This window comes from Sebastes umbrosus, chromosome 2 (assembly GCF_015220745.1).
Source record: "Sebastes umbrosus isolate fSebUmb1 chromosome 2, fSebUmb1.pri, whole genome shotgun sequence".
NCBI classification, from domain to species: domain Eukaryota; kingdom Metazoa; phylum Chordata; class Actinopteri; order Perciformes; family Sebastidae; genus Sebastes; species Sebastes umbrosus.
In genome coordinates this window covers 31240555-31512854 of record NC_051270.1, presented here as the reverse complement: position 1 = coordinate 31512854, position 272300 = coordinate 31240555, and the positions used below count along the sequence as shown (strand labels likewise).

The window sequence follows — 272300 nt, the reverse complement described above, 5'->3', positions numbered from 1 at the left end:
CAGTGGTTTTGGAGTTGAGGCATAATGTGCCCAAGCAAAAAACTTTAAAACGTTCAGCACTTTTAGCTGCTTTAAAATGTTAAATCAACCAAGTCCTGTCAACATGTGAGACATGACTTCATATATTACGGTATAAACTGTATGTGCAGTAAATTCTAACTCTTGTGCACACTGTGCCTCGCCCTGTGCTGAGAACAGCCGCTGGCCAGCAGAACATCCTCTCTCTCTCTCTCTCTCTCTCTCTCTCTCTCTCTCTCTCTCTCTCTCTTTCTCTCTCTCTCTTTCTCTCTCTCTCAGGCTGAGTTTGCTGGTCTTTACTCAAAGTCTAAGCACAATCACTGGTGTCAGGAGGAAATAACCAGAACGTTGGCAGACTTTCAGAATCTTTTCTTGACATGCTAAATTTGTCTTGTGTTCATTTGTTTTTGATTTGTTATTTCTTTGTGTCCCCATTTCCCATGCTTGACTTTTCAATCCCATTTATTTGTTACATTCTGAATATGGATTAAAATGCTCTTTGTAACCAGGATCTACAGAAACAGATTTGCAGTTTAGTCTCAGATAAGATGGCAAATATGCAAATAGTAATGTTTTTGTTCCCCATGAAGTGTAATCAAATACATCTTCAGTTCTTTTACAGAATGGATTACCGGACTGGACTTTGTCTGTTATTTCTTTCTTGTTAATCTTTCAACCACAAAAAACACAACTTTATTTCTTCTGACGCCTAACTTGCTTTGAGACACCTTTTAACCATTCTTCACTTCACTTTACCACCTGATGAAAATCATTATTAAATTGAGAAAATACTCACAAAACAATTTTACTGTAACTACCGGTTAAGATATCACAATACACTGCTGTCAGTTACCAGAGACACAAATCTAACAAAGTGGCTTTCATATAGAAAACAGTTGAATTTCTTCCTTGTTTTCTTTCTCTGTAAACATAAACACAAAACTTTCAAACATTTCATGTGATATATAGCTATTGAATATTTGGATTTAATTTCTACTGATGAAATAAAAATAAACACAAGGCCAGTGAAGACATTAACTGAAGATGTTACATTTTCCACTTCCAGTAACGTGCTGAATGGCTGCTTTATCTTACAGTACAAAAAGTACAGAACTGTTTGAGAGTGCTGGCTCTAGGGAAGTTATAAGTGCAGTTTGTCCTCCTAATTTCATGATTATTTCAGCAAGCAAACTGCACATTAGTGAGATTACTAATAGATCATATAAATTATATTCACAAATAAACTTTTTACTGTAGACAATGGAGTAGAAGCGCTGCTGGGTCTCTGTGGTAATCACGTACAGGTGTTCTTTGGATCCTTCAGAGGCCTGTACTACGAAGCAGGATTTGCGGTTATAGAGGTAACTTCAGGGTTAACTCTGGGTTTTCTGTGCTACAGAGCTGGTTCACTTCTTACCGGGGTAGATCAACATGGTAACTGATGCTGAACGGCTAACCTGTGTTCCAGATCAGAGATCAACTCCTATAAAAGCACCTCCTACTGACCAATCAGAGCTCAGTGCGCTGATTGTATGATAATATTACACACATACGAAGAAATTTAAGTCATTATACAGACTAAAAACAACACAGTTTAAACTGACAAATACAGGAAGGACAGCTGACTTTATGCGGTGGGTGTTTACCGCTTTAAATTTTATTTTTATATATATATTTCTTTACTTGCTCTTGAGTCCGTTTCACACCGCCAGAGAGGGGTTAAGCAGCTGAAATGATTTTTAAACACTCATAGACGCTATGTTATAATTGTAGAGTTAATAGATATGTATTACATTCATCTACTATTCCCGTAAACTATATTTAAACAAGTACACTTTGCTTTTGAGTATTCCGTTAAATTAATAAATCTGTTAATTTACTCATTCCCACATCGGAAGTTTTTTCTTTTACCAGCTGTCCTTCCTGCATCTGGCAGCTTCAACTGTGTTACTTTTAGCCTGGATTAAATGTTTAAGTTCTTCGTATTTGTCTAATATAGTTTACTCTTTGTTAAATGTGGCGCTCTGCCTGTCTGTCCGTCAGTAGTTCATGTCTGTGATTGGTCAGATGCTGCAAACACCTCCTCGTTCGTGTGAACGCTCTCATAACGAGTTTGGAAAACCCTGGGTTGATTTACCGAGTTGATAACCAGCTTCGTAGTACAGTTTAGCGAGATCTCGTTTGTTAGGTTAAGTGAACATACCCTGGGTATGTTGAACTCGCTTCGTAGTACAGGCCTCAGGTGTACTGGGCTCATTCAGTCTTGTGAAGGGCTCATTGCATGGGTGGAAAAAAGTACAAAATGCAAGTCTCCCTCAAAAACACTGTAGTGTTTGAACAAAATGAAAAATGCCTTTATTTTACATGGAAATAATAGTTTAAAATGACCAACACGTTGCGACCAACATAGGTCTTCATCAGGGTCACTGTGAGCATTCAGCAGTAGCTTGCACACCTGTATTGTGTCATACTAATCAGTAGAGTGGGAGGGTGGTTCTCCATCAATGAGCAAGCCTATTGGTGGAAAAACAAGGAAATGACACATCATTAATAGGGAGGAGAAAGAGAGGGGAAAAAAAGAAGAAAAAAGGAAAAAGGGGAGGGGGAATTAAAAGGAAGTGAAGGAAAGAGCAGATGAGAGGTAAACATAGATGACTAACATAAAGACAAATATGATACAATGGACTACTAAGTCAAGGTGGACCTATACTTTCTTAATACTTAATGTGTTGTCTTATTTTGAAGGAGTCTGAAATGTCGTCACTGTTTCATGAGGAGTTCAATGTGCTCAATGTAATGTGCTGCACAAGGAAGAGGAAGATCTGACTGATTTAATAGTTGTTGTTTTTATTATATTCTGGTGTGAGATGTGACCAAAGACAAAGAGCCTCTCTGGTAAGACTTTTGAAGACACAGGCACACCAAATGACACTTAAATTAAAGTACATATTACACTAAAAAGTATCAAAAGTAATTTTAATTTAATGATAAAGTGAACCTTGAACGCCACATCTCTCGTAACGTTACCATCGTTACCATCGCTCCGCTGTCTCCAGCGCATATATAAAGTTGCTATGGCAACTTCGTGGCGAAAATCAAATCAGCATAAGTAGTCAGTTTATTTTTTTATTTCCAAACATTTGGTAGTTTCTTGGTTGAACTGTTGCAAATACTGGTGTAAAAACCACAACCAGGAAATCCTGCTGAAAGCTGCTGAAACAGAGAAGACATGACTGGTGTTGAGGATGTTCAACTGGACCTGAGGTAATGAAACCTGTTATTATTCTGTGATTTAATAACGCATAGGACAAGCTGGTCTCTGTGGAAGTACTGGGGGATCATATTGAGAGGGAAGCTCTCTGCAGCATCGTCCTGTGGGGCTTTCTTTCACAACAAAGCTGCACATTATCCCTCACATAATGCAGTCTAATCCATGGGATATATGTGATCATTTTAAGGAATGGAAATGTACTTTTTATCCATGAAAGAGCATGATATGTCTGGTGACTTATGAACCAATATAATAGGCAAATGTAAAGATTTATATTTAAATAAATGTCAGTTAAGTCCCTATCTGTTGCTGGAGGACATAACACAATGGTGATTGAGTCTATATGGCCCACTGGTGGAAGTATAGATAGATAGATAGATAGATAGATAGATAGATAGATAGATAGACAGAAACTTTATTGATCCTGAGGGAAATTCAAGTTTCCAGCATCACAGCTCCATAGTGCAAAACATGTTAGTAAAAAGATAGTTAAAAAGTTAGTAGTACAAAGTACAAAAAAATGTACCAGATATAAAAATACAAGGAGATGAAGAAAACTGTTAAAACTGAATATAGTGCAGGTTAACAGCTGTGATACAGGACTATTAAAAAAGTGAATTTTCAATTTCAATATTTCTAGAATGCAGTAATATGAACTTGGTGTCTGTCTGTGGTGACCATAGATGACCATAGATGACCATAAATGACCATTGATATAAAACAGTTGAAACAGTTGTAAAACTGTTTTATATCTATGGTGTTGACATTCCTGGAAAAGGAATGTTGTATTACAGTTTTTCTCCATTGTATACACACAAACTATACGCACAAATCTGAAAACTTGAAGCTGTATACAATTGAGAACAACTGTAATAAAGCATTTTTGTTTCTGGGAATGTCACCACAGACACCAAGTATGTAATACTACAAATCTATAAATATTGCAATACTTTCATCAGTGGGCCACAGACTCAGTCATTATTGTGTTACCTTGTTCGGCGATGGATAATGACTTAACAGACATTTATTTAAATGAAAATCTTCGAGATTAACACTTTAAAGGTCCCATATTATAAAAAAAGTGAGATTTTCACGTTTTTTTATTATAAAGCAGGCTGAAGTCCTATATAAATACTGTGAAAGTATCGAAACGCTCAATATACAGAGAAATACACACAGCCCGTATTCAGAAACTCAAGCTGTCAGGATTTCTGTACATTTGTGATGTCACAAATATACTATATTTAGACCCTTTACACAGATTTAAACATAAACATTATAAATGTGTTCCAGTTTATTCCTGGTTGCAGTGTATGCGAATTACATAAGCTGACAGGAAATACATATGGACCCAAGCTGTTGCCTAGCAACGCAATTCTGTTGCAATTGCATCGCAATTCCGTCGAAATGGGCTGAAACGGAGCGTTTAAGACAGAGGGTAAATACAGGCATATTCAGGCCGACAGTATGAGGAAAATAAAGTTTTTTTTTTAACATGACAGCATGTAAACATGTTCTAGTAGAAACACAAAATACAAGAATGATCCTGAAAATGAGCACGATATGGGACCTTTAAGTCCCATCAGTTCTGCAGGTGAGGAATGGTGTCACAGGTGGCACTAGTAGCTGATTATGAAGCTGACAATGATTATGATGTGTGATATGGATGATGATACATGGATGATACATGATATGTATCCATAAAACAAGGGATGATTAATACATACTGTACATATGTCAGCACTAAACTCTCTTTTTGCTGCTTCTATCTATATGTCCCACTTCTCAGCAATGTTGTTTTATATGTGTAAATGTCACTATTGTTTCTACTGCTTTTAACAACTGTGCGTCCTTTTCCATCATTTAAACTGCATGTCCTGATTTTGTTTTTGTTGTGATGTATTTTAGGAGGACTTTTAAACTGCATGTCCTGTTTTATGTTTTTGTTCTGGTGTATTTTAGGAAGACCTTTAAATTGCATGCCCTGTTTTTATTTTGATGTACATTAGGATGCCTTCTGTAACACCTTGGCCAGGGACACATTAAAAATGAGCCATTTGGCTAATTCTGGCATTTTTTTATACCATGTGTATTTATTAATTTGCACTGTCCATTCTCAAATAAACTAGACTACTGTGGATTTTGAGAACGTTACTACTATTACATTTGAATTCATAAAGACCAATCTGTAATTGAAATGTGGTATGCTATTTACCTGAGAGTGTGGATTTAGAACCTCTTGTTTACAGTAACATCTCTTGATCCCTTTTCTTTTCTTTTTTTTCTCTTAGACAAGAAGATGAAAGTGCTGATTACAAATCAGCACTTTCATCAGTAATAATTTTCACGGATGAAGAGGAATCAGACAGAAGACAGATGCAAAACAGCTGGCTGAAGAGACTGCGATCTAACTGGCAAGCTGTTTTGATTGTGATTTTGGTGGTGCTTTTTTGTAGTGTGACCGCTGTCCACATTGTTCAGATGTATGAACTGCAAAGACTGAAAGCGGAATCACAGCTTATGGAAAAGACCACCACGCTGCTGCAAATTCAAAACAATCACCGGCTTTCAATCCTGTCCTCCGACAAAATGGACTTCGTCTGGAAATTCTGCAACGAGACCACACTGCAGTGTGCACGCTGCGAGCCTGGCTGGGTCCTGTACGATTCACGTTGCTTCTTTTTGTCCCCGGAAACAGATACATGGGAAAGAGCTCGCAGCAAGTGTATTGCAATGGGTGGTGACCTGGCTGTTGTTTTCAATGCCGAAGACCAGGAATTCCTTACCAACTTGACTTTTGACTTCCACCAGCAGCACCCTAATGGAAGCTACCTTGCAGCGTGGATCGGGTTGCAGGACATTGTGCAGGAGGGCAACTACCAGTGGGTTGATGGCCGAAGCATCGACAAAGATGTCTTTTACTGGATGCCCCAGGAGCCAAACAACGTCATTCCCGCCTGGGACAAAGTCCAGGAAGGACAGGACTGTATTGCCATTGTCGCGCCGACGCACAGAGGACAGACACATTGGTTATACACCTGGGATGACATTGTTTGTGTTGGCAGCAGGTACTCCATTTGTGAGACCATGGCTTTCACTTAGTCCTGATTTACAGACCTGTGATGTAGCTGCATGTTGTTGGTTAAGATGTGGAAGATAAAGCAATATGGCACTCTCTCTCTCAAGCTGAATTCACTGGTGTTTACTTCAGAATTTATTTTTTGCATGCTTCTCAAATGTGGACATTTGATGTTTTTTTGTCTTATAGACAGATAATGTATAATCTATATGCAGATAGTAGAATAGCTTTGGATTTTGTCCTTAGTTGAACAAAAGCAAACATTTTGAAAATGTCATTTTGGGCTTTGGGAATTGGGAAAGTATTTTTCACTATTTGACCAAAATGATTATCAATCAATCAATCAAGAAATTGGCAGATTAATCAATAATGAAAATAATCATTAATACAGACATATAAACTGGAAAAACAAAGTTCAGAAACTTGTGTTTGGTGGATTATTTCATTGTTGTTACAATGCTAATGGTCATTGTATTTTACATCTTTGGACAGCCTGTTAATTTACCTTCGCAATGATGTCCAACAAGTAAGGATCATGTATTTGTGGGATGAGCAGCACAGCTGATTATGTGGGTAGCGCCCAAGAAAAATTTGCCAAAATGCTCCGTCAATGGTAAACAGTGTATTCTCCTGTTGGTATTGACTCTTGTTTTGAGTTGTTTGGTGGATTGGATGATTGAACTCTCTATCAGTAACAAGGAACAAACAAGACATATTGGCAATTTTACACTTTATTCATTTAATACACCGTCAGGAGCCTCAGTAGCGGTGGAAGATCCATACGCAGCCACAACAGCCTGGCACCTCCTCCTCATGCTGGTCACCAACCTGGTCACACGTTGCTGTGGGATGGCGTTCCAACCAGGATTCATTGCAGGTCAGCCAACGAGGTTGTGTTGGTCACTCTAACACGTACAGCACTCCCAAGCTGATCCTACAAGTGTTGAATTGGGTTGAGGTCTGGACTCTAGGCCGTTCCATTCTCTCTACTCCCACATTGTGGAGGTAGTCTGTGATAACCCTGGCTCTGTGGGGGCGAGCGTTGTCATCTTGGAGGATGAAGTTAGGTGCCAGATTGTGGAGATATGGGATCGCCACTGGCTGCAGAATCTCATCCCGATATCTCACTGCATTGAGATGGCCTTCAATGATGACAAGCCTTGTTTTGCCAGTGAGGGAGATGCCGCCCCACACCATGACACTGCCCCCACCAAAAGCTGTTACTCGATCGGTGCAACAATCAGCATAGCGTTCTCCACGTCGTCTCCATACTTTCACCCTGCCATCCAACTTTGGCAGACAGAACCTGGACTCATCACTGAACATGACATTCCCCCACATGTTCAGGTTCCATTGTCTTTGTTGTCGACACCAGCGCACACGGGCCTGACGGTGAAGGGCAGTCATTGCAGGCTTCCTGGTAACCTTATGAGAATACACTTTTTACCATTGGCAGAGCATTTTGGCAAATTTTTCTTGGGCGCTCCCCACATAATCAGCTGTGCTGCTCATCCCACAAATACATGATCCTTACAAGTTGGACATCATTGCAAAGGTAAATAAACAGGCTTTCCAACGATGTAAAATACAATGACCATTAGTATTGTAACAACAGAGAAATAATCCACCAAACACAAGTTTCTGAACTTTGTTTTTCCAGTATATTTGTGTAGCACTATGTTTTTGTGTCTTCAAATTTTATATCCACACACGCAACAGGACTTTTAATTCGGCAAACTCAAAGGAATCTATGCTGAGTATGTTTCTCTATCTTTGTGTTTTTTGTGATTGTGTGTACTCGACTGCATATACAGTATATGTGTGCACAACATTAACAGAGGTCAAGTCAGAGCTTCTCCACAGCGGAGGCAGGGAGGTGAACATCATAACTCTCTGCATGCAGGTCAGCAGTGAGGATCTGTCACAAATGGAGCCCAGAGGAGGCGATAACAGACCAAAAGGCCAAACAGGACGGTGAAGTCAGCGAGCACCGCGACTACTACAACGTGATCCCAGGAAAGACGTCACCCGCTGGTGGAGTAGAGGACCTGCGGATCACTAGGGAGGAGAACAAACAAGATCCTGACATACATACGTAAGAGTGAATTATTAACACCAAAACACAAACTATATTTAGTCAGATCGTTCCAAAGCTTTTAACCCCATCCTATGGCCCTCCTCAGCAGATTAAGTTACTCTGTTGTCAGAGTGAGATGGAGATGGCTTAGTTGTTCTCACATGATTAAAGGATGGAATATAATAATGATATAATGTCAAGTCAAGTCAAATCAAAGTTTGTTAAAGCCCAATATCACAAAGCATGCCTCAAAGGGCTGCACATATAATGAAAACAACAATGTGCAACATTTGTAAAACACACAGCAAACATATCTACGGTAAGTGGTCTAAACTACATACAAAGTTAGACACACACACACAATATATATTCAATAAAAACAATAGCAACATTAGCAAAATATGCAGTTTTAGTTGGATAACCACAATTAGTATTTTTGGCAGGCTAACTGAGGCTCAAGGCTGATGCGAAAAGATGTGTTTTGAGTTTACTTTTGAATGATTTGACTGAGGTAGCCTCTCAGATTTGGGTAGGAAGATATTTTCTTGAATTAAATGTGATATAATGTATTAATATTATATTATATAAGAATAGATTATATATTGTATTGTATACTGTATTGCAAGCCTGTTCAATTGGCGGCCCGTGGGTCGAATCAGACCCTTTAACGACCTCAATCCCCGTCGACCAATATGAAAAAAGTAATAATAATAATTTCTTCCAATAAGAGAGTTTATTTCCGTTCATGAACTCACGCTACTGATGCTGTTATGGACTGTTGAAAAGCAATATCTTTGTGTTTTTATTTAAATAACCTGCTAACATTCTAAGTTTCTGGGTGTTTACATTTTTGATTATTAGAAGATCATCATTTTATTAGTATTCATTTCATTAGTTATGTCTTGTTATGCACAGAAATACTTATGTTAAAAAGTTTGACCCATGCTGCTTAAGCAGAGGGAATTTAGGAGAGTGGAACTGAATAATAAAGATGTTAAATGCAACATTATGTTTATTTAAACAACAATCTACTAAGATAAAAAGCTGTATTGTTTTCACATTATAATTCCTAACTTTGCAGATCAGACAGGAAATGTAAATGCCCCGCCCCTTGGCACTTTACTTTTCTTTTTTTTCTTTTTTAAATCTGGCCCTTCTAAAAACGTAATTGAAAAGGTCTGATGCATTGTATTATGTAATGATAGCAACTGAGAAACTTGTGCTGTGCAAACATGTGCTGATAATTTTTGTGGTCAAAAGTTGTAGTCAGTATGAGCTAATACCATTAGGGCAATGCCGCCTTCTTCTTCTTCTTGTGACATGAAGTGACTGGAGTGAGTTCTTTGACGTGTGCATATACAATAAATTGTATTATAACCCACTCTTTATTTAATCCACAGTTAGTACAGTTGTAAATGTTACAATGGTTTCATATGTGTAGCATTATATTTCAGTAGAGCACTGCGTCATTTGAAGTAGCTTAAGCTGTTTTTTCTTTCTCATGACACCCCAAATAATTTTACATTTTAAAAGAAATGAATCATCTATTTTTTTCTGTGGGCCTCTGAGCTGAAGCAGTTGAGCTTGAAGGGTCGTCTTCAAGGACACCTCAGTTGTTGGTAATAACTTCCCAGAATTATTGTGCTGGTCTGGGAATTAAGTCAGCGACTTTCCGGTCATGAGCACACGTCTCTAACCTTTAAGCCATCACTGCCCCCGAACACACACACACACACACACACACACACACACACACACACACACACACAGATCTTGTGTGTGTGACTCATCTCGTGCTGTTGCAGGTCTGTTCGTTTCAGCCTGTTTCACTGTATGAGAACTGCTCCATCACAGAAGAAACTGCAGCTCCACCTGCAGGTAAAACTCATCAACACACTGCAATGTGTAACTATATTGTGTTTCTCTGTGTGTGAGAAAGTGTAGTTTAAACTAAGATTAGGATCAATTATAGTTCAGGTAAACTTTGTTTAAAATTATTAAACCAGGTTTTAATTCAATTCCATCTGTGCTTCATAATTTAAATTAAAACCCGATGAAGTAAAACTCAGTTAAATGGTTCAAAGCAAAGTCAAAGTGCAAGTGTGAGGGTGTGGGGGATCTTTAGGGGGAAATAGCAGGTCAGCAGTAATATATAAAAAATATGAATTGTGAAAGTGTATGATGGTCATTCCCATTGTAGGGACCTGCCATTTCTGGTGGCAGAGACAGTCACTTCATGAACTCAGTAACACGATCCTTGACTCTGATCTCAGTCCTCATTGGCTACAGTAACATTTCACCCAGAGGTGTGAAAATCACACAGAACAAAACCAGAGGAATGTTCTTTGTTCCTTCTCTTTCTTCTCATCTGCTCATCTCTCCTGACGTGTGAGAGGTGAGCTGCTGCGCTCTCTCTGCTCTTCATCTACTCAACCCAGGCTGACCTGGTTGAGGTGAACGGCTCTCAAGTCCAGAACTTGCAAAACAGTTCTGGTTCTGATCAATGGCCTGTTAGGAAACAGCCATTGCAACCAAGGAACCAAAAGGCAGACGACGCGAGTGCTCTGCCCTTTTCACCAGTTAACTTCAAGCTATCAAGCAAAGAAGTTAGCACCAAACTAACAGCATAGACGACATCTTTGACTTGGAACCACAACTTCAACACATGGAATCACAAACCCTTTTCTTCCATGGATTGGTAACGTACTGGGCCTTAGCATTAGCAATCGCACAGGGCTGAGCAAGACTGTCCAACTTTGATTTCTAGAAAGTACTTGTATTGATTTGGTTTAATGTTATTCATTGAGTTTGACTGTGTTGATTTATCTGTATTTGATTTTTGGGTAACTGGCTTCGCCACATCTGATGTGTTTAGTTTATGCTTCACATAGACAAGGTCTTGCATGCAAACTAACCATCTTTTCTAACCCACTGCATATCTAACACACATTAAGATCACATACAGAAACTGTGAATTAGTTAAACATAAACATACAGCTTCAGATAATCTTAACCCCATGTCCTTCTTCTCAGAAAAACAAAGAGGACATGCTGATGGCCATCTTTGATTCCGCCATCTTTGATTCAGCCATCTTTGTAGTTTTACAGTGCCCGCCATTTTGTTTGTAGGCCATACAGACATTTTGAGACAAGAACCCATCTTGTTCCCCCCCCCCCTCTCTCTCTCTCTCACACACACACACACACACTGTGTTTGGTTGTTTAGTTTAGTTATTTAGTTAGATTAATATTGTGTTTTGAACCTTTATTATCTTGTAAATAAATGATTGTGGAATATACATGCTGGTCTCTTTAATGTTGCACAAGAGTGAATAATGCCAACCTCTGCTATGTCAAGAACTCCGATATCCTTCAACCTTTACTATCTATTTTGTTATAGTTATTAATTTAATTATTAATCAACGTTCCAAATTGATAGTTTAGCATATATAATGAGACTATATTAACGTTTTGGTCATTGGTCCCTGATTCCAGGGTGGTGCCCCGTTTATTATTGATGTTTATTGATAATCTTTATTAATATTAATAATTCTATTATTATTTATTAATTAATTTGCTAATAACCAAAACCTACTAAAGTAGAACCCCTACACCATGCTCTATTATGTCTCATAAGTTGTTTCAGGAATTTTGGGTTGATACCATTTGTTACACAGATTTGATGCTAAATTTAACCATTTTTTTCCAATCAATAAATTAATAAAAATGATCAATAATCCCTCCAAATACGGATGGATATGGATGGATGGAAGGATTTCTGCAAGAACTGCATTTTTCGGCGATCGGATGGCAAGCACTTCTGTTGTGTAAACTGCTCATAAACCCCCTTATTGTCAATCTGACAAGGAAAGCCATCCATCCTCTGAATGCTTTAGGTCTATAGTTTGGGGTTGTAAAGTTTCATGAGGCTGTGATTCTCCTAAAGGTCACCACAGGTCATTTTATACAGCAAGGTCAAGTTTAAAAAAATAGTCTGACTTTATGAAATAGGGACTAACATCATCACACATGAATACAGTTGGGCTCATTGGATCCACAAGAGTCTCAGCTTTATAGTGACACCCAATGTATGTAATTCCAAGACTGTTTAGGGACCCCAGTATGCAGAAATATTCAAATACACCATTTTAGAATAGGTGAAAATAAGATATTTATAATGCATGCAAAAAACTGCATGTGATTTTCATAAAGTGGGCATGTCTGTAACCAATAGATTCCTTAGGTTTTCTAGTTTCATATGATACCAGTATCTTCACTCTAGCTCTAAAACCAAGCCTGCTACAAGTCATGGTCCTGCAAGTCTCAGAGGGATCTACCATTTGTCTCCATTAAAACACCTCAACTGTCAGTTTAAAGTTAACCACAAACAGCGTTTACTGTAAATTGGAGATTCACAACCTGGAGCTGATTTGAAAGTACTTTTGGAGTAAGATTAGATTTTAAGAAAGGTCTAGAATTAATCCTATTTATTTCAAACTAAGTTTATAGATTTGGTGCAACAGAAAATAAACCATGATATTATCATGTTTTAAAGTTAACGCTTGTTGTAGCAACCCACGCTTGTGTAGTGTTATATTCTTCCTCTGCTGTATCTCCATCAGACTCAGTGGTATCTGAGGTCAGTGCTGAACGGTGTCTCTCTGATACACGGATCCAGGACTTGATCCAGGAGGAAGGCTGGTTCCACGGCAGGTAGGCGACATCCCTCTACCTTTACTACCAGTGAATTACCAACTTTAATGTGTCTGTCTGCTAATGTATATCTCCCTCTTCCTTTCTCAGTAACTTTGTGTCCTTCATCCCAGGTTAGGAAGGGAGCAGGCGGAGTCACTTCTCACCTGTAGTGGGGATTTCCTGGTCAGAGAGAGCAGCTCTGCCTCTGGTCAGTACGTACTCAGTGGGATGGAGGGAGCCACCGTGCGCCACCTGCTGCTGGTGGATCCAAATGGACAGGTAGAGGGGAGTTGTGGTGTTGGATTTCAAATACACAAAGCATGAGGAGAGGGCGAATGGCAGCTGGCCTTAATGTTTGACCTTGTTGTTTGTGTTTTTGTGTGACCAGGTGCGGACCCGTGATCAGGTGTTTCTGAGCGTCGGTCACCTGGTGCATTTCCACATGGACAACCAGATGCCCATCGTCTCTGGCAGCAGTGAGCTGTGTCTGAACCAGCCAATCCTACAAAGACACTAGCACACACAGTCACAGCATGCATACGTTCAACACGTTTTCATCCCAACTCATCACATACCGCCGCATTGTCACGCCCCATGGCGTTACACTCCTTGCCGTCGCTTTATTTTCGGCAACAAAACCATTATAGTTACCCTTGGCGTCACTTTAGGATTAGGCAACAAAGCCGCTATAGTAGGAAGGGTAGGGTGGTAGGTTTAGGAACGAAATACGTGGTTGAGCTTAAAACTACTACGTTTGTACAGTGAAAAAACGTGACCTATGGGACACGAACAGCGGTCTCCTGGATGATAGCCCTGTGTTTGTTGGACCCATCCACCTCCCTTTTCCAGCCGTCCGGTGTGTCTCTTTTTGCTCTTTAAACTACGTCATTGTAGTGAATGGAACACCAGTGTGTTTCAAGCTGGCGCTAAGGGGTGCCTTGTACGACGGTATCGAGCGCCGACGGCTGTAACAAAAGTCTCGTTATTTGACGCCCTGGGATGCATTAGCCTTCAGCAGCGGTTCTCAGTGGTTTTGGAGTTGAGGCACAATGTGCCCAAGCAAAAAACTTTAAACCGTTCAGCACTTTTAGCTGCTTTAAAATGTTAAATCAACCAAGTCCTGTCAACATGTGAGACATGACTTCATATATTACGGTATAAACTGTATGTGCAGTAAATTCTAACTCTTGTGCACACTGTGCCTCGCCCTGTGCTGAGAACAGCCGCTGGCCAGCAGAACATCCTCTCTCTCTCTCTCTCTCTCTCTCTCTCTCTCTCTCTCTCTCTCTCTCTCTCTCTCTCTCTCTCTCTCTCAGGCTGAGTTTGCTGGTGTTTACTCAAAGTCTAAGCACAATCACTGGTGTCAGGAGGAAATAACCAGAACGTTGGCAGACTTTCAGAATCTTTTCTTGACATGCTAAATTTGTCTTGTGTTCATTTGTTTTTGATTTGTTATTTCTTTGCGTCCCCATTTCCCATGCTTGACTTTTCAATCCCATTTATTTGTTACATTCTGAATATGGATTAAAATGCTCTTTGTAACCAGGATCTACAGAAACAGATTTGCAGTTTAGTCTCAGATAAGATGGCAAATATGCAAATAGTAATGTTTTTGTTCCCCATGAAGTGTAATCAAATACATCTTCAGTTCTTTTACAGAATGGATTACCGGACTGGACTTTGTCTGTTATTTCTTTCTTGTTAATCTTTCAACCACAAAAAACACAACTTTATTTCTTCTGACGCCTAACTTGCTTTGAGACACCTTTTAACCATTCTTCACTTCACTTTACCACCTGGTGAAAATCATTATTAAATTGAGAAAATACTCACAAAACAATTTTACTGTAACTACCGGTTAAGATATCACAATACACTGCTGTCAGTTACCAGAGACACAAATCTAACAAAGTGGCTTTCATATAGAAAACAGTTGAATTTCTTCCTTGTTTTCTTTCTCTGTAAACATAAACACAAAACTTTCAAACATTTCATGTGATATGTAGCTATTGAATATTTGGATTTAATTTCTACTGATGAAATAAAAATAAACACAAGGCCAGTGAAGACATTAACTGAAGATGTTACATTTTCCACTTCCAGTAACGTGCTGAATGGCTGCTTTATCTTACAGTACAAAAAGTACAGAACTGTTTGAGAGTGCTGGCTCTAGGGAAGTTATAAGTGCAGTTTGTCCTCCTAATTTCATGATTATTTCAGCAAGCAAACTGCACATTAGTGAGATTACTAATAGAAATGATATTCACAAATAAACTTTTTATTGTAGACAATGGAGTAGAAGCGCTGCTGGGTCTCTGTGGTAATCACATACAGGTGTTCTTTGGATCCTTCAGGTGTATTGGGCTCATTCAGTCTTGTGAAGGGCTCATTGCATGGGTGGAAAAAGGTACAAAATTCAAGTCTCCCTCAAAAATAATCCAAGGCACACTGTAGTGTTTGAACAAAATGAAAAATGCCTTTATTTTACATGGAAATAATAGTTTAAAATGACCAACACGTTGCGACCAACATAGGTCTTCATCAGGGTCACTGTGAGCATTCAGCAGTAGCTTGCACACCTGTATTGTGTCATACTAATCAGTAGAGTGGGAGGGTGGTTCTCCATCAATGAGCAAGCCTATTGGTGGAAAAACAAGGAAATGACACATCATTAATAGGGAGGAGAAAGAGAGGGGAAAAAAAGAAGAAAAAAGGAAAAAGGGGAGGGGGAATTAAAAGGAAGTGAAGGAAAGAGCAGATGAGAGGTAAACATAGATGACTAACATAAAGACAAATATGATACAATGGACTACTAAGTCAAGGTGGACCTATACTTTCTTATGTAGGTTTACACATGATGAGTTCCTCAAAATATAACTATAGTTTTTTCCCTCTCTTTCTCCTCCCTATTAATGAACCCATGCAATGAGCCCTTCACAAGACTGAATCAACTTTTTATTGTGTTTAAGTTTTATTTACATGTGTAGCTGGGACATACAGGTGTAATGTGTTGTCTTATTTTGAAGGAGTCTGAAATGTCGTCACTGTTTCATGAGGAGTTCAATGTGCTCAATGTAATGTGCTGCACAAGGAAGAGGAAGATCTGACTGATTTAATAGTTGTTGTTTTTATTATATTCTGGTGTGAGATGTGACCAAAGACAAAGAGCCTCTCTGGTAAGACTTTTGAAGACACAGGCACACCAAATGACACTTAAATTAAAGTACATATTACACTAAAAAGTATCAAAAGTAATTTTAATTTAATGATAAAGTGAACCTTGAACGCCACATCTCTCGTAACGTTACCATCGTTACCATCGCTCCGCTGTCTCCAGCGCATATATAAAGTTGCTATGGCAACCTTGTGGCGAAAATCAAATCAACATAAAAAGTCAAGTTTTTTTTATTTCCAAACATTTGGTAGTTTCTTGGTTGAACTGTTGCAAATACTGGTGTAAAAACCACAACCAGGAAATCCTGCTGAAAGCTGCTGAAACAGAGAAGACATGACTGGTGTTGAGGATGTTCAACTGGACCTGAGGTAATGAAACCTGTTATTATTCTGTGATTTAATAACGCATAGGACAAGCTGGTCTCTGTGGAAGTACTGGGGGATCATATTGAGAGGGAAGCTCTCTGCAGCATCGTCCTGTGGGGCTTTCTTTCACAACAAAGCTGCACATTATCCCTCACATAATGCAGTCTAATCCATGGGATATATGTGATCATTTTAAGGAATGGAAATGTACTTTTTATCCATGAAAGAGCATGATATGTCTGGTGACTTATGAACCAATATAATAGGCAAATGTAAAGATTTATATTTAAATAAATGTCAGTTAAGTCCCTATCTGTTGCTGGAGGACATAACACAATGGTGATTGAGTCTATATGGCCCACTGGTGAAAGTATAGATAGATAGATAGATAGATAGATAGATAGATAGATAGATAGATAGACAGAAACTTTATTGATCCTGAGGGAAATTCAAGTTTCCAGCATCACAGCTCCATAGTGCAAAACATGTTAGTAAAAAGGCAGTAAAAAAGTTAGTAGTACAAAGTAAAAAAAAATGTACCAGATATAAAAATACAAGGAGATGAAGAAAACTGTTAAAACTGAATATAGTGCAGGGTAACAGCTGAGATACAGGACTATTAAAAAAGTGAATTTTCAATTTCAATATTTCTAGAATGCAGTAATATGAACTGGGTGTCTGTCTGTGGTGACCATAGATGACCATAGATGACCATAGATGACCATTGATATAAAACAGTTGAAACAGTTGTAAAACTGTTTTATATCTATGGTGGTGACATTCCTGGAAAAGGAATGTTGTATTACAGTTTTTCTCCATTGTATACACACAAACTATACGCACAAATCTGAAAACTTGAAGCTGTATACAATTGAGAAAAACTGTAATACAGCATTTTTGTTTCTGGGAATGTCACCACAGACACCAAGTATGTAATACTACAAATCTATAAATATTGCAATACTTTCATCAGTGGGCCACAGACTCAGTCATTATTGTGTTACCTTGTTCGGCGATGGATAATGACTTAACAGACATTTATTTAAATGAAAATCTTCGAGATTAACACTTTAAAGGTCCCATATTATAAAAAAAGTGAGATTTTCACGTTTTTTTATTATAAAGCAGGCTGAAGTCCTATATAAATACTGTGAAAGTATCGAAACGCTCAATATACAGAGAAATACACACAGCCCGTATTCAGAAACTCAAGCTGTCAGGATTTCTGTACATTTGTGATGTCACAAATATACTATATTTAGACCCTTTACACAGATTTAAACATAAACATTATAAATGTGTTCCACTTTATTCCTGGTTGCAGTGTATGTGAATGACATCAGCTGACAGGAAGTACATATGGACCCAAGCTGTTGCCTAGCAACGCAATTCTGTTGCAATTGCGTCGCAATTCCGTCGAAATGGGCTGAAACAGAGCGTTTAAGACAGAGGGTAAATACAGGCATATTCAGGCCGACAGTATGAGGAAAATAAAGTTTTTTTTTAACATGACAGCATGTAAACATGTTCTAGTAGAAACACAAAATACAAGAATGATCCTGAAAATGAGCACGATATGGGACCTTTAAGTCCCATCAGTTCTGCAGGTGAGGAATGGTGTCACATGTGGCACTAGTAGCTGATTATGAAGCTGACAATGATTATGATGTGTGATATGGATGATGATACATGGATGATAAATGATATGTATCCATAAAACAAGGGGATGATTAATACATACTGTACATATGTCAGCACTAAACTCTCTTTTTGCTGCTTCTATCTATATGTCCTACTTGTCAGCAATGTTGTTTTATATGTGTAAATGCCACTATTGTTTCTACTGCTTTTAACAACTGTGCGTCCTTTTCCATCATTTAAACTGCATGTCCTGATTTTGTTTTTGTTGTGATGTATTTTAGGAGGACTTTTAAACTGCATGTCCTGTTTTATGTTTTTGTTCTGGTGTATTTTAGGAAGACCTTTAAATTGCATGCCCTGTTTTTGTTTTGATGTACATTAGGATGCCTTCTGTAACACCTTGGCCAGGGACACATTAAAAATGTGCCATTTGGCTAATTCTGGCATTTTTTTATCCCATGTGTATTTATTAATTTGCACTGTCCATTCTCAAATAAACTAGACTAATGTGGATTTTGAGAACGTTACTACTATTACATTTGAATTCATAAAGACCAATCTGTAATTGAAATGTGGTATGCTATTTACCTGAGAGTGTGGTTTTAGAACCTCTTGTTTACAGTAACATATCTTGATTTCTTTTCTTTTTTTTCTCTTAGACAAGAAGGTGAAAGTTCTGATTACAAATCAGCACTTTCATCAGTAATAATTTCCACGGATGAAGAGGAATCAGACAGAAGACAGATGCAAAACAGCTGGCTGAAGAGACTGCGATCTAACTGGCAAGCTGTTTTGATTGGGATTTTGGTGGTGCTTTTTTGTAGTCTGACCGCTGTCTACATTGCTCAGATATATGACCTGCAAAGACTGACAGCGGAATCACAGCTTATGGAAGAGACCACCACGCTGCTGAAAATTCAAAACAATCAGCTGCAAGCAGAAAATCAACACCAGCTTTCAATCCTGTCCACCGACAAAATGGCCTTCGTCTGGAAATTCTGCAACGAGACCACACTGCAGTGTGCACGCTGCGAGCCTGGCTGGGTCGTGCACGATTCACGTTGCTTCTTTTTGTCCCCGGAAACATTTAATTGGGAAAGAGCTCGCAGCAAGTGTATTGCAATGGGTGCTGACATGGCTGTTGTTTTGAATGCCGAAGACCAGAAATTCCTTACCAACTTGACTTTTGACTTCCACCAGCAGCACCCTAATGTAAGCTTCCATTCAGCGTGGATCGGGTTGCAGGACATTGTGCAGGAGGGCAAGTACCAGTGGGTTGATGGCCGAAGCATCGACAAAGATGTCTTTTACTGGATGCCCCAGGAGCCAAACAACGCCATTCCCGCCTGGGACAAAGTCCAGGAAGGACAGGACTGTGTTGCCATTGTCCCGCCGAAGCACAGAGGACAGGCAAATTGGTTATACACCTGGGATGACATTGTTTGTGTTGGCAGCAGGAACTTCATTTGTGAGACCATGGCTTTCACTTAGTCCTGACTTACAGACCTGTGATGTAGCTGCATGTTGTTGGTTAAGATGTGGAAGATAAAGCAATATGTCACTCTCTCTCTCAAGCTGAATTCACTGGTGTTTACTTCAGAATTTATTTTTTGCATGCTTCTCAAATGTGGACATTTGATGTTTTTTTGTCTTATAGACAGATAATGTATAATCTATATGCAGATAGTAGAATAGCTTTGGATTTTGTCCTTAGTTGAACAAAAGCAAACATTTTGAAAATGTCATTTTGGGCTTTGGGAATTGGGAAAGTATTTTTCAGTATTTGACCAAAATGATTATCAATCAATCAAGAAATTGGCAGATTAATCAATAATGAAAATATGTTCAATTGGCGGCCCGTGGGTCGAATCAGACCCTTTAACGACCTCAATCCCCGTCGACCAATATGAAAAAAGTAATAATAATAATTTCTTCCAATAAGAGAGTTTATTTCCGTTCATGAACTCACGCTACTAATGCTGTTATGGACTGTTGAAAAGCAATATCTTTGTGTTTTTATTTAAATAACCTGCTAACATTCTAAGTTTCTGGGTGTTTACATTTTTGATTATTAGAAGATCATCATTTTATTAGTATTCATTTCATTAGTTATGTCTTGTTATGCACAGAAATACTTATGTTAAAAAGTTTGACCCATGCTGCTTAAGCAGAGGGAATTTAGGAGAGTGGAACTGAATAATAAAGATGTTAAATGCAACATTATGTTTATTTAAACAACAATCTACTAAGATAAAAAGCTGTATTGTTTTCACATTATAATTCCTAACTTTGCAGATCAGACAGGAAATGTAAATGCCCCGCCCCTTGGCACTTTACTTTTTTTTTTTTTTTTTTTTAAATCTGGCCCTTCTAAAAACGTAATTGAAAAGGCCTGATGCATTGTATTATGTAATGATAGCAACTGAGAAACTTGTGCTGTGCAAACATGTGCTGATAATTTTTGTGGTCAAAAGTTGTAGTCAGTATGAGCTAATACCATTAGGGCAATGCCGCCTTCTTCTTCTTCTTGTGACATGAAGTGACTGGAGTGAGTTCTTTGACGTGTGCATATACAATAAATTGTATTATAACCCACTCTTTATTTAATCCACAGTGAGTACAGTTGTAAATATTACAATGGTTTCATATGTGTAGCATTATATTTCAGTAGAGCACTGCGTCATTTGAAGTAGCTTAAGCTGTTTTTTCTTTCTCATGACACCCCAAATAATTTTACATTTTCAAAGAAATGAATCATCTATTTTTTTCTGTGGGCCTCTGAGCTGAAGCAGTTGAGCTTGAAGGGTCGTCTTCAAGGACACCTCAGTTGTTGGTAATAACTTCCCAGAATTATTGTGCTGGTCTTGGAATTAAGTCAGCGACTTTCCGGTCATGAGCACACGTCTCTAACTTTTAAGCCATCACTGCCCCCGAACACACACACACACACGCACACACACTCACACACACACACACACACACACACACACACACACACACACACACACACACACACACACACACACACACACACGCACACGCACACGCACACACACACACACACACAGAGATCTTGTGTGTGTGACTCATCTCGTGCTGTTGCAGGTCTGTTCGTTTCAGCCTGTTTCACTGTATGAGAACTGCTCCATCACAGAAGAAACTGCAGCTCCACCTGCAGGTAAAACTCATCAACACACTGCAATGTGTAACTATATTGTGTTTCTCTGTGTGTGAGAAAGTGTAGTTTAAACTAAGATTAGGATCAATTATAGTTCAGGTAAACTTTGTTTAAAATTATTAAACCAGGTTTTAATTCAATTCCATCTGTGCTTCATAATTTAAATTAAAACCCGATGAAGTAAAACTCAGTTAAATGGTTCAAAGCAAAGTCAAAGTGCAAGTGTGAGGGTGTAGGGGATCTTTAGGGGGAAATAGCAGGTCAGCAGTAATATATAAAAAATATAAATTGTGAAAGTGTATGATGGCCATTCCCATGCTCTATTATGTCTCATAAGTTGTTTCAGGAATTTTGGGTTGATACCATTTGTTACACAGATTTGATGCTAAATTTAACCATTTTTTTCCAATCAATAAATTAATAAAAATGATCAATAATCCCTCCAAATACGGATGGATATGGATGGATGGAAGGATTTCTGCAAGAACTGCATTTTTCGGCGATCGGATGGCGAGCACTTCTGTTGTGTTAACTGCTCATAAACCCCCTTATTGTCAATCTGACAAGGAAAGCCATCCATCCTCTGAATGCTTTAGGTCTATAGTTTGGGGTTGTAAAGTTTCATGAGGCTGTGATTCTCCTAAAGGTCACCACAGGTCATTTTATACAGCAAGGTCAAGTTTAAAAAAATAGTCTGACTTTATGAAATAGGGACTAACATCATCACACATGAATACAGTTGGGCTCATTGGATCCACAAGAGTCTCAGCTTTATAGTGATACCCAATGTATGTAATTCCAAGACTGTTTAGGGACCCCAGTATGCAGAAATATTCAAATACACCATTTTAGAATAGGCGAAAATAATATATTTATAATGCATGCAAAAAACTACATGTGATTTTCATAAAGTGGGCATGTCTGTAACCAATAGATTCCTTAGGTTTTCTAGTTTCATATGATACCAGTATCTTCACTCTAGCTCTAAAACCAAGCCTGCTACAAGTCATGATCCTGCAAGTCTCAGAGGGATCTACCATTTGTCTCCATTAAAACACCTCAACTGTCAGTTTAAAGTTAACCACAAACAGCGTTTACTGTAAATTGGAGATTCACAACCTGGAGCTGATTTGAAAGTACTTTTGGAGTAAGATTAGATTTTAAGAAAGGTCTAGAATTAATCCTATTTATTTCAAACTAAGTTTATAGATTTGGTGCAACAGAAAATAAACCATGATATTATCATGTTTTAAAGTTAACGCTTGTTGTAGCAACCCACGCTTGTGTAGTGTTATATTCTTCCTCTGCTGTATCTCCATCAGACTCAGTGGTATCTGAGGTCAGTGCTGAACGGTGTCTCTCTGATACACGGATCCAGGACCTGATCCAGGAGGAAGGCTGGTTCCACGGCAGGTAGGCAACATCCCTCTACCTTTACTACCAGTGAATTACCAACTTTAATGTGTCTGTCTGCTAATGTATATCTCCCTCTTCCTTTCTCAGTAACTTTGTGTCCTTCATCCCAGGTTAGGAAGGGAGCAGGCGGAGTCACTTCTCACCTGTAGTGGGGATTTCCTGGTCAGAGAGAGCAGCTCTGCCTCTGGTCAGTACGTACTCAGTGGGATGGAGGGAGCCACCGTGCGCCACCTGCTGCTGGTGGATCCAAATGGACAGGTAGAGGGGAGTTGTGGTGTTGGATTTCAAATACACAAAGCATGAGGAGAGGGCGAATGGCAGCTGGCCTTAATGTTTGACCTTGTTGTTTGTGTTTTTGTGTGACCAGGTGCGGACCCGTGATCAGGTGTTTCTGAGCGTCGGTCACCTGGTGCGTTTCCACATGGACAACCAGATGCCCATCGTCTCTGGCAGCAGTGAGCTGTGTCTGAACCAGCCAATCCTACAAAGACACTAGCACACACAGTCACAGCATGCATACATTCAACACGTTTTCATCCCAACTCATCACATACCGCCGCATTGTCACGCTCCATGGCGTTACACTCCTTGCCGTCGCTTTATTTTTGGCATCAAAACCACTATAGTTAATCCTTGGCGTCACTTTAGGATTAGGCAACAAAGCCGCTATAGTAGGAAGGGTAGGGTGGTAGGTTTAGGAACGAAATACGTGGTTGAGCTTAAAACTACTACGTTCGTACAGTGAAAAAACGTGACCTATGGGACACGAACAGCGGTCTCCTGGATGATAGCCCTGTGTTTGTTGGACCCATCCACCTCCCTTTTCCAGCCGTCCGGTGTGTCTCTTTTTGCTCTTTAAAACTACGTCATTGTAGTGAATGGAACACCAGTGTGTTTCAAGCTGGCGCTAAGGGGTGCCTTGTACGACGGTATCGAGCGCCGATGGCTGTAACAAAAGCCTCGTTATTTGACGCCCTGGGATGCATTAGCCTTCAGCAGCGGTTCTCAGTGGTTTTGGAGTTGAGGCACAATGTGCCCAAGCAAAAAACTTTAAACCGTTCAGCACTTTTAGCTGCTTTAAAATGTTAAATCAACCAAGTCCTGTCAACATGTGAGACATGACTTCATATATTACGGTATAAACTGTATGTGCAGTAAATTCTAACTCTTGTGCACACTGTGCCTCGCCCTGTGCTGAGAACAGCCGCTGGCCAGCAGAACATCCTCTCTCTCTCTCTCTCTCTCTCTCTCTCTCTCTCTCTCTCTCTCTCTCTCTCTCTTTCTCTCTCTCTCTCTCTCTCTCTCAGGCTGAGTTTGCTGGTGTTTACTCAAAGTCTAAGAACAATCACTGGTGTCAGGAGGAAATAACCAGAACGTTGGCAGACTTTCAGAATCTTTTCTTGACATGCTAAATTTGTCTTGTGTTCATTTGTTTTTGATTTGTTATTTCTTTGCGTCCCCATTTCCCATGCTTGACTTTTCAATCCCATTTATTTGTTACATTCTGAATATGGATTAAAATGCTCTTTGTAACCAGGATCTACAGAAACAGATTTGCAGTTTAGTCTCAGATAAGATGGCAAATATGCAAATAGTAATGTTTTTGTTCACCATGAAGTGTAATCAAATACATCTTCAGTTCTTTTACAGAATGGATTACCGGACTGGACTTTGTCTGTTATTTCTTTCTTGTTAATCTTTCAACCACAAAAAACACAACTTTATTTCTTCTGACGCCTAACTTGCTTTGAGACACCTTTTAACCATTCTTCACTTCACTTTACCACCTGGTGAAAATCATTATTAAATTGAGAAAATACTCACAAAACAATTTTACTGTAACTACCGGTTAAGATATCACAATACACTGCTGTCAGTTACCAGAGACACAAATCTAACAAAGTGGCTTTCATATAGAAAACAGTTGAATTTCTTCCTTGTTTTCTTTCTCTGTAAACATAAACACAAAACTTTCAAACATTTCATGTGATATGTAGCTATTGAATATTTGGATTTAATTTCTACTGATGAAATAAAAATAAACACAAGGCCAGTGAAGACATTAACTGAAGATGTTACATTTTCCACTTCCAGTAACGTGCTGAATGGCTGCTTTATCTTACAGTACAAAAAGTACAGAACTGTTTGAGAGTGCTGGCTCTAGGGAAGTTATAAGTGCAGTTTGTCCTCCTAATTTCATGATTATTTCAGCAAGCAAACTGCACATTAGTGAGATTACTAATAGATCATATAAATTATATTCACAAATAAACTTTTTACTGTAGACAATGGAGTAGAAGCGCTGCTGGGTCTCTGTGGTAATCACATACAGGTGTTCTTTGGATCCTTCAGGTGTATTGGGCTCATTCAGTCTTGTGAAGGGCTCATTGCATGGGTGGAAAAAGGTACAAAATTCAAGTCTCCCTCAAAAATAATCCAAGGCACACTGTAGTGTTTGAACAAAATGAAAAATGCCTTTATTTTACATGGAAATAATAGTTTAAAATGACCAACACGTTGCGACCAACATAGGTCTTCATCAGGGTCACTGTGAGCATTCAGCAGTAGCTTGCACACCTGTATTGTGTCATACTAATCAGTAGAGTGGGAGGGTGGTTCTCCATCAATGAGCAAGCCTATTGGTGGAAAAACAAGGAAATGACACATCATTAATAGGGAGGAGAAAGAGAGGGGAAAAAAAGAAGAAAAAAGGAAAAAGGGGAGGGGGAATTAAAAGGAAGTGAAGGAAAGAGCAGATGAGAGGTAAACATAGATGACTAACATAAAGACAAATATGATACAATGGACTACTAAGTCAAGGTGGACCTATACTTTCTTATGTAGGTTTACACATGATGAGTTCCTCAAAATATAACTATAGTTTTTTCCCTCTCTTTCTCCTCCCTATTAATGAACCCATGCAATGAGCCCTTCACAAGACTGAATCAACTTTTTATTGTGTTTAAGTTTTATTTACATGTGTAGCTGGGACATACAGGTGTAATGTGTTGTCTTATTTTGAAGGAGTCTGAAATGTCGTCACTGTTTCATGAGGAGTTCAATGTGCTCAATGTAATGTGCTGCACAAGGAAGAGGAAGATCTGACTGATTTAATAGTTGTTGTTTTTATTATATTCTGGTGTGAGATGTGACCAAAGACAAAGAGCCTCTCTGGTAAGACTTTTGAAGACACAGGCACACCAAATGACACTTAAATTAAAGTACATATTACACTAAAAAGTATCAAAAGTAATTTTAATTTAATGATAAAGTGAACCTTGAACGCCACATCTCTCGTAACGTTACCATCGTTACCATCGCTCCGCTGTCTCCAGCGCATATATAAAGTTGCTATGGCAACCTTGTGGCGAAAATCAAATCAACATAAAAAGTCAAGTTTTTTTTATTTCCAAACATTTGGTAGTTTCTTGGTTGAACTGTTGCAAATACTGGTGTAAAAACCACAACCAGGAAATCCTGCTGAAAGCTGCTGAAACAGAGAAGACATGACTGGTGTTGAGGATGTTCAACTGGACCTGAGGTAATGAAACCTGTTATTATTCTGTGATTTAATAACGCATAGGACAAGCTGGTCTCTGTGGAAGTACTGGGGGATCATATTGAGAGGGAAGCTCTCTGCAGCATCGTCCTGTGGGGCTTTCTTTCACAACAAAGCTGCACATTATCCCTCACATAATGCAGTCTAATCCATGGGATATATGTGATCATTTTAAGGAATGGAAATGTACTTTTTATCCATGAAAGAGCATGATATGTCTGGTGACTTATGAACCAATATAATAGGCAAATGTAAAGATTTATATTTAAATAAATGTCAGTTAAGTCCCTATCTGTTGCTGGAGGACATAACACAATGGTGATTGAGTCTATATGGCCCACTGGTTTATATACACTGTTAAGAAATTCCCAGTAAAACAACTGTAAAGAGCTGGCAGCAGGGTTGCCTTTATGTTACTGTAAAATTAACATTATTATACTGTCGCTGAAATTTACAGCTTTGTACTGTCAATGACAAATACAGTTTGAACTGTTTTTTTTTATTAATTTCACATTATTTTACATTTAATTTACTGTTTAAAGATACATTATATAGCTGTTTTTCCACCTTTCTTTTACATTATCGTACTGATTTGTTTTAATGCACTATTTAGGTTGTATTTTTTACGTACATTTTAATAAACATTATTTTTTGCCTAGATGAATAGACTTAGCAGGTTACAGACATAGGAATAGTCACACTAAATACAATTAAAGGCACTTGTTAGGAAAAAGGCTATAATAGACTTGTTGACACTTTTTCCCAAAATGTCTGTCTCTAGCTGGCTACAAGCACAGAATGCAAACCAGAACAACATGTGAGTGAAGAACAATAAAGCTAATTCACTGATTTTACAATCATGTACAATGTACAAGCCTCACATGAGCAGATCAGGTCCCAGAATTAAAGAAATACTGCATGAAACTGTTACTGATGATACTTTAGACAGTTGATCAGCAGTAAAGTGATGTTTTTTAAGAATGCATTATAGTTCAGTTGAAAAACGGCCTATGAGCGTAATTTAACAGGTTTTCTTTTGTATTAACAGTAAAAAACTGTTTTTTTTAGCAATAACAGGTTAATACTGTTTACAGTGAGATAGATAGATAGATAGATAGATAGATAGATAGTAACTTTATTGATCCCGAGGGAAATTCAAGATTTCCATAGTGCAAAACATGTTAGTAAAAAGATAGTAAAAAAGTTAGTAGTGCAAAGTACAAAAATATATATCAGATATAAAAATACAAGGAGATGAAGAAAACTGTTAAAACTGAATATAGTGCAGGGTAACAGCTGAGATACAGGACTATTAAAAAAGTGAATTTTTAATTTCAATATTTCTAGAATGCAGTAATATGAACTTGGTGTCTGTCTGTGGTGACCATAGATGACCATAGATGACCATAGATGACCATTGATATAAAACAGTTGAAACAGTTGTAAAACTGTTTTATATCTATGGTGTTGACATTCCTGGAAAAGGAATGTTGTATTACAGTTTTTCTCCATTGTATACACACAAACTATACGCACAAATCTGAAAACTTGAAGCTGTATACAATTGAGAACAACTGTAATAAAGCATTTTTGTTTCTGGGAATGTCACCACAGACACCAAGTATGTAATACTACAAATCTATAAATATTGCAATACTTTCATCAGTGGGCCAAAGACTTAGTCATTATTGTGTTACCTTGTTCGGCGATGAATAATGACTTAACAGACATTTATTTAAATGAAAATCTTCGAGATTAACACTTTAAAGGTCCCATATTATAAAAAAAGTGAGATTTTCACGTTTTTTTTATTATAAAGCAGGCTGAAGTCCTATATAAATACTGTGAAAGTATCGAAACGCTCAATATACAGAGAAATACACACAGCCCGTATTCAGAAACTCAAGCTGTCAGGATTTCTGTACATTTGTGATGTCACAAATATACAATATTTAGACCCTTTACACAGATTTAAACATAAACATTATACATGTGTTCCAGTTTATTCCTGGTTGCAGTGTATGCGAATTACATCAGCTGACAGGAAGTACATATGGACCCAAGCTGTTGCCTAGCAACGCAATTCTGTTGCAATTGCTTCGCAATTCCGTCAAAATGGGCTGAAACGGAGCGTTTAAGACAGAGGGTAAATACAGGCATATTCAGGCCGACAGTATGAGGAAAATAAAGTTTTTTTTTAACATGACAGCATGTAAACATGTTCTAGTAGAAACACAAAATACAAGAATGATCCTGAAAATGAGCACGATATGGGACCTTTAAGTCCCATCAGTTCTGCAGGTGAGGAATGGTGTCACAGGTGGCACTAGTAGCTGATTATAAGAAGCTGACAATGATTATGATGTGTGATATGGATGATGATACATGGATGATACATGATATGTATCCATAAAACAAGGGATGATTAATACATACTGTACATATGTCAGCACTAAACTCTCTTTTTGCTGCTTCTATCTATATGTCCTACTTGTCAGCAATGTTGTTTTATATGTATAAATGCCACTATTGTTTCTACTGCTTTTAACAACTGTGCTTCCTTTTCCATCATTTAAACTGCATGTCCTGATTTTGTTTTTGTTGTGATGTATTTTAGGAGGACTTTTTTGAATTCATAAAGACCAATCTGTAATTGAAATGTGGTATGCTATTTACCTGAGAGTGTGGTTTTAGAACCTCTTGTTCACAGTAACATCTCTTGATCCCTTTTCTTTTCTTTTTTTTCTCTTAGACAAGAATGTGAAAATGCTGATGACAAATCAGTATTAATTTCCACGGATGAAGAGGAAAGAGACAGAAGACAGATGCAAAACAGCTGGCTGAAGAGACTGCGATCTAACTGGCAAGCTGTTTTGATTGGGTTTTTGGTGGTGCTTTTTTGTAGTGTGACCGCTGTCCACATTGCTCAGATATATGAACTGCAAAGACTGACAGCGGAATCACAGCTTATTTCAGAGACCTCCACGCTGCTGCAAATTCAAAACCATCAGCTGATAAAACTTGTGAACTCCAGTTGTAAAGAAAAAGTCACTCTTCTGGAACATAAGTATGGCCAACTGAAGCTGCTCCTAAACACAACACAACAAACCTTCATGGAGCTGGAAGCAGAAAATCAACACCAGCGTTCAATCCTGTCCACCGACAAAATGGCCTTCGTCTGGAAATTCTGCAACGAGACCACACTGCAGTGTGCACGCTGCGAGCCTGGCTGGGTCGTGCACGATTCACGTTGCTTCTTTTTGTCCCCGGAAACAGATACGTGGGAAAGAGCTCGCAACAAGTGTATTGTGATGGGTGGTGACCTGGCTGTTGTTTTGAATGCCGAAGACCAGGAATTCCTTACCAACTTGACTTTTGACTTCCACCAGCAGCACCCTAATGTAAGCTACCTTGCAGCGTGGATCGGGTTGCAGGACGTGTTGCAGGAGGGCATCTACAGGTGGGTCAATGGCAGAAGCATCGGCAGAAATGTCATTTACTGGATGCCCCAGGAGCCAAAAAACACCATCGACCGGGAAGGAGAGGACTGTGTTGCCATTGTCCCGCCGAAGCGCATTGGACAGGCACATTGGTTATACAACTGGGATGACAATGTTTGTGTTGGCAGCAGGAACTTCATTTGTGAGACCAAAGCTTTCACTTAGTCCTGATTTACAGACCTGTGATGTAGCTGCATGTTGTTGGTTAAGATGTGGAAGATAAAGCAACATGTCACTCTCTCTCTCAAGCTGAATTCACTGGTGTTTACTTCGAAATTTATTTTTTGCATGCTTTTCAAATGTGGACATTTGATGTTTTTTTGTGTTATAGACAGATAATGTATAATCTATATGCAGATAGTAGAATAGCTTTGGATTTTGTCCTTAGTTGAACAAAAGCAAACATTTTGAAAATGTCATTTTGGGCTTTGGGAATTGGGAAAGTATTTTTCACTATTTGACCAAAATGATTATCAATCAATCAATCAAGACATTTTCAGATTAATCAATAATGAAAATAATCATTAATACAGACATATATTTGTGTACCACTTTATTTTTGTGTGTTCAAATTTTATATCCACACATGCAACAGGACTTTTAATTCAGCAAACTCAAAGGAATCTATGCTGAGTATGTGTCTCTATCTTTGTGTTTTTTGTGATTGTGTGTACTCGACTTCATATACAGTTCTGGAAAAAATTAAGAGACCACTTCAAAATGATCAGTTTCTCTGGTTTTACTATTTATTGGTATGTGTTTGAGTAAAATGAAAATGTGTTATATTCTATAAACTACAGACAACATTTCTCTCAAATTTCAAATAAAAATTTTGTCATTTAGAGCATTTATTTTCAGAAAATGACAACTGGTCAAAATAACAAAAAAGATGCAGTGTTTTCAGATCTGGAATAACGCAAAGAAAACAAGTTCATATTAATTTTTAAACAACACAAAACTAATGTTTTAACTTAGGAAGAGTTCAGAAATCAATATTTGGTGGAATAACCTTGATTTACAATCACAGCTTTCATGCGTCTTGGCATGCTCTCCACCAGTCTTTCACATTCCAGAGGTTTTCAATGGGATTCAGGTCTGGAGATTGGGCTGGCCATGACAGGGTCCTGATCTGGGGGTCCTTCATCCACACCTTCACTGACCTGGCTGTGTGGCATGGAGCATTGTCCTGCTGGAAAAAACACTCCTCAGAGTTGGGGAACATTGTCAGAGCACCAAAGAAGCAAAGAAGAGCCAGGCTGAGGTTTGCAAAAGACCATAAGGATTAGGCCATAGAGGACTGGAGTAAGGTCATCTTCTCTGAGTCCAATTTTCAGCTTTGCCCAACACCTGGTCGTCTAATGGTTAGACGGAGACATGGAGAGGCCTACAAGCCTCAGTGTCTCGCACCTACTGTGAAATTTGGTGGAGGATCGGTGATGATCTGGGGGTGCTTCAGCAAGGCTGGAATCGGGCAGATTTGTCTTTGTACTTTGGCTTGATTCATGCGTCCTTCACAAAGTTGTCCTGGAAGAAAACTTGCTTCCTTCTGCTCTGACAATGTTCCCCAACTCTGAGGAGTGTTTTTTCCAGCAGGACAATGCTCCATGCCACACAGCCAGGTCAGTGAAGGTGTGGATAAAGGACCCCCAGATCAGGACCCTGTCATGGCCAGCCCAATCTCCAGACCTGAATCCCATTGAAAACCTCTGAAATGTGATCAAGAGGAAGATGGGTGGTCACAAGCCCTCAAACAAAGCGCAGCTGCTTGAATTTTTGCGCCAGTAGTGGCATAAAGTCACCCAACAGCAATGTGAAAGACTGGTGGAGAGCATGCCAAGACGCATGAAAGCTGTGATTGTAAATCAAGGTTATTCCACCAAATATTGATTTCTGAACTCTTCCTAAGTTAAAACATTAGTATTGTGTTGTTTAAAAATTAATATGAACTTGTTTTCTTTGTGTTATTCCAGATCTGAAAACACTGCATCTTTTTTGTTATTTTGATCATTTCTCATTTTCTGCAAATAAATGCTATAAATGACAATATTTTTATTTGAAATTTGGGAGAAATGTTGTCAGTAGTTTATAGAATATAACAAAAATTGTCATTTTACTCAAACACATACCAATAAATAGTAAAACCAGATAAACTGATAATTTTGAAGTGGTCTCTTAATTTTTCCAGAGCTGTATATGTGTGCACAACATTAACAGAGGTCAAGTCAGAGCTTCTCCACAGCGGAGGCAGGGAGGTGAACATCATAACTCTCTGCGTGCAGGTCAGCAGTGAGGATCTGTCACAAATGGAGCCCAGAGGAGGCGATAACAGACCAAAAGGCCAGAACAAACAAGATCCTGACATACAGGGGGTAAGAGTGAATTATTAACACCAAAACACAAACTATATTTAGTCAGATCGTTCCAAAGCTTTTAACCCCATCCTATGGCCCTCCTCAGCAGATTAAGAGACTCTGTTGTCAGAGTGAGATGGAGAATGTTTAGTTATTCTCACATGATTAAAGGATGGAATATAATAATGATATAATGTCAAGTCAAGTCAAATCAAAGTTTGTTGAAGCCCAATATCACAAAGCATGCCTCAAAGGGCTGCACATATAATGAAAACAACAATGTGCAACATTTGTAAAATACACAGCAAACATATCTACGGTAAGTGGTCTAAACTACATACAAAGTTAGACACACACACACAATATATTCAATAAAAACAATAGCAACATTAGCAAAATATGCAGTTTTAGTTGGATAACCGTAATTAGTATTTTTGGCAGACTAACTGAGGCTCAAGGCTGATGCGAAAAGATGTGTTTTGAGTTTACTTTTGAATGATTTGACTGAGGTAGCCTCAGATATTTTCTTGAATTAAATGTGATATAATGTATTAACATTATATTATATAAGAATAGATTATATATTGTATTGTATACTGTATTGCAAGCCTGTTCAATTGGCGGCCCGTGGGTCGAATCAGACCCTTTAACGACCTCAATCCCCGTCGACCAATATGAAAAAAGTAATAATAATAATTTCTTCCAATAAGAGAGTTTATTTCCGTTCATGAACTCACGCTACTAATGCTGTTATGGACTGTTGAAAAGCAATATCATTGTGTTTTTATTTAAATAACCTGCTAACATTCTAAGTTTCTGGGTGTTTACATTTTTGATTATTAGAAGATCATCATTTTATTAGTATTCATTTCATTAGTTATGTCTTGTTATGCACAGAAATACTTATTATGTTAAAAAGTTTGACCCATGCTGCTTAAGCAGAGGGAATTTAGGAGAGTGGAACTGAATAATAAAGATGTTGAATGCAACATTATGTTTATTTAAACAACAATCTACTAAGATAAAAAGCTGTATTGTTTTCACATTATAATTCCTAACTTTGCAGATCAGACAGGAAATGTAAATGCCCCGCCCCTTGGCACTTTACTTTTTCTTTTTTTTTTTTTTTTTTTTAAATCTGGCCCTTCTAAAAACGTAATTGAAAAGGCCTGATGCATTGTATTATGTAATGATAGCAACTGAGAAACTTGTGCTGTGCAAACATGTGCTGATGATTTTTGTGGTCAAAAGTTGTAGTCAGTATGAGCTAATACCATTAGGGCAATGCCGCCTTCTTCTTCTTCTTGTGACATGAAGTGACTGGAGTGAGTTCTTTGACGTGTGCATATACAATAAATTGTATTATAACCCACTCTTTATTTAATCCACAGTTAGTACAGTTGTAAATATTACAATGGTTTCATATGTGTAGCATTAAATTTCAGTAGAGCACTGCGTCATTTGAAGTAGCTTAAGCTGTTTTTTCTTTCCCATGACACCCCAAATAATTTTACATTTTCAAAGAAATGAATCATCTATTGTTTTCTGTGGGCCTCTGAGCTGAAGCAGTTGAGCTTGAAGGGTCGTCTTCAAGGACACCTCAGTTGTTGGTAATAACTTCCCAGAATTATTGTGCTGGTCTGGGAATTTGGTCAGCGACTTTCCGGTCATGAGCACACGTCTCTAACCTTTAAGCCATCACTGCCCCCGAACACACACACACACACACACACACACACACGCACGCACACACACACGCACGCACGCACGCACGCACGCACGCACGCACGCACGCACACACACACACACACACACACACACGCGCGCACACACGCACACACACACACACACACACACACACACACACACACACACACGCACACACACACACACACACACACACACACACACACACACACACACACACACACACACACACACAGATCTTGTGTGTGTGACTCATCTCGTGCTGTTGCAGGTCTGTTCGTTTCAGCCTGTTTCACTGTATGAGAACTGCTCCATCACAGAAGAAACTGCAGCTCCACCTGCAGGTAAAACTCATCAACACACTGCAATGTGTAACTATATTGTGTTTCTCTGTGTGTGAGAAAGTGTAGTTTAAACTAAGATTAATTTTAATTTAAATTAAAACCCGATTAAGTAAAACTCAGTTAAATGGTTCAAAGCAAAGTCAAAGTGCAAGTGTGGGGGTGTGGGGGATCTTTAGGGGGAAATAGCAGGTCAGCAGTAATATATAAAAAATATAAATTGTGAAAGTGTATGATGGCCATCCCCATGCTCTATTATGTTTTATAAGTTGTTTCAGGAATTTTGGGTTGATACCATTTGTTACACAGATTTGATGCTGAATTTAACCATTTTTTTAGCAATCAAGAATTAATAAAAATGATCAATAATCCCTCCAAATACGGATGGATATGGATGGATGGATGGATTTCTGCAAGAATTGCATTTTTCGGCGATCGGATGGCGAGCACTTCTGTTGTGTAAACTGCTCGGAAACCCCCTTATTGTCAATCTGACAAGGAAAGCCATCCATCCTCTGAATGCTTTAGGTCTATAGTTTCGGGTTGTAAAGTTTCATGAGGCTGTGATTCTCCTAAAGGTCACCACAGGTCATTTTATACAGCAAGGTCAAGTTTAAAAAAATAGTCTGACTTTATGAAATAGGGACTAACATCATCACACATGAATACAGTTGGGCTCATTGGATCCACAAGAGTCTCAGCTTTATAGTGATACCCAATGTATGTAATTCCAAGACTGTTTAGGGACCCCAGTATGCAGAAATATTCAAATACACCATTTTAGAATAGGTTGAAAATAATATATTTATAATGCATGCAAAAAACTACATGTGATTTTCATAAAGTGGGGCATGTCTGTAACCAATAGATTCCTTAGGTTTTCTAGTTTCATATGATACCAGTATCTTCACTCTTGCTCTAAAACCAAGCCTGCTACATGTCATGATCCTGCAAGTCTCAGAGGGATCTACCATTTGTCTCCATTAAAACACCTCAACTGTCAGTTTAAAGTTAACCACAAACAGCGTTTACTGTAAATTGGAGATTCACAACCTGGAGCTGATTTGAAAGTACTTTCGGAGTAAGATTAGATTTTAAGAAAGGTCTAGAATTAAACCTATTTATTTCAACTAAGTTTATAGATTTGGTGTGCAACAGAAATAAACCATGATATTATCATGTTTTAAAGTTAACGCTTGTTGGAGCAACCCACGCTTGTGTAGTGTTATATTCTTCCTCTGCTGTATCTCCATCAGACTCAGTGGTATCTGAGGTCAGTTGCTGAACGGTGTCTCTCTGATACACGGATCCAGGACCTGATCCAGGAGGAAGGCTGGTTCCACGGCAGGTAGGCAACATCCCGCTACCTTTACTACCAGTGAATTACCAACTTTAATGTGTCTGTCTGCTAATGTATATCTCCCTCTTCCTTTCTCAGTAACTTTGTGTCCTTCATCCCAGGTTAGGAAGGGAGCAGGCGGAGTCACTTCTCACCTGTAGTGGGGATTTCCTGGTCAGAGAGAGCAGCTCTGCCTTCTGGTCAGTACGTACTCAGTGGGATGGAGGGAGCCACCGTGCGCCACCTGCTGCTGGTGGATCCAAATGGACAGGTAGAGGGGAGTTGTGGTGTTGATTTCAAATACACAAAGCATGAGGAGAGGGCGAATGGCAGCTGGCCTTAATGTTTGACCTTGTTGTTTGTGTTTTTGTGTGACCAGGTGCGGACCCGTGATCAGGTGTTTCTGAGCGTCGGTCACCTGGTGCGTTTCCACATGGACAACCAGATGCCCATCGTCTCTGGCAGCAGTGAGCTGTGTCTGAACCAGCCAATCCTACAAAGACACTAGCACACCAGTCACAGCATGCATACGTTCAAACACGTTTTCATCCCAACTCATCACATACCGCCCGCATTGTCACGCCCCATGGCGTTACACTCCTTGCCGTTGCTTTATTTTCGGCATCAAGACCACTATAGTTACCCTTGGCGTCACTTTAGGATTAGGCAACAAAGCCGCTATAGTAGGAAGGGTAGGGTAGTAGGTTTAGGAACGAAATACGTGGTTGAGCTTAAAACTACTACGTTTGTACAGTGAAAATGACACTGAACGTTGTGAACACGAGACATGAACGAACAGCTGATTGTAACGTGACGCATGGGACAACGAACAGCGGTCTCCTGGATGATAGCCCTGTGTTTGTTGGACCCATCCACCTCCCTTTTCAGCCGTCCGGTGTGTCTCTTTTTGCTCTTTAAAACTACGTCATTGTAGTGAATGGAACGCCAGTGTGTTTCAAGCTGGCGCTAAGGGTGCCTTGTGCGGTGGTATTGAGCGCCAATGGCTGTAACAATAGTATCGTTATTTGACGCCCTGGGATGCATTAGCCTTCAAGCATCGGGTTCTCAGTGGTTTTGGAGTTGAGGCACAATGTGCCCAAGCAAAAAACTTAACCGTTCAGCACTTTTAGCTGCTTTTAAAAATGTTAAATCACCGAAGTCCTGTCAACATGTGAGACATGACTTCATATATTACGGTATAAACTGTATGTGCAGTAAATTCTAACCTTTGTGCACACTGTGCCTCGCCCTGTGCTGAGAACAGCCGCTGTGCCAGCAGAACATCCTCTCTCTCTCTCTCTCTCTCTCTCCCTCTCTCTCTCTCTCTCTCTCTCTCTTTTCTCTCTCTCTCTCTCTCTCATCTCAGGCTGAGTTTGCTGGTCTTTACTCAAAGTCTAAGCACAATCAACTGGTGGCAGGAGGAAATAACCAGAACGTTGGCAGACTTTCAGAATCTTTTCTTGACATGCTAAATTTGTCTTGTGTTCATTTGTTTTGATTTGTTATTTCTTTGCGTCCCCATTTCCCATGCTTGACTTTTAAATCCCATTTATTTGTTACATTCTGAATATGGATTAAAATTGCTCTTTGTAACCAGGATCTACAGAAACAGATTTACAGTTTAGTCTCAGATAAGATGGCAAATATGCAAATAGTAATGTTTTTGTTCCCCATGAAGTGTAATCAAATACATCTTCAGTTCTTTTACAGAATGGATTACCGGACTGGACTTGTCTGTTATTTCTTTCTTGTTAATCTTTCAACCACAAAAAAACACAACTTTATTTCTTCTGACGCCTAACTTGCTTTGAGACACCTTTTAACCATTCTTCACTTCACTTTACCACCTGGTGAAAATCATTATTAAATGAGAAAATACTCACAAAACAATTTTGCTGTACTACCGGGTAAGATATCACAATACACTGCTATCAGTTACCAGAGACACAAATCTAACAAGTGGCTTTCATATAGAAAACAGTTGAATTTCTTCCTTGTTTTCTTTCTCTGTAAACATAAACACAAAAATTTCAAACATTTCATGTGTATGTAGCTATTGATATTTGGATTTAATTTCTACTGATGAAATAAAAATAAACACAAGGCCAGTGAAGACATTAACTGAGATGTTACATTTTCCACTTCCAGTAACGTGCTGATGGCTGCTTTATCTTACAGTACAAAAAGTACAGAACTGTTTGAGAGTGCTGGCTCTAGGGAAGTTATAAGTGCAGTTTGTCCTCCTAATTTTCATGATTATTTCAGCAAGCAAACTGCACATTAGTGAGATTACTAATAGATCATATAAATTATATTCACAAATAAACTTTTTACTGTAGACAATGGAGTAGAAGCGCTGCCTGGGTCTCTGTGGTAATCACATACAGGTGTTCTTTGGATCCTTCAGGTGTATTGGGCTAATTCAGTCTTGTGAAGGGCTCATTGCATGGGTGGAAAAAGGTACAAAATGCAAGTCTCCCTCAAAATAATCCAAGGCACACTGTAGTGTTTGAACAAAATGAAAATGCTTTATTTTACATGGAATAATAGTTTAAAATGACCAACACGTTGCGACCAACATAGGTCTTCATCAGGGTCACTGTGAGCATTCAGCAGTAGCTTGCACACCTGTATTGTGTCATACTAATCAGTAGAGTGGGAGGGGGTGGTTCTCCATCAATGAGCAGAGCCTATTGGTGGAAAAACAAGGAAATGACACACTCATAATAGGGAGGAGAAAGAGAGGGGAAAAAAAGAGAAAAAAGGAAAAAGGGGAGGGGAATTAAAAGGAAGTGAAGGAAAGAGCAGAGAGAGGTAAACATAAATGACTAACATAAAGACAAATATGATACAATGGACTACTAAGTCAAGGTGGACCTATACTTTCTTATGTAGGTCTACACATGGTGAGTTCCTCAAAATATAACTATAGTTTTTTCCCTCTCTTTCTCCTCCCTATTAATGAACCCATGCAATGAGCCCTTCACAAGACTGAATCAACTTTTTATTGTGTTTAAGTTTTATTTACATGTGTAGCTGGGACATACAGGTGTAATGTGTTGTCTTATTTTGAAGGAGTCTGAAATGTCGTCACTGTTTCATGAGGAGTTCAATGTGCTCAATGTAATGTGCTGCACAAGGAAGAGGAAGATCTGACTGATTTAATAGTTGTTGTTTTTATTATATTCTGGTGTGAGATGTGACCAAAGACAAAGAGCCTCTCTGGTAAGACTTTTGAAGACACAGGCACACCAAAATGACACTTAAATTTAAAGTACATATTACACTAAAAAAGTATCAGAAGTAATTTAATTTAATGATAAAGTGAACCTTGAACGCCACATCTCTCGTAACGTTACCATCGTTACCATCGCTCCGCTGTCTCCAGCGCATATATAAAGTTGCTATGGCAACCTTGTGGCGAAAATCAAATCAGCATAAGTAAGTCAGTTTATTTTTTATTTCCAAACATTTGGTAGTTTCTTGGTTGAACTGTTGCAATAATACTGGTGTAAAAACCACAACCAGGAAATCTGCTGAAAGCTGCTGAAACAGAGAAGACATGACTGGTGTTGAGGCTGTTCAACTGGACCTGAGGTAATGAAACCTGTTATTATTCTGTTGATTTAATAACGCATAGGACAAGCTTGGTCTCTGTGGAAGTACTGGGGGATCATATTGAGAGGGAAGCCTCCTCTGCAGCATCGTCCTGTGGGGCTTTCTTTCACAACAAAGCTGCACATTATCCCTCACATAATGCAGTCTAATCATGGGATATATGTGATCATTTTAAGGAGGGAAATGTACTTTTTATCCATGAAGAGCATGATATGTCTGTGAATTATGAACCAATATAATAGGCAAATGTAAAGATTTATATTTAAATAAATGTCCAGTTTAAGTCCCTATCTGTTGCTGGAGGACATAACACATGGTGATTGAGTCTATATGGCCCACTGGTGGAAGTATAGATAGATAGATAGATAGATAGATAGATAGATAGATAGACGAAACGTTATTGATCCTGAGGGAAATTCAAGTTTCCAGCATCACAGCTCCATAGTGCAAAACATGTTTAGTAAAAAGGCAGTTAAAAAGTTAGTAGTACAAAGTAAAAAAAATATATCAGATATAAAAATACAAGGAGGATGAAGAAAACTGTTAAAACTGAATATAGTGCAGGGTAACAGCTGTGATACAGGACTATTAAAAAGTGAATTTTCAATTTCAATATTTCTAGAATGCAGTAATATGAACTTGGTGTCTGTCTGTGGTGCCACAGATGACCATAGATGACCATAAATGACTATTATGGCTTCCTTCTAATTTTCTATTCTAAGCCATATTTCTTTCGCCAAGAAAACGTGTCAACAAGGCATCTACTAAATAAAGTTGCGCTCATTCATGGGTTTACTCACGGTTAGATGTCCTTTCTGTCATTGGATGCATATGATTGATTTGCAGCCTTTGTGTGGTGTGCGTGTGTGTTAAACTACATAAACCAACCCAACACCCAAAACAGGATATGCCGCGGCAACCCAAAGTAAAGAAAAAAGATTAACTTAAACTTTGTCTTATTGAAATGAACAAACTATATTAAAGCCCGTTAAAAAACTATTTCGGCTCTTGGCGTCCTTTAAACAGCTGCGCTCTCCACAGCTGATACTAAATCAGGATGACGGCACAGGATGACGGCATCAACTGGTGCCAAATTTATAAACAATTCAATGCTGTGGTTGGCCACATGGGGCAAAATACCAATTACATATCAACATAATGTTTCTCTTATAATAAGGAATTCAACTACTCCTTTCTTAATATTTGGCTCCTACATACCGGCCCCTATTGTTCTAAGTGCAAACGTAACAATTCAACTAAACAAAAAAAATGGAGCCAAACTAAAAATAAATAAATATGTTTCTTATCGTACTACCTCATAACTGTGTTATGTGTTTGAGTGCACTTGAAATCTCGATTTAATCTGAAGCTTCTACTAAAAGGCATATCTTGCTGATTGGCCGCTGTAGAGTGCTGGTCTTTGTCTTCAGCAGTACACTCCTGACATGTCCTCTTGAGTCAGCCTTTGCTTCTATGATTCTACCCAAGATCCATGAGCCTCTAGGGGCATTACTGTCTGCCACCACTACAATATCTCCTGTTCTGAAGTTTCTCTTGGTGCGATTCACTTCTGCCTTGCTTGCATCAGACGGAAGGTATTCTTTATCCATCGAGTCCAAAAGAGGTTTTGAAATGTACTGGATTTGTCTCCATCTGCGCTTGGCATATAGATCTTCCCTTTGGAACAATCCAGGTGGGAGAATGGGTTGCACCTTGAGCTGCAACAGATGTGGGTGTAAGGGGTTCCAAGTCATTTGGGTCACTGCAGGTTGTTGTTAAAGGGCGGCTGTTAAGTATGGCCTCAACTTCACACATGACTGTTTCCAAGCTTTCGTCATCAAGAGTCTGCTGTTTTGTGACTGACAGAAGGATCCTCTTGATTGAACGAATCAATCTTTCCCAACCCCACCATGGTGTGAACCGCAGTGGGTTGAATGTCCATTTTACTCCTCTTTGCAAGAGAGCATCTTTGATCTTATTTAGGTTCCAAGCTTGGAGTGCTTCTTCAACTCTCTCTCAGTAGCAACAAGATGTGCCGTTGTCTGATCTGATTTCCTAACCTGCCCTCTCCTGCAATGAAGCGTCTGAATGCATTATACATGAACTGGTGTCAAGGGAGTGGGCCACTTCTAAGTGAACAGCTCTACAGGACAGACATGTGAAGATTACTCCATATCTTTTTACTAGGCTTCGGCCTCTCTTGACTTCTATTGGCCCGAAGTAGTCTACACCAACAAGTGTGAAGGGAGGTAACTCAGGTGTCAGGCGGTCTCTGGGTAAATCTGCCATTTTTTGCTCACCTAGAGCTGAATGAAGGCGTCTGCATGTTACGCACTCTGATATAACCTTTCTAGCGAGGGTGTTCGCACAAGGGATCCAATATTTCCGTCTTAACTGAGCTAACATGATGTTTCTTCCACTGTGGCCTACTTGGTCATGGATGTGTTTGAGCAATAGCTTGGAAACATGATGATCCTTCGGCAGGATTATTGGATGCTTTGTTTCCTCTGGCATAGCCGACCTGCTTAGTCTTCCGCCCAGTCTGAGCAGGCTATTCTCCAATCTGGGGTCTAAGTTAAAGATGGGGCTATCCTTTCTTACTGTGAGGCCCTTCTTTAATCTTGCAATCTCATTCTGAAAGTTGTTGCTGACAGAAGCATGCAATGGCTTTTTCAGCACCGCTTATGTCATCCACTGAGAGACTGACATTTGTTATGGAGCTTTTAAACTTGTCCATCTTTTCCTTAATTAGTCCATTCCATTTTGCTTGGCTTGCTTCCTGTGACTGGACTGTTTCAACAACTTCTTTTCTTTTCACATGCAGGTCTCGAAGCAGTTTCTTGAGTTTTAGAAGCCAGGCGACTGACTTTGTAAGTCGGTGCCAAGATGAGAAGTAATGAATCAGAGAACTAGTGCTGTTGTGTTGTTCTTTCATTATTGTATTGACAATTACTCGTTCCTTCTTTATCTCAGGGTCATTTGGACAAATCGAAGTTAGTTCAGTTGTCAAGATGGGCCACTCCTGCTCTGCTCTTTGGAGAAAGACCGGTCCATTCTTCCAAAGATCTGATCTTATGAGGGCTTCAGCAGTTAGACCTCTAGAGGCAAAGTCTGCCGGGTTGTCTTTAGTGTTGATGTATCTCCACTGCTTGACATCTGACACTTCTCTGATGGCACTAATTCGATTGGCCACAAATGTCTGGAATCTTTTGGTCTCATTTTTAATATACTTCAAGACTGCAGTGCTGTCAGTCCAAAACATTGATCTTTCTAGCTGCAGATGTAGCTCTGAGGTTAACATCCTCTCCATACGTACTGCTAACATGGCTGCAGTCAACTCCATCCGTGGTATGGTAATCTGCTTGAGGGGCGCTACTCTGGCTTTTCCCATCACAAATGCTACATGCACTTGATCTTGTGTGTTGGTGAGCCGCAGGTAGGACACTGTTCCATAGCCAAGCTCACTCGCGTCACAAAAATGGTGCAATTGTGCCCATTTTATCTTGTCGAAGCTTGGTGGTTTAATGCATCTGCTAATGCTGAAGTTCTCAACCGTATGAAGATCTGCAAGCCACCTTTGCCATGGTTGAATGAAACCATCTGGGACCTTTTCGTCCCATCCATATTTTAGCTTGCAGAGCTCTTGCAAGATTAGCTTTGCAGTGAAGATGAATGGTGCTATAAATCCAAGAGGGTCGTAAACAGAGCTTACGACCGACAAAATGCCTCTTCTAGTACAGGCTTGCTGCTTAAGTGCAACCTTGAATGTGAACTTGTCATCTTCCACTGACCACTGGATTCCAAGAGCTCGTTCGATGGGAAGGTCTTTGAGTCCAAGTCCAAGCTCTTTATTTCTTTTGCTCTGTCTTCTTTGGGTATAGAAGCCAAAACATCTCTTTTCTTAAGCTTCGAAGGTGAGAGCACCGGAGAGAGCAGCTTATCATCATCGATGTTGCTCTCCACAGACGAGGCAGGTGAAGTTTTGATGGGCCTGGCAATCCGGTCCTTGGCCACGCCGGTGAGCTGGTACACATCTTCGGCATCCACTTCTTCGTAGGCCTCCTGATGGACAAGCTTCACTTTCTCACGAAGCTCCTGCAGCTCTCTTTCCTCCTCCACACTGAGAGGCCTGTCCTCCATCTCCAGTTTGCGGATCTGCCTCTCATAGTCGGCAATCTCGGTTTCTGCCGCTGAGCCCTCGCCGCTGGCTTGTCGTTCAGTCTCACTCGCTGACCTCCCGCCTTCTTCTAGAGTCACAGTGACCGTTGGTGTCACAAAGGACTCAATTTGCTGAGTTGGTGGTGTCTCACTTACAGATTGTTTCGACTGTTCATGTGCCACCTCCTTGCCCTTTTCTTCAGCAGAATCTTTTCTCTCCACTTGCTTCTGGTCTTTCTCTTCAGCGACATCAGCAACGCCTGATGGCTCGCTCGTGTCCTCCACAGATGTGTCTCTGACTGCTAACTTCCTAGCTTGCTCATTCATTTTATCCTCCAGGACGGAAGGGTTGAAGACCTGTGCAGAAACGTTTGTAGGGCTGAACACATCTGCAGGTGATGGCATGGGTCCTGAATATTCACTGAACACACAATAGCCCATCTCTTCCAGCTGGCTGTCACTCTTTCTGGCCCCAGGACTCAGTTCCCCTGAAACCATGCTAGCCAGCGGGTCATCACCAAAGAGTGGAAAATCAGCTTGAATTGACTTTCTCCGGGTGATATCTGGGTCAGTGTTGTCTGATGCCAGTCTGGAACGGGTACCAGCAAGGTCAAGCAACTCAGGCAAGTCTTGCGCCATGACTGTGCCATTTTTATAGGTGTTCTTAAGGGGCTGTGGTGATTCTGGCGACTCTGGTTCAGGGCTGGTTTTTGAAACGGTTTCAGTAGTCCTTGGAGGAGATGAGGAATCTGAAGTGATTGAAGCTGATTTAGAAACAATTCAATGCTGTGGTTGGCCACATGGGGCAAAAATACCAATTACATATCAACATAATGTTTCTCTTATAATAAGGAATTCAACTACTCCTTTCTTAATATTTGGCTCCTACAATGACCATTGATATAAACAGTTGAAACAGTTGTAAAACTGTTTTATATCTATGGTGGTGACATTCCTGGAAAAGGAATGTTGTATTACAGTTTTTCTCCATTGTATACACACAAACTATACGCACAAATCTGAAAACTTGAAGCTGTATACAATTGAGAAAAACTGTAATACAGCATTTTTGTTTCTGGGAATGTCACCACAGACACCAAGTATGTAATACTACAAATCTATAAATATTGCAATACTTTCATCAGTGGGCCACAGACTCAGTCATTATTGTGTTACCTTGTTCGGCGATGGATAATGACTTAACAGACATTTATTTAAATGAAAATCTTCGAGATTAACACTTTAAAGGTCCCATATTATAAAAAAAGTGAGATTTTCACATTTTTTTATTATAAAGCAGGCTGAAGTCCTATATAAATACTGTGAAAGTATCGAAACGCTCAATATACAGAGAAATACACACAGCCCGTATTCAGAAACTCAAGCTGTCAGGATTTCTGTACATTTGTGATGTCACAAATATACTATATTTAGACCCTTACACAGATTTAAACGTAAACATTATAAATGTGTTCCAGTTTATTCCTGGTTGCAGTGTATGCGAATTACATCAGCTGACAGGAAGTACATATGGACCCAAGCTGTTGCCTAGCAACGCAATTCTGTTGCAATTGCTTCGCAATTCCATCGAAATGGGCTGAAACGGAGCGTTTAAGACAGAGGGTAAATACAGGCATATTCAGGCCGACAGCATGAGGAAAATAAAGTTTTTTTTGAACATGACAGCATGTAAACATGTTCTAGTAGAAACACAAAATACAAGAATGATCCTGAAAATGAGCACGATATGGGACCTTTAAGTCCCATCAGTTCTGCAGGTGAGGAATGGTGTCACAGGTGGCACTAGTAGCTGATTATAAGAAGCTGACAATGATTATGATGTGTGATATGGATGATGATACATGGATGATACATGATATGTATCCATAAAACAAGGGATGATTAATACATACTGTACATATGTCAGCACTAAACTCTCTTTATGCTGCTTCTATCTATGTCCCACTTGTCAGCAATGTTGTTTTATATGTGTAAATGTCACTATTGTTTCTACTGCTTTTAACAACTGTGCGTCCTTTTCCATCATTTAAACTGCATGTCCTGATTTTGTTTTTGTTGTGATGTATTTTAGGAGGACTTTTAAACTGCATGTCCTGTTTTATGTTTTTGTTCTGGTGTATTTTAGGAAGACCTTTAAATTGCATGCCCTGTTTTTGTTCTGATGTACATTAGGATGCCTTCTGTAACACCTTGGCCAGGGACACATTAAAAATGTGCCATTTGGCTAATTCTGGCATTTTTTTATACCATGTGTATTTATTAATTTGCACTGTCCATTCTCAAATAAACTAAACTAATGTGGATTTTGAGAATGTTACTACTATTACATTTGAATTCATAAAGACCAATCTGTAATTGAAATGTGGTATGCTATTTACCTGAGAGTGTGGATTTAGAACCTCTTGTTTACAGTAACATCTCTTGATTTCTTTTCTTTTTTTTCTCTTAGACAAGAAGGTGAAAGTTCTGATTACAAATCAGCACTTTCATCAGTAACAATTTCCACGGATGAAGAGGAATCAGACAGAAGACAGATGCAAAACAGCTGGCTGAAGAGACTGCGATCTAACTGGCAAGCTGTTTTGATTGTGATTTTGGTGGTGCTTTTTTGTAGTGTGACCGCTGTCTACATTGCTCAGATATATGACCTGCAAAGACTGACAGCGGAATCACAGCTTATGGAAGAGACCACCACGCTGCTGCTGATTCAAAACAATCAGCTGCAAGCAGAAAATCAACACCAGCTTTCAATCCTGTCCACCGACAAAATGGCCTTCGTCTGGAAATTCTGCAACGAGACCACACTGGAGTGTGCACGCTGCGAGCCTGGCTGGGTCGTGCACGATTCACGTTGCTTCTTTTTGTCCCCGGAAACATATAATTGGGAAAGAGCTCGCAGCAAGTGTATTGCAATGGGTGCTGACATGGCTGTTGTTTTGAATGCTGAAGACCAGGAATTCCTTACCAACTTGACTTTTGACTTCCACCAGCAGCACCCTAATGTAAGCTACCTTGCAGCGTGGATCGGGTTGCAGGACATTGTGCAGGAGGGCAAGTACCAGTGGGTTGATGGCCGAAGCATCGACAAAGATGTCTTTTACTGGATGCCCCTGGAGCCAAACAACGCCATTCCTGCCTGGGACAAAGTCCAAGAAGGACAGGACTGTGTTGCCATTGTCCCGCCGAAGCACAGAGGACAGGCAAATTGGTTATACACCTGGGATGACATTGTTTGTGTTGGCAGCAGGAACTTCATTTGTGAGACCATGGCTTTCACTTAGTCCTGACTTACAGACCTGTGATGTAGCTGCATGTTGTTGGTTACGATATGGAAGATAAAGCAATATGTCATTCTCTCTCTCAAGCTGAATTCACTGGTGTTTACTTCAGAATTTATTTTTTGCATGCTTCTCAAATGTGGACATTTGATGTTTTTTTGTCTTATAGACAGATAATGTATAATCTATATGCAGATAGTAGAATAGCTTTGGATTTTGTCCTTAGTTGAACAAAAGCAAACATTTTGAAAATGTCATTTTGGGCTTTGGGAATTGGGAAAGTATTTTTCAGTATTTGACCAAAATGATTATCAATCAATCAATCAATCAAGAAATTGGCAGATTAATCAATAATGAAAATAATCATTAATACAGACATATAAACTGGAAAAACAAAGTTCGGAAACTTGTGTTTGGTGGATTATTTCATTGTTGTTACAATGCTAATGGTCATTGTATTTTACATCTTTGGACAGCCTGTTAATTTACCTTCGCAATGATGTCCAACAAGTAAGGATCATGCATTTGTGGGATGAGCAGCACAGCTGATTATGTGGGTAGCGCCCAAGAAAAATTTGCCAAAATGCTCCGTCAATGGTAAACAGTGTATTCTCCTGTTGGTACTGACTCTTGTTTTGAGTTGTTTGGTGGATTGGATGATTGAACTCTCTATCAGTAACAAGGAACAAAGAAGACATATTGGCAATTTTACACTTTATTCATTTAATACACCGTCAGGAGCTTCAGTAGCGGTGGAAGATCCATACGCAGCCACAACAGCCTGGCACCTCCTCCTCATGCTGGTCACCAACCTGGTCACACGTTGCTGTAGGATGGCGTTCCATTCCTCAACCAGGATTCATTGCAGGTCAGCCAACGAGGTTGTGTTGGTCACTCTAACACGTACAGCACTCCCAAGCTGATCCTACAAGTGTTGAATTGGGTTGAGGTCTGGACTCTAGGCCGTTCCATTCTCTCTACTCCCACATTGTGGAGGTAGTCTGTGATAACCCTGGCTCTGTGGGGGCGAGCGTTGTCATCTTGGAGGATGAAGTTAGGTGCCAGATTGTGGAGATATGGGATCGCCACTGGCTGCAGAATCTCATCCCGATATCTCACTGCATTGAGATGGCCTTCAATGATGACAAGCCTTGTTTTGCCAGTGAGGGAGATGCCGCCCCACACCATGACACTGCCCCCACCAAAAGCTGTTACTCGATCGGTGCAACAATCAGCATAGCGTTCTCCACGTCGTCTCCATACTTTGACCCTGCCATCCAACTTTGGCAGACAGAACCTGGACTCAACACTGTACATGACATTCCCCCACATGTTCAGGTTCCATTGTCTGTGTTGTGGACACCAGCGCACACGGGCCTGACGGTGAAGGGCAGTCATTGCAGGCTTCCTGGTAGCCTTATGAGAATACACTGTTTACCATTGGCAGAGCATTTTGGCAAATTTTTCTTGGGCGCTCCCCACATAATCAGCTGTGCTGCTCATCCCACAAATGCATGATCCTTACAAGTTGGACATCATTGCGAAGGTAAATAAACAGGCTTTCCAACGATGTAAAATACAATGACCATTAGTATTGTAACAACAGAGAAATAATCCACCAAACACAAGTTTCCGAACTTTGTTTTTCCAGTATATTTGTGTAGCACTATGTTTTTGTGTCTTCAAATTTTATATCCACACACGCAACAGGACTTTTAATTCGGCAAACTCAAAGGAATCTATGCTGAGTATGTTTCTCTATCTTTGTGTTTTTTGTGATTGTGTGTACTCGACTGCATATACAGTATATGTGTGCACAACATTAACAGAGGTCAAGTCAGAGCTTCTCCACAGCGGAGGCAGGGAGGTGAACATCATAACTCTCTGCATGCAGGTCAGCAGTGAGGATCTGTCACAAATGGAGCCCAGAGGAGGCGATAACAGACCAAAAGGCCAAACAGGACGGTGAAGTCAGCGAGCACCGCGACTACTACAACGTGATCCCAGGAAAGACGTCACCCGCTGGTGGAGTAGAGGACCTGCGGATCACTAGGGAGGAGAACAAACAAGATCCTGACATACATACGTAAGAGTGAATTATTAACACCAAAACTCAAACTATATTTAGTCAGATCGTTCCAAAGCTTTTAACCCCATCCTATGGCCCTCCTCAGCAGATTAAGAGACTCTGTTGTCAGAGTGAGATGGAGATGGCTTAGTTGTTCTCACATGATTAAAGGATGGAATATAATAATGATATAATGTCAAGTCAAGTCAAATCAAAGTTTGTTAAAGCCCAATATCACAAAGCATGCCTCAAAGGGCTGCACATATAATGAAAACAACAATGTGCAACATTTGTAAAACACACAGCAAACATATCTACGGTAAGTGGTCTAAACTACATACAAAGTTAGACACACACACACAATATATATTCAATAAAAACAATAGCAACATTAGCAAAATATGCAGTTTTAGTTGGATAACCGTAATTAGTATTTTTGGCAGACTAACTGAGGCTCAAGGCTGATGCGAAAAGATGTGTTTTGAGTTTACTTTTGAATGATTTGACTGAGGTAGCCTCAGATATTTTCTTGAATTAAATGTGATATAATGTATTAATATTATATTATATAAGAATAGATTATATATTGTATTGTATACTGTATTGCAAGCCTGTTCAATTGGCGGCCCGTGGGTCGAATCAGACCCTTTAACGACCTCAATCCCCGTCGACCAATATGAAAAAAGTAATAATAATAATTTCTTCCAATAAGAGAGTTTATTTCCGTTCATGAACTCACGCTACTGATGCTGTTATGGACTGTTGAAAAGCAATATCTTTGTGTTTTTATTTAAATAACCTGCTAACATTCTAAGTTTCTGGGTGTTTACATTTTTGATTATTAGAAGATCATCATTTTATTAGTATTCATTTCATTAGTTATGTCTTGTTATGCACAGAAATACTTATGTTAAAAAGTTTGACCCATGCTGCTTAAGCAGAGGGAATTTAGGAGAGTGGAACTGAATAATAAAGATGTTAAATGCAACATTATGTTTATTTAAACAACAATCTACTAAGATAAAAAGCTGTATTGTTTTCACATTATAATTCCTAACTTTGCAGATCAGACAGGAAATGTAAATGCCCCGCCCCTTGGCACTTTACTTTTTTTTTTTTTTTTTTTAAATCTGGCCCTTCTAAAAACGTAATTGAAAAGGCCTGATGCATTGTATTATGTAATGATAGCAACTGAGAAACTTGTGCTGTGCAAACATGTGCTGATAATTTTTGTGGTCAAAAGTTGTAGTCAGTATGAGCTAATACCATTAGGGCAATGCCGCCTTCTTCTTCTTCTTGTGACATGAAGTGACTGGAGTGAGTTCTTTGACGTGTGCATATACAATAAATTGTATTATAACCCACTCTTTATTTAATCCACAGTTAGTACAGTTGTAAATGTTACAATGGTTTCATATGTGTAGCATTATATTTCAGTAGAGCACTGCGTCATTTGAAGTAGCTTAAGCTGTTTTTTCTTTCTCATGACACCCCAAATAATTTTACATTTTAAAAGAAATGAATCATCTATTTTTTTCTGTGGGCCTCTGAGCTGAAGCAGTTGAGCTTGAAGAGTTGTCTTCAAGGACACCTCAGTTGTTGGTAATAACTTCCCAGAATTATTGTGCTGGTCTTGGAATTAAGTCAGCGACTTTCCGGTCATGAGCACACGTCTCTAACCTTTAAGCCATCACTGCCCCCGAACACACACACACACACACACACACACGCACACACGCACACACACACACACACACACACACACACACACACACACACACACACACACACACACACACACACACACGCACACACACACACACACACACACACACACACACACACACACACACGCACACGCACACACACACACACACACACACACACACACACACACACACACACACACACACAGATCTTGTGTGTGTGACTCATCTCGTGCTGTTGCAGGTCTGTTCGTTTCAGTCTGTTTCACTGTATGAGAACTGCTCCATCACAGAAGAAACTGCAGCTCCACCTGCAGGTAAAACTCATCAACACACTGCAATGTGTAACTATATTGTGTTTCTCTGTGTGTGAGAAAGTGCAGTTTAAACTAAGATTAGGATCAACTATAGTTCAGGTAAACTTTGTTTAAAATTATTAAACCAGGTTTTAATTCAATTCCATCTGTGCTTCATAATTTAAATTAAAACCCGATGAAGTAAAACTCAGTTAAATGGTTCAAAGCAAAGTCAAAGTGCAAGTGTGGGGGTGTGGGGGATCTTTAGGGGGAAATAGCAGGTCAGCAGTAATATATAAAAAATATAAATTGTGAAAGTGTATGATGGCCATTCCCATGCTCTATTATGTCTCATAAGTTGTTTCAGGAATTTTGGGTTGATACCATTTGTTACACAGATTTGATGCTAAATTTAACCATTTTTTTCCAATCAATAAATTAATAAAAATGATCAATAATCCCTCCAAATACGGATGGATATGGATGGATGGAAGGATTTCTGCAAGAACTGCATTTTTCGGCGATCGGATGGCAAGCACTTCTGTTGTGTAAACTGCTCATAAACCCCCTTATTGTCAATCTGACAAGGAAAGCCATCCATCCTCTGAATGCTTTAGGTCTATAGTTTCGGGTTGTAAAGTTTCATGAGGCTGTGATTCTCCTAAAGGTCACCACAGGTCATTTTATACAGCAAGGTCAAGTTTAAAAAAATAGTCTGACTTTATGAAATAGGGACTAACATCATCACACATGAATACAGTTGGGCTCATTGGATCCACAAGAGTCTCAGCTTTATAGTGATACCCAATGTATGTAATTCCAAGACTGTTTAGGGACCCCAGTATGCAGAAATATTCAAATACACCATTTTAGAATAGGCGAAAATAAGATATTTATAATGCATGCAAAAAACTACATGTGATTTTCATAAAGTGGGCATGTCTGTAACCAATAGATTCCTTAGGTTTTCTAGTTTCATATGATACCAGTATCTTCACTCTAGCTCTAAAACCAAGCCTGCTACAAGTCATGATCCTGCAAGTCTCAGAGGGATCTACCATTTGTCTCCATTAAACACCTCAACTGTCAGTTTAAAGTTAACCACAAACAGCGTTTACTGTAAATTGGAGATTCACAACCTGGAGCTGATTTGAAAGTACTTTCGGAGTAAGATTAGATTTTAAGAAAGGTCTAGAATTAAACCTATTTATTTCAAACTAAGTTTATAGATTTGGTGCAACAGAAAATAAACCATGATATTATCATGTTTTAAAGTTAATGCTTGTTGTAGCAACCCACGCTTGTGTAGTGTTATATTCTTCCTCTGCTGTATCTCCATCAGACTCAGTGGTATCTGAGGTCAGTGCTGAACGGTGTCTCTCTGATACACGGATCCAGGACTTGATCCAGGAGGAAGGCTGGTTCCACGGCAGGTAGGCAACATCCCTCTACCTTTACTACCAGTGAATTACCAACTTTAATGTGTCTGTCTGCTAATGTATATCTCCCTCTTCCTTTCTCAGTAACTTTGTGTCCTTCATCCCAGGTTAGGAAGGGAGCAGGCGGAGTCACTTCTCACCTGTAGTGGGGATTTCCTGGTCAGAGAGAGCAGCTCTGCCTCTGGTCAGTACGTACTCAGCGGGATGGAGGGAGCCACCGTGCGCCACCTGCTGCTGGTGGATCCAAATGGACAGGTAGAGGGGAGTTGTGGTGTTGAATTTCAAATACACAAAGCATGAGGAGAGGGCGAATGGCAGCTGGCCTTAATGTTTGACCTTGTTGTTTGTGTGACCAGGTGCGGACCCGTGATCAGGTGTTTCTGAGCGTCGGTCACCTGGTGCGTTTCCACATGAAGAACCAGATTCCCATCGTCTCTGGCAGCAGTGAGCTGTGTCTGAACCAGCCAATCCTACAAAGACACTAGCACACACAGTCACAGCATGCATACATTCAACACGTTTTCATCCCAACTCGTCACATACTGCCGCATTGTCACGCCCCATGGCGTTAAACTCCTTGCCGTCGCTTTATTTTCGGCATCAAGACCACTATAGTTAATCCTTGGCGTCACTTTAGGATTAGGCAACAAAGCCGCTATAGTAGGAAGGGTAGGGTGGTAGGTTTAGGAACGAAATACGTGGTTGAGCTTAAAACTACTACGTTTGTACAGTGAAAATGACACTGAATGTTGTGAACACGAGACATGAACGAACAGCTGATTGTAACGTGACGTATGGGACACGAACAGCGGTCTCCTGGATGATAGCCCTGTGTTTGTTGGACCCATCCACCTCCCTTTTCCAGCCTCCGGTATGTCTCTTTTTGCTCTTTAAACTACGTCATTGTAGTGAATGGAACGCCAGTGTGTTTCAAGCTGGCGCTAAGGGGTGCCTTGTGCGGTGGTATCGAGCGCCGACGGCTGTAACAAAAGTCTCGTTATTTGACGCCCTGGGATGCATTAGCCTTCAGCAGCGGTTCTCAGTGGTTTTGGAGTTGAGGCACAATGTGCCCAAGCAAAAAACTTTAAACCGTTCAGCACTTTTAGCTGCTTTAAAATGTTAAATCAACCAAGTCCTGTCAACATGTGAGACATGACTTCATATATTACGGTATAAACTGTATGTGCAGTAAATTCTAACTCTTGTGCACACTGTGCCTCGCCCTGTGCTGAGAACAGCCGCTGGCCAGCAGAACATCCTCTCTCTCTCTCTCTCTCTTTCTCTCTCTCTCTCTCTCTCTCTCAGGCTGAGTTTGCTGGTCTTTACTCAAAGTCTAAGCACAATCACTGGTGTCAGGAGGAAATAACCAGAACGTTGGCAGACTTTCAGAATCTTTTCTTGACATGCTAAATTTGTCTTGTGTTCATTTGTTTTTGATTTGTTATTTCTTTGCGTCCCCATTTCCCATGCTTGACTTTTCAATCCCATTTATTTGTTACATTCTGAATATGGATTAAAATGCTCTTTGTAACCAGGATCTACAGAAACAGATTTGCAGTTTAGTCTCAGATAAGATGGCAAATATGCAAATAGTAATGTTTTTGTTCCCCATGAAGTGTAATCAAATACATCTTCAGTTCTTTTACAGAATGGATTACCGGACTGGACTTTGTCTGTTATTTCTTTCTTGTTAATCTTTCAACCACAAAAAACACAACTTTATTTCTTCTGACGCCTAACTTGCTTTGAGACACCTTTTAACCATTCTTCACTTCACTTTACCACCTGGTGAAAATCATTATTAAATTGAGAAAATACTCACAAAACAATTTTGCTGTAACTACCGGTTAAGATATCACAATACACTGCTATCAGTTACCAGAGACACAAATCTAACAAAGTGGCTTTCATATAGAAAACAGTTGAATTTCTTCCTTGTTTTCTTTCTCTGTAAACATAAACACAAAACTTTCAAACATTTCATGTGATATGTAGCTATTGAATATTTGGATTTAATTTCTACTGATGAAATAAAAATAAACACAAGGCCAGTGAAGACATTAACTGAAGATGTTACATTTTCCACTTCCAGTAACGTGCTGAATGGCTGCTTTATCTTACAGTACAAAAAGTACAGAACTGTTTGAGAGTGCTGGCTCTAGGGAAGTTATAAGTGCAGTTTGTCCTCCTAATTTCATGATTATTTCAGCAAGCAAACTGCACATTAGTGAGATTACTAATAGATCATATAAATTATATTCACAAATAAACTTTTTACTGTAGACAATGGAGTAGAAGCGCTGCTGGGTCTCTGTGGTAATCACATACAGGTGTTCTTTGGATCCTTCAGGTGTATTGGGCTCATTCAGTCTTGTGAAGGGCTCATTGCATGGGTGGAAAAAGGTACAAAATGCAAGTCTCCCTCAAAAATAATCCAAGGCACACTGTAGTGTTTGAACAAAATGAAAAATGCCTTTATTTTACATGGAAATAATAGTTTAAAATGACCAACACGTTGCGACCAACATAGGTCTTCATCAGGGTCACTGTGAGCATTCAGCAGTAGCTTGCACACCTGTATTGTGTCATACTAATCAGTAGAGTGGGAGGGTGGTTCTCCATCAATGAGCAAGCCTATTGGTGGAAAAACAAGGAAATGACACATCATTAATAGGGAGGAGAAAGAGAGGGGAAAAAAAGAAGAAAAAAGGAAAAAGGGGAGGGGGAATTAAAAGGAAGTGAAGGAAAGAGCAGATGAGAGGTAAACATAGATGACTAACATAAAGACAAATATGATACAATGGACTACTAAGTCAAGGTGGACCTATACTTTCTTATGTAGGTTTACACATGATGAGTTCCTCAAAATATAACTATAGTTTTTTCCCTCTCTTTCTCCTCCCTATTAATGAACCCATGCAATGAGCCCTTCACAAGACTGAATCAACTTTTTATTGTGTTTAAGTTTTATTTACATGTGTAGCTGGGACATACAGGTGTAATGTGTTGTCTTATTTTGAAGGAGTCTGAAATGTCGTCACTGTTTCATGAGGAGTTCAATGTGCTCAATGTAATGTGCTGCACAAGGAAGAGGAAGATCTGACTGATTTAATAGTTGTTGTTTTTATTATATTCTGGTGTGAGATGTGACCAAAGACAAAGAGCCTCTCTGGTAAGACTTTTGAAGACACAGGCACACCAAATGACACTTAAATTAAAGTACATATTACACTAAAAAGTATCAAAAGTAATTTTAATTTAATGATAAAGTGAACCTTGAACGCCACATCTCTCGTAACGTTACCATCGTTACCATCGCTCCGCTGTCTCCAGCGCATATATAAAGTTGCTATGGCAACCTTGTGGCGAAAATCAAATCAACATAAAAAGTCAAGTTTTTTTTATTTCCAAACATTTGGTAGTTTCTTGGTTGAACTGTTGCAAATACTGGTGTAAAAACCACAACCAGGAAATCCTGCTGAAAGCTGCTGAAACAGAGAAGACATGACTGGTGTTGAGGATGTTCAACTGGACCTGAGGTAATGAAACCTGTTATTATTCTGTGATTTAATAACGCATAGGACAAGCTGGTCTCTGTGGAAGTACTGGGGGATCATATTGAGAGGGAAGCTCTCTGCAGCATCGTCCTGTGGGGCTTTCTTTCACAACAAAGCTGCACATTATCCCTCACATAATGCAGTCTAATCCATGGGATATATGTGATCATTTTAAGGAATGGAAATGTACTTTTTATCCATGAAAGAGCATGATATGTCTGGTGACTTATGAACCAATATAATAGGCAAATGTAAAGATTTATATTTAAATAAATGTCAGTTAAGTCCCTATCTGTTGCTGGAGGACATAACACAATGGTGATTGAGTCTATATGGCCCACTGGTGAAAGTATAGATAGATAGATAGATAGATAGATAGATAGATAGATAGATAGATAGACAGAAACTTTATTGATCCTGAGGGAAATTCAAGTTTCCAGCATCACAGCTCCATAGTGCAAAACATGTTAGTAAAAAGGCAGTAAAAAAGTTAGTAGTACAAAGTAAAAAAAAATGTACCAGATATAAAAATACAAGGAGATGAAGAAAACTGTTAAAACTGAATATAGTGCAGGGTAACAGCTGAGATACAGGACTATTAAAAAAGTGAATTTTCAATTTCAATATTTCTAGAATGCAGTAATATGAACTGGGTGTCTGTCTGTGGTGACCATAGATGACCATAGATGACCATAGATGACCATTGATATAAAACAGTTGAAACAGTTGTAAAACTGTTTTATATCTATGGTGGTGACATTCCTGGAAAAGGAATGTTGTATTACAGTTTTTCTCCATTGTATACACACAAACTATACGCACAAATCTGAAAACTTGAAGCTGTATACAATTGAGAAAAACTGTAATACAGCATTTTTGTTTCTGGGAATGTCACCACAGACACCAAGTATGTAATACTACAAATCTATAAATATTGCAATACTTTCATCAGTGGGCCACAGACTCAGTCATTATTGTGTTACCTTGTTCGGCGATGGATAATGACTTAACAGACATTTATTTAAATGAAAATCTTCGAGATTAACACTTTAAAGGTCCCATATTATAAAAAAAGTGAGATTTTCACGTTTTTTTATTATAAAGCAGGCTGAAGTCCTATATAAATACTGTGAAAGTATCGAAACGCTCAATATACAGAGAAATACACACAGCCCGTATTCAGAAACTCAAGCTGTCAGGATTTCTGTACATTTGTGATGTCACAAATATACTATATTTAGACCCTTTACACAGATTTAAACATAAACATTATAAATGTGTTCCACTTTATTCCTGGTTGCAGTGTATGTGAATGACATCAGCTGACAGGAAGTACATATGGACCCAAGCTGTTGCCTAGCAACGCAATTCTGTTGCAATTGCGTCGCAATTCCGTCGAAATGGGCTGAAACAGAGCGTTTAAGACAGAGGGTAAATACAGGCATATTCAGGCCGACAGTATGAGGAAAATAAAGTTTTTTTTTAACATGACAGCATGTAAACATGTTCTAGTAGAAACACAAAATACAAGAATGATCCTGAAAATGAGCACGATATGGGACCTTTAAGTCCCATCAGTTCTGCAGGTGAGGAATGGTGTCACATGTGGCACTAGTAGCTGATTATGAAGCTGACAATGATTATGATGTGTGATATGGATGATGATACATGGATGATAAATGATATGTATCCATAAAACAAGGGATGATTAATACATACTGTACATATGTCAGCACTAAACTCTCTTTTTGCTGCTTCTATCTATATGTCCTACTTGTCAGCAATGTTGTTTTATATGTGTAAATGCCACTATTGTTTCTACTGCTTTTAACAACTGTGCGTCCTTTTCCATCATTTAAACTGCATGTCCTGATTTTGTTTTTGTTGTGATGTATTTTAGGAGGACTTTTAAACTGCATGTCCTGTTTTATGTTTTTGTTCTGGTGTATTTTAGGAAGACCTTTAAATTGCATGCCCTGTTTTTGTTTTGATGTACATTAGGATGCCTTCTGTAACACCTTGGCCAGGGACACATTAAAAATGTGCCATTTGGCTAATTCTGGCATTTTTTTATCCCATGTGTATTTATTAATTTGCACTGTCCATTCTCAAATAAACTAGACTAATGTGGATTTTGAGAACGTTACTACTATTACATTTGAATTCATAAAGACCAATCTGTAATTGAAATGTGGTATGCTATTTACCTGAGAGTGTGGTTTTAGAACCTCTTGTTTACAGTAACATATCTTGATTTCTTTTCTTTTTTTTCTCTTAGACAAGAAGGTGAAAGTTCTGATTACAAATCAGCACTTTCATCAGTAATAATTTCCACGGATGAAGAGGAATCAGACAGAAGACAGATGCAAAACAGCTGGCTGAAGAGACTGCGATCTAACTGGCAAGCTGTTTTGATTGGGATTTTGGTGGTGCTTTTTTGTAGTCTGACCGCTGTCTACATTGCTCAGATATATGACCTGCAAAGACTGACAGCGGAATCACAGCTTATGGAAGAGACCACCACGCTGCTGAAAATTCAAAACAATCAGCTGCAAGCAGAAAATCAACACCAGCTTTCAATCCTGTCCACCGACAAAATGGCCTTCGTCTGGAAATTCTGCAACGAGACCACACTGCAGTGTGCACGCTGCGAGCCTGGCTGGGTCGTGCACGATTCACGTTGCTTCTTTTTGTCCCCGGAAACATTTAATTGGGAAAGAGCTCGCAGCAAGTGTATTGCAATGGGTGCTGACATGGCTGTTGTTTTGAATGCCGAAGACCAGGAATTCCTTACCAACTTGACTTTTGACTTCCACCAGCAGCACCCTAATGTAAGCTTCCATTCAGCGTGGATCGGGTTGCAGGACATTGTGCAGGAGGGCAAGTACCAGTGGGTTGATGGCCGAAGCATCGACAAAGATGTCTTTTACTGGATGCCCCAGGAGCCAAACAACGCCATTCCCGCCTGGGACAAAGTCCAGGAAGGACAGGACTGTGTTGCCATTGTCCCGCCGAAGCACAGAGGACAGGCAAATTGGTTATACACCTGGGATGACATTGTTTGTGTTGGCAGCAGGAACTTCATTTGTGAGACCATGGCTTTCACTTAGTCCTGACTTACAGACCTGTGATGTAGCTGCATGTTGTTGGTTAAGATGTGGAAGATAAAGCAATATGTCACTCTCTCTCTCAAGCTGAATTCACTGGTGTTTACTTCAGAATTTATTTTTTGCATGCTTCTCAAATGTGGACATTTGATGTTTTTTTGTCTTATAGACAGATAATGTATAATCTATATGCAGATAGTAGAATAGCTTTGGATTTTGTCCTTAGTTGAACAAAAGCAAACATTTTGAAAATGTCATTTTGGGCTTTGGGAATTGGGAAAGTATTTTTCAGTATTTGACCAAAATGATTATCAATCAATCAAGAAATTGGCAGATTAATCAATAATGAAAATATGTTCAATTGGCGGCCCGTGGGTCGAATCAGACCCTTTAACGACCTCAATCCCCGTCGACCAATATGAAAAAAGTAATAATAATAATTTCTTCCAATAAGAGAGTTTATTTCCGTTCATGAACTCACGCTACTAATGCTGTTATGGACTGTTGAAAAGCAATATCTTTGTGTTTTTATTTAAATAACCTGCTAACATTCTAAGTTTCTGGGTGTTTACATTTTTGATTATTAGAAGATCATCATTTTATTAGTATTCATTTCATTAGTTATGTCTTGTTATGCACAGAAATACTTATGTTAAAAAGTTTGACCCATGCTGCTTAAGCAGAGGGAATTTAGGAGAGTGGAACTGAATAATAAAGATGTTAAATGCAACATTATGTTTATTTAAACAACAATCTACTAAGATAAAAAGCTGTATTGTTTTCACATTATAATTCCTAACTTTGCAGATCAGACAGGAAATGTAAATGCCCCGCCCCTTGGCACTTTACTTTTTTTTTTTTTTTTTTTAAATCTGGCCCTTCTAAAAACGTAATTGAAAAGGCCTGATGCATTGTATTATGTAATGATAGCAACTGAGAAACTTGTGCTGTGCAAACATGTGCTGATAATTTTTGTGGTCAAAAGTTGTAGTCAGTATGAGCTAATACCATTAGGGCAATGCCGCCTTCTTCTTCTTCTTGTGACATGAAGTGACTGGAGTGAGTTCTTTGACGTGTGCATATACAATAAATTGTATTATAACCCACTCTTTATTTAATCCACAGTGAGTACAGTTGTAAATATTACAATGGTTTCATATGTGTAGCATTATATTTCAGTAGAGCACTGCGTCATTTGAAGTAGCTTAAGCTGTTTTTTCTTTCTCATGACACCCCAAATAATTTTACATTTTCAAAGAAATGAATCATCTATTTTTTTCTGTGGGCCTCTGAGCTGAAGCAGTTGAGCTTGAAGGGTCGTCTTCAAGGACACCTCAGTTGTTGGTAATAACTTCCCAGAATTATTGTGCTGGTCTTGGAATTAAGTCAGCGACTTTCCGGTCATGAGCACACGTCTCTAACTTTTAAGCCATCACTGCCCCCGAACACACACACACACACGCACACACACTCACACACACACACACACACACACACACACACACACACACACACACACACACACACACACACGCACACGCACACGCACACGCACACACACACACACACAGAGATCTTGTGTGTGTGACTCATCTCGTGCTGTTGCAGGTCTGTTCGTTTCAGCCTGTTTCACTGTATGAGAACTGCTCCATCACAGAAGAAACTGCAGCTCCACCTGCAGGTAAAACTCATCAACACACTGCAATGTGTAACTATATTGTGTTTCTCTGTGTGTGAGAAAGTGTAGTTTAAACTAAGATTAGGATCAATTATAGTTCAGGTAAACTTTGTTTAAAATTATTAAACCAGGTTTTAATTCAATTCCATCTGTGCTTCATAATTTAAATTAAAACCCGATGAAGTAAAACTCAGTTAAATGGTTCAAAGCAAAGTCAAAGTGCAAGTGTGAGGGTGTAGGGGATCTTTAGGGGGAAATAGCAGGTCAGCAGTAATATATAAAAAATATAAATTGTGAAAGTGTATGATGGCCATTCCCATGCTCTATTATGTCTCATAAGTTGTTTCAGGAATTTTGGGTTGATACCATTTGTTACACAGATTTGATGCTAAATTTAACCATTTTTTTCCAATCAATAAATTAATAAAAATGATCAATAATCCCTCCAAATACGGATGGATATGGATGGATGGAAGGATTTCTGCAAGAACTGCATTTTTCGGCGATCGGATGGCGAGCACTTCTGTTGTGTTAACTGCTCATAAACCCCCTTATTGTCAATCTGACAAGGAAAGCCATCCATCCTCTGAATGCTTTAGGTCTATAGTTTGGGGTTGTAAAGTTTCATGAGGCTGTGATTCTCCTAAAGGTCACCACAGGTCATTTTATACAGCAAGGTCAAGTTTAAAAAAATAGTCTGACTTTATGAAATAGGGACTAACATCATCACACATGAATACAGTTGGGCTCATTGGATCCACAAGAGTCTCAGCTTTATAGTGATACCCAATGTATGTAATTCCAAGACTGTTTAGGGACCCCAGTATGCAGAAATATTCAAATACACCATTTTAGAATAGGCGAAAATAATATATTTATAATGCATGCAAAAAACTACATGTGATTTTCATAAAGTGGGCATGTCTGTAACCAATAGATTCCTTAGGTTTTCTAGTTTCATATGATACCAGTATCTTCACTCTAGCTCTAAAACCAAGCCTGCTACAAGTCATGATCCTGCAAGTCTCAGAGGGATCTACCATTTGTCTCCATTAAAACACCTCAACTGTCAGTTTAAAGTTAACCACAAACAGCGTTTACTGTAAATTGGAGATTCACAACCTGGAGCTGATTTGAAAGTACTTTTGGAGTAAGATTAGATTTTAAGAAAGGTCTAGAATTAATCCTATTTATTTCAAACTAAGTTTATAGATTTGGTGCAACAGAAAATAAACCATGATATTATCATGTTTTAAAGTTAACGCTTGTTGTAGCAACCCACGCTTGTGTAGTGTTATATTCTTCCTCTGCTGTATCTCCATCAGACTCAGTGGTATCTGAGGTCAGTGCTGAACGGTGTCTCTCTGATACACGGATCCAGGACCTGATCCAGGAGGAAGGCTGGTTCCACGGCAGGTAGGCAACATCCCTCTACCTTTACTACCAGTGAATTACCAACTTTAATGTGTCTGTCTGCTAATGTATATCTCCCTCTTCCTTTCTCAGTAACTTTGTGTCCTTCATCCCAGGTTAGGAAGGGAGCAGGCGGAGTCACTTCTCACCTGTAGTGGGGATTTCCTGGTCAGAGAGAGCAGCTCTGCCTCTGGTCAGTACGTACTCAGTGGGATGGAGGGAGCCACCGTGCGCCACCTGCTGCTGGTGGATCCAAATGGACAGGTAGAGGGGAGTTGTGGTGTTGGATTTCAAATACACAAAGCATGAGGAGAGGGCGAATGGCAGCTGGCCTTAATGTTTGACCTTGTTGTTTGTGTTTTTGTGTGACCAGGTGCGGACCCGTGATCAGGTGTTTCTGAGCGTCGGTCACCTGGTGCGTTTCCACATGGACAACCAGATGCCCATCGTCTCTGGCAGCAGTGAGCTGTGTCTGAACCAGCCAATCCTACAAAGACACTAGCACACACAGTCACAGCATGCATACATTCAACACGTTTTCATCCCAACTCATCACATACCGCCGCATTGTCACGCTCCATGGCGTTACACTCCTTGCCGTCGCTTTATTTTTGGCATCAAAACCACTATAGTTAATCCTTGGCGTCACTTTAGGATTAGGCAACAAAGCCGCTATAGTAGGAAGGGTAGGGTGGTAGGTTTAGGAACGAAATACGTGGTTGAGCTTAAAACTACTACGTTCGTACAGTGAAAAAACGTGACCTATGGGACACGAACAGCGGTCTCCTGGATGATAGCCCTGTGTTTGTTGGACCCATCCACCTCCCTTTTCCAGCCGTCCGGTGTGTCTCTTTTTGCTCTTTAAACTACGTCATTGTAGTGAATGGAACACCAGTGTGTTTCAAGCTGGCGCTAAGGGGTGCCTTGTACGACGGTATCGAGCGCCGATGGCTGTAACAAAAGCCTCGTTATTTGACGCCCTGGGATGCATTAGCCTTCAGCAGCGGTTCTCAGTGGTTTTGGAGTTGAGGCACAATGTGCCCAAGCAAAAAACTTTAAACCGTTCAGCACTTTTAGCTGCTTTAAAATGTTAAATCAACCAAGTCCTGTCAACATGTGAGACATGACTTCATATATTACGGTATAAACTGTATGTGCAGTAAATTCTAACTCTTGTGCACACTGTGCCTCGCCCTGTGCTGAGAACAGCCGCTGGCCAGCAGAACATCCTCTCTCTCTCTCTCTCTCTCTCTCTCTCTCTCTCTCTCTCTCTCTCTCTCTCTCTCTTTCTCTCTCTCTCTCTCTCTCTCTCAGGCTGAGTTTGCTGGTGTTTACTCAAAGTCTAAGCACAATCACTGGTGTCAGGAGGAAATAACCAGAACGTTGGCAGACTTTCAGAATCTTTTCTTGACATGCTAAATTTGTCTTGTGTTCATTTGTTTTTGATTTGTTATTTCTTTGCGTCCCCATTTCCCATGCTTGACTTTTCAATCCCATTTATTTGTTACATTCTGAATATGGATTAAAATGCTCTTTGTAACCAGGATCTACAGAAACAGATTTGCAGTTTAGTCTCAGATAAGATGGCAAATATGCAAATAGTAATGTTTTTGTTCACCATGAAGTGTAATCAAATACATCTTCAGTTCTTTTACAGAATGGATTACCGGACTGGACTTTGTCTGTTATTTCTTTCTTGTTAATCTTTCAACCACAAAAAACACAACTTTATTTCTTCTGACGCCTAACTTGCTTTGAGACACCTTTTAACCATTCTTCACTTCACTTTACCACCTGGTGAAAATCATTATTAAATTGAGAAAATACTCACAAAACAATTTTACTGTAACTACCGGTTAAGATATCACAATACACTGCTGTCAGTTACCAGAGACACAAATCTAACAAAGTGGCTTTCATATAGAAAACAGTTGAATTTCTTCCTTGTTTTCTTTCTCTGTAAACATAAACACAAAACTTTCAAACATTTCATGTGATATGTAGCTATTGAATATTTGGATTTAATTTCTACTGATGAAATAAAAATAAACACAAGGCCAGTGAAGACATTAACTGAAGATGTTACATTTTCCACTTCCAGTAACGTGCTGAATGGCTGCTTTATCTTACAGTACAAAAAGTACAGAACTGTTTGAGAGTGCTGGCTCTAGGGAAGTTATAAGTGCAGTTTGTCCTCCTAATTTCATGATTATTTCAGCAAGCAAACTGCACATTAGTGAGATTACTAATAGATCATATAAATTATATTCACAAATAAACTTTTTACTGTAGACAATGGAGTAGAAGCGCTGCTGGGTCTCTGTGGTAATCACATACAGGTGTTCTTTGGATCCTTCAGGTGTATTGGGCTCATTCAGTCTTGTGAAGGGCTCATTGCATGGGTGGAAAAAGGTACAAAATTCAAGTCTCCCTCAAAAATAATCCAAGGCACACTGTAGTGTTTGAACAAAATGAAAAATGCCTTTATTTTACATGGAAATAATAGTTTAAAATGACCAACACGTTGCGACCAACATAGGTCTTCATCAGGGTCACTGTGAGCATTCAGCAGTAGCTTGCACACCTGTATTGTGTCATACTAATCAGTAGAGTGGGAGGGTGGTTCTCCATCAATGAGCAAGCCTATTGGTGGAAAAACAAGGAAATGACACATCATTAATAGGGAGGAGAAAGAGAGGGGAAAAAAAGAAGAAAAAAGGAAAAAGGGGAGGGGGAATTAAAAGGAAGTGAAGGAAAGAGCAGATGAGAGGTAAACATAGATGACTAACATAAAGACAAATATGATACAATGGACTACTAAGTCAAGGTGGACCTATACTTTCTTATGTAGGTTTACACATGATGAGTTCCTCAAAATATAACTATAGTTTTTTCCCTCTCTTTCTCCTCCCTATTAATGAACCCATGCAATGAGCCCTTCACAAGACTGAATCAACTTTTTATTGTGTTTAAGTTTTATTTACATGTGTAGCTGGGACATACAGGTGTAATGTGTTGTCTTATTTTGAAGGAGTCTGAAATGTCGTCACTGTTTCATGAGGAGTTCAATGTGCTCAATGTAATGTGCTGCACAAGGAAGAGGAAGATCTGACTGATTTAATAGTTGTTGTTTTTATTATATTCTGGTGTGAGATGTGACCAAAGACAAAGAGCCTCTCTGGTAAGACTTTTGAAGACACAGGCACACCAAATGACACTTAAATTAAAGTACATATTACACTAAAAAGTATCAAAAGTAATTTTAATTTAATGATAAAGTGAACCTTGAACGCCACATCTCTCGTAACGTTACCATCGTTACCATCGCTCCGCTGTCTCCAGCGCATATATAAAGTTGCTATGGCAACCTTGTGGCGAAAATCAAATCAACATAAAAAGTCAAGTTTTTTTTATTTCCAAACATTTGGTAGTTTCTTGGTTGAACTGTTGCAAATACTGGTGTAAAAACCACAACCAGGAAATCCTGCTGAAAGCTGCTGAAACAGAGAAGACATGACTGGTGTTGAGGATGTTCAACTGGACCTGAGGTAATGAAACCTGTTATTATTCTGTGATTTAATAACGCATAGGACAAGCTGGTCTCTGTGGAAGTACTGGGGGATCATATTGAGAGGGAAGCTCTCTGCAGCATCGTCCTGTGGGGCTTTCTTTCACAACAAAGCTGCACATTATCCCTCACATAATGCAGTCTAATCCATGGGATATATGTGATCATTTTAAGGAATGGAAATGTACTTTTTATCCATGAAAGAGCATGATATGTCTGGTGACTTATGAACCAATATAATAGGCAAATGTAAAGATTTATATTTAAATAAATGTCAGTTAAGTCCCTATCTGTTGCTGGAGGACATAACACAATGGTGATTGAGTCTATATGGCCCACTGGTGGAAGTATAGATAGATAGATAGATAGATAGATAGATAGATAGACAGAAACGTTATTGATCCTGAGGGAAATTCAAGTTTCCAGCATCACAGCTCCATAGTGCAAAACATGTTAGTAAAAAGGCAGTTAAAAAGTTAGTAGTACAAAGTACAAAAAAATGTATCAGATATAAAAATACAAGGAGATGAAGAAAACTGTTAAAACTGAATATAGTGCAGGGTAACAGCTGTGATACAGGACTATTAAAAAAGTGAATTTTCAATTTCAATATTTCTAGAATGCAGTAATATGAACTTGGTGTCTGTCTGTGGTGACCATAGATGACCATAGATGACCATAGATGACCATTGATATAAAACAGTTGAAACAGTTGTAAAACTGTTTTATATCTATGGTGGTGACATTCCTGGAAAAGGAATGTTGTATTACAGTTTTTCTCCATTGTATACACACAAACTATACGCACAAATCTGAAAACTTGAAGCTGTATACAATTGAGAAAAACTGTAATAAAGCATTTTTGTTTCTGGGAATGTCACCACAGACACCAAGTATGTAATACTACAAATCTATAAATATTGCAATACTTTCATCAGTGGGCCACAGACTCAGTCATTATTGTGTTACCTTGTTCGGCGATGGATAATGACTTAACAGACATTTATTTAAATGAAAATCTTCGAGATTAACACTTTAAAGGTCCCATATTATAAAAAAAGTGAAATTTTCACATTTTTTTATTATAAAGCAGGCTGAAGTCCTATATAAATACTGTGAAAGTATCGAAACGCTCAATATACAGAGAAATACACACAGCCCGTATTCAGAAACTCAAGCTGTCAGGATTTCTGTACATTTGTGATGTCACAAATATACTATATTTAGACCCTTTACACAGATTTAAACATAAACATTATAAATGTGTTCCAGTTTATTCCTGGTTGCAGTGTATGTGAATGACATCAGCTGACAGGAAGTACATATGGACCCAAGCTGTTGCCTAGCAACGCAATTCTGTTGAAATTGCGTCGCAATTCCGTCAAAATGGGCTGAAACGGAGCGTTTAAGACAGAGGGTAAATACAGGCATATTCAGGCCGACAGTATGAGGAAAATAAAGTTTTTTTTTTAACATGACAGCATGTAAACATGTTCTAGTAGAAACACAAAATACAAGAATGATCCTGAAAATGAGCACGATATGGGACCTTTAAGTCCCATCAGTTCTGCAGGTAAGGAATGGTGTCACAGGTGGCACTAGTAGCTGATTATAAGAAGCTGACAATGATTATGATGTGTGATATGGATGATGATACATGGATGATACATGATATGTATCCATAAATCAAGGGACGATTAATACATACTGTACATATGTCAGCACTAAACTCTCTTTTTGCTGCTTCTATCTATATGTCCTACTTGTCAGCAATGTTGTTTTATATGTGTAAATGCCACTATTGTTTCTACTGCTTTTAACAACTGTGCGTCCTTTTCCATCATTTAAACTGCATGTCCTGATTTTGTTTTTGTTCTGGTGTATTTTAGGAAGACCTTTAAATTGCATGCCCTGTTTTTGTTCTGATGTATATTAGGATGCCTTCTGTAACACCTTGGACAGGGACACATTAAAAATGTGCCTTTTGGCTAATTCTGGCATTTTTTATCCTATGTGTATTTATTAATTTGCACTGTCCATTTTCAAATAAATTAGACTAATGTGGATTTTGAGAACGTTACTACTATTACATTTGAATTCATAAAGACCAATCTGTAATTGAAATGTGGTATGCTATTTACCTGAGAGTGTGGTTTTAGAACCTCTTGTTCACAGTAACATATCTTGATCCCTTTTCTTTTCTTTTTTTTCTCTTAGACAAGAAGGTGAAAATGCTGATGACAAATCAGTAATAATTTCCACGGATGAAGAGGAAACAGACAGAAGACAGACGCAAAACAGCTGGCTGAAGAGACTGCGATCTAGCTGGCAAGCTGTTTTGATTGGGTTTTTGGTGGTGCTTTTTTGTAGTGTGACCGCTGTCCACATTGCTCAGATATATGAACTTAAAAGACTGAAAGCGGAATCACAGCTTATTTCAGAGACCTCCACGCTGCTGCTGATTCAAAACAATCAGCTGATAAAACTTGTGAACTCCAGTTGTAAAGAAAATGTCACTCTTCTGGAACATAAGTATGGCCAACTGAAGCTGCTCCTAAACGCAACACAACAAACCTTCATGCAGCTGGAAGCAGAAAATCAACGCCAGCGTTCAATCCTGTCCTCCGACAAAATGGCCTTCGTCTGGAAATTCTGCAACGAGACCACACTGCAGTGTGCACGCTGCGAGCCTGGCTGGGTCGTGCACGATTCACGTTGCTTCTTTTTGTCCCCGGAAACATTTAATTGGGAAAGAGCTCGCAGCAAGTGTATTGCAATCAGTGCTGACCTGGCTGTTGTTTTGAATGTCGATGACCAGGAATTCCTTACCAACTTGACTTTTGAGTTCCACCAGCAGCACCCTAATGTAAACTTCCATTCAGCGTGGATCGGGTTGCAGGACATTGTGCAGGAGGGCAACTACCAGTGGGTTGATGGCCGAAGCATCGACCAAGATGTCATTTACTGGATGCCCCAGGAGCCAAACAACGCCATGCCCGCCTGGGACAAAGACCGGGGAGGACAGGACTGTGTTGCCATTGTCCCACCGATGCGCAGAGGACAGGCACATTGGTTATACACCTGGGATGACATTGTTTGTGTTGGCAGCAGGAACTTCATTTGTGAGACCAAGGCTTTCACTTAGTCCTGACTGACAGACCTGTGATGTAGCTGCATGTTGTTGGTTAAGATGTGGAAGATAAAGCAACATGTCACTCTCTCTCTCAAGCTGAATTCACTGGTGTTTATTTCAGAATTTATTTTTTACATGCTAAATTTCTCATGGTCATTCATAACTTTTCATTCCACTTGTTTGTGAAATTCTGATAAACAATTCAAATGCTCTCTGTAACCAGAATCTACGGAAACAGATCTGCAGCTTATTCTCCGATAAACTGGCAAATATGTAAACAGTAATGTTTTTGTTCCCCATAAAGTGTATTCAAATACAGTTCTTTGAAAGAATGGATTACTGGGCTTTGTAATTTATTTATTGTTTTGTTATCTTATTTTTGAGGAGTCCAAAGTGGCATTATGCACATGTTTCCTGTAGAGTTCAACAGCCGATCAAAGTGCTCATTGCAATATGTTGCACACAGAAGAGGAAGAGTTGATTTAATACTGTTTTTACATTCTGGTATCAATGTGACCAAAGACACATGGAGTAAAGGGCCTCAAGTAATACACAAATGCACACATGACTAACTGTAGACAGGAGATTGTTCACTTTACTGTGACTCGTCTCCTCGGGGCTGACTTCACATGTTCCAACTGGAAAGCAACTCCAGTTCTGCACAAAATATGTGAGAGCCATACAATGAAACTTACATTAAGCGGGGCACACACTGCATGAGAATCAAGACAATGTTGGGCCTAATTCCCCCCTTCCGACAATGGTTGGCAAATCCCTGACTTTGTGATGGTTCTAAAGATAATTTCTCTAGATTTTCTTGTGGTGTGAGGTATGTCAAGAGTGTTTTTTACATCCTCGATCTGCTCGGAAGTCCGTCCTGGCCGCACCGATTTCAAATCGTAAATGTTAAACATGTTCAATATTTCTGATCGGATATCTTGTTGTGTGTGAGGAACCCCGAGGACAGCCGATGACGTAGTCACGGGAGAAAGAACGATAGCCAATTGGGAACCAAGCTGACTGAAGCGGGAAGACAACCACCACCGTCATGGCAGCGGCAGCTAATGCATAAGCTAATGCAAAACGTGAAGCATAAAGTAGTAGTTACTAGTAGTAGTAGTGGTAAGATGGTCTCTCACATTTTCAAAATCTTTTAAGATTTGAAAAATCTTTTAGTGTGGGCCAGCCTTTACTTGTTCTGCATGTTTAAGGTCTGCGTGGTTCAAGCAACAGTAGAAACTTCATGCAAATCTTACACAGCACTTCAGAGCAGGAATCTTGAATCTAGTCTGCAGAGGCCCATAAGCTTTCATGTTTTATAGTTCAGGTTGTTATTTCAAATGCCCTGTCTAGTTGTGATTTTTAAAAGTAATATCTGATTGGCTAATAACTCCTATATCCACGGTCATCATTAATAATGGAAAAGACATGTTTTGAAATGTTCTTTCATAAAGATCTTACTTCAGTGTCTTCTCTTGAGCCCACACCTGGAAAAACAATCACTGTGGAAATCAAGTAATACTGTTTTTTAACTGCTTGGATTAATTAAGCCACAAGATGGCGCTATCAGTCTTTACTAGAGCTCATTCCCCTTCAGCATGAACCAAAATATGTTTCTTGATTGGTCAAATACTCCCTGGTTAGATTTCTAATAAATCTTTAAAAATTGGTTTATGTGGGTGTTGCATTTCTCCATAATCTTGTATATAACATGTTCATGATGAAATATGGCAAATACATATTCGCTCAAACCCCTGATTTAAACTACAATGACATCCTGCATTTTGTTCGTTATTCTTGAAACAGATGTGTGTCTGAAAGAGCGGTGAAAATGACTTGTAGTAAACGGCCTATAATGACTGCTGCAACACTTCTCCCTCCGTTTTCAGCAGCCTGTCACTTTCAGATTTTGGTGAAGTGAAAGATGACTGTGTGCTGAAAGTATGCGGCCGACTGTTTTCGGGCTGTGGCCCTCGTCGTCCTCTGAGAGGATCGGAGGGTCTCGCCCACATTAATCACCCTCAGCGCAGCTTGTTAGGCTGAGATCAGGGAACCACTGGCAGCTGGTGGGGGAAGAAGCAGCTCTGCTGAGGACTGATACATACACTGATAGGGTATCTAAAGAAAAACAACACTTAAAGCCTTTCTCTTCAGATAATTGTGTCAAATGTAATCACAGATCTCACATAACTTCCCACAATCCCAAGTGTTTGGGGCGTCAAAAAGAGAGCTTATCTGGTTTGTTACGAAAAGCATGAAATGAACATGCTTGAAATGTTCTCTCTGCTCTTTCCTACACACTTTGAGCACAAGTTAAATATGATAATGCATCTTATCTGATTCAGCCAGTAAACAAACAGAAGCTGAAAGTGTCTCTCGCCAAACTAAAAATCAGATATAACGACCATCTATAAACTTGAAAGCTATCATAAGTGTGAAATTAAGTGATTTATTTCAACTGAGTGAAGTGATTTTCCTGCTTCTATTACGTCCCTCTGGATTTTCTCTGAGTCACACGGACCTCGCCCAAAAACAACTCACCAAGAACAGCAATGACCTAGTGTGTGATGCCATTCTCTTAGACTTGTGAGGCCTGCTGATGTTGTCAAACCTGTGAGGTCACTATTTGACCTCTGACCCCTCATTTGTGTCAAAGCAGCAGCTGGCAACCTGTGTGGTGTTACTGTATGAGCAGTTTTGGGAAGAACATAAACTAGGTCAATTTGTTGAGCGATTCTCCTTGAAAAGAAATGAAAACCAATACTGACAACTTGAGTTAGGGTTATTAACAGGATGTTAATGTTTGACTATAGATAATCCAATATTCCTGTGCAGGCTAAAAGGCAAGAGAAGCAGTTCCTGCAGTACAGTAAATACTAATCTTGGAAAGACAGCTTTCAGATATTTCTTGCCCCATTTGTCTGGAATAATTTACAGAATATACTGAAACTTGACACACTGATATTGACAGGGCAATTCAATTATGTTAGAGGTTCTATTGATTTTAAGTGTGACTGTTTTACATAGCATGCATGCATTATACCTACGCCATGGATATTTCAGAAAGCATTTATTTATAATTTTTCATACTGTCGTCTATATGTATGTATATTTAAATCTATGCTATTTTATTACTACATTTTTTATGTCATTACCATTACTAGTATCATTCTTATTTACTTTTATTTATTTATTTTTTCCCTGTACTCAGGTCTCACTTATATGTGACTTCCTGTTTAAAGGTACAGTGTGTAAGATTTGGCGACATCTAGTGGTGTGGTTGCAGATTGCAACCAACTGAGTACCCCTCCGCTCACTCCTCCCTTTCCAAGACTGCGGTAACGTGAACCGCCGAGTGTAAAACCGTGGTAACGCTGTTTGCCTCGTTCAGAGGTCATCCGTACCATAATAACACTACTTTAGGAACAACGGAAGTCAGACAGCGGTTGGCGGTACCACAGTTTTGCGCTCTTTGGCTCACGTTACCGCAGTTTCACCAGCATGTCAGAGAACTACGGTGGCCTTCGGGTAAAGTAAAAGCTCTCTCTCTAGAGCCAGTGTTTCGTTTGTCTGTTCTAGGCTACTGTAGAAATGGCAACATGGCGGACTCCGGAAACGGAAACATAAACTTTATTTTATTTGTAATATATATACAGGTACATACATGAAATTTGACCTCTGCATTTAACCCATCCTCAGGAGCAGTGGGCTGCTGTGAAGCGCCCGGGGAGCAACGTGGGGTTAGGTGTGTCGCTCAAGGACACTTCGACATGCAGACAGTACGAACTGGGGATCGAACCGCCAACCTAGTAGTTAAAGGACGATCACTCTAACCACTGCCGCCCAAGAGGACCCGCTCCCTACGTAGATATGAAGCGCTCATTCTAAGGTAACGAAAACACAATGATTCTCAGTTTCAGGTGATTATACACTAATGAAAACATAGTTATCAAAAATGTTACACACTGTTCCTTTAATTAAATTGTATATAAGCATAGTTTCTTCTGGTTCTGGCCCCTTTATGAATATCTCAGTATTCCACTTAAACACAGCGCTTTAACATTGAAGCTATCAAAACACTATGTGTTTAGTGCCAACGGGTCTTTTAATTGCCTGCATTAAGCAAGTCATTTTTAAATTTGAGGTTTATTCAAACTTCTATTTAAAAAGGTCTGATTTGCTTTATCTTGGGTAATTAGGTGGGCTAATTACCTGCATTCTCTGTCCATACAAATGAAACAGATCAAACAATTATTTCTACATAATGGTCACTGTGGATAACCATCTTACTTTACATTTACCAAGTACAGTATTATAGTAACTGAAACCAGATCAACTAGATAAAATACCATTACTCACATAAAACTCTTACAATTAGAGCTGAAACGATTTCTTAAATAATTCAGAAAATGAATCAATAACTACAGCACAGTATTTGATGATAACTGATTAATCAATGACATTTTTTTTTAAAGCAAGCATGCCAAAAATTCACTGGGTGCAGTTTCTCAAGTATGAATATTTGTTAGTGTTTTCTTAATCTTATATTATAGTAGACTGAATATATTTGGGTTTCGGACTCAGGTCAGACAAATCAATCAATTTCAATAAGTCAACTTGAGTTTGTGACATACATTTGTCTCTATATTCAGACATTTTAGAAACAGAATTGAGAAAATAATTGTCTGATTAATTGATAATGAAAACAATCGTTAGTTGCAGCCACACATAGCCAACATATCTTTTGTAATCATGGATTAAACTCACTGAATAATGTCCAGTAGTTTTTCCACTAAATGGCCACTGTGTTCACCTGTAACTCATTTAATGATAATCTTAAAACATCACTGATAAAGTTACCAGTAAGAAATGCAAATGTTAATTCACATGAGTTCCCACTTCCACCTTCTAGATAAGACACTTTAAGCTTTGAGGACAAACATCATTTGGCCAGCAGAAAGTAAAAGTCTGCTGCCGAAACTACAGTAGACACATTATGTTAATCTATGCAACCACATGTTGTGTGTGCATTTGTTGGTACATGTGTGTGCATTCCTTGAACCCAGGCAGTGACATGACATGACTCTGAAACAGGAAATGATAAACATTCAGTATAATCTTCAGGTCCTGTGGCTTTGGTTCAGATCCAGAGCATTAAAAAGCCTGAATTCCTTTATAGAATAAACTTGAGTGCTGATGAGCCTGAGGGCATTCACTTTCCACACACACACATTGCGCATATGACAAAGCATTCCCAGACCCCGAAGCGCCTTAATGGAACAATTAAAGTCATAAAAAGCGCCCAGAGTACGAGAGCATGAAATTGTTCCTCGTTTCAATGTTATCAGAGTCACACAGAGTTCAAATCTGGGAGGAAACAAAACAAGACTTGGCCACTGACTGGGCCGTGTTGCAGCAGTTCCTGGCATGCCAAAATCTACACGTATGTCCCTCCGGAGACACAAAAACAAAATGCACACAAACAAAAGAGAAGGACTAGTTTCTGTTTCCACAAGTCAGGAACCAGTGAGGGCATGCTGTGCAGAGGAGCAAGCCAAACGTGTCTGTTAAATGAGTATACAGTAAGTTGCTGTTGGCCAGAGTCAGTGCAGAATAGATGAGTGTGTGTGTAACCCCCACAGTGATCGCCTCACTCCTCAGCAGTGCTCTACTTGAGCTTTTACCTCCCTGTGCTCTCAGGCCTCAGCCCTCTACCCCGGCTTAGCATGACGGCTCGTCTCTGGAGCTCTGATGGGTGTGTTGGCTGTTGGCAGGCCTCGCTGAGCAGAAACACACACACACACACACACACACATGCACAACACACTGTGTCCTCAAGCACAACATGCCCTGGAGTTTCTTTACCTCCTCCAAATCTACATCTTTCCACTCTCTCTTTGTCATTGCCCCTTTGTAAACTAGGTCAGTGTCAGTTCATGCCATTAGCTTCTGCTCCAAGTGCATGTTCAGTTAGCGGCAATGCTTATCTGCCACTTGGCTTAAGAACTTCCTTGAAAATGTTTGTTTTCATGCTCTGTGCCGGTGGATTGGACTCGAGTCTGCATTTGTGTGTGTGTGTGACATGGTGGTGATGATGAGGGGGTGGGGGATTCCAGGATTCTTGCACGAGGCAGCAGCAGGCAGATGTGGGAGACTTGAATCAAAACTTTTCTGTTGGCCAACTTCAAACGGCAACTTTTCCTCCAGTGTTGGTCTCTTTTTTCACTCTCCATTCCTCTGCCGTTTCCTCATGCTTTGGCCAGCAGCGCTCACTTCTCCCTTTTGGATTTCAAGCCGAGGCTGAGATCAAAACTTGGATTGTGGCAAACACCAGGAGGGATGATTTAGTGAATCTTTGTCATGCTGTTTATGGTTTTTCTAGAGAACCTGGGGCGTCTTTAGCAGCTCAGAAAACATACTCAATATTGTTATTCATCACCTTTTTACTTCATGAATTTTCCTACTTTTATGAGAATTTTGTGATTTTAAAGTGATGTCATGTTTCAGAAGCTACAAAAAATGCTCCATGTGTTCCATGGGCCCAATGAATGCGGAAGATCGCCAGAAGATCCGGGTACTTTTCCAGTCGGAAGTCGACCCATTTTGGCATCATGCGCCACTGAGCAACTCTCATAGGAATGAAAGGGGCCCCGCCTCCAACACTGTATCCAGTTCTCTTAATCCATCCATGGCTCGTTCGAGGCGAGCCAGGCCTGCGCAGAACATGGATGTATAAAGAGAACTGGATACAGCGTTGTAGGCGGGCTCCCGTTCATTCTTATGAAAGTTGCTCAGTGGCGCGTCACTTTGGCCCAATGGCATCACGTGACGGACACGGAAGTTGTAGTCCCGCCGTTTGGCCACTACGAAAATTTGCACTTTGTGCACTTCCCGGGGGCTTGGCGCAGAATCGATAACGATCGCGATCGGTGCACAATGCATGCCGGTTAGATTTGTGTCCAACTTGATCCCGACTTGCTCTGTCATGCACACATGGGCAACGATAACCTCATGAAATCGAGGCGGCCGCAGCTTCTGGAGCAAGGCACCGCAGTTGCTCTCCACCAACTGCAAGACCCAGGGCATGATGGGAAAGGCCTGTCAGACTGTCACCTCATCAAAGAGCTGATTGGCTCTTAGTTTTGACAACAAACACCAGGTGTTGTAGAAAGTCCGAACTTTCTGTGTAATTGTGATATTTAACGCTAGATTGTAGGATATTAGTCTCATGTTGTGCAATGAATTTTTCATCTGTTAACAAACACATCTTGTGTGGTTGATAATAATAATATTAATGAAGGTTATTTATATAGGACTCATCAAAACGAGTGCTCATTACAAAGTGCTTTACAAGGTGGACATAAAAATAATAAAGGATAGAATCCAATGCCAGACACACGCACATTTCCACATAGATTTACAAACAAATATAAATAAATCTGAATGTGGTCTGCAAACTACAAGTGGCCTACAGATTGGATCAAACAGGATGTCACTATCTCTGTGACTTCCTGTAAATTCTTTGAAGGCTGCTGGAAACGGATGGAAAGTGTCTTACTTGAACGCAGCTTTTTGTCACCGCCCCCTGGTGCTGCTGCCTGAGCTCGTCTACTTTCCAGGCGATGCGCAGTTCATCTCAAACGAGCCTACCGTTTGGACCGCCCTGATCAGCTTCACCTGTCCCTAATTAATTCTGCATTCACCTCACCTGTTCTCACTTCCCCCAGTTAGTCAGTCACTATTCATACCACCTCAGTTCCTTTGTTCTCTGTCGGTTCACCTTTCGTCATGTATGGAGTTTTGTTTGCCTGTTACCTGTCTACATCTTGGACTCTCAGTTTGTAAGCCTTTCAAATATCTTCATTGAATCTGATTTATTTGCCATGTAACTTTTGCACGCAAGTTACGCCACTTCCGTTGTTATTTTAAGCCAACCCACGATCTTTTCCTAATCCTTACTAAGTAGTTTTGTTGCCTAAACCTGACCGAGTTGTTTCCTGTGAAGACTGAAGTTTATTTTGAAAAGACTGTATGCATGTTACGAGCGGACACGGGAAAACGGGAAAACGAACGTAAAACGAGGAATAACTGTTTCGTAATATATCATACGAACTGTGTGACCACGTTGTGAGACCACGTTATTATTATGCTGATGTTAGCATTTAGCTCAAAGCAACGCATGTGCAATCTCACAGAGCCGCTAGCATTGCTGTAGAACCTTGTTTCACATACGGTAGTGGGGTGACGTCTATGGAAGCCCAAACAATGAGGAAGCAAAGCCAATGTCAACCAAAATCAAGGGTTAAGTTCTGTGTTATCTTTTCCATCACTGCCATCTTTTCATCTTTATCTGCTATCCTCCTCACCTCCTCTGTTCTCCCTTTTGTAAAATAAAGTTCTGAATTGATGCCCTATATCATAAAGGAATCCCATTAATACTGGACTAGTGTGTATATTAGTATATGTCTCTATGTGTCTATTTGCATGGAGTGTGTTTATGGGTCTCTACATCTGTGCTGAGTGTCTCTTACAGATGGTGGCGGCGAACCCCTGGCGGGAAAACTCAACAGGGAATGTTTTCCATCCCTAAGATGGTCAGATTTGTGTGGGGGGACACTGACTCTGCATAAATCACATGTGTGGAGGGGAGATAAGTGGGCGGCTAGACCAGCCTGGATGGATGGCTCAAGCCAAAAATACTATCTACTGTGCCCCACAGGGGACAGACCCTGAATAAATCTGTGTCTATTCAAACACAGTGTGTGGACAAAATAACACGAACACCTTATAATATATTACAATTCAACATCACAAACTACTGAAAATATATTATGAACTGCAAAACTAAGGTAGTATTTATTGCAGGGCAAGTGTATTTCAACGAGGCATTACCTCACGAGTAGCTTCATTCAAGCAGTAGTTCAACATTTAGGGAGATACGCTTATATTTATATTATTTATATAGAGTTAGATAAGAAAATTGATGCCACTCTCATATCTCTCTGTTAAATGTGAAGCTACAGCCAAGAGATGGTTTGGTTAGCTTAGCTAAGTTTAGCGTAGCGTTATAACTGGGAGGACGGGGAAAGAGCTGGCTAGGTTAAGCCTGTCAGCACCTCTACAGCCAAGTTTATAACTGTGCGTTAAGGGGTTTTATTATACGGCTATGTTGAATACTCAATTCTGATTGGTCAATCATGGCATTCTACTGTCTGTTATTTCTTTATAGCAGACTGTTGCTATATGTAGCAGACCGTTGCTATGGGCGCAGTTCTGATGATGGACTCTGGTGGAACGTTTTTATGTGTCAAATTATGGATTTCTTAAAGGGACTGTTTGTAACTTCTTACACGTATAAATCACCAGGGTCGGTGTCCCATGCGCGCTCGCATGGAACGTGTGGCTACGCTGTTCAGACAAGACTCCAACACAAACTACACGGAAGCACCAAAACCTCAAAGTTGTATCTTGTGAAGCCCGTCTGTTAAACAGTGTTGGCCGCAGTCGGAGGACGCGGGGGAGACCGTACCTTTGGTCTCCAGGACCGGAGTCTCTGCTGTACTCTGCTCCTCTGCCTGCCTGCCTTCACTCACACACCGGGTTCGTTCTCGCTCAGCTCGCTCCACCTCACGTGCACACTCCACACTGCAGAAGAGTTAGTAGCTCTGAGAATATCTAGTGAATGTACAGTGGACGTTTGTGCAGAAATAAATGCTGCAGCTCCTCCAGACCAACAGAGGTTTCCCGTATCTTGTGAAGTGACGGGGCTCTGCAGCGAGAAACGTTATCGTCTCTGACCGCGTGCCGGTATCTCGGTCGGGAGGCTGAGGCAGGAAAAGCCGACACTAGGATCAGCATTGATTCATGGAGAGACCTACGTCTGGTCAGATAACATTACTGCCAAGCAGCTGAAATACAGAGTGATATTGTGGTTTTAGCTGACGTGTGTCGCCTTACTGTTTTGAGCGATGCTCGTTCATGTCTATGTAGAGCGAGCACAAGCGTGAACCCGACGCTGACTTTCGTTGACTTAACGGCCACAGGTGTCGCTGTTAACAAGCATTTCTGATTCTTACAAACAGTCCCTTTAAGTAAGTAGCCGTGTAATAAGCGGGATAATGTACAGCTAGTGGGTCATTGTTGTGAAAGAATACCCTTCAGGGCGATGAGAGTGCAGCATCGCCCTGTCGGGGTTTCTTTCACAACAATGACCGGCTTGCTGTACATTATCCCTTACATGGTGTAGTGAGGGCAGCTACATGCATACGCTGCAAAGCTATGTCATCATATCTGATGTGCACCTCCTTAAAAATATAAGTATGTTTGTGCTACAGTGGTTATGGAGATACCACATGGAGATTGCAAGAACTGTAATTGGTTAGCTTGGGCTACTTGTAGTTTGTCGTACAAGTAAGGCTTTTTTTATCATTTCACCTTTATTGCATAGCGGACAGTGGAGATGCAAGCAGACAGGGGCAGAGAGAGGAGTATGACATGCAACGAAGGTTCCCAGCCAGAATTGAACTGGGGAAATTGCCATTATGCACCTTAAGCTTCATCAGGATATTCTGATTGTAGATAGTGAACACACGGGTGGCTGTTGCTCAGAAGTAGAGCAGGTCGCCCACCAATCGGAAGGTTGGCGGTTCGATCCCCAGCTCCTCTAGTGGAGCAAGATTAACTTTTAATTAATTTTCACTATTTAATTCACTTTAAGTGAGCCCAATGTGAGTAAGAGTCACAAGAGTGACTATTCTGATTAGGTTTCATCTCTTCTTCTGGTCTTAATCATATCCAACAACCAAAATATTTTCAGATGGAGGTCACTGAAGCAAAATCTTATCAAATGGGGGTCTGTGACCTAATGCGTAACATTTTAGGGGTCCTTGACACAAAAAAGGTTGACAACCACTGCTGTAAGTCACAGCCCACTGTGGCTCTATATTACAAAGTAAATGAAAGAATGTAAACACGACTATTGCGAGGAATACAATTAAAGCCCCATCTAGAGGTGAAAAACCATAAATCAAACATTGCAGGTATCTATGGCAGGACTCCCATTATGTCGACCAGCTAAATCCAGTTTAAAGCTAACTGAGTCACACGTTTATCTTTGTTTAATCCAAATTCTTGTCATCACTGTGTGGTTGACTGGAAAAAGTCAAGCTCACATACACAATATAACGTGTTAATTAATAAGCTTTAGAGGTGCAGGTAGGCAGATTTTGTTACCTTTGTTTACCCGTTTCCAGTCTTTGAGCTAAGCTAAGCTTTATATTTAACATACAGACATGAGAGTGATATCGATCTTCATATCTAATTCTCGGAAAGGACACAGATAAGCATATTCCCCAAATCGTCAACCTGTTCCTTTAAATTCACTTCTATTGGGTGTGTATGAATCTCCCTACACACCCAAACTTTATGTGGATACTCTCCCGGGTGTTTATACCAGCAGATTCAAGAGTGTTTATTGCTAACATTGAGAATCACTACTTTTCTCCATCCATAGGGGGTGTTCTAATGAAATGTCCTGTTTTCTCCATCAGGAGTGACGCCAGAGGCCGAAAAACATCCAGGGTGAGTACACCGGCTATTAAACTCTGCTCCCCAGGACACTCAGAGATGACTCATACTGTCAACCCTGAGTCCCTCTACTCCTCCTTCTCCTCATAGCTGTTGTTTAAAAGAGGGCAGAGGCATCCTCACCATGAAAGCCACCAATTACAACTTTTTATGACCCGAAAAATTCTATTCTGTTCTTCTGGGGAAACAATATTTAAGGGAAATGAGTTCATGCAGTGCCTACACAGGACACACAAGGAAAATGATCCATTTGGAGGCGAAAAGGGATTCCTCCGAGTTATTTTGTGGTTATGTTTGATTTTGCGCTGCAGCAGTGCACTGTACTGTATATGTGTAGTGTGTGTGTTAGTGAAGGAGACCATATGTGATAATAGACGGCCAAGCCCAAACAGTTGATAGAATTCTTTCATTACATTATTCTCATGACAAAAAGCAACGGAGGCCAAACCCCATTACACACATACAGTATACATAGAGAGAGTGTGTGTGTGTGTGTGTGAGAGAGAGAGAGAAGAGGAGGAGGGGGAGACGGGGAGACTCATTTCTGCTGCAGCTCATTTTCTTGAAATATTTCACATGAATATTGGCAGCAGTTGTGCTGCAGAAGACAAAAGGAAATGAACCGTGGCTGCTGGAGCCAAAGACAACACACAGTGTGAGAAAGTCTCGCTACAGTTACCGCTCGCTGCACAGTGAGACACAATCTCAATCTAAACTATTAAAAACTGCCTTGGGATATATGAAACACATGAAAATGAGTTGGTGAAAGAGTATTTGTGACGTAGCCGGAGAAAAATGAGCTTCCGTCGCGGTGAACATTAAAGCAAGAAACAAGTGAATTATAGAACAAGACTGGTGTTATTATGAGATGTTAATAACTTGGTTTCCTGGTGTTTGGTATTAAAACACTCCTCAGACTACACTCCTGAAAATGTTTATCCAACCTCTGTTTCAGTCTTGCTGCTATTTCAGGCTTTTTAGTACAGCCATTTCAGGCCAGAGGAGTAAACATTCCCCAAAATGAAACCCACGCTCAGTTACGAACAGTAAGGGGATTAACTGAGAAAAGGATGGGGTGAGACGCAGAGGTGGGTGGGGGGAAGAAGACGGAGGGGGGGATGAGGTGGGGGAGGTGGTGTCTTACTGTAAGTGACACCTCCTCTGTGTTGAGGAAGAGCAGAGGGTAACCCTGCTCTGCCGGGCATCACTTTTCTCCCACACTACGTCTTGTTGACGAGAACCATGACTCGAAGCTTCACGAGAAACAATCCTGCAGTACGCTGAGCTCTGACGTCACTCTGACAGTGTGCATGTGTGTGTGTGTGTGTGTTGCGTTTGAGTATACATAATATGCTTGTCTTTAGTGGTGGTTTCTCTACATTGTCATCCAAATTGTCAGAGTGTTATGCCTCAAATGATTTGCTCATTATTACTAATGCATTAAAGGGCACTTCACCAATTTTACACACGATGGTCAGCTTGATATTACCGGGAGTACTACTCATCAAATTACTCCAGTGCAGTCGGGACCCACAGGTGGGTTGCAGGAGATTTTATTATGGTCGCCAAATAAATTTGCAGAATTTCTTTAGTTGATTAGTTAGTTTCTTTAATTTGTCCATTATGTAAGATTTACACCGATCAGCCATAACATTAAGACCACTGACAGGTGAAGTTAATAACATTGACTATCTTGTTACAATGGGACCTAGCAGTGGGTGGGATATATTAGGCAGCAAGTGAACTTTGTGTTGGAAGTAGAAAAAATGGGCAAGCGTAAGGATGTGAGCGACTTTGACAAGGGCCAAATAGTGATGGCTAGACGACTGGGTCAGAGCATCTCCAGAACTGCAGCTCTTGTGGGATGTTCCCGGTCTGCAGTGGTCATGACCTACCAAAAGTGGTCTAAGGAAGGAAAACTGATGAACCGTGACAGTGTCATTGGCGGCCAAGGCTCATTGATGCACGTGGGGAGTGAAGGCTGGCTAGTGTTGTCCTATCCAATAGAAGAGCTACTGTAGCTCAAATTGCTTAAAAAGTTCATGCTGGTTCCGATAGAAAGGTGTCAGAACACACAGTGCATCGCAGTTTGTTGTGTATGGGGCTGCGTAGCCGCAGACCGGTCAGGGTGCCCATGCTGTCCTAATGTTATGGCTGATCGGTGTATATCTGCAGTACACAGTTGAGCCACGTGACGGAGCCTGAATGTTCGTATTGTTCTGATAATTGTTGTCCACTTATAACATTGAATCTAATATGTAAGGGATAATATACAGCGAGCTGGTCATTGTTGTGAAAGAATGCTGCGCAATCTCTCATCGCCCTGAAGGGGATTCTCTCATAACAATGACCGGTTAGCTGTACATTATCCCGCTTATTACACGGCTACTTACTTGAGAAATCAATAATTTTACGCAAAAACGGTCCGCCAGAGTCCAACATCAGAGCTGCACCCATAACAACGGTCTGTTATACAGAAATTACACACCGCAGAATGCCGTGATTGGCCAATCAGAATCGAGTACTCAACACAGCTGTGTAATAAGAAAGGCTAGCGCACTTTCGCCCACATTTTACTGATTTATTATTAACTATTCCTAAATGCATTTATTTGGTTTCATTTACGAATGTTTACATGTTTTCAATAACACGTGCATAAAATGAAATTGTAATTTATCGAAGGTATATCTCTTAGAAATGGCTGGTTTGCCTAATCAAGATAATATAATGTGAATGGCAGTAAAGATGGTCAGGAATGTTAATTTACGCACAAATTCCTCTTCTTACGATTTATAGATAAGGCTTATTGTGAATTGGGTAGCGATGGTGTGTCATTTTTAAAAAGTGGGCCCCCAGAAAAAAAGTTTGGGAAACACTGATATAGGGTGTCGATCTTCTCATGTAACTCTCGGCAAGAAATCAAATAAGCGTATTTCCCAAAAATGTGAAACTAAATTATTTCTTTAAGTACAGTGCTTGGGTGAATGTACTGAGTTACTATCCACAGCTGACTGTAGGACAGGCCGCAATAGAAGCGCGTCGATGCCCCACCTCAAGAGTGACAAAGCCAATGAGCTGTCTCTGACACACACCCCCCAAAACCGCTTTGCGCTCTAACGCTCAGCTATTCACCCTCATTTCAGCTCCTCACACGCAGGCCACGCTTACGTTTCAAGGTTTTACAGACAAGGCTCCAAGACGACCAGGGAGAGGCTGTCTTACTGTCAAAACAATCCAATCAACAGTGGCCGATTCTGCCCCTCTGCCTCTCCCCCAGACTCTCTCATTCCTCGACTCGAGACCTTTTATCCTGTCCTCTGGACCCTTGTCTCTCTTGCCAACTCATTCTACATACCATTTACAGTAATTGATGTTCTTATCTTACAACAAGTCCAATATTAAGATAAGTTTCAGTTCTCATTTACATTCTTATATCAACCAAAACTTACTTAGCAGTACTTCCATTAGTATATTACTTCTATTATTATGCAGCACAGGGACATGGGTCCAAGAGTCCCAAATATTATTTCAGTGACAAGATGATGTAAGAGAGCAAAAGAGTGGGAATGGATTATTTCAGAGAAGTCTCAGTCAGTGGACTCTGAGTAGTAGAGTTCCTGTATTGCCTTTGTAATAGTGCATAATGGAAGAGACTGTTCTTGATGACCAGCTGATGATGTATAATGATAGAAGGTTGAGGAAATTGCCTGTGACAGATCAATACATCTAAATAAATAAATCCACAGCATAAGTTTGACATGAATCTTGAATGAATCTTGTTTGACATATACCTATAGTTTCTGATTGAGCTTCTCGGTGAAAGTCAAGTCAAGTACATTTTTTTGTTATTTCTAGCCCAATATCACAAATTTGCCTCAAGGGGCTTTACAATCTGTACAGCATACGACACCCTCTGTCCTTTGACCCTCGATTCGGGTAAACTCAATTTGAGCTTAATTTTAATTTTGAGGTACTTGTACTTTACTTGAGTATATCAATGTTCTGCTACTTTATACTTCTACTCCACTACAATTCAGAGGCAAGTATTGTACTTTTTACTTTTACAAAAAAACTACAATATTTGATCACTTTAGTTGCTAGTTACTTTGCAGATTCTGATTAATAACACAAAATGTAATCAAAAGCAGTATATAAAGTAATTAAAATGAGTCCCGCCTTAACCAGCTGCAACAATAAAATTATGTACACATTAATGCATCAATAGTCTGACTCACCGCATGTAGACCGTGGTTATAAGTCTGCCATTGGCCGCCTATTTCAGCCGGAATTCTCCTCCCCTTCCGCTATCTGGCTATCTATTTTGCTAGGGCACCGTTGCTGCATGCTGGGCTTCTCGCCGCCCATAGACGATTGTGATTGGTTTAGAAATACACACAAGCCAGTGTTTTTTCCCCCTGTACCAGAATGATAATGTGTGGGGCCAGACCTTTCTTTAACACTGACACAGCGCTGTAGAGATAGGTTTGACTATGCCAGACTAGTGCATCAATAATTATGATTCAATTCTATAATATACATTGTTCTGAAATGAGCCATTCTGCATAATGAGTACTTTAATGCTGATACTTTTGTACTTTTACTTACTTAGGTAAAGATTTGAATGCATGTATTTTAACAGGTTAACAGGTGACTTGTAAGTATTTCTACACTGTGGTATTGCTAGTTTTGCTATAAGGCTAACTTCGGTATTTTTCAACCTTGACCCTATTTTCCCATGTTATTGTGTCTAAGTGACACTGAAATCTGAAGATCTGTAAACTCTGGCTCAAATACGGGCGGCCATCAATTCAAAGACCTCATCCACATTGTCGAAGTCATCTAAATATTCAACCATGACATTGAAAATCTTTAAGATAACACTGAGCTACGCTTTCTGTACTCCAACACAACAAACTCTGCCCGGCTGGCACTCACATTTCCACCGTGGATGTATTCCACCGTTGTCTTCCGTCACCTCACCAGATTTCAGAACGAGACTTCTTCTTGAGCGAGACTCTTTCCATAATGTCAGACACTTATAATAACAATCAGAGCCTGTCATGGCAAAAACAAACACTTTTTGTGAATGACGGCGCCAGCTTGCCCCAATAGCACCATATTGCAGCCTGTGAGCAGCTGCCGTCTACAGCGCTCTTCCTCAATACTGGACCATTTTCAGAAATTGTTGTCCCTATTTAGATACTAAAACATGGGAACTTAGGGTCCAGGTTGAAAAATACCAAAGTTGCCCTTAAAGTAAAAGTAGTGAAAGCACTAATAATCAGTGATTCAACTGATGACAGAGGTCAGGAGAGAGTTCTGTATTAATAACATGAGCATTCGGATCTCATTGGTAAAGTACTGCGTCATCAGGATATAAAAATCAAGAATATTTACATTCAGAAGAGAGTTCATTAATATGCAAAAAAGAAAGTGACGCACTAAATGTACACTGTTTGTTTCCTCCATTATGCAGCTAGCAGAAAGATGAGTTGGGACTTGGTGAAGTGATGACCAGGAAAGCTGCAGGGCAAGAGCCAGAAAAAGAGGTCTGGACCATGACGTGGAGGTATGGAAGCAGAAAGCATCAGTATTTTGAATCACACACAGAAGGTCATGGGCAGGCAGGGAAGGGAGTTTACAAAGGGAGTAAAGTGAGAAACTTATGAAACTGAAGATGGGGCGGCGTCCAATATTTTGGTGGAGAGGTTGGGGGTTTACAGGGCGTGTTTGGGGAGGTTGTCTAAGAGAGAGCTGCAGGACATAATAGAAAAAAATAAAGAAGCTTTTTAAGGATTAAAAAAAGTTGAATTGGATGGAGGTTATTAAGAGCAAACCTGCAGGATTGCAGCGTGGTTGCACTCTGGGTGCTGCCTGACAGTTGGTTGTCTTGAGGCAGACAAAGCCTCTTGGCAGTCGGCTCAGGAGTAAACGTGGTCTTGTCAGCAGTGATGGAGAGGCCTTGCAGAGGGCAGGACTTTCCAGGGGAAAAAAAGCAGCGCAGTATTGTTGAGACTAAGTTTGAGGTGGTGGGCAGACATCCAACTGGAGATGTCAGCGAGGCTAGTGGAGATGCGTGCCTCAACCTGAGTGTCAGAGGATGGAAAAGAAAAGTTGTGGAAGTTAATAATATATATACTATCCTGTGCACCAGATGAAATACTACATACGGCGAGACGCAGCTTAGGCAGGTCACCGCCATTTTCTTTACAGAAGAAGTGAAGAAGGGTTGCGGCTCAGAGGCACAGTGATACGGGTCAACAAAAACAGAAAATCCAATGTTTTATCTCAACCTTACACTTGCAAATTTCCGTGGTGATCATATTTCATATTGTTTTGATAAAAACTATAAAATCAAACATCAAACACCTAATCTATGAATAGGTGCAGGTTGAGGCTGTGTTGGGACATGTGTGAGAGGAGAATGTGGATAATAATGAGGAGAAGACAGAAGGAGAAAAGCTGATAGTGGAAACTAATGTAGTGGGATATACAGTGTCAAGAGGTTTTAGAGTGATAGCATACTGGAGAGAGGAGCCAGGTGGACTCTATATTTGCTGGGTGTGGTTGCAGACATGAATCAGTGTGTGTGAAAACTATCACTGCACTGGACAAAATTCCTCAAAACATACAGTATGTACAGTGTAAATATGTATCGGACATAATTCAACACTAAATGGAGAGGAGTGAAGCAGCTCTCATATTTTATTGACTGGGACAAAATTGGGATTTTGACTGACTTCTGGGATTGGAGAAGTTTAAAGGACCAGTGTGTAACATTTAGGAAGATCAATTGGCAGAAATTGAATAAATTATATTGTTGTGTTTTCGTTTGGAGGTAACCCCCGTCACTCCACTCAGCTGCCGGAAAACAAGACACGGGAAACCTCCGTTGGTCTTGAGGAGCTGCCGCATTTATTTATGCACAAACTGTAATTTCCACTGTATATAGTGCATTCACTTGATATTCTCAGAGCTAATCTAACTCTGTGTTCTGCTCCACTAGCTCACTTGTTTGATCGCAACATCACACACATTCGCTACCGCTCTCTCGCTCTCTTGCTTCACCACTCACGTCCTACGTACATGCACACTCTACACACTGGCTCTGCTATTCTCCAAATGACCTACGCTACTCTTACAACAACTGGCTCTAGAGCGGGCCATTCACGTTTTCACGTCAGCCACTGTAGTTCTTCAACATGCTTGGCACACGGAAGAAGTTGCAATCTGCAACCTCGCCGCTAGATGCCGCCAGATGTAACACACTGGATCTTTAATGCAAATTAGCTATCATCACTTTCTGGCTACATTTTGGTACTTGTTTCAACAGTAAACAACCATTTCTCTCAGATTATGAAGACTTCCTTTTGCAGTTGTTTTCTTCTCGTCCAGCAAGAGTCTTGCTTAGTCCTCGTATTTAATTAGGAATTACTACCTTCTGCAGCTGCAGATCCAATGGGGTTTTTCCAATGGGATTAATGTCTTTACTAATGGCTAAAATGTATACCTGCAGTCTTCATGGTTTATTAGAAAGTGAGAAACCCATAAGCATTTAGAAGACATACCTGTTACTTGTTTAGACAGGTGTTGCTGTATGCACCAGGCCTGCACTTTATGTATTTATTGTATATTTTATTGTTTTTTTTTTTCACTGTGTATTGTGTTTTTAACTTTGCATTGAATAAAGGGACAGTGTGTAGGATTTTGCGGCATCTATTGGTGTGGCTGCAGATTGCAACCAACTGAGTACACCTCCGCTCACTCCCGCCTTTCCAAGACTGCAGTAACGGGAGCCGCAGACTGCAAAACCGTGGTAACGCCATCCGCCTCGCTCAGAGGTCATCCATACCATAATCACACTACTTTAGGAGTAACGGAAGACAGACAACGGCTGGCGGTACCACGGTTTTACACTCTGCAGCTCACGTTACCGCAGTTTCATAAGCGTGTCGGAGAACTGCGATTGCCTTCAGGTAACGTAAAAAGGTGAAAAGCTCTCTCTAGAGCCAGTGTTTGGTTTGTTTGTTCTGGGCTACTACAGAAACATGGCGGAGCAACATGGCGGACTCTGTGAAGAGGACCCGCTCCCTAAGTAGATATGAAGGGCTCATTCTAAGATAACAAAAACACAAAATATTTTAGTTTCAGGTGATTAAACACTAATGAAAACATAGTTATGAATATTATATTCCATTTCTGCTAATAGAGCCCCTGAAATGTTACACACTGTTCCTTTAATCACGTGGCTTGTGTGGTCATTTATTTCATATGATTTCTTTCTTGTAAGTTGCATAATGCCATTGTTAAGCACTTTGTGACTTTTGTCTGTGAAAAGCGCTGTATAAACATTTGACTTATTTAGGCCTACTTACTTATTGTTAACGGGCTACCAATATTCATAACTCCTTATTATCAAATACAAAGAATAACTACCAGCTAAAGGGATTTTTGTTCCCATTAATAGCATATAACTGATGTATAAAGAACTAGTAAATGATCTCTCAACATTAAACCTGCAGTAGGCAGAATGTTTTTGGCATCATTGGGCAAAAATTCCATAATAACCTTTCAGCATATTGTAATTCAAGTGTTCTGAGAGAAAACTAGACTTCTGCACCTCATCATGGCTCTGATTTCAGGCTTTAGAAAATCTAGCCCGTGATGGGAGACTTTGACCAATCACAGGTCATTTCAGAGAGAGAGCGTTTCTGTTGGCTGTGCTCCGGCTGGTGGGCGGTGCTTAGTAGTTCTTCAACTGTTCTTAACATGGCTGCCGGGTCACAAACTTTATCATTTTAGATTTAGATGTTTCTGAAAAACATTTCATGTGAGAAATAGGCATTACAGTAACAGAATATTGATTCATATTTGATCAGTGCTGCCTAGTTTGACCGTTTGATCGGAGTTCGCGATTGATTGACAGCTGCTCAGAGAAGGCAGACTCCAGCTCGGCTCTGATTGGTTGTTTTCCTCCGGTCTGGGAAATCTTGCAGATGCCATTAGGAGCACAGGAGGACACAGGCACATCATTTTTTTAGTATTACCTGTCTCATGCACTACTGTCAGGATATAGTGACCGTTATATAAAAATAACTTTTTTGAATCACATTTGCTCCATTTCTACCCATTGTAGCTTTAATAAAGCCATTAGTTACAACTTATTAACCCTTTACTTGTTATGACACATTTTACAGTAAAGAGTTAACAGGTGCAAAATAAAAAAGGCAAGAAAAGATCTCAGTAGATTATTTATGATCTGACTTTGACACAGATTTAGGAGTTGCATTCTTCTTCTTCTTCCAAACTTCCCTGGGTTGACTCTAATGTTATTGTTAATAGTTAACAGTCCAAGCTAAAGGAACCAGAGCTTAAAACTTGTGCATTTTTTGCACTCAAGCTTTTTTGTATCGCGAGAGCAGCAGAAGAAGAAAGGAGAAAAAAAAAGAAAAGGTTTGGGGGAAAGTTGAGCAGCTCGCAGGGATGAGGAAAGGAGCTGTGCAGTGAGGGAGAGAGAGACGCAGTGAGTTTTTGTCCATTCTCATCCTCAGGAATGCATCAGCTCCTCTAAACTTATCTGTGTGCAAAAAGTCAACACGCAACTGGATGCGCACGAGCAGAACTCCACAAGTTAACGATGCGCATCTATTTATAGCAGCTCAGCAAAACCTTTCACTCACTTTGCACTTCTTCTTCTTCTTCTTCTTCTCCGCACTTTTTCTTTCTGAACGTTTATTCAGCGCAATACCTGCAAGTAGGAGTCAAGTCTGTCGGGTCTGAGGCGAATCTCCTGTTCGGGAGACAAGGTAAAGTAACTTTACTCACTTGTGCGCAATTTTCGCACATTATCATTTTTTTACAAGCGACTCTTGAGATGAATTATTTTCTAACTTAATAATAATGGTGGAAGTCATATATCACACCACAGCCACCTCTCAGAGTGCAGCAGAGTTGTGTTTTTCTTTAGTGCGCAGCAGCATCTCCATTGTGCGTCTTTTCCAAACTTTTTGGGTATTGTTTTGCAGCTTTGACTCCAGACTGCAGTCCAGGAACTAGTCCAGGAGACTTTGATACTCTACCGAGCACTGGAGTTGTACACACTTGAGAGGGGACATGCCGGACAGTACTTGTGGTGGACGGCTGCTGCAGTTGGCCGTGGCTCTGGTGGCTCTGGTGGCCTTGCCGTCGCTCTGCGTCCAGCTTGGAGACGCTGCTGCGGAGGAGGTGGAGGTGTTGGTGGTGGACACCGAGGACAGCACCGCAGAGGTGCTGGACAGCGTGGTGGACACCAAGCAGCAGACCGACTCCAGAGCCAGCAGGGCCAAGAGGAGAGGAGGCTCGGACGTCCTCAGAGGGTAAATATATCACTATGATAACTAGTCTTCAATATGACTATGATAACTAGTCTCTAATATGACTATGATGATAACTAGTCTTCAATATGACTATGATAACTAGTCTCTAATATGACTATGATAACTAGTCTCTAATATGACTATGATGATAACTAGTCTTCAATATGACTATGATAACTAGTCTCTAATATGACTATGATAACTAGTCTTTAATATGACTATGATAACTAGTCTCTAATATGACTATGATAACTAGTCTTTAATATGACTATGATAACTAGTCTTTAATATGACTATGATGATAACTAGTCTTTAATATGACTATGATAACTAGTCTCTAATATGACTATGATAACTAGTCTTCAATATGACTATGATAACTAGTCTCTAATATGACTATGATAACTAGTCTTTAATATGACTATGATAACTAGTCTTTAATATGACTATGATGATAACTAGTCTTTAATATGACTATGATAACTAGTCTTTAATATGACTATGATGATAACTAGTCTCTAATATGACTATGATGATAACTAGTCTTCAATATGACTATGATAACTAGTCTTTAATATGACTATGATAACTAGTCTCTAATATGACTATGATAACTAGTCTTTAATATGACTATGATAACTAGTCTTTAATATGACTATGATGATAACTAGTCTCTAATATGACTATGATAACTAGTCTTTAATATGACTATGATGATAACTAGTCTCTAATATGACTATGATGATAACTAGTCTTCAATATGACTATGATGATAACTAGTCTCTAATATGACTATGATAACTAGTCTTCAATATGACTATGATAACTAGTCTCTAATATGACTATGATAACTAGTCTTCAATATGACTATGATAACTAGTCTCTAATATGACTATGATAACTAGTCTTTAATATGACTATGATGATAAGTAGTCTCTAATATGACTATGATAACTAGTCTCTAATATGACTATGATAACTAGTCTTTAATATGACTATGATGATAACTAGTCTTCAATATGACTATGATAACTAGTCTCTAATATGACTATGATAACTAGTCTTTAATATGACTATGATGATAAGTAGTCTCTAATATGACTATGATAACTAGTCTTTAATATGACTATGATGATAACTAGTCTTCAATATGACTATAATGATAACTAGTCTCTAATATGACTATGATGATAACTAGTCTTCAATATGACTATGATAACTAGTCTTTAATAGGACTATGATAAGTAGTCTTTAATATGACTATGATAACTAGTCTCTAATATGACTATGATAACTAGTCTTTAATAGGACTATGATAAGTAGTCTTTAATATGACTATGATAACTAGTCTTTAATATGACTATGATAACTAGTCTTTAATATGACTATGATGATAACTAGTCTTCAATATGACTATGATAACTAGTCTTTAATAGGACTATGATGATAACTTGTCTTTAATAGGACTATGATAACTAGTCTTTATTATGACTATGATGACTACTCTTCAATATGACTATGATGATAACTAGTCTTTAATATGACTATGATAACTTGTCTTTAATATGACTATGATAACTAGTCTTTAATAGGACTATGATAACTTGTCTTTAATATGACTATGATAACTAGTCTTTAATAGGACTATGATAACTAGTCTCTAATATGACTATGATAACTTGTCTTTAATATGACTATGATAACTAGTCTTTAATATGACTATGATAACTAGTCTTTAATATGACTATGATAACTTGTCTTTAATAGGACTATGATGATAAGTAGTCTTTAATATGACTATGATAACTAGTCTTTAATAGGACTATGATAACTAGTCTTTAATATGACTATGATGATAACTTGTCTTTAATATGACTACGATAACTAGTCTTTATTATGACTATGATAACTAGTCTTTAATATGACTATGATAACTTGTCTTTAATATGACTATGATGATAACTAGTCTTTAATATGACTATGATAACTAGTCTTTAATAGGACTATGATGATAACTTGTCTTTAATATGACTACGATAACTAGTCTTTATTATGACTATGATAACTAGTCTTTAATATGACTATGATAACTTGTCTTTAATATGACTATGATGATAACTAGTCTTTAATATGACTATGATAACTAGTCTTTAATAGGACTATGATAACTAGTCTTTATTATGACTATGATGACTACTCTTCAATATGACTATGATGATAACTAGTCTTTAATATGACTATGATAACTTGTCTTTAATATGACTATGATAACTAGTCTTTAATAGGACTATGATAACTTGTCTTTAATATGACTATGATAACTAGTCTTTAATATGACTATGATAACTAGTCTCTAATATGACTATGATAACTTGTCTTTAATAGGACTATGATAACTAGTCTCTAATATGACTATGATAACTTGTCTTTAATATGACTATGATAACTTGTCTTTAATATGACTATGATAACTAGTCTTTAATATGACTATGATAACTTGTCTTTAATAGGACTATGATGATAAGTAGTCTTTAATATGACTATGATAACTAGTCTTTAATAGGACTATGATAACTAGTCTTTATTATGACTATGATGACTACTCTTCAATATGACTATGATGATAACTTGTCTTTAATATGACTATGATAACTAGTCTTTAATAGGACTATGATAACTAGTCTCTAATATGACTATGATAACTTGTCTTTAATATGACTATGATAACTTGTCTTTAATATGACTATGATAACTAGTCTCTAATATGACTATGATAACTTGTCTTTAATATGACTATGATAACTAGTCTTTAATAGGACTATGATAACTAGTCTCTAATATGACTATGATAACTTGTCTTTAATATGACTATGATAACTTGTCTTTAATATGACTATGATAACTAGTCTCTAATATGACTATGATAACTAGTCTTTAATATGACTATGATGATAACTAGTCTTTAATAGGACTATGATGATAACTAGTCTTCAATATGACTATGATAACGTGCCTTTAATATGACTATGATAACTAGTCTTTAATATGACTATGATGATAACTAGTCTTCAATATGACTATGATAACTAGTCTTTAATAGGACTATGATAACTAGTCTTCAATATGACTATGATAACTAGTCTTTAATATGACTATGATAACTAGTCTTTAATAGGACTATGATGATAACTAGTCTTCAATATGACTATGATAACGTGCCTTTAATATGACTATGATAACTAGTCTTTAATATGACTATGATGATAACTAGTCTTTAATATGACTATGATAACTAGTCTTTAATATGACTATGATAACTAGTCTTTAATATGACTATGATGATAACTAGTCTTCAATATGACTATGATAACTAGTCTTTAATATGACTATGATAACTAGTCTTTAATAGGACTATGATGATAACTAGTCTTCAATATGACTATGATAACGTGCCTTTAATATGACTATGATGATAACTAGTCTTTAATAGGACTATGATGATAACTAGTCTTCAATATGACTATGATAACTAGTCTTTAATATGACTATGATGATAACTAGTCTTTAATATGACTATGATAACTAGTCTTTAATATGACTATGATAACTAGTCTTTAATAGGACTATGATGATAACTAGTCTTCAATATGACTATGATAACTAGTCTTTAATAGGACTATGATGATAACTAGTCTTTAATATGACTATGATAACTAGTCTTTAATAGGACTATGATGATAACTAGTCTTCAATATGACTATGATAACTAGTCTTTAATAGGACTATGATGATAACTAGTCTCTAATATGACTATGATAACTAGTCTCTAATATGACTATGATAACTAGTCTTTAATATGACTATGATAACTAGTCTCTAATATGACTATGATAACTAGTCTCTAATATGACTATGATGATAACTAGTCTTTAATATGACTATGATGATAACTAGTCTCTAATATGACTATGATAACTAGTCTCTAATATGACTATGATGATAACTAGTCTTCAATATGACTATGATAACTAGTCTTTAATATGACTATGATAACTAGTCTTTAATATGACTATGATGATAACTAGTCTTTAATATGACTATGATAACTAGTCTTTAATATGACTATGATAACTAGTCTTCAATATGACTATGATAACTAGTCTTTAATATGACTATGATAACTAGTCTTTAATATGACTATGATGATAACTAGTCTTCAATATGACTATGATAACTAGTCTTTAATATGACTATGATAACTTGTCTTTAATATGACTATGATAACTAGTCTTTAATATGACTATGATAACTAGTCTTTATTATGAATATGATAACTAGTCTTCAATATGACTATGATAACTAGTCTTTAATATGACTATGATGATAACTAGTCTCTAATATGACTATGATAACTAGTCTCTAATATGACTATGATGATAACTAGTCTCTAATATGACTATGATGATAACTAGTCTTCAATATGACTATGATAACGTGTCTTTAATATGACTATGATAACTTGTCTTTAATATGACTATGATAACTGGTCTTCAATATGACTATGATAACTAGTCTTTGTTATGACTATGATAACGTGTCTTTAATATGACTATGATAACTTGTCTTTAATATGACTATGATAACTAGTCTTTGTTATGACTATGATAACTTGTCTTTAATATGACTATGATAACTGGTCTTCAATATGACTATGATAACTAGTCTTTGTTATGACTATGATAACTAGTCTTTTTTATGACTATGATAACTAGTCTTTGTTATGACTATGATAACTAGTCTCTTTCTTTTCTACCACTGTATGCAACTTTGATTTTAAATGTGTGTTTTGGAGCAGGTGTCTGTTTATGGTCCTTCATGATCATTGAAGGTCAAAAACACTTTTTTTTTAATAAGCAAAAGACTGAGACCCATGAGTGATATTTTGTCTGTGACGGGGAAGTTTGGAGCAAAGTTTTAGTAATTAAATACTGGCAAGAATATCACATTCCTGCTGACTGCAATAATAAATTACACCCAAACAAAGGAGGCCATTGGTCGTGTGTGGCTGTGGCAGAGAGAGAGAAAGAGAAAGAATGAGAGAGAGAGAGAGAGAGAGACTAACAGCCTAATCCTCTTTCTGGCCAAAAACACCACACCCCATTTGTGGATAAATCACATCTGCAGCTGTACACAGTGGGTCACTGCTGGAGAGGCTGTGTGTGTGTGTGTGTGTGTGTGAAGAAAGAAAGAGAGAAAAAGAGAGAAGAAAAGAAAGAATGTGTGTGTCCAGTGCTGACAGCAAACAGCTGATGAAGGTCACACAGTAGACAGCTCAATGAGCATCCTCCACAGGCATTTTTATTTGACATGCTTTAAGTTAATTCATCAGAACATCTGGGTTCAGGGGCAGGAAGTGCATACAGGCTGCATACTGTGTCACGCTGATTTACCAGTATGAGAATGTTTCAGACGTCCAACAGGCTTCATTATTCACCTCGTAGATCTGTTTAGGGTTACAGTGTATATACACGGACCTCTGGGTCAATCCATGCCCAGTGGATGGTTACAAATTCACATATGTAGGCCTGTCACAGACCTGTAGGTGGCAGGATGGCCCAGGCGTTCACTTCCATGTCAGATGGAATTTACAGGTGCATCGGATTTCCAAAAAAACACCTTGTGCTGCATAATATTTTCCTCACCAACAATATTTTGTATTGGGAAGTGCCAAATGCTGCATGCCAGGCCGCGCCCGACAGTAGCAAGAGCACTGCAAGTAGCACACTTAGTCCAGTGGTTCCCAACCTAAGGGTCGAGACTCTTAGTTGATTAGTCAACTAATTGGTTGTTTTGGTCTTAGTCGACTAAGATTCTTCTCGATTAATCACTTTTTTTGTATGCCTTTTCATGATGAATGACTTATTTCCAAGAAACTTATGAGCACATGTCTGGTAAACACAAGATTTAAAGTGGTGCTTTTGTGTGATTTTTGACACTTTTTACAGCAGTGAAAGTTTTACAGCTCCGTTGATTAAATCAACTAATCATATGAGTGTTAGTCGACTAAGAATTTCTTTGGTGGAGGACAGCCCTACTTTAAACTTTTTTCTTGTGGAATACGTCAAAGTTTTATTTATTCAGGACCAAAAAAGGAAGGGTAAAATCACTCTTCGATTGAGCTGCTCACTACTCATGACACCCATGATGAGGGGTCATACAGTAAGTAGGCTTTGCTTCATAGTATGGGGTCAAAAACATGTACTTAGTGTTGTTGCACAAGAAGTTTTTAGAAATGTAATGGACATTTTATGCATTTTTTTGGGGAGGGGGGGTTGTGAAAACATAATTTCAGTTTTTTTGGATCTGCTGTGTGTTTGCTAATCCAACAAATGCCACTGGAATTTTGAGTGACATGGAGGTGAGCATGTGATGACTGAATGTTGATCCTGTTGAAGTGTCTTTGAGCAATGTGGCATTATTTGTGCTGCATCTGATGTTCTGCAGAGGGGGTCAAGAAACGGGAGATTTGTTCTTACAGTATGTGGATCACTGAGCTGAGGGTGTTGCATGTTGTGCAGATTGTAAAGCTCTCAAGGACAAATCTGTAATTATGGTCTGTATGAATAAAATAGACTAGACTTGAGAATGATCTGAACTGTGTGACATCAATTATTGACCCTCTGATGCTGCGTCTTCCACAGACCGAATGTGTGTGGCTCAAGGAACAACGCCTACTGCTGCCCAGGCTGGAAGACTCTGACTGGAGGAAACCAGTGCATTGTTCGTGAGTATTGCCTCCATTAAATCCTCTACTGTTGTAAATTCAGGTCAGATAGAGCTTTGAGCTCTTTGCCACCGTCATCAGCAGTAGTTTTCAGAGTCCAGCACACTGCTGGTTGTTTTTTATCAGAGTATCACACACCTGGGATGCAAAGTGAATGCATGTTACATTACATGAAAAATTATACTTTGTTGGAAAAAAAATCGTAAAAAGGGGTGATCATATTTTCAAACCCCCAAATCGGGACCCTTAAGTGTACCGCACGTTGCATGTGCGTGCGCACGCAGGAATAAAATGCACTATTATTGTGAATATGTAACTTTACTTTACTTTATGTATTGCACTTTTTCACTGATTCTGTCATAAAAAACGGTAGTGTTCAGGTAATGAACGAACATTGATGATACTGACTGCCAACACTTTCAGAAGTTTTGTTGCATTCAATGGTTCAAAATTATTGTTCAAAACGACATTACAGTTTCAATAATTATTAGATTATTGCATATAACTATTAAACAACAATAACTATTAGTTAAATAATTACTAAAAATACTAAAAACTATTAGATGCTTTCTAGATGGCGTCTCGACTTATCTTATATTATCTGACTCACCTGTCTTTTCTATACAGATGCTCAAAAACCTTTTTGTTATTTGATGCCTAATATTTGTCAATTTGCCTTATTAATAGGACTCATTTATGTGATTTTACTCATGAACAAACCAAATATGTAAAGGTGTTTGATCACCCAATAATTTTACATTAGCAGGTTGGTGTGGCTGATGATGGCAATAAGCCAATAACATGACAGAACAAGTGGGAATTGGTTGTTAATTCTGGTCCATTTCCTCTGGTATTCTGGCAGTGGTTCCTTTTTCTGGTTTCCTCTCTCTCTCTCTCTCTCTCTCTCTCTCTCTCTCTCTCTCTCTCTCTCTCTGTCTCTCTCTACTTCTCCCCTTCAGTAGACAGGAAGGTCTGAGAGGCTGTAGAGTTGTGTGATTGCAGTCTGGCTGGTTGGCTGGCCGGATGCCTGTCGCGGCTCTAATGACATAGTTTAGCAGTGGGGTTCAGGGAGTAGGGGTCAGTGGCTGGACTCTACCTGATGGGAGCTATGAGCAGGGGACCATCAGCAGCCTGTGGGAAAGAGAACAACTGAGCGAAAAACAGCCAGCGCCAACTGAAAACACACACTGGTACACATTTATGGCAACAAAACTCCAAGAAGAAAATAGCTCAACGCCGTTGCCAAGTGGGCTTCTATAACTAAACCATGATGGAGGTTAAAAGGAGGGTTTGGCCATATTTGGTCTATGGTCTGTTTGAGTTTTGAAATGTTATAGATGAGAGTTCAGTATGAGGTTTAGATCATGGCCTAAGATGCACCAAATAAAATTCAAAACCCGCAGCAGACAGACTGTAACAAGCAACAGATACAAAACAAGAATCTTCTCTCACGCTCAATCAAGACAAATCCTGGCACCATAAAGTGAGAATTGGACTGTTGTTTTATTTTGCACCTGACTTAGGATGTTTTTTATGTTGTTTGACCGAGTGTCATGTTCCTCTTTGCAGCAATCTGCCGGAGTTCATGTGGAGATGGTTTCTGCTCCAGACCCAACATGTGCACCTGCCCCACCGGCCAGATCGCCCCATCCTGTGGATCCAAGTCAGGTCGTTAAACAGCACCTCCCCTTTCCCACGGAGTGAACTCCTCTGAAGCTTAATCCATCAAGCTGCTATCATCAGCTCGATGGATTTATAATACCGTGTGCATAGGTGGAGGCGTTAACTGGTATTTGGCCTATAGATAAACACAGTAATGGCATGATTTATGTAAATAGGAGTCTATGCTGAAAGTGTTTCTTGGAAAGCACGGCCTAAACCACACCCATGGCTTTGCATTTTTTTTAAGTAAAGGAGATGTAATCTGAAGAAAAACATTTCACCATGCAGTAACAATAATGACACGCAGTGACAGATGATAGATGACAGAAAACATGCCATCTTGTCATATGTTTTCCTCCGTAGGAGAAAAATGAAAGAGATTATAATTGGCTCAGATCTTTTGAGTCCAAACCACACTGTACCATTTGTTTCCTTTTTTCCTTAAGTGTTCTTCTCCTCCTCATGAGTAATGAGCACTAACTAGTATGGTACAAAAATATGATTTACTAAGTCAAAGAACCTCCTGAAAACATCCCTTGAAAGTTATATATGTTGCAATCACGTCCTTGCAAATAGCGGTCAATCTCGTGGGTTGTTGTGTGTGAGTCCTTTGGGTGTGTGTGTGCTTTGGAAGACGTCCACAGTCAACATCTCCTCCATGTTGCTCTTCAGCGCTTCAACCCAATGCGCTCATCTGTTTGCACACCACAAATTTCAAGGAAATTATATCTGAACATGACATTAAGAGTTCAGAGTGCATTCTGTTTATGTTGTAAATCTAATATGCAGCGTATGTTTGTGTACTCTGAGTTTAACTCCCAGCATTTCTCTGTGTTTGTGTGTGTTTGTGTTGTTGTGCCCACAGTCCAGCACTGTAATATTCGGTGTATGAACGGGGGGACATGTGCTGAGGACAACTGCCAGTGTCAGAAAGGCTACGTGGGAAACCACTGTGGTCAACGTAAGGATCACCCTGAAAATACCACAGAACCATTGAGACACACTTCAACATTATCAGCATGTTTTAGCATAATTTTAGATGTATTTAAGAGAAAGATATACAACTTCCAAAGTTTTTCCTTTTAAGCTTGTGTTTAGTGCTAATTAGCAAATATTAGCATACTGTGTCACGCTAAACTAAGATTTGAGCACGGTAAACTGTAGACTTGCTAAACATCAGCATGTTAACATTGTCATTGTCATCATCATGCTAGCGTTAGCATTTAGCTCAAAACTGCCGTGCCCAATGCTAATTCCCGCCCATCGAACGCAGACTGACCAATCATAGCGTAGCATCTAAGGCTGGGCGATAATTCAATATAATACTTTATCGTCTTTCAATGGAATCGTATCGTGATGAAATCATATATCGAGATATCGTGATACACAATTACATCATCTAAATTGATAATAACAAGCACATACTAGCTCAAATTTCTCAGAAAATCAGATCAAACTCAGTTAAATCAATCTATTGTCTTAATCTGATTACCCTGTATTTAAACATAGTCAGTGTAGAGCTGGAAATATTTAGTCATTTTTTCTCTGTTCATTTTGCACTAAAGTTCTTAATTAAATTAATGAATTAATACATTTGTCAAGTATTTAATTCACGCAGGACTATGCAAAATAGGCTTTACAATATGGTTATTTCATATAGACTATTTATTGATTGAATTACCAGAAAACATGCTATATCGTGATATATATTGTTATTGAGATATGAAATGATCTATATGGTGATAGAAGATTTTGGCCATATCACCTAGCCTTTGTAGCATCGACTAGGGTCCAACAACTATACGGCTAGTAGAACAGAATACAAAATATCAGGCTGATGGTAGATTATCCGTGGACAGACAGACAGATACACACACACAACCGAACGCATGATCTTCCCTCAGGTTACGCCTGGCTGAGATAATAACAGCTCTGTACTTACAAAGTTACTTGCTGAGACGTGATCACGGCAACATTTCTATAACAAAGTGTAACGAGGAAAGAAACATGAGCAGTCGGATGAGAAGTCAGACTTATTTTGGAAGAGAAAACAAAGACAAACTGGAAAATATTATTAATTAAACTCTCTTCAACATCGTTACAGTGTACAGATCAACTTCCTGATTCAACTTGCATACTAACTATAGTTGTGTGTGCATTGTTTTTCTGTGTAATGAAGGATGATTGCCATCATTTCGGGTTTTACCTCCAAATAAAGTGGTTGAGACAACGTGCCTTAGTTTGTTTGTGGCTAGTCTGATCAATGGCTGCTCTGTTTGTTGCCCCATCTGACTTCTTTTTAGCGATGTCATTATGTTCCCAGATGTCTGCAATTAATTTAGTGACTGCAGTAACCAATGGAAATGATGGCCTACAAACATGAGACCCAAGTTTCATAAAACAGTAATATCCTTTGAGTTCTTTATAACTTACAGTCGTGTCCTCATGTTGGTGTTGCGTCATTGTTTGTTTTTCTCTTTTCTTCTCCAGCGGTTTGCGAAAATGGCTGTCTTAACGGAGGAAGGTGTGTGGCTCCCAACAGATGTGTGTGTACCTACGGCTTCACCGGGGCTCAGTGTGAGAGAGGTAAGAGCTCAGCATTTCTCTTGCTCAGCTTACATCACACCGTCTCCGTGCTCTACATTCACTACTGCCGAAGTGGTTTTCAAAGCCACACGTGCTGCTTTTGTGAAAACGTGACTTCGATGCTGAATGGCGGTCGTTTTTTGTGACTGAAGACAATTCCTGCTTAGTCATGCCACCGGCTCCAGGAATGTGGTTTGTTGTGGAACATTTGCATGTCAAGCTTGAGCTCAGAAATGACCATTATTTTCCACATCTGTTCTCAAACAACAGCTCTGGGGAATGTAATATCTTTCTAAATGTGCGCTGTTTGTTAACTGAAGACCTCCCAACCTCCTGTGGTTGCTCTCTGGCACATGTGAGCAGGGGCTCCAAAGTATACAAGCACACGCAAACCGAGAGCGGCCTGCGCTGTGTTTGTGAGTGAAACGTGCGTGTGTGCAGGCATATGTTCTGTATATGTGCTGGGGGTCTGTGGCGGTGATGACCTGTCGAGGTCAAAGGGATGACCTTGTAAAGCTAATATTTGGATTGGCAGCAGAGCTCCTAATTAGTAACGTCCCTTTTAACGATGCCTGTCAGTCGGGTCTGGATGAGGTTTGGTCCTTTGGTTTACTTTAGTGTTTTCTTCAACCTTGCAGCTAATAGGACACTACTGTATCTGGTTGCCTGGTGGGTTAGCGCCAGGTCTTATCTGCTGAAGCACACTTCTACATGTTGTGACTCTGGTTTCCACTCTTTCCTGTGGAAGCGTGGCCAAAGGGTTTTTTAGACTGTTGAAGAATTCAAATTCAGCACACAGTATCTTTCTAGATGTTCATGCTTTTCACACAAGGAATCTGTGAAACGCTCTGCTGTTGTGTCTTGTGTTATGGTTTCTGATGAAGAAATGGTGTGCGGGCAAAGGATTTGAGTACATCTGGTTTTAAAACTTGGATTTGCCATGTGAGGTGACAAACATGCAAACCGGCTGCTGCTTTATGAATGGTACTTTCTTGTCTGCTATAGTGACAGTGATTGTTTGTTGTGTTTTTGTGTTTGTGTGTGTCTGGGAACAGCTGCTTGGAGACCAACTTCCATCAGTTCATTGTGCTGAATTGAGGTGTGTCATTGTTTGTTGGTGTTTCCATGAGAACTGGCCAGTGCAGGGTGTTATTATAATTCTCAAATATATTTCTATATGTATATATATATATATATATATATATATATATATATATACAGTATAGTATACAGCATATACAGTATATGGTGCTTAGATGATTGACAGATAATTAGTCAAAAATAGTTTGGTAATTGATTATTCGTTTAGGTCATTTATTTAGTAAAAATGACAAATATTTTCTGCTTCCAGTTTCTCAAAAGTAGGAATGTGCTGCTTTTTCTGTTTTGTATCATTCTTAATTGAATATATTTAGGTTTTGTTCTGTTTGTTGGACAAATCAAGCTATTTGAAGATGTCATGTTTAGCTCTGGGTACTTGTGATGGGCATTATTTACGATTTTGTCTGATTTTATTGACTTATCAAAAGGGCTATCAATCAATTTAAATATTTAATCGCGATTAATCACATGATTGTCCATAGTTAATCATGGTTAATCGCAAACTAATCATACTTTTTTATTTGTTCAAAATGAACCTTAAAGGGAGATTTGTCAAGTATTTAATACTCTTAACAACATGGGAGTGGGCAAATATGCTTGCTTTAAGCAAATGTATGTATATATTTATTATTGTAAATCAATTAGCACAAAACAATGACAAATATTGTCCAGAAACCCTCACAGGTACTGCATTTAGCATAAAAAATATGCTCAAATCATAACATGGCAAACTGCAGTCCAACAGGCAACAACAGCTGTCAGTGTGTCAGTGTGCTGACTTGACTATGACTTGCCCCAAACTGCATGTGATTATCATTAAGTGGGCATGTCTGTAAAGGGGAGACTCGTGGGTACCCATAGAACCCATTTTCATTCACATATCTTGAGGTCAGAGGTCAAGGGACCCCTTTGAAAATGGACATGCCAGTTTGTCCTTGCTAAAATTTAGTGTAAGTTTGGACAAGCTAGTATGACATGGTTGGTCCCAATGGATTCCTTAGGTTTTATAGTTTCATGTGGTGGTATTTTCACTCTAGCTTTAAAACTGAGCCTGCTACAACTTAAAAATTGCAAGTTGCGTTAATACGTTAAAGAAATTAGTGGCGTTAAAACAAAATTGCGTTATTATTGCATTAACTTTGACAGCCCTACTTATTAATCAAAACAGTTATCAACAGATTGATCAGCAGTGAAAATAATCAGTATTTGCATCCCAATAAATTGATCAGTTATTTGGATCTTCATCTTGCATTTGGTTACACCAAGAGAGGTAAAGAAAGTAGGCCAATGGATACAGTGGCGTTTTGGATTGAGTTACTTTCATTGGAATTTCCTTGGCTCGTGTCCATCACCTCCCAAGAGAAAGCCATTGTGCTCTCACACAAACACAAGCACATCCATGTGCACATGCACAACCCCACACTGCTTTTAATGCAATTTACAGAACCGTGCCCCACTATGGCTTGATCTTATCACATTAGCAAGGACACAAGGTTCCTCACAAACACGTGATCTGACCAGGGGAGAAGTAGCTGCACTCAGGCCTCTCTTGGATGTGGAAAGACCCTGGTGCAATCAGGGCTCAACATGAACACATCACTGCTGCAGAGCTGTGTGACTTTGGGCTGTGTGCTGCCAAAGTGACTGGTGATCTGCTGACCAGTGGTCTCACCACCAGGCACAGCTGACTGCAGTGAAAATGCAGCCTGGTACGTCAACGTGCTCTTTGTTGGTTACAAATGTGATTTAGGTCGGAATGTGGGATTGGTGAGATCCAGCCGCGCTGCTGCTGATCGCACGCAGGGCTCTTTGCTCCTGCTGCAGAGTCGTTTAGCTACGGGGCAATAAAGTCGAGCTTTCGGTGTGACGCCATTGAGTTCACTTGGGATGGTGGTGAAAGGCTGGAAACATGGTAACACGTGAGTCAACAAGTCAGCAGTCAGAGCACAACAGGGAAGTCGGTCAGTCAGCTGAGGGGCTCTCTTGTCTCTTAATGCCTCACTGACTTTCCCCTATCAGGATCTGTTCTAGCCCAATGCAAACCTCAGTAGATAGATAAGTGTGTGTGTCTGTATGTGTGTGTGTTTGAGTGCGTGCTCAACTTGTTAGTCCTGGGAGGATGGAGAAATCTGCTGACGAGCCAATAGGGAAGGCCCCACCCAGATATAAGACCCCATGGAAACACACACAAACATGCACACACGGACGCACAGATTACGCATATGTTAAGGCATGTAAGGGATGCTGTGAGCACCATCTGCAAGGAGGTAGATTGGGGAAGGGTGGACATGGAATAGGTGGATGGATTTTTGTTTGTGTGTACAAACACTTTGGAGTTAATCCAGGAAATTCTTTTGACCCACTTCCCGGCAGGCTTCCCTCCTGTTCACACCAAGGCTGTTGTTGTGCATAAACTCACCGGTCATTGAGGAAGTCAGCATTTCTATTGTGTTGCAAAACTTACTGAACATCCGCACAGACATGAAATCGCCTGCAAATGAGGGTCAAAACAAACTCCCACATTAAGATTTACTGAAGCGGCTACCATAATATGCAAACATGTTTCCAAAAGTAGAGCAATAAAGCAAAAACAAGAGCAGCATTTTTGTAAGTTTTGGTCTGGTTTGAGATCATCTCTGGCTAGACTGCGGATGAGGGGCTGGGACGTTGGCTGAGATTCTGTGTGTGTGTGTGTGTGTGTGTGTTTGAGTGTGTTTGTGTGTGAACACGTGTGATTGCTCCCAGATGTACAGGACATGGGTGGATCCCCCAGCTGTATGCAGTTCACAGAAAGACAGTAAGATGACAGATGAAATGACACCACTTTCACCCTACAGCTGTTCGCCTCTCCCTATTTACCTCAGCTGACTGCCTAAGTGCTGCCCTTTATATTTGCTTTATTTCATGCTCAGATCTTTGTGTTTTCAGTGTTTACTCCCCTCCACTAACAGCTGTAATGAGCAGGTATTATGTCAGACGGATTATGTGTGGCAGCCCGACAGTAATAACACATAAACCTTTATCTGATGAAAAGAGAAACTTGAGTTCTTTACACAGTCTGCTGTACTTATATGGGCGCCATGTAGAAACTTTCCATAGTTTCTGTAATTGCTTTTTCCTATATACGGTGTATTGCTTTCTTTTTGAAAGTAAGGCACATAATGTGGGCTTTAAGTAGATACAGAAGATACCTGGCAACTGGTTGGGTTTGTTGTCTCAAAGCTGAATGTCGTTGAAAGCAGTGGTGGAAGAAGTCTTCAGATCCTTCAGAGTTATGTGAGAAGTACAAATACAACAATGTTAAAATCTTCCATTACAGCTGTATTCAAGCATTTAAAGTAGGGATGCACCGATTCAACTTTTTCAGTCCCGATACCGATAGCGATACTTGGGTTTTGGGTATCGGCCAATACCGAGTACCGACGCCACACTGTGTAGAAGTGACTGGGATCATTCTTTTATGTATAAAGAAACATCAGGCTTGACTTAAACTTTACTTTCCTAACTTCATAAAACAAAATGTAAGAAATAGATACATAGATATAAATTCACTGAATTGATATTTATTATTAAAATAATAAATCGTACACCAGCAACTTTGTCTGAAAAATTAACAGGAATTACAATTCAGAGGTAAACCTTTTAATGCAGCAACAATTGGTCAAAACAAAACCCATTATCACCCGTTGAGTCAGTATCGGACCGATATCCGATCCGGTATCGGTATCGGTGCATCCTTGATTTAAAGTAAAATTACTTAGGAGACAATCATTAGCTTTCTTGCCCAGAGATCAAGAAGAATGAAGCCACTCTCATATCTGTCTGTTAGATATGAAACTTAGTTTAGCAACGGCTAGGCTGGCACAGTGTTGCCAACTTGGCCTCTTTGTCGCTGTAGTAATTCCTTCCCATGCATGCTGCTCAGAGTAATCACAGTCCACGGCCCTTCTACCAACAGCAAGGGGTCTCTCCCTCTCCTTTTGTGCCGTGCACCATGCCGTGCACCATGCCGTGCACCATGTCGTGCACAGGCAGGCAGTCAGCCGACACAACCACTAAGCTTTACGCAAATGATGCACGATGGCGTCACCAATATGCAAATGAGTGTATGATGTCATCTGGCGATTTTAAGTGCTAGCTACTTTCATTGGAAAAGATTTGGCAACCCTGGCCTGGTGCTGTCTGAAAGTAACAAAATCTACCCACCTGCACCACTAGTTTCACTAATTAGCGCGTTATCTTGTTTGTTTAATTGTTAGGAAAACCTGAAGTGTAAAAACAACAGGTTGCGGTTTTACGGAGGGGTTATGTGAAGGTCTATTTAGGACAGACTGACCTTTAGACAGAGCCAGGCAAGCTGTTTCCAGTCTTTATGCTACTGTATGCTCACCTAACCGGCTGCTGGAGGTAGCTTCATTTACTGTCATCTAAGTCTCGGTAAGAAGAAGAAGAAGAAGAAGAAGAAGAAGCGTATTCCCCAAAATGTTAAACTACTCCTTCATTGTTGTAGCTGGTCCAGCTGGTGCCATGTCAAACTTGTTGTACTAGTACTATATGTTTTAGATAGTTCTGTTACAATGCATCATATGATCTGAGTTTAACTTGGGTTTAACATGCAACTTAATCCTCAAAGTAGCAAGTACTAACTTTCTGGTAGCTCTCAAATTGATGTAGTAGCGGATTAATAAGTACAATATTTCCCTCGTGTCATGGTGTAGAGGTTGCCCAAAATGGAAATACTCAAAACTGTACTTGAGTAAATGTACTTCCACCGCTGGGTGGACGAAGAAGTAGACTAAGTATCAAAAGCATTTGGTCTCCAGTGGAGCATGAGCAGGAGGGAGTGAGAAAGCGAAGGAGAGATGACCCAGTTCTGTTTCACACAGCGCTGGTGCCAGAGGCAGAGAGACCGTGGAGGCTGTGGTGCACGTGACGGGGTCTGGGCTGGGCCCCGGTCCACACGGGAAACGCACAATGTCTCGTTTGTTTTAAACGACTGCGCTGTTGGAACTGGTCTCCCTCTTTCCTCTCGCTGTCTGTTGTCTGCCGTGAAATGTGGAAATGATTTTTGCTTTTGGATCTCGGCCAGATTCTTTTGGGAGGGATGAGTTTTCCCTCTCTCTTTCTCTCTGTCCCTATCTCTGTTTCGCCATCTCCCAATCCTTCACCTGATAAGATTTGCTGATTTTCGTTAAATCCGCGGGGAGTTTGCAACTAAGGAGTGGTGTTTGGAGAGAGGATGAAGTGAGGGGATACATGCATGCAAGCAGTGGGATCAAGGGAATGAGGATTAAGCCAGTTTGAAGGGGAGGAGAGGTGAAGAACCTCGAAGGAGGGACTTTCTTCACACTCTTGAGCTCATATTTGTTATAAACTATTTAGTTTTAATTCTAGGCTGCTGTGGCTAGTGTGGAAATCACCTACTGTGTTCCACAGACACGCCCCATCAGTCAACCTCAGTCGGCTTTATGGATGATGACCTATTCCCTAGATTACTAGAAAAATTATAAAAAGCAGCACACTACACAGTGAATGTGCCATAATGCCTTAAAGACACAAACACAATACAGGTAACTAAAGTAACGGATTATAACATGTGCACCAGACTGATTTTTCATTGTCTGTGTGTCTTTGCTTATTCTAGCTCGTTTCTATTACTCTCCACAGCCGCCCACACAACTTTAAAAGGTTTTCCAGACCCTTTCCCTATCTCTACTTTTCTATCACACACACACACACACACGCACACACGCACGCACACGCACACGCACACGCACGCACACACACACACACACACACACACACACACACACACACACACGCACACACGCACACACACACACACACACACACACACACATGCACGTACAATGCACCTGAGAGCCAGACCGATTAAAATGCCAGGAAGAAACAGACAATGCATTCTTTATGGAGTGTGTTACTGTCCGCTCTGCAGCACTTTCATCACATATAATGTGAGTGAGTTGTAGATGTCATGCAAAATTGCAGTTTGAGTGTTTCTGTCTGTATATGCCAGACAGGATCACGTTAAAGTTCTACGTTTTTCAGCATTATATACTTTAGCTTTTTTTATCACAGTTTTGGTTAAAATGTTTCACAAATTAACAGTTTGGGATTTTTTAAATCTAACAGACTTCAAACAAAAGTTTTTATTTTCAAATTTCTATTTCTATTCACGTGTTCGACTGGCAGCCAAACTTTGCTGTTTTGCATTGCGTTTGTGCTGAAAATAAAAAATCAAAGTTCAGTATCTGAAAAAACAAACTCCTGCTTTGCCTCTGCAGACTACCGCACTGGGCCGTGCTTCGCCTCTGTGCATAACCAGATGTGTCAAGGCCAGCTCACAGGCATTGTGTGCACAAAGACTTTGTGCTGCGCCACAGTGGGACGGGCGTGGGGTCACCCCTGTGAGATGTGCCCAGCCCAGCCTCACCCCTGCCGAAGAGGGTTCATACCAAACCACCGCACCGGGGCGTGCCAAGGTAAAGTCTGTTCCTCAGTGTCTCTGTCTCTTTTTCTGTTTTTGTCTGTTTTTTTTTGTCTCTCTGTCACCCTCCCTCCCCTCTCCTTCTTTGAGGAAAGTGCCCGTTTTAACTCCTTCTCCCTCCTTGTCTGCCTTCGCCCCTCTCCCTCTGTCGTCCCCTCATCTCTACCCATCATCCCCTCTCCAAAGGATTAGTTCTAATTGGGTTAAATTGGGGTGGGTGGCAGTGCCTCCCACATGTGTATGGAATGCCCGCAGACGCCCGCTGTGGCGGGACTGTCAGAGTCAGTAACACGGGTCAGTGGCGGTGCCACGTGGGAGAGCTCATTTCTGGCAAGACGGCCCTCTGCCTGTCTGCTCCAGACCCAACAACATCAGAACCTCTGCAGGGGAGGCGGACCTGAGCCAGGACCCAGAGCAACATGGAGCGCTCTGAGACTGCATCAGGTCACAGCCTCCTGGAGGTTTTCAGCCTAAGACCTACATTTTAATCTGTCAAATTCATTAAATGAATTTCATTTAATCATCAATGTAATGTGATGGACTTAACCCAATGCTCTAGATCAACATCGTGTCTCAAACAAATCTTCATATACATTAGTCATTGTATGTGATCACAACCGTAACCTTCTGTTTGACTGTAGGCCTGTCCTTCCTGTATTTCTTTCTCTTCCTTGGTTGACCTGGCTTCAATTTCTGTTCCTGCTGCAGGAGACATTCCTCTCTCTCTCTTTTTTCTTTTTGCCTTGTCACTCTGACGATCGCAGCAAAGTCAGAGCCAGACTGTTAAAACAGACCCAGTTTTAATCCATGCACATCCAGGTGTGTGCAGATTTGTGTGTTTGTTGCCCTCTTACGCCTGTACTGACTTTATTTTACCATCTCTGTGTTTCTTGTTTTGTACATTAAAGGAATGTATGCCCATGTGTGTGTGTTAGAGTGTGTATTAATTGTATGCTATGTATGTGCAGATGTGGATGAGTGCCAGGCCATCCCTGGCATCTGTCAAGGAGGAAACTGCATCAACACGGTGGGATCCTTTGAATGTAAATGCCCCGCTGGGCACAAGTTCAACGAGGTCTCACAGAAATGTGACGGTAAGAATCAAGCTCGAAGCCATCACCTTAAAACTGTGAAATGTCTGACTGTCAGTGTTAGTTTGAATGACAGAGTAGGCTAAAAGAAATAACCCTTATTGACAATGTGAAAGTAGAATTAAAAGCCACATCCGTCTAGATGTGGTTAACTTCACCTCAGTTGTGGTGTTCTGATTATTACTTTGTGGGGAAAGACCACACATAAGCCACTTTGCCCTTCCCTTGAAATGTGTTAAATTAAACCAAAGCAGCACTCAGCTTTTCTCTCAGTAATCCTGTTTCACACTTAATTGTGAGGCTTGAAAGAGGCTTTTCTCCCATTATACATGTGTTAAAGAGAGACTATGTAATTTTTGAAAGACAAAATAACTTCTTTCCTCTTACAAATGAAAAGTTGAATTCATGAACAATAAACGCACCATTGCTAAATCCTCTACACTCTGAGGGGATTTGTTTCTACAACCTACTTATGGTGGCCAATGTTAGCTAACGTTAGTAAATGTAAACATTCTTGTATAATTCACATTAGTGATGTCATGAGAACCGATAGTTTGGTACCAAGTCGATGCCAAAATTCTGAAAACGTGACGGTACTCGTTTTTCTACAGTACCGCAGCTACCGTAGGTACCATTAGGGCTCAAGACTAACGCCGTCCTGCCGTCCGGGGGGCAATAGGAAATGTGTTTGTGATGCAGTAAAGTCACTATTGACGCGTCCAGGGGACGGACCCTATTTTTTCTCTGATGATACTACATTGCGAACAACGAATCTGTGTTTAAATTGGCAGGACAAGAGCTAGTTAACGTTAGCTATTTAACTCCGTGTAGGACTGTGCTGCTTACTGGCTGCTAACATCTAACGTTAACTACTGTAGCTCTCGTCCATTAGTTAGTATTGGGCGAAGGTAAATTCCAACGTTATCAAGATGTATTCAAATGTAATCTTGTAAAATGTAGTTTTTGATGAGAAACTTGAATAAATCCAGTTGTTTGAAGGAGATGTTTTCACAGCAAAATAAATAAGATAATAAAGAGGGAATTATGACCTGTATAACTTCCAAAAACCAGTATGCAAACGGTAATAAAGGAGCTGAGTTACTTCGCTGACATATGACTCTTCTCCATGCCATTTGGCATTTTACCTAAATGCTAACTTGTAGTTTCACTTTAAACAGCTTCACAGTCAGGGATGTAAATGCACGACATGAATCGAGAGACAGTCAGTGAATAAAAGATGTTTTTATCTCAGCGGGGGATTCTAATTATCAACCTCAGACTGGTTTACAGAATTATTAGATCACGCTCTTTTCGTACTTTATAATTGTGGCTTCCTCTCTGCATCTCTTCTGTTCCTCCACACGTAAATACCCACAGTCGGCCTTTAAAGAACACTGGCTCATTAAGACCTGAATATGACAATTTCCAGACCAACTTTAACTCTAGTGAAACAGACTGAGCAAGCTTTTTGTGGCACTCATTTGCAGAGTAAAATATGTGCTTTTATATGCCCAGAAATAATTACCGGAAAACTTCTGGACTGTGTAAAAGACATTTCAAAGGGGTCTAAGTTACAGTGTATTTTGTGCAATGGTGCTAACGGAAGAGCAGCTACAGAGGCCCCTGGATTTAATATCCTGTGACAATGCCGTATTTCCATTGTCATTGCCAACATGTGCTCTAGTCACTCTTGAAGACATTCACATTTCAAGTTACTTTTCAGTTTAATCACTTTCAGCAAAAGTTTTGATTACTGTGCCGTTTTTAGCAAACAGGAAGCAATCTAAGATGTTTTGAGACAAACTTGATAGTTTCCTCTCCTCTCCTCTCCTCTCCTCTCCTCTCCTCTGCTCTCTGTAGATCTGGACGAGTGTTCAAATATTCAAGGTCTCTGCGGTGTAGGTGAATGCTCTAATACTGCTGGCAGCTACTTCTGCAAGTGTCCCCAGGGATATTACACCTCTTTGGACGGATCCAAGTGTATAGGTGAGTCGTCTGTCACACTGGCTGTCACACCTCTAATCAAAGGATAATCGACTGCATTGTATTTGCTTTGGTTCATTGTTACTAGGATAGATGAAATATGAGACAAAGCAGTTAGAGCAAAAAAGGTACCGCCTCTTTCTCTTTCCTTTTTCCACCCCATTTTCTCCCTTTATGCCTGGCACTGAGCGCAGAAAGAACTGAAATCTGTCCAAAACATTCCAGCTGGTAGAATTTAGGTCAGTAGTCACTTGTTTCTAGTTCCACAACAATGAGCTATATTCTCTTTAAACTGAGGAGGAGACGAGATGAGAGGAGTCAAATGAATTCCTCTCGTGCTCAGGTGTTAGTTGACATCACAGTTGGAAGAAGTGAAGTGTGCGTCTGTCTGTCAGTTTGTGCATGCTGGGAGGCTGATAACAGTCTCTCTCACACACACCAGAAAAGCCTGTTAAGCTCGCAAGTTCAGCTCAGTTTGACCCAAAACAGACGAGGGAGGAGTTTGGGTCAGAATAGTCCATTAGATGTACACGCACATACTCACACATGCATGTATACACACATGCATTCGCACGCAAACATATGCAAACACGCGCTCAGATTACCCCCCCAGGAGAGGATGTTTGTGAGGAAGGAATGTCTCCAGTCTTTTGCTCCAGAAAACTGTTGCGCCAAACAATTGAGTCTGTTTCCCATGCAGCAACGTGTACTCCGACCCCTGAAGGGCCTAACTGTTTTTCCTCCAACCAACTCTGCGCTTGCCTGAAATCTTGTCGAACTTAACCAAGCAATCAGTAGTGTAGCCTGTCAGTTTCTCCATGTGAATACGCTGGATGGGGTGGGTGTGAAACAAGACATGATATATTTATGTTAATAGGGAACCTGAGTGTTAGTCATGCTGGTGCTCAGTGCCAGAAACTGCAGGATGCAGGAAAGGTTCTCATAAATAGGAAGTGATGACTATTGGAAGTGGCCTCCATCGTCCAAATGATGGAAAATCTGAAGCAATGCCGATTACTTTTTGATTGTTCTCCTGCCAATTTGCTCAACATGCAGACAACACATGCCATATTCCATACTTCATGCTGTGTTGTTTCCCACAGATGCTCGCGGCGGGTACTGCTACGCTAGCCTGCTCAACGGGCGCTGCGCCAACCAAAACTCACAGCTGTTGAGCAAAATGCAGTGCTGCTGTGATAGCGGACGCTGCTGGTCTGATGGGTCCGCCCCTGAAATGTGCCCCATTCGTGGAACAGGTGGGGTCACTCACCATCACATGGCTTTAAATTTCTTGTTCTCATCTGTATGTCTCCATGTTTCAACATCACAGAGCTAACCTCCTGTTGTTTTTCCCATGTGTTCATTTTAGAGGAGTATCAGAGACTGTGCATCCAGATACCTGATGGTGGTGGAGGGGTGATACCTGGTCGTGTCCCAGGGAGTCCTGACCTACCCGGCATCTACCCAGTTCCATATCCAGGTCAAACTCCTGGCCAAGGCCCTGGCCAGATACCTGTGTATCCTGGTCAAATTCCCATCCAGGGACCTGGCCATGTCCCTGGCCAAGTACCCATTCCTGGACACGGTCCAGGCCAGATCCCACAATATCCATATCCTGGACAACTACCTTTACTGCCTCAACCAGGTATGCTCCTGCTTTCTGCTTTTGTTTGGTTCTAACCCGGTCTCACTCCCAACTCATCAAGTACCACCGCTTGTTAAGTGCCCCTCGGCATCGGACACCGACACGTCAGGCTTTCAACTACCTCCAAAGTAAACCCACCCATGGCAATCTTCGACGGCCATAGCAATTGACGTGGGTTTAATTACGCGAGAGTCCATTTTGGGTGGGCGGGAGGGGTGGTGTATGCATCAAACAAACACACAAGTCTTTCAACCAGGAGACCACTGTTCGTGGCCTATACTGAAACTAAAAGTAACATTGACTTATTTTGTCATGTCAGTTGTGTTAGTATCGTCAGTCCTGTGAATCACGTGAGTCGCTAGTCAGTGACGTTAACCTCAACCACGACCTTTTCCTAACCCTAACTAAGTGGCTGTGTTGACTAAAGTCCTTAACGGAGCATTTCCACCAGATCCGGTGACGGAGGGCGGCTCAACGCTTTCCATTCATTTCCTAAGGAAAACAGGAGAAGCAGTCGCCCAGTGCATGGTGGAAGTGTTGCGGCGAGTTGGAGAGGGTCTGTATTTGCATAAAGTTGAAAAATCTCAACTTTATGGAAATGAACCTGTCCAGCACGACGCGTGTGGCTCACGAAACTTGGACCAAGCTGTGAATTTAGGCGATCTAGTTCTAAAGTGATTCAGCAGTGGCATAGCCTGTTCCTCAAATGTTTTCATTTATTTAGACAGAACAACAGAACGTTTATGAGCAGGCCGCCATGTTGTTACCTGTTTGAAACAGCAAGCAGAAAACCACAGACCAATTACGTGCATTCAGCGATAGGGTACGTCACCGCTTGAACGGCCAGTTGAGTGGAGCAGCACATCCCCTAGCGTCCTCGCCAGACCCGGTGGACTTGTAGCGTAATTGACCAAGTACTTGACGAGTTGGGAGTGAGAATGTGATCTTGGTTCACGTTCATGGCATGTCTTTAAGTTGACGTGTGCCATGGTGGCTTACAACTCATACTTTCTGGTCTGACTCAGTGGATGTGCAATGCTCTGCTCCCACGGGTCTTGTGTTGCCATGTTCAAAAATCCCAGTTTTGAGTAATCGCCACCCACGCCCTCCGGCTAACAAGCTACATGTTAATGATGGGAAAATTTTGACTAAGACTCTAATTGTGCACTGACGCAGGACTGCTTGTTTCATCTGGGTATTGCCGTAAACATATCCAAAGTATTCGTGCAGAAAATGTCCTATTTGAAAAAAAACATTCTGGCGTGTTTGCGGACCAGACCATGTCAAGGGTTTATTTAGGCAAAATCTTCCGCAATAACATTTCCTCCGGAACTGTTTTGCAGGGGGGCTTGGCAGAGTTTAGGCTTCTCTTAAGAAATTTAAACAACTCAGAGCTTTTTTTGCTTTAATGAGGATGATAGTGGGTCCTGCTAGACTTAAGTATACAGTGCAAATGTAGTGTGAAGATACTGTAAGTCTGGCAATGCAAGACTACATGCTTGAATGAAATTTTGCAAGCAGTTGAGATGTTACGTTTCCTTCAGTGTTTTGTTTGGTCATACTGTATGTGCAATTTCTGTTGACCAAATATCTTACAAATTAAGATGAAAAAAAAAATGTTGTTTTTCATTATAGCATTTTCTTTGTGTGAATGTTTCCGTCAGGTGGGGGTATCCAAACCCAGAACATCACCAACATGTGCCAGGCCTTCCGCAACCTCTGCCTGAATGGCAGGTGCGTCCCCATGCCGGGCACTGGGTATCGCTGCGAGTGCAACATGGGCTTCAAGGTGAATGGAAGAGGAGAGTGCTTCGGTAAGTCCCTGACAGAGTGAGAGGAAAAAGTTTCTCGAGCATCAAACTGGAGTTGTACGAAGGTGAAGAAGGTTTATGAGCTTTGTATTTGTTCTCCAGATGAAGATGAATGTGAGAGAAGCCCGTGTGCACACGGAGATTGTGTGAACACCCCTGGGTCTTACATCTGTCAGTGTCCTGCTGGATTCCAGACTACAGCAACCAGGACAGAGTGCCGAGGTTACACATACACACACCCACACACATGTGCACACATACACTGAAGAGGATGTATGTGTTTACCGTGCTGTCTGTTTATTTCTGCCAGATCTGGATGAGTGTGTGGCCAACGGTCGTATCTGCAACAACGGCCGCTGTGTGAACACTGTGGGCAGCTTCCACTGTGTCTGCAACGCTGGATTCGACATTTCAGTGGATGGCAAAAACTGTCAAGGTCTGTCAAGTTCTGACATCTGCATTTATAGAGTTGAGATATTTTTAAAGGGTAGTTTTCTGTTAAAAACCACAGTATGCGTAATGTTTATGTTTAATGGACCGTGGATCTGGTGGAGGTGGTGATTTAATACCAATGCCTGTTGGAGGCATGTGCCGTAATAGACGTCATTTTAAATTATCACGCTGGTGGTTTTGTGTGTTGCAGCCCATTAACTACAAAATATGTACATTTTATATTACTACCAACCTTTTTCCAAAGGACTCCATATTAATAATATTTACTTCTCTTACCTTGCAGGCATCCATTTGTTTCCATTCACTTTAGTTTGCTATAAAGTCTTGCAAGTCTCGCAAACTTGATTTAGATAGGTAGTCCATTGCAGGAAAACCTCTTGCTGCCATTAAAGGGGTCAGTATACCTCATCAGAACTGGAACTGGTCAAATAGCTTTGGAACCTCCCTATAAACACCTTCCAGGACAGACTGTCTGAAAATGTGCGCCATTATCCCCATTTCATAATATCAAATCCCCCTTTCATTTGTAATTACATTTTGTATTTTTCAATACATATAAACCTAATGGCACACAAAACCAGTTGCTACAGTAGATCAATCAAAAATGAATGACAAAATATATGGAAGAAAACAAAACAAAATAAATCTGGGCACACAAGTACAGTAAAAAATTTACAAAAAGTGAGATGTGGAGACTAGGTGAAAAATAGAATTAAAAAAATATATAAAATAAGGAGGCACCATTTATCAATACGTACATTAGGTTCCTTCCTTTATAAACTTAGACTAAACTTCATAAAACTTCCCTTGGTAATTATTAGTCCTTGCAATTAGAGCTTCAAAAGAGGCAATGTCTGTCATCAATTTAACCATTCAGCAAGACCTGGGCTACGTTCCAAATCGCATACTTTTTCTTTTTACTTTTAGTACGTACTGCAGCTGCACTCACAAAGTATGTACTGTTGCATGCAGTATGCATACAATTTGGACATACTACTTCGTTATAACAGTGCGCTGTGAACTTTGACCCTCTTGCTCATATATCTGCCGCACTGAGGATTGTGGGTCAGAATAGTCAGAAAAGCATGCTGGCTTGCATACTGCAAAATGCGACCGGATGTAGTAGGACATCCTGGTATTTTTGGCATACTGCATTTTGCATACTATGTATTTGACATACTAAATCGTTTTCTGGCATACTAAATAGTATGGTAGTTAGATAGGTAGTTAGTTAGTAGATTTTTTTTCTGGCTCTTCCAATGGTGGAGAAAAATCCTAAAGCAGCAATAAAGCCTTCCAATGCAAGTCCAAAATGTTGTTTAGGTAAAACAGTACACTAGTCAAATCTCTTGTAAAATTATACTATTGACATGGAGTGCATTACCTGCCTGTTGTTCTGTTCAAGCATGCTCCAAGATCCAAAATTCAGGAGTTGGCTGCTCAAAAGCAAAAAATGTTGTCCAAAATTTCCTGATTTCTATGTTTGCTTAGTGTTTGTCTTTTGGATTTTCGTATCGTATCGTATCGTATCGTATCGTATCGTATCGTATCGTATCGTATCGTATCGTATCGTATCGTATCGTATCGTATCATATCGTATCAAATATAGCCTCTGCTTGCCTGGATTGTTAAACAGCAACAACATAACTTTGATTAAAGCAAGCAAGCTCTATTACAGTCTGATTGTCAGCTAGAATGTAGTTTATCTCTGGTCAGTGATAATGTAAAGTGTATGAAATGTGTTGTTAATGGGCTAAATCATGTTTGTGCCTTTAACCACCCAATCTTTCTTTGGTGCACTAAATGCCATCAAGCTATCTATTTGTTTTCTGTTGATCCATAGACCAGGACGAGTGTCTGATCAGGAACATGTGCCTCAACGGACTGTGTATCAATGAAGACGGCAGCTTCAAATGCATCTGTAAACCTGGATTCCTGCTGGACACCAGTGGACGCATGTGTATAGGTGTGTTTGTCAGAAAGAACCACAGATTATTACAATCACACCTCTACATGATAATCTAACTGTCTTCCAGAAGATACTGTTGTTCTTCTGACCTGCATTTTCAGCTAGCTTGGAAGGTGGCCTCCTTTCTGGCATGTTAGTGGTTCTTAGCAAACAAGCCAAAAATCCCCCTAAAAGCCTGGAAAACCCCCTCAGCATCCTGGCAGGCCAGCTGGACATGCAGATTGTTGGGACCCGCCTGTTTTGAGATTCCATCAGACAGCCTTCCCATAAATCCATTCAATGCAAAGAGAAAAAAGATTTGGCTTTCTCCTGAAATCGACAACATGCCACAATAAGCACTGGTTTGATTAGGAGACGCAAACTTGAGAGTCACATAAGAATCGATCCACCATTTTGTCATCAGAAGCTGTATGGAAGCTTAGAGTTTAAATTAATGTAATGAACTCCTATTTGGAGTACATTCAACAGGTAGCTGCTAGAAAAGCAATTACAAAACAATGGCTTAAACCAGACACCCCATCTATAGAAGACTGGTGTGATATAATTTATGACATTTTTATAATGGAAAGAATCACCTTCTCCATGAGGCTTCAGGAAGCTAAATTTGCAGAAATTTGGGAGTGGAAAGTGGGTATTTCCCAGAAACACCCTTCTTTCGTTTAAATTTGTGTATTCATTTCTAGGGCTGTCAATCGATTAAAATTTTTTGTCGCGATTAATTGCATGATTGTCCACAGTTAATCACAAATTAATCACACATTTTTTATCTATTCAGAATGTACCGTAAAGGGAAATTTGTCAAGTATTTAATACTCTTATCAACGAGGGAGTGGGCAAATATGCTGCTTTATGCAAATGTATGTATATATTTATTATTGGAAATCAATTAACAACACAAATCAATGACAGATATTGTCCAGAAACCCTCACAGGTACTGCATTTAGCATAAAAAATATGATCAAATCATAACATGGCAAACTGCAGCCCAACAGGCAACAACAGCTGTCAGTGTGTCAGTGTGCTGACTTGACTATGACTTGCCCCAAACTGCATGTGATTATCATAAAGTGGGCATGTCTGTAAAGGGGAGACTCGTGGGTACCCACAGAACCCATTTACATTCACATATCTTGAGGTCAGAGGTCAAGGGACCCCTTTGAAAATGGCCATGACAGTTTTTCCTCACCAAAATTTAGTGTAAGTTTTGGAGCGTTCACTTTAGCTTAACTCGTTATTATCGCGTTCATTTTGACAGCCCTATTTATTTATTTTTTCTTTATCTCAAATGAAAAACACCCCATGTTCCATTTCTGTGTTTTATATTTACACTGTAAAAAGCTGAAAAGATGGATCATTCTGTAAAAGTAGTAAAGTAAAGATGACTGTGTGAACTGCTGCTGTAATGTGATCCCAAATAAAGAAAAAAAAAATTATGTAATGTTTAAAATAGGTACCATAAAGCTCCAACTAGTCAACAAATGCCCCGTAAAGAACAGTCTTTTGCAGCCGTTTTGCTCCACAGGGCTTCAGATACAGACGTTTGATCTCAGAGACACTGACCTGGTTAAGTCAGAGCAGAATAAATAAATAGGAGAGTAGGGTGTGGGTGAAGTGTGCTGATGTATGCAGTCATTAATGAAATGTGTAGTCTAAAGGGGCCCTGGGGCCTCATCATTTCTATCTGCAGTCTGCCTATTCCCCAACACACCCAGACAGAACACACACATACTTATGTGTGCATGCCATGTCATTGTTTACGCTCATTATGATAATTATTGTAATACGCTGATGGGATCAAGGGGAAGGAACAGAATGTTTTCTTAGCTGAGGTCATAAAACTGAAAGTGTGCAGCAGTTTTGGCTCAATTTTTTTCTAATGATTCAAGAATCTGATGACTTTAATAATGTTTAAGCAGGAAATTGGTTTATTTCCTTCTAGAGCCTCTGACCATTTATTTTGTGAAGAAAAGTATGTCAACAAATGATGTTTGCTGTGTCTGTTTCTAGACATTGACGAGTGTGAGACTCCAGGCATGTGTATGAACGGCCACTGCGTCAACACGGAGGGATCCTTCCGCTGTGAGTGCATGGCTGGGATGGCAGTGGGCCTGGATGGACGGGTGTGTGTCGGTGAGTAAATGTTATATCCGGCATGTGTCTCCTTGTTTGAGTCAGGCTGAAACTTCTCTAAAAGTTCTCTGTTGCTGCACAGAGAAGATGAAAATCAACTTTTTCAGTTTTATTTTTTACAATGTGTCTGTTTAAGAAGTTCATTGACTACTTTGGGAAATAATTGGTGATTCCAGCAGTTTCCTACCAGCACATATGCTTAAAGATTAACTTCGGTATTTTTCAACCTTGACCCTATTTTCATGTTTTTGTGTCTAACTGACTAATGGGGACAACAATTTTTGAAAGTGGTCCAGTATTGAGGGAAACGAGCTGCGAAGTGAGCAAGTGAATGTTACGTTCACTAAAAGTGCTTGTTTTTGCCACTGGCAGGCTCAGATTGTTATTATAATTGTCTGACAACATTATGGAAAGGGCCCTACAGAGCAATAAAACGGCAATAACCATCTAAATATTCAGCCATGACATTGAAAGCCTTTTAGATAACACTAAGTACAGAAAGTACTCCAACACAACAAACTCCGCCCGGCTGGAACTCGCGTTTCCACCATGGATGTATTCCACTATTATTCTATTGTAATACTATTCCACAGTATCCCACAAATCTTTTATCACAATGTTGTTCCCACTTTTCTTAGCCACTGAGAGCTCAGAATGAGCTTACTTTTTAAGGATTAATCTCACAACTGTCAACACATTTTAACCAGAATGACCACAACACAAATATTTTCCAGTCGAGTGATAAAATAAGCAAAACCGCTTTGAAAAATTTGATAAAGCAGAGAATAATCACATTGTAATAAACCTTAGCAACAACTCATCCTGTTGCAAACACATGTGCTCGCTGTCATTAATGAGCATGTGTTGATAAATGTTTTCCTGCTCCCATCCCCTGGACTGGCAGTCAGAGAGCAGATCTGTTTATGCCTTTATTTTCAACATTCCTACAGTGTATTCCTCCAAATGACATTTCCTTGTGTATTGTGTAGGAAGTGTTGAAATGCTGTTGTTCGGTCCGGGTGAGTTTTTCGTCTGGATGATATCAGCGCAGGAGAATGCCTCAAATCCCTGGATATTATGGAGAGAGAACAACCATTTGTTTTGCCAGTGTTGTTGTTTATTGGAGCTATGGACTCTCGCCTCCCTTTCTCTCTCTTTCCCTCTTTCCAGATCTCTTGCCTCATCTCTGTTTCCCACACTCTTGTTTTTTTTTGTCGTCCGAAACAGATACACATATGCGCAGTTCGTGTTATGGTGGGTACAAGCGGGGGCAGTGTGTTAGGCCTTTATTTGGAGCTGTGACCAAGTCGGAGTGCTGCTGTGCCAGCACCGAGTACGCCTACGGAGAGCCCTGCCAACCCTGTCCACCACAAAGCTCTGGTACAGATACTCAAATCACTCCACCCTTTACACATATGGAGCCACCTCCTGCCGCCTGACACACACGCACACACACACACACACACACACACACACACACGCACGCACGCACGCACGCACACACACACACACACACACACACACACACACACACACACACATACACACACACACACACACACACACGCACACACACACGCACACACTCACACACACGCACACACACACACACACACACAGCTTATGTTTAATTCAAAACACACCTGTCAAAGTCAGGATGACCAGAAGTAATGTTTCGTCTGCTCTGACATACCAGCATTTATTTCATAAGTGACAAAATAGTGGTGATGAAGTCACGGCTAAGTTGTTTGACAGACACAGTAAGGAGACATTGACAGCCTCCACACACACACACACACACACACACACACACGCACACACACACACACACATCATCCAGTCACTTCTCATTAGTCCTGCCAATTAAAGTTTCTCTATCAAAAGACGCCAGAGCTGCACCACATTAAGGAGACGGTTTTATATACATCTTGGCTAAATGAGAAAGCATGGAACTAGATAATTACATGGTTTTAAATGTTACGCTTTGAGATTTCTTGGATTTTGGCAAATGTGATATTTTCTCAAACACTGTTATTTTTTCTTTTTACTAACCAAACTGTGCTGTTTGTTTTGTTGCAGCTGAGTTCCTGGCCCTGTGCCCCAGTGGCATTGGCATAAGCGGCGATGCAAGAGGTAACGAATGCAAGCTCATCTTGTGTGTTTCATTGATATTAAAGAGGACCTATTTTGCTAATTTTCAGGTGCATACTTGTATTTTAGGTTTCTACTAGAACATGTTTACATGCTTTAATGTTCAAAAAACACTTTACTTTTCTCATACTGGCTGTGCTGCAGCACCGATTTTCACCCTCTGTCTGAAACGCTCTGTTTGAGCTCCTACTGCCCTCCCGAATAGTCCAGTCTGCTCTGATTGGTCAGCTGGCACACTCTGTTGTGATTGGTCAACCGAACCAAACTCTTTGGACTCCATCTCCTCTCTAACTAGCTTTGTTTGACGGTGTGCCAAACTAGCCGATGGCAGGTATTATGCAAATGTGTTACTTGGTGACATCACCAGGTTACGGAAGAAAAGGCGGGACTTCAATCAAGGTGTTTCAGGCAGTTCAGGAGCAGTGTTTCTGTGGGGGAGAGTAACTCCCTTTGGCGTGGTCTTCAGGTTTTGTAACTTTGCAGACCTTTTACATGCACAAAAAAACAATATAACACACTAAAGGAAAAGGAAAAAGCACAAAAGCATAATAGGTCCTCTTTAAAACAGAGAGCTTGCAGAAGCCAAACAGAGCCATATAAAGTAAATGTGGTTAGTACTTAGGAGTTTTTTCCTACTGTGATGTTCAACAGGTTATTCTTTGTCTTCTCAGATATTAACGAGTGCGCCCTCGACCACGACATCTGCCAGAATGGGGTGTGTGAGAATATGTTGAGGACATACAAATGCACCTGCAATGAAGGCTTTGAGGTAGACCTGTCGGGCAAAAACTGTGTCGGTAGGTTCACTGCTCTATAATGTCCTCTTAAAAAATAAAAGATAAAGTATATCATATGAAAAGCCAGTGTGAGGAAAGTCATCATGTGTGTATGTGTTTTTCCTCAGATATCGACGAGTGTCTGATGAACAGGCTGCTGTGTGAAAACGGTCTGTGCAGGAACACACCAGGCAGTTTCACCTGTCAGTGTCCCAAAGGATACCACTTTGATCCTGACACAGACGTCTGCGAGGGTCAGATACTCATTCATTCTATCGTACTGTACACTTCATGACTGCATGTACCATGTCTGCTATATCAGATTGATAAGAGATGGCCAATGTGAAAAAAAAGAAAAATCTGGTGTTTGTTTTTGTCTCCCACAGATGTGGATGAGTGTCTGTCTAGCCCCTGTGTTAATGGAGATTGTAGGAACAGCCACGGGTCTTTTGTGTGTTTGTGTTCAATCGGCAGTTCTCTGGACAGCTCTGGGCTGGAATGTATAGGTAAGTGAGCATCATGTTTTTTTAATTTGATATCGTTAACAAAACAGTACTTTAATTGGCAAAATGTTTATTTGTTCAACATAAAAAATAATAAAAGAAAATATGTGAAAGAAACCCACACTTTGATTTATTGAAAGCTATCGTTATTTGATAGTATCAAGTATTAAAAATAGTTCAATATCGTTTAAAGGGTAACTTCTGTATTTTTCAACCTGGACCCTATTTTCCCATGCTTTTGTGTATTAGTGACTAATGGGGACAGCGATTTTTGAAATTGGTCCAGTATTGTGGGAGAACGCTGTAACCAGCAGCTGCAAAATGAGCTGTAAGGGCAAGTGAGCTGCGTCTGTGTAACGTTACATCCACTTAAAGTGCTTGTTTTTGCCACTGACAGGCTCAGATTGCTATTATAAGTGTCTGACAACATTGTGGAAAGAACACTACAGAGAAATAAAACCTTTCACTTGATCTGGTCTGTTTGCTATTGAGTCCAAGTCCCGCTCAAGGAGAATTCTTGTTGTGAAATCTGAATATCTAAATATTCAGCCATGACATTGAAAATCTTTTAGATAACAATCTGTACTCCAACACAACAAACTCTGCCCAACTGGCACTCGCGTTTCCACCAGTGTCTTCTGGCAACACGTCACCTCGCCAGATTTCAGAACGAGACTTCTCCTTGAACGAGACTCTTTCCATAATGTCAGACACTTACAGTATAATAACATTCAGAGCCTGTCATGGCAAAAACAAACACTTTTAGTGGACGTAAATGACGGTGCCAACTTGCCCCAATAGAACCATATTACAGCTCGTTTCTCGGCTGCCATCTACAGCGTTCTCCCTCAATACTGGACCAATTTCAGAAATCATTGTCCTTAATAGTCAGACATAAAAACAATAAAATAGGGTCCAGGTAGAAAAATACTGAAGTTATCCTTTAAAAAAATAAACATTTTCCCCACTTTTTATTAACACAAAAACGCTGTCTAGCCTTAGGTTTAACATTGCAGCAGCTCAGTGATTGACTACATTAAACAATGTGGTTGAACAAAGAGTTGGTTCAAATACTGTATCAGCACTGTCACCCTTGAATGAAATGTGCAACTAGTGAAGTCTGGAGAAATTGGTTTTCCTGTCTGGGGCAAGTCGCTTTTAATTTAGAACAGTTATAGAGATTAATTAAATTCAGTAAGTGGCAATGTCTAGTAACTATAAGGTGTGGTTCATTAAAACAGAGACTACTAAGAGCACCTGCTGGCTGAAGATAGTCAATAATCGCTGTGAGGTCAACATCAACGGGGCTACACTGAAGTCCCACTGCTGCTCCACACTGGGAGAAGCCTGGAACAGCCCGTGTGCCAAATGTGAAAAAGGTGAGACGATCAATGTGCACCGTTTTGCACATTTTATTAAACCACCACCACTGCATTGAGTGACATTGTATTGTGTGCCCTTGTTTTTCAGATCCAATCTGTGGTAGAGGCTTTGCTAGAGTCAAAGGAAATGTCTGTGAAGGTAAGGTCTGCTTTGATGCCACGTAGGCCCGGAAATTTCATTTCATTCGAGTAATGTGAAACAGTGGACCTGCTGCTGATGTTGCTCTATTTCCTCTGCTGACTGTCAGATGTGGATGAGTGTCAAGTGTTTCCCGGAGTGTGTATCAACGGCAAATGCATCAACACACCGGGCTCCTTTTTCTGCCAGTGCCCTCCAGGAATGACTGTTGATGTCAGCGGCAGGACGTGCATTGGTGGGTACTGTATATGTGTATCTATGTGTAGTGGTATTGAAGTCATCTTACTGTCTAAATGTATAATTTATACCGCTTCATATTGAATACATGTAATATATGTGTGACTTCCAGACCTGCGTATGGAGCATTGTTACCTCTCCCATGAGGATGAGCGCTGTGCGGCTCCCATCTCAGGGAAGCAGCGTGTGGATGCCTGCTGCTGCTCAGTGGGTGTCGCCTGGGGCCCCGAGTGTGACGAATGTCCGGAGAAGGGCACTCCAGATTATACCCAGCTCTGTCCTCGTGGCCCAGGCTTCTCGCATAGGGGCGACTTCATCAACGGCAGACCCTTCCTCAAAGGTACCGTAACTGTAAACCTCCACAGACTGCATGGGTTGTTTCATAAATGGTCTCTCACCTGTCTTCATCCCTCTGCTCCATACCTTAGATATAAACGAATGCAGGATGATAAACACCTTGTGCTCAAATGGAAGGTGTAGAAACACCATCGGCAGCTTCCGGTGTCGCTGTGATAACGGCTACGCTCTGGACTCTGATGAGAGGAACTGCACTGGTGAGTAGTACTGAAGCAATTAGCCGATTAGTGGCTCAATCATTTAGTCCAGTGATTCTCAAAGTGGGGTTCCGGGACCCCTAGGGGTCTGTGGCCCTCTGCCAGGGGGTCCATGAAAAGTTTTCAGATTAATTTTAATGCATGTCTAATATCTTTCTAATATTTTTCTCTTATGTTGTTCTTTCACAAAACTAAGACTATAGAAGTGTAAAAAATTGGCTACGTCAAATTATTTCAGGGAACATACATGAGGGGGTCCCCGGTATCTTCTCTATCTTGTAGGTCCTTGGCTGGAAAAAGATTGAGAAACTCTGATTTAGTCGACAAAGAAATGAATCAGCAACAAGTTGATAATTGATTCGTCTTTGAAGTCATTTATCAAGCAAAAATGTCAAACATCTGCTGGTTCCAGCTTCTCAAATGTGAGGATATGCTGATTTTCTCTGTTTGATATTATTTTAAATTTATACTATATGTGCCAAAATGACTTGTACTCTACCACGAAAGATTCATCACTTGACTTGACTGTCTGTCTGAGTCTCACTCCACTCGACCATAAAATATGCAGGTTGTGCAACAAACTGGCAACCACTTGTTGTAAAGTGAATGCAAGGGAACAGGGGAGGGAGAATTCATTAATTTAATTTACTTAAAATAATTTCAAACTCTTCAGGAATCAGCTGTTCACATATAACCAATAATGTAAGAGTTGACATAAATGTAGCTGCTATTTTTGGCTGGAAAGTTTCCTTAATATCTCAGCTCCATTGTATCCTTACAAGTCTATCCATTCTTCATCAGTCCCCCTTTCTGAATCCCTCTGCCAACACTTATTACAGTAAAGTGGTGTAAAGCCATTGCCTACATTCAGCTCATTCAGTCTAATGGGAGTCTGGCTGCTCTGGACGTGTTGGAGCTGGTCCCTGTAGTCTGGTTAGCTGCATTACTGCTCTGTTGAAATGTGCACACATCATTTTAGGTTTAAATGCCAGCGCCGTGGCTTTATTCTGAAATAATTTATAGGCTCTTAGTGAGTAAATGATATCTGGGACCTTTTAACCCCATATGAGTGAGATCCCAGCCCAGAGTCTTTGTGTTAAGTGTTTCAAAATGTGGATTAAATTCAGAAGGGATCAGGTCTTTAGACTTTGGAAGAATCTGAGGTAAAGAGCTGAATCATCCTTAGATTCACCTAATCTCATTTTATAGCCTTTCTTTCATGTAGTAACATTTTGTGCTTTTATGCTTTGTTTGCCTTTGATTTATATTTCGTACCTGAGCTTCAGCTTGTTGCTACTCATCAGTTCCTCACTTCTGTGTTAAATCACTTTATTACAGAGTAGATAATCTCTACAAAAACAAATGATTTTATCATGTTTTTAGTTTATTTGTAAATGGTTTTCTCTGCAGGCATGAATGTTAGTGCTTTCATTTCATTTTCACCTTTCATTCTTGTCCTGTAGACATCGACGAGTGCCGCATCTCCCCCGACCTGTGTGGACAGGGCAGGTGTATCAACACAGCCGGAGATTTCGAATGCGAGTGCTTCGAAGGTTATGAGAGTGGCTTCATGATGATGAAAAACTGCATGGGTGAGTGGCGAATACTCACACACCAACACCTGCAGACACTAACAACACACACATTGAATCACCTCTTCAGCTTGAGGTGATTTGGTTCAGTTACACGCAGAGACGGCACTCTTTCATATGAAATCATTTAGTCTGTCAAGGACATGAGTGAGAAACTCGATCTCCTTAACAACTCTCTTACACAGCCTGTTGAAGTGGCCGCATCTGAGAGCAGAGAGCTTTGCCAACCTATAAAGATCTCCAAGTATAGGGAAGACCTGCCACACAGACCAAGTCCTAATCACAACCCAGCCATCTCCTCCACACTCCCTCTTGGGCCGTAAGCTCTGGATGAGGTGCTTAGGCTAACATGCCAGACCTGGAACTCACTGTTTAGATGGCTGATGTAATCTGAAATTTGCAAGCTGTGTGCATTCGTATATATATATATATATATGTGTGTGTGTGTGAGAGAGAAGGAGAATCAAACAGACTTTATTTAAACCCCTGTGGGGTGTTGAAAGAGGTCTAGTCTGTGCAGCCCAAGTGTCGTCACGATCACTTCGCAAAACTGCTCCACAAAGTCTTAAAAGATAATTGTTCTTCATTACATACTTGACCTGCATGCGAGGGACACACAATCAGGTGCCCAGCAAAAAATGATTTTCATATGCAGCTACAGGTCCGAATGTTCTGCCATCTGTGAAAATACTTAATGCTCTATTTCTGTTCTTGCTCCGGGCCTTTGACGCCGTTTGATTAAATTCTTGGGAGAAATCGTACACACAGAATGGAGAGTCTCAATACTTTTGTTGGCCTAAAGCTGCTGCTAGACCAAAATTGGAACGACAAAATTTACTTGCACGCTGTGACATAAAAAAGCAGCCGGGACTGGAAATAATGACTGGGCCAGCAGGCTAACAAAAATAACTAACAAGTAAAAAATCTTTTTACCAAACATGTTATTAATCCAGGATGTTAACATCACTTCCAGCCATGAAGCCGCCGCTTGTATACTTTCACCATGCTGTTATATAAACAATAAATACTTCCTGAATGTCTGTCCCACAATCTCTCTAAGTGCTCCAGGGATGATGTATTTTTGTAGGTCAACCAGGAAGTTAGCATCGCTCTGGTTCCCTCAACAAAAATTCAATGGGATTTTTCCATCGGGTTTTGGATTATTGCAGAAAATAAACTCTGTGTCAAACAAATGTTTATGATACTTACACGTTTTGTTCAGCGAGATAATCCTCACAAATGAACACCACTTTTATGATTTTTAAAGCGTAAATGCAATCGCCAGAAGTAAAAATCTAACGTTAGGCTATAAACTAACTGCACCACGGACTTGACCACGGACCACGGCATGACTTCACGTCACCACCACTGAGCTAAAGGCGGACTAGTGTGTGACTAGTGACTAGTGTTCAGCATGATGATGTTTATTAGTCTAAGCAACTACCTTTTTTAAGAGACGTAAAAGCATCAAATTCACAAGTGGGATATTTACTGACATTTTATATCGCAGAGCAAAACGTTAAAATCTTTTAAGCTTGTGTTAACCACAGACTTTATTACAGGCATCTAACTAAAAACTCGGACGAGGGAAAATGCTAACTCATTACCGGGTTTTAGGACTCATTCCTGCAGTACTCTAATATCTGCAGAGACTGAACTCTAACACTAAATATCTCTAATTGTGTCTGTACTGTACGTGTGTGTGTTCTTTACAGACGTTGATGAGTGCGAGAGGAACCCTCTGCTGTGCCGTGGAGGTGAATGTGTAAACACGGAGGGCAGCTTCCAGTGTCTGTGCCCCGACGGACACGAGATCGCACCCGACGGCTCGGCCTGTCTAGGTGAGTGATGAGGTCATCATTCGAGCAATCTCTGCTTCTCCAAACTTTTTCCTCCTTCTCGCTTTTCTCCTTTCTTTGAGAAATCTGTGTGGCAGAATGTAGCTTCTACTCTATTTTTCTTGAGAGATGAAAGAAGGACAAGGAGGAAGAAAAGAAGATCAGTAAGTCCAGATGCTGTCACAGAGCAGACAGTTCGAATGACAAGTGAGCTTTGGATCATCCCCCTCCATCTGCCTCTGTTTCTGCCTCTGTTTCTGCCTGTGGGTGGGTGTTGTGGCTGATGAAGCAGCGCTGGCAGAAAGGACCCAAATGCATACTCAGAAATGAAATTATTTGATAAAGAAAAACTGTACAAAAGGAAGGTAGGTACAGCTGGCGGGTAATGGAAAAACAAAACTCCATACAGCAACTAAACCATGACTACGTTTACATGCTCAAAATATTCTGTTTTTTTGCCCTTATTCCGAAAAAGACAATATTCCTACTAAGCTCTTTCCATAGCTAATGAAAACGAATGTTCCACTGATATTCCCGTTTACAAGCAGTGCATGCTCTGATTAACTTAACCAGTGGCGGACTTGATCGACCGTGCGAACTCAGCCTCCCTCTTTCATTCCTTCAACCACATTCTTAAAAACGGTCTGCGTTGTGACATATACACATATACAAAAATCTGTTGATATCCAAGTCTTTCATAATGTTTAAAAGGTGTGTTTCTCCTTTCGATCCGAAATGTGGGCTTTACTTTTGGACATGCATCTCTGTAAACTTACAACTTTTTAGACCTAATGTTTTAAATAAGGGATATTCAAGTATTCATACTGGGAAGTTGATTTAGCTCCATACTTCCATTTTTTTTATTTTTTCCTTGTTAAAAGGTTTTTTTTAGGGGGCAAATTTGTTTTGCGATTTGTGATTTTGGGCTATAAAATAAAATTCACTTGACCCGCTGATTTACAGACGTCTCTTTCCCAATGTAAGTCTATGGGAAAACGTCTTTTTGGGCCCAGTGGCATCACGTGACGGACACGGAAGTTGTAGTACCACCATTTGGCCACTACGAAAATTTGCTTCACCGCCCGGCGCACCTCCTGGAGGGCTTGTGTACAACACACAGAGCTGGCCTTACACAGGCAAGAGGCCCTGTGTCGCAAACTGCCATAAAACCCCCAATTGAGACGCATATTCCAAATGTGCTGTATACACGTCCAAAGAATCAGCATATCTCACATGTCCTAATCAGAAAATTCTCCATTTGTAATAAGGCCTAAGTCAGAATACCCAAACAGAATAGTCTGTTTACATGACCCGTATCAAATTTGGAATATTGTCAATAATAGTGAAATAATAGTGAAATATTAGTGAGCATGTAAATGTAGTCAATGAAGATGAACTGACAAAGGACAAAGGGAGCACAGAGACTAAATACACAAAGGAAAGGAGGGAGATAACGAGGAACAGGTGAAAGTCATCAGGGCGGGGCAGACAATCACACAGGCGGGAAACAAACAAAGGCAGGAAGTAAAACAAGACAAGACACAAGAGGAGAGGACTTTCAAACTAAAACAGGATCCTTAACAGTTTACAGGAACTATAACAAAAAACCCATGGACCATGACAGTCAGGTCTGTGTATGTGTAGGGTATATATTCTCTGATAGATGGGCTGATATGAACTCCAGACTAGTTTGCGTGTTTGCATGTGTGTTGACATGTGTGCACTAAGAAGAGTCCACTAAGATCTCAACATGGTAATGACAAGAGAAAATCCCAGTGAAACAAAAGAGGATTTTAGTATTAGAGTTTGTATTGTTAAATTTAAAGCAAAAGAGAGCTTTTAATTTTTTGTGCTGTTAAATATTTATTTAGATCTTAAATGCTATTTTATATGTACTGTATCGATTACTGTTTTTACAACATTTTGTTCTGTACTTCTATTCTGAAATTATTTTTTTTTGGGAGGCCAGCCTTGTGCGTGTCTAGCTCGCATTTTTTTGCACATTCTGTAAAATGCTCCAATGAAGACAATGAAGAATGGCTGAATTATTTTTTACATTTTGGTTTCTTGAGCAGCTAGTTGACTGGAGAAGTAAGGACAGCACACTTTTTCTACAAGAACAAGAGAAGAGCCTGACTTTTCCCTTGCTTTCTATAGTTTCACATCTCCCATGTTTAGTTTACAGCGTTGAGCTGATCTTACATTATTCACTGGGTGTCATTCTGATGACCTAATGCAGTGAGTTAAGGTTTCAGTCCATGACCTAATAATGCTCAACCACTGCCCTTCACGCTCATTTATTTTCTTTATTACCACCCAAAGTAATAAAAACAATGAGAGCTGCCCACTGAGACAATGGTCTTCATTATCTCTGGTGAAGTAACACGTCCAAGCGCTAAAATGACGATAATGATAATAAACTTTGGTTATATAGCAAATTTCATACAGATGGGTGTGATACAGTGTGATACAGTGTGCTTAATGATGTCAGATTCCTTGTTGGAAACGTCCTATTTATTATCTCCATCAAGTACTGAATCCATCATGAAACATCTGTCACAGGTTGACACTGATTAGTGGTCTCCACTGTAAGAGCTCTCATGGTGAATTAAGTGTGGGTGTAGAGCAGAAACTATAATCAGTCAATCTACAGACAATTAAAAGGAAACTATTCTGACATTCAATTCATTTAACCAATAATACCTAAAAATGTCAGGTTACATTTTCTCAAACGTGAACAGTAGTAGTATTAAACTGATCATTATTGGGTTTTGGACTGTTGGTCAGACAACACAAGGAGTTTGAACATTTGTCACTTTGGGTTTTTTGAAATTGTGAGGGGCATTTTTTTCATATTATGGATCGACTGATTAATCAATTAATCGAGAAAATAATCAACAGATTAGTCGATAATGAAAATAATTGGTAGTGACAGCTAGGGCTGCCCCTTCTTAGTCGATTAGTCGACTAATTGGTCGTTTTGGTCTTAGTCCACTAAGATTTCTTTTGTCATTTTTATATACTTTTTCATACTGAATGACGTATTTTTAACAAACTTATGAGCACACCTTTGGTAAACACAAGATTTAAAGTGATGCTTTTGTGTGAGTCTTTGTGGAGAAACTCAGTTTTACAGACCTTTCGATTAAATCAACTAATTGATTAGTCGACAAAATCGTATGAGCGTGAATGGTTGTCTGTTTCTATGTGTCAGCCAGTCTGGCGACCTGTCCAGGGTGTACCCTGCCTTCGCCCAATGTCACTGGGATCGACTCCAGCCCCCCGCGACACTGAATGGGATAAGCGGTTATGGATAATGAATGAATTATTTAATTTTCTTTGTTCTTTTACAGATATCAATGAATGTGACCTGAGTGACCGACTGTGCAGGAACGGCCAATGTGTCAATATGATCGGCCGCTACCAGTGTTCCTGCGACCAAGGATACAAATCTACAGAGAACAGACTGGAGTGTGTTGGTGCGTATTGATCATTTTAATGACTATTTCCACTCAAAGATGTTGCTTTTGTTTTCATTCTGAATCTGAAGATTGAATGTCAGCTGTATGTGACAGTGTGTTTTTCTGCCTCTTAGACATTGATGAGTGTACCATTGAGAATGGTGGCTGTGAGACTTTCTGCACCAACTCAGAGGGGAGCTATGAGTGCAGCTGCCACAGTGGATACGCCCTGATGCCTGATCTGAGAAGCTGCACTGGTAAGTAGATCTCTATCTTGTCTCTTTGTCTGTTATTCTGCCGTAATTCATCCCCTCATCTCTTCTCTCAGGTGAACAGGGTAAAAATGTTAAGTAATAGATATCACCATGAAACTTCCCCAGTTGATTACTTACACTAGACAATTATTTTATATATTACAAGTTTTCTTAAATTGTATGTTTAAAATTGCAAATGAGGCTTTATCTTATCAAATGTGTTTTCATTTGCATACATTTCCAGAACAGACATCTGAACATTGGATAAAGCCGGGTTCAAAAGTCTTGTTTTATTTTGTTGACATATTAGAGTCAAAGGTTTTTACTGAGGGAATTTTGGATATCTCTTTTTATCATTTCATAAATCAGACAATACTGACAACAGCCATAAAAAAAAACACATTTTCGCCATGTTTTTAGAAATAAAATGTTCTATAAATCAGGTTATGAATGATATATGAACAAACCCCTCAGTAAAAACCTTCAGAATATAGAATAAAGAAGCTTTCAATCATAACAGAAGTTATCTCGAGATGCTTTTTATATAGAGCAGATCTAGACCGTACCCTATAGTTTAGAGACCCAACAAGAGATCCCCCATGAGCATTGCATTGTTATGCGCTGTGGCCAGGAAAAAACTCCCCGTTTAGCGGGTAGAAACCTCGAGCAGAACCGGGCTCTGGGTGGGCGGCCATCAGCCATCGGTTTGGTTGAGAGAGAGAGAGAGAGAGAGAGAGAGAGAGAGAGAGAGAGAGAGAGAGAGAGAGCTACTGAAGTGGAGATTTCTAGCTCAGAGAAAAACCTCATGTTGAGAAAACAGCCTTTATAAATATGTATTGTAAAATTCCATACATTTAGACACGCCAGGTGAATGGGGTAAAACATTAGCTAATAGATATCACTATGAAACTTCCCCAGTTGATTACTTATATTAAGACAATTGTTTTTTTGTATAACAAGTTTTCTGACATTTTATGTTTAAATATGCAAATGAGGCATTATCTATTGCTAACTTTTGGTGAATTTAGGAGAAATCTACAGACGCAAATAGACAGAGTTTAGTAAAACAAACTTTCCACTAGTCTGAAAGAAAACATATTATGGAAGCAAAATAGCCCCAATCTCACCTTATATGTACTTTTGCAGCATTTGTCAAGATGTGGTAACTAAAGAAAACTGCCTTTCAATGCTTTGAGGTTTTACATGTCAGAACATTTTCTAAAGATTGCACATGTGGTAGTTCAGAAGTAATTTAAAGGTTGTGTTTAGAGAGATTTGAATTAAGAGCAGGAACAAAAAGAGAGAAAGAGTCCATGCTGTGATTTGACAGTTCAAAGAACTAGGCCAAATCTGACGACAACACATTCAGTATTAGATCCAAAATTTTACTAAATAATGCTAGATGGTGCTTATTGATTAATTACTGGCATTTCTTGCTTATCGGGTATTCATCTTGGACCAGTTTTGACAGTAGGTTTCACGTGTTGTTCATAAACTGACTCCTGTGACTCGTTAAATTACCAGAGACGGATATACAGACAGAGATCGAGCCAGTACAAGGGTAATTTAAGTGTAGTTTGTGCAGAAGAGCAGCTGGAAATTACCACATTGCTCAGCGTAGCGTTCACTTTATTGCATAAATTGTTGTCCTGAATTGACCTTACTGGTTTATAAGTGACATGTATAAGAAAGAGAAATATGCCCCTGAAGTAGCATTGTTTGATGTCGTAATCTTGATGTGTTCTTTTAAAAACTGTGTGGTAAATACTGTAATACCTCAACATTCAATCCCGGATTACTAGCTTTAAGAGCAGTTTTTCCTGTCCTCTACACATTGTCTGCTCCCATTTAATTTTTCATTTGCCTGTCTATCTTCAATCTTCAGATATCGATGAGTGTGAGGAGAGCCCAGACATCTGTGATGGAGGCCAGTGTACCAACACCCCGGGGACGTACCAGTGTCTGTGCTTCGACGGCTTCATGTCCTCTGAGGACATGAAGACCTGCCTGGGTAATGGACCCACATTTTATGCCCGAAACAAAACATTACATCCTCATCCTGCAGCTCGGTGTTTATTAGCTCTCAGAGATTTACTGAAACAACGTAATGATCATTTTAAAGGTCATCCAAGATATGAGTCATGAGAATAATACTTAATGACTCAGATCTATGAGTCTGTGTGTGTGTGTGTGTGTGTGTGTGTGAGAGAGAGAACATAGTTTAATGTTGTTATTGTTGTTGATTTACAAGACAATGAATATTGTGTTAGTTTGGTTGAGCAGGGAGGAATGCATGACATTTAGACGTCTGGTTCCACTGAGTAAGAAAGCACAAACCTGCCATCAATGATGTAAGGACTTCTAAATGGGTCTGCACAAACACATACTCTCTTATTGCTGTATTTATTACACGTAAGCACATTTTAAAGCCTCAACATAGCTCATGATGTCATTCTTTTGTGACTCACGTACATATATATCACATCTTATCAAAGCCTGTTTGGCAGGCCGAACCAACAAAAGCTAATTCAGTTTTATTCATTGTCTTGAACTTTTCCTTTTTATTGTAGTTGTGTTTGGCAAATTAACATTCTTGCTCTTTCTCTGATCCACTCTCCTTTCCCCTCCCCTGTCCCTAGATGTGGATGAGTGTGAGCTGAATCCAAACATCTGTCTGAGTGGGAACTGTGAGAACACGAAGGGATCCTTCATCTGTCACTGTGATCTGGGATACTCTGTCCGCAAGGGAACCACAGGCTGCACAGGTGAGCCAAACAAACACACTCATTGAGCATTCCTACCCTCAACAAAACATCCTGTCAGTGGAAGAACGTGGATGGGAGTGAAAGGATGGTGAGTCAGTAGATGGCCGCTGCTGATTAAGTGGAGGAGGAGAGGAGGGTTAGGAATCACCAGAGGCCCCACGATAGGATATTATCACAATACTTAAAGGATAACTTCGGTATTTTCCAATCGGGACCCTATTTTCTCATGTTTTGTGTCTAAGTGACTAATAGGGACAACACTTTTTGAAATTGGTCCAGTTGCCAGCCGCTAAACGAGCTGTAATCATTTGGGTAGGGCTGACCCGAATGCTTCAAAGCTTCGACCTTTGCCATGGTAATCGACCGCCAAATGGATATTCTAATGCTTTGGGGTTTTTATATATATACTGTATATATGTCCCGGGCACTGAAACGGGGGGGATGGAGACAGACAGACAGAAGAACATGGCAGCCTGATGTGCATCGCCACGCCACAAAGCTTTTTTAGATAACACTAAGCTACGCTTTCTGTACTCCAACACAACAAACTCTGACAACACCGGTGTCTCGTGGCACTCCTCTCTCCACGCATCGTGTATTGTGATAAGATATATTGCGATTTATTACCTTTTCTCTACTACTAATAAGATACAATTTTCACTCTGTTCATCTCAGAGTTTTCATTCACATATCTTGAGGTCAGAGGTCAAGGGACCCCTTTGAAATGGCCATGCCATTTTTTTCCTCGCCAAAATTTTGTGTAACTTGAGCATTATTCAGCGTTCTTCCCAACAAGCCAACATAACATTGTTGGTACCAACAGATTTCTGAGGTTTTGTAGTTTCGTACGATACTGGTATCTTCACTCTAGCTTTAAGACTGACACCTCTTCCCAACATACAGCATTGAGCGAACTCTGGCTAATCAAGCGTGAAAAATTGTCCAGATATACTACGAGTTATGTCGCTCTCTATTACATAGAGAGCGCGATATTGATTAACAGTCAGTTACTGTCAGCGTTGATTATGACCAGTGAAAATAGGTTGGAGGTGTTAACAACTTTGCATAAATAGAGCCAGGGCGAGCGTTTTTTTCAAACAAGCAACATGTCGCTTTGCCTGTTCGCTGACGCACAAAGCAGGTTAGGACATCTTCATTGGGAAAAACTGAAACAATCTGATGTTCGCTCGCTTGTTCGCATCGCGTCCAGTTAAGAAGAGGTGTGAGCCTGCTACAACCTCTGAAAGACAGAATAGCGGCCGGGAGCGTCAGATATTTAAAAGGTTAATAGTTTATTTAATAAAAGATAGGGACTCTGTACATCCGTGAATTGATACAATATACCACTCAAAATATCGCCATACTATGCTTTATCAATTTTTCCCCCACCCATAGAGGAGAGGCGTGTGTGTGTGGTTTTGTTGAACTACAGGAGTGAAAGCAAGTTGAGGTGAGAAATGAGAGGTTACAAGGAGAATGTGGCTAACCAGAAGCAGCTCGAACATTACTCACCCTCATTCAAGAGCTCCTGTCTGACTTGACGAGAAACTCGCTCACCAACACACACACACACACACACACACACACACACTCACATATGCACTAGCAGCAACAGCAGTAGGGGCAGTGAGATCACTATCTCCTGTCAGATGCATGCATCACATTGTACCTTTGTTTATTCTTTTTGTTGCTCTTTCATTAAGATCAGTTAAACATTACGTGATGGTTGGAAGAGTTCTGCAGCATGTAATCACCTGAAAGGGCTCCAGAACACATAAATACAAAGTCCATCCGGCCGGTAGAGCCACTTTTGCTAGTTTGGACTCACTCCTCGTCTAGCCAGAGTTAAGCCTGATTTACGTGGCCACTTAAAAGTTTGGAATTGAAGTTCAGTGATCTTATCTGACCTTGTCTCGGTGATCAAAATGAGTCAGACCCACAGTCAGCAGCAGCAGCACGTCTTCCTTCAGACGCAAATAAACAGGCCTTTCTGAAGTATGATTCAAACTCACTCCCTCACAAACACTCTTCCTCACTCTAATCCCATTAAAACGTCCATACAGTATTTTCCTTGTTTTGAGAAAGCAGGGGTTGCAGTAAAGCATCCGATTCTGATTCACAGGTTTGGTATTTCAGCCCCAGAATACCAGAGAATCAAGACACTAATTCCTCTCAGGAAGGCAGGATGTCTTGTTAAAGACAAGTGAACAAAACCTGCTACTCTGTTTGGATCGGATACCCTTCCAATAGATTCAGACGAAAAATGCATAAGAAATTGGTTGTCATTTTTGAAATGCCTTATGTGACCGCGTTGGTATGCGCCGTGGACTAAATGTTCTTGCGTGTCTGTTAATGAGTAAGTGGTGCTCTCGAGTCCAGATCTGATCCAGCTGTTGATGAAGATCCCACAAGCATTATTTTTCTTTTTATTCCACAACACTGAGAACTCAACAGGGTAAGAGTATTTGTATCAAGCACATTCGTGTCTTTGCGTGTGTTTTGAAAGTTAGGACTGGGTGGAGATGTACTGGGGGAGTTTACAAGGCTGGGAGTGTCTTAGCTTTAAACAGAGGATCAGGGTGAAGGCTTAAGCGTGTCGACTTTATCATCTTTTAGCTAAATGACAAAACCGTCAAACAATTTGAGCAATTAAAGCAAGACTATGTAACTTCACATAACACAATCTTTCTCTTAAAAATGAAAAATTGAATTAAAAAGCAGTAAAAAAACACTTTTGGTCGACTCAATACACTCAGGGGTTTTGCTTTTGCAGTCTTAGGCCCCGATCACACTGAGATGGGTCGCTAGAAATGCGTTGCCTGCAAAACCATTGTTTTCCTATGGTACGTAGTCACACTGCTCATCAATGTCACACTTGACCCAGGGAGCCAATCAAATCAAGAAAGGCAGATTTGACTACTTTACCACTTCCTTCCTGTTTTGATGCCGATAGATGTGGTAGGCCTAGCTAGCTAGTTAGCTGTTGGACTTGGACTGTGAGAGGGAAGCGGGATTTCATATGTCGTGATAGTTTCATGTAGGCTACTGTCTCTCTGAGAAGAGAGAGAAAGGCCCTGTTCAGACCTGGTATTAACATGCGTCATCAGTGATCCGATCACAAGTGGACAGCTAGTACAGGCGTGAACGCACTCAAGACGCATTGAGGACGCATTGAGATCAGATCTTTCAGACCACATTCAGAGGTGGTCTGGGCCACATATGACCACGTTCTTTTAGTTTTAGTTGTGTAACTGGCATTACTGATTCAGTCTGTTTACTTATGACTCTTCTCTTACTTGTGCTACTGTTACAATACTTTTTGATATTTACCATTATTCTGTTATTGACAGTCAGGGCCACATAGATTCTCTTTGACTGAGTCAGCTTGGTCTGGTGTGACCAGTAGCTTATGGTGGCTGATGTTTTTAGCTGTTTATAGATATTGTTATGTAACTGACATTTCTGAGTGAGTTTGCCAACTTAATGAGTCTTGAGGGGCTTTCACACCTCCCTGTGGTAACTCGCCGCCTCCAGTCATTTCAATGACGGGAAGGCGACAGAGGGGAAGTGGTTTTGATCACCGCTGTAGGGGTATGAAGCGGTTGCTGCCCACGTGAACGTGCACAGATTTTGCTCTGACGCACAGAGTTCACCGTGCTGAACGTCAGGCGGTAACCGGCTGGTTTCCAGCAGAAAGCCTTTATGACGTTCACCGAAGCACCTGCCTGTAAATGCCTGTCAATGCAGCCTTGGACCGTAGCAGAAGTAGCCGCTTTAAAAAAAACACTTCGCTTTTTTGGGGAAATGGTCTTGCAGGCAGGCGATTGTCAGGGTGGTTGTCACGTGGCGGTGTGAAAGCAGCTTTATTGACTCGGCTATTGTTACACTACATTTTAAAATGTAGTATTATCTCTTTATAGTCTTGTGGCCACAGATGTTGTCGTTTATCAGAAGTTACATAGTCTCAGGATTCTGCTTGTGTCAAACAGACACATAGAGAAGATGACAGCATGTAGGTATTCACAAAAACAGTGGAAAAAGGCATGTCGGGGATAAAACAAAGCTACAAGGAGGGGAGCCTTCAAATGCAGGGAAGTGATCATTATTTATTAGGCTTAATATGGCTTGGATCTGCAGATATTTAGATTTTCTCTCTCCCTTTTTCTTTTGTAGTATACAGTATAGCTATTACTTCAGGGCCAGGTTGTCAGGAAGGCAGCCATACTAGCAGGCGTTTAGACATCTAGCGAGACAGACAGGCAAACAGATACACAGACCGGCAATCTATACAGTATGGTGTGTAATTCTCTGCTATCCTCTTCTGCCCTTCATCTGTCAGACATTAGCTCTAGTTAAATCCAGCCTCGTCTTTGACACCAGCTGTGACCGCTGACATGATTCTCGCATGCAACAAACCCTGTTTGCATTTTACATTTCCACATGAGTGTGTGCGTGTTGTGCTCTCTCTGTCATCAAAGGCTTAAATTATCTTTAATTCCGTCTGTAATCCAGGGAGATTCGTTTGCTCCCAGCCCTCATATTAACCCCGTCATCAAATGTAATGTAAATATACCGTACCCTCTCCTCAGGAAGACTGTAAACCAGCAGCCCTAATCTCTAATTGACAGTGTTTTGAATTACCACCCTCTCACAAAGACAGACACACGGAGAGGAGTGTGTCTCATTGGCTGATAAGCCCAAACATCTTGATCGAGTTCATAGCATGGCTTCCCTTGATGTACAGGAACACACACACACATGCACACGCACACACTTGCACAATCCCTCTATCAAAGCTGTCAGGCTCAGGGCCAGAGGTATTGTGTTGGTGAGTGTTTCACAGGGTTGTTTTGGCTCATATTAGCAGGCGTCATTGTTGTAGCACCATACAGGCTTTTTCCATCGTGCCATGCAGTTGAACATGTCGGAGCTGCCCGAGGAACAAGAGTATCTCATCACCGCCAGCTGCTTCATGGAGATCCTTATTGGTTACACCCTACAGGATGTAAACAGCTTTACGGGCAAGGCCGATTTTAATACTAGCTAATTTAATTGTTCCCATTAATTGTTCATTTATAAGTATCCAGTGCCACATACAATAGGTCAGCCCATAGAGAGAAGTATTTTTTATAGCCGCATTATCTAGTAAGTACCTCAATAATTTATCCATTGGCAGAGTTCAGATATAATTATAATGTTTTTGCCGTGAAGGAATGTTTATTTGTAAAGTTGGCGCATTGCATTTTCATAGAAATTATATTTGGGAAAGATTATATTTCCAAACTTGAGATCTGGGGTGGTGAGAAAATCAAACATGAGCATTGAAAGAGGGCTGTAACAAAAGCCTCATATAAGAGGTGCAGTGTCTGTGTGCGAAGAGGGAAATCTTTGCCTAAAATAACCTCCGAAATTCTAGTTCAGACCGAACAAGGCCTCAGCATGAGGATATCGTTCTCCCTCTTGGCCTTCTTTATAGCTCTCTGGACACACTTGCACAATGGAAATCCAGAGACTTGTGTCTGCTCATTAAACCTCTGCAGGAAGGCTATTAGTATCAGACATCATGAGAATGTGTCTGTGCCTTCTGCTCTGAAATATGTGGATGAAGACAGTGACCCAGAAAGACTCGGTCCTGTCGTCCCCTGCTGCTGTCTTTATGCAGTTCAAACCAAGCATCAACTCGCTCCACAATGCCAAGAACCCCACTGGACTGAGAATGCAGACCCAAATCATCAGACCATCAGAGCTGTGTCTGTTTTTTCTTTACATGGCTTCTCGTTTGTTTCCTCTTTGTCAGATGTCAATGAGTGTGAGATCGGAGCCCATAACTGTGACAGACACGCTACCTGCACCAACACAGCCGGCGGCTTCAAATGCAACTGTGCTCCAGGATGGATCGGCGACGGCCTCAAATGCACAGGTAAATGCTACCACTCAATGGGTCCAGTGAAATAGTATATACATGGATATATATACATATATAGAGGTCAGCGATTAATCGATTAGTTGTGAACTAATTCTCTGATTCCAGCTTTTTAAATGTGAATATTTTCTGGTTTCTTTACTCCTCTATGGCAGTAAACTGAATATCTTTGAGTTTGGGACAAAACAAGACATTTGAGGACGACATCTTGGGCTTTGGGAAACACTGATTGAAATTTTTCACCATTTTATCAACCAAACAACCAATCGATTAATTGAGAAAATAATCGACCGATTAATGAACAATGAAAATAATCCTTAGTTGTAGCCCTAGTAGTATACATAATCTGATAGAATAAATGGACATTTCTTTAACATTTTGTCAGTATCAAAGACAGCAGTAGTGAGAAAATGTTGTTGGTAAAGAAATGATTGTGATTCAACAACCAAACAAAAGATTGAAAATACTTATTTTTCCCTCAGGCATGACAAAAACTAAGTTTTGATTAAAATTGGTCTCAAATTACAAAAAAAAACAATGAGGTGATCATATTAACAAGTATTGCCTGTGTAGCCAAAGTCTTAGTAAGGGATAATCTACAGCGAGCCGGTCATTGTGGTGAAATTAACCCAGACAGGGCGATGCGGCTTTGTGTTGGGGTCTTGCGTCGCCCTGAAGGGGTTTATTTCACAACAATGACCCGCTAGCTGTACATTATCCTGCTTATTACACGGCTACTTACTTAAGAAATCAATAATTTGACACAAAAACGGTCCACCAGAGTCCGAAATCAAAACTGCGCCCATAGCAACGGTCTGTTATACATAGCAACGGTCTGCTATAAAGAAATAACAGACGCCGTAGAACGCCGTGATTGACCAATCAGAATCGAGTATTTAACAAAGCTGTGTAATAATATACAGTATCTTACAGTATTCCTTTGTGCTACATTACAATGTACATTACAACATACAGTGTCTTGTTAATACTTGTGTATTAATCCACAGTTGAAAACAGCCCCCAACAAATGCTCTATTTACTAGGGCTGTGTATTGGCAAGAATCTGGCGATACCATACGTATCATGATACAGAGGTTACGATTCATTATATTGCGATGTATTGCAATACAGTAAGCAAGGCGATATATTGCGATTTAAAAAAACAAAACTGTCATAGTATAAAGAACACACCACCATATGCATACAATCTGAGTAAAAAAAGTGACGTTTTTTTATGTAATCAGAACAGTGGGATCTAAATTTGCATTTATCACAGTTCCTGTAACATCCAATATCATAGCACTACTTTGGGAGGGCACATATCTTTGCAAATGAAATAAAAGTATTGACTGAGTTAATATTTGCATGAAAACTATTAGCCTAAATCAAAATCAATAGTATTTTTAAGAATCAATACAGTATCATAAAACAAAATATTGCGATACGATACTAATACTGTATTCATATTTTCTTACACCACTACTATTTACCCCTTTCTGAGTAATGTTAAAAACTACAGTGGCCAGCTGTTATAGGAAATTATTTAGCCTTTTTTGAAAATGAAACATATGTATATCTGAGCAGTTTTTTAGCGTTATGTCTTAATTCAGAATGATTGAGCTTGTGTTTTAGTGCCACAGACATGGTAGAGAAGTCATGAAGTTTTGAGAGATGGACTAATGCATTTGTTTTTGGTCTTTTCATAGGATTTGTTTAGATTTTTAGAAAGACCAAGCTGACACAATTAGAAATTAGAAATATTTAGGAAAAAATATGTAACATCAGCAGCCTTATCCTTTCCTTACGGTTTGGATGAAGTAGTTTCCATCACGTGCATACATGTAATTATTTGACTTTGCTGTGTTTCAGACCTGGACGAGTGCTCCAACGGGACGCACATGTGCAGCAACAACGCCGACTGTCTCAACACCATGGGTTCGTATCGCTGTGCGTGCAAGGATGGATTCTCTGGAGATGGATTCTACTGCTCAGGTTACACATACAAACAGATTTTTTTTTCTTTTTAAAAGATACACAAATGCATGGTGTGTTTACGGACTGTGTGTGTGTGATCGCCACTACAGACAGCGATGAGTGTGCAGATAACGGCAACCTGTGTGACAGTGGCCACTGCCTGAACCTGCCAGGAGGCTTCCGCTGTGAGTGTGACATGGGCTTCATCCCGACATCTGACGGCAAGGCCTGCGAGGGTAAGACAATACAACACTGCTATTACTGACTATCTTGGTTCCAGACCTCAGCATTGGTGCCCACATCCTAAATTATGATTGTGTGTTGTGTGTGATGAGTGTTTCAGACAAGGTCTGGTGTTACTCTCTGGTGAATGGTTGTTTGTTTTCCAACCGATCCAGCAGATGCTGCCTTCACATGGTTTTATTATATTTTGGACACTTGAAGCGCACAATATGCTCAGCGGCATGTAAGTGCTTTTAGCTGTGAGAACATTTCTAAGAGACTGACGACAACAATGGATCTTGTGTTGTTCTCTTTTCAAATTAGTTGTTAATTTGGTATTGATGTTTGGAGCTTGGTCAAAGGTTTTTTTGTTTTAAATCAGCAGACAAAGGCCGATGACAGCCTTGCTATCCTAACATGTTCTTGTTGGCTATTGTGCTTCTGTCCCAACCATAGACTGTATATAAAGATTTTTATTAAGCATTTTCCACCTATTTTCACTCTTGTGCAACATAAGCAGTCTTAAGGTGGGAACAGGACTAAATTTAGATAACTAGTTAGTTAACATTAGCTTGCAAGCCAGCTAACTTAGCCAGCATCTGACTTCTTAACACTCAGAAACAAGGCTGAGTGGGCACAGACTTTAGTTTTATCTTTAATTAATTTAACATAACCTCCTCTGGCTAGCGTCCATGTTATACCGTTAAGAGTGACAAAGGTCTTTGAGATTCCCTGATGCAGAAAAACAATCGACTGGGTGGAAGGAACTCTTATTTTGCACCATAGAAATCGCCTAAAGTGCAAATTGTCTTTGCATTAAACATTTATTGTCAATTAAGACAAAGACTTTTAAAGATAAAGAGTGTAGTGTATTGACTCTGTACAGACTTACAAAGGCTACATAGTGGAGTGGTAACAAAAGGCCATATAGTCTGAATCTTAGGCTAATTCCTGACATCCTGCTGGCTGAAATGCTATGTGTACACTAGGGTTGGGTGATATGTTCAAATTTTTCCGGCCATCATCAGCCCAAAAACTGGCGACTGCCAATATGTTCGCGCAGGTGTGTGTGCGCCCCCTCACCCGCTGCCATAGATTGGCTGTTCCAGCGGCGCAGCATCGTAAAGCACACTTCATTCAAACTCGACAGAAACAAAATAAAACTCACCACAACAGTCTTTGTTAGTCTTTTCAATAATCACCAACTCTGATTTGGTTGAAATAAACTCTTGTTTCAGTGAGTTAGATGTGAAAATATGCCGACTCCCCACGTTATTTACCCCCGCTGAGGCTTTCGTTCTTTCGAGGCGGACCATTGAATTAGCCAATTAAAATGACAAACATCGCCCAAACGATCGCCCAATAAAAACAATCAGCGATGTACTTCAGCCAATCGCCGATAGCCAATATATTCGTCCAGTTGCCCGACCCAAGTGTACACACTGTCTTTTATCCTTTTCAAGTTCTTGTTTGAGATGAGCACCTTCCAGACATATCCCTGGATTTAAAATATGAATGAAATGCTTACATGCCTTCCAGCTTTATCTAGGTGTCCCATAGACAGTAGATCGTTTTAGGGATATCTTAATTGGGATGCAGCATTTACATAAAGTAGAATAAAATATCAAGGTGATGTTAGATTGCATGTAGACTTAAATAACTGAGGAGGGATCTTGTATGAAATCCAGAGCTGAGCTACTGTAGAGTCAACATCTGAGCACATTTCTGACTGGGAGCAGGCGAGTGTGATTCATGCTTCCAGTGATAAGACATCGCTGGATTCAATTGACTGAGCAGACTGACCTCATTGTGCTGATGTGTCAAACATCCTGAAATAACCTGTCCGGTCCTGCCTGCCTCAACTCAGACAGGTCTGGACAGTAATGACTTGTGCAGAGTCTAATGATGTGGAAGAGCACAATTTCATAACCTTGGCTGCTGCTCTGATAGTGTATGTGTGTGTCTGTCTGGGCATTTTTTTGCCCCAGAACTGTCGTTCTTTAGCAGAGGTGAGCGGCCTTCACTTCCTATTGCTGGCTGCCAATTTTCCACCATGATCCCATGATCCACTAATCCCTCACAGCTGGGCCTCTCTCTCTCTCTGTCTCTCTCTTTCTCTCTCTCTCTCTCTCTCTGTCTGTGTCTCTTTTACAGACATAGACGAATGTACCTTTGCTGACATCTGTGTCAATGGACGCTGCCAGAATATCCCGGGACTTTTTAGATGTGAATGTAGCCTCGGTTATGAACTGGACAGGAGTGGAGGCAACTGCACAGGTAAGACTAGTCAACACCAGTCAAGCTGCCAACCCCGATGATGCTCTGTTTATGCCTCGATGAGCTGAGGAGATTTGAAAGAGTGTAAAAGAAACTGAGCAGCAGTGAACATCTCTCATCTCCTTTCAGATACAGAAGGAAAGTCCCTTCTCTTCTCCTTGCTGTTGTGGCAAATAATGATGTATTGATAATAAAAAAATATATATATTTTTTGTGGAGATGAAGAACTGTTATAAACTGTTGATTTGTCTTTTTTTCTCAGATATTAATGAATGTGCAGACCCGACCATCTGTATCAATGGGATGTGTGTCAACATCCCTGGAAGCTACCACTGTAACTGCCCTGCAGACTTTGAACTCAACCCCACTCGGGTGGGCTGTGTAGGTGAGACTCAACAAGTCCTCACTACACATTGTTGATGTTTGCGCTTAGCTTATCATAGAACTAATTCTGAATCAAACACCTGTATACCTTAACACCTGTGTGCGTGTGTGTACAGACACTCGTTCTGGAAGCTGCTACCTGGATGCTCGTTCCCGAGGAGACGCATCAGAGAGTTTAGACTGCTCCAATGAGATTGGAGTTGGTGTTTCCAAGGCATCCTGCTGCTGCTCGCTGGGCCAGGGTTGGGGAAATCCCTGTGAATCATGCCCCTATGTCAACTCAAGTGAGTCAACTCAGTTTAAGAGATTTTAACGTTTTATTCCACGACATAAAATACATCAGTAGATACCCCACCCGTGAATTTACTACAAATACATCATCCCTGCAGCACTCTATAGCAAGGTTTGTGAGCTCTAGCCAGAGATATACAGAGGTAACATATGGATGGTAAATGGACTTGCATTTATATAGCGCTTTTGTAGTCTTCTGACCACTCAAAGCGATTTACAGTACATGTCAGCATTCACCCATTCACACACACATTCATACACTGATGGCAGAGGCTGCCATACAAGGTGATAACCTGCCCATCAGGATGTAATCTAAATACTTACACACCGATGGCACAGCCTTCCGGAGCAATTTGGGGCTCAGTATCTTACTCAAGGACACTTCGACATATAACTGGAGGAGCCGGGGATCAAACCACCGACCTTCCGATTGGAGGACGACCCGCTCCTACCTCTTAGCCACAGCCGCCCCTATCACACCTCCTGGCAGCAAGTTCTCTACCTGACGGATATTCTAAATGTTCAACCCACCTCATCAACACACGTTGTAAAATCAGTCATGTGTTATACTGGGTATTGATATTTTCCTCACTACACTGAAGATATTAATATACGTATAGCTAGCTCACCATAGTATCTGGTTTTGCAGCTGTGCGGATTTGCTCAGCGTTAAGTGATAAGACATGAGAAGCTGCATTTTGATGCTATAATTATTTACTTTAGTTTATGCCTCTTCAGGTCAGTCACGTTTATCCATCTCTGGAAAGGTCGCCAGACTGTCACAGGGCTGACATATCGAGACAGACAACCACATTCACACCTACGGGCAATTTAGAGTCAACAATTAACCTAACCTGGGAGGAAGCCGGAGAACCGGGAGAACATGCAAATTCCACACAGAAAGGCCCCAAGCCAGGTTTGAACCTGCGACCCTCTTGCAATGAGGCAGCAGTGCTAACCACTGCACCACCATGCAGCCCTGTTCGTAAACAAACAAGTGCAATTTTAATTGAATGAACCTACAACATGAATCTTTTAACTAAGCGATGCAGCAACATTCAAGTTATTCTCATATAATTTTCACGATAGAGTCAGTTGCAGATAATAAGAATGGAGAACCATTACAAATGTCTAATGAATGATGAAGTTGCTGCTACTTTGTCATGTATTTCCTTGCCTTGCACTGCCCTCCATCACTTAAGTAAAGATTTGAGTAGACTTTGGACTACTGAGTGGGCAGGGAGGTGGCTGGATAATGGATTTTGAATGTCACTATCTGGCTGTAAGTAATTTCGCTGTCGCTGGCTTTGATCAACAACACTGTCAACTCCCTCTATTAGTTGTTTTGTATCATGGTGCGAGTTAGCCGCTCTGCCAACATACAGGCTACATGCTGCCTGCTCTTAACATGCGATGAGTGTGTGTGTTTCCTGTAATTGTTGTTGCTGGTAAAGATGAGACAGTTTTGTGCATCTTACTTGAAATTGCCAACAGATGGTTCAGAACATTACAAGGAATGACTCATCCTTTTTCAGCTCGAGGAAATGCTTGCTTCTGTGACAAGAACCCAAACTTTTTCTTTTTTCGCTTTGTAGTTGTGAGTAGCTGCAGTCCACTGGGCTCTGTGGATAGCTCTGAGATCTGAGATGGTTCATCGGTACTGTCAAACCGTGCAATAAAACAGCCTTGTTTGTGGTTTGTGTGTTGGTTGTTAATGATTTGGTGCTGTGTTACAGCCGAGTACAAGACGCTGTGTCCTGGAGGAGAAGGCTTCAGACCAAACCCCATCACTGTCATCTTGGAAGGTCAGACAGCAACATGCTCTCATGTGTTTGTGTCAGGTTGCTCCTGTGCACACAAACACATACACAAACACACACACACACGCACACACAATGCCCACTGAGTGTTTCCTTTCTCTCTCTGGCAGACATCAATGAGTGCCAGGAGCTGCCAGGCTTGTGCCAGGGTGGACAATGCATCAACACGTTTGGCAGCTTCCAGTGTGAATGTCCAAGAGGCTACGCCCTCAACCCAGACAACAGAGTCTGTGAAGGTATTAGACACACACACACACACACACACACACACACACACACACACACACGAACACACACATGAACACACAGGTGACCTATTCCTCTCTAGCTCTTGCCCTGGGACGTTTCAGTGGAAAGGAAATTGAGTCCAGCCATCGAGGCCTTCGTTCATCGAGGACACATGGAGAGAGAGAGGGAAAAGCGCTGAGAGCAAAAAGACAGAAATATTGGACCCTTTTGTCCTGTAGACGACATTCTAGCTCAATTCTAGCTCAATATGTCTCCGCTCTGGTTCCCCGTCTGTTGCTAAAAGCTCCGTCAGGATGATGAGACAGCTGAGCGCCTAACTGTGTCCAGAGGAGCGAGGCTCTGATGTGGTCAGCCCTCTCCTCAGGGAAGTACACTGAGTCCCCTGTAGACAGGCCAGAGATGACGGAGGGAGGGCGAGACAGAGAGATGAAAGATGAAGAAGAAAAAGAGATAAATGAGAAGGGTGTTTAGAAAAGAGAAACGGGAACAAAGAGAGGAGAGGAGAGGAGGGGGGCTAAGGGTTAGACAATGACATGTGGCGGGAGGCATTTTAATTAGCGTGTGTTTGTTGGCCTGAAGAACAAAAGCCGGTGTCCGCTCTATAAAGTCCAGAAATGCACATCCACCATGACTCTAATCAATCAGCAGTTCAGCTGTTTGCTGGGCTGGAAGGAACGAGCACTGTGTTTGCTATCTGGCGGTAATAGTGGTAGAGAAAGCATTTTAGTATAGAAAGTATGAAAGGAAAACTATTAGAAAAATTATAATCCAGCCTGTGTCCTGCTGTAGTTGTGGCAGTGGTCATTTTGGTTGTGCAATATGTTCACATAAGATGATGATTACATTGGGGGTCATTGTTCACTTACCTATAGGAACGTTACAATACCAGAAATTTAGTAGTCGATGCCAATATCAGTTAAATTCCATGATTCTTGATCACCAATTCGATACCACTGTAAAAAAACAAAACAATAAATCCCCATGTTCTTCAACATACACTCCTTTATAACCGTTTGCATACTGTTTTTGTGAATTTATTATTAATTCTTGAGGATCTGCCTCAAGTTAACAAGACTACATATGAACACATCATGATAACTTTATAATTTCCATTTTCCCAATACTCATTTTACTGAATAGAGCTTGAACATCATAATGTAACTCAATGCAACCTCAGTTCGTTAGCTGTTAGCTCAGTTATTTAGCCAAGCAGGACTGTGCGCCCACCAGCTGATAACAGCAAACAACCGGTTTCAACACTGATTTATTGTCCACAATGTAGAATTATCAGGAAAATGTTCTATCGTCCCCGGGACGACGGCACGGCATTAGTCTCGAGACATGATCCCCAGTAACTATGATACCTGCGGTACTGTAGAAAAACATTTTCAGAGCTTTGCATCGACTTGGTACCAAAATACTGGTTATCATGACATCCCTACTTACCTAGAGACACAATGTGTTTGATCAGAATATTTTGCAGACAGGTAGTTCTTCCATGTAGGAAATCAGCGTCATCATGTATTCCATATTGCACTCGTTCCACCTTCCTTTCGATCACAGGTAGTCTTCAGTTAGTAGTTTTAAATAAGTTAAATAAGTCGTGTGGCATGTCAACTAAAGGAAATTATTAATCAAAAAAATCTGTCCTTCTCACTGTGTGCAGATATCAATGAGTGTGAGCGACCAGGTATCTGCGGCCCAGGCCAGTGCTACAACACCATCGGGAACTACACCTGTATCTGCCCTGTGGACTACATGCAGGTCAATGGAGGGAACAACTGCATGGGTAGGTCTGCATGCTGCACTCCACTATCAATCAGAGAAATGGTAGGAACATGCGGTGTCAGTTTTGCCTTTAACGTTCTCTTTCTTATTAACACATACAGACATGAGGAAGAGCTACTGCTTCAGGAACTTTTACTCTGACAACAGGACATGCGACGGAGAGCTGACCTTCAACATGACCAAAAAGATGTGCTGCTGCTCCTACAACATTGGCCGTGCATGGAATAAACCCTGTGAACAGTGTCCTGTGCCCAGCACTGGTGAGGTCTCCAACACACAGGTGTAGAAAGTATAAGGAACTAAAAGTGAGCTTTTATAAATGCACGTCTTATGTCCACTCAGATGAGTTTGCGATCCTGTGCGGCAGTGAGAGACCAGGATATTACATCGACATCACCACTGGACGGGTCATTGGTACGATTTCTCTATTCAAAGTTTTTTTTGTGATGAAAAGGAAAAGTTTGTCTTGTTCTCATCTTGTCCCCTTGTCTCTTTCTCATGCGCTAGATATTGACGAGTGCAGGGAAATCCCAGGAGTGTGTGAGAATGGAGTGTGCATCAACATGATTGGCAGCTTCAGGTGTGAGTGCCCCATTGGCTTCATCTACAACGACAAGCTGTTGATTTGCGAAGGTACAGTAAGGCCTACCACACACATTGAAGATCTACTGAAAGTGATGCCAAAATGGAAAATGCTGTAAATTATTCTTTGGTTTTTAAACTAAAAGTCTTTACACACCCGGGGGCGCTTTTTGTTTTAGTGTAATTAATTTGCACATCAATACATTTTTTCGAACTGTTGTTTTTGTCGAGTACTTTCACACAGAACGTGAATAATACGCAGCGAAAAAGCATTATGCAGAACTTTTTTTTTTCCGTAACTAGTCAATTATTCTGAGATTTCACAACTCAAATAAAGGCAATCAACCAGTAAGCACCTTTAGTGTGTTTAACAACACGGAGGCTCTGTAGTCCGAAACCATGACAGCAAACTTTATTACTCCTTTCAACCTTGACAAAGGAAGCGCAGACCAGATCCACTCCTTTCGTTCTTACCTTTCACAATAAAAGCCCTAGATATCAGTGTGTATCTGTTTACGAGAGGAAAATTCACTCAAAGCATTTCACTAAAAGGAAAGTAAAGTAACTTACAGTAGTATAGGCTATACAACAATTTACCTCAGACAGACTGCCAGATGCTGCTCTGGGTCAATAGGATCCCGTTAGTTTGTCTTCTGCCTGACCAAATCTATTCAAACCTTTTATTGAAAAAGTGTTGCAACTGTTGCAAACGTACATTGCTTGCGATATGAATATTTTTGTTGCGAAATATTTGCAGATAAGTATTTTGCATTTTAATATTGTTCATTCGTCACGCCCCTGGTGTGTATAGGTGTCAGTCTTTTTTATATTTATACCCTCTTTGTAAAGGTGCCACCAGTAGATGACTGTCTTTGAACACTTCTGTCCCTGTTGTTGCTGTTGTTGTTAGATATTGATGAGTGTCAGAACGGACCGGTGTGCCAGCAGAATGCAGCCTGTCTGAACATGCCAGGAAGCTACCGCTGCGAGTGTAAACCTGGATATCGCCACACCCCCACCGGACAATGTCTAGGTAAGGCTTTAAAGAGGTGAAAGGTGTCCGCAGCACTCAGATTATACAGTACATTACTAGTGTGATGCACGGTTGTCACTGTCAGACTGGAGAGTCCTCACCGATAAGCAAATGTCAAATCAACATCCTGTTTTGCTTCCTGCTTTCCATGCAAGTCCTAACAACAAAACATGGTGAGATTCCAGTGAGAGGAAACTGAAGCTGTGGCTGGAAACAATGATAACCTCACATGTGTGACTCATATACAGTAATTAATAATACAGTGATTTATAGGGTTGCCCCCTCTTAGTCGATTAGTTGACTAATGGTAGTTTCTGTCTTAGTCGACTAAGAGTTCTATAGTCGATTAGTAATTTTTTTTAATGCCTTTTCATGCTGAATGACTTATTTTTAAGAAACCTATAAGTACATCTTTCACATCACAAGATTTAAAGTGGTGCTTTTGTGTGATTCTTTGTGGAGAAACTCAGTTTTACAGATCTGTCGAGAAAATCAACTCATGGATTAGTCGACAAAATTGTATGAAAGTTAGTCGACTAAGAGTTTCTTTGGTCGAGGACTGCCCTAGTGATTAATAATACAATTATTAAATTAAATAATTATGATGTTACTCTAGTAATAGTCATTAAAGTCATATTAAACTGAGATTAAAATTATTTTAATTATGTGAGTTATTTATTATATATGATAACATAATAAATAGCTCACTTAATTAAAAGAATTTATACAGTATGATGTCAGGGTTTATTTGGATCTCCCCAAATTTGAGCCTGGCTTAGCCAGTACACTCATCACGTACAGTATGGCACACAACCAACTTTCAGTCAATAATTACTGTATATAATTGGACAGTTTTACATTTTTACAATGTTCCCAGTCAAGTTTTCCATGTTTTAAAATTGTCCCAAAGATTAATGACAATCAGGAGTAGTCAGATTTCACATTGATGTCTGAGTAAAGGAGAGAACTGAGTCCAGATTGACTCCAGCTGCAGCAAATGATGCTTCAAACAAGAGATAGTTTTTGTGGTTTGACTCTGAATTTCACAGAGTGACATTTGTTTTCCTCTTTTTTCAGACCGTAATGAATGCATTGAGAACCCTGGTGTATGTAATCCTGGTCAGTGCATCGACACGCTGGGGAGCTACCGCTGCATCTGCCCCAACGGCTTCAAAACAACGCGGGACCAGTCCATGTGTGTCGGTAAGTTGTGATGGTTCAGTTCTCACTTGTGTTTGACATGTACTGTGAGCGCTGTCTGAGGTAAAACTGTGACTGACGTTTCAGACGTGGACGAGTGTGAGAGACAACCCTGTGGCAACGGGACCTGTAAGAACACAGTGGGCTCCTACAACTGTCTGTGCTACTCCGGCTTTCAGAACTCTCACAACGGAGACTGCATAGGTACGTCCGTCTCTGAATAGAAGAGAAAAAGCAAGAGAGTTATAATCTTTATGTGATATATTGTGTTTGTGCCTTGATCAGATCTCGATGAGTGTTCGACGCAGAGGGGCATCTGTCGAAATGGGCAGTGTGTGAACACCGTGGGCACCTACGTCTGTGTGTGCCAAGATGGCTATGAGCTCACTTTAGATGGCAGACAGTGTGCAGGTAAGGAAATTACATTTTTTTATTTTTTATGTTAATCTGAATGTAATATGTATGTTTTACCCATGTATATAAAGATGGACGACTTGACAGCTCCCCAAAAGTGAAGCCAAAGCATCTTGATCGCCCCCTGGTGGCTGGCTGCAGTACAGGTCATAAATCCCACTTCCTCCATGTTAGTGGATGGGACATGGGCCAAACTAAAAAGTACACGTCAAACAAAGACGTACATTTTCCCAAAGATGGTTTCTGTCATTTTAGGTAGTTTTTATCACGCCGATTTATGTTCATGTTTTAATTTTTCTGATAATTTTGGTTTTAATAAGTTATTTGATGCTATAAAAGGAGGTTAGACGTCATGATTGACAGCTGCTCTGAGCGAAGTTGTCACTGCCCGAGGCTTGGGAATTGTACGAGAGAGGAGATGTAACTTTAACTTTCCTTAACCGTCACCAGTCTGTGTAATAGAACATGTGTCAATTTGATCCTAAATGTAGTTATAGAAATATTATGGTTAGTTGTTGTGTCTTTCTATCCAAACGGCTAGCGTGGTGCTAACATAGCAGCTAGGTGGCTCACAGTAACGAGCTTCGGCCGCACTCGGCTCGTGATTGGCTCGGGTGGGTGTGTGGGCGGGACCTCCATACCGCAGCTCCAGCCCCCCCCCCTCCCGATCACTACTGCGCAGACTCTGGCTCCAAATTATGTCAAAATCTCAAGATGGCAGCTCCCGTATCAGGGATATTTTGGCTTCACTTTTGTACAGTGAGAGAAAGTGGAGACACGTTGCCCATCTTTATATACAGTCTGTGGTTTTACAGTGTTTTCCTTGTGTATTCCTTTTTTCTTCAGATATTAATGAATGTGCAGTGAATCCAGGCACATGCGGTGCAGGAACTTGTCTGAATCTGGATGGCTCTTACAGGTGTATCTGCCCACCTGGCTACTATCTCCATGAGGAAACCTGTGAAGGTAAAGCAGCCTAAAGTCTTTTCTGCGTCATGGTCGATAAATATAAGCCAAAACATGGAAAATAAAATCTAGAATTTCTGAAGTAATGAAATATCTGCACGCTGGGATGAATCTCACCTCAGGCAATTCAAAGAACACCTGCTCCCACACACAGACATACACATATATATATACTGTATATATATATACACAGCTCTGCTTAGGTGTATAAGAAGAGAATAAACTGCTTGTTCGCCTCCTTCTCTTCAATCGCCTTGCTGATACAAAACACCCCTCTTCTACCCCTCACACGTGGGAGTGGGCCCAAGCCAGAACACTTGGATTGTTTATACAGTGGAGCTGATGAAGAGATATTCGGCAGACTTCAACACATTCCTGCTTTGTGCTCTGTTCCTGGAAACAGCACTGAATTCTCAGCATCAGTAACGGCAGCAGCTGGTCATTGAGATGAGCGAACATGTGACATGGAGGCTATAATACACCTTTATCCAACTATAATTAGTGAGATTACATTCTGTCTTATTACATTTGGACAGACCATGACTGGTATGACTTCATCCATTGGCGATTTCAGACTCTTTTTAGGAGTACTCAAGCACACCTAAATTTCATGTCAGCACCCCTAAAAAAATAATTATCAAAACCTCGGAGACCCGCGGGATCACCGGCAATCCCGGCCAACATTACTGTCTTTGAGAAGCTGTAGCAGGCTCAGAGTTAGTTAGTGTGAATATATTGGTATCATATAAAACTAGAAAACCTAAGGAATGTATTGTTACCATGTCATGTCAGCTTGTCGGAAAGGAGGCTAAATAATGCTCCAAAGTTAGGCTAAATTTTGGCATGGCGATTTTCAAAGGGGTCCCTTGACCTCTGATCTCAAGATACTGTATGTGAATGAAAATGGGTTCTATGGGTACCCACAAGTCTCCCCTTTACAGACATGACTTCTTTATGATAATCACATACAGTTTTGGACAAAAAAAGAAAAAGTAGGTAGTGAATTTCATGATGGTGCAGATTAAAAATACATGTAAATTGAAGCTACCCCCAGGCAGCGCTGATATATGAATCAATACTCTGTTACTGTAATGCCTATTTCTCACCTCAAATGTTTTCAGAATCATCTTGTAGTGCACTGTTCAGCTGTAAAATGATAACGTTTGTGATCCGGCAGCCATGTTGAGATCAGTTGAGGAAATGCCAAGCACCGCTCACATGGCCGGAGCACAGCCAATGGGAACGCTCTCTCTCTGAAATGACCTGTGATTGGCCAAAGTCTCCCATCAAGGGCAGATTTTTTAAAGCCTGAAAACAGAGCCATGAGGAGGTGCAGAAGTCTAGTTTTCTCAGAACACTTGAATTACAATATGCTGAAAGGTTATTATGGAATCTTTGCCCAATGATGCCAACAACATTCTGCCTACTGCAGGTTTAATGTGTCACCCCACAATGTGGAAACGAAACCTACGCCCTTGACTGTACACAGGTCACATTCTCATTAGGGGCTGAGCCCCCCTAAAGGTCTGATCCTAGCATCGCCCCTGACTTCATCCTTGCGGCAATGACAGTAGTTTAAGGAAAAATCAAGTTAATAAAGCATTGCTGGGGGAATGTTTGATGGTACAAATTAGGAATGGATTTTGATGAATTTGTAAATTTGATGAGGTGGTTGATGGCGTTTCTCTTTGTGTGTCAGATATTGACGAGTGCTCCCAGTCGCCCGAGATGTGTACATTTGGAACCTGCTCCAACACTGAAGGAAGCTTCACCTGCTTGTGTCCCGAAGGCTTCCAGGTCTCTGCCTCCGGACGCAGATGTTTAGGTAATTGTGTGTGTGTGTGTGTGTGTGTGTGTGAGAAAGAGGGGAAAAGAGACTATGAAACTAACTTATGCATGAAGTTTAAAGTGCAAAGTGTAAATACTAGTGTATGTGTATAGTCTGTCTCTGAGTGGTAGTGGAGACAAAGCAGCAGTCAGTGGTGTTAGACTTTTTCCTGCTCTTTCTTGATAGCACACTGTGTTCCAGCTGGTTCTGCTGCTGCTGCCTCAACAAGGCCAAGGGTGGCTCTGAACAGATCGCTTTTCCATTTCCTCACTTGTATGTGTGCGTGTGGGTGTGTGTGGGTGTGTGTGTGTGTGTGTGTGTGTGTGCGTGCGTGTGGGTGTGCGTGTGTGTGTGTGTGTGTGTGTGTTTATGTACATATGTGTGTTTTTGGGATGGGTGGGGGCGCGCTGAGTCCTCTGTTAGGGAGTTCCCCCTCCAAACACTGAAGTGATGACATCATGAGTTCAGTGAGGCAGTTTGTATTTCTCTCCAGTGTCAGAAGTGCTCGGCTGAGGGTCGGGGGATAAACAGGAGGAGCTGGGTGGAGATTCAGCAACATGGGCAGTAAAAGAGATCAAGGTTTCTTGACAAGAACAAACCCAGTCCCTCTGAGAAAACCCTTGTTTTTATTAAAAAATTATGACATGAGGACAATGAAGAAAATCGTGATGACAACAGTGATGAAAATCATTTGTGGGCCTTTGCGTGCACTCGTTAATATTTTATATTAAAAACATAGATGGGAGACAGTTACACACTTGTGATTCACTGGTGAAATTAAATTAATTGCCAATTATTGCATTGAATCATGAAGTTATAATGAAGGGTGAGAATCTCAGTAATCATGAACACAACATCACTTGCAGCGTTTAGGTGCGGTTCCACTGAACTTTTATTATTATTTATGTCTTCTAATTTTTACTTGCATGTTTTTCTTACATTTTGTAGTAGCATTGGGCCTCATGCAAGAACCACTCGTACAAACAGATTCGTTCTTAAGTTGCTTGTACGAGCGATTTAGAAGAACTTGTCGCTTTCACCAAATTTCTTGTATTTTGAATTTTCTCTTTGGTACGAACACAATTTACGAGTGGTCCAGACCCGTCGTGCAAGTCATGTTGAATTAGTCTGCTGTTATCCAAACCTAGGTTTTTCACTAATGGATGGTATATTTTATTACTTAGAAGCAATTTTGAGTTTGAAAATCCTATATAAATTAGATTTCATAATTATATTCTGCAATTGTAATTATAATATAATTGTAAATGTATTCATTCAGCCTAACGGTATCATCATTCATTTAAATTGGCCATTGATCCTTTTGTATAACATTACAATACAATATGAACATCTCAAACTGCAAAACAACTTAAATTCTGCACTTATTGAAGGTTAATTTGTCTCTGTATATAACAAGGTCAACGGGGAGTGTAACCAGACTCGTCTTGGCTGACTTACTTCTTTTGGATGTGCATCAGAGCGACTGTATTTAGACAGCGTGCTGATGGTAGAGACCGATGAATGGGGCAGGACACGTAGTCTTATATGATACCATTTGGGCGTTAATTATGTTAATTTACAATGCTCATGAGCGCACGCTTATTTGCGCTCCGGTGGCATTCATCACGTTATCATGGGTCATTTACACAGTTATCTGCAGTTAGGGGCGTTTGCTGAATCTGACGTGGCACACTCGTACAAGCCCACGGTACGAAAAAAAAGAGGCCCAATGTTTGAGGGAGCCTGAGAACAATAATTTCACTGCCAACGACTGCTCCACTGCTAAGCTAGTCAGATGCTAAGTGACAGAGCGACAGCCCCAGACAATCGGGGGGGGGGCGGGGATGTGAAACATCAGTTCCTGGCTGGAATCATACTTGGCATATTACGATAACAGTATATGGTATGTGTCTTAACCACTAGGCCTGTGTTTTTAATTATAATGCTGTAGTGGTTTTGCAAATTTCCATAATCATGACCATTAAATATCTGTCAACACTCTCAACACTGTCAGACCTTTTGTTTGCTAAGTGTTGATTTATTTCAAAGCTTTAATCTTTTTCAGTATTACCGTAAATTCTATATCTGATTTTAACAAATGACAAAGCACTGACATTTTAGGGGACCATATCAAGAAAGCACATTTTTTTCACATTTGTATCATATTTCACTGTACAAACTACAAAATAAGAATGACATGTCCACGTGCAGATGCACATGTGCATGCGCTCACACACACTTGCACAACAGCTGTGCACAGAGCGCCATAAATCTCTTTTGCGGAAAGGCTGACAAATCAGTTTCATGGAGGAAAGTAACTTGACACTCTTTGACATTCTCCTCAAAGAACCAGGTGTTCATGTGTGTGATCCTTGCCTCTGAACCAGGTGTGTGCATGTGTGTGTGATCTGTGGTGGTCAGAAAGCTTATTTGTGTTGAGTTCAGTGAAGGCCAGTGCTAGCAGGAGAGCACGACCATATGCTTCTCATTACTAGTAAGTGCCTGCCTTCGTCCAGGAGGAACAAGAGCCCTCAGAAGCAGAGAGAAAGAGACTGGCAAACACAGATCATTCAGGATAATTAGCCAACCGCCGCCCTCACTGCAAATACTTCACCAAAAAATGTGAAAATGTGGTTTAAGAGAAAAATACTTTACAGTACATACAGGTGAGTATAACACCGTTTACCTCGCACGGCAGCTGGATTCTCATGATGTCACAAGATCACGCAAGAATTGCGGGATCACATATCGCACGAAAATCCATTTGTCAGGATTCAGGATTCAGGATTCAGTCTGTTTGTGGCCGACAAGCCAGACCAGTGTCCTGTGGGGAGTTACTGGCAGCTACGGGCGTGGCTTAGGTGTGTGCGAGGCGACATGTAGAGGCGACTGTTCATTCTAAACAACAACGGCGGCTCCTGAAGAGGTTAGCGTAGATGCTGCAATAGTATCATACATAGAGCGCTACAGGAGTGAGTCCTTAAACCTGGAAATGAGTTAGCATTTTAGCACTTCCAGTTCCCTCGTCTGGAAGTCAGTTGGTTTTTTGAATGGTTAACACAAGCTGAATACGATGCTAGAAATACGTCATACCTGTAGCGCTCTATATCAGAACAGAACATTATTTTCTTCATTGAAAAAAGAGCACTGAAGGCTTTTCTCAATGGAAAATATGTTTTCACTCTTCTCCCGAGCGAGAGAGTTTGATTGACAGATGGTTCATCCAATCAATTACCAAGTATTTTTTGAAAGTGCCTGCCCTTTTCCAAACCGTTTCCAATGACGACTTCTCAGATAGTTCTGTGTAAAAAAAACATCTGGCGGGTCAGGTTATAACACTGTACTCACGACTCACTTCATTACTTTAATCCTGTGTGTGTGTGTGTGTGTGTTAACCCTTAGATATCCGTGTGAACTACTGCTATACCAAGTTTGAAAATGGCCGCTGCCTGGCTCCAAAGCCTCAGAACACTTCCAAGGCAGAGTGCTGCTGCACCGGGATGCCGGGTCAAGGCTGGGGAGATCCCTGTGAAATCTGCCCCACCAAGGGACAGGGTGCGTACACTAAACCTCCTATCACATTGACGCACATGTGCACGACACACACACAAGCTCTTGCACAAAATGACATGCATTATTTAATGGTATTTGTGACTTTTCACATCTCATGGTTCCAGAGGCTTATCCAGTTCTCTGTCCCAATGAGGGATATCAGCGGGGGCCAGATGGTCCAAAAGGTACGTGTGTCATCAACACTGAATCGTCACTGTCCTACATCTCTGTTATAGTTGTGGCGTGTAATTCATTTGGTGTTTTTTTTTAATTGTAGATATTGATGAATGCCTCAATGACCCTTGCATCAATGGCCAGTGCATCAACATCGATGGCTCTTTCCGCTGTGAATGTCCCATGGGATACAGTCTGGACGTCACTAAAGTCAAGTGTGAAGGTCAGTTTACTCACTGTTTTGCCATCTTCCTCTCTTTATCCTCATCTTCCTCCTCTCTCTGTCATACTCTGATTTATTTACCTGGTAGATATTCTATAACACTTACATGCTTTTTTTGTAACTTTCTTGAATACAGACACTAATGAGTGTGATATTGGCAATCCCTGCGGCAACGGCACATGCACTAATGTCATCGGTGGCTTCGAGTGTGCCTGTCATGACGGCTTTGAGCCTGGGCCAATGATGACCTGTGAAGGTACGTGCCTGTACTCTCACTTCCATCATGCAGTCTGTGTAGTCCTGTACTACTACTACTACTGCTACTGTAACCTGTTGCCTTCTGTTCCTTCTCCAGACATCAACGAGTGCTCCCAGAATCCTCTACTGTGTGCCTTCCGCTGTGTTAACGTGGTGGGCTCGTACGAGTGTAAATGTCCCACAGGCTACGTGCTGCGTGAGGACAGGAGGATGTGTAAAGGTACTGCAGCTAAATGACTGACTCATACACTCCACTTTCTCAGTCAGGGTCCATTCACTGGAAAGTTGGTAGAAATTAAACTAAGGTTGCTGTCACACCTGAAGTTCGGTTTATTTGGTCCCGACCAAGAGAGAAAAACGTATACGTTGTTGCATTTTAGTTCTGGTCCGGTTCCTGTTCACACTGAACCAGAGGAGTAAACATGAAGTCATACAGACTGACAGGTAACTCGTTGATTGGACTGTTTTGGTGATTGTCATCCTGCATCATCAGGACCAAATCAAATTCCAGTGAGTGACAGAAGATTATTCAGCACTTTAATGCTTCCGATGTGTATATTTATGTTCTTTGTTTAATAACTGATTATAAGCATTATTAGTATTATTAGACTGCAAATCGGCCGCATGTTATGATGAATAATAGTAGAGACAGGACGGTACAAAAGCCCCTTTGCGCGCTCCCAGACGACTGGTGCGAATGCATAGTCCAAACGTCGGGGAGCACCCGGACACTTCGCACGGATTAATGTGGGCTCGCTGTCACACAACTTTTAATGGAGTTAATGAACTGACAAGAAAACGGAGTCGGATACAAGCACAGCGGTTTTAACCAATTTTAACTTATTGAGTAGGGCGTTGACGTGCTTATATACATGGCCTTAAATACAGATCACTTCCTGAACAGATTTCACGATCAGCTGATGTATTTATTACTATTTTAACTTTTGAAATCATGCTAAAATTACATATCTGCTCTCATAAAATCCTGTTGTTGGTTTGTTTGCTTTCACACCACAAACAAACCACACTACAGTCCAATTGAAAGCGCCTTTTCAGGTGGTCTCGGTTCGGTTGTTTGGTCTGCACCAAGGTTCGATTGGCTTTCACACCAGCCCAAACAAACCATACTAACCGGGCAAACGGACCTGAGTTCATTTGAATACCTCATAGAGACATGCTGGCCCCGTCCATAAAGCTACATAACACACTATCTCTGTAAGATCCAAGAGTTCTCTGTCTCGGACGAACTTAAAACACACTCTGGAAACTGTAGCCGGCGGAGTCAGTGTTTACACCTCCGCTCTCTAAGATAGCTCGGGCACCATAGCAACGGTTGTATTTGGAGGGAAGTGCTGAGACAGGAGGAACTTGTCAGTGTCTATAGCGTCACTGTTTACATTAGAGCTCTAAACAGACCACCAACCCTCCCACTACACGCCTGTTAGCACCACAGAGCTCAGTGTTGGATTGGGCGGTTACATTAAACTCTGCGTTACATCACTGCTGCACATGCATGCATACACATCAATCTCTTCATACTTTTGCATCCTCTTACTCTGAGTATATGCTGTTTGTTTTCCAGACCAGAATGAGTGTGAGGATGGTATCGATGACTGTGCCAGCAGAGGCATGACCTGCAAGAACCTGATTGGTACATACATGTGCATCTGTGCCCCCGGATTCACACGGCAGCCCGGCGGAGACGGTTGCATGGGTAAGATTATCATAGTGTCCTACTGTAGGAAATAATGAACCATCATTCTTGTTTATGTCCTCAAATCTTGGCTTCACTTTCCATGAAATAAATCTTGTTTATACTCCCCCACTGTTGTGTGACAGTGTACAAGCTAGTTGTGTATTCTGGAATTAATTTTATCGGAGAGGTTGTTAACCCTCCCTATTTCCTGTCCTGGTAATTAGTGGACTTGTGTTACGATGGACTTGGGACATTAGAGACTTTGCAAACTCACAAGAAAAAAATGCTGGGGGACAAACTTAATCCTTCCATTTTTTGCCATGAAAATCAAATGTTAAGCTCTCAATATTTGTTCAAAATATTAGCAATCAGCAGCTTCAGTCAAAAATATCAGGGTTCACTCTTTAAAAACCATATTAGTGAATATTTACTCTGAAAAACTATACACTTTTTTTTTTTTAAATCCTGCCTTTGTAAATAATAAATTGTTAGTTAAACCAGAAGAAACCAACACAATTAAAAGGATTAACTACTTAATATATGTTAGTATTCATAACACAGGACACTTCAGAAAAAAAACCTGCCACAAGCTTAAAAATTATACAATAAGTTAGAGATATGAACTTGTGTTTGTAGGTGAGTTGCTGGCCTTTATTATAGGCTGTGTCCCTGATTGTGAAATGACTGTGAAATTTGATAAAGGGGCCGTAAGAAATATATGAATAAATATATAAATAATATGTGTATATGTTTGGACTTCCTGGTTGAACTTTCACTTTCGCTTCATTTAACGAAGTTTGACATACAACAGAAAGTCCTGTGTAACAGATATTTCGTTTTTATCTTCACTTTGTCTGTGTGTGTGTATCTCTGTTAGATCTGAATGAGTGTACAGCCAAACCAGGTATCTGTAAGAACGGCCGTTGTGTGAACACAGTGGGAACCTTCCGCTGCACATGTGACCAAGGATTCGTCACTAACCCCACACAGACTGAATGTATCGGTACGTACATTGTTATCAATTTATATATCTTGCTTGCACTGTATGTTCTTTTCTTTTCATTGTGCTCTACCTTCACTTATTTGACTTTAGTGTCAGATTTTATCAGGATCTGTTGCGTCCTCACGGCCTCTTTAATTTGACTTACCCCAGTTTGTTCAGAAGGGGCTTTTTGTGTTAAGTCAGCCTGTAGGAAAAGAGGCCGTAAAGTTAAACTCAAAAGAAAACACTTTTATTTAGTGGCATATTCTTTCTGTATTTCAAACATCTGTGACTGAAATAGGATGTTGGAACGGGATGTAACACTGGGATGGACAGTCATAAAGTTAAAAAGATGTTGGTAAACAATCTTTAGGGATCAGAAATTGTTAAATTAATTGAACAAGTTCCAACCTCTGGGACAGGGACATGGCTTTGATGAACATCAAAAAGATATACCTCTATAATAATAATAATGATAACAAATTTAATTTATATAGCACATTTTAAAATACCGCAAAATCTCAAGATTCTTCACATAAAGGGTTAAACAATCATAATACGTTAAAACAATTTACACAAAATAATCATGCGATTAAAAGCGTTTATTATTTCAAGACCCAAGTTAAAAAGTACGTAAGATTAGAGACAGAATATTTAGAGACCCAAGTTTAAAAGGAAAACACAAAACCAGGACCCTAAGGGGAGGCTGAGAGGAACATGGGGGTCTTAAGATTAGATTTAAACATCTATCTATTAATCTTGGGTGCTGGTTACACAAGCGTGGTCCCGGCGACCAGGAGGCCCGATCCCCCCCATGCTTGTGAGCTTTGTCTGTGGCACAGTGAGAAGGTTTGAGCTGCCAGACCGGAGTGTCACTCTCACTCAATACCCCATATTACCTAACAGGTTGAATATCTTTTGACAATATCAATATATCAAGAAAATTACAGATTTTATGGCTTTAATATTTGAATAGAAATGTTTTACGTTTTATTGACTCTTGGCTAGCTAGGTGAAAAGGTAATTTTTCATCTCCATGACACTGTCTCGATAAAAACCATGTGTCTGTTACTGTCAAGATAGTGGAGAGGAAATCCTTCCAAAGCCTTCCTCCCTAATCTAAATATATACTTCTGGATAGACGTGATGTGCTGAACTCGGTATGACTATCTTCCTCCTTACAGACAGTAGTGATAGAGCAGTGTGGATTATCTATTTACGTCTGGTTCTCTGAGGCCAGGTCCTGTCTGGGTGGTTTGGTCTGCTTTCCCACCTCTTTTGTTTGTCCGTCTGTCTGTTTGTCTCGCCCTCACTTTCCTCTCTCTGTCTCTCCCACCTTTCCAGATAACCGTGAAGGTTTCTGTTTCACTGAAGTGCTGACCACTCTGTGTCAGATGACTTCTAGTAACAGGAACATGGTGACCAAGTCCGAGTGTTGCTGTGATGGAGGCCGAGGCTGGGGCACCAACTGTGAGCTCTGCCCCGTGCCCGGGACCACTCAGTTCAAGAAGATGTGTCCTCTGGGACCTGGCTTCACCACTGACGGCAGAGGTATCTTAGAGTTTAAATTAAACATCACTGTGAAAAACTGAGAATTAATAGCAGCAGTTATTGAGTGTGAATCTTTGCTCTGGCAATATTTTTGGTGAAAAAATGTTATTTTTTTAACATTGAGGTGGGTTTTCAAAACTACATATTGAATATAAAATTGTTAAAATTACCATACTGGTATTTTTGCATGGTTCAGCCCTAAACCACAAGCCACAAGTACTTTGCATGTTTAGCTGTTAGACCTTTTTCTTCCAACCTGCCAGGCAACCACTGGTTTCTATTCATTTCAGTAACTTGCAGTAGAAAGCTGGATTCATTTTGAAAACCTTTCTTGGTTTTTATGGAGGCTACAGCGTCCAAGATTTAAAACTCGCCTGCAGAAAAGCATTGCATTTATTAGTTATTATATCAGTAGATCAAACCCTGAAGACAACAAGCAAACAGTCATAGAATTTGATCTGTTTTTTAATTTAAAAAAAACAATTTTGGTGCCAGTCTGTGTCTACAGGAAGTGTTCCCTGCTCACAACCATTACCATCATAAGATAGCTTAAAGGGATAGTTTGGGTGTTTTGAAGTGGGATTGTATGAGGCACTTATCCATAGTCAGTGTATTACCTACAGTAGATGACGGAGTTACTGCACGGAACCAAAGCAATGTACTGCTGTGGACGGTGTCGGCAGCAAAACATATTTTAGCCAGAAAGGCCCACCTAAAAAATCAGTATGAGTTTAAGTGTACGCTATTTTCTAAATATTTTACCTTGATGTCAGACAGCCCTTTCTGACGGGGAACTGAAGCGGTTGTATCCATCTATGCTCTCACCAAAGCCACCAGACTGTACCTTGCAGAACACGAGGGCTGCTGGTCTACCGCAGCTTCAATCGGTTAGTTTTGTTTGTGCTATGTGTGACTTTGGTTAGTTCGGATTCACCAAAGTCACACAATAACATAAACAAACTAACCAATCGAGGCAGCGGTAGACCAGCAACCCCTGTGTTCTGCGAGGTAAGAAATTACTGTTTTTTAATGGAGCCTGGTTGCTTTGGTGAGAGCATAGATAACAGCTTCAGTTCCCCATCATAAATAGACTGTATAGCTGTCTAACAGCAAGATAAAGCAGTGAAAATATTAGCGTACACTTAAACTGATATTGATTCTTTTAGTTGAGCCTTTCTTTGAAGTGGCTAAAACACATTTTGCTGCCGGCCCCGTCCACAGCAGTACACTTCTTTGCTTCTGTGTTGGTAACTCCTGTCTGTTTCTCCAAACTGGGCGCGTGCCGACCGTCATCTACTGTAGGTAATACACTGACTATGGATAAGTACCTCATACAACCTCACTTCAAAACCCCCGAACTATCCCTTTAACATAAAATAAAGCAGTGACTTGTTCAAGGTGATGGATTATCTCAACAGGTTTCAGGTCTCTGTGAGTTATTGTTCTATGTTTATTGAAATTATTAGAAACCATCCAGATGAATCGCTGACTGAAAAATAGGACATTAATTGTTATGTACACATGAAACTACTGATAGTGGGTGTTAAATTAACAGATGGCTGTTGTTGGATGATATAATCACGACTTGCAAAGCATTGATTTTTACTTGCCAGTTAAAATCAATACTTTTATACTTGACACAACACTGATGCATAATTAAGTACATAGAACAATATTCCCCTATGGTTGTAATTCACTATAAAAATTATTCTCTGAAAGGAACCAAGATTTAAAGCATACACTGTTATTCCCACTCACACAAGCGACCGGTAATTCAGTTGCAGTTTATCTTGAGCTAACTTTTCTTGTTTTTCCATCCAGATATTGATGAGTGTCGTGTGATGGGCAACTTGTGCAAGAATGGTCAGTGTCTCAACACTTTGGGCTCCTACACTTGCACCTGCAAACCTGGCTTCACTACCGACATCAGCGGCACACAGTGTGTGGGTAAGGCTTAATTTCACCTCCAGCACTTACACTTTATGGACTCTTTTTCCTACCATGCCTACCCCCCGTTCTCATTCCTGCTGTCTAGTAAAGAGCTGAAACTACGTGGGTGGACTGCCCACACACTCCTCTGAAAAATGCAGCCTGAGTCTGTCTGTCTCATCATCTCCCCTTATGGAATTTCTGGCTACAGCATCAAACTCTCTCTCTCTGTTTCACCATCACTCTCTCCCTGTCTTGTCTAGATGTGGATGAGTGCATACAGGCACCAAAGCCTTGTAACTTTATCTGTAAGAACACAGAGGGAGGCTACCTCTGTTCCTGCCCCCGCGGATACATCCTACAGGAAGATGGAAAGAGCTGCAGAGGTGACACACACACACACACAACAAAAACAAATATATATCAACACACATTTAAAGGGATCGTTTGGGTGCTTTGAAGTGGGGTTGTATGAGGTACTTATCCATAGTGGTGTTATTACCTACAGTAGATGACAGCTTTGGAGAAACAGACAGGAGTACCGGCATGGAAGCTAAGCAGTGTACGTCTGTGGACGGGGCTGGCAGTAAAATCTTATTGTAGACACCTAAAAGAAAGGCTCACCTAAAAACAAAATCAACATCAGTTTAAGTGTACGCTATATTAAGAATATTTTCACTGCTATATCTTGCCGTCAGACAACCTTTTCTGACGGATAACTGAAGCCGTTATATCAATCTATGCTCCATACCAAAGCCACCAGACTCCATTGAAAAAAACTGTAATTTTACCTTGCAGAACACGAGGGCTGCTGAGCTACCGCTGCCTCAATCGGTTAGTGTTTTTTTGTGTTATTGTGTGACTTTGGTTAGTTTGGATTCACCAAAGTCACACAATAACACAAATAAACTAACCAATGGAGGCAGCGGTAGACCAGCAGCTCCCGTGTTCTGCGAGGTAAAATTACTGTTTATTTCAAGGGAGTCTGTTTGCTTTGGCGAGAGCATAGAGAAAGACTTTAGCTCCCTGTCGGAAACAGACTGTATAGCTGTCTTGTGGCTAGGTAAACTGGCGAAAATATTCTAAATATAGCGTACACTTAAATTGCTAATGATTTTTTTAGGTGAGCCTTTCTTTTAAGTGGCTAAAATATGTTTTGCTGCCGGCCCCATCCACAGCAGTACACTGCTTTGCTCTCGTGTCTGTAACTCCTAACTGCTTCTCCAAACAGGGCACATGCTGACAGTCATCTACTGCGGGTAAAACACTGACTATGGATAAGTACCTCATACAACCCCACTTCAAAACACCTGAACTATCCCTTTAAGCCCAGTGCTACTCAGATCAGTTGAGTTCAGGGCGCTGCTCTTGTGGTAGCGACCTGCCACAGGTACTTGGCTGAGAGACAAATTTCCCCAGGGGGACAATAAAGTTGAAGTTGAAGTTCTTGCTCGACTTAGTTTCCAGGTGAGAGCCACTGTAGTGCTGAGTGGGTCAGGCCCTCTGCCAGTGTTCTGCTCACTGTCCCAAGACGCTCCATGTGGACTGGTGTGTCCACGTGTTTGCTCATGAATGCTACATCCAGAGCCTGCGACACAGTGCATCTGGCAGTGTCTCTGTTTATCAGGCATGTTTGTGAGTCTAAACAAATGTGCTTGTGCTGTTCAGTTTTTCAGGCCCTCTTTCATCCTTATTTACCATAGCTTTAGCTTCCCCCTCTACAGTCCCCCTCCGTGTTTCCGGTGTCTGGATCATTTTCAGTTCATTCGTAGGTCAGTGACTGTAGAAGGACTGGAATTCGACTTACAGAAAAGAGCAGCGCCCATACAGTAGCAGTGATCCGACACAGCTCCAAACATAAACATAAACTACTAAGCAGTTTTAACTTTTCTGTTAAATTTAAGGCTGGTTTTAATGTTCTCCTCTTTTTCAGATCTGGATGAGTGTTCGACCAAACAGCACAACTGTCAGTTCTTATGTGTTAACACCATCGGTGGGTTCACCTGCAAATGTCCTCCTGGCTTCACCCAGCATCATTCGGCCTGCATTGGTAAATAAACACATGCAGCACATAATAGATATACAACACATCCACATGTTTTGTAATTATAAATGCTCTTTATGCAACTTTCTGTGTATTCCAAAAAGCATAGTGTCACAACATTTCAGCCTCCACTCCCATATTGTGTCAAACACACAGACACAATATGTTCTTTCACAGTGTAATTTCTTACAGTATCTTCCAGCCAAGCTCATAAAAGACCCCTGAACCACCCTCTAGTCCAACCTTTACCAACTCTCGTCCAGAGTTAATGGACTCCGGCTGATATCACACTGATGTTATTAGGCTGGACTGGTTTGGAGTCATGGCAGCTTAGCAATGCTTTGTTATGGAACTTTGCAGTGGATCGCCATGACGACCACAAGCTTTTTTTTTTCCAGACCATAAAACAGCTCCCATGACCTCACATCAGATCAGGGACAGGGAACCCTCAGTTTTGACTATAGGAATAACCCAAATGACATAGAGGAGGTGTGGACGTGTTATTCATTTAGAAGTAAGGGGAAACATGGGTGTGATAGAAAACACTTCAAATCATACCCCAGTAACTACTGCTGAGGCCTGTACTACGGAGCGAGTTCAACATACCCAGGGTATGTTCTCGTTATCTGGCTTAACCAACCCTAACAAACGAGATCTCGCTAAACTGTACTACGAAGCTGGTTATCAACTCGGTAAATCAACCCAGGGTTTCTCAGTCTGGATATGAGCGCATTCACATGAACGGGGAGGTGTTTACAGCATCTGACCAATCACAGACATGGACAAGTCTACTGATTTGCATACAGACAGGCAGAGCGGCGCATTTAACAAAGGAAGAAACTATATTAGACAAATACGAAGAACTTAAACACTTAATCCAGGCTAAAAGTAACACAGTTGAAGCTGCCAGATGCAGGAAGGACAGCTGGTAAAAGAAAAAAACGGAACACTCAAAAGTCACTAGTAAAAAAAATATATATATAAAAATATAATTCAAGGCGGTAAACATCCTGAAGATAAATCCAGCTGTCCTTTCTGCATCTGTCAGTTTAAACTGTGTTGTTTTTAGCCTGGATTATAACTTTGACTTCTTCATATGTGTGTGATATTATCACACATTATGATGGACTTGGACTTATATAGCGCTTTTCTAGTCTTCCGACCACTCAAAGCGCTTTACACTACATGTCAGTATTCACCCATTCACCCATTCACCCATTCACACACACATTCATACACTTTTGTGATGGCAGAGGCTATTAAGGTGCCAACTTTGCCCATCAGGATTTAATCTAAATACTCATTCACACACCGATGGCTATGCCTCCGGGAGCAATTTGGGGTTAAGTGTCTTGCTTGACATGTGACATGTGACCCGGAGCAGCCGGGGATCGAACCACCGACCTTCTGATTGGTGGACAACCTGCTCTACCCTCTGAGCCACAGCCGCCCTACACTCAGAGCTGATCACTACACTCAGCTCTGATTGGTCAGTAGGAGGTGATTTCATAGGAGTTGATCTCTTATCTGGAACATAACCTGCTCTGGAGCAGGTTAGCCGTTCAGCATAAGTTACCATGGTGATCTACCCCGGTAAGAAGTGAACCAGCTTCGTAGGACGGAAAACCCAGATTTAACCCTAAAGTTACCTCGCTAACCGCAAATCCTGCTTCAGGTGTGCTTTAGTGTTGGACACCGAACCCAAACTCCTTCATCTGCACAAACATTGTTATTGATCTGAAATACCGTATGTCATTCCTTTCAATACTGTTCCTTCAAGCTGCTGCTGTAAAGAAGTATGCATCCTTATCTAGTATATTAATGTTTTACGTATCACCTTTGTCAGTCTCACTTACTGACAATGATGCTTCCTTTAAAGCAATACTAAAATCAATATGCTTTTAAGCACTGACTGGTCAGCAAACAAAGATCTAAAGCTGGGAACACATGAGAAGACTGTGAAAAGGCCCAGGATCACACATTAAAAACAACTGACATTTAGAGATTACAGCCTTCTCCGCTTTTGATCTTAGTTGCCAAATAGCTTAAACTAGTTATTCCCAATAATAGTGGCAGGAGATTTTATTAGGCTCGTCAAATAAATTTGCTAAATTTCTTGCCGTCGTCTTTTATTTAACATTTATATCTGCAGTACACCTTTGAGCCACATGAGGGAGCCTGAATGTTCGTATTGTTCTGATAATTGTAGCCCACTTATAACATTGAATCTAATATGAAAGGCTAGCGTACGTTCTGCTTGATTTACTGATGAGAGGAAATGAACATAATAAGATGGTCTGTTAACTCATTTACTCGTTCATTTACGCACAAATTTGCTTTTCTCACGATTTATAGATAAGGCCTATTGTGAATTGGGTCGCGATGGTTTGTCACAAAAGCTTATAAGTGGACTTTGTTTTTAGATTGTTTCGTCAAACTATTATTCCCAAGGTCAAGAATGAACTTTCACACTCAAATGTTTGCGATGACCTCGTCTAGTCTGAGATCAAATCAGTAGGTGAGAGGTTGTAAACCCCTGCAGACTGTGAGATCATTTGTACCAACAGTCCATGGTGGACCTGCCCAATTTTTTTGGAACTACATCAAATCTCCATTTTAAAATTACTCTGCACATCCAAATCAGGGTCATAATCAGCTTTTATATCATGTTTCCCATTTTACCCTCATCTGAACCTTCCCTCCTCTCTGTGTAGACAACAATGAATGTTCATCAGACCCTAATCTGTGCGGCTCCAACGGTGCCTGCCAGAACACTCCAGGGAGCTTCAGCTGCGACTGCCAGCGGGGATTCTCATTAGATCCCAATGGACAAGCCTGTGAAGGTCTGAACACAGCAATACACCAACCTCAGTATCAGCTGACTCATTACAGAAAATAGGCTCTTACTGTAGTTTGTTGTTTGTCCCTGACAGATATGGATGAGTGCGATGGTAACCACAGGTGTCAGCATGGCTGTCAGAACCTGGTGGGTGGATACAGGTGCAGCTGTCCACAAGGCTACCTGCAGCACTACCAGTGGAACCAGTGTGTGGGTGAGTATAATACCGCCATTCTTTTTATCAGCAAATATAAAAATTCTTTCCTTTTGGGGCGTCCTGACGACTTGGTTGCCAAAGTATGTACCATGCAGCCTTGATGTTCTGGACTAGAGCCCGGCCTGGAGCCTTTTTTAAAACAAGTTATCCATCCTTCAGCTGTTAAAATATAAATATGTTGAGAAAATGTTTTTCCTTTTCCTGTGGAAGTTCCACCCTTCCCTTTCTGTGGTAAGGTCATGAGAAAAGGAAATGCTATGTTAAAACCAAATGCTCAATATCCTACTTACATCCCTAAAAAAGATCATTTATTATTAGGGCTGTCAAAGTTAACGCGATAATAACGCGTTTGGGGCAAGTCATAGTCAAGTCAGCCAACTGATACACTGACATTGTTATGATTTGAGCATATTCTTTTGCTAAATGCAGTACCTGTGAGGGTTTCTGGACAATATTTATCATTGTTTTGTGTTGTTAATTGATTTCCAATAATAAATATATACATACGTTTGCATAAAGCAGCATAGTTGCCCACTCCCACGTTGATAAGAGTATTAAATAGTTGACAAATCTCCCTTTAAGGTACATTTTGAACTGATAAAAAATGCGTGATTAATTTGCAATTAATCTCGATTAATCATGGACAATCATACAATTAAAAATAATACATCCACAGAGCCTTTAGAAATGTCTTTTCCTGAAAAAATGATTCTGATTGTGAATTAATCATTTTAAAAATTCTGGCGGGTCCAAAATGAATGTTTTGTTTATCTCTGTGGAAGATATCTGACGTTTGGTTCCCACTCCTAACAAGACTTGTGAGCCAATAGTATAACAATGCTGATATCACGTGGTATCTCTGTGTTGTCAGTTAGTGTGGAAAAAGTGGATAAATGGCTGAGATTGACGTTAAGTGCCTGACAACTACCTGTTGTGAAGTAAATGCAATAGAACGGGGGAGGAAGAATGCGACATCTGGTGGCTGAATATTATCAATGTTATCAATAGCACCTTTAATTAATAAAAAGAGGGGTCAAGAGAAACTCTGAGAGGCTTATGGAAATATCCCCCTCTAAAGGAACAAAGAGATCTATTGAAGTATGGAGTGTGTGTGTGTGTGTGTGTGCGCGCCTTGGTGTACACTCCAAAATAAAGAGCTTTTGTTAGTTAAACCTCTATTTTTAGTTTGAATCTCTCCACATATTTGCAAGGTTCATGGCCGACTTTCCCAGCATTGTTTGTCCTTTAACTGGAACGACCTCTTGTTTGTTTACTTCCCGTCAACTTCCTGTGACCCAGATGAGAACGAGTGTCAGAACAGCCAGATCTGCGGGGGAGCGTCGTGCCACAACACCCTGGGGAGCTTCCGCTGCCTCTGCCCCACCGGCTTCAACTACGAGCAGACGGGCGGAGGCTGCTCAGACGTCAATGAGTGCTCCATCACCCAGAACCCCTGCAAGTTCGGCTGCTCCAACACAGACGGGGGCTACCTCTGTGGATGTCCACCGGGATACTTCCGCGCAGGACAAGGGTATGTGAGTGAATGACTGTGTGTGAAACGCGGTCTGCAGGTGTTTCCAGTTGACTGATGGCTCTGTCTTTGTTTCAGGCACTGTGTCACAGGTCTGGGCTTCACTGGTGGCGATTCCAGTGCTGGACAGGGAGGTGAGGAGGATGATAATTCTCTGTCTCCTGAGGCCTGCTATGAATGTAAGATCAACGGCTATCCCAAGAAGGGACGCCAACGTCGCAGCACCAACTCAACACAGGAGGGACCTCTGGAAGACATGCAGGTAATCTGTCTGTATCAGTGGGCAACCGCTGGGTCTGATAAGTGAAACCAATCCTTAAACCGTCATTCTTTCTAATAACCAGCAGGGGGCGACTCCTCTAGTTGCAAAAAGAAGTCTGATTGTGTAGAAGTCTATGAGAAAATGAGCCTACTTCTCACTTGATTTATTACCTCAGTAAACATTGTAAACATGAGTTTATGGTCTCAATCTCTAGTTTCAAGTCTTCTTCAATACAGCATGATGTTCATTTAGTAAATTATGGTCCCATTTAGAGGAGAGGGTATGCTTTAGGGCGTGGCTACCTTGTGATTAACAGGTTGCTACCACGGCGTTGTCAGGTGTCGGAGTTGTCCATGTTTTCATCTTACAACTTTAACTTTTCAGTGTGTTGTAACTTTTTGATCGCCTAAAAATGTCTTGGTCAGCGTCTTGTACTTAGCTCCACCCTCTTGTGTCACTTGCACTTACTGGTTGCAAAAAAATAACGACGGCCAAAAACCAAGATGGTGACGGCCAAAATGCCAAACTCAAGGCTTCAAAGCGGCAGTCCACAAACCAATGGGTGACATCACGGTGACTACATCCACTATATACAGTTTATGGTCTGTATGCAGGACTGTAGCTAACACTGAGGACACCAAGGTCATGGGGAACTTAAGGGTTTTACCCACCTGAGAGGACTTAACATTCAACAATTAAAAAAACTTAAAAACGGTAGGTGTTTTATAAACTGATTCCACTAATTTCTGACTCAATATGAATAGATTTTCCTACTTTTAGGCCAACAAAATAATGAACAGGTTTCTGTTTTCGGGTTGTCTTTGTGTCCGTCCATCCCATTCCCGTGGACGCGATATCTCAGGAACGCCTGAAGGGAGTTTTTATTCCAGTTTGGCACAAACATCCACCTGGACTGAAGGATGAGCTGATTAGATTTTGGCAGTCAGAGGTCAAAGGTCACTGTGACCTCACGTCCGTTCTATTCTCATGAAACCATATCTCAGGAACGCCTGGAGAGAATTTCTTCAAATTTTGCACAAATGTCCACTTGGTCTCATGGATGAACTGAATAAATTTGGTGGTCAAAGGTCACTGTGACCTCGCAAAACAAGTTTTTGGCAAATTTTACACAAACGTCTAACAGGATAAAATTATGAAGTGATGACATTTTGGATTAACATGGATGTAAACTGCAACTTGAATGGTTGGCAGAGGCATATAACTGCAAGGAGCAGCAGCTGTGGCTCAGGTGGTAAAGCATGTTGTCCACTAATCGGAAGGTGAACTGTTCGATCCCAGTTTGATCGCTTCTCCAGATCGCTTCTCCAGATCGCTTCTCCAGTTTGCATGTCGAAGTGTCCTTGGTCAAGATACCGAGCCTCAAATTGCTCCCGAAGGCTGTGCCATCGGTGTGTGAATGAGTGTTTAGATTAGATCCTGTTCGGCAAGTTAGCACCTTGCAATGCAGCCTCTGCCATCAATGGGTGTGTGAATGGGTGTAAAGCGCTTTGAGTGGTCGGAAGACTAGAAAAGCACTATATAAATGCAAGTCCAGATGGATAGTTACACCTTGTCCCTTTCCCTTTCATGATTAATGACAGAAAGCATACTGCACTGTAGGAAACGTGTCTTATATCCACTAAATTCCGTTGGACCACATTGTCTTTCTGCAGCTGACTGAGGAGATGGTCAGCCTGGCCAGTGTGGACATCGAGGACACCCTGCAGTTCCACCTGAACATCAGTGACCTGAGCAGCCGCGACCACATCCTGGAGTTCACCCCAGCCTTATCCACCCTCAGCGACCACGTGCGCTACAGCATCGACTACGGAAACGAAGAAGGCTACTTCAAGATCAACCAGAGAGACGGCGTCAGCTACCTGCACCTGAGCAAGAAGAAGGCCCTCCCCCCGGGGGCGTACTCCCTTCAGATCAGCAGCGTGGCCCTCTACAGGAAGAAGGAGCTGGTTGAGCTGGAGGACCGACACGATAAAGACTACCTCACAGGACAGCTGGGAGACGTACTGAAGATGAGGGTGCAGATCATCCTCCATTAACCATCACAAGACTGAGACAGGCAGATGTTGCCGGCAGGCTGCTAATCCAGCGTCAGGCTCACACTTCCCAAAAAGGCCAAACATCTCTGACTCTGGATCAGCAGTGAGGGGCAACTTCTACTTGCTCCGACAGGGAGAAGGGCTCGCCACCAAAGAGACAAGAAGGGGGTTGGGGGGGTGGGGGGTGGGGGGGAGACTGCATCATTTGATTGCCAAAGATGATTCTACATATCATAGATACAATCTCTGTGGAAAACGCCAGCTGAATGAGGCAGTATGAAAGATTTCAGTCAAATGAAGAACATATTGCCCCGACACACAACCTCAGCTGCACTATTGAGAGTGTGAATGGTTTTTAATCGTAGGGTTTCATGTTGTATGATGATATGTGGAATCAGGTGCCACTTTGAAGGGCATGAGGACTGCAGGAAGCTCTAAAGGCTGAGTTTTTTTAGGACTCAGCTTAGGTGGAAGAAAAGGGTGAGTCCCAATAGTCTGCAATAAATTCATTTCCTCCCCTCAGGTAAACAACTGACCAAACCTGGATACATGAAAGCAAACACATTTCTCCTTCCCCAGATATTAATTTAATGGAGTGAAGAAGAAGATTATGAGAATGTTTAGGAGAGGAAAGGAACCCACTATGGACTATTGAGATGTAGCCATGTCTGAGCTTGAATGACTCCAACTGCATATTTAAACTATGCTTTTCCATCTTTCCTACTGACTAGAGTAATTCATATTTACTGGTGCTAGCAACACAACACACATAGACTTCTGAATGCACTGTACTACTATTCAAAACTCAGTAGTCAACAAGATACAATCCCATTGGTCATTCTGAAGATTTCATGTCTTTTGCAACAGTAACAGCTAGCTTCATAGCCTGTCCGCTCTCCTCTATACTACATGTAAATTGTGTTTATACTGTAATAATCGATGCCACTTTTAATCTATGAAGCATTTGTAAACTAGAGGAAGCCCCTGGAATAGAGGGGTTTGTAATGGTGCTTATAATGACCAACTACTTCCTTTTGTAAACTGTGTATACATACACACACCTGCACACACACACACAAACACACATTGATGATGCCAAACCTGGGCCTTCATGATTATGCACTGAGGTCTTCGTGGCCACACATTCTCTCACAAATACAATCAGTGCTGCATTGCCACGGACCAGCCTGACACCAGTCTGTGTTCTCTGTTCACATCAGTGAGGGTTTAGTTGTAAATTCACAATAAAAACATATTTTTGGTGTATATGTATTCACTGCTGTGCTTTCCCCTTTTATCCAGGTTACTTTAGGGTTATTACAGTGAACTACTGTAAAACTGAAGCTAAAACAAAAATTAAGCAGTGAAAAATATTGTCAGTAAACTGAAACTAAATAAAGATTATATCCTTAAAGAAAAATTAAAACTAAATTGAAACAATGTTGCCTGGGTAAAAGCTAATAAAAATGAATGTAAATTTGTTGTTTGTTTTTTAGCTCTAATATATCACTACCGAAAAACTCCACTTTCGGGACATTGAACCACAGAAACTGAAAGGACTCGACCTTCCAGGAGACGGCGCCATGCCGCTATTGCTTCACAAAAGAAGCACAAAGATTAAACATTACATTTTATGGCTATTCCTACACAGTTCTCCAACCATGTATTTTGTATGTATATTTAGCTACATACTTCCGAGACATACCTGGCCCCAACAAAAAGAAACGAAAACTAAATATATAAACAGTAAACCTTTCTGAAAAACTGAAACTTAACTAAAATGATATAAAAAAAAAAGTCAAAACTAAAATAAACATTCAAAATTATAACCTTGGGTTACTTTAATTAGTACTTATTAATAACTTTAACTAGGGCTGTAAATTAAAATATGTAATCACGACTAATCGCAGATTTTTAATATGTTCAAAATGTACCTTAAAGGGAGATTTGTCAAGTATTTAATACTCTTATCAACATGGGAGTGGACAAATATGCTTGCTTTATGCAAATGTATGCATATATTTAATATTGGAAATAGATTAACAACACAAAACAATGACAAATATTGTCCAGAAACCCTCACAGGTACTGCATTTAGTATAAAAATATGCTCAAATCATAACATGGCAAACTGCAGCCCAACAGGCAACAACAGCTGTCAGTGTGTCAGTGTGCTGACTTGACTATGATTTGCCCCAAACTGTATATGATTATCATAAAGTGGGCATGTCTGTAAAGGGGAGACTCGTGGGTACCCATAGAACCCATTTTCATTCACATATCTTGAGGTCAGAGGTCAAGGGACCCCTTTGAAAATGGCCATGCCAGTTTTTCCTTGCCAAAATTTAGCACAAGTTTGAAGCGTCATTTAACCTCCTTTGTGACAAGCTAGTATGACATGGTTGGTACCAATGGATTATTTTAGGACGGAAAAACCCTGAAGGGTTAACCCTGAAGTTACCTCGCTAACGCCAAATCCTGCTTTGTAGTAGAGGCCTCAGTTCTAGAGTTGAGCTCAATATGCGTAGGTTTGGTACTCACTAGGCTGAGATGCAGCTCTTGTCCTGCACCGCCCCCATGTGGTGATCTAGAAGATTTATTGTCAGACAAGAAGTTCATCAGACAGAACTCAAAACTGACAGTCCCAGTAAAGACACCAGACTCTCCAAAGTAAAAAAAAAAAGATAACTTTATTAGCATGTAATCCATATATATTCAACAACATGTACTTTGACAATTATATTTCTGGAGCTTTCAGTTGGTTCCAGTTGATCCAAAACCTCCGGCACCACGCTCCGTCTCGTCAAGTGTCTGAAAGAACACAGTCATGCATTTTTTAATTTTACGATTGAAATGAATCTCATTACTTATTATATAAAATAAAACCTACTGCAGTAAATCCACACATCCAATGGAACAAGTGATGTTTGCACAAGAATTTTAAGCTTTTAGGTACAGTAGCCAAAACTTGAATGTTCAGTTTTTGTAGCAACTGTTTTAGAGGTGTTGACTCGACTTGAGGATGTAGTTTGTGATTCTAGTAAATTGTACTGCGTTATGCAGGAGGTATTTCTGTCATTTAGCCTATCCTCTTTTATATAAATGGGTTGGGCAAAACAATGGAACACACCTCTCAGCATAACACAATAAAATTCAACATCACACACTGCAGAAGTTGAAATAAACACATCTCTAAAACTGAACACTATAACCTCCAGGATGTTAGGATTTACTGCTGTTCTATTAAACTGCATTAGTTTTAGCTAGGTTGGTGTACCTAATAAACCGAATGCATGTGTGCATTTATATAGTGTTTGAGTTTCTCAACTTGCAGTTTACCTTTTGTTCCACCAGATCTGGGTAGCAGATCCTCTCACACACCAGCTGAGCAATTCTGTCGCCCTTTTTCACTGCAAAGAGGAACAGATGGAGATGAGACAATAATTAGTAAATTGCATATCTGTACCATAGACTTTTTATAAAGATCTTCATATCTTTAGTCTTTATATACAGTCTATAATCTGCACAAGTAATTACTACTCACTAATTTATCAGAATCAGAAATACTTTATTGGTCCCCGGTAGGAAATTGGGGCGTTACAGTTGCTCTTATATAAACATAAAGAAAATAAAGGAGTATGTAACATGTAATATATGTACATAATGTTACAATATATGTAGAGAAATATAAGTAAATAATAAGAATAAGAAATGAGAATATATGTACAAATATTTGCATTAAGACATGCAATATATAAACAGTGCAAATAAGTAAATACAATATGCTGAGGAGTGCGATTTACTAAGTGATAAATATGAATGCAATAATAGTAGAACTAAGAATATTTAAGGTACGGTCATTAGAGGTAAGAAGAAACATTACATATATAAAAAAATCAAAAAAAGAAATCTGATAAAATGTTCATATTACTTTTAGACGTTTTTTTTCTCCTAAATGGAGAGAATGATTTACACAGTAGGCAGTTTCAGTATTTAGTTTTAGTATCAGAGATACAAATGACCTAATTAATTTGGCTATATGTACATAGCAGATGTTTTGTGATATTTGCCAGCAAACTGTTGAATCTGATAACAACCCACAGGAGCAGATTTAAACTCAAAATGTTCTGTTTACTGTACATAACGCTTCCTCACCGTTGGTAAAGTAAATACCACTAAACTAGGGGGAAATCTTTCACTCCAGTCTTAGATCACCATGCTCAAAAAGAAGCATGAACAGTATGGCTAATAATAATATCTATGGGTGAAGTATTGCTGGTACCTGTGATTTAAAAAAAAAAAAAAAAAAAAAAAAAAAGGTGATATAATTCACTGATGCCACAACTCACCATTAAATGTGTCCTTGCTGAAGTTGAAGAGCACAACTCCCACATTTCCTCTGTAGTCTTCATCTACAACTCCAGCTGAGGAGAACATACAGAGAGGCATTAGAGACATTACAATGACATACAGTAAAACATGACCTGCTCACATAGATTGTCATCATAAAAGGAAGTCAAATATGCAAAAGACTCACCCCCAACATCAATGAAGTGTTTTACTGCCAGTCCAGACCTCGGTGCTGAGAAGGACAAAATGACAGAAGACATTTATGACCTGGTGTAACATAATCCTAGCTTGAAATTCCTCACATGCACTTGCAATATGCAAAACATCAGCAGCAGGAAAAGCAGATAATGCAAGAGTTGCATCAGTAAACACTCACCCACTCTCCCATAGCAGCCGTGTGGCACTGCTATCTGGATGTCTGTCTTCACAATGGCTTTATCCACGGGACCAATGGTGTAATCATATGCACTGTTGACAGTCAGAGAATTAAGGTTAGCTGGTTTGTGGCAGTATATTCACATCACAGACGCTTTTATACAGGGAGCACAAGCTAAATGTTGAAACTACTGTTAACAGAATATGTGGTCACAGCTCACATTCAGATAGATAGATAGATAGTAACTGTATTAATCCCGAGGGAAATTCAAGTTTCCAGCATCACAGTTCCATAGTGCAAAACATGTTGGTAAAAAGGCAGTAAAAAAGTTAGTAATGCAAAGTACAAAATATACTAGATATAAAAATACAAGATGAAGAAAACTGTTAAAAGTGAATATAGTGCAGGGTAACAGCTGAGATACAGGACTATTAAAAAAGTGAATATAGTGCAGAAGAGACTGTTAAAAGTGAGTATAGTGCATTATTATCTGTCCTGCAGACTGTCCTCCCTAGAGAGGTGTTGTACAGTTTGATGTCTTGAGGACAAAGGAGGTTAATAGTGAACCCAAACATAATTTTAACTCAAAGTATAACCGACCTGTAGAGATCATATCCCGCTGCTTTAGTGGATCCTCTGGTAGGAGTCGTGGCATGTTCAGAAAGCTTTGCAAACCTGAGGACAGGTCTCTCTTCTGCAGCTGGTGTCTCAGTCCTCGCCCTCTTTGATGGAGAAATGGCATTTGCAACTTCTAGGACAGGCATGTTGACAGAGTTCTCAGTTAAAACCGACAGTACACTAAATGATCTAACTATTGACTAACCAGCAGACAGAGCTACAGGCGGACTACTGTGAGCTTAACAAACACCCTGAAGCTTCTGCTGCAGTCTATTGGCGGGACTAGTTTGAATGCATTTCCCGCGTTGCAAGTTGCGCCAAAGTATTAGCTCCTCCCCATCAACACGTAACGTTAAACAGATACTGCATTATATATACACCACAATAAGTAGCGACAGGAACTACAGTATCTCACATAAGCTGCTACAGAGCTGGCATTACATGCATCTGGAGAAACTCATTTTAATAAACAAATCAACAAGGAAGTAAGTATGCTCTGTAACTATGGCAACCCTTTCATAATCACGTTCTATGGCAACCCTTTCATAACCACGTTCTCGTCGCTCAGTATGGTTCTCGCGAGAGTTTAGCCACTAATATAAACAACTGTAATATGCGTTACTAAAAGCACAATATGTATAATATTAAGCCTCACGTTACTTACGCATTGCACCCATTAAAGCAGACGTCGTGTTGGTGTTCAGGACACGGTAGGTATAAAGCACAGCATCCTATAAACCTATTTTTAGCTACAAAATGCTAGACGAGCTAGCAGAGCTAACGTCAACAGTCTGACATGTTGCTAATGCTAATGCTAACGTTATCATGCTAGTGTCTGTGCTTGCCTTTGCTTAGAGTAAACGTCTGAGTATGAACTTCTCTTCCTAACAGACGTAGAGCAGTATCAACCACCGCAGGGCACTGTAGACGAAGATCCCTTAGCTTTAGCAACGCTCTCATCATAGTATCTGCTAACGTCGTCTGTGAGCTAACAGCTTCCTGCTCCTCCTGCTGTCACCATGCAGCTCCTCCTCCTCCCCTGGTGTCATGCCTACATGCCCATACATGCCAATGTTTATCAATCTGAGGTGCATTCATTCACATGAGGTGAACCGCGTTGTTGAAACTCAACACGATAAAAATAATCTTTTATTTTTCCTATTGGATTAAATGGGGATTTCAGTACTTCGTTCAAAAAGACATGCCAACGATAATCAAACATCCAGTAACAGGATTACAGCGCAAGAGTTCACACTTGTCTGCCCATTCTACATCTTCTGTTGTTTGTGTTCTACCCTGTTGTTTTAAAATACTACGTAGTAGATTTGTCCATCGCATATCTGCAGATGAAAATGAGCAAAACCAAGTTGGGATACCTATTTGTCGAACACATGCCACTAAATCACCTTGTGCTCCATGCCAAAACGCTGGAGTACCACGGATAGGTCGAAGGAATCGATACCCATCATCAAACTGTAATACTTTTTTCAACGAGTCTTCATCTTTTAGGAGATCTTCAAATACTTTTTTGAGGCAACACCTCCTTTGCCCTTCCGTAAAGCTATGGACACACTTGATATTACTTGTTGAATTTCTGACATGTACTGAGCATAAAAAATGTACTCAACATTTTGGGCAAACCTGCCATCTGCATGTAAAATTCTGGCATTTAAATAACGTGATAATGTCAATTTTGTCTCTCTGTTTTTGTGATATGTATTGTTTCCTTGTGGAAACAAAACTGGAAAGCATTTGGCTTCGTTTGAATGATCTGTAAGCAGTTTTACAGGGTCAGAGCCAGATTTAATATCTTATCAAAATGTTGATCTAGCATTTCCTGACCAATATCAACAGGCATAAGACATGTATCTTGAAACATACCATGCTGTTGTCTATCATGTAACAGCTCATCTTCATTAGTATCTGCAGAGGTTGTAGTTGTTTCTATATTTAAATCATGGTCTTTTATGTCATTATCTTGTTGCTGACAAAACTCATTTGACCAAACTTCATTACATTTCACTTCTTTATAGTGAATGTTTGTTTGTTGCAAATAGTTTAAGGCTCGTCGTACATGCATAGTTTCAACAAATTTGTACTCATAATGTCCTTTATATGTTAGCTTGCGTTTTAATTTTATAGGCAATAGAGATCCTTCCATATTTGATTTAGGCAGTAATTTAGTGGTTTGCACTATGTTTGCTGGAACATGTTACTGGTCCATGTACACCATTTTGTCCACCTTTGGGTAGAGCCAACATTTTCATAAACGGTATATGTAATGCTATTAGATGTTGTTCTAAATTATTTAAACATCCTAATTCTGTTGGAATGGGATCTAATGTCAAATTGTTAACTATACATTGAGCTGGTACCTCACCTTTTTTAAGTTTAAAATGACAAGTGAAGCATATCCACAGTTGACCTCTAGCTTTATCCAAAATTTGGCATGGTGACACAGTCATTATTACATGTGTGTACATAATCATAATTAATGCATTTATCTGCTATAAGTGCTATTTCGCTTTTCTTTTTATACGCATCTTTTTTACAAAGTACAACTTGATGTTCAAACATTAATCTATGGCAGACACAGCACACAAAATTTGGGCCATTTTGTACTTTTGACAAAAACTGTTTCATTACAAAGTCAAAGAGCTTAGCGTTTTCTTTCTTGTTTTGCCTCTTTAACTTATTAGCTGCTAGTACACGTGCCTTGTGTTCGGGATTTTCATGGTACTTTCTTTTACTCATAGTTTTAGCATTCTGACAGTGCAACTGATTGTGTTTGTATTTCATTTGACTTAGTGCTATGATTTTCTGCCTATGTGCTAAGTTTTGTTTGTATTTTGTTTTACTAAAGTCTTTTGCCTTTTCTCTATGTGCTAAGTTTTGTTTGTATTTTGTTTTACCACTTTGCATCTAAAGAGTTCTTTAGATTTGTGATGTGAAACATCAGGTCACCAAGGCATGTGTTGAAAACAGCCACAGACCTGCCAATATTGGATGCCAACCCAGACACATCACGCATGCCACAATCAACCACCACGTAACAATCTTTGTGGTGAATTATGGTACTAAATGCACCATGGAGGTTCAACAGACACATTCCATCTCTCTCCAATGTTCTGCCATAGTTTTGCGCATCACCATTTGTTCATCTATCAGCCCTGTTTCACTGTACTTTGGAAGCCCAATATTAACCTCCCAGTTACTGCCAAACACACCATGCTGTTTTGTCAACTTGACCAAGTTTTGTGTCGTAGCATTACTTTGCTGCATTGACTTTGCTATTTTGCTCCCTTCTACAACGATGCTATCAACATCTTTCCCTTTCCATGTACACACAGGAGCAATCGCATGTTTGATCGCAGCCACAACACTACATGCTAGCCCTTCATCCACATTACCGTGGATGAAGGGTGCTCTGACATCAGTCCCAGCAACAATAGGCGATTGCAATTTTGCTAAACACATGCAAGCATAAATAGGTGCATCGCTCTGACCTTTTGCAGTTCTTGGGGACTCTGCTTCCACAACCACTGGCACAGCCTTGGAAGGTGACGCCTGTGGAGAGACATCCACATTCGGTGGGATGGCCTCATCCTTTAAAAAATACAGTGAAAAAAACAGCCTTTAATATCATGTATTTGTTCTGTGTTTGACGATTATTACAAAGTAAAACTATTTATATATATTATTATAACACTGAAGGGTTTTCTATTGTAATTTATACTGAAATAACAATGACATAGCTAAGCAGGCTCATTAACAAAAAAACACCAACCTCTGCCTTCACATCCACGATCACAGCCCTGGCACGTTTAGATTTCGGAGAGACGTCCTCAACCAATGGGGCTGCGTCCAGCTTTTAAAAAAAAAGAACAGGGAAAGAACTGCATTAAAAACAATGTATTTTATCACTGATTGATTATTTTGTACTAAACCATAAAATAGTTGAATAAACAAAATATATACTTTCCATTACCCAAATCTCAGAATAAGTTAAAATGCTTTCAAAACAAAGACAAACCTGTGGCTCTGCCAGTCTCCTCTTGGAAGAAGCTGCTTTCTTCTGCCGATGTTTCACTGGTGGTTTCTAATGTAAGAAAAACAACATTTGAGGCATGTTCCATTTGACCAATATAAACAGTCTAGGTTTATTAATTTAAAGTATTTCAGGAAGAAAAATACACTTAAATATAGGGCCTCAACTAACACAAAGATAAATGCAAATTACCATTTGTCCCTTTGGAACAGCTGCTGTGCACTCCGCGGGACTCGGAAGATGTGATAGAACAATGGCATCCATCGCAGCCAACATCTCACTGCTAAACCTGAGACGTGTCAGTGGGATGGAACACTCCTTCAACACCTTCAAACAAAATAGCAGAAAACATTTTCTCTTGTCAAAAGGCAATCCATAAACAAAAAATCAATAAACATATCTTAATAGTTAAAGCATAATACAAACATAACAAACCTGTTGCTGAACAATCCTCCTCTTGGATGCTCCATGGGACTGCTTAGGTTCCCCAGACCGCTGCCTCTGCAATGACAAATAGCATAATTAGTATTCAACACATAGCTTCTCTTTGTCAATTACGAAGATATCATATTAAATATCACTTTTTCCAAACAATCTCAATCATTTTATTACAGTGTGCGTCATCTTACCTTCCTGCTGTAACTAACAGTCATATAGCCTTCTTTGTCCGTTTGACACGGCCGTGGCACGGCGACCTCTCCCTTCACAACCACCCTTGGAGAGAATCGTCTGGCAGGTGGTGATGTCTTGGGAGCAACCTGTGGCTGCGGCGCAGTCGTCTCCAGGTGCAGACAAGCAGCAATCCAGAACAGCTGCGCCAAGACGCCCATTCCCTCACTGTCACTCAAATGAACCTGCAAAATAAGTAATTTAAAAGTAATTAAACACAAATATCTTACAATCAATATGCATCTGTATGATTTGAACTTATATCAACGACAAACAAGTGTACATCAAACTTATGCATTTGCCATGTCACAACATTTATACTTACGTTGTCTCGGTACCACAGGTTACGGTTGTGCAAAGGAAAATGCTCCGCAGTAGAGACGTACTTGACACCTTCAAAAAAATAAGAAACGTCATCAATTACAGAAATTTAAAATTTTGACACTGTTTTCAATTTATTACCAAACTACAATGAAACTTATTTAAATTATATGTTTTTAGATATTTACATAACCATAACGAATATCATGTAAGTTATAAGATTTAGTTATTTTCAAAATCATAATAAATATTTTGGAAACAATATGAATATTGTTAACAAAAAAAAGGTGAATTTGGTTGAACATTTATTCAAATAGTTTGCCCAGGAGTATACAACTTATTCAACTTGTAACTGTACTTAAACTCTTTTTTTAAACATACCTGCACGTGCAGCCACACGATGATACTCTTGCCTCAGGTGGTCCTGCAGATCCACAGCTACATTCAACCTCGGAGGGAAGTCCAACACCACCACCTGTTTTAAAAAAGATGTCCATTACTCAAACGTCATACTCATTAACAACTCATACAAAACATTCATTTTAATACCAAAGATAGAATACCTGAGGCCATCGACTGCGGACACTTCTCAGGAGCTTGCCAAAATCGACCCCTGCCTCGTCGATGGTTCGGCTCGCTGTGAGGTCGTTGCTGGGGGCCAAAAGACAGACGACATCAGGTGTTCGCGGGACAACAGCATTCAGCACCTCCGTCCGCAACTCAGCTGCACAGGCCCCCGGCGTCGACATGACACCAAAAGAAAGCCCCTCTGGCATCTCCACGTAACCGTCTGCAATGGCTCGTAGATGGGAGCATCCAACAAGAAGGACAAACTGGAACAACAGAAAGAATATTTTTAGAATAATAATCACAAATTATCCTAATTATCCTCTGTTCATTAACTCTAATACCAATAATACCTTCTTGCCTGGAGACTCAGGAGGAATGACCAACTTGTGTTGTTGTCCAGTAAAGGAGGAAATTGGCCATTTTCCCGCTCTATGGCGATATCCAGTGCCGCAAACTATTGATAAACACACAAAGACACCACACAATGAAGCTTAACACAGCATCGTTTATGTAAACAAAATAATTATGCACCATCCTGCTAGGAAATAATGCAACAATATACAGACGTAGGCAAAGTTGTTGGTAACGTTCCGTTAAAGAGAGAAAAACCCACAATGGTCACTGAAATAACTTGAAACTGACAAAAGTAATAATAAATAAAAATTCACTGAAAATTAACTAATGAAAATCAGATATTGTTTTTGAATTATGGTTCAGCAGAATCATTTAAAAAAACAAACTAATGAAACTGGCCTAGACAAAAATGATGGTAACATTAACTTAATATTTTGTTGCACAACCTTTTGAGGCAATCACTGCAATCAAGTGATTTCTGTAACTCTCAATGAGACTTCTGCACTTGTTGACAGGTATGTTGGCCCATTCCTCGTGAGCAAACTGCTCCAGCTGTCTCAGGTTTGAAGGGTGCCTTCTCCGAATGCATGTTTCAGCTCCTTCCACAGATGTTCAATAGGATTTAGATCAGGGCTCATAGAAGGCCACTTCAGAATAGTCCAATGTTTTGTTCTTAGCCATTCTTGGGTGTTTTTAGCTGTGTTTTGGGTCATTATCCTGTTTGAGGACCCATGACCTGCGACTGAGACCAAGCTTTCTGACACTGGGCAGCACATTTCGCTCCAGAATGCCTTGATAGTGTTGAGATTTCATTGCACCCTGCACAGATTCAAGACACCCTGTGCCAGATGCAGCAAAGCAGCCCCATAACATAACCGAGCCTCCTCCATGTTTCACATTAGGTACAGTGTTCTTTTCTTTGGATGCTTCATTTTTGTGTCTGTGAACATAGAGCTGATGTGACTTGCCAAAAAGCTCCAGTTTTGTCTCATCTGTCCAAAGGACATTCTCCCAGAAGCTTTGTGGCTTGTCAATATGCATTTTGGAAAATTCCAGTCTCGCTTTTTTATGATTTGGTGTCCTCCTGGGTCGTCTTCCATTAAGTCCACTTTGGCTCAAACAGTGACGGATGGTGCGATCTGACACTGATGTACCTTGACCTTGGAGTTCACCTCTAATCTCTTTGGAAGTTGTTCTGGGCTCTTTGGTTACCATTCGTATTATCCGTCTCTTCAATATATCATCAATTTTCCCCTTGCGGCCACATCCAGGGAGGTTGGCTACAGTCCCATGGACCTTAAACTTCTGAATAACATGTGCAGCTGTAGTCACAGGAACATCAAGCTGCTTGGAGATGGTCTTATAGCCTTTACCTTTAACATGAAGGTCTATAATGTTCTTTCTGATCTCCTGAGAAAACTCTCTCCTTAGCTTTCTGTGGTCCATGTTCAGTGTGGTACACACCATGATGCCAAACAGCACAGTGACTACTTTTCACCCTTTAAATAGGCAGACTGACTGATTACAAGTTTGAAGATACCTGTGATGCTAATTACAGGACACACCTTAGTTTAACAACTTTGCCTACGTCTGTACACCTTACACACATAAGGAAAGCATGTAAAAAAGAAAGAACTTGCTACATACCACCAATATCGCCATCCTGTGGGGGTCCATTCGCCACAACGAATTCCTTCGTCACCTGCTTAGCTCTGTTCCGCTTCGCTGCCTCAGAACGACGAAAGGATCTTTTACGCGGCATCTGAAAATATATAAGCACAATTGATTAATAACGACAATTTTACTCTACAATAATTACATATATAAATACATCTAAAACTGTTTAATGCTAAAATAGCTGAATCAGTACCAGTGTTGGTACTTTACACCAGTTAATGGGCCATAGGTGGGTCATTATCATCAAACCCGTTTCGGTACTTCACATCAGAGCTCATTTACACATTCTTGCACCAGTTAATGGGCCATAGGTAAGCCATTATCATCGTTTATAGTGAAACCTGTTTAGAGCAATCGATACCTATTCCCCATTGATTGTTGCTCTTTCAAGGGGCGTGTCAGTGGTTCATTCTAAGTTGGAAAAATGTAGCCCCTTGCTGCAAATTCCCCTACATGTATGAAATTTGGCAGATGTGCCGTGATTTAATAATAACGGAATAAAGTAATGCCGACATAACAAGACCATGACCAAGACACAAAATCTGTGCTTTGTCAAGTCTGTTTGCAAGATGGCAAGCACACAACTTTTTTTTTTTAGATTGCTTGTTTTCTGAATGGAGAGGCTGTGCTAACATTGTAAACTTAGCTGTTCCATCAACACTTAACATAACGTCATATAGGCATAAATACAGCGACGTTGTTGAAAACAAATCAAAACTATTCCAAAATACCTATATCATAATGCCATATAGTCTGAATTCATGCTTTATCTGATCAGACAACAAGCAACTTTTAAAAAAGCTTGTTTTCTGGATGGAGTTTGGCTGGATCAGTGCCAGGCTATGCAGCTGCTCCATCAACAGACAACATAAAGAGTTTGGTCCGTACTATGTACAGATATATATGTAACGTTTTCTATACTATGTTTCTATAACTGATTTAGATGTCTGCTGACTTAAATTCTTAATTTGATTAAAGTATACAGTTACAATCAACCGAGATTTGACTTAAAACCACTTCATAAAACAATCACCCACTGCAACATTATTGACCAGATGCTGTTTTATAAGTTGACTAAATGGATATTAAATTAAAAACAAAAAAACTCACCTTCAGACTCAAAATGAACTGGTTTGGAAATCGAACTTCGTAGAATCCTCTGAGTGGTCCTCAAAGGAGATTGTACTCTCGTTAAAAAACAAGAAAGTGGGCTTCTGCTGAGAGAATCTCGAATATATAGGCCAACATATGGGTTTCTGTGGGCGTGTCTAAAAACAAGAAACCAATCACAACACAGGTGGGGTTATGTGGGCGTGTCTGAAAACAAGGAACCAATCACAACACAGGTGGGGTTCTGTGGGCGTGTCTAAAAACAAGGCACTAATCACAACACAGGTGGGTTTCTGTGGAAGACACTGGGGGTACGTCCCAAAGCTCTTAATTTTCGTTTCCTCGCTCCTCGATCCTCGCTTGAACCGGAAGTTGTTCTGGTGCGCCATCTTGAAGACCGTCCCAAAGCCCTTATTTTGTGCATCGAGGAGCGAGGATCGAGGAGCGAGGATCGAGGATCGAGGATCGAGGAGGCTATGAACGAGGATACACCAGTGTATCCTGCACGGAAGTCTTTTACCGACCGACACGCCCCCTTATTGGATATCAGTCACTGATTGGACGCTGCTGATCAGACTGATCTGATAACTTTACCTCTCAACATCACTGGAGTTTTATACCGGAGTGAAAACAGATCACAGAGTAACGTTTTATAGTTTAGTTGTCTTCTGATTCACCATCTAGTTCAAATCTGTGTTAATTGAAGCTCTGAGCAGCAGCAGAAGGACCTGCAGTAGCTCTCCTTCACACATCGTCAGTGAAGCAGCCTGACAGTCAGAGGGGTTTATAATACCTGACAAACTGACTTGAAATAACTTTCTGCATTTTTTAGAATGATTTTTCTTTTCATGATCTGTTATTTCCCCCGTTAACTTTTATTAATGATACTATTAAAGTCAGAGAGAAAAGGAGAGTCTGTCTGTCAGCAACAAACACCTTTTACATCATTTATCCTCATTTCCATTCAGTCACATGAGGCTGATGATTCCTGAATGTCGGGTTTGATATGAGTTACATCATTTACATTTTCCCTTTAGCCTAATAAATAATGTCCAGGGTTCAAAAAACACCATAGTCATATTCTGGGTTATGAAATAATTAACTCACAATCAGAATATCAATAACTACAGACGCTAATAATGAATAAATAATATAAAGTTATTGTGCCAGTAGAGATGGTTCCTGAGCCTCTAAGCAGTCCACAGTAGAAATACAGGCTGCAGCTTGCACTTGTCTTTATTAGTATTAGTACAGTTCAGGCACAAACAGCTGTTACAGTTGACTGACAGCTGATCCAGATGTGATCAGCTGCTGCTGTCAGTAAATAATAACGAGTAAATATGTTTTTAGAGACATGAGACGTCGTTTCCTCTGAAGCGTCACGTGAAGCGACGTCCGTTTCTGATGACAGCAGCAGCTGATAACAGCTGGATCAGCTGTCAGTTGGCTTCAACAGCTGTTTATGTCTGAACTGATCTAATAGTAATAAAGAAACAGAGTTATCAGAGCAGCAGTGTTTCCTCTCTGTAGCCTGTTACCTGTTTAACAAACACCTGCACATGAATAACAGCTGCAGTCTGTATTTCTACTGTGGACTGAGTTCTGCTTAGAGGACCAGGAACCATCTCTACTGGCACAATATCTTTATATTATTTATTCATTATTAGCGTCTGTATTAATTTACATTCTGACAGTAGAAGTTATGTATTAGTCTGAATGTTTGAGGGGAAAGTGAAATGATATAACTCATATCAAACCCAACGCTCAGGAATTATCAGCTTCACATGTGACTGAATGGAAATGAGGATAAATTATGTAAAAGGTGTAAAAGACAGACTCCCCTTCTCTCTCTGACTTTAACTGGATACTTAATAAAAGTGAATGAGTGAAATAACAGATCATCAAAAGAAAACTCTTTCTAATAAATGAAGAAAGTTATTTTAAGTCTGTTCATTGTCAGGTTTTATAAACCCCTCTCAGTGTCAGACTCCTTCAGTGACGGTGTGTGAAGCAGAGATACTGCAGGTCCTTCTGCTGCTGGAACACTTCACCATCAACATGGTCCGTCTGCTGTTCACTCCTACAGTGAACACAGATTATAACTAGACGGTGAATCAGAAGACAACTAAAATATAAAACTGTTAATCTCTGATCCGTCTTCACTCTGGTATGAAACTCTAGTGATGTTGATGTATCTGATCAGTCTGATCGGGCGCAGCGTCCAATCAATAACTGATATCCAATAAGGGGGCGTGTCGGTCGGTGATAAACGTCCGTGCAGGAAACACTGGAGGATGCACTGGTGTATCCTCGCTCATAGCTCCTCCAGCAAGCCTCCTCGCTCCTCGATCCTCGATCCTCGCTCCTCGATGCGCATTTTATGAATTGGGACGTCCTTCAAGATGGAGGACTGAGATCGATTTCCGGGTCACAGCCGGAGGATCGAGGAGCGAGGAGACGAGGAGCGAGGAGACGAGGAGGCGAAAAATGCTGAAATGAGATGCAGCTTCTAACAACAAGTCTCCAATGAAACAAAACACTGTCTGGGAAAAACTCTACATAAAAATACAATTTAAAAAGAATATAACCTTTTCTTGTGGGTTAATCCGTGATAAAAATACTAAGAACATATGAAGAAATACGAATCTTGTAACCTCCAATGATGAAACACAACTTTTCCTTCAAACTTTTCCATATATATATATAATGTTAAGTTATATAAAAGTTAATGTCATGGCGTTAATTATAATATGTATAGTAAAAACACATATCACGACAAGGACACATATTGAGGGTTTATGATGTAAATATAATATCAAATAAAATAATGCTGAAATGATCTGGAGCTTGCCTAACCATGGTGGTTTGTTTGCCATACAGTTGTAAACAAATGCATATGTTTTTAAAAAGTAAACTAATCCTTTGTGCTTAACATCCCACTTGTTTCTCTACAATGAGTCAATATTCTAATGTGCCTACTTGTATATAAATATTAAATAAAATATGTCTAAATAACACATATAACTAAGCAATCTGTAACAGAGGGTTTCTCATATTATACAAACAGGCTAAAGTAATGTTTTCAAAAACCCTGGAAAAAGTAAAAGCTTTTCATGGACCCAAGAGCTACTTCAGAAAGAAGTGCTCATTTATGTATTAAGAAAATTCTCCTAATAATCAAGCTTAATAAACTATATAAAAAAACTCTTGGATCCTAATGAAATACATGTATTGTGACAATGCCCCACAGTAACTGTTTTATAATATTTGTGCTTGTGTTCAAGGTATCCTATTGTTCCAGTATTGTAGTGTTCAGCAACACAATGTGGCAAACAGAAAAACTATGTGACACATTTCAAAATGCAAGAAGATGAAAACTTTTATTGTCATTTCACAAATATACTGGACATGTTTTAACTGTTTAATGTTAAAATAGCTTAATCAGTACCAGTGTTTGTAATCAGAGCTCATTTACACATTCTTGCACCAGTTAATGGGCCATAGGTGGGTCATTGTCATCAAACCAGTGTTTGTACTTTACATCAGAGCTCATTTACACATTCTTGCACCAGTTAATGGGCCATAGGTGGGTCATTATCGTCAAACTGGCATTTACAGTGTAATCAAGCAGCTGATATGCATATGTATGGTACCAAGTCTACACAATAAGTGTTGTTTTTATAGTGAAACCTGTTTAAAAGACATGCTGATTATTCACATTTAAAACCTTGCATGGAACCAATTGTTGAGTTCTTGAAATTAGTTTGATTACATGTTAGGTACACCAACACATTTTAATATATGAATAATATAGTACATACATATGACTTTCTAAAATGACATTTTGTAGTATCACTTTTGGAGTAAATGTGATGTTTGTCGATGCACTTAAACCAGAGAAAAGCTGAGATCATATGAGACTGATTACCTCTGTGAGACCCACAATAGACCTGTTTTTGTCTTCATTAGGGGTATCCAGGGTTTTTTTAAGGTGGGATAGCATGTCTACAGTAGATGTCTCATAGAAGAGCGGAGAATTTACATGATTCGCCATTGAAAGACAAACTGTTGTAACTCGCCTGTACTTGGTCAAATCTGCCCCCAAATTGACCTACTTCATAATAGTCCAGGCCTGAAGACATGTACGTGCCGCGACAGCGGGTACCCCGACATGCGTGTTCCCCAGACGTGCCCGCAGGGGCGAGGGCCCGATCATCGCTGCTCGCAACTTTAATTTTTATTGAATTTTACATATAGACATATATACACATACAGACAGACTAACAATAATAATACTTAAATTATACAATGAAATGTTTAGTCAGAATTTCAAAGAACAAAGAAAACAAATAAAATACAAGATAAGACAAAACAAATAAATACCTCAAAGAAGAAGAATAAAAAAAACCACACAACAACACACAACAATTTCAACAACAGCACTCAGCAACACACAGCGGTTTCAAAACAGAGAAAAGGTCCAGAGTGCTCGGAAGTTCAAATCAGTGTGATGAAGGTGCTCTTTGGTGGGGTACACAAAGGTTCAAAAAAGGGGAACCTTTCCAGTCCAAGGAACCCTTCTGGCAAAAAATATAAAAAGCCTTTATTTAAATGACTATTTCGTGATGAAATGCTAAAAACAATGCTGGTACATGTAAGATTGGGTAACAGCCCACGCGTAGCGGCACAAACAGGCTTCTTCAGGCTGCAGTTTCAATTTGACTGTGCCCCCTGACGTCCAAGAAACTCCAACAAAGGTTTCCACACTTTTTCAAATTCTGCTGCTTTTCCTCTGGTTATGTATGTAAGTCTCTCCAGTACAACACAAGATGCCATCTCCCTCACCCATACATGTATCGAAGGTAAATCCATTTTTCTCCAAGACAAATCTATCATTCTCCTGGTTTGCAGGAGTCCAAAGTCAATTAGAATTAACTGTTTTGAGTAAACGATTAAGTTATCTGGATATAGTATACCTAGTATACATATCTTTGCTTGGTGAGGCACCTTCACTCCAACAATCTCAGATATATTCTGAACTATTGTTTCCCAGTATTTTTTTAACTTCGGACAGTCCCATACACAATGAAACAGAGTACCCCTTCCTTCTAAACATTTAGTACACGTGTCTGGGACGTCAGGGGACACATACATGCCTATTTAATCCAAATAAACGCTGCTGGATTTCTAACTTTAAATCTTCCCTATTGAATTTCATAGTTTATGCTGACCCCAATGTTAAACAAAAGTATTTTATTTGGATAGAAATACAGATATGTAGATAGAAATCATAGAAAATGTTATTTAATGGTTCATTTCAAGGGGTTTACAGGATGTGTACTACATGTCTAACTAAAACACAAAGTGATGTGAAGTACTTAATATCTATTAATAGAACAGAATCAATAACCACTCAAAAACAGTTTGACACATTGCTTGTTATACAATTTCCCTCGGGATAAATAATGTTTTATCTTATAATATAATCATCATATTGACTAATGGCATGCAAAATCCATTTGAGCAAATTATTAATGACTTTCTCCTCAAACTATTGAGATTATAGAGTCACATCCCAAAGTCCATTGCTGCCCCCCATTGGGAATACATCAGCATTGCCATAAAGGATGTTCAGTGCTGATATTCCAGACGTGCATATATAACCTCTTACTCTTTTATGCATCCTTTTTCGTTAAAAAGTATGTATTGTTTTCCAATTAAGTGTCCAAATCACTGTATTTGACGATACCAGATTTCCCCAGACCTTGTGTCTTTGAAACAAAGGGAAATCATGACGTAGTAGCTGGTCTTTTAGTCTTGCATTTTGCAAGTGCATAGACTTTATAGCCTACTTGTGTTTTGCACACAAAACCCCAGTGTGTTATGTTGTAACAGCAACCACAATATAACTAGAAAGATATTACATTTTTAAAATATTTATTTGAATATAATTTTTGTCTCTGGATATTTATTTATTTATCCATTATTTCCTTTTGTTTAAGTGTTTTCTATACTTTTCTTCTTCTTTTTAGGTTATGTCTTCATGTCATTATATTGTCACAATTGTTATGTTTATTTTTGCCTGTATAAAAAAAAGTGAACTTGAAAAAAAAACAATATCTGAAGTTATCTCATCTAATCACCTGATAAATGACAGAGACAAGAATAAGAGCAGCTCAAAATTTTATTAATCCTTTAATTCAGGTAATCACAATTATATATATTTAAATAGGAAGACAAAAGGTTAAAATATACAGAATAATTGGCTTTACAATCTATAATTTATTAAACTCAATTTTCATTAAACAAAAAGTGTGCTGTGATAGTAACATTAACATATTTAAACAGTAGCCTATAATGTGGAACAGGTAAACAGCTTTATGATAGCGGTGTATTTTACATATCAAGGAATGTTTAGAAAATAATCAATCCACAGTTTAAAAGAACAGATGTTGTTGATCATTTATGAAAGGAAAGGTTTGTTTGCTCAAAAAATATCCACTAGTGAATTCAGATATCTACTATATACATTTATTTTACAATCACAGCAGCAGACAATGCAGTCACTCAGTGTAACCATTGAACGCAGCCTTGTATCTCTGCCTGTGTCTCTGCCTTTGTTCATTGGACTGATCCGACCAAGTTAGGAAGACGTGTGATTTGACTTTGTTCTTTTATGCATATAATATTACACCATTTTGTCTGTACTTGTCCATCGCTGCAAAGAGCTTAAACTTTGCTCCTAAATTCACTTTCAGAATTTCTTACATTTACAAATTCAATGTCAGAAGTGCATTTTTCTTTATGAGACTAATCTCGTTTTTTGCTGACAGCATTCATACACAAGACGGAGTGCAGCACAGCATTAAAAGTTTACTCTGGTAGCCATACAGTGTCGTACAATGTGAGGCTTGCCCGGCTGCAACTTCAAACAGTGCAAGTAATTGTTTTCCAGCTCACAACTTGCCACAAGGTAGCACGAAACGGCACATACCAGACAAAAACTGGTTAATGGTAAAATATCAACAAGGTGAAAATGTGACTGAAAATGTGTTTTTATTATACCTTTGTCAAATACGCCTGCTGACCACTTTTCTCTTTGTCTGTTTTTAGGTATTTTCTTGTGTGAGTATGAATGCCTTCATCAGGACTTGACTAAAAATGCTGGTGTTACATTGTGGTGTTGGTCTGGAGGGCTGAATAACATCATCCAAGGTATGAACATGGTCCATCATTATGGTTCTTCCACATTGTTTCCTTTACCTATAGCCTGCAAGGTGCTCAGGAGTAGAAAGTAAGCACACTCTTGTGGTTGCCTCTAATGAGCAGGGTGGGTGGAAGGTCCTTTGTCAGGGTGTCCAGCCAGGCCATGTAGAGGAAGTCAGAGACGGATTCCTTACGAGCGATGGGCATGCTCCTGCAGCAGGCGAGGGCACAGAGAGCATGTTAGACACTGTTTCTTCTAAGCTTGGCACTTAAATGGTATTCAGGTTAACAGTTGGTTTTACTTACACAATGATCAGATTGGCTGATTTGGAGTGTTGCTGAAGCACCTCATTCAATCGCACCTGGAGGTTGGTCTGTAAAACAGCAGCATTTACTTTTTAACAACAAATTTCAGCCTAATTTTGCTGTTCAACACATGCTCCTCCAAACCAAACTAATACATACAGTAATTATGTCTATGCTGCAAAGTCTTAAAGGTGCTAAATTCGATATCCATAGCATTAATATAGCAGCAAGCAACGATTTGATATGTAAAGACATAGTGGAGTAAGTAAGGGATTACGTTTTAACAAAGTAAGGCGATGCAAGACTCCTCTGCTTCACATGGGGGTACACATCGCCCTATCGGGGTTTATTTCACAACAATGACCCGCTAGCTGTACATTATCCCGCTTATTACACGGCTACTTACAATCAATAATTTGACACAAAAATGGTCCGCCAGAGTCTGAGATCAGAACTGCCCCCTTTGAGCAACAATCTGTTATACATAGCAACGGTCTGTTATAAAGAAATAACGGACCGTAGAATGCCGTGATTGACCAATCAGAATTGAGTATTCAACAAAGCCGTGTAATAATGTAATGTAATGCAGATTAATGTAATCCAAGCTTCTCCTTGCTTTGTTGACATCGCCGGGCCGCTAAATTACGAATCCTGCTATAGCGAAGGCATGACCCACCCTACTCTGCCTCTGATTGGCTAGTACTCACTTGGTTGGATTGGTTACATTTCGGCATGAGCAGTGAGATTGGTTAGTGTAAGAATATCATCGTAAGCCAATCAGAGGCAGAATAGGGCGGGTCATGCCTCCGCTATAGTAGGATTCGTAATATCGCAGCCTGACCGCCCGCGCATGCTTTTCGTGCATGTTCGTGCATGTGAGCATGCCTCACTGGCTAGCTCACGGACGCCGCTCTGCACTGCTCTCATACAGCGGTTACAGCTGATAATGCCCAACAGCGGGGTCGTGGAAGCGTAGCACCCAGGTCCCCCCTCAGGTAAACACTGTTATCTCTGCCAGCACTCGTTGTTTTCACTGTTAGCACCTTTAGCATCGTTAGCTGCAAGCCGACGGCGCCATGTTGAGAGCCGTTGAGAGGCAATAAAAAATCCCAATCCCATACTTAGCACCTTTAACTTAGTTTATTAGTGGTTTTACCTTCTCCTCAAAGGTGCTCAGCTCTTTGTCAGTGATTTTCCAGGGATGCTCTCTCCGCATGGCTTCAGCCTGAGTGGCGTCTTTAGACCCCTCATGCAGACAGAACGGCTCAATCATGTCCTCTAACTTCTTCAAGCTGGAGGAAACCAGATAAGAACATGAGCTGACCGTAGAAAATGTTCATTTTCCAATCGTATAATATGCAGATACTATGAGGCGATTACATTTTACTATTACTGTAGCACCATCTGGTCTGCTGTCACTATTATAACGGCAATGATGCAATTACCTGTCAGTGCTGGGTGGGATGTGGATGTCATCGACGACATTGATGTCAGTGCAGTTAATTCTGAATTTGTGCACCAGAGACTTCATCCTGTAAAACAGATAATCACACACTGATGAACTTTCATATAAATGTTGATAATTATTTTCAGTTAATGCTGAATAACATCTCCTGTAAAGGGATGTTGTTGGCTCATATCTGTCACTGCTTCACAAGCGACATAAACAAAGAACACGTTTTCTTGCAGTGGCCTTTCTAAAATGAGTAGTAGTGAAAGTTGTTATATTCTGTTATGATCAAGGAGTTGCTAGTGTGCTGGCTAGTTGAACAGTTATCTGCTTCCACTTTAATTATTGAAATACCACAGCTGGTACTGTGTATGGGTCACAGCTGCCTAAGACTTGCAGTTTGTATATACAGTATATCTTTGTTTTTCCTCGTTTGATAGGTGATCGAAACACTTGTGGGTTGTAAGAAATAATGATTTGACAGGCTTGTGTGGTAGCTCTATGGAGTTCCCAGTGTTGGCCGCCATGTTGGAACAGTGTTTTGCTCTCTGGGCTCTGCGCCAGTCACGTGACTGAAAACTATGAATAGGAACACCCTCTTTCTGAAATGTCCTGTGATTGGCCAAAGTTTCACTTCACAGGGTAGATTTTCTAAAGCCTGAAAGCAGAGCCATAAGGAGGTGTAGAAGTCTAGACAATATACTGAGAGTTTATTTTGGAATTTTTGCCCAATGACGCCAAAAAAAATAGGATTTGATATTGAAAACATGAATTATTTTACTCACTCCTCTTTATCCAGGTCACTGCGTCCAGGCTGCCCTGCGATGAAGATCCTTAATTTACTGTCCTTCCACTTCTTCCTGGTCGTGAGGATGTAGGGGAGCAGCAGGGTAAGACCTGAGAGACGGGAAATGAATCCAGTTGGTGTTATTGTACAAAATATGTGAATTCGGTGGACAGATCAAGCTTGGGCCAGGACACCAATTACATATTGGTTGTCATCCAGATCTGGCATTTCTAACTTCTAGTTTACCATCTTTTTCCATTTATGTGGTTTCATTTTTATTGTTCAGGTGTTATTTATTTTCGGTTGTTTCAGGTTGTCTGCATTAAGGAGAACGTTTTGTGTCTCTGCACGTATCCGTTAGACTCTTTATGGCGAGATACATAAGGGAAAGGCTGCCTAAAGGGAACCATCACCTACCTCCATCATCAAACAGCCACCACACATCAATGGTGCCTTTAGGCTGCTTCTTCTGGAACTGAGCGCTGGCCTCCAACAGCCTCTCGTTCATCTTGGCAACCTGCGGGGGCGGAGGGCCGCACACTGACACTGAGAGAGAGAGAGAGAGCAAAAGATAGGAGAAATGAGAAGTGGATGAGGCAGAGGAACAGTAGGAGGGAATCTAATTCATTGATGAAGCGTGGAGAGTTAAGTTGGATGGGAGAATTAGTGCAAATCAACATTAAGGGCTGACTCTACATCAGCGGGAACAGCCATCTCTCAGGTTTAATGTTCCAATGAGTGGGATCCAGATTGCATACTAATGACCGTCGCAGTCTTGCCAGGACGCAGCTCAGTGGTGTGTTTGTGTCTGTGTGTGTGTGTGTGTGTGTGTGTGTGTGTGTGTATGTGTGTGCGTGTGTCTGTGTGTGTGTGTGTATGTGTGTGTATGAGATGTAGAGACAGATCGAGTGTCTGGGTTAAAGGGCTGCTCTTAAGGGATGCTCTTCAAACTGGAACAAAGGGGACCATATTATTGGATTACACTCTCAGAGGCATCTTTAGTGGGAGCGCTTGATTCAATTATATCTCAATAGCAGTGTGGGGAACTTTCCAAAAAAGATGTATGCGATTGGTTTCATTTGTTAAATGTATATCAGTGGAAATACGAGAAGGAGAATAAGAGAGAGAACTCCTTTTCCCGCATATTTAAAGATCATCTTTTGATGCAAAGTTAAACTTTGCTTTACATAGCTTGGAAGGCTTTCTGAAATGTCAGGTAAGATTTGAACAGAGAGGAATAACCTCTAGAGAAAGATACCTCTGGTCATGAGCACTTGCTGAGAGGATTTCCTGGACTTCCTGAACAGTCCTTTTGCTTTCCCTCCGTTCGGCGTCATCTCACTGTCCAGTGCCTGTTGCTCCTTTGCTGCCTTTAGCATCTCCTCTGAAAGACACAATCAGATTTATGGTTTAGGATAAATCAATAGATTGCTGCAGGAATGAGTCCTAAAACCCTGAAATGAGTTAGCATTTTTGCGCTTCCATTCTCTTGTCTCAAACTCAATGGGTTTTTAGTTAGAGGCCTGAAATGAGCTCTGTGGTTAACACAAGCTGAAGAGATTTTAATGTTTTGTTCTACGATATAAAATACATCAATAAATATCCCACTCGTGAATTTTGAAGACTTTACGTGTCTTAAAAAAGGCGGTTGCTAACAAGTGGCTAAATGAGTAGCCCAGTCGCACAGCAGTTTGTGAAATAGGAACGGAATTTAATGTATTGATACATGTACATAGACACGGATTTCACTTTTTTTTTGTGATGGTCAGCACGAAATCAATTTGCGTGTAATCCACGTAATTGTGAACCGGGAAGTATGAAGAGGAGGAGGTCGGGGTGGACGAGTCGGTCAAAAAAGATATGACTTTCGCCCAGAAGACTGCAGTCAATGTTGATTTATTTGTCACGTAACTTACGTAATTATGTTACGGCACTTCCGGTGTTATTTTAACCCAAACCATGATCTTTTCCTCAAACTAACTAAGTAGTTTGTTGCCTAACCCTAACCAAGTCAGTCCATTCCTAAACCTAACTAAGTAGTTTGTTGCCTAACCCTAACCAAGTCAGTCTATTCCTAAACCTAACTAAGGCCTATTGAAAGAGGCTGGGACACGGGTCATGGGGTATAAACACACACACAGCTGCGGTCGTACGTTGCTATTGGCTCAATTTCGGCGAGTGCAGACCAGATTTTACAGCGCATGTGTTGTACCCCAAAGATATGACGTGTTGAAATTGATCAAATAGATTCAATTTCGTGACTATTTCACGAACTGCCGTGAGAATGTTTTGAAATGAGACTACTAAACGTCATCACGCCGGCTCGTCCGCCTTTACAGCCTCGTTGTGTATACTTGCGCTTCTGTGACCGTGGTGTAGTTTGTTTATAGCCTAACTTTAGCGTTTTACTTCTGCTGATTAAATTCACACCTCAAAAATCATAAAAGTGGTATTCATTTGTGGAGATTATTTTATGGAACAAAACGTGTACGTATCATAAACGTTTGTTTGCCACAGAGCTTATTTTCTGCAATAATCCAAAAACCCAATGGAAAAATCCCATTGGCTTTTTGTCGAAGGGAACCAGGGTGATGTTAACTTCCTGGTTGACCTATAAAAATACTGCCCCCCGGCAGCACTATAGTGAATATGTGTTGCATTACTTGGGATTATCTTTGTTATTGCAAAGATCTCAGCGGAGGCACAGTTGTAAACTGGTAGTTATTTTAGCATCTTATCTGTTAACTACTTGACCTTTATAGATAGTGTGTAATCTACAGAACAAAGTGCCCTGGCTTATCAGCGTTATTTTATTACAGTCAGTTACTGTGGGTGGTTGTGAGAGTAAAAGCTCAGCAGCAGTGCAGTTTTCCTTTTTTACTTTTGTTCTTCTTTTGGTAGTTTAAAACAGTCAAACTGGATTCAAAGTCAGTTCAGGTGGACTACTACTCATATTTACAAATAGACATTTCTTCTTTTAAATTATTCTGCTATGTTGTATCAATGTTTGCTGCTTTATTTATTTATTTGAGGTCACTTATTTCCTGTCATTGTGTTTCATCCTAACCTATATTTGTGCAGCTTGCTTGAAAAGTACTTCATAAACATAATTGTCCTACTGATGCAGGAGTTCCTGTAGATATAGAAGTTTTCATACTGACCTTCAGCTTCGACAATGTGCGACACATCCAGTCCCTGGTTCATCCTCATCACCACTGTCCCGTAGTCAAAGTCAAACGCATCACTGGCAAAAAGGAAAAGAGAATGAGGACACCACCACACAAATATATCATATGTATGTTTAATTTTGGTATACATTATTGTCTTCTGTGTATTTCTTTGTGACTTACTGCAGTATTCCCACGTAACTCTGCACTGCCTCTGTGCCCGCAGTCCTCCAGCTTCTCTGGAAGCCGATCATTAACGTGTTGGGCTTCATACGGCCGAGACCAGACGCCTGGAAGGAAATCGCATAAAGATAAAACCCCAAATCTGGAGCAACACAGGCACAATGTTGCCCTGCGGTTGTAAAACCTGCAGTTTTCATTAACTGGAGAACTCAAAACAACATGTCCTACACAGGAAGGCTGCGAAGCTGTTTTACTGCCAGAAATTATGAGCAGATCACTCAGCAGATCTAACTTTGTTTAAAGGGACTCGGTGTTAATCAATTATAGCTTTTAATCTGCCGTGCTGTTTGAAGTAAGCAATCCTGACAATGAACCGAGGCCTTATCTTCAAAGTGCGATAGCCAGAGCAATAAGGCTGTTTTCCTGCTCCTCATTAACTCTCTCCTCTTCTACCTCCTCCGGCAATGTCCTTGCCAGATCCTTAAGACAAATCCAGGCCAGAGTCATAACACAGCAATAGATACTCGCTGTTGTGAGGATGAAACGGGTCAATAAAACCTGTTTCTGCGATGTTTAAATCTGCCGTCTCACTCTGATCAAAACTTGCAGGTTACACATTAATCCCATGGATTTTTATTGGTTAGCAGATTTCCTTTTCAAAAATGTGTTGTAGATCATGACCACACTGACCTGCAGCAGACTCTCCGTCCCGTCCCTGAAGCTGTCACAGGCCACAGCAGCGTAAAATGCCTTGCGTTTGGATTTCCTGAGCCACAGCTGGTTCTTCTCCATGCCTGCGTTCATCTCTTCGAGGGCCTCTGATCTCGGGCCCTGGAGAGAGATCACAACATATGTGAGTGGAAGTGTTTGTGTGTGAGTGTGTTCGAGGGAGAAAGAGGGACCTCTTTCATATTCATAAGACACAACTGACCCTAAACTTTAGTCTCAGGTATCCAGACAGTTGGCATTTCCCTCGTCCCTGTTTGATATTCACTTGAATATGTGAAGTCTGTGCACAATTTAAATTCACTTGATGTGCAAATCTCAATTTGAATAGAAGGTTGATGTAAAGTAAAAGATTTGGGAAAGACAATATGTGCAGCCTTGGTAGAGTGCTGCAGGAATGAGTCCTAAAACCAGGAAATGAGTTAGCATTTTAGCACTTCCTGTTCCCTCGTCTGGAAGTTAATGGGTTTTTTAGATGGGATTTAGTTAGATGCTTGAAATAAGGTCTGTGGTGAGATTTTAATAAATAATACCCCACTTGTGTATTTTGAAGCTTTTATGTGTATAGCCTAACGTTAGCTTTCTACTTCTTCTATTGCATTTATGTTACAAAAATCATAAAAGTGGTGTTCAATTGTGGAGATTATCTTGCTGAACAAAACGTGTAAGTATCATAAACGTGTGTTTGCCACAGAGTTTATTTTCTGCAATAATCCAAAAGCCAATGGAAAAATCCCATCGGCTTTTTGTCAAGGGAACCAGGGCGATGCTAACTTCCTGGTTGGCCTACAAAAATACATCATCCCTGACCCTTGAGCTCTTTATTTAACCTTACCACGAACACTTCACAGGTGATACAGAGTCCATAGTTCTTAGAGAAGGAGTGAGCCAGGTCCAGGAGAGCTGGTCTGGACCGTGCTGAACCAGTCAGTGCTAAGATCTGAGGCCTGAGAACGGAACAATGTGTCACAATGTTATCTTAGATTCAATATTTCAGATTCTGAAAATGTCCTTTGAGTTTAAGCTTTTTATATGTCATACCGATAAGGACAATTTTGCAGTTGTATTGTTTTGAAATATATATATTTGCACCCGCAAATATGATGCAATGCAGACTTTTACCTGAAGTTCTTGACGTGGTCCTCGACACCAGACAGAGACAGAGCGTTGCTGACTGAGCTCACAAACGTCACCGCCTGCGTGGACGAACCCCAGTTCACATCTGGAGAGGAAATAACAGGTTAGATCTACCATGATGCAGGCATCATGAATGTACTGTCGAACACGCACATGCAGCTCACCTGGTTTCTTGACTGTGACGTAAATGTAGAGCAGGATTTCAATGGCGTATGTGAGTAGAGCAGCCCACCAGTTGATGACAAACATGACAACACAGCAGAGCAACGCGCCCAACAGGGACAGCCACATGTTGTAGAATTTATATGCTGGTCTCCAACCTGGGAAAGGCATCAGAAAAGAAAGAGCACATTTAGTAACAGACTGTTGGATGGCAAACAGACTGTACAGACACAGATTCCATTAGTCTTAAAATCGTATTTTGAATTTCAAACAAATTAAAATCAAATTATCTAATTCAACTCATTTTGTCCGAGAATATCAGGTGCTTTTTGTGATATTGCCTTGTTTTGATATTTTCACGGTCACTTATACATTATTCCTAAAAAAAAACAAGGTATCAATGGATGGAAATAAATAGACTCTCTTCAGCCAGATTTATTTTATAGAGACCCACCTGGAGACTTGGCCCAGGATGCATGGAAGCAGGAGAAATTGATGAGAGCATAAGATGCCAGGAAGAAGTTTGAGATGATAGGAGCGATGGCGTTGAGATCACCTGAAGAGACAAAAAACAGGCAAATTGGAATTCAGCTTCGATTCTTTCACAATGGATTGACGTTTAAATCATTTTCATATTTTTTCATTTGAAACCTTAAGTCAATTTTAAAGAGGACCTACGATGCTTTTCTTTAGTGTGTTATATAATTTTTTGTGTATGTAAAAGGTCTTCAAAGTTACAAAGCCCAAAGTCCACGCCAAGGGGAGTTACTCCCCCACAGAAACACTGCTCCTGAACTGCCTGAAATGCCTTGCTTGAAGTCCCGCCTTAACGTGGTGATGTCACCAAGTAACACATTTGCATATAGCCCTTTCTCCTAAAAAATTACGTTCCATACAACTAAACTGCATTGTCAAGTACGTTTGATAGGAAACATATTTTTGTCGCAAATTACCTTTGATGTATCACAAATACGTTTGTAAGTGCGAGTTAAGTAGTACAACGAGCGACACGCAGAGCAGGTGACATAATATATTTTGCGGCTGTGAATGAAAGTTACATTGAATAATAACGTTATTGAATAATAACAAGTATAACAAGCGAGAAAGTCCACTACCGGAAAACGGGAGGGGTGGTGCAGAGGTCAAACCAACACCTGACTCTCCCCAGGAGACCGCTGTTAGTGCCCCATTTGAAATGTAGTCATTTTAAGCCAAACCGTGTTATGTTTTTTACTAAACCTAAACCAGTATTATTGCCTGAACCTAACTTTTGTGTTTTTGTTTTGTTTTGTTTCAATTTACAAAGTTAACCACGGGTTTAAAACAGTTTAAAACTGTTTAAAACTGCAACCGTAATCTGGGAGAAAATACGTTTCCCCCAAAACGTAATTGAGAATGCAGTTTAGTTGTATGGGAACGTATTTTTGTGGGTTTTTTGCATAACACCTGCCTAGCGGCTAGTTTGGCATGCCCTCAAGCAAAGCTAGTTAGAGCGGAGCTGGAGTGCAGTCCGAAGAGTTTGGTTCTGTTGACCAATCAGAGCAGACTGAGGCGTGCAGGAGCTCAACAGAGCGTTTCAGACAGATTATGAAAAGAGGCGCTGCAGCACATCCGGTTTGAGAAAAGTGAAGTGTTTTTTAAACATGTTGTAGTAAAAACCCAAAATACGAGTATACACCTGAAAATGAGCATAATAGGTCCTCTCTAAGATAAAGATTTTATTTGTTGTAAAGATGTAAAGATGTTATGGCCAGGCCATGACGGACGATTAGACTGACCAATGAGAATGAAGGCCACAGAAATAATGAATGTGAGGACATAGCCACGGATTGGCTCGTTGTTCTTGCCGTATCCTTTGGCAAAGAAGTGCAGGATCTTGTAGATGTTGTCTTTACACAGTGCCTGAGGAGAGACAGAGCTTAAATTAGAATAGATGTTTTTATTTTCTGGAGTAATAATAATCTAGTTGTATCTCAGTGGAGAGTTCCTACTAAAACTTTGCATGTTCACTGCACTTAGATGACTGACCTGGAAGACTTTGGGAGCGCTGACGAGGGAAGCCAGGGCGGATGAAAGGGTAGCTGAGAACGTTCCAGCAATGATGAGAGGACCGAACCCGGACACCAAGGTCATCACCTGAACCAGAAGTGAGGAGAGGAATGCATTAGAGGTGAAAGAAAGAGCTCCTTTTTATGTGCGGATTAGAGTTTGAAAGGCCGTGTACCTGATTGTCGTTCATCGAGCCAAAGCTGCATTTTTCTACTGCGCAGATGGAGAAATCATAGCCGAGCTCACAGGCAGCTACTGCTGTACCGTTACATGTTGTTCCAGGCATAATGAGGTCAGTCATGTTTCCTGTGGCGTCACGGACAGCAACGGCAGCTGACCAATCAGAGAGAACAGATGCATTGCTTAGGATTTTTTTTAAACCAACCTCACAGAAATACTAAATATTACAATGTTTGTGTGTGTTATCAAGACAAAAACACACATGTCAAATTTAAGGGCTGTCAAAGTTAACGCAATGGAGCGTTAATGCAAATTAGTTTTAATGCCACTGATTTCATTAACGCATTAACTCAACTTTTTAATTAACCTCTTAAAAATCCGACAGTCTGCCGTCCGGCCACTATTCGATCTTTCAGAAGTTGTAGCGGGCTCAGTTTTAAAGCTAGAGTGAAGATACTGGCATCATATGGTATATCCATTGGTACCAACCATGTCATACTAGCTAACGCTATAACACTCAAAACTTACGCTAAATTTTGGCAAGGAAAAACTATCATGGCCATTTTCAAAGGGGTCCCTTGACCTCTGACCTCCAGATATGTGAATGAAAATGGGTTCTATGGGTACCCACGAGTCTCCCCTTTACAGACATGCCCTCTTTATGATAATCACATGCAGTTTGTTTTAGTAGTAGTAGTTTTAGGAATAGTAGACAGCCCTAATAAAATTATAAGTTTCTCATCAGATTTTATGGATAACTGTACTTACAGACAGCGAGGGCCACTCCCAGGTAGGTGACACCAGTTATCAGGATGGCCAGCAAGGTACCTTTAGGTATGGCTGCCTGGGCATCCTGTAAAACAACATCTGGGTTTGAACATATTCCAGGCACAACGGTGACTATGAAGGAAACTGATGTATTAAAAAATGTTAAATGAATTAAAGTAAAAGAGCTTATGATACTATCCCATGATTCAGAGAATAAAAAGTACAAAAATGCATGCATTTTTTTATCACCTCCAGCCTTGTTTAGAAACCTACTGTATGCACCATAGCAGCTAATGCTTCCTATGCATGGCTCTTATGCAATGACCTCTGTATTAAAAAGTTACCTTCAAGTCTCCAGAGATGTTGGCTCCAGCCAGGATCCCGGTTGCAGCCGGGAAGAAGATGGAAAACACTGAAAAAAAGCTCTCGCCATCTCTGAAAGCTGGAGGGAAATTCTCTAAGAAGATATTCACTGTGAGAGAGGAAAGAGAAACAGAGAGGGAGAACGAAAATTAGGCGAAGAGTGCTTTGTGATTGAGTCAAGTCTTTTTTGTTTTTGTAATGGAGATGTGCATTGGTTTGGAGAGGGTGTCTTACTTTCATAATTGAAGAGGCCTTTGGATTTCTTATCATCGGATGCAGGAATGAATGTTCCTACAAATACGTTCACTATGGCCACCAGCAAGATGATGAGGAGGACAATCTGAGCCTGTATGCAGACAAAAGAAGGAAACAGATTAAAGTTAGGGTTGGATGTTTTACCACATCGAGCCCAGAGACTGATGTTCATCTCTCACCTTGGCCTCCCACTCCATCCCAGCGACTGATATGCCCAACAGCAACACCACGGTGATACACCCTATGATTCTGATGTCATTGATTTCATCCACCATGATGGCGTTGTTATCCTGAGTGAGACAGAAGAGGCACCGATTAGTGTCAAATATCTTGCAATGAGATCCACAAGTCCTTCTTCAGCAGTGAAAAAGTACATTTACTCAAGTACTGTACTTAAGTACAATTTTGAGGTACTTTACTTAAGTATTTCCATTTTATGTAACTTTATACTTCTACTCTACTACATTTTGGAGACTAATATTGTACTTTTTACTCCTCTGCATTTATTTGACAACATGAATTACTATTTACTTTACATATTTAGATTATTAATGAATAATAATTATGAAGTATTATTAAAGATTAAGTTACCCAGCAGTATATAAATTAGTTAAAATGAGCTCCACCTTTACCAGCTGCAACATTAGTGATGCTTACACATTAATGCATCAATACTTATAATCCAGTGATATTATAAACAGTATATTGTTCTGAAATGGGACATTCTGCATGATGAGAACTTTTACTTTTGGTACTTTAAGTATATTTTGATGCTAAAACTTTAGTACTTTTGTTTAAGTAACATGTTGAATGCAGGAATTGTAGTTGTAACAGAGATCTGAGTTCTTCTTCAGTCACCTGATCATTATACCATCACACACCTTGAGCAGCTCCACCACGGTCTCAGCGAATCCCACCACATACATGGCTACAGCCACCGCGTTGGCGAAGGCGAATATCAGACCAATCGACCCGCCAAACTCAGGTCCCAGACTGCGAGATATCAAGTAGTAGGCTCCTCCTGAGATGACAAAATGAAGCATTACGGTGGTGGATGATTAATCGCCACATCACTGATTCATTGATTTAATGTCAGTATGAGTTTAGAAGGCTGTAAAACAGAGAAAAGGCTTCAAGAGGTGACGTTCGGGGGCAGTTCTGAGCGTTGTGTCTTTATCTACACAAACTGTCCTCCTGGTCATTCAATTCTCTCAGTCAAAGATTTTATGTCAGGATGAGTGTTTGGGTTACCTCAGGGTTATAAACATTTATAAATAATGTTTAAACAGCCAGCTCCAGCGGCTCTGTTGTATCTGTTGAAGGTGCAGTCGGTAACTTTGAGCAAATATGATAAAAAGTTATTTTTATAAAACTGTCACTATGTTCTTAAAGTAGTGCATGAGACAGATAATCTGTAAAAAAAAATCATGTTCCTCGGTGTGCTCCGATGCTCCTCATGGCAATTGCAAGATTTCCCCAGCCGAAGGAAAACAACCAATCAGATCCGAGCAGTCTCTACAGCAGCTGTCAATCACTGCTCGTGAAACTCGTGAACTCTGATCAAACTGTTAAAGCTTCAGTAAGTAGAATGTTTTTGGCATCATTGTGCAAAAATTCCATAATAACCTTTCAGCATATTATAATTAAAGTGTTCTGAGAGAAAACTAGACTTCTGCACCTCCTCATGACTCTGTTTTCAGGCTTTCAAATATCTAGCCCGTGACGGGAGACTTTGACCAATCAGAGGTCATTTCAGAGAGAGAGCGTTCCTATTGGCTGTTCATTCAACGGAGGCAGCTGTCAATCACTCATGAACTTCTGTCAAACTAGGCAGCGCTGATCAAATATGAATCAATATTCTGTAATGCCTATTTCTCGCCTCAAATGTTTTCAGAAACATCTTGTAGTGCACTGTTTAGCTGTAAAATTAGAAGGTTGCTTGGTATTTCCTCAACTGATCTCAACATGGCCGCCGGGTCACAAACTTTCTCATTTTACAGCTAAACAGTACACTACAAGATGTTTCTGAAAACATTTTCATATTTGATCAGCTCTGCCTAGTTTAACCGTTTCATCGGAGTTTGCGAGTGATTGACAGCTGCTCAGAGACGGAAGGCTCCAGCTCGGCTCTGATTGGTTGTTTTCCTACTTTGCAGTGAAATCTTGCAGATGCCATTAGGAGCACCGGAGGACACACAGGAACATGATTTTTTTCACAGTTTATCTGTCTCATGCACTACTGTCAGGACATAGTAACAGTTTTATAAAAATAACTTCATCATATTTACTCACAGTTACCGACTGCAGCTTTAAGAGTGAAATGCCTGCATGAAAGATATGTGAAATGTTCAGATGATGAGGGTTGATGATGCATCGTCTTACCTCCTCTGACCACACCGTTAGTACAAATGGCCGACATGGACAGGCCGGTGATGGTGGTGACCACACAGCTGAGAATAATGACGACACACCCCAGACCTGAAATACACACATACAACAGCTCTCAACAACAACTTACTCGGGCATTATATCTAAGTGGTCAGTCATAAAACATTGTGATTGTGGAATGAAACCCTCGTCCTCCTCACAGTCCCCTTTAACCACAGAGAGAGAGTCAGAGTCCCAGAGGAGCCTTGAGGCTATAAGTCACAGTCGTCTACTCTACCTGCTCTGCCTGCTGCTTTTTCTGCTTCTCCAAACCTTTTAGTTACGCCGCCTGAACAAAAGCCGATCGATAGGTTCTTAAGCAATGAACACACTTATGAAGCCATTCGCAAATTACCCCCATTCTCTCTCCACACACACACTGTTCATAGAGGTTTGGCTCCCAGAATAGACCTTCAGCAAGTTTAGATCATTATAGGACCTCAGAAAGGCTTGTTCAGTTGAATCTGTCCCAATTCAATCACTTCCTGCTAATGATTGGAGGATCATAGGCCTATATTCCTTAATAATTGTCTCTACTTCCTAGAATTACTGGCAACAGCGCCCTCATTTCTGAAAATACAGACAGGTAGGATCTACCAGCTGTTGCTCTAGACGACTATATCAGCCCAAAAATAATCAACTCATCTTAGGCTTCACTGATGGTTGAGCATGCTTTTTTTAAGGCCTACATTAGCAACAGTTCCCAGAGGTGGGATTGTAGTCGTATTGCAAGTCACAAGTAAGTCTCAAGTCTTTGTACTCACGTTTCAAGTCCTAAACTTTGAATTTCGAGTCCTAAACGAGTCGTAAAGCGCTCTTCGCCAAATGTACAGTAATTCCATTCGCAGCTCCGCCTGTAATTTTTCGACCTGCACATTTTACATACTACGATTTGTTTTTTTGTTGACCACGGCAAAGTTTTTGTACGCAAACAAAATTATCTTTGGTGTCATTTTTTCCAACTGGCGCTCAGTAGCGTAACGTTAGTTCTTTATGGTTTTCTCCTGCGACTTGATTGGATGCTGTCGGATTGGTTCAAACAAAGTGGATCTGGGGAGTTACCTGTAGACTCGCTGGGAATGAACAGCATTAACGTTAGTTGATTCAGGAAATGAATTGATTCGTGGCACACTTTTTAAATAGCATTTATAATTTTAATCTTCGGACACGGGGGAAGGTATCAAGTATTTTCAGGTCAAACATGAAGTGAAGTCACGAGTCATTGGCGCTACAAGTCGAGTCTAAAGTCATAAAATTTGTGACTCGTGTCTGACTCAAGTTCAATTCATGTGACTCGAGTCTCCACCTCTGATAGCTACCAACCTATCCTGAACTGTGTAAGAAGAAAACGGCTATATATCTGAGGCTATATGTGTGAGGCTATATGCAGTTACAGATCATGTTTAAACTGTTGGTGGCAGTTGCAGTGACTCTGTTGTATGATGTATCTGTTAGGAGTGAAATAAATGCCTGTGTGGTGGTGAATGTTCCATTATGGTGCAAGTGAATATAGTATCATGTATAGTGTTGGTGAATGCAGCCCCGGGTCTGGCTCCTCCCCCAAACAGTTCCCTAATTAGAACCAGACTATAAGGCACTAGTTGGCCTACGCTCACTCTTATATTCCCTGTGTGGCTGATAGTGTTTGGCGTTACAGGTATGTAGTTAAATTATCACTTAACAAATGCACACAGTGCTTTTCACACGGTGTACTTGGTTGACTGCCTTCTGGTAATGTCTTTGATCTGTAGTGTTGGCTGAGCATTTTGTATGCTGGAAGCCCATTGTTGTCTTTCCTACCTTTTTGAGAGTGTCAATGTCCCGTACCAGAGGTGGTGAGTCGGGTCATAACATCAAAATATATCACTTTTAGTATGCAGCATGGTGAGTCCTGTTAATACCTGTCTTCCCTTTTGTGGGTTCACCCGCCGCTGTTTGTTATTTGCTGTTTTGCCTCTCATTCTTTTGCCTACATTGACTAACTAGCTGGGTTGTTTAGGTTTTTTTTTATTAGTTCCCTTCCTTTCAATGAAGCAGAGTGCCATTTTGTTAGGAGGAACCCGTGTTGAGGTCCCTGTACCTTATGCGCACAAGTAGAAACACTGGGACATGAATGTAGATTGCACCATTTTTGCTGTGAGGATTGCTGTGTTGCACCTGAGGCGAGTACACGGTGACCTCTCCACAAGTGGCCTCAGCTCAGTTTCCACATTTTTTCCTGAGCTTATGTTGACAGTTTCAGATACTTTAGGGTTGTTTTATGGTATTAGATTTTGTATTATGGCCTTTTTAGCTAAAATTGTAAAAGCACTATTTTTATTGTTTGTATTGGATTCAATCATTTTCATTTTCATACATCCTCCCCAGTAGCTCCAGTCCCTGCCTATTGGATTATTTGGATTTCAATAACACATTTGGTCTGTATTTCAGTATTTAAATAGACAGTATTTCCTGGGGTGCTATTCCCCAGGTGGCGTTGTTTTTCCCCCATTCTCCCCTTATACCCTCGCCACACCTGCAAGAATGGCAAGAGTTGAATTCAAAACGTTGTTCCTTAGTTATTTGGGGGGAAAACGCCTCAAAACTTGACCACATGTAAACTGGAAGAAAGTAGCCATAGGTAGAAAACAGCAATTACAAAAAATGACCAACATGTTTCCTTCTGTCACTCACCCCAGCCTGCCTGACCAAAGATCCAGGACAGACGGATGAACAACATGACACCCCAGATGTTCAGCATGCATCTCACCTGTGGAAGAGAAGAGCAATGTAAGGTCAGTGTGGATCATGATTTACTATGTCAAGTAAGTGGTAGAAATGCGGTAATGTTAATGAGATGGTTGAACATATAGATGTTATAACCATAGAAACATCTTTTTAAAAAGTACAAAACATTTTGGGATCTTTTTATGATCTTCCAGCAGCTCTTCAGTGAAAGCAAATCAGCCCCCAGACTCTCAGGTTTTGAAGGCTCCACTCGGCCCTGCTGTGTTAGCGTGACCTCCTCTCGCCAGGTCACGATAATGTAAAGCGACCGTGCTTCTATAAAGCAGAAGGAACCCGTCGTGACCCAACATAACTCACCAGGACGCCCCTTATCCAGCCAAACTTTACTGTTCCAATCTCAGTGGGAACGGCAGACTCCAGGTCATCAGAGGGGGTCCCGTCACTCCCCTCGCCGTCGTCCTCCACGGTGTCTGGCACAGAGATCGCGCCATTCTGTTGGGGAAAATATAACATAAGGGAAAGGAAACATGTAAATGTGTCTTAATAGACAGAACTGGGATGTATTAATGATTGTACTTTTAGCATTGTTAGGGTTGATATGCATTTTTAAAGTGCAAGAGAGCATCAAGAAGTTGAAGTGTCTGGTGCAAAGTGTCTTCTGCCCTCTCATAAGGAGATAGAGACTTTCTTTTCATTTAGCGACGTGTGTTTCGCTTCCCCCTGCCTTCTTTGTATTACACGGGAGAGGAAACCGTGGTGGTTTGATTTGGATAAAGATTGCTAAAGCCTTTGCAGAGACATTGCACTGCTGTGTGGTCTGTAAACTCAAGAGACAAATAGAGGAACAACGCGAATTTAACTTTTAATGCAGATTAATACTGACTGTTAAATGACTCTCATGCCCTGACATCTGATTTAGTGAGACCACTCAGATGCATTTCAATTACTGAAAGAAAGCGATTTTGACAACAAGTTGTCATCCTTTCAGTTGAGTTGTGATTACAGCAAATCAGTCAAATCTAAGACCACTTGAACCATGAAACTTCATCTCAGGGTCATTCATTTATTCAAAGCATAAATGGTAGGTAAACATTTTTAGATTAATGAATTATACATTTTATACTTTGGTAACAACTATGATTCAGCTGTATTTAGTCTTCTCAGATGAATAAAAGCGATATTTTGCCAAGATCCTGATGATTCGGTTACACATTCACACTATATCTGGAATGACACATAATTTCTTTCATTTCCTGCAGACTGCTAAAAGATCTGTCTGTTTTTTGCTATAAAACTCAAATGACCTATTACCCCATCTCTTTTGCAACACAAGGCAGCATAATGGCCTAATAAAACCGCACTAAAAACTCTAAAGTGTGACAGTTGCTGTTGAGCTCCCAGGAATAACTTTCGTTGTCCTTTTCAGTTTCACAAGTCTTTGGGCAAAGATTTAAAGACTGAACTGTGGACACTGGACATGATGATGTTTGAATGATTAAACGACTGTAAAGTATCTCATTTTACTCTGTTTTGAGTGAGTGAATGGAGCGTGTAGGTCAGGAGCAGAACAAAGACTGCAGTTAAAGAGTCAGCGGCTTGAATTTAGGACTCGGGGAGAAAAACAGGTGTGAAATAGTTTCTGCAGAAGGTGAGGTGAAGGGCAAACTTGCAGACCGGGAAAACAGAAATAAATGAAGATAATCCGTATCACTCACCTTCTGAAACACATCGTGGAGCTCCTGCAGGGACGGTCGCACAGCCCGGTGACCACTCACACTGCCTGCGTTGCGATAGAAGTCAATGTTGGGCACTCGGTCCAGCGTGTCGTGACCGAACGCGCTGACCACCGAGGGCCGGACCGTCCGGTGCTCCCCGTTGTTCTCCTCATAGTGGGGAGGTTCATCCAGAGTGGCGTCATAAGCGAGGTTATTGTGCTCCCCTCCGTTAGACTTGAGCCTCTCCATCAGGAGATTCTCAGATTTAACCAGTCAAGGATAAAACAGCAGTGTGCGTCTTAAATCTTCAGTCATCCAATTGTGTTTTTAAAAGAGCAGAGCATCAACTAGTTGTCCTTCTTTATTAGTGTATGGACTGAGCTAGGATTAGAGATCTCTTCTGCTCTTCTGAGCGTCTTGTGTGTAAGCTTGGTTTGTCTCAGACGGCCTACCTTTATACCCTGCGTCCCAGGGTCATACACCGGCTGCCAGCTATTGGCCAACTCTCTGGATCAACCCTCAGAAAAGTGAACGAGGGGTGTCAGATATGTCCTTGCTCCATCCTAGGGCCACAAAGGCATTGCTTAATGATTAACCCGAGTCATAAACGCCAAACGAGAGATAAAGGCGCTCATTGCCTGAGTTCTGGAGAATTGATTACTAATATTATTGTCTGAAGTGCAGGGCAACAGCACAGGTTGTCCTGCGGGTTGCCGTTTATGGGGCTGCGGGTAGTATTTCCTCAGACCCTTTGGATGAATCATCCGGAAACATATGCATGGAGATTCTCCACTAGAAGAGTAGAACTAAGTAGGAAAAGTTTCAAGGTTACAGACACTTTATGGTGTGTATTACTGTGGCAGGAAAAGATATTAGTCTCATAACAGATATATGTATATAAGCAATGGGATATAATCAATAAATCTAGTGATAACAAGAGGGAAATCAATCTGACGAAGATATTAGGCCTATAAAAACTGATTAAATAAATGTTATCTCTCTTTGCTGCGACGTGTTAACAGGGAGAGTTGATGTGTCGGCTAACACTGCAGAAATGGCATTAATCGTGAGGAAAATGGGAGTTAATATGAGACCATGAATTACAGGAACATGCCGGAGGCACTTCTTTATAGCCACATGACTTCTAAAGTGCCTTTAAAATTCCTCTTAACAGGTAAACTTCCTTATTACTGATATACCACAGTGATTTATGCACACAGTGAGAGGCAGGCTAATGACTCCACATCTGACCTTGGCTGTACGGCAGGCTGAGAAAAATACTCCAGCACGTGTTTTTATGTGCAGATTGAAAGGAGGCAGTCAATTTCACAATGCTTATCAGATTCAGAACACAATGTTGTTAGATTTTCTACAAGAATGAAACTGACTGAGTCATGCTGAAGAAAGCAAATTTTCCACATGGAATATAAAGTACAGCTCTCCTTTTCCTGTCAGTCTTAATCAGACTGCAACAGGTCATTTTAACCGGTCGCCTAATGGTGATATTAATCCTAAGCTTTGTGTCACATGTTCGCAGAGGTGGAAGAAGTACTCATATCTTGTACTTAAGTAAAAGTAGCAATACATAGTGTAGAAATACTCAAGTAACAGTCATGCATTAACTTGTTTACTTAAGTAAAAGTACAAAAGTATTGGCATCATTAGCAACAACAGCTGTCAGTGTGTCAGTGTGCTGACTTGACTATGACTTGCCCCAAACTGCATGTGATTATCATAAAGTGGGCATGTCTGTAAAGGGGAGACTTGTGGGTACCCATAGAACCCATTTTCATTCACATATCTTGAGGTCAGAGGTCAAGGGACCCTTTTGAAAATGGCCATGCCAGTTTTTCCTCGCCAAAATTTTGCACAAGTTTGCAGCTTTATTTGACCTCCTTTGCAACAAGCTAGTATGACCTGGTTGGTACCGATGGATTCCTTAAGTTTTATAGTTTTATATGATACCAGTATCTTCACTCTAGCTTTAAGCTGCTACAACCTAAAAAACGCAAGTTAATGCTTTAAGGAAATTAGTGGTAAAACAAATTTGCATTAACGCGTTATTATTGCGTTAACTTGGACAGCCCTAATTAGCATCAAAATATACTTAAAGTAAGTTGTCATTATGCAGAATGGCACACTTCAGAATAATGAATAGTGATGCATTAATGTTTACATCACTTTAATGTAGCTGGTTAAAGGTGGAGCGTATTTGAAATATTCATATTTATTTTATTTTCTGTGTAGCTTGTGAATTCCCCCCTCGGGAACAATAAAGTTTTATCTTAATCAATAATAGGCCTATTGCATCATACTTTATTTGTCAATTAGATTTTGTATTATCTAAAATAGTAACTAAAGTTATCAAATAAATGTAGTGCAGTAAAAAGCTGAATGGTAGCAGAAGTATAAAGTATTAGAAAATGGAAATGCTCATGTAAAGAACCTCAAAATTGTACTTAAGTACTGAGTAAATGTACTTAGTTACTTTCCAGAACTGCATGTTGTTGTCAGAGGTTTATTTAGAGTTTTAAACAGAGTACGGTCTTCTCTCAGTGCAGGTAAAGATCGTCCGGTCCCGCTGACTCTCTCACAGTCTGGATTTTAGATAAAGGTGATTCCTTTTTTATTATCAGGGCCGCTGGACTTTTGTCTGCTGTGCTTGAGCAAATTCACAGTTTGCAATGCTCCTCTGAGAACTGCCGAGCCTATATATGATGAACCTGTAGCAGCAGGTGAATATGCTCCAATTTGTACAGAACAAGGGAATCTGCACTCTAGTTAAAGTCCAAAGGGCTCAAAAATCCCTTTGTAGGATTTATCAAACCGTGCTCTGCTCACTGCAATATCAAAAAAACGTGATTAAGTGCAAAAGTGCAGATGCCATCAGAAAGGATTACTGATACTACATCTTAAAGGGCTGCAGTAAATAAAAGGATGGGTATTGCTCATCTCAGCTATATACTGTATATACACCAGTCAGCATAGGCCTGCTAAACATATCTTTCAATAAATCTCCAATCAAACATGATCTGTTATGTATGCTTTGTATAGAGAAACTTATTGAACATGTAATCTGATTGTTAAACTGAAATCTTCATGGAATTAATATAAACTGATCTCATTAGGTTTTAAATGAGAGATTCAGTGGTCTCACTAAGGATCTTTGGGTGGGATAATAGCTGCTCTGTGCAATAATCCTGTAGAGACAAATCACATGATCAAGTGTAAGACTAGCTAACTAATTAACTAATTAACTAACTAACTAACTAATGAACTAATTCATACAGTAAATCTTACAGATGATCCTCAGGCTCTGCTAACTCCTACAGCCCCGACTCCAGACTAAAGTTATACTTGTTGACTGTCAGAGTTGCTGGACTGTCGTCGGCTGTGTCAGAGGCAGTTTTTTTCCCAGAAAAATTCAACTATTCAAATCCAAAATCTAAAACAGCTCTTTTAACATATGTGTATAGATTTGTTAATGTGTAACTGGGGGGATGTTCATGGAATTCTTTCAATAATCAAGAATATCAAAAAACCCAAAAATGATATCACTAAACATTTTTTTAGGGCTGTCAATCAATTAAAATAGTTAATCGTGATTAATTGCATGATTGTCCATAGAATCGCGATTAATCACATTAATCACAAATTAACTGCACATTTTTTATCTGTTCAAAATGTACCTTAAAGGGAGATTTGTCAAGTATTTAATACTCTTATCAACATGGGAGTGGACAAATATGCTGCTTTATGCAAATTTATGTTTATATTTATTATTGGAAATCTATTAACAACAAAAAACAATGACAAATATTGTCCAGAAACTCTCACAGGTACTGCATTTAGCATAAAACAATATGCTCAAATCATAACATGGCAAACTGCAACCCAACAGGCAACAACAGCTGTCAGTGTGTTAGTGTGCTGACTTGACTATGACTTGCCCCAAACTGCATGTGATTATCGTAAAGTGGGCATGTCTGTAAAGGGGAGACTTGTGGGTACCCATAGAACCCATTTTCATTCACATATCTTGAGGTCAGAGGTCAAGGGACACCTTTGAAAATGGCCATGACAGTTTTTCCTCGCCAAAATGTTGCGCAAGTTTGGAGCGTTATTTAACCTCCTTCGTGACAAGTTAGTATGACATGGTTGGTACCGATGGATTCCTTGGGTTTTGTAGTTTCATATGATCCGAATGATAATAATGTAGAGATATAATAATGATAAAGTTAATGGCGTTAATACAAATTTGCGTTAACGCGTTATCACATTAACTTTGACAGCCCTAAAATTGTTCAAATAATCAATACTTTTAGATTTTTAATAAACCTGCAAACAACCAACAAAAGGATACCCAAGAACTGAGCATATTAGTAAAATGCAGTTTTGAATCTCTTAAAAGTAAATTATTAAACATTATGGCTTTATAATCATATAATAACTGATATGAAACATTAATATATGCCATGCTAGGTAATCATTGACCTATCCATCCATTAGAGGTTTTCAGTCTAAAATCCAACACAACACTCATTTCAGAACAGGAAACCAGTGCAGCTGTTTGAGAAGGGGCAAGAAGTTCCTGTCACCTCGGTCAACATCTGCAGCAGCCGCAGAATTCTCCACTTTATCAGTGATTTTGTGAAGGTACATAAAGGCTAAAGCATAAAATATAGCCTTTTTTTAATTAATAATAACAATAATTATAAAAAAACACATTGGTTACAATATTCACCCTTTAACTGACCTGATCGCCTCAAGCTATATCTAGAGATTACGGTACTAAAAGTAGCATTAATCGTATATCAGAGAGCTGTCTGGATAGCGTCGGTAATAGAAAGGCTATTGTATCTGCTGGTCTTATCACAACAAATCAAGGACGTAGCTTGTGAGGTCCGAAGACCACAAAGTAATAAAACTGATGATTAATAATCAGCTAAAGCTAAGGTTCACTGTTCAGCTGACTCATTGGTCCAATAAGCTATGTAACCAGGAGGCTGTGTTACATTAGTGTCATAATGACTTATGTGTTGCTAAAAGAAGGAAATCAACAAATGAGGAATATTTCTAATTAGTTTTTATTGTTCCTGATATCTATCAGCTGTTGCATGCATCACTTAAAATACGCGTAATGTAACTGTAGGTCCGGTTTTCCTCATAGTTCTTCCCCTTGTATGCAAAGATGAGGTTAGTAGTCTCTATCTTTGTTCCAATCAAAGAAGGGAAAGTGATTAATGGTATTTTAAATAAACTTTAGACATTATACTGCACACTGAGATATGAAAATACAATGCAAAGCAGACACATTAGTTAACATTTGATAGATTTATAGCCCTTGTTACTCGTTGGGTAAGCTCTTCTTCTGAGGTCAGTGGGGCTTGTAGGCTGAGGAGGAAGAGGGCAGTGTTTTTTTCCACTAAAAATAGATTTCAGATAAGGGTGTCCCATAGGTGACAGGGACAATGGTGAAATAATGATTGCATTCCTGATGAATGACGGGTGTCAAGGGAGGCGTGCACGGTGGCCTGACTTCTGAGAGTTTACCGGCCACTGGAGAAAAGTCTGCAGATCAAGACCTGCCTTATCACCACAACACTGTCAATGCATGTACATGCACACACATCATGAGCTCCTGTGTGAGGATCGACTCCTACCACATTTATTCATATTTGGATCGCCTGTTCGCTCTCATGCAGCCACTTGCTCCCTCTCTGTTGCCGCAGCAACGTTTGACAACTACAGCCAGAGTTTAGAAGCAGAGAAAAGGCTTAACATTTTCATCAAGATGAATTTTGAGCCTCTGTCCTGTAACCAGGACTGTCACCTAAAGCAGTGGTTTTCAAAGTGGGGTCTGGGGACCCCCAGGGATCCTTGAGGGGGTTCCCCAGCAAAAAGGGGAATCATTTATTTTCACTATAATTCCATCCATAAAGCTGGGCATACACTGTACGATTTTAGAAATGTTGTTGTGTAACTCCTTCTCCTACTTTGAGAGTAGATCGTTTGCGATGTAAAGTCAAAGCTCACGATTTATGTGCTCACACTGTACGGTCCGATCGTCAGCCACGACCTGAGTGCTCACACTGTACGTGTAAAATAAATAAAAAACATGGCCCGTCGGCCCCTGAGGGCCGTTCTGGCTGGTGACAGTTGTCAATAAAGATTAGTTTTCAAAAGCTCCGAGGCAGGTAGAGTTTGTTTGCTAGCAGAGGTCTGTACAGGTCACAATGCTAACAAGGCAGAAACGTGCTGTCTTGATCATCTGTGTCATCCTGTCTGCTGAAACGTCTAAAAGAAAAAGAGGCGCCTGCGTATATGGACTCGCAGTTGTCTAGGAAGACGTGGACAGTATGGCTTGTCCATTTTGCAGAGAGAATTGGAGGACAGCTAGCTACGTTGTATTATATCTGTTGTACATTATCATCTTGATAGCTACGCTCTGATTACTGTAAGAAAAGCAGAAAAAAGGAACTGACGTTGGGGAATCTGCTTGTGGCTCTGCTTCAACTGTGCGAGAACCTGTGGACCAAAATTTCGGACATTTATCCGACACGAATTAATCGTGACAAAAATTAATCGTACGGCTCAAAATTTGGGCCAGAAACCGTCTAAAATCGTACAGTGTATGCCCAGCTTAAATAACGCAATGACAAAATGTATTACTATTTTTGGTCATGGGTTTCATACACTTTCTCTAATAAAACATCTAAAAGCAATAGGGCTGTCCTCGACCAAAGAAAGTCTTAGTCGACTAACACTCATACGATTTTGTCGACTAATTGATTAGTTGATTTAATTGACGGATCTGTGAAACTGAGTTTCTCCATAAAGAATCCCACAGAAGCACCACTTTAAATCTTGTGTTTACCAGATATGTGTTCATAAGTTTCTTGTAAATGATGAGTAAAAAATGAGTAATCGACTAAAGAAAACTTAGTCAACTAATCCACTAAAAGGGGGCAGCCCTAAATAGCAAAAATCCTATCAGATGGGGGACTCTGGGACACAATCTTATCAAATGGAGGTCCGTGGTCTAATTTGTGTCAGTTTCGGGGTCCTCGACATGAAAAAGTTTGGGAACAACTGACCTAAAGTATCATGCTAATTTGTAAAACTGATCTCAGAAACATTTTTTTTTACCCAACATGCTCCACAAATTGCAATAAGAGACCCCAAATAGCAAAAGTATGACCGACAATGTTTTAAATTGAAGAAATTCTATTTATTTCACATCATTGAATCAAATCTATATCAATGAGAAATCTCTACCACCAGCTGAGCAAGCAACAGGTCAGGAGACGCATCTGTCATCATGATACACGCGCACACACACAAACAGGTGCTCTAATGTTTCTAGATGAAGGCACATAAACCCATTGAAGGTCACAGTAAGGCAGATTCACAGCACTAAGGAGAAACCGTAGACCGTAGAAATTAGCAAAGGAACACTCAAGACTTTGACCAGTCTGCCGTATCGCAGCGTCTCTGCTCAGGACTTCATCTGTCTGGAAGGAAGAGAGCGGGTTAGAGAGAGGGTGAGGATGACTGAGAAAAAGATGTTCACGTCCAGTGCTGACAGACATCCCACCCCTGTTATCCATGTGACCTTTTCCTCTGCAGACAGGTATAGCGAGAGTTCATCCCTGTCATTAGAAAACAAGCAGAGTCCAATCCTCATTTCCCTTAAAAGTTCTTTGGCGTGGTCGCATCAGCCAACCTTTTAGACAGAACGCTTGACAGACGGAACAATTGACAATCCAAAAATCATGTCTTTGCAGACATACCGTCATAAGTAAACAGTTGTTTGTTCTTTCGTTTGCATCATTTAGAAACAGTAACACCATAAATCACAGTTTGTTCAGTTGCCTTTCATTGCACGATGCCACGGAAAGGACCAATCTGTACACACACAGCAACAGCAGCAGCAGCAGCAGCATTCCTTTGGATCACCAACAGATTGGATTAGTCCACAAATAACTAGCTTGACATAATACCCTGTATCCAACCACATACATTCCTGTGCAGAGGTGCAACCACTCTGTGTCCCCATTCTGAGTTCACGTAAGGATTCGTGTCCCTGAGTCTTCAAAAATACATCTGAATAATCCCACTGCACCCTAATTTCCCACCCTGTCCCACGAGCATCCGCCTCTCCTCATCTACACACATTCAACTTGTAGGCATGGGTTAAAGGGAGCTTCAGCCATCTCTGTGTAAATCGATGAGCTGAAATGCACGCCCCCAGGCAGAAGGGCAAACAATATGACACCGCGTCTGCATCACGCTCGCTCGGACACGCACAATAACAGACATATAGTCACGTACAGCAGAAGGGACTCTGAACTAAAAGTGCACGCACATTGAACAACATACACAGCTTCAGTCTCTTAGTTTGGTCCATCACAGGGAGATGTCTTAATGGTGTGTGTGAGGTTGCTCGTGTGTGTTTGCATGTGTGTAAAGTGTATTCACGTCCGTGTGTATGTGTGTTTATAGGCATTTCTGTTTATGAGGACATCTAATGGACGTGTGTGTCCCTGTGTTAAGTAAGGGCGTACTCAAACGTCCCCTTCTCCAGCCCCTCGATGCCGTCGGCCCAGTTGGAGGACGGCATACTGCTGTAGGGGTCCAGCAGGATCCTGAAACACCTTACTATCAGCAGCCCCAGGAACACCAGCAGCATCCCCACGAAGGCAAACGCCGTCTTCTGCTCCAGAGTCAGGGAGTGCGCCATCATGTCGTTTCCGCTCATGGCAGCAAGGGAGTGGTTGTAGTGGACGCTACACATGGTAAACGAGCATCTGGGTGCCTCATCTCGCCTCTGATAGGGTCAGGCGTTTAGAAGCCTGCATGTTACCTGGACAGAGATGGCGTCAGATTAGTGCTGCCTTGAGAGGATCCGTTTCATCAACCTATTTGAATATGATCACGCTTAATGCATACGCTGTGTAGGCAGATATGGGAAAGAGAAAATACAGAAATTAGATGTTGAGCTGACCATGAAACGTGAAGGGGTTACAGGTAGCTATAAATAGCTGCTTTTGAATGTGGTATCAAACAGATGCCCGGAGACTTCGATTTCTCTCTCTCTCACTCTGCTCCTCTGGGAATTTTGCAGAAAATTGCAAAAAGCAAACATGAAACAGAAGAGTGAGGGAGACTGCAGGAAAACGAGCCAACACCACAGCTACATTCCTTGAAGTCGGGTTAGAATTACAGTGTGTCGCAGTGCATAGCCAGCTGTTAAAACACAGGCAAAGCGGTGAGGCATCGATGACATCTCATGAAGATGTGATGTTACGTATGTTTGGCTTAGAAAGAGAGGGCTCTCTACCTGTTGCCTGCGAGCAGATGCCTGCCAGACAGCGTAATTCCATTAGACGAGAAAACATGATCACAAAAATTGGTGTGGTCACACAAGTGGAAGTCTGTCATTCTGTTTCCTCCTTAATCTTTCACATGAACACAAGCAGCAGGTGGCTATAAGTGAGAGGATGGGAGGGAGGGGGGGTTGGATGAGAGAGGGAAGGTACATACAGGGAGAAAGACAGACGAAGGAAGAAGGAAGTATGATGAGCGGGACACTGCACAAGTATGCATGGTGAGGGAGGAGAGAGGGAGGGAGTGAGGTAGGGTGAAAGACAGAGACTGCATTGACAGAGTGAGGATGTCTGAGGAGGAAAAAAAGCAGGCGTCTCACCGTCATTATCGTTCCATCCTCACAGACCTGTTGCTGCCGTTTCTTCCGAACAACTCCTCTTTCCTGGAACCCTCAGACACATGTCCATTAATCCATCCATCGCTGACACACTCAGACGTGCTGTAGGCTCACCTCTCATCTAAACAAAAAGCTGGAGACGAAGAGAGAAGTGATGGATCAAGCTACGATGTGTGTCTCGTCTCAGAGATACAGCTCCTCTCCTCACGCTCCCTCACTTGCTGCCTCCTACTCATTATCATTCTGTTTCTCTATCTCTCCCTCCAGAAGCACGCACGCTTGCTCCTGCTGCATGGCAACCACTTGTTAGTCTCACTCCGCCGCCCTGCTGCCTCAGTCATTCACAACATTCCCCTCCTCAGCAACGCCGGGACGGCAGACGCAGCAGCATAAACAAGCAATCCTCCTCTTCTTTTTCTACTTCCCCCCACCCACCCTCCTCCCCTGGCTTATTTTGGCTTTTCTAAAAATGACTCCACCAAAAAAAAATGTGACAGGAATATCATGGCTAAGCCAGCAGGAGAAATGCTGCCTCTCACTGCTCCCGGCCAATAAATGCTGCTGCAAAAGGTATTTTTGGTACAACACAGTGTTATCCCCTGCAAGCCTGGTTTGATGATGTGTTTTTAATTGCTGCAGTTTGCTCAAATTCAATTAGTTTGCGCTGCTTAAAGGCTTACAAATGCAAGCTCCCCTGGACATGTTGAGGGAGAAGAGACTGGTATTTTTACTGTAGTGAATGAAAAGCAGTATTGTTGTAGGAAAACAGACAGCAGGTCATCTGATTGCCCACTGTCATGCAGCACTGAAAGGTCTGGTTTCGTTGTTATGCAGTGCAAATTCATATCAGCTATGTAGTTGTTGTAACAGTGGTGCAGTGACTCTGATCTACGGATAAGCCATGAGGGAGATGGTCATCCCTTGTGTGCAATAATTCATGGCTTAAAAGTGGTACAGAGAGAGCTCCATTTGTCTTTTTCTGGTTGTAAACAGCAGAAAAAGATCCCCCGAGAAAATATAAACACAGAGGTGAATAACCTCCCTCCTCGCATTTACTTTCACTTCAAAGTTTTATTTTTCTCGGGTCAATTTGTGGTCCTGCTGTGCTGTTTAATACTTGTCTGTATACTTAATAGGTGGTGTGTGGCACCGCTGTGATTTGTCGACAGGAGTCAACGACTCAATTTTATCTCCCTATTTATTTCAAGGACAGTTCTTGCAAATTAGATGAAGAGATGTCACACACTGTGTAGACAACGAAATCGTTAGACATTTCACCTCGTTGGCCTCGTCAATTTAAATGTCAAGGTCAGAATGGAAAAGACTTGCGTCACAGCACAATAGTGACCTCAGCGATGAGGTCAGGTTACAGGCGTACGTCATTATTAGCAATCCATTACATCCATTCATGTGAAAATTACAGAAGTCCAGCGACTTACCGTAGATCATTTGCTTCTGAATTATCTTTATCACATCTGTCAGTACCAGCAAATGTTTTTTTTACGTGTGTCAAGGTGTGCTTTTGGTTCAGGAAGAGGAACTTTTGAGGCAATTTAAACCTGTTGCGTAAGGCATATTAAAATATTATCCAGTGTCCATAGGACAGGAGGCTAAAGATTATAGACTTTTTATCTCAGAAAGACAACAGGTCAGGAGCAAAACTGATATTGAGAACTGTAAAACAACGATCCTATGAGCTGCTTAACAGTATCCCCTTTAATGTTAATGAACTCTACCCCCCACACTTAAGTGATAATACAATCTGTACAAGAAAGTACAAAGACTTTAAATACTTTATCAGGTCTCCCCATTAGCCTGACTGCTGCAATTACTAATCCTCCTGGGGCCCACCACTTCAATTAAATTAACAAGGAGGCCTGCCTTTTAAGAATAAATATTATAATCTGTTATTAAAGACATATTGCCAAGGTGATTGTGCACATCATAGTGTACAAGACAAATATGTCTGTAGCTGCCAATAAAGCTATTCAAAACTGCCCATAAAAATGGTCTTAAAAAATCTCTTAAAGGAACAGTGTGTAGTAAGGGGATCTATTGGCAGAAATGGAATATCATATTAATGTTTTATTATTTATTTTAATTAATAATAGGGCTGTCAATCGATTAAAATATTTAATTGCGATTAATCGCAAATTAATCAATTTTTTTATCAGTTCAAAATGTACCTTAAAGTGAGATATTTCAAGTATTTAATACTCTTATCAACATGGGAGTGGGCAAATATGCTGCTTTATGCAAATATATGTATATATTTATTATTTGAAATCAATTAACAACAAAAAACAATGACAAATATTGTCCAGAAACCCTCACAGGTACTACATTTAGCATAAAAGAATATGCTTAAATCATGGCAAAATGGCAAACTGCAGCCCAAAAGGCAACAACAGCTGTCATTGTGTCAGTGTGCTGACTTGACTATGACTTGCCCCAAACTGCATGTGATTATCATAAAGTGGGCATGTCTGTAAAGGGGAGACTCGTGGGTACCCATAGAACCCATTTTCATTCACATATCGTGAGGTCAGAGGTCAAGGGACCCCTTTGAAAACAACCATGACCGTTTTTCCTCACCAAAATTTTTTGCAAGTTTGGAGCGCTATTTAGCCTCCTTCACGACGAGCAAGTATGACATGGTTGGTACCAATAGATTCCTGAGGTTCTGAAGTTTCATATGATGGCAGCATCTTCACTCTACCTTTAAAGAAATTAATGGTGATGGTTCAAAAATGACCACAAAATGTTCTTAAAAAATCTTTTAAAGGACCAATGTGCAGCATTTAGGGGGATCTATTGGCAGAAATGGAATATAATATTAATAAGTATGTTTTCTTTAGTGTATAATCACCTGAAAATAAGAATCATTGTGTTTTCGTTAGCTTAGAATGAGCCATTCATATCTACATACGGAGCGGGTCCTCTTCACGGAGCCGGCCGCCATGTTTCTACAGTAGCCCAGAACGGACAAACCAAACACTGGCTCTAGATAGGGACATTCACGTTTTCACGTCAGCCACCATAGTTCTCTTACACGCTTAGCACACAGAAGAAGTTTCAGTTGATTGCAATGTGCAACCTCACCGATCGATGCCGCCAAATCCTACACACTGCTCCTTTAATGTTATTTTGTGGTATTTAAACCATAAATAAACAATTCATTTATTGTTGTTAGTAGCTGTAGTTACAGTTGGCTAATAGCTACCATGTAGTTTCCAGTTTGACTATATTGTTGCTTGAAAAATGCTAAACTAACATTTCTGATTATGTCTTTATTTGATTTGCTGTAAAGACAAGTTAATGATTCTTAAAGTGGAAAAATATTTTAGTTTGGAGTGTTTCCAAGGAAGCCACTACAGAAAGGTATTTTTAGTACTGACTATTAAAAATCACCTCCAAAGGCTCACTCTGGTTTCTACAAAGAAATACAAATCTACGAATGTGGTGAGATACTTTAAAATGTTGTCACAGCTACTCAGAAAGTCATATTCCAGATTAAATGTATAATTGAAGCTTCAAAATCCAACTATGAAAACCACAAGCAATCAAGGAAATGTATTATCAGTTTATTGACCTGGTTTTACATTTACAGATGTACTGCACTATATGTTAAAGGTTAACGTCCTCGATGAGTTACGGGTCAACCTGATCCATGGTTGTAATTAAAAGTTGTAACAATCCGTCCTACATCGCACCTGACTTAGCAGTGGCATCCGTTCCTGAATAAATGTATTTATTTTCCAGAGTAATGTTGCACCAACTATTTAGTTTGTGGCTCTAGCATGCAGCTACCTAAGCAGCCTAATCAAAATATCAGTATAAGATACTTCTACATAACATAGCAAATATCTGGGTTGGAGAAGCTCACCTGTAGATGTGCTGAAGAGTCTGCCACACATAAAATCACTATTTGGACTATGATGTAGTGTAAATTGTTTGTAAATAGGACAGTATCCCCAAAAGGGGCTTTAAAATAGCTTGGCTGTTAATGATTTCCTCAGAATAGGCTATATGAAAAGATTGAAAAAGTTTGAAACAGACATTTGAGTCTAGAGGTGAAGTCAAAGAGGAGGGACACCCTTTCCCCCGTATTATCATCAATGCACCCTTAACCCTCTGAGACCCACGATCCGACCGACTCTACTGTCTTTCTGAGGCTGTAAAAACATGCAGTTTTTTTAATGCAGTATACAGTAAATGTGTTATTTTTGGCCTATTCCAAAATGGTGTATTTTTAATATTTCTGCATACTGGGGTCCCTAAACAGTCTTGAATTACATAAATTAGGTATCACTGTGAAGCTGAGACTCTTGTGGATTCAATGAGCCCAACTGTATTCATGTGTGATGATGTTAGTCCCCATAGTAGCCATTTCATTGTAGTGAGACCATTTTTTGAAACTTGACGTCACTGTATAGAATGACCTGTGTTGACCTCTAGGATAATCACAGCCTCATGAAACTTTACAGCCACAAACTAGAGACCTAGAACATTCAGAGGATGGATGGCTTTCATAGGTAAATTGACAATAAGGGGGTTTCTGAGCAGTTTACACAACAGAAGTGCTCGCCATCCAATCTCTGAAAAATGTAATTATTGCAGGAATCTCAAAATGTCAAAAGTTTTTGAAACCAAATGACAGCATGTTTTTTTCTATGGTGTTCCTCGAGTTCTTGGTGTCTTAATTTGGTATTTTTTGAGGGATTATTGATCATTTTTATCAATTCTCAAGTGGTAAAAAATGGTTAAATTTAGCACCAAATCTGTGTAACAAATGGTATCAACCCAAAAATTGCTTGAGACATAATAGAGCATGTGAATGGCCATCATATATCATGATGTATTAAGTCCTTATACACTTTCACAATTTATTTTAATTAACTGATTCATGTTTATTTCTGATTTATGACCAGAACAACTTGACACACAGTGCTGAGCTGCATCCCGAATTAACTTTCAGGTTCCCAGCTTTCAGATGATGTACACCACTACTATGTGACATCTACTGTTGATCTGCTATCTGCCCCTAAAGACCCCCTGTACCCTCCTAAAAAAGACAAAAACGGCTCTATTGTGGGTCACAGAGGGTTATACCTGACACTTGATTTCTAACAAGACTTGCTTTGAATCATTGCTCAAATGTAAATTTGTTAAATGTCTAAATGATAGGCCTACTTTTTGTCCAGCATAAAACTATGGTTTGGTTATTAAGCTCAAAAAGTTGTTGTCCTCATATCTCAAAAAACTTTTAACAATTAGGAACTAGATAAAGTATTCTATAAGTGTTCAATCAACTTTATGTGATATTGAAAAGTCAGATTTTGAAATGAAGTGGTTTGTTTTGGAGGTGGAATCTGCACTGACTACCCTTACCAAAGAGAAGTTTATTCAAGTGTGCTATTAATATACTTCTCTTAAACTTAAAATAAGAGAGTGTGCTTTCAGTTTACTTTTTATGTACTTATCAGAGGTATACTTAACGAAATTAAACTTAAGTATACTTGACTTATACTGATAAGTATACAGAAAAGTCTAAGTATATTTGGCTTATACTACTGCTTACTTTTTGATCGAGTAGCCTATTAAAGTGTGTAAAGTTTGCAAACGTATGTTTTGAATTTACTTCAATTCATCAAGAATTTTGCATTCTCCGTTCACCATGGAGGCATGAGAGAACAATATATTTTATTCATTTTTTTAATCTCATCACAAAACATCAAGTCAAACTTACAAGTATACTTGCAGTAAAAACTATTAAACTAGTAGTTTACTGAGAGTATACTTTAAAGTGTACTTTGATAAACTAAAAAGTGGGCTACAAGTATATAACTAGTAAACTAATAGCATACCTAAAAGTTCCCTTGTAATATAGTTCACTTCATAGTATAGTTGCAGTACAAAATACAACTTAGATGTAAACTAGTTGTGTACTCAAAGTTTACTATTCTTACACTTAAAGTACACTTAAAAGTATACTTTTAAGAACTAAAAAGCAGGCCAATTTAGTCCCAAGAAGTATTGAAGAAGTACACTTACAAGCATACTACTAGTACATTGATATTAGTATACTTACATAAAGCATACTTGGGAAATATACTTGAACTTTACTTAAGTTTATTTCATAAAATAAACTTGAAGTATACTACTTTTTCATAAGGGTAGCTGGGCAGATTCTCTACAAATGTTAAAGCATATTGTGTAAAGAAAATGAAAGTGCATCAATCAATAGTTTCAGGAATTATGAATTGGCTTGGCTCATTCTGCAATAATAATAATAATACATTTTATTTGGTGGCGCCTTTCAGGACACCCAAGGACACCTTACAAAGATACAATTATACATAGACAGATAAAAACAACTGGACATGACAGAGACACGTTTATGCAGATACGTATGATGAACTGATGGACACTACAGAGAATAGGCCCGTTTGAATAGTGCAATCTGCACTATATCATTAGCATAACAGCATCTGCAGAGTATTCAGGGACTTACTGGTTCTTAGTGGATACTTCAAAGGTCTAGGCTTTGTCTTGTGCATGGATCAAACTTGATATGGCTCTCTGGGGCCTGTGTTCAAAAACACACTTATTCAGTTACTCACTCACTCACTCACTCACTCACTCACTCACTCACACACTCACTCACTCACTTATTCACTCACACACTCACTTATTCACTCACTCACTCACTCACTCACTCACTCACTTATTCACTCACACACTCACTTATTCACTCACTCACTCACTCACTCACTCACTCACTCTCACACACACACACTCACTCACTTATTCACTCACTCACTTATTCACTCACTCACTCACTCACTCACTCACTTATTCACTCACTCACTTATTCAGTTACTTGCTCACACACTCACTCACTTATTCACTCACTCACTTATTCAGTTACTCACTTACTCACTTATTCACTCACTCACACACTCACTCACTCACTCACTCGCTCACTGACACACACACACTCACACACACACCCACACACTTACTCACTCACTCAGTTATTCACTCACTCACTTATTCACTCACTCACTCACTTATTCAGTTACTCACTCTCTCACTTATTCACTCACTCACACACTCACTCACTCACTCACGTATTCACTCACTCACTCAATCACTCACACACTCACTATTCACTCACACACTCACTCACACACACACTCACTCACTCACTCACTTACTCACTCACTCACACACTTATTCAGTCACTCACTCACTCACTTATTCACTCACTCAGTCACTCACGCACTGACTTATTCACTCACTCAGTCACTCACACACTCACACACTCACTCACTTATTCACTCACTCAGTCACTCACACACTCACTCACTCACTCACTCACTCACACACTCACTCAGTCAGTCAGTCAGTCAGTCACTCACTCACTCACTCACTCACTTATTCACTCACTCAGTCAGTCAGTCACTCACACACTCACTCAGTCACTCACTCACTCACACACACTCACTGACTTATTCACTCACTCAGTCACTCACACACACACTCACTCACACACTCACTCACTTATTCACTCACTCACTCACACACACTCACTCACTCACACACTCACTCACACACACACACTCACTCACTCACTCACACACTCACTCACTTATTCACTCACTTATTCACTCACTCACTCACTCACTCACACACACACTCACTCACTTATTCACTCACTCAGTCACTCACACACTCACTCACTTATTCACTCACTCACTCACTCCCTACCTCCCTCACACACTCACACACTCACTCACTTATTCACTCACTCACACACACACACACTCACTCACTCACTCTCTCCCTCACTCAGTCACTCACTCACTCACTCACTCACTCACTCACTTATTCACTCACTCAGTCACTCAGTCACTCACACACACACTCACTCACTCACTCATTCACTCACTCACACACACACACACTCACTTATTCACTCACTCACTCACTTATTAACTCACTCACTCACTCACTGACTCACTCACTCACACACACTCACTTATTCACTCACTCACTCACACACACACACACACACACACACACACTCACTCACTTATTCACTCACTCAGGCACTCACACACTGACTTATTCACTCACACACTCACCCACTCACTCACTCACTTATTCACTCACTCAGTCACGCACTCACTCACTTATTCACTCACTCTCTCACTTACTCACTCACTCACACACTCACTCATTCACTTGCTGACCCCTGTAAACTGTCTACTAACTCAAATGTGTTATTTGTGTTCATCCTCCCAATCAGTCTCCTAATACCTACTATATGATATCCATCCCATGTGCTGCCTAGCAACAGCTCAAAGTCTCGCGTTGAAGGCTGAAGTCTCGCATCAGGTTTTGAACTGCGTAGCGACAGACAGGGCATCTTGCGTTGAGAGGAGGAACACAAACCTCAACATGGAAGATGTTATACTTCTCGATGAGGAGCCAAAGCAAGAAGAGTCTACTGCATCCGTCCACTCCGAACCCGAGGAGACGTCTGTAGACACACCTAACGGCGTGAAGACGTGAGTGGAAGATGAAGCATTGTCCCCTTCTCTCTGAGCAGCCCGTTACCTAGCTTAGCCGTAAAATGGAGTCCTGTGATGCTAGCTATTGTTAGCCGAGGCGCCTGTTATCAAACACTGTGACCGCACCCAGCTGATATACATGTTGGGTTGTAGCTAAAAGCCTGCTATATAATGTCTACCTGTGGAGTCTAAACGCGAGGCTGTCTCTGTAAGGTTAATCATGGTGCAATGGGCCAACTGTTCATGTTACTGTGTGCTAACCTCGGCTGTCCTGCTAACGCTAACTGAAACAAGCTAACCCTAGCTTAACCCTGACACTAGTCAGATATATCAAACAGCCTGTGCTCTGTTACAGATGGCTTTAACAGCTGGTGTCAGCATGCTGTTCATCTCAACTCAGCTGTGCATGTTTCATTGGCAGCTAGCTAACGTGTAGTTGGTTAGCTGCCAATGGTCAGCTGGTGTTAATGAACTAAGCTAACATTTCATCAGCCACTCACACCTCACCTGATTACAGCTTTTACAGCAGAGAACATGTCTCAACATTATAGAATTTAATAATATGAAGCCATTAAAAATGCATTTTTTCCAATATAAATAATTTATCTGATTTATGTTACAATCAGGGTCTGAAATTAACCTTTTCCTCACGTGCCACTGTGGCAGGTCACTGAACGTGTTTTACCTGCCACTCAATTGTTTTGTCTGCCTCTTCTGAAATCTAGGTAGAACACTTTAAACCTGTAAACACTGAGTCAGTGGTACCAGACAGTAGGATTATGGAATATATCATGTAACCTTAATCTATGACTATTGTATCTATTTAGGCTTTAGAATTGCTTTTTAACAATGATATTTCTTAATATAAGGAAAACCCATCTGCCATGGTGGCAGGTGACCTGAATTTTTTACCTGCCACAGCCAACATTTACCCTGTTATTTGGCAGGTGGCAGGTGCTCAGTTCATTCCCTGGTTACTATGCATGATCTACTTGTTGAGAAAATGCAAATTAATTGCGAAATAATCTCTATTTACACTCAGAGGAATGAGAGCTGGGCGATATGGCCAAAATCTTCTATCACGCTATATATATATATATATATATATATATATATATATATATATATATATATATATATATAGGTCATTTCGTATCTCAATAACCATATATATCAGGATATAACATTTTTTCCTAGTAGTTCAATAAATACATATATATATGAAATACCCACCTGTTAAAACTTATTTATGTATACTCCTGGGTGAATTAAATACTTGTCAAATTAAAAGTACAAGAGCATTTTCTAATTTTAAGAACCTGAGTGCAAAATGAAGGTAACAGTTGTAAGTGAAAGTATAGAGAAAAAAAAAAAATGTTGGCCTAGCCTATATCACAATATAAACGATATAGAAAAATATATACGATAGACATTTTTATTTCGTTTTGATGATGTATATCGTTATATTGCCCAGCCCTAATAGGAATCCAAAGATGTCCTAGCACATATCCATACAAGGCTCTGTATAAAAAATATATATAATAGTGTTCAGATTGTATTGTGCTGCCTAATGACCTTTTTGACGATTTGTCCTCAAGGTAAGTAGTGGCCTTAACGTCTGTATGGAAGAAAGTTTTATTTCAGTGTAAAGAAAAGCACATTACCACCGACATGCAAAACACACAATAGGAACCTGGTATTAACAAATTAATAATGAATTCATATAAATGTATTGAGATGTCTTTTAATGTGTAGACTACAGTTGAGCTGCAACGATTAATCGATTAGTATCAACTATTAAATTAATTACAAACTATTTTGATAATTAATTAGTCAGTTTGAGTAATTTTTTAAGACATAAAAGTCAAAATTCCCCGAGTTCAGCTTCTTAAATGTGAATATTTTTTATTTCTTTACTCCTCCATGACCGTAAACTGAGTATCTTTGAGTTGTGGACAAAACAAGACATTTAAGGATGTCGTCTTGGGCTTTGGGAAACACTGATCAACGTTTTTCACCATTTTCTGACATTTTATAGCCCAAACAACTAATTGATTAATCAAGAACGTAATCAACAGATTAAGAGACTATGAAAATAATCGTTAGCTGCAGCCCTAGTCTACAGTATGTGATCTCCGAATGTTGTTTTGAGAAAGCATGTTCTCTGACTTGTAGCGTTGTGCATTTTGTAGGGATGCTGAAGAAACTAAGCCCCCCAAAGAAAAGCATGATGCTAAAGAGAAGTCCTCCGGGAGCAGAAGAGGAAGCCGCTTCCATCCCTATAAAGAAAAACATGTTGGAGAAAAGAAGGGTTCTCATAGGAACCGGGTGTTCATCAGCAATATCCCCTATGATATGAAGTGGCAGGCCATTAAAGATCTAATGCGTGAGAAAGGTAATGTCCCCAGTGATGGGGATGGTTTCTCCCCTTCTCTCTATCTCTTCAGCTGACCAGAAGTTCTTGACCCCTTTTATTACTAGATGTTGCATCCTGCTTTTAGCAGTAGTCAATTAGTTTGTAGCTTTCTCTGGATGTACTTAGCGCATATACGTAGTATGGAACCAACATAGTGTGATATTGGAGTTTTAATACAATTCTTTTGGATGGACACCAATTTAGTTTGGGCTGATATGTCTGTGAGAAAAGGAAGATGAACTTAGTTACATTGTTACTTGTTTTATGGCATTGTCAGCTCCAAAATGTAACCTCAAACCAGTCGTAGAATTGATTGTTGAATGATTTTGTTGCATCTGTTGCAAGGTGAATCTCGATTATATAAATGAAAATATTGCAATGTTTTACTTTCTGATTTATGGGGTCTCAAGACGCCTTTTGAAAGGTCAAAGGACAGCGTAAAACTCTCAACTGCCATGAATGGAATCTGTTGACAAACTGATCATGTTGAAGTGTTTTGAATTTCCCAGGTTTAATGTAGCTGTGTTTCTCTCTGGCCTTGGCCTTTGGGTGTCTCAGTCACTGCCCAGAAAGGCATGGTGTTGTCTGGTGGGATGTTGGTCTGGGCTGACTGTTGATCATTAATGGGACATCTCCATCTGTAGCGGCATTGCCAAGGCCAACAGCGACTGGAAGACTTGGTGACTTAAATTCCTTTGTTCTTTTGGTATTTTTCCTTTGTATGTCTCATGTAGTTGGTGAGGTTACATACGTGGAGCTCTTTAAGGATGGAGAAGGAAAGTCAAGGGTAAGTGATGTGGCCAACTTGCTGCACGAGGTTTTAAATGCCCTCAGCAGGCTTTCATTAATCAAGTGCTCTTTTAGGTTCTGATCCTTTGGGTCTCACTAAGTTACTGAACTGGAGATACTGTGGGTTGTGTTTAGAGCCCGAATAGATGGCTAATGATTGATATTCATTTGAAAGGGAGATGTCCTGTTGATTTTTGGAAAAGTAGCCTAATGAACTCATCTAAGAGTGCACTTTTGCTTTTGTTGTTGTTATTTCAATTGGTGTAAAAGTTTGTTTGTTTGGCCATTTTCCAAAGGGAACTGTGGGTTGTGTGATTTGTCTTATTGATTGACCCTCATGTCTCAAAATCTTATTTTACAATTCTGTTATATGGAACAGCTCTCTCTTCAAAGGAACAAAACAGCCCTGAAAGATCTTGTATCGTTTTTTTATCGTTATGTTTTATATTAAATGGCAAAATGCATACGATAGATGTAAAGGTGGACCACAATATTTTTCTTTATTGCAGTGGTAAAACTGGTCAATCCTAAACAATGTACTAAATAAATTTGTTAATACAGTTTTTTTTATTTTCTACCTTGTGTCCAGTTCAAAACGTTAAAATGTTTCAGGTAATTTACAATGCATAGTTACTAAAAATTTTTATATATATATATATATAAAAACAATTTTTGTTTTATTATTTAAAAAGTATTAATTGGCAACATTGCTTCAGATAATGATAACAAATATGCTCTTATTGGCTTTTAAATCTTTGCCATAGACTTAAACACAACCAAAAACCTGCTGGCTCAAGCTCGTGGGCAAAATATGGCCGACATGCACTATAGAAAATACTACAGTAGAAGCATGTTGATACATTAGATTTATTTATTTATGTTCCACTGCTTTGTCTTGGTTTTAATTGTATTTTGTTCACTCCCTCGACTTTGGATATGTGTGCTACCTGGACTCCTGTGATGGCCCCTGGTTAGGGTTGTGGGTAAGACACTACCTTACGTTCTCAGACATAGAACTTCTTTTTAATTTTACACTAGCTTGGAGTCATCGGATGCCTCTGTTTCGTTGATTCAACAGTGTGGTGGAGTTCAAAGATGAGGAGTTTGTGAAGAAAGCGATAGAAACCATGAATAAGCATGACCTGAGTGGAAGGCCTCTCAACATCAAGGAGGTGAGAGCAAATTCTGGTTTAAAAACTGAAAACTTTGATTATAGTGTTGTCTTTAACAACTAACCTTTTGGCTTCAAGAAGTGAATTTGCTTATGTTTTTCACTACAGTTTATTAAATGTTTTTTTTTTTTAAATACAGTGATCAACTGCTCATAGTGACCAAAACGCTTGGGACAGAATCATTCCTATACAAATGCTGTGTAAATAGTTTGCTTATAGTAATCAAGTGGTCCGCTTACAGTGTTCATATGACAACACATGGAAAAATATTAAAAAAATACAGTAGGCTTATGTTAATTCAATTTTAGTTTTGTTTTTTATTTTACTCCCTATATACTTTGCCTCCTGGTAACTTTGTAATCATGACGGGAGAAAGAGTAATTTTCTCTCAATGAAAAACAAATATGCACAGGGAAAGCACCTCTGTGCACCAGCTCTGCGCCATCGCAGCGCAGGCAGCATATGTGGACGAACGGCGCCCGCCTTCCTCCATGCTGCTCACCGTGTGAGCGCGGAGCCCAGGCCGTTCATACACATGCACCGCCCGCACTGCTGTGACACAGAGTGGGCCAAAAAACGGCAAAGCCTCACCCCGAGCGGGCCCTTGGAGAGGGAAAAGGCAAAAGAATTGGCAGCTGGCCTGTTAATAGCTTTGTATTCATGTAATAAATGTACAAATGTCAATTAGATGGTAATCTGCATGACAGATGGAGAAAAACAAAACAAAATGTGTTATAATAATCCTCCGTTTATAGTGATCAATTTTGCCCCGGACAGACGTGATCGGTCTTCGGTTTTCACTGTAGTTCCCAGTGACAGATGGTTGTACATTTAAACCTTCTCTTTAACATTGATTTCACTTTGCTTTTGGCTTTTCTGTAGATTCTATCCATAAGAGGTTTGAAAGAGTTGTAATAGGTCACAAATAATTGTAGCACTCATTACATCGCATTAAAATGTTAGTGGAACTAGAAATATGATACACTGTAGTATCACCAGATAACACGATTGAGTGTGGAATTGCATTGTACAATTGTTTTTTTTATCAGTTGTACAACCCTTACCTGACTGACTCAAGATTATCCTGATTTGCCATGTTATCCGAGATCAGAATTAAATTGTGATGTATTTTCTTACAAGGACCCTGATGGGGAGCATGCTCGGCGTGTGCTGCAGCGCATGGGCGGAGGTCAGCAGGGAGTTCGTGGGCAGGACATGGGGCCTGGTGGGATGAACATCCCACACTCCATCGCCAACAACCCCAACATCCCACCTGAGGTCATCCATGCACTGCAGGCTGGACGACTGGGCACCACAGTGTTTGTGGCCAATGTGAGAACATAGAAATAAACAATTTCCAAATCTAGGCAGTGATGATGATTCATGTTGATTGACAATAACGGTGTCTCTCTGTTGCTTTTCAGCTGGATTTCAAGGTGGGCTGGAAGAAGTTGAAGGAGGTGTTTGGCATGGCAGGTGTGGTGAAACGAGCAGATGTAAAGGAGGATAAAGACGGCAAGAGCCGCGGGATGGGAACAGTGACATTTGAGCAGTCCCTGGAGGCGGTGCAGGCCATATGTATCCTTCAGAGTTGCACACTAAAATGGAGAAAAAACAAGCACACAAAGTAATGCTTTACAATTTTACCGTGACCTTCTCCTTGACTCTGGACTCAGCCATGTTCAATGGACAGATGCTATTTGACAGACAGATGCACGTTAAAATAGTATGTAATCTTTAGTTATTATATAACTTAAGTTATACAGAGGATGTGGAAAAGAATTTTAACATTTGTCGTGTGGTTTTACAGGATGAGAAATCTGTTCCTCCTGAGGATTTCCGTCAAGTAGAGAAATCACCTCAGTTACCACGTGAGTACACTGTTCCCCCCCCCTGTCAGCTGTTGATATCAAACTCATATCCATTGTAATACGCTCAGTGAATGGTGTATAGTATTAATATTGTCAGTGTAAGAGGTGTGATGCCCTCCGGGAACGTATGGCACATGTTATTAAAATTGCATAGATATTTTACAGTGACGTTAGAAAGGCCCGGACATGTTCAGTGTGCTAATGAAAGTCTGATAGCTGTCGGCCGCTTGATGTTTTCTGTCATCTGCATGCTGCTTCACACGTAACCGCACCATGATAAAAGAAGTAGCGGTCACCACTGTAGTTAAATATTTAAACTTTCTTTAAACAGTTCTTTAGCATTTAATTAAAGGGCCAGGTTTTTATTGTATAAAATGATGTATTACACATACAGTAACTGGATTGTTTTTTTTAGATGGAAAATCTGCATTTTATGTTGTTTCTTTATTGATCAAATTCCAAACTATATGCTTGTTTTACTCTGGTTACAAACATTATTTTGTATTGTATTTAGGGCTTAATGATTTTGAAAAATTATGTAATTGCGATTATTTTGACTGACAGTGCAATTGCGATTTGATTTGCGATATTAGAGGAAATGATAGTTTTTACATCACTATTCTCATTTTCATTGAAAAACCTGTTAAAATAATTAAGGTGGGATTTTTGTGGGAATCTGTAACAAACATAGATGTTTTTGTTTTTTTTAAGTCTTTAGAATATGATGTGTAGGCCAGGACATCTCTGCAGCACAGCATTTCATTTAAAATGCTAATTTGACACATATTTCACCTTTAACAAACATTGCACCTCCTGCGATTTAAAAATTGTAGTAGGCCATATTGCGATTTCGCTAAAATTTAGATTAATTATGCAGCCCTAATTGGTATTGGTAAAGATTAATTACTTGTAAGTAGTAGTTGTTGTCTAGTGAAAGTCATCGTATTCAAAAAAACATCAGTCAATTGGAGTTGTAGCAGGTTCCCATGTTATGGTGTGCTTGTTTATTGGTTATTAATGGAATGGACTGATGTCTGCACTGAAAGTAAAAACTCGCTGCACCAAAATAGGATGTGGAAATATTGAACAATATGACACATGGGTGAATAAATAACATCTGTTCTACCCAACAGCAACCAATGTCTGTACTTTTTTTTAAATACGCCCCGAGCAGTGCATCTTCCTTTCTTGAGAGATGGTACATTGATGCAGTAAAGCATCATGTAAAGATCTTTGCTCTTCACTCTACTTTACTTTTTTTCTACTCTTTGAGTATTGATTTAGCTTTGTATAAATTCTTATGTTATGTAATCCACTCTGTGCTAGTAAATTACATAGTTCAAACTTTCCTCTTTTTTCTTTTGTATTTTGTGTGTAGGGGGTCTAGGTGGTATTGGCATGGGACTGGGGCCAGGAGGGCAGCCTATAAATGCCAACCGTCTGAGCAGTGGAGGAGGAGGAGGAGGAGGAGCAGCGGGAGGAGCAGGAGGAGGAGGAGGCAGCATGGGCTCCATGGGGCCTGGAGGTCAGTCACCTCTCAAAATGTGTAGTTATGTTTTGGCAGAAATGCTCACACATCCTACAAACAGTACATCACATACTGGGTTGGTAACCAGTCTGTCTCTATTAGGGCTGTTGGCGAATACTCTACATTCATATATATTCAAATTGTCAAAAAACAGATATTCGATTGTGAAAAAAAGCAGCACTACCGTGGCTGCCTGCCTTGTAATGTGTAGGTACATAGATCTCTTTTAAAAGACGTGTTTGTGTTGAAATAAATATACTTATACAAGTAGTTATGTCTTTCATATTGCCCTCTTATGGACATAATGCGCAAAAATAGATATTTGAATAGTTCGAACCTCTGTTTTTTTTTAGAATGAGTAATCTGTCATTTTTTCAGCCCACAAATGCTTATCAGAGAATCAGATTAATTTCCACTAGCTGGTCCACACATTAGCACCACAAAGCGGCATTAATCAACGGCATTGAACATCATTCTGTAATAATTAATATGCTGGCAAACCAACATACAGTTAATGTGTAAACCATTCATCCATCAAGTCTGACCTCCTCTTCTTCCACAGGTATGGATTCTCAAGGTTACGGTGGAATGAACAGACTTGGAGGAGGTAAGGTTTTTGCTAGTTTTTCCTGTGAAAGACCGTTGTCAACTTTTTGCGGAGGGAAGGAAAGAGGGATGTTCAAACTTAGTGCTGCTTTTGACAGGAATGAGTGGTGGCGGGGGCTTTGGAGGCATGGACAGCATGGGCAACATGGGTGGCTTTGGAGGGAGAGACATGGCGCAAGGTGGGAGGATGGGAGGTAAGTGAGCGTATTCACTCCTACTGGGCAGAGATGAGGTTCAGCTCTAGCATGTTATACTAACTGTAAACATTGAGACGCACCTTTATGTTATTGGTAACTTAAATCTAAGGTTACATTTTTTTTCTTTGTTGAGATATGTACCGGTCAGGAATGGGCGGGATGGACCGTGACTTTGGCCACAGTGACATGCAAATGAATCGAGGATTTGGTGATTCTTTTGGAGGAATGGGTAAGTGATACTTAAACTGTAAACACAGCAGAGGTTCCTCTGTGTAGTTTTGGGTTGTTTGGGGATTGCTTTTTGTGTGCTGCGCCAACTTGCATTCTCTTCTTTAGGTGGAGGCTTTGGAGGAGGCATGGGCAGTGGTGGCATGGGGCACATGGGGACTGGAATAGGTACGTTAGATATTCCATCCACAGCTTTTCTAAATCTGTTCTATATCAATTCTTCCCCTATACTGCAGATACACATTCGCTTTGGAGGTACTTAAGCGGCAGTAATCTCTCGAGCAGAGCCACGGGCCACTTTATTACTGTTGACATTTGAAAGTTATTAGCCATTACCATTTTATAGTCTTTTGACAGTTTATATAGCCAATCATGTAAAAGGAGGAATGAGTATTTGTCTAACATGATGTATAAAGTCATTAAGTGTCAGTAAAATGGGTAACAAGGAGGCCCAGTAGCTGGAGAGACTGTCCCTCAATCAGAGGCATTGGCTCTGCTCATGTGTTGTCCTTAAACAGAACATGAAGTCCCTGAGTACTGTAGGATCTACATTGCATACTATATACATATGCTCTAGTGCTGCATCTAACAATTATTTTTTCCTTGATTAATCAAATTTTTTTTTTTTATTAGTCGATTAATCTAACTAACTAATTGATTATTCTAAAGATTATTTTTTAAATTCCCGATTGATATAACAATTAATTTACCCAAAATAAATATAAAAAATGTCTGATTTAATATTTTATTAATTAATCTTCTCTTGAAAATAAACAGATGTCACAAGATAATAGACCCTATTTGTCAGATGCCTGATCAGAAAAATACTGGACCTCAAATTCAAAAGGATAGCTGTGACACAGATTAATTTAATCACTGTATTTCACAGCAACCCATTACATCACTAGAGTAATATGCAGTTAAGATAATTGCTGGCAAATGTATTTTTGCATCAGTGTGGGGCAAGGGAAATAATTTAAACGATTTATAGACTGTAACAACTGTCTGTAGGGCGACGAAGAACACATTGAAACGCTTGTTGATTATCCTAAAATATCATACCTTGGTCAGGACAAAAACTAAACATGACTGTGGTGCAGTCTTGCTGCCGTCCTGAGAAAGCGCTCCAGGATGCTTTCGTGTCAATTACGTCAACGAATCGCCCCAGCCCTAATACGCACCAACAGCCATAACATTTTATTTTTGTGTCATTCATGCTTGTGAGCAGCCAGACACAGGGAGCATGAGAAAGAATCTAATGTGCATGTTGTGTTGCTCAAGAATGGGGAAACCTAAAAAAAAAACTTTTGGCATCTGGGTGTGCAGTGGAATCTTGGGACATTTCACAATTCTTCTAATACTAACATCGTCTTTTGTAACGCAATGAACAACACGACACTTTTTGAGATGGATGGAATTTTAACCCGGTCCTGTGTAATTACTAGATTTAAGGTATTTTCCTCAACACGACTGCATGGAAGAAAATAGTTTTAATTCCCCTTTTTTTACTTTACATGTGTACCAACATTAGCTTCTCCCTTTTTGTCAGAGGTATGAAATTGCAAAAAATCTTATGGCTCCATAGTAACCTGTTGTTGTAATTATGATGTCAGTGGAGAATGTTTCATTGATTTGGACCAGGCTTATGATAGTAAACTGAAACTAAAATGAAAATAAGTAGTAAAAAATATTGTTAGTAAACTGAAATAAAAACTCGTTTAATGACTAATTGTCCTTTAATAAAAAATAAACTGAAATGATATTGCCTGGGTAAAACCGAATAAAAATGAATGTAAATTAATTTCAGTTGAAAAAGGAGACGGCATGAATTTCTGTCAACTCTTGAGACATTGAAACACAGAAACTGAACGGACTTGACCTTCCAGGAGATGGCGCTATGCAATTGCTTCACATCGGACACTAAAGTAGTGCTAAGATTAAACATTAAACTTCATGGCCATTCCTACACAGTTCTCCAACCATGTATTTTGTATGTGTGTAGCTGCTTACTTCTGAGACATTGTACAGTATCTGGCTCTAACAAACACAAACTAAACTACTGAAAAACTAAATATATAAAAACTAAACTAAACCTTTCTGAAAGACGAAACTAAACCTAGCAAACACACTCTGAAAACTAACTAAAACTAAACTAGAATGAAATGAAAAAGTCAAAACTAAAATAAAATAAAAACTTATTGAAAATTCAAAACTATTATATCTTTAATTTGGCCTTATTTTCGTGGTGGCGCAACGACCTGTGCAAGTAGCACTCCAGCTGTTATTATTATTGCCATTATGCACGGCCATCCAGTGTTTACCTTTATATACATCATGTGCAAATGGCACCAGGATAACAGAATAACCCCATACACCTTTACACACATCACACTGGTCCGTTATAGCGGCTCATCAATCAAACTTTCTTTTTAGCAAAAGTGGCATTCAAACGCGAGATACAGTAGAATTTAAACTGAAAAGGCGTTGGATTGATGCGTGCATATAAACATCTTCATCTACATTTTTGTATGTATTTCTATCATCGTTGTACAAATTCAATAAAAGCCATACCATCTGCCCTTGGCTGCAGATTTGTGGTGCTGTGTGTTCACGTCGTGCCGCTCTGCTCCATCCAGACAATATGATTGCCTGAAGACGTGCCTTTCCATTTGTTGAGCTATTGTTGTCGTACCTCACAGTTATTGACAAAGAGTGTATTTATGAATCACCACACCCTCCAATTTCTATTCCACTTCAGCCCTTTTGCACTTTGCACCGCTGCACATACATGAACCAAAATAGCAGGTGTCCTTGGAGACGCCCACACAGTTTGTGCGCTGAAAACCCACCGCTTTGTACTTGGCGTTGCGCAATTTAAAATCCGGCCCATGGAGTTTTACAGAAAATACAAAATGGAAAAGGCGTGAGGAGAAATTTTGCAAGACTATTTCTATTGAGAGGAATAAGTACAGGTTCAAAGTCTGCTTCTCCTGTACAACAATGTCACAGTGACATTGGACTGAATGTGATTGAATACCAGTACGGTTTTACAGTGTTTACACACACTTCAGTTACATGTCATTGGACTAAATTAATGAAAAGCTATATATAAGATGGTTAAAGGCATCATTGTAATGATTAGTGTATGGCAGTTTTAATATACAAGTATTAAAATTTACAGTACATTAGTTTAAATTGCTCTCTAATGTTATGAGTCTGTTTGTTAATTGCAGGTGGTGGAATGGGCAACATGTCGATGGACAGGATGGGCTCCAGCTTTGACCGCATGGGCATGTCAGGGATGGACATGAACCGTGGCTTCGGTGGCTACGGAGGTGGGGGGGGGCACATGGGTGGAGGAATGTCTGACCGGGGCTCCGGGTCCAAAGGAGGCTGTCAGATCTTTGTGAGAAATGTAAGTGTGTGTTAGATATGTGAGTTAACTTTGCTGGTAGAGAAAATAAGAAGTCTGTTAACCCTCTGAGATCCACATTAGACCTTTTTTCTTTTTTAGGTTGGTACAGGGGATCTTTAGGGGGAGATAGCAGGTCAACAGTAGATCCCACATAGAAGTGGTGTACATCATCTGAAAGCTGGGAACCTGAAGATTAATTTAATAATTTAATTTGAGCTCAGCACTGTGTCAAGTTGTTCTAGTCATAAATCAGAAATAATAATTAATTAATTAATTAATTAATTAATTAATTAATTAATTAAAATAAATTGTGAAAGTGTATCGGGGCTTAGAACATTATGACAGAAGTATATGATGGTCATTCCCATGCTCTATTATGTCTCATGTTGTAGTCATTTTTGGGTTGTTACCGTTTGTTACACAGATTTGATGCTCAATTTAACCATTTTTTAGCACTCAAGAATTTAAGAAATGATCAATAATCCCTCCAAAATACCACATTAAGACACCAAGACCTTGAGGAACACCATAGAAAAAGCCATGCTGTGATTCGGTATCAAAAACTTTTGACATTTGGAGATTTCTGCAATAATTACATTTTTCAGAGATTGGATGGCGAGCACTTCTGTTGTGTAAACTGCTCAGAAACCCCATTATTGTCAATCTAGCTAGAAAAGCCATCCATCCTCTGAATGCTCTAGGTCTCTAGTTTGTGGCTGTAAAGTTTCTTGAGGCTGTGATTATCCGAGAGGTCACCACAGCTCATTTTATGCAGTGAGGTCAAATAAAAAAAAAAATGGTCTCACTACAATGAAATGGCTACTATGGGGACTTACATCATCACACATGAATACAGTTGGGCTCATTGGATCCACAAGAGTCTCAGCTTTACTGTGATACCCAATTTATGTAATTCAAGACTGTTTAGGGACCCCAGTAGGCAGAAATATTCAAATGCATCATTTTAGAATAGGCAAAAAATAACACATTTATACTGCATTCAAAAAAACTGCATGTTTTTTGTGATTATCATAAAGTGGGCATGTCTGTAAAGGGGAGACTCCTGGGTACCCATAGAATCCATTTTCATTCACCTATCTTGAGGTCAGAGGTCAAGGGACCCCTTTGAAAATGGCCAAGCCAGTTTTTCCCCTTTCACTCTAGTCCTAAAGCTGAACCAGCTACAGCCTCTGAAAGACCGTAAAGTCGGTCTCAGGGGGGTTAAATGGGATTGGAGTTAAAGACCCATCTCGAGGACTTCCCCACTTATTTATTGACGGTTTCATTGATAAATATATTTTCTCCCCAGTGTTCATTAAGGTTTTAATGGGAAACAACACATGCTTGCTGTACATTATTATAAATGGTAATGATGCTGTAAATTAGTAGTTCATGATTGGTGTGTTTTAGATGACTTAACTGGTGCTGTACTTCTAGGGAAGGTTTTGACTCTTGGCATATTTTCCCTCTGAGTCAGACTCTTTTGATGATGAATTTGTACTAGGGCTGCAACTCACTCTTATTTTCTTTGTCGCTTAATCTGCAGAAAAATGTCAATCAGTGTTTCCCAAAGCCCAAGATGACGTCCTCAAATGTCTTGTTTTGTCCACAACTCAAAGATATTCAATTTACTGTCATAGAGGAGTAAAGAAACCAAAAAATATTCACATTTCAGAAGCTAGAATCAGAGAATTTAGACCTTTTTTTTTCTTAAAAAATGACTCAAACCAATTAGTCGATTTATCAAATTAGTTGGCTATTAATTTAATAGTTTACAATTAATGGATTAATTATCTCTAGATGTATTTGTACTATATGCTTTATTGATGAACTCATCTTTTTATTTGCATCTTGTACTAGTTCTGCCTCATTAGCCTCAAATATATTAATGTTGACAATTGTACTGACTGAAGTATACATTTGTGTGTTGCAGCTGTCCTATGATCTGACATGGCAAAAGCTGAAAGAGAAGTTCGGTCTCTGCGGTACGTCTCTTGCTTAGTGTGAATTCAATCTTTATTGCTTAGTTTACAAGCCGCTCAAAGACTTCTCTCTGACACGAATGCCAAAATGAGTTTAACATTCACCGACACTTTGCATTCATTCATTGCTCATTCTTGTCCACTGCAGGCCAGGTGATGTTCGCAGAGATCAAGATGGAGAACGGGAAGTCAAAGGGCTGTGGAACAGTGAGGTTCGACTCTCCCGAGAGTGCCGAGAAGGCCTGCAGGATGATGAATGGAACCAAGATCAACGGCCGAGAGGTGGACGTCCGTATCGATCGGAACGCCTAGAGTTTTTGTAGAAGTCGCGCTAACACATTTCCACATTCAGCCCTCTTGCCAATGATCTTTTGTTTTGTTTTAAAAACACAATTACTTCATATCATGAGTCCATTGTTATTTCTTTTGTTCATATATACTACATAGCTCTTTTGTTTTGTAAACCCTTTTTAATTTGTCAGGCAGTTTATTTGGACAAATAAACTTTTTAATTTTTAAACCTGCTGGCTGGTTGTGAAATCTTCTGAGATCAAAGTCCTTCAAGTTGTTCTTCGCAGCCTGTAAACTGAACCTGAGTTGTTGATCTATTCTTGCTCAACACTGCCGTGCAGTGGCCTCTTGAAAGTAGGGAAATTCCACATTAATAACACAGAAGCAGCAGTTGGAGTAAAGTGAGAACAGAAAGGACATGGATTTGATCAGGCGTGGACTCCAACACAAATCACAGGAAGCTATTTAAATTCCCAGATCTCCAAGATTGGAGGTAGTTTTTGTTTCAGTAGAACAGGATAGTCCCTTTTGATTATATTTTTACTAGGGCTGCCAATCTATTAACATATTTAATTGTGATTAATTGCATAATTGTCCATAGATAATCGTGATTCATTGCAAATTCATCACACATTTTTTTATCTGTTCAAAATGGACCTTAAAGGGAGATTTGTAAAGTATTTAATACTCTTATCAATATGGGAGTGGGCAAATATGCTGCTTTATGCAAACATGTATATATTTACTACAGGAAATCAACTAACAACACAAAATAATGACAAATATAGTCCAGAAACCCTCACAGGTACTGCATTTAGCAAAAGAATATGCTCAAATCATAACATGGCAAACTGCAGCCCAACAGGCAACAACAGTTGTCAGTGTGTCAGTGTGCTGACTTGACTATGACTTGCCCCAAACTGCATGTGATTATCATAAAGTGGGTATGTCTGTAAAGGGGAGACTCGTGGGTACACATAGAACCCATTTTCATTCACATATCTTGAGGTCAGAGGTCAAGGGACCCCTGTGAAAATGGCCATGCCAGTTTTTCCTCACCAAAATTTAGAGCGTAATTAAACCTCCTTCGCAAATTTGCGTTAACGTGTTATCGTATTAACTTTGACAGCCTTAATTGTTACAAATCTAAGTATAGATCAGCGTCTGAAGTCCATGTGGGCTGTAAACACAGCTGATAAAAAGTCATTCTAGTTTTACCTTTTAGTTAGAAGACAAGTGGAAAGTTTTGTTTGTTTTCTACTAATTTCTACCTTCCTGGCCAGCGATAAAGACGCTCATAAAAGCGTATCAGAATTGTGTACATGGGACCCACTTAAGAAGAAGGACAAGGCCAAATTAGTTTACTTGACACCTTTTTATTACTTGACTCTGACTTGTCAGTTCTGGATTTATTTGAACTCTGCAGTCGCTCCTGTAACGGCCCATTTTCTGTTTATGGTTCTTGAGTAAGACGGAGGACATCTCAGAACTTGATAACAGGTCTTTTGTTGTATGATGTCTGGATCTGACCGGCACACACGAGAGAATGATCTTTGGCACACTTCCACCTTAAGTGAAATATATACATTACTAATGGAGATCATCCTCGTCATGAGATGTGACCAGCACATGTCTTCCATGGCACAATATCTTGAGTGAGACCATGTTCCCTTGGCTTCATTTTGTTGTGTTTTTGGACTGTTTGAGTCAATATGGCTTCAGTCCTGAGGAGGTCAGATCTCAGTCTCTGCACATCCTTATGGGATTATTCCCAATAATCCCCAGCTCGTACAGGATGGACAGAGTGGCAAAGAGGATGTAGCAGAAGAGAGAAACCAGTCCCAACTTCCAGTCCAGCTTCCACCCGTTAATGAAAACGGCTGAAAAAAGGAAGACGATGGACAGCAGGAGCGTGGCGGAAATGAAGACCAGTCCGGTGCTGTTGACCTCTACGGGGTTGTTGGTGTCCACAAAGGCGGTCTTGATGAACCAGGGCAGGCCCAGGCACAGCATGTCGAACACATTAGAGCCCACGATGTTGGACATGGCCATGTCAGCTTTCCCTGATCAACAGAAAACATGTTGACATACTGGATTTAAGTCTGTAGTCACACAGATTTGTTTTTACTTGGATGGGAAAGTGAATCAGCAAGGTGGAAGAGTAATCAAAGTTCCCGCTTTCATGTCTTTCAGCAAGAGCTCAGGGCCCAAATATGTGTAGAAATAACTTAATAAGGAAGCAAATTACGCTTGATTTTAATAACTGTCTTGTTATGGCTGGCCTCAGACTGTATCCGGGACTGTTTGTGAATGCAAATCGTTATATTTACCTTCTCTGGCCACCATCACACTGGCTACGGTGTCGGGTATACTGGTCCCAGCAGCAAGCAGAGTGAGTCCCATAACTGTATCGGGGATGCCGAGGGTCTCGCCTGTGTAAATATAATAATACAAACCAACAATCAGACTCCCCCTCCTCCAACAACATTCAGCTAGCTTAAGGGAGAGAACAGCAGCTGATGGTGTTAGCTAACTGTGGCTGTAGGGTTAATAAATAATCAGTGGAGGCCGGGCCGCAGCAGGATTTTAGAAATACTGAGGTCATAAGACCAAATACCCCAAGCAGAACACCACCCACCTGGGAAAATTTCAATAAGCCACAAACTTAACTCTACGATGTGTTAACATACATTATTTAACTGTTCAATTATGCAATGTCATTGTTTCTCCTACATTATGTCCTGATGCCAGGTGTGTACTTCTTGTGGAGAGAACTTAAAGGAACAGTGTGTAACATTTCTTGTCACCTATTGGCAGAAATGGAATATAATATTCATAATTATGTTTTCATTAGTGTATAATCACCTGAAACTAAGAATCATGTTTTCGTTAGCTTAGAGCCTATGAGCCCTTCATATCTACCGAGGGAGCGGGTCCTCTTCACGGAGTCCGCCATGTTGCTCCGTCATGTTTCTACAGTAGCCCAGAACGGACAAACTGAACACTGGCTCTAGAGAGAGACTTTCACGTTTTTACGTTACCTGAAGATCACCGTAGTTCTCCGACACGCTTGTGAAACTGCGGTAACGTGAGCCGCAGAGTACGACATTGTGGTTCCACCAGGGTCGTGTCTAGAGGGTAACCCACGAACTGGGAAACTCATGAGCTGGTTAAGGTTAGGCATTGATCTTGAATTGTTAAGGTTAGGATAGGTCGTCGGGTAGTGAGTCTCGCGAGAGTTTTTGCTAGTTTTTGTTTTGATTTCGCAATTTGTGGGTTAACTTCTAGGCACGACCTAACGCCAGCCGCCATCTGACTTCCGTTGCTCCTAAAGTAGTGTTATTATGGTGAGGGTGGCCTTTGAGCAAGGTGAACGGCGTTACCACGGTTTTGCACTCGGCGGCTCACGTTACCGCAGTCTTGGAAAGGGAGAAGTGAGCGGAGGAGTATTCAGCTGGTTGCAATCTGCAACCACACCACTAGATGCCACCAAATCCTACACACTGTACCTTTAATCCCTTTCATTTTAATTTATGTATTTTTTTTGCCCCAAAACTGTCAAATTTAGTCTAAAATATTAGAAAAAGCCTTTCCAAAAACCCAACAGGTGTCATATTTATGTAATCCTTGAAATCACTCTCACAATAATTACTATACACCACCTGAATTTCCAGAAATATCACAGAGGACATGACCAATGGCAGCTATTACTTTGATTGGAGGCCATTGTGGGAAAGAAAATACTTCCAGTTAGTCCTATAAGCTCCACTGGTACCCAAATATGAACATATTTTGAACCCCAGACACAGGAATGTTTCCAACAGTCTCAATCACATACTGAATGTTTGAGTTGTACCTGCTCGGTCCCATGCCCGCCTGCTTTCATAAGACTACTTCCATGTGAGCCTATCTGACGACTACGGGATAATAATCTCATTATACTTCAGTAGACCTACCAGCGTCACATGATGAGGCTGCCCTTTTAGCCTGATCCTAGATCAGTTTTATGTTCTTGGACCCGTGCCTGTGGGTACTTCTGTATATACACCCAGGGCTCACATGACTGTGTCTCCCCCTTTAATCCTGGTTATGCACATGGCCCACTGGAGCTGCAATAACCCCCCTCTTAACTTTCCAGGACAATGGCATCTCAGGAATTAGCCAGCAGACCAACATGTGATTCTACTCTGTAAATCAGACATTTTTTCTCACAAGTTTCAAACGCTTGTGATCCACAAAGTAATGCAGTGTGTGACGGGCTCATTTACACCTGCAGCTAAACTGAAAAACACTGAGGAAAGTTTGCACAAGCTCATCACAGAATGCCGAACAATGATCTCACCGACAATAGTGACCATCCACACCAGGATGTATGTGAAGGCTGAGATCCAGACAGCTGACATGAAGAAGGTTATCATGAACCATCCCTTCCAGAACCGTCTCCTGCAGTCAGGGATGGTCAGGAACAGCAGAGTGATGATGGGCAGAGACAGAACCCAGAGGATCCGTTTCAGGTCGCTCTCCGGCACGGCAAACACACTTTTATGCTCTGCTGGAACGCAAAGTATCACATCATCAGGGGTCATGAAGGTCAAACAAGCAAATGGATGACAAAAAACGTGCAATAAAGAATAAGTGTGTTATTTTTTTACGGTCAGGGATCTCGTTGAGGCCATGCAGGCTGAGAGACAGGTGAGAGTATCCCGAGTCATCCTGGAAGATCCCACTGTCTGTCCTGGAGCGACTGTGGACTCGCAGACCGGTATCATCGCTCCAGCCCATCAGAGGCTGCGTCTCCGTCTTCTCATCAGATCCTTTATCCAGACAGGTGCAGCAGGGGCTCAGCTTCCTCAGGACAAACTCACTGATGCGCAGGTCAAAGCACAGAACCACGATGTAGACGCCGTAGATCAGCAGCAGACAGGCAGCGTCATACCTGTGAACAAAACATACACGTTGAGCATGGACATTCATTCTTGACTTTGAGGATATAAGTGGGAAATATAATCCTTCTTCAGAGAATGGAACTTGGCCATGTGATAACATCTGAAAGCTCTGGCAATATCTAATCAATGCACCTTGCTTTTAGAGGATTTACCACAGAAAACATACAATGTATAAACGACCTCAAAAAGTAGGTGATTTTTAATATATATTTTAAATAACAAAAATCCATATATTAAAGACATTATTTTGGGAGTTCTTCCTGAATTTCTTTTCTTTCTTTTTTTAAGTTGTTAGCTTGTTCTTAACCATGTTTTTGGTTACTTTTTGTTACAGTTTGGTTTTGATATCTTTTTTATTTTACAAAAAAAAAAGTGGTTCAGCTTTTATGAAACTCCATACCTTGATCATAACCAAGCTGTGCTCTTTGTAAGCTACTACTGTCTTACTGTGCTATCACCATAATTAAAGGAATAATATATAATATAATATTTATAAGTATGTTTTCTTTAGTGTATAATCACTTGAAAATAGGAATTGTGTTTTCGTTAGCTTAGAATGAGCCGTTTATATCTACATACAGAGCGGGTCCTCTTCACATAGACCGCCATGTTTCTACAGTAGCCCAGAACGGCAGACCAACCACTGGCTCTAGAGAGGGACATTCACGTTTTCATGTTTTTGCGTCAGCCACTGTAGTTCTCCTACAAGCTTTCAGTTGGTTGCAATCTGCAACCTGCACCGCTAGATGCTGCCAAATCCTACACACTGCACCTTTAATGTCATAACAGTACACGTGGAAATCTTTCATAAACACAGAATGCTACTGCAATTGCTGTGTTTATGATGTGATATTGTCTTATTTACTGTAAGGAACATTTATTGCGCTGTACTCTCAGTGTAATAAATGTACTGTACTACACTTCATTTGTTGTTCTCAGTGTTACAAGACGCAATAAACTGCTGTATCTGACTTTGTGTTTTACAACCACCTGTAAAGGCTGAAGATCATGTAACCAGATTCCCAACGCACACTCATACTTACCAGTACACTTTGTTATCAGAAATGATGGCAATAACAGCAGAAACACTGATGGCGTATGCCAGGCAGTCCCTGAACAGTGGCCAACAGGTGAGGCGCCCGGCCTGATAACAAAGGAAACAAAAATAAATGTTTTACAGCTTATACAACACAAACGTTCACAACGATTCTTCCGCTTTGACCTAGTAAAGGTGCCGCTGCTCTTACAGGTAGTTAGCAGGTGGGTAATGGTTGTCTAAATATTGTTGTGATTGTGTCAGAAAGTACCATAGAGGCCAAGAGTCCACATGCAGCGCAGATTCCTAACAGGTTGTAGACTGCTGATCCCACGATGGTGCTGACCCCGATGTCTCCCTTTGTCACAAACACGCCTAACACACATGAAGAGCACATCTTAGCTTTGAGGACAATGTGAAAGTATTGATGAAAAAGAGGAGAAATGTCTTAATCAAAGGCCACAGTCCCTTTCTGTCTCCATATGGTGGGAGAATTAATTGGGTTGGGAAGGGACACGGTGACAGTGATGATGATGCTGGTGTCACAATTATTGTAATTATTGTTATACTAATGTGTGATTACCCAGAAAGGCTGTGACCAGTTCAGGTGCAGAACTCCCAGCTGCCATAAACGTGGCTCCTGCTACATCCTGAGTCAGGCCCAGACCTGGGAGAGACACAAGAAGAATACGTGACAATTTACATGGTGTGTGTATGAAATGATAGAAACACCTGCAATCCAATTCAACAATAGCACAAACTAGAACCTCAGAAATGCTCAGGCAACGATAACTGAAGCTTCATGCACATACTATTTATTGTAGGGCTATGTCTAAAGTATGGTATTGCATTATATCGTACAGTTATTTGTCCACCTCCTGTAAGTTTATTAGTTAAAGGACCAGTGTGTAACATTTCAGGGGATCTATTAGCAGAAATGGAAGTATGTTTTCATGAGTGTATAATCACTTGAAACTAAGAATCGTTGTGTTTTTGTTAGCTTAGAATGAGCCCTTCATATCTATATAGGGAGCGGGTCATCTTCACAGAGTCCGCCATGTTGCTCCGCTCTACAGTAGCCAAGAACGGACAAACCAAACCCTGGCTCTATAGAAAGCCTTTCATGTTTTAATTTTACCTGCAGGCCGACGTAGTTCTCCAACACGCTTGTAAAGGGAGGAGTGAGCTGAGGGATATTCAATTGGTTGCAATCTGCAACCACACCACTAGATGCACTAAATCCGACACATTGGTCCTTTAAGTTTACAGCTTATTAACAATCATTCAATTAATCGAGTAGTCCATTGACAGAAAATCAATCGGCAACTATTTAGATAGTGATAGATTTATTTACTTTATTTATTCACCAGGGACAGTGCACATGAATCAACATTTCAGTTTGTACCTCCATGTAAATGTGCCAGAGTTGGCTAAAGAGATTTTCATCTGTAGTCCCTGGGCAGGTTATTAGAAATTAAAAATGCTTCAGCAAGCACTACAAGACAGTACAGGACAATACAACGCAATACGACACAATCGTTTTAGAATTTAATCAAGCAAAAATGCTGAATATTTGCTGCTGTTCTCAGTTTCATATTATATATTTCATTTTGAACTGAATATATTTGGGTTTTGGTCTGTTGGTCAGTCAATAGTCTACAAGAAATTTGAAGACATCAAAACTTTTGTTTGCTATTTTTCTTGTGAGACTTTTCATAAGCCAAACGATTAACTGATTCATTGAAAAGAAATAATAGATCGATTAAACGATGACGAAAATAATCATTGATTAAGTTTAATGTTAGTATAATTGATGGTGGAGGCACAGACATCCTCGTAAAGCAAAAGTAGAAACACAAGTGGAAACACCACAACCACACCCTGATGAAAGTTATTTCCATTCATTAAAACCCAACTAAAACCCTGTTCAGTCTGATATATGTATATCGACTTTAACACAATCTGTTCACATATTTAGATATTCCTAAGAGTCCTACAATATCTGTAAAGCCTAATCATTTGAAGTTTGCCTAGTAGTAATCTTACTAATCCTCATTATTCCCATAATGGGGCTACAGAAGGCCTATATATATTACAGTATTACAGTGCATGTAATGATGCAATGATGTCACTTACGTTCACTGATGACTTCTAAGGAGGGCAGAAAGTAATCATCGCAGATTATTGCCACAGCCAGAAGCATGTAGAAAATGATCATGAAATAAATGACGAGCCCTCCATCCTTCCTCTCCTGCACCGAGAAGAAGCCATCAGGAAACTCAGAGGACTGTGGTGGGATGCAATCTGTCTCATTCTCTGAAACAAACAGGACATAATGCATCAAACCCCAAACAGGCAGCCTGTTGCTGGAGACTGTTTGAACTCTTAATGTGCAGTTACACAGTATTTCATGCCAATAAGACATGAGGATTATAGAGCAAACACTGTCACAGTGGCTGAGCCACAATTCATTACTCACACTTTGTAAAACACACAAAAATGAGCCGTTAAATTTATAATGACACACTAAACAGATTAGAATAATAATAACACAAATATAAGACTATTATAGGAGATTTAAAAACACTACAAGTTGTCTTACCAAGAGCCCGACGCACCCTGGTAGAGTGGCTCTCCTGAGCTGTGTTTGCTGTAAATGATACAAGATGGACCGTGCAATATAAAAATATTACAAATCCTAGAAAGTAAGGTATAAAGTCTTTTCTCTTCTTTTTCTGCAGAGCTGCATTCATGGTCATTGGAGTCAATAAATGATTAATTATTCCAAAGGAGTCATATGTTTCTTTACTCTAACAAAGCCTGCAAAAGATTGAATGTTTGCTGAAGCTGCTTGTGAGCTCTGCATCTAACACTACACTACGACTACAAGCTGCTCAGAGAGATTATTGGGGGGAGAAAGCATCTTTTAAGGTCTGGAGCTGTGCAAGAGTGGGGATCACGAGTTGCGAGTCATTCCTGTCGACTTGAACACGCTGCAGCCAGCCAGAGGCGCATCAGGGGTGCAGCCTGATTCATGAGAAACACACTTTAACATCTTTAAATGTGGAAAATGATTTATTCTCTTTTCTGGTTACAGAAATCTAACACGAATGTGCATGCCTGTAAATATTTATAACTAGAGTATAAGGCCTGAAGCTCTGCAGGTAGAACCATTGATGCTTGATCTTATCACCAACTGGAGAGAGAACTCATCATTTACCTTCATGTGCATTAGTGGCTACAAATTAAGTGTCAGGAGTTGGTTAACTAAGAAAAAAAGTATATATTTTTTAGCAGTTTTGGTACAGCCTATACTGAAAGGATTTTGTAAAGTCATACATTGTTGGTCACACATGCCTGCCTATAAAACGAAGAAGAAGAAGAAATATAATATAATAGTCTATATGTGGCAAAGAATCTCTATGAAATTGTTCACTTACTCTTTTTCGAAGCTTAAATTTCCTCCGCATCACACACATATCCACAGATCTGTGTAAATATCAAAGAGCGTATTTTGCCAAGAAGTGAAAGTCAATAGTTCGTTCCATTGCAACATCAGCATCCAGCAGCAAAGCGACGTTTCCGCCATTTTGGACTGAAAGCGACTACTGGTCGCCAATAAAACGTCTGCTTAAAAGTAAAACTAAATTATTTCTCCTCTATTGTCATATTCTAACGAAATGGCCTGCGTTAAACGATAAAACTGTGTAAGCATAATAAGCGTTTTCAGTACAAAATTGCGGCGGCAGCCGTTGTAAAAAAACAACCAGGAGTTTCATCTCTTTGCTTCTTTACTCTTTGTCAACATAGCCTAGACCAGGTGTAAGCAACCTGCGCCTCAGGAACCACGTACGGCTCATAGCCCCACAGGCTCCTTGTGGATTTATAAACATGGAAATGAATAACTGTTTTTTGTTTACATTTTCATTTGTATTCATTATTGTTGTAGGTCTGTGGTACGATGGAGTATTAGGGCCACATTGAGGAATATAAATAAATCTGAGATTTCGAGAATAAAGTTATAATATGAGAATAAAGTCATAATATTATGAAAATAAAGTCATAATATTATGAGAATAAAGTCATAATATTATGAAAATAAAGTCATAATATTATGAGAATAAAGTCATAATATTATGAGAATAAAGTCATAATATTATGAAAATAAAGTCATAATATTATGAGAATAAAGTCATAATATTATGAAAATAAAGTCATAATATTATGAGAATAAAGTCATAATATTATGAAAATAAAGTCATAATATTATGAGAATAAAGTCATAATATTATGAGAATAAAGTCATAATATTATGAAAATAAAGTCATAATATTATGAAAATAAAGTCATAGGTTTACGAGAAAAAGTCGTAATAATATGAGAATGAAGTGATAATATAAAGTAGCAGTTTCACTTGTTATTTTCTTTTTTTTCTCGTAAAGTTATGCCTTTTTTTTCTTGTAATATTATGACTTTATTCTGTAAATCTCAGATGTTTTTTCCCTCAATGTGGCCCTAATACTGCGTAGTACATTGTCTCTTTGGCCCTCACTGCATTAGACTTATATATTATAGAGATGTTACTGTGTAAAAGTTAGTTAAACTATTACAATTCTCTACCGGGCCGTGCCCAGCAGCTTGTAAAAAGTTAGTATACTTTAATTAAATAGTAATTTACACCCAGTCAGCACGCTAAGTGACCCAAATCAAACACAACCAGGACGTTGAGTGACCGACAGGTGTATGCTAACATGCTAACATGCTAACATGCTCAATGCTAACATGCTCAATGCTAACATGCTAACATGCTAACATGCTCAATGCTAACATGCTCAATGCTAACATGCTAACATGCTAACATGCTCAATGCTAACATGCTAACATGCTCAATGCTAACATGCTCAATGCTAACATGCTCAATGCTAACATGCTAACATGCTAACATGCTAAAATGCTCAATGCTAACATGCTCAATGCTAACATGCTCAATGCTAACATGCTAACATGCTCAATGCTAACATGCTCAATGCTAACATGCTAACATGCTACCTTCAGTGAGGTGTGTGAGGCCCTTTCTGTTGTTTTGCAACAAGAGAGACGGAGTGGACTGCTTCTACTGGGACAGAGAGGCTGAGTGGACTGGTAACACTGGGACAGGACTGGTTAAGCTTTGAGGATGTTGAACCTGGAGCAGATTGAGGAGGACTTCCTGGTGCAGGAGACTCATTCAGACGTGTGAGTACAACAACACACTCATTCATGGTTCAACTCCCTCCAGAGGACAACGGCAATGTTGCTAGGCAACATAGTGTTGTGTGTGCACCTGCTAGGGTGTCATTTATTCTTTATTTTTTGTTTAATTATCTGAGTTTTGGCCTCTTTTCTGTCTATTTCTTGTAAGGCTGGTTGTGCAGGCTGCAGATGGGGCTCTGTGCATACATTGATATGCTAATGCATTAGATTGTTAGCATAACTTTTTACTTTAATTGGTCTATCATAATATAACATCATCATCATCATCATAATATAACATCATCATCATCATCATAATATAACATCATCATCATCATCATCATCATCATAATATAACATCATCATCATCATAATAATATAACATCATCATCATCATAATATAACATCATCATCATCATCATATAACATCATCATCATCATCATAATATAACATCATCATCATCATAATATAACATCATCATCATCATCATAATATAACATCATCATCATCATAATATAACATCATCATCATCATCATCATCATAATATAACATCATCATCATCATCATAATATAACATCATCATCATCATAATATAACATCATCATCATCATAATATAACATCATCATCATCATCATAATATAACATCATCATCATCATCATATAACATCATCATCATCATCATAATATAACATCATCATCATCATAATATAACATCATCATCATCATCATAATATAACATCATCATCATCATCGTCATCATATAACATCATCATCATCATCATAATATAACATCATCATCATCATCATAATATAACATCATCATCATCATAATATAACATCATCATCATCATCATAATATAACATCATCATCATCATCGTCATCATATAACATCATCATCATCATCATAATATAACATCATCATCATCATCATCATAATATAACATCATCATCATCATAATATAACATCATCATCATCATCGTCATCATATAACATCATCATCATCATCATAATATAACATCATCATCATCATCATATAACATCATCATCATCATCGTCATATATGTTTTTCTTCACCCTCCTTACCCTTACCCTTGTGCAGTAACGTTTACTCAGAATACATTTTAACTGACCTACCTTTTACTTTAATACATACATTTTTACCAAATTCATTTTCCTAGTATTTGAGTACAAATTCTTAACTGTACTTTTACTTGAGGATACTATTATAGTACTCTTTCCAACCCTGCTTGGTTTATATTGATATGACATAATCTATAATACAGTAACAATACAAGCCAGTTACTTGAGCCCCTGTATCACTCAACCCTGAGGTACAGTATCATTGTACCTTATTCAGCATGGCAGGATGGTAATCCCTCACTCTGCGTAGGTTACAACATTGGTACATTTTAGTTTATAAGATCATCTCTGGCAAATTTCCTACTTCCTTAAGCCATAAATTTGTATTTCTCCAAAACAGTTATAATCTTAAGTCACATAAAAGGCTTCAGTTTAAAGTGCCTTCTATCAGTACAGAGGCTGGCAAAACAAGCCTGTTGGTCCTTGATCCTGGAATGATCTGCAGACCAAGCTTAAACTTGAGACCCTTATCTCTTCAAATGATTTTAAACATAGAATAAAGGAAGTGGTCTGTGCTAGCTGCAGTTTTTTCAATTAAATAATAAACACATGACCAACATGCTGCCTTGTGCATGCACTGTATGACGTAATGTATTTTGTCGTAACTATTGTTGCTGCCGTGATTCAATGTTGTTGTCTTGTTATGTGTTGGATGCTGCTATTTGACCCTGCCTTGGCTAGGTCTCACTTGTAAAAGAGGTTTTAATCTCAATGTATATACAATGTATGGATTTTCAAACTTATGGCTATTACCTACTTATATTACAACTCCTATTATACACTGAATAAGTAAAGGTTTGTGACAGAAAAGGGATGTGGGGTGTGTGAGGGGAGTGACAGGGTCTGGGGCTTGTTTGGACATGCCCCAAGTTTCCCCCAAATCCTCAGACCAGGGAACATGTGTGCTCAGGAGACATTAGACAGATGGACAGCGTGTCTTCACTGCAGAGACAGACCTGCCAAACAAGCTGTAAGTTGCTTTGCTTTATTTGTTGTCAATGGCCCTGCACTAAACTGTGCAGATTGCATGTTGTGTACTAAGTAGGAGGTTGTATGAATGCAAAGCATGATTTCTTGAAGATTGCCTAATAATTAGTTCCTTAAAGGTCTTCTTGGCATTTTGATTGCATTAGTAGGCCCAGCACATCAGCCACATTAGGCTGTACATGCTTGTCTTGTTGTGATGGATGAAAACAGTGTTGTTTACTGTCAAATAGTGGACAAAAACAGTGAGTAAATGGCGCCCCTGTGTGGTATAATTCAATTGGTTTTGTGGCTTTTTAAAACATTGAGTCATCTTGTAGTTTCCTATTTTTTGACATTAAGGAAATGTGCAGTTGTGTGTGATCATCCTGGATGTCATGGAAATCCAAAGTGTTTGATATTAAATAAATGCATATCCAATTATAGTGACATTTATAAAACTAAATTATGAAACAAATAATCTTATGAATTCAGACCCAGATGTCATATAGCCATGAAACTGTGAAATAATCCCATTCACTTTAAAAACTCAGCTCAAATTCCTCAAACTCTTTTCCTCCTGCTTCTTTTCCCAATAAGAGAGTTTATTGCAGGTCATTTTCATGTAATTCCAGCAGTTTTTTCTTCTTCTAAAGTCTATATTTCCTTTACGACACCATTTCCCCCCAATTACCAATATTTCATACTGCCACTCTTAAATACTAAATGGAGGACATAACTTTTGAGCTGAGTTTTAAAATGTATCAGATTAATTTTGTGTAAAATAATATTTTACAAAATATATATTTTTAGGGCTGTCAAAGTTAACGTGATAGTACCAACCATGTCATACTAACTTGTCGGGAAGGAGGCTAAATAACACTCCAAATTTGCACTAAAGTTTGACAAGGAAAAACTGGCATGGCCATTTTCAAAGGGGTCCCTTGACCTCTGACCTCAAGATATGAGGATGAAAATGGGTTCTATGGGTACCCACGAGTCTCCCCTTTACAGACATGCCCACTTTATGATAATCACATGCAGTTTTGGTCAAGTCATAGTCAAGTCAGCACACTGACACACTGACAGCTGTTGTTGCCTGTTAGGCTTGAGTTTGCCATGTTATGATTTGAGCATATTTGCTATGCTAAATGCAGTACCTGGGAGGGGTTCTGGACAATATTTGTCATTGTTTTATGTTGTTAATTGCTTTTTAATAATAAATATATACATACATTTGCATAAACAAAGCATATTTGCTCACTCCCATGTTGATAAGAGTATTAAATACTTGACAAATCTCCCTTTAAGGTAAATTTTGAACATATTAAAAATGTACCTGCCCTTATATTTTTCTAATATATATTTGTCTGTATATTATTCATAAGATGCTTTATTCAATAATGCCTTATATATTAAATTAGTAGTGAACATGTTGAGCCTGTACTCTGGATGGGATGTGACTTTAGTCTTCTAATTTAATTTTTGTCATGGTATTTTTATGTGGCGGCATCATTTCATCACCAGACAGGTCTAAAAAGTGGAATACTACTGACATTACAAAATATCTTTAGGACAAAATCATCTGTATTCATGACATACACCTACAGTGTATCTCGTATTATATCATCTATCAGTATTGCCAATGTTTTGGCTGGTTTTCTGAGCAAGCGTTGCAGTTTGTTGTTGCCTTTGACGGTCGACCCTCATGCTATCCAACCAGTAGATGTCAGTATTGGAGCAGAATGTTTTAGAGCATATCTTTTACAGGATATCTTGAATATGTGGTTCCTAAATTCACACCAATATAGAACGTTTTTTTATGCAGAAAAACAAAACATTTAATTAATTTGGTATTAATGGAGTTCACGTTGGGCTTCACTTTCTGTTGTGTCTAGGTAATTATTTCAGTTTCAAGAATTTATGGGTCACAGCAGCACCATTGTTCCTGTTATCAGGAGCTGTGTGTTGCAGCCATACTAAGAATAAATACCAGGCTCTTTTTTATTTGCAGATTGTTGCTCCACTGAGATAAAATATTTAATAGCACATTCTAGAAAGGCCTGTGTACTGCAGTGTGTGTGCTGGTGAACTAAGGTAAAATAGCAGCTTGGCAAGAAACCTCTCCATCTCATTTGTCATTAGAAGCCTCTGTGTGTGTGTGTGTGTGTGTGTGTGTGTGTGTGTGTGTGTGTGAGTGCTTTCACTTGTAAGAAGATACAATGGAAACTCGACAATGCCCTGTTCCATCTCAGCTGTCACTGGTATGCTGCTAGCTGTGTGGAATAAAGCTCTTAAAGTGCTTCAAGGTATCTAAACACAGGGAGCACCTTTATTTTATGATGTGTGCAAATTTAAAGCGAGTTATTCGTCACATTTATAATGTGTCCGTGTATGTGTGAAATGTGTGGTAGAAGCAGACTATTTAACAGTCTTTCAGAGCAAATAACCACAAGGTAGACGAGTGATACTTGTCAGTTTGCTTTTCACAACAGTGATCTCAGCCACAGAGAATAGGGGAAGGAAACGAGCGAAGCAAGAAAAACAGGTAGAGCTGCTTTGCTCATCATTACACAAGGGAAAGCTAGCAGCTTTTATTAGTTTCACAGGATTGTCCCGTGTTGTTGACCTATGCCCATGAAATTATCCTTATCGTTTGCTTATCGCGTCTTGCGCTCCCGCTTGCTGTTCCTTGCCTCTCGAAACAGCACAGGTCTGTGTGTTTTGTGTACTTCCACTTGTTGAATACCAGCACCCTGCCCTCTGCGAGGAGTGTTCAGTGTTCAAGGTTCAGGAAGATAACGAGAGGTGAGTGGCTGACGCATAGCTCGTGTTGTGTTACCAAAGGCTCATATCAGATTACAGTAGACAGCAGCTTGGGTGAAACTGTGGCTGTGTTCAGACCGCTGTTGCTCGGACAAACCAGGAACTGGGACTAACAAAGGAGTTTTGAAGAAGCTAAAGAAGCGAACGGAGGGCTTCCTGTTTTAAGAAGAGCGTTACCATGGGTAAGAAGACACAACACTGCCTGCTGCTTTTGCTGTGTTTGTCAGAGCTTGTTCACTATTCAGCTGCCATGGTGTTTTGGACTGCCCGGGTGGAAATAAGCTATGCTAAAAACAACAATGAGACTGTGGACAAATACTGTGAGTGTGGGGTGTTCGGTCGTAACTCTCCCCTGGAGAAAACCTCGGGTATTGTTACGCTTCCCAGTGGAAACCCCAAAGGCTGTGGCTCAGATCCTGTCTACAATCGCAATTCCAGCTCCCCACCATGGATAGCCCTGGTTAAAAGGGGCAACTGCACCTTCAGTGAGAAGATCAATGCTGCCAAACGTCAAGGAGCAGCTGGTGTGGTGGTGTATAATGTGGACGGCAGTGGCAACAGCACCACACACATGGCACACTCAGATGCAGCTGGTATTGTGGCTATCATGATTGGCAACGCTCAGGGCGCGGAGATTGTCAAGTTGGTGAAGAATGGGACAGATGTGCGGATGATTATCGAAGTAGGCAGCCCTCACGGACCCTGGATGGACACATACTGGCTTTACTTCCTGTCCATCGCCTTCTTCATTGTGACAGCAGCCTCCATCGCTTACTTTGTGTTTATCTCCGCAAATCGTCTCTACGGTCTGAGTATGCATAGGCGCAGCGAGAGGAAGCTGAAATCTGAGGCTAAGAAAGCGATCGGGCGTCTGCAAGTACGCAAACTCAAGACAGGGGATGAGGAAACTGCCTCTGAGAACCATGTTTGTGCCGTGTGTATTGACTCCTACAAGGCAGGGGAAGTGGTGACGGTGCTAACATGTGACCACATCTTCCACAAAGCCTGCATCGAGCCCTGGCTGCTGGAGAGGAGGACCTGCCCCATGTGTAAGTGCGACATCCTGAAGGCCCTGGGGGTTGAGGAGGAAACAAAAGAGGGCCTTTCTGATGAGTCACCACCAGAGGTCACTGTGATCACAGTGACGGGAGCAGAGCCCATGTACGAAGTCCCACTGACTGACCCAGCGAGCCCTGACCCAGAGAGACAGCAGCATCGCTATGACAACGGCGCCTTCGAGGGAGACGCAGAGGCTGGGAGGAGATGAACAACAGCAACGGGAACAAAACAACAACAAACCAGGACACAGTCAAAGTCCCTTTATTTTTCTGAGATACACTGAACCAGCACAAAGGAATCAAACTTTAATGTTCCAACAGGAGAAACAATCCTCATCTTGTAATGCAGGCATGCTAAAAAAATTGATTTCAAAAGAAATTCCAAGGATTTAAAATGTTAATAAACCTTGTGTAATTAGCCTGGATGACACTGCATTTCCTTTGTTTCTGTCTTGGTGCATGTGTGTGTAAATATCGGGTGTGTTCATAACGTGATCGTTAAAATAGATCCTAAAAACCGAGTAGTCTTGGAGTGATGCCAGTGTCACATTTCTGCTTTGCATAGTGGACACACCAGCTCGACACTGGTTAGAGAGGAAGTGCAGTAGAGCATTTGAATATCTGTTTGAAATCGGGGCCAAATTTCCTCCAACAAAAAGCTCACACTCCCTCACAATTGACGATTGTCTTTTAAATTCAGAGCAGATTTATCTCTTTTAATTCAATTAATTTGAATAAATGTTCCTGCTTTTGAAATTGGAGCAATGACTTTCCATTTTCATTGTCTGGTTGCCAGACTGGATATACAAACACACCCTTATGAACATACCCGTAACAGGAAATACAGCATGACACACAGTGCACCTTGATGAGTGAATAACATCACCTGAGGGGCTGGAACTCTTAAGAGACGTGGTCCGTAGAAACACGTTTGCCACTTATGAAATAAGAAATTTCAAGCCCTTTATGATTCATTGACCTCTAGCTACTTTTTTACTCAATATGGCAATGCAATAAATGTCTGCTGATGATATGTCCCCAAAAAATGTTGGTTGGATAGGGGAAAATTATCTTTATGTGTAATGGATTTTGAATGTATATTGAGATCTATTTATTAATCATTTCATCTGTTAGTATCGATGTAATACAGAATGTATGTATAGTCCTTTTCCATCTCTAAACAGCTGATTTTCATGTGCAAGCACAAATTCTTGAACAGGTCTTCCAGGTTTTTCCTTAGAATTATTTGTAATGGTGTTTATTCAATCCCTGTGGTCTACCTCTGAACTCTCACATGGCTAAATTATGGAACATTAGTGTCTCCCTCTGTAAATGATGAAGCTTGTTTGCTAGTGCGAATATGCTGATTGTGGCACTTTATATTTTTCTATATTGAATCATTTTCACTACTGTTTTACAGATTCCAGGAGTCTTAAATTGTTCTGTAAAAAAAAATAATATTACTTGCTGTATTAAATCACATTGATGCTTAGTAGACTGCAATAAATCCCTCAAAATGAGGCCAAATTTACGAGCATATGTGCTTATAAGAATGTTTCTGCATGTGTGTGTGTGTGTGGAGGGTGAGTGTGAGTGTGCAGGTGTGTTACTCCACATCAGGCAGGTATATGTGTGGTTAAAAAGTGTCTCACTTTCAGAGTTATGGTCTTGTTCCCAATGACTGTGGGAGAGGAGTAAATTACTTCTGCACAGGTGGGAGCCGATCCGCACACACCTTGAGCTTGAGCTGGATAATCATCATATCACATAAGTAGAAGGGCCTGACCGAGCAAGCAGAGATATGCAGCTGCATGCCAACGGAATTGAAATATTAGTTTTTATTATCCGTCCATTGTGTTTTAGAAGTACACCCACAGTGAAGTCTGTAAGGAAATTGCAAGACTTCTTTTAAAGTTTTGCGAGGCTCAACATGTTTTCTGTCAGGACTTTTGAGGCCTTCTTGATTTTAGATACAGATGTTTTTGTAAGACAACCTCTTTTTTTTGGCCTATACCTCAGGATTTCACTCATTTCTGTGAAGAAAACTAAATTAAATTGTTATTTTTAAAGTTTGGATTACTATTTAAAATACAAACAGGATAAGGTCACTGTGAAGACCTGAACACAAGTTATATTCACACAGAGCCTTCCCTCTCTGCTAAACAGCCTCGTCCTGCATTAGATAAGTACACAGTTAAAACACCCAAAGAGCTAAAAACAGTGGCCAGAAAACACTGATTTTGTCAAAGAGGAAGCATATTAAGTATGAATGACTCTTAAAAAAACCCCCCCAAAAAAAAACATAATACAGACTGAGAATTGTATTTAAAATAACAGGAAAACTCCTCTCTGATGTAATATTCACAGGAAATAATCTGCTCAAAATTCACCCAAATTACTCAATCAAACTTCCAGCAGTTATTGTGTTCACTATTTGGGTTGATTGTACAATTGATCAGTTGTTCTGTTCTGTTATTGTTATGCATTCAATATAATATGAAATATCCATAAAATATGTCACTTTGTCAGGGGTCGTCAGTTTACTCAATGATAGAAAAGTGGTCCCTTAAGAAAAAAGGTTGGGAACCACTGAACTAATCGATGAGTCACCACAATTGTGTTAGTCGACTAAGAACTTCTTTGGTCGAGGACAGCCCTAAATATTTCACAAGAGAAAAGCAAAATTAGAAAAAGATGCACTCATCTGATGAATTCTTAATTTGTTTTCTCTCGATCCCTTGAGAGGCCCCGACCACCAGGATGGGAACCGCTGCTCTAGAGCGTCCAGTCACACTCCTTTCTTATTTCACATGTACTATAATTTATTTACACAGAATCAACTACTATATTTTAGATTTTTAATATGAACTCCTGTGCCAAGGTGCCTTGCCTACAGTTTGTAGGTCTGAGGCCCCTATGGTCAGAGGCTCTTAGGCACTAGGGTTGTAATGGTATTAGAATTTCACGGTACATTAACTTATTATTATTATTATTATTATTATTATTATTATCAGTTACAATTACCCTTAAAGGAATGAGAAGATAATTATAATAAACAGAAATATAAATTGGATAAAATAAAAATAGGATGTAACTGATGTAACTAAAGTATGTGAGTTTACCTGTTAGCAGCATTATATCATATAATTAACTACTAAAAGAGAAATAACATCAACTGTGAGCTTTATAATAAAACAATGGGTACCGATATGATAGCAGCGTTAAATTAATAAACTGTATGCCTCACTGTGTGGAAGTGACTGGGATCATTCTTTTATGTGGAAGGCAAGGCAACATCTGGCTTAAACTTAAGACTTAAACATTGCTTTCCTAACTTTGTAAGACAAAATGTAACAAATAAATACATAGATATAAATTTAGTGAATTGTTATTTATTGTTAAAATAATAAATCGTACACCAGCAACTTAAAAAAATCTTCAAAATTAACAGTAATTACAATTCAAGTGTAAACCTTTTTAATGCAGCAACAAATTGGTCAAAACTCAAACAGGAATTCAAATTTCAGTCTATAATGTATATAGTATATAAACATAGAATTCAATTTAATAGATCGGCCCCATTGTCACCGATACCATATCAGCATAGGCCTGATATATAGGCCTCGGTGCATCCCTAACTTTCATACCGTGGTATACCTTGATACCTATTAGGCACTGTCCCCATTAGCATGCTCTGATGGGCCTTCAATATATATTTTTTCAATAATAATTTTAATTTTAACATCCTGTCAAGTCTCAAAATCTCTACAAGGTGCCCAAAGACTGAAGGATTTTTTCATAGCACCGTGAGTTTTTAAAGGTCTGTGTAAGTGTGAGATGGGCCAAGGTGTGTGAGGGGAGATAGGGTTAAAGGTGTAGAGTAGAGGTCTTCAACAGGGGGTGTGCGACCCCTAGGGGGTACGCGGAGATACTGCAGGGGGGTCGCGAAATTTTCTCATTTTTATTATTATTATTTTTTATTATTATTATTTTATATACATTTTTGGTTTGACAATTATTATTTTTTTATTCCCCCCCAATTCCCCCCCCCCTCCCACAAATTTAAATGTCTTTAAATACACATTAACATGAGTCCAACATATTATAGCGAACAGATAAATGGAGGCAGAAGTAATATCATGCAATTGACAGACATTGTTGATATTGGCATTGGTATCAGTTAACAAGGTATGTTTATAAATGGCAGTGACATGGCCACCCTACTCACTGCACCTTGCACATGTTTAAAATAAAAACATGAATATATGAACCTGTGTATTATTTGAATAGCTTAGTATTGAATGCACAATAACAAGGTACATTTATACATGGCACTAGGCCCAGTTTAATATAAAACACAATTGTATACAATATATATAGTAGGGGGTCCCTGCTCCATCTCTCCATCAGTTTGGGGGTCCTTGGCCTGAAAAACGTTGAAGACCCCTGGTGTAGAGGGTAAAGCAGGTACAGAAACAAGGCACAAAGTTTTTAGTGAAAGCACTATACAGTCTGGAGCCCAGAGGGTGAGCTGAGTCTTGGTGCTCCTTCTTCCCTCCGCGGTGTGTGCGCTGGATTTCAGGCCAGTGCTGTGAGCTCAGCATTCATAGGTCAGATGGTTATAGTGGTATCACAGCGAGACAGAGAATCAATACTGAACTAACTGGCCAGGCTGGGAACAACTGGCAGGCCCTGGGTTAGAGGCACGCTCTGCTCAGCGGTGGCGCTTCTCTGATTTATTGCAGTTGTTAAGGAGAAAATTGAGTCAGAAGGTTTTCATTTAATGGCATACTAGTCTGTGGCTGGACTCTAATACCGCACTTGACCTTCAGCTCCAGATAGGAATCAAACAGTGGAATTAACTACTGTGGTGGCCTGAGAGCTTATCTGCTCCTGTACCTTCTAATCACAGTAAATATCTCATGTTTTCTATGGCGACGAATAAACCTGGAGGCTTGGGACTGAATTAAGAAATATAAGAAGTAGTTTGTGGTTAAATAAACATGAGGACGTGTGCTTTATGTGCAGGCTTCAGGCCCCATGCTCCTCGCTGTGTCTCAGTCTGTCCCAGTGAGTGTTTATGACAGCCCTGCAACACCACCTGGTGGAGTAAATCCTACTCACAGCGAATTTGAATTCAGTCCCTGCAAGCAATTTTTGGTTTTCAGGTGCTGGGGCAATTTCTTGCTTGAGTGGAAAGTACAGAGTAATAAATTCAACCATAATGAAATAAAGTACTTCACTGACTGTATATTTTAATGACCCAGTTGAAGAGTTCTATATATATATATCTATATATCTATCTGTCTGTGTGTCTGTCCCTCTGCTGTGCTGCTTCAGCAGAGCGAAAGAAAGTCTTTCTAATTAAATTACAGTTGGTTTTGTCTCAGGCTCTGTTGTCCCAGACCGTCTGTGTAATTATCTTAATGAAGGAAGGAAATTTGATTACAAAAGTGTAGCAAGAAACAAATGAATCCATTTAGTACAACATGAAACATTTCTTTTCCTCTATTACTGCTTACACAGACTATTAGATCAAATGCTCTGGTAGATACACGCTGATCAGCCATAACATTATGACCACTGACAGGTGAAGTGAATAACATTGACTATCTCGTTATAATGGCACCTGGCAGTGGGTGGGATATATTTGGCAGCAAGTGAACATTTTGTCCTTGAAGTTGATGTGTTGGAAGCAGAAAAAATGGGCCAGCGTAAGGATGTGAGCGACTTTGACAAGGGCCAAATTGTGATGGCTAGACGACTGGGTCAGAGCATCTCCAGAACTGCAGCTCTTGTGGGATGTTCCCGGTCTGCAGTGGTCAGTACCTACCAAAAGTGGTCCAAGGAAGGGTCAGACCCGAGGCTCATTGATGCACGTGGGGAGTGAAGGCTGGCCCGTGTTGTCTGATCCAATAGAAGAGCTACTGGAGCTCAAATTGCTTCCGATAGAAAGATGTCAGAACACACAGTGCATCGCAGTTTGTTGCATATGGGGCTGCGTAGCCGCAGACCGGTCAGGGTGCCCATGCTGACCCGTGTCCACCGTCAAAAGCGCCTACAACGGGCACGTGAGCATCAGAACTGGACCACGGAGCAATGAAAGAAGATGGCCTGGTCTGATGAATCACGTTTTCTTTTACATCATGTGGATGGCAACGAGTTTCGAGGTGTTGACTTGGGCTCCAAATTCTCCAGATCTAAATCCAATCGAGCATCTGTGGGATGTGCTGGACAAACAAGTCCGACCCACGGAG

At 40.1% G+C, this 272300-nt stretch overlaps 15 protein-coding genes, 1 long non-coding RNA gene and 1 pseudogene across 33 annotated transcripts; 12 read left to right on the top strand and 5 right to left on the bottom strand.

Annotated features, from left to right (window-relative positions):
- Positions 1-2620: 2620 nt before the first annotated feature.
- On the top strand, positions 2621-6740 carry LOC119503929 (C-type lectin domain family 6 member A-like). 5 transcript variants are annotated; one of them, XM_037795997.1, is made up of 3 exons: positions 2621-2913; positions 3213-3282; positions 5581-6740. In XM_037795997.1, exons 2-3 carry the CDS (start codon positions 3248-3250, stop codon positions 6389-6391), a joined length of 846 nt encoding a protein of 281 aa, XP_037651925.1. In that variant the 5' UTR covers positions 2621-2913; positions 3213-3247; the 3' UTR covers positions 6392-6740. The 5 variants fall into 5 exon arrangements, with proteins under 5 accessions (XP_037651925.1, XP_037651913.1, XP_037651907.1 ...); XM_037795985.1 differs by having other exon boundaries at positions 2622-2913; positions 3166-3282; XM_037795992.1 differs by having other exon boundaries at positions 2643-2659; positions 3166-3282.
- A 2998-nt stretch (positions 6741-9738) lies between these two features.
- Positions 9739-14766, top strand: LOC119478811 (SHC-transforming protein 1-like). Its single transcript, XM_037753801.1, has 5 exons — positions 9739-9760; positions 10150-10323; positions 13068-13158; positions 13272-13419; positions 13529-14766. The coding sequence occupies exons 1-5, from the start codon at positions 9739-9741 to the stop codon at positions 13655-13657; spliced, it is 564 nt and encodes a 187-aa protein (XP_037609729.1). The 3' UTR covers positions 13658-14766.
- A 1649-nt stretch (positions 14767-16415) lies between these two features.
- Positions 16416-19895, top strand: LOC119503924 (hepatic lectin-like). Its single transcript, XM_037795965.1, has 2 exons — positions 16416-16683; positions 18981-19895. Exons 1-2 carry the CDS (start codon positions 16649-16651, stop codon positions 19810-19812), a joined length of 867 nt encoding a protein of 288 aa, XP_037651893.1. The 5' UTR covers positions 16416-16648; the 3' UTR covers positions 19813-19895.
- Positions 19896-21402: 1507 nt separating this feature from the next.
- On the top strand, positions 21403-24243 carry LOC119478807 (SHC-transforming protein 1-like; the record flags this gene model as incomplete). Its single annotated transcript, XM_037753786.1, has 4 exons — positions 21403-21499; positions 22822-22912; positions 23026-23173; positions 23283-24243. Coding segments are annotated over 4 exons (465 nt in total), but the record flags the coding sequence as incomplete, so codon positions are not given.
- Positions 24244-26121: 1878 nt separating this feature from the next.
- On the top strand, positions 26122-30240 carry LOC119503886 (C-type lectin domain family 4 member M-like). The gene is made up of 2 exons (XM_037795904.1): positions 26122-26456; positions 29227-30240. Exons 1-2 carry the CDS (start codon positions 26422-26424, stop codon positions 30137-30139), a joined length of 948 nt encoding a protein of 315 aa, XP_037651832.1. The 5' UTR covers positions 26122-26421; the 3' UTR covers positions 30140-30240.
- Positions 30241-32277: 2037 nt separating this feature from the next.
- On the top strand, positions 32278-36638 carry LOC119478801 (annotated as a pseudogene).
- An 18673-nt stretch (positions 36639-55311) lies between these two features.
- Positions 55312-59046, top strand: LOC119503908 (hepatic lectin-like). Of its 2 annotated transcripts, XM_037795953.1 has the most exons (3): positions 55312-55468; positions 55719-55835; positions 58132-59046. In XM_037795953.1, exons 2-3 carry the CDS (start codon positions 55801-55803, stop codon positions 58961-58963), a joined length of 867 nt encoding a protein of 288 aa, XP_037651881.1. In that variant the 5' UTR covers positions 55312-55468; positions 55719-55800; the 3' UTR covers positions 58964-59046. The 2 variants fall into 2 exon arrangements, with proteins under 2 accessions (XP_037651881.1, XP_037651873.1); XM_037795945.1 differs by lacking the exon at positions 55312-55468 and having other exon boundaries at positions 55583-55835.
- Positions 59047-59978: 932 nt separating this feature from the next.
- On the top strand, positions 59979-63722 carry LOC119478732 (SHC-transforming protein 1-like). The gene is made up of 5 exons (XM_037753666.1): positions 59979-60010; positions 60532-60641; positions 61964-62054; positions 62168-62315; positions 62425-63722. Exons 1-5 carry the CDS (start codon positions 59979-59981, stop codon positions 62551-62553), a joined length of 510 nt encoding a protein of 169 aa, XP_037609594.1. The 3' UTR covers positions 62554-63722.
- A 1343-nt stretch (positions 63723-65065) lies between these two features.
- Positions 65066-69088, top strand: LOC119503876 (asialoglycoprotein receptor 1-like). Of its 2 annotated transcripts, XM_037795896.1 has the most exons (3): positions 65066-65232; positions 65483-65599; positions 67837-69088. In XM_037795896.1, the coding sequence occupies exons 2-3, from the start codon at positions 65565-65567 to the stop codon at positions 68762-68764; spliced, it is 963 nt and encodes a 320-aa protein (XP_037651824.1). In that variant the 5' UTR covers positions 65066-65232; positions 65483-65564; the 3' UTR covers positions 68765-69088. The 2 variants fall into 2 exon arrangements, with proteins under 2 accessions (XP_037651824.1, XP_037651814.1); XM_037795886.1 differs by lacking the exon at positions 65066-65232 and having other exon boundaries at positions 65283-65599.
- Positions 69089-85889: 16801 nt separating this feature from the next.
- On the top strand, positions 85890-177607 carry fbn1 (fibrillin 1). Of its 2 annotated transcripts, none has more exons than XM_037794321.1 (67): positions 85890-85907; positions 90079-90144; positions 90364-90693; positions 97395-97477; positions 99047-99145; positions 100005-100100; positions 101630-101725; positions 109132-109329; positions 110303-110428; positions 112286-112411; positions 113512-113664; positions 113778-114053; positions 115718-115867; positions 115967-116086; positions 116175-116300; positions 118161-118283; positions 120295-120417; positions 121645-121797; positions 122497-122550; positions 123240-123365; positions 123473-123598; positions 123731-123850; positions 125089-125226; positions 125318-125368; positions 125478-125603; positions 125718-125945; positions 126034-126159; positions 127623-127751; positions 129467-129592; positions 132943-133068; positions 133185-133307; positions 135190-135315; positions 135944-136069; positions 141867-141989; positions 143862-143984; positions 144077-144202; positions 146343-146465; positions 146728-146850; positions 146966-147133; positions 148877-148945; positions 149071-149196; positions 150876-150998; positions 151099-151257; positions 151340-151411; positions 151505-151630; positions 152490-152612; positions 153690-153815; positions 153900-154016; positions 154098-154223; positions 155073-155192; positions 156892-157017; positions 160423-160575; positions 160698-160757; positions 160850-160969; positions 161106-161225; positions 161325-161447; positions 162810-162941; positions 163801-163926; positions 165250-165456; positions 167278-167403; positions 167649-167771; positions 169319-169435; positions 172144-172272; positions 172363-172482; positions 173785-174016; positions 174095-174278; positions 175952-177607. In XM_037794321.1, exons 3-67 carry the CDS (start codon positions 90452-90454, stop codon positions 176333-176335), a joined length of 8796 nt encoding a protein of 2931 aa, XP_037650249.1. In that variant the 5' UTR covers positions 85890-85907; positions 90079-90144; positions 90364-90451; the 3' UTR covers positions 176336-177607. The 2 variants fall into 2 exon arrangements, with proteins under 2 accessions (XP_037650249.1, XP_037650240.1); XM_037794312.1 differs by lacking the exon at positions 85890-85907 and adding an exon at positions 89803-89861.
- Positions 154871-158567, bottom strand: LOC119502975. Its single transcript, XR_005210233.1, has 3 exons — positions 158556-158567; positions 156660-156666; positions 154871-155027 (listed from the first exon to the last, which is right to left on the bottom strand). It is a non-coding gene; the product is annotated as an uncharacterized LOC119502975 (long non-coding RNA).
- Positions 177608-179007: 1400 nt separating the features above from the next.
- Positions 179008-182704, bottom strand: dut (deoxyuridine triphosphatase). 2 transcript variants are annotated; one of them, XM_037794334.1, is made up of 7 exons: positions 182525-182704; positions 181662-181812; positions 181062-181153; positions 180873-180917; positions 180685-180759; positions 179675-179745; positions 179008-179146 (listed from the first exon to the last, which is right to left on the bottom strand). In XM_037794334.1, exons 1-7 carry the CDS (start codon positions 182640-182642, stop codon positions 179090-179092), a joined length of 609 nt encoding a protein of 202 aa, XP_037650262.1. In that variant the 5' UTR covers positions 182643-182704; the 3' UTR covers positions 179008-179089. The 2 variants fall into 2 exon arrangements, with proteins under 2 accessions (XP_037650262.1, XP_037650270.1); XM_037794342.1 differs by lacking the exon at positions 182525-182704 and adding an exon at positions 182344-182518.
- Positions 182705-196593: 13889 nt separating this feature from the next.
- Positions 196594-216521, bottom strand: slc12a1 (solute carrier family 12 member 1). Its single transcript, XM_037759524.1, has 26 exons — positions 216037-216521; positions 214679-214813; positions 214268-214343; positions 211550-211645; positions 210049-210188; positions 209347-209457; positions 209147-209258; positions 208894-209021; positions 208550-208634; positions 207777-207934; positions 207581-207688; positions 207331-207454; positions 206007-206108; positions 205555-205710; positions 205376-205475; positions 205089-205200; positions 204218-204358; positions 203528-203634; positions 203339-203421; positions 201436-201561; positions 200595-200723; positions 200176-200287; positions 199386-199472; positions 199097-199232; positions 197941-198008; positions 196594-197845 (listed from the first exon to the last, which is right to left on the bottom strand). Exons 1-26 carry the CDS (start codon positions 216283-216285, stop codon positions 197710-197712), a joined length of 3117 nt encoding a protein of 1038 aa, XP_037615452.1. The 5' UTR covers positions 216286-216521; the 3' UTR covers positions 196594-197709.
- Positions 216522-223027: 6506 nt separating this feature from the next.
- On the bottom strand, positions 223028-234357 carry ctxn2 (cortexin 2). Of its 6 annotated transcripts, XM_037749663.1 has the most exons (4): positions 234093-234225; positions 225746-225896; positions 225380-225525; positions 223028-224902 (listed from the first exon to the last, which is right to left on the bottom strand). In XM_037749663.1, exon 4 carries the CDS (start codon positions 224831-224833, stop codon positions 224588-224590), a length of 246 nt encoding a protein of 81 aa, XP_037605591.1. In that variant the 5' UTR covers positions 224834-224902; positions 225380-225525; positions 225746-225896; positions 234093-234225; the 3' UTR covers positions 223028-224587. The 6 variants fall into 6 exon arrangements, with proteins under 6 accessions (XP_037605591.1, XP_037605618.1, XP_037605607.1 ...); XM_037749679.1 differs by lacking the exon at positions 225380-225525 and having other exon boundaries at positions 223029-224902; positions 234224-234357; XM_037749647.1 differs by lacking the exon at positions 225380-225525 and having other exon boundaries at positions 223029-224902.
- Positions 234130-249070, top strand: myef2 (myelin expression factor 2). 5 transcript variants are annotated; one of them, XM_037749596.1, is made up of 17 exons: positions 234131-234339; positions 236535-236737; positions 237493-237545; positions 238523-238530; positions 238626-238719; positions 239860-240051; positions 240144-240297; positions 240396-240445; positions 240530-240590; positions 241969-242115; positions 242681-242725; positions 242808-242918; positions 243055-243150; positions 243258-243317; positions 246383-246564; positions 248498-248549; positions 248695-249070. In XM_037749596.1, the coding sequence occupies exons 1-17, from the start codon at positions 234230-234232 to the stop codon at positions 248856-248858; spliced, it is 1782 nt and encodes a 593-aa protein (XP_037605524.1). In that variant the 5' UTR covers positions 234131-234229; the 3' UTR covers positions 248859-249070. The 5 variants fall into 5 exon arrangements, with proteins under 5 accessions (XP_037605544.1, XP_037605524.1, XP_037605533.1 ...); XM_037749605.1 differs by having other exon boundaries at positions 234132-234339; positions 242823-242918; XM_037749616.1 differs by lacking the exon at positions 243258-243317 and having other exon boundaries at positions 234130-234339.
- A 1123-nt stretch (positions 249071-250193) lies between these two features.
- Positions 250194-257689, bottom strand: slc24a5 (solute carrier family 24 member 5). Its single transcript, XM_037791685.1, has 9 exons — positions 257422-257689; positions 256956-257135; positions 255403-255486; positions 255091-255194; positions 254827-254927; positions 253490-253773; positions 253180-253386; positions 251168-251269; positions 250194-250900 (listed from the first exon to the last, which is right to left on the bottom strand). Exons 1-9 carry the CDS (start codon positions 257576-257578, stop codon positions 250578-250580), a joined length of 1542 nt encoding a protein of 513 aa, XP_037647613.1. The 5' UTR covers positions 257579-257689; the 3' UTR covers positions 250194-250577.
- Positions 257690-264713: 7024 nt separating this feature from the next.
- LOC119480539 (E3 ubiquitin-protein ligase RNF128-like) lies at positions 264714-267582 on the top strand. Its single transcript, XM_037756905.1, has one exon. The coding sequence runs from the start codon at positions 265164-265166 to the stop codon at positions 266250-266252; it is 1089 nt and encodes a 362-aa protein (XP_037612833.1). The 5' UTR covers positions 264714-265163; the 3' UTR covers positions 266253-267582.
- The last annotated feature ends 4718 nt before the right edge of the window (positions 267583-272300 follow it).

Excerpts from the sequence above, each read along its gene's own strand:
- LOC119480539 (XM_037756905.1), top strand. The coding sequence starts at position 265,164 with ATGGGTAAGAAGACACAACACTGCCTGCTGCTTTTGCTGTGTTTGTCA.
- LOC119503876 (XM_037795896.1), top strand. The coding sequence starts at position 65,565 with ATGACTGGTGTTGAGGATGTTCAACTGGACCTGAG. Across the intron at positions 65,600-67,836 it reads GATGTTCAACTGGACCTGAG|ACAAGAAGGTGAAAATGCTG; the intron begins GTAATGAAACCT and ends TTTTTCTCTTAG.
- fbn1 (XM_037794321.1), top strand. The coding sequence starts at position 90,452 with ATGCCGGACAGTACTTGTGGTGGACGGCTGCTGCAGTTGGCCGTGGCT. Across the intron at positions 162,942-163,800 it reads CGGCGGAGACGGTTGCATGG|ATCTGAATGAGTGTACAGCC; the intron begins GTAAGATTATCA and ends TATCTCTGTTAG. Across the intron at positions 172,483-173,784 it reads CCAGTGGAACCAGTGTGTGG|ATGAGAACGAGTGTCAGAAC; the intron begins GTGAGTATAATA and ends CCTGTGACCCAG.
- LOC119503924 (XM_037795965.1), top strand. The coding sequence starts at position 16,649 with ATGACTGGTGTTGAGGATGTTCAACTGGACCTGAG. Across the intron at positions 16,684-18,980 it reads GATGTTCAACTGGACCTGAG|ACAAGAAGGTGAAAGTTCTG; the intron begins GTAATGAAACCT and ends TTTTTCTCTTAG.
- LOC119503908 (XM_037795953.1), top strand. The coding sequence starts at position 55,801 with ATGACTGGTGTTGAGGATGTTCAACTGGACCTGAG. Across the intron at positions 55,836-58,131 it reads GATGTTCAACTGGACCTGAG|ACAAGAAGGTGAAAGTTCTG; the intron begins GTAATGAAACCT and ends TTTTTCTCTTAG.
- LOC119503929 (XM_037795997.1), top strand. The coding sequence starts at position 3,248 with ATGACTGGTGTTGAGGATGTTCAACTGGACCTGAG. Across the intron at positions 3,283-5,580 it reads GATGTTCAACTGGACCTGAG|ACAAGAAGATGAAAGTGCTG; the intron begins GTAATGAAACCT and ends TTTTTCTCTTAG.
- myef2 (XM_037749596.1), top strand. The coding sequence starts at position 234,230 with ATGGAAGATGTTATACTTCTCGATGAGGAGCCAAAGCAAGAAGAGTCT. Across the intron at positions 240,591-241,968 it reads GAAATCACCTCAGTTACCAC|GGGGTCTAGGTGGTATTGGC; the intron begins GTGAGTACACTG and ends TTTTGTGTGTAG. Across the intron at positions 248,550-248,694 it reads AGAGAAGTTCGGTCTCTGCG|GCCAGGTGATGTTCGCAGAG; the intron begins GTACGTCTCTTG and ends TGTCCACTGCAG.
- ctxn2 (XM_037749679.1), bottom strand. The coding sequence starts at position 224,833 with ATGTGTAGCGTCCACTACAACCACTCCCTTGCTGCCATGAGCGGAAAC.
- slc24a5 (XM_037791685.1), bottom strand. The coding sequence starts at position 257,578 with ATGACCATGAATGCAGCTCTGCAGAAAAAGAAGAGAAAAGACTTTATA. Across the intron at positions 255,487-256,955 it reads CTTAGAAGTCATCAGTGAAC|GTCTGGGCCTGACTCAGGAT; the intron begins GTAAGTGACATC and ends TGTCTCTCCCAG. Across the intron at positions 253,387-253,489 it reads CCTCAACGAGATCCCTGACC|AGCATAAAAGTGTGTTTGCC; the intron begins GTAAAAAAATAA and ends GCGTTCCAGCAG.
- slc12a1 (XM_037759524.1), bottom strand. The coding sequence starts at position 216,285 with ATGGAGAGGCTCAAGTCTAACGGAGGGGAGCACAATAACCTCGCTTAT. Across the intron at positions 209,022-209,146 it reads AGGCCTCTTCAATTATGAAA|TGAATATCTTCTTAGAGAAT; the intron begins GTAAGACACCCT and ends CCTCTCTCACAG. Across the intron at positions 207,689-207,776 it reads GCTCGATGAACGACAATCAG|GTGATGACCTTGGTGTCCGG; the intron begins GTACACGGCCTT and ends CTTCTGGTTCAG.
- LOC119503886 (XM_037795904.1), top strand. The coding sequence starts at position 26,422 with ATGACTGGTGTTGAGGATGTTCAACTGGACCTGAG. Across the intron at positions 26,457-29,226 it reads GATGTTCAACTGGACCTGAG|ACAAGAATGTGAAAATGCTG; the intron begins GTAATGAAACCT and ends TTTTTCTCTTAG.
- LOC119478811 (XM_037753801.1), top strand. The coding sequence starts at position 9,739 with ATGCCGCCTTCTTCTTCTTCTT. Across the intron at positions 13,159-13,271 it reads GAAGGCTGGTTCCACGGCAG|GTTAGGAAGGGAGCAGGCGG; the intron begins GTAGGCGACATC and ends CCTTCATCCCAG. Across the intron at positions 13,420-13,528 it reads TGGTGGATCCAAATGGACAG|GTGCGGACCCGTGATCAGGT; the intron begins GTAGAGGGGAGT and ends TTGTGTGACCAG.
- dut (XM_037794334.1), bottom strand. The coding sequence starts at position 182,642 with ATGATGAGAGCGTTGCTAAAGCTAAGGGATCTTCGTCTACAGTGCCCT. Across the intron at positions 180,918-181,061 it reads CGGCTGCTATGGGAGAGTGG|CACCGAGGTCTGGACTGGCA; the intron begins GTGAGTGTTTAC and ends TGTCCTTCTCAG. Across the intron at positions 180,760-180,872 it reads ACACTTCATTGATGTTGGGG|CTGGAGTTGTAGATGAAGAC; the intron begins GTGAGTCTTTTG and ends TGTTCTCCTCAG.
- LOC119478732 (XM_037753666.1), top strand. The coding sequence starts at position 59,979 with ATGCCGCCTTCTTCTTCTTCTTGTGACATGAA. Across the intron at positions 60,011-60,531 it reads TCTTCTTCTTGTGACATGAA|AGATCTTGTGTGTGTGACTC; the intron begins GTGACTGGAGTG and ends ACACACACACAG. Across the intron at positions 60,642-61,963 it reads AACTGCAGCTCCACCTGCAG|ACTCAGTGGTATCTGAGGTC; the intron begins GTAAAACTCATC and ends TATCTCCATCAG.